We start from the raw sequence: 283046 nt of genomic DNA, 5'->3' as shown, positions 1-283046 counted from the left end.
GTTATAGTAGGGTATGATATTACGCGATAAACGGCTTTCTGTGTCCTTTTTCATGTATTGTTCTATTACATTGGACTTGAAATGTGGAAAATTGAGTTTTTTTTGTTTTTTTTTGTATCCCACGATTTTTCTATGTCCGGTTTACCACAACATTACTCGCAAGCAAAGAAGCTTTAGTACATATAAAACTGAAAATAGAAGATAAATCCCATTGCAAATTATTTCAGTTATAACAAATAGATGTTTCGCATATGTACTGAAACTTTAAGACTGCAATAATATTCACAAACTATGTTCCAATTATGTCTGAAACTTGGCACAAGTATTTGCAGTTTGACGAGCGCTCGAAGTGCACTCACAACTTTGCCAGCTCACGTCTCGAACACTAAAATGCTACATCATACAATATAATTAATCATTCATTTATGGTTTCAAAATGGTACTCTTTTCATCTTAATTTTTAAATAAAAGTGAAGTGGTATTCAGATTTGTATATTTTTGATATATTAATAACTAGTTGTAGCTTGCGACTCCGTCCTCGAGGAATTTAAAAAAAAACTCTTCCAGACTATGTTCTACATGTATGCCAAATTTCAGCGTGATCCATGCAGTCGTTCTGAAGATACTTTCCAACAAACATCCATCTGTCCATCCAAACATTAGCATTTATATGATTTATTGACTATGACAGATAAATTCACATATGGAAATAAGATCACGGTCGATATTAGGTAGATGTCACCAATCTCATTATTTTTATCATCATCATCAGCTCATTATATATCCCCACCGAGGGGCTCGGAGCCTACCCCAAGTTAGGGGTGACTAAGCCATAGTCAACCACGCTGGCCAAGTGCGGGTTGGTTGACTTCACACATATCATTGAATTTCTTCTCAGATATGTGCAGGTTGCATCACGATGTTTTCCTTCACCGTAAGAACGTCGGATAAATGTACATATGTAAATCGAAAATCGAAAAACATATTGGTACATGGCGGGATTCGAACCCACGACCTGCAGATTGCAAGTCTAGTGCTTAACCCCTGAGCCACCGACGCTCTATTATTATTATCACAAGCTTACAAATTCCATTGAATGTAGAAGAGATTTTGATAACATTAATAGAAACAACAATACTCATTTATTTAAAAAATACATTGTAAAATATTAAATAGAGTAGAATTATATTATTTCTTACATTTAATATTATATTTTGAAGTCTTCAATATATTCATTTCGCAGATATGAAATGAAAGCACTCAGTTTTATATTAAGCATTGAATTGTGTTTGGTCGGTTGCCAACGATCGTGAAATCTTAACGGAAACGGCTATGAACCCACCGGGATATTTGAATGCTTTTGGCGGTTCTTACATTATATTGGTAAATATCGGATCGGAATAACCTGAAACATTTATTCGATGGAGTGTGTGCGTTTATTGTAAATTTGTCTAGTGAACTAAACTTAAATATTGTAGAAGCTTGAATAACTTGTCTTATATCGAAATAACAAAATCCCAAGCTTGGCCATAACTTAACATACATAATCCGAGGGGTACGATAGGACCACCATATTCTTTATCAACCAAAATAATAACTTAAATAATGTTTAAATTTTTCAGAATTATTGTACTTTTGCTTTACTTTTTAATTTTGTTGCGATTTTTAATTCGTAGTACAAAAATTGAATCTTTACAATTAGCAGCTGTTTAACGTGCTCGTACAAATTGCCTCTACTAGCGGTCTCTGGTCTGGTACACAAAAACGTTCACAAGTTCCACGAGGCCGGGGTTTGATAGCGATGATACGCGTGATTTATTCCAGCGAATAATTTACAACAATGACTAGGCATATCGTACCCTCAAGCGAGCTTTTTGGATGAAAATTTTATAATCCATATGTATGTTTCGGTTTTTGTTTTCATGCATATTACATAAGAATACGATAGCTTTATCGGTTATTTAAATATTAAACTATTTTTGTTTACTTCTATGGAGCCGAAGGGGTATATGAGAGAGAATAATATAACAGGAAAAGTTTTACGCAAAAGTAAACAATTTAACCGTGATTTTCAAATTTCATGTCACTTGTATACGAACAAAATTTTACTCTTTTTTATGAAAAGAATGACAGGGATGTTTATATTGCCGTATAATGTAACGGACAGTGGAAACTCACCGTAACGATAGTTGTTTGTTTTTTGAATGTATTTTTTTTAGCAAATATTTGTTAAAATCAGAATAAACGCAGGTCACCAGACCAATATTAATCAATAAATTTTACGATGCAGTTTATGTGAGGTCAACTCGGCTGAGGGCAAATGTTGACTTTTTATATCCCACCCTCGACGTAAGCCTACTATTTCTGTAGCAAAAAGTATAATGCTTTGCAGTATTTTTTACATTTCTTAATTTTTAAAACTACTTATAGCAAAGAACTCGATCCCCTTAAAGTAGATAGCAGCTATAATAATTGCCGTAACCTAGTGGAGCAGACAGAGACCACTGACTTCTATTTGGCGCGATGCTGACACATTTTCTATATCTTTCACATTCCTGCTATCTCTACTAGAACTTGTACTAGCTATAATAATTAATAACTATTATCTTAGGTATAGTTTATACTCTATAGTCATCATGTTTGTTTTCATTCATTTGTTTTTGACGATTTTGTTATAAGTCGTATTCTGAAAAGTTTTTGAATACATTGAGGTGAATGTTCGGGCAATGTGAATGGGTCTTTGTTTACCACCTTTGTTTCATGATGGTATAATTATTTCCGGAAATAATAACGAGCCCGTCGTTTGTTCTGACTCTCATTCATTTAAAACCAGGCCCACAGTACAATGCTATTTTGTCTCTATGCAAAGGTTTTTTTTCTTTTGCGAATAATACATAGCACGAATAGTTGTGACAATCATATCGTCAATGTCAATTATGGCAAAATTAGTATGAGATTTTTGGTGTACTTTACGCCCGATAGGGGGCACACACCGCTGCACATTTTATTACAAATTTTGTCGATGACGATACGATGGCGACTGTCATAAATATTCATGCTAGGTCCACTGTATTTTTTCTTCATGTTTCCTCTTTATAATAATAATGATAGTTGCATTAAAGTGCGCATTAACTACTATTATTGCTCAAATATAAATGTACCAACATGTTTAGATAAAATTTATAATTAGCACGGTGACCGCGTATTTTTTAACCTCATTTGAAAGCTTCATTAATAACATAACCCAAAAACTGAGAATTTATTGGCACCATTTTAAAGAGATTGTACTATTTCAACATATTGTACTGTGATAACAAACATGTAAGTTAAGAAAAAATTAAAATTATAAATTTAGCAAAGCCTAAATTACTTTTTTTCCTGGTTAATACTAAAAAAGAGATTATAACTTGTGCTCCAATAAACGTCAACTGCCTACTTTATACACTTAACTCGATGGCGGCTCTGGCTTTCTGACGAGCAGATTTAATACCTATCATGGCTGAATATTTGCATTTTTCACATCAGCAACTTCACTCCCGCACTTTACCACTTTCACGAGCTTATACGGCGTCGGAAATTTAATGTGGTTCCGTATTAGCACATTTTATTGTTGAATCATCATCAGCTTATACCCAACCGAGGGGCTAAGAGCCTACACAAGTTAAAGTGACTAGGCCATAATGAAACAAGTTGGTCCAGTGCGGATTGGTAGACTTCACACATACCCTTTTAATTTCTTCACCGATATGTGCAAATTGCATCACAATGTTTTTCTCCACCATAAGAACGTCGTATAAATGCACGTAATATGAAATTTCCAAATCGAAAAATACATTGGTACATGGCGGGGATTAAACCTGGACGTATAGATTTCGTTTCAATCCAGTGAAGCGCTTAACAACTGCGCCAACGATGCCCACACCGACGCTTATTGTTGAATATGTGTATGATAAAGAGAATTCTAAAATACATTTGTGTTATTTTGTAGTCCTGTCTATGGTATTTATAGCCCTAACTCGTGAGAGAGTATCATTCGAAGCTTAGCGCCATTTATACGATGTATTTACAACTGTTGTCCATAAAACTACTTATGTAGGTTCGTTTAAAAAACTTTTCAATTTGTTAGTATCCTGTATACTATGGGTGAGAACTGACTTATTTATTATTACATTTTATCTTGTTTTCCCTTAAAAAAATTAAGATAAAATGAGAATATCTTACTAATATTATAAATGCGAATGTTTGGATGGATGGATGGATGGATGGATGTTTGTTTGAAGGTATCTCGGGAACGGCTCAACGGATCTTAATGAAATTTTGCACAGATGTAGAAGCCTGGAAGAATACATAGGCTTATTAAGTGTTTTTTTTTAATTCCGCGCTGACGGAGTCGCGGGCGACAGCTACAAGTATTATAATAAAAAATATATTTTTGTGTAGGCATTATGTAAGCTTAGTTTGTAACATTTTATTGGAAACTTTTAGGTATAAAATTTATGTAAACTTATTCATAGTAATTCTACAAAAAATATATAACCGTGAAGTAAAAAAATGTTTAACGTATCGCTATACTGAAGCTTCCCTACTGGGAAATCATGTAGACGCAAGTTGGGTTCGAATTTGTAAGATTAAATATTGAGTGAAATATTTTTTCTTGCCGTTAATTCTTTTTCTTATTTAAGTTAAATATTATGAATAAAGATAAAATACTTAGTGTTTGTTTTTGTATTCATTTTAATAATAAATATCCTTTGTTTTTTTTGCCCTAAAGGTATATGAAGTTAAATGACATAAATCAATCGCAGGATCCAAATTCAAATACAATAGTTAGATAACTGTCAGTAAGCTTGAAAAAATGCAAATGTTTAGCCTTGATACATATAATCATGCCGCTGAAGAGTTGCCATTTACCGAAGTATTAGTGAAGTTGATAATCGACTTTATGCTGATGTTACGGTTTGAAGGTTCATTAATATTCATTAAAGCACTTCGCTCCTCGAGAATTGAACCTACCGTCAACTTAATCTAATAATAACACCTCTTATCTAGAATAGTTTCCAGGATAATTGACCTTTTTGTGCATAATGTGTTCGTATTACTAACAGACTATGTTTCAATGAATATAAATTCCAATATCGAAATTCTAATAATTTTTAATGCTACGCATTAGATGATAGTCCTTCAAGAAGCGAGCGTATCACCATCTCAAAGGCCGACAACGCATTTGCGATTCCTCTGGTATTGCAGATGTCCATGGGCGTCGATGAACACCTTGGTGTTCCCGCTGCTCGTTTGCCCCCTTCTGTTATAAAAAAAATGTTCAATTCTAAAAAATCTGAAAATATACTAATGAAAGTACAAATCAATTGAAAATACCCACAATTAGTATCTTTGCAGTTTATTCAATTCAATAATATGTTAATAGATACGTTGAAAATCCAAGCATTCGATTATCGTCAATAAGATTAACATTTGGTTGAATTGATTCTATTGGTAGCTTGCTCTTTGATAAGTCGATAACAAGCGTATCTGTTCCATTGTTTCAACACATGTCTATTTCCGGACGCCGAACAGAATCAATTTGAAGCTTTCCCTGTGCTCTTCATCTCGAAGAGCTATTAGTGATGTTGTTCGAATTCAGAGCACTACCTATCGAGTAACGTAAATTTTTTTTTGGAAAATTAAACTCCGATAACTTGGGATAATTGTATTTACAAGTGTTTGCCATTATTTTTTGTCATCTTTAAAACTAGAAAAATGATTTTACTTTACAGAAAAAAAAGGTATGCTTTTTAATTTAATTTAAAATGAATGCAATCAACTTGAAGTCATATTTAAATGATTATGATTCTTAGCTTAACTCAACTACTTAAATTGTAAGGAAAATTACCATATCAATTTGTTCATTTACACAAATTACACGTGCAGTTTTGTACTTATGTACTTAAACAAGAAATAACGAAGAAAATATTTTCTTATAAACATAATCTTGCCATCTTGTATTACAGCAATCAGCCTATTCGCTTGAGTCAACAAAATAGCGGACTAATGTCAAAATGATGTCAACTGAACCCAAAATTACTGTTTTCCTGTGGCATGAATCACATAGGGACAGACGTTTCCGGCATTTTGTTCGACTGGGATACAGGGCAGGCACGTATCGTATGTCACTCGTTGTCATAACATAAAAAGACCACCAAGGCCTAACATGATATATACTACAGCGAAAATAGTCTGTAAGTATGAAATGGTAAAAATAATCAGAAGCTTTTTAACCACGACATTTTCAAGCTAAGCTAAGATTTAGCGAGGAGTGGAGTTATCGAAATTCGCCACTTTCATTCGAACTATAGCACAGATAAATAAATCTTATTTTTATAAACACTTTGTAACTATCCTTTTTTAAACTATATGCAAACTCTCAATTTATACAAAGTTTTGCAGTAGACTAAGGACACAAAATTTGTATATCTTTCCAAAGGTTGAGTTTGTTATTTGTGCCAGGGATATTTTATATATGTGATCGTCTAATTTAGGATTTTGTTCTACGTTGTGTTTTTATAGTAACTGATTCTTTTAGGTTATATTTGGAGTAATGACTATTCACTTCCATTCTCGAATCCGAGTTTAGTATCTCTTAATAATTAATTAAAATTAAAGGAAATTAAAAATTATCTTTAATATACTTGTAAAAGGCTTACAAGCTATATTTACAATTCCCATTACAAGTATTAGTCGCTCCCCTCATTTCTTAAAAAAAATGTGGGGAGGCACACAGCTCCAAAAACATCTCCCGCTGTGTGCGGTGAGTGCCGACCCACTATTGCACTCCCCCCGAAGTAGGGACAATAGTTGGCCTTTGGATTCCAAGAAATACTGGCGAACCAGCAAGTGAGTATCAACTCATTGTCAGTGCGTAAGCACAAATTCAATCGATATCGCATATCAATGCGTGTTGTACACCGACAGGTGTAAATAATATAAGGCAAGACTCTCAGGTCATAGTCAGCACAGGTCTCAGCCTGTAGAGCGCATTGTGAGTCTACTGCTCGCCTCAAGGGGTGGGGTCCAACGTTGAGCGAATGCTTTCGCAGCCTTGAGAACTTTGTTCCCTCCAGCTACCACCACGCATGAGACAAATGCATATGCTCCACCAACTATGATCAAGAAAGCTATTTGCCACAATTTCATATTTCAGTATATTCAATTATTCAGTTGGTGAGATTTTGTGTCTTATTGCAAAGCATAGACATCGATCAAATTTGCATCACTCAATGACAACTCGTCATTAAAATTTCAAAATGTGGACAATTTACTGGCCATATTAATTCTGTTAAACATGGGAGGTCAGACAGTCTGCAATCTCGAAGCAAGAGATCCGACTTGGGCAAATCTAATTAAGATAAGCGTCATACTACAATATCAGGCGCTATCACTGAATTTGCACAAGGTCATCATAAGATCTCCAATGTACATCATTCAAGACGCATACCAGATATCGCAGCAAACAACAATATCTTAGCAAATACCTCCATCAACTCAGACCAATATAATGTATTCATACTACTATGAAGTACTCAGTAATCCACTCCATGGAAAATATCAATCCGGTGATAGTCGCATCAGAAATGTACCATCGGTAGACAATAAACAACAAGTTCCGGTTTAGAGTGCTATCACCAACTCATGGAAAACCAATTCCAATATGTAGTAGACAACATCTCTCATAACCTTCACAAGTCGTCATATCGTCTCGCAATAAGCATCAATGTACAGCACTAAAATTGTATACAATCTCAGCACTTATACACAACGCATTACTGCTGCAAGTATGTATTCACATATTTGCTAGATCGATATAATCCACTTCCAGACACCAAGCTTCACAGCCTCTTAGTCCATATATTTAGTCTAAGTCAACTTCGGAAAGTTTTGTAATTCAATGTATCATAGAAGCAAGTCTCTAAGACATTGAATTCCCTTATCTTAAAGCCGTAGCTCTAAGATATGGTTCTGAGTATATTCCAACACCGAAGCGCTAGCACATACTCCTCCCATACTGATATATATAGCGAATGATTAGATCACCACTATATTCAGTTGGTATCAGATATATATATAAATATGAAAAAAAATACGAGACCTTCAACTTATGTGAAATCATTATCATTCATGTAATTATGTATACGTCTCTATCAGAGCACTTTCTTTGAGACCTTTCACTCATATAATTATTTTAATATTGATGCGTCTAGTGTTATAATAATAATAATTTATTATTATTATTATGTAAATATTTCTTTATTAACTCTGTATACCCCCTCTTAAAATATACAAAGTTATATCAATTTATATCTATTATTGATATATTAACATATTTACATTCAATTTTGACCTTTTTGGAATTTCTCATATTTCCACTTTGGTCACACCACACACCCACATGTATAGCTATGCACTCAAAATGTATAACACGAGGCATTTACCCTCTAGGGCATTCATGCATTAAAATCCACTTTTATCCCCTAAATTTTTAATTATTAATTCATATTCCCCTTTCAATTCCAAGTCCAAACATGTACTTTTTATCAATGAAAAAAAAAAAATAAAAGTTCAATACGTGAACACTCAATAGTTTTTCAACTTAGAAAAAATTTTGAAAATTTTCATTACACGAACTCTCCATGGGACTTTAACTCTTTTTTCCAACTTTCATTACATGAACTCCCCATTTTATTTTTATATTTTCTTTTAATATATTTCATCCATTAATTAAGTATCTAAATATTGAATAATTAATATCTTTTATAATATTAATATATTATAAAAGATTTTTAAATCCATTAAAAATTAAACTTTTAATTAAGTACTTTTATTATTAATTAATTCTTTAATTAATTATTAATGTTAGTTACAACTTGTTTGCTGAACAACTAAAATGAGCGCAGTGATGAAAGGTTAAATTTCGGCTACATTTGTGCCCCTGTGTACTTGTGGTAGATAAAAATTGTAGGTTAACGTTCTCGGAATAGTCTTCTAGCCCTCGACAAATTGTCTATATGTTAGTTTATAAAACAATTTTGGTAGGATATAACATGATAATTGAACTAAATGTGCTTGTCATATGTTTTGTAGAATACATAAGGAAATTATATGTGTTTTCGCCCTACATATATTTTTTTGATAGTTTTCAATCTATTAACAATTTTTATCTAAGTAAACCTTGAAGTGCTGTTATTGTTTGTTCATTAAAACAATATAGTTACACAAGTAGAACATCCTTAAATATGCTGGAAAGTAATAGTTTATAGCGCAATTAGACATCTACCATTATTCAAGGAAAAATATGATTATCTGTGTAACGTGACACAATTTCGAATTTCAATTTGCCTGTTTGCTCTACGAATTCATAACTCAACGTCAGCGCCATGACGCGCGGAATTTATTCCCATCACGGACGGAGATTTGCGTTCTCGCGTCAGCAATCCCAAATCTTCACTGATACAGTTTGATATGTAAAATGCATTCAAATACTGCCTCTAAAGCGTTCAGTTTCATTCTTTTTGAAACGTCTATACGGATTTTTGATAAGATAAATCTTTTGACGCAATCTTTTTCAATCGATGCCACGTAGTAAGTACAGTCGACGTTGCTTTCTAATTACATTACATAGTTAACGAAGTCAAACGCCAAGTAAAATCAACATAATTCTTGCATAGTAATAACAACGTACGCTTTGAAGTTTCTTTTGTTCGGGGACAACAAAAGAGAAAATTTCCAAAGTTTAATCCACGGTAGCCAAGAACTTTTAGCCCAGACTGCGTTCATCTCGTCTTTGTTCAACTACAAAACTTTATTGTTTGCATTTTTCGTTTGGATTTTCCTTCACTATGCCTCCGGATTAGAGTACTTTGATTCCTTCTGAAAAATCAGTTGACGGGACTAAAGGATTCGTAGAGATCTCGGATTTATATTTGACTTTTTATATTCGTATTCGACTTTCAAAGTTTTTCCGCTTAGCGTTTCCTTTTCTAGTCGATATTAATTTTTTTCTCCATAGCATCGAAATTGCAATATTCTAACAAAGGATACTGGAGTACCAAAGAAATATGAAGGGAAATTTCCTATTGTAAAGTAGATTTTTTTTCCTAACATAGAGTGTTGAGCGTGTGGACTGTATGTTGGATGAATGAAAGACTGGTTTGATGATGATGACTTGTAATAAGAAAGTTGGTACAAAATATATGTCAAAGATGATAAGTATGTCGACGCGCGGAGTGCTGAAGCGCAACTGAAGGGCACGGTGCGAGGGCGCACGGGGCGGCGGGTGAGGTCTGAAAGGGCCCCCCGCGTGGCTCCTCCGCCGGCGGTGAAGTAGTACGGAACATACTGCCAGGGCCAGGCTGAAGATCTGGATCTGAAGATTATAGATGTTGATGTACGCCCCGCAAAGATTGTCCTTTTGCACCTTGATGTTAGTCATTTGAACGATGTCATCTAGTCATGGGTGCAGACTGGCGGCTGGTTCCACTTGCATATCGTCAGGATCTCAAGAGCGGAGAATAAGAATATTTTGAACATAAATTATGTTTTCACTACTTCGTCGAATAAATGATATTTTATCCTGTATTTACTATTCCGTACAGTTTTGTTTGCGCGTGTATTGTTGTTTTTGTTTTATAAAAGCAAAGGATGAGGAAAAACTGGCGCAATTCGTGCTCTACGTTAAATTTACGATCCTTCACCATCATTACGTGACCTTCCATACACGCGTGCATAAATTCGAAACGCTCACGAAAGTCCCGGCCTCGAATATTCTACATAAATTGTACATTTTACGAGCCTATGCTTGGACGTCGTAGAAGATCTTAGAAGGAAAAAGAATAACTTTTAGCATTTACGAGTGTGTCTTATTTTATTGTTTTCGTACTCTTCTTTTAAATCTTATTTAGAAGGCGTTATCTTGAATTGTAAACGTCAACGGTCGAAGGATTGATTCGCTGCTTTGAAGGTAGGTACTTATGGGTATTATAAATGACTGAACTGATGAATATTCTAACTGTTTAGTTAAATATGTGCGTGTGTAGACAAAATTTTAACTGTCAGTTGAACTGTACAGCCGAACTTAGCTTAGTTCAAATTGTCAAAAAAATACTAGGCATTATAAATGTAACTTCATTTACACCAAATTTTTGTTCCAATATTTATTTCAGAATTATTATTAGAAATAAGTACACGTAAGTGTTAGCTAACAAAAAATCTCGGTATAATAAATTATTGGGGTTCACAAAATTCTATCAAAAATGTAAAATGTATATTGCTAAATGTTTTAACAACATTTCAAACATCTTCTTTGAAATGGACGTGAACAGGAAAGTATTCTCAGCCTTCTTAAGTAAAAGGTAAATTGATACAAGCGACACGACTTCCATTAACCTCCTCATGAAGGCTTTTATTTATCAACATAAAAGTTAAGGGTTCACGTTGAAAGCTTTATTGGCCTTTTTATATACCTACAGATTATCATATTTTGTAACTACTGGTAAACTTTGACTGAAAAACTGAACTGAAAAACGAAAAAGTTTGTCAAACTAATCTTACTAATATTATAAATGAGAATGTTTAGATGGATAGATGGATGGAAGTTTTTTTGAAGGTATCTCCAGAACTGCTAAATGGATCTTGTTAAAATTTGGCATATACACAGAACATAGTTTGAAAGAACATATAGACTACTATTTAAGTTCTTTTTTAAGTTCCACATGAATGGAACACAGCACACATGGACAGCTAGTTAAGATATAAATGAAAAATTTTACTTGCCAAAATTAAGTTAATTAATTAATAAATTTACTATAGTTCCAAAATAGAGGTAATTTCAGTGTACAATTATAAACCGTGATAGTACGAATAACTAACTGTTGGTTTTTGAAACCAAAATCTCTGTATTAAACATATCGTCATCCCTGTCATTATTTTTGACAAAACAGAGATAACAATATGTTTTAAACTGAGATTACGATCTTAGAAACCCACGGTAATTATATTAAAGTTATAGCAAGTCATGGTATGGGATAAATTAACTTTATGATCCTAAGAAAAATTACTAGCTCACAAGGTTAGGTATTAAGCTATTTTGCCTCTAATTAATATAGAAATAAGACAGAAATTACAATGATTGAAAATGGGATCGAGATAGCAATCTCTTTTAGTCCCAAAAGATAGGGAGCGTTTCACTAATGTTGTAGTTGCCAAAGGCGTGGTAGCTTTCCGCTTAATTTATGAAATTAACCCTTAGGGAGAGTCATCACGTAGCCACTTTAATTACCTTGCGAAATACGATGCTATCTTGATGTATATACCTATATATGGTATACATTATTCTTGTTGTTCTAATGTATATAATATCCATAAAAGAATACAAGCGAATAAAGAAATAACATAACAAATAATGACATGAATATTATTTGATGATTGTAAAATCCACTCCAATCCCTTGTAACTAATCTCGTTACTCGTAGCCGTAAGAATGGCTTAATTGGAAGCCGATAAGACCCCACTCGCATCGTAACTTCTATTCAATTGAACGTTGTGAACATAAACAAAACTTTGCTTATCTTTCAACCAACACTGTTGTCTTAACTTTAGATTAAGGGCTTGCGAATTATCTTAGTTTATATTATTATTGTTTTTCAGTTACAATATTTTATACTACTAATGTAGTTATATAAAAAAAAACGAATTAAAGTCGTTTATTGTAGATTTAGTATTAGATAACTACACTAAGTATCTTCCTTAGGGCCCAAAAACAACGATCATAGTGTTTCTATAATTTTTATAATCACAAAATCATCATCTTGACAGAGTTAAATAAAGACCAGTTAGTATCCTAAATTTTGGTCCACTTTCCCTTCACATCTTTTTTCTTCTAAGGAAGCCTTACCTTCTTTAGGGAGGTGTAAGGTGCTTCTTATGCGTACCCTCCTCCATCAAATTCACCTGACCTTGCTTATGTAGGCAACGCATGTGCAAATGCGAATGTCTATGGGCAGCAGTCGTTTCGCTATTTTGGCGAATTTCGGTGACCGCTTGATTGTTTGCCACCCTACACTATGAAAAAATTGTATCTTGTGAAAGTTTGCAGGAATACCTAGACTTCAAAACCTTACCTTTATAGCAGGTAATGTATATACGTTACAGTCTTTTTTAGTACTCCTTTTTACTTATTTATTTGTGTATTTTGTAAATAAAAGATGTACACAAGAGACAGTGAAATAAATACTTAAAAAGAGGCACGGCTTCATAATGTGTACGTAATATGAAATATTATTTGTTTTTGCAAGTTATTGTATCAAAATGTGAACAAAGCCAACATCCGCATCTCGTACATGTCAATTACACATTTCACGATCCCGATACAAGTGAAATGTGTAATTGACGTATGACAAGAAAATACACTCGTGAAAAATAATTACTTCAAAAGTCAATTACACGTAGACATCGAATTTTTCTTAGCCATTACACAAAAATTAAAATACTTTTTTTAATTATCGTTAGAGATTTATTAATTAAGTAAGCTGAAAGATGTGACATTAAAAAGTAGTTTTATTATTTTAAAAGAAAAATTTATTCTGTGCTAGTATATTAGTAATTTCGGTGCAGTATTTCGTAATAAACCAACAATTTTTCATAGGGATCTGTATTTGTTTCTGACATTAAGATTACGTCATGGGATTTTGATATGAATTCTGCAAGCTCATTACGAATACTGCAAATTCATAAGTCAATGTCAAGTTCATGACGCGATAATTTAATGCCTACAACAAGGTTGAGAGTTTGCAATTACACATCAGTAAATCCAGATGTACGGATGAGCTTGTTGGTGTATAGAACGTATACACAATACCACTTATAAATCGTTATAAGAGCACAATTATCAGAGATTATTAGCCTGTACAAATAGCAACGTCGTTCAACTTTTATGGAGTACCATAAAAAGTGACCTTGGACGATTTCCCATAAAAAACGTTTAAGTGAGGACTGTCTTCTGATCTTCAAATGTTTATGTTAGGTTATATGATATTGTGATTAGTTTGATAGGTCTTAAATGTGTGTGGTAGTACCGTTATTTGTTGTGGTGTTAACCATTTGACAAATACTAAAATAACATTAATGTATAGTAGCAATATATCGTTGTTTACAAACGTTTTGAATGATCATAAATAGCGAAGAGACATAATGTAACAGCAAGATTAATATGTGTGCAATTTAACCAACATTTAGTGTTATTCCGCACGTCGGCTTTGATTAATGCCGACGTATAACTGTAATGTTGGACGTCGATGTATCCACTATTGTTCGCTGAATAGATTCATGTGTTAAACCATCACATGAGCTGCATTACGAATAATAGAACGACAGATTTCCAAACTGATCCAGATCCCTTGGGGTCTACACAAGACACTGCTTAGACCAGAGTGTACCCATATCGCGGGAACTAGTTAAAGTTTTACAAACTAAAGGTTAAATGTAATATCAGGGGGTTCCCCGAAAGCACTAAGATCTTGAATAGGGTGTAGTTGTAATAATAATAGTTTGAGAATCGCTGACAGAGTATAAGGCCTTTTGTACACTGCTGCAAATAATATGCAGACTAAAACAGGTACAAGAATATAAAACTACGCAAGTACAAAAGTTTGTTCTTAGCGAATCCCCGCAAATCTCGAGTTTCGTCTTAAGCGTTTGGAACAAAGAGGAAGTTTTTAGACTTTAATTGGAAACGTCAAGAAGTTTAAGATGCTGTGCTGTACACAGATATGCTTTGTTTGCTTTTATTTATATTTATTGTCAGTCGTATAGCACGGCCCATTCACCCACTGACCATGTCTCTTAACCTATATTTAGAAAAAACGGACTCTTCTTCGGAATCTTTCATAGTGTTTTTCCATATTTCACAAAAGTTTAGGGTATAAATTCATAGAAATTTTAATTACACTCTAGATTTAAAATATTTAAAACAAATAAACGAAAAATACACACATTTAGAATTTACATAGACGTAACTAGCGGAAACTTACATACAAAATTACATAATACTGTGATCAAGCAAACTTAAAGGCAGAGTTTATACAACCTCTTGGTAACTGTCGAGTCTTGTAACAATCTATCTAGAATTACAAACCGCATTCTTAGTTTGCCGTAAAAGCGATAAATTTACTGAGATTAAATTTTGTGAACATTCATTATTCTCTACTACCATCTAGGATTTCACAATGTTTCAAACGTATTCTTTTGTTTTATGAACAAGAATACAGCTTTTACACATACCTAGACAAAAGAAGGATCGACTTATTGCTCGTACTCAAGATCTTTAAGTGGCAATTAGTTAAGATTTAGTAGAACAGTTTCACTGCGCTGAATAACATTGTATGTGATTAAATGTGTATTTGTAAAATGTATGACTTTTAGTGATATATATATAAAATGAAAATTTATTATAGTTTTTATTATTTAAACAGGTTATTTTAAACAAATCTTTTATATACTCATAAAATATCATCCCGATAGATATCTGTCGAATTCAATCGAAATAAAAATGCTTTGTCTGAGCAAATGTTCATTCAGATCGCGAACAAACAAAATATCAATATGCAAGTTCTTCAATACGTGAACGCTTACAATCTATATTTTAATAGTAATCACCCATGCGTGGGATAAAGTAGGGATATCAGAAAATGAGTATTTAAACAAAAGCAGCATTGCTTTTTTATTTTGTGCAATACAATGGTTCGATGGCAAATAGAAGTTGTCGTATTGAGTGATATAATTAACCAAATATCGACTAGAGCGATTCGGTTGCAATACGCCGTAGCTTTCGAGTTATCCGTCGAGCTTTAATTGACGTAATTACTGTGGTTTGTTCCCCGTTATTCTGAAAGCATTCATATGTTTATTGGAATTTCATATAAACAGAATACATTTAATAATCTCGGGGGTCGGATTTTTATTTTAAATAAATTACAATTTATCAAGTACATATTATGTTTTAGGTACTGAAATAATTAAAGTTTAATTCACTTCAAGGTGAATTTTATCATAATGTAAATAATCAATTAATTAACATCAAACAATAGATAAATAAATTTTCAACATCTTATTTAAAATCTGCACCATTTATTATAATTCTTGGAAATGAGTAATAACAATTTTTCTGAAGAAATATATCAACAAAAGACTACGACTGAAGTTAATTTAAGGAATAATTGTAACGATTGACTTCGAAATAATTTATATTCCCATAAACTGTTCTGTAGGGAACTTACTACTTTGCTTTAATGCATTTCCGTTCTGTTCTCAAAAGAAAAGATAAACCTTATTGTTCTAGACATTGACAATTTACTCAAAAAACCATTAGGGTACATTTTTTAAGTTGCCATTACTCTTCTGGAGGTCTTATTTCTATTTAACATCTCAAATTAGACTTAAAGTCAATCGTTATTTGGCTATCGTTAGTGTGCAGTTATTTGATTTAGTAACGATATTTTTTTTCATGTCTAAGACAAAATGGAATCTAAGGAATAATAAACGAATTGGTAGAAATTTTCTTCAGACCTTCTTAGAAATTCTACAATATACAAGAATTCTAGAATACTAGAAAAATAAATTTGCTCTAAAGACCTAATTAAAAATAATGTATGCACAGTGCTTGCAATTTGGCACAAAAGTATTTTTCTTATATACTCTTTGAGTTTTTATTATTTCAGTTCTTTGGTGAAACTATTGCAATGAAGTAAAACTATATGTTTGTTTTGTACGAATTACCATTTAAATGAACGATCGAAGTAAATCTTTAAAGTTAACACGTTTATTTAAATTACGAAATTAAAAGATTTCTTATACCATCCTTTACTGCTGCATCCATATTATTCCAGAAACGGAACGTTTGTCTACTCCAAAGTGCGACGCAAACTGAGCACATCGTCATTCCAAAACCAGACAATATTACGTTATGTAGGATTACGTCATGTTTTTGATACTAAATACGTAGTGGAGAACATTTATCATATTATAAAATATTCGTCAGTCCCCGAATAAAACAAGTAGCCAATTTAATGAAGTTAAATTCTGATTCAGTGATGTGATTGAACAGATCCAGCGCGGTCGTGTCAATACGTGATGTTTGCAATTAAATGCGAACTGAATGCGAATTTACGACTGCATCGTTGTATGCCAACTTTATATTTAAATGAATTTGCTTTATATGTGAACGAGCTTTTATACATATGTTACTCTTCATATGGATTGAAAATATTTGTTTTTTTCAAATATAATGTAGGATAATGAAAATTACTTGTTTATTATTTCAATGATTCCACGTAAAAGGAAACTCATTTCAATATTTTGTCTGTTTTATATTTAATATTACAACGGTTATTTCGTTGTAACTTTTAAATAATATTAAAATGTTTACGTTGGTTTTTTCGGAAACTGGTTATCGGGATCAGGCGTATTTTAAAATTAAAGACCTAATATTTTAAAAAGAACTCATCAATATAAAATATAACATGTTCCTGTTTAATGGCACATCTTATTACATTGCAGAATTAGCAATTGTAGATATGTTTTTTTTTTTTATCAAAAGATGGCAAACGAGCAAACGGTCACCTGATTTCGCCGAAATAGCGAGGAGACCGTTGCCCATAGACATCCACAAATACAGATGCGTGGCCTACCCATATTCAACGGAGAAGGAGACGCACAGAAAGAGGATATTTCCCCTTCCCATGCATCCTCTCTTCCGCCAAATCCACTTTCACACACTTTTCGTATTAGGAAAGGATGGGAAGGGAAAGAGTACTAAAATTAGGCCTCTGGCACCACACTCATCAAAAGAAACGCGGAATTGCTTCCACTTCACGCCTGTCTCCTATGTGGCCGTGGTATTTCACTGGTCAATCCGGCACATTCGTGCACCCAACAAATATTTTTGTTGCGTGATCTACCATTTATTAACCGATGATTATTCTTTTCAAAAACCTATTGTTACTAGAATATCGTACCTATTTTTATGTATATTTGAATTAAATCATCATATTTTTGATACAAATAGCAATAAAAAACTTTTAAAAGTGTTTCTTCTTCTTCACAAGTGGATATCCCTATTAAACGGAAACTTTCAATAGAATTATGCATAACTTCTCTTCCATCTAAATGATGAATGGATACTTCAGTTAATAGAATCCAACTTATGAATATATTTTACTTGTAACAAAATAATTTCTTTTTTCATTAATATTTCTGTCTGATAAAAAGATTAGATGAAGTGTTTAAAGAACACAATACTACCTAAATAGCACACCATGCTTTTAAAAATTATTAAAATTTTCTTTCTTCTTTTCACAATTCTGTCTATGTATTGTTAGATATTTGACATGTCTAGTGCTGCGCCGATACACCGGCACAGTGTTGATTTTTATCTCTAACAGTTCGGCCATCCTGCATTTCCTTCGTCCTCGAAGGAGTATTGATCCTTGCTGCATCGTTTTACACGCTGTCCCAAGCGCCATGAAGAGCCAGAACACCTCCAAGAAAAAGGACCTAAAAGCAAATCAGCCCCGTAGGCAGAAAATATAGCCCCGTAGGCAAACATATAGCCCCGTAGGCAAACATACAGCCCCGTAGGCAAAACATATAGCCCGTAGGCAAACATATAGCCCCGTAGGCACAACTTAGCCCCGTAGGCAAAACATATAGCCCCGTAGGCAAAACATATAGCCCCGTAGGCACAACTTAGCCCCGTAGGCAAAACATATAGCCCCGTAGGCAAAACACAGCCCGGAGGCAAACATATAGCCCCGTAGGCAAACATATAGCCCCGTAGGCACAACTTAGCCCCGTAGGCACAACTTAGCCCCGTAGGCACAACTTAGCCCCGTAGGCAAAACATATAGCACATTTTGTATCAACTATGTATCTGAAATAAAACTAATAATAATTGTTATTAAACATACGCCCGGAGGCTAAACATACGCCCCATAGGCAATCTTTGATTTTCTTTTATCAATCATGTGTCTGAAATAAAAGTTTTATTAATCATACGCCCCATAGGCAAAACATACGCCCGGAGGCAACATATACGCCCTGAGGCTAAACATACGCCCCATAGGCAATCTTTGATTTTCTTTTATCAATCATGTGTCTGAAATAAAAGTTTTATTAATCATACGCCCCATAGGCAAAACATACGCCCGGAGGCAACATATACGCCCTGAGGCTAAACATACGCCCCATAGGCAATCTTTGATTTTCTTTTTTTTTTTTTTTTTTTATCGATCATGAGTTGCGACTACAACGATTATCACGGTAACGTTCTGACATTTTTCTCTTAGCCTTTATTTTCACGAAAATACAAACACAACCACAGAGTGAGCAAAGTGGATAGAATCACGCGGATCCTATCCCACTTCTGATGTTAGATATTTGATGCAAAAGTATTTTAAAAGAAATAAACTAACAGCGAAATAGTGAATTTAACTCTACTTCTAAATAATCCTCGCAATAGTATAAATTCAAACCGAACGTAAGTAAACAAAATGTAACAAGAATGTCAGACGTTCCGCAATGACGGATGGAGAGAGACTGCCTCGAGCAGCAGCGCACGCTTCCTTATAAAACCTTTTGTGAGACTACCCTCAACAGTCTGTTAGATATTTGACATGTCTAGTGCTGCGCCGATACACCGGCACAGTGTTGATTTTTGTCTCTAACAGTATTTTACTGTGACTTGTATCACGTGTTAAGTTGTGTTATTTGACTTTGTAATATATATAGGGATGCAGGCTCTCTCTTAATTTATGCAATTGTTCCTTTGTGACACTCGTTACGTACAGATGTTAAGAGACAACATATGGAAGCAATTTTGTACATAAAATTGTAGCTGCCTTTTCCTGGTTACTAAAATATGTACATAATTTTATTTGTTGCATGATTTTGTAGGTTTTTTTTGGTCTTGATATTTTTTTTATCTACGTTTTATAATAATAATTTAGTTTGGCTTATGCCCACCGGGTCATTATAAGGATCACAATAAATATATGTATATATATATTTATAGGTTAAAACAGTATTCTAGTAAATTCTTATTAACATTATTTATTTATTTATTTACTAGTTGTCGCCCGCAAATCCGTCCGCGCGGTATTAAAAAAAACTATTTAATAGTCTATAAGTTCTTTCAGACTATGTTCTACATCTATGCCAAATTTCAGCAAGATCCATGCAGCCGTTCTGGAGTTACCTTTAAACAATCCATCCAAACATTCGCATTTATAATATTAGTAAGATTTATTAATAGTATGTTGTTAGTCTTGGAATAAGAACAAAGTCCCACAAAACTATTTAAAATAATTTGACTGCAGGATAAAACAATAATTTTTAATTTAATAAAGTAAAAGTTAAATTAAATAAAATAAAGTTAAGTTAAATTAAATTTAATGAAAGGAAAATTAAATAAGAATAGAGAATAGAAGTGTTATGGTAAAGAATCTAATAAATAGTTAATATTATCTTCTTTACACCATAATATTAAATTTATTCTTTATTCTCTCCTTGGAATACAATATATAATATTTAGTATGATAATGTGTTTAATTAATATAATTTAGATGTGAGATAATGATCACAAAAGCAACTTGTTTTTATGAGTTCGCTCTACTGCCATTAATAATTTGTAATTATCGTGAGCTTAGCAAATAATAATAATAACTGCGTATGATTAATATTTATGATACATTTATAAATGGATTATTAACAAATAGCTGACATGGAGTTACATGAAATATACCAGGGGTGACCAACTTGAAGAGACCAGAGGTCTACTTTTTACTGACGAAACCTTGTGCGATCTACCAATTACAAACTTCGTAAAATCTTAAATGAATATATAAAATTAATATTATATTAAAAGGGAAACCAAAAAACGGACAATTATTTATATTAGTATGAACGTTACTTCTGAGCATCTTTCGCTACGTCATGTTTTACAACTTAACAACTGGACTAATAATCGCGATCGACTAGTTGGCCACCCCTGAAATATACAAACTAAAGTGAAGTTAATTCGTTTTAACGAGCCATCTTACTGTCGAAAGATTTGTACAAAAACAAGTCGTATTTATCAAAGCAAAATAATACCTACGTAAGACTTTTTCATGTAAACTTTTTATAATTTCTCATAAAAATTATCTCACGAAGGATGAATACGAATGTACGGAATATACGAAATTTTATTGAATTATTCATAACCATATTTACATTTTTGACCGTGAATCTGTTCTAAATTACCAATTTTACTCAGAGTTAGTTGAAAATGTTCACAAAACTCAATTTGTACCTCATTAACAAATTTAAAATTATATAAGAAATGAATAGAATTAAGGTAGAATATAAATGGAGGTAAAATAAATCATTTGTGAATTTAAACTGCCCAATTCTCTTCTTTTCTTTTTCTTCCATCATAATTGATTTCACTTTCCCTTAGTACTAGCAAACGGAAAACGAACATATTTTTGTCAAAACGCGTTTGTCAAATTATTAGATAAAATACTGCTTTGTTTGACCCTTTTTTCATATTTCAAATGTTTCATAAATATCTTGGTTAAACAAATTTAACAAAAAAAAAATAGATGTTATACATATGACCGTATCTAATTTGCAACTTTTTTTTTATTATTAATCTAGTGGTGGTCATGAACAGTTCTTATTTTCATGATATAAATTCAGTAATTTCCAAATGTAACTATTAAATTAAGGCTATAAAATATTCCGAACGAAGTCTTTGACTTCGCATAAATAAATTGAAAATACTGCTCAATGAACCCGTCTCTAGCAAACCTAATAACAAGTCTTGATTAGAGTCGAAAATTCTCGTTTTAAACCATCTTTTGGCATTTTTCCAAACTTGTTTAACGCTATTTAGTCTACTTCAAACAACTCTATCGAATCGCAATAGGAACACTGAAGAACTTTAACAAACTTCTCCTCCAGTTTAAAGCGGCACGTTCAGTTGAAGTTATGTCGAACCAAAATATCAGAAATTCAATGAATACTTTGCAATAAACAACGTTATAACAAGTAGAAACTTTCTGTAATGGTGTTTAGGTTTCCGTATAAACCAGTTTTATGTATCACCGTTCAAATTTTGTAGTTTAATCTGTGCTTTGGGTCGTATTTTTATTCACTGTGCTTAAATTCGTCTAAAGAGCTTTTTAATTTTTATTTAATTAATAGTTAAAACAATTAGTACACAGTAGCCATAACTAACTAATCTTAGAATCTTAAATTCATCTAAGACTTATTTATCTCAGTTCGTTTCTACTAGAAAAAAATAAATGCTTCTTTTAATACGCAAAGTAACCTCTCAGGGATGCTCATTTTGCGATCTGCACTCAAATTACCTAAGCGAAATATTTCTACTCTATAAATATGAGACGCTATGTGTACGTGGGCGGTTAAATAGTGCCTTTGAGACCTTGTTAACTTAATGAAAGTTGAATAGAAAGCAATTAACTCCATATGAAAAATTGATGTTTAAATTAAGTTTTACCGTTCCTAAATGAACAGATTTTGAGATAATCTGGAAATTACATATGTTCTAAGGACCCAAAAGATGGAAAAATAAACCAGGTTCAGCTAGTATTTGTAGTAATTGATTTTTGTACAACGTAATTGCCATTAAGTATGGATTGACTCCATTTAGTTGCAATCAAGCAGACCCTGGTTGTGAACAGAAGTTGTGAAAATCACAAGATGCTAAATTATTTTCATTTTCAGAAACAATTTTCTTCGGCATACTGCACGTAGTTCATTTGGCTCAGTTCCTGTTATAAAATATGACCGAAATTCATTGGTATCAAATGTAAATTTTCTTTGTTTTTATCGAATATGAATTTTGAATACCCTTTTGTATGTTGCGATATCTACTAGCGTTATGAAATGCATTACTTTTTAAAATTATATTTAAGGACAAGAGGCTAGTGGCACATTTCTTTCTCCTTGTTAAAATTTTTAAACATTCGCTATGAATAAAAAATTACTTTTTTATGTTTTTGAATCAAATAAATGTCTCAAATTAAGTTAAAATAAGCTAATCTTAGACACTTATTTTACAGAATCTCATCATTATTCCTTACTTACACTAATTTCTACTTAGGTAAAGTTCGTGGCTTACATATAATGCAATTTAAACGTTTAACAACCAACTAAGTTATGTGACAGCTGGCCGCCAGCCAACTCTGAACTCCTCAGCTGATCTCGCGGGTTACGAACGGAATCACAATTTATAGTCCTAGATTCATGTTAAATGTGTTACGAAGATTAGTTAATTCCGTCTGATAAAATGCAATAGAAAAATAAGAAATTATATTCCAGTGATGCTGTGAAATGTAAAATCTACTTTTGACGATTAATTTTTAACAGATTGCTTGGAGTCTATACAAACTTTTGTATGTATGATTATACTATTGTAACCTGCTGTATCCTAAACGGTGCAACCGACTTTAGTGACCCAACATGATAGGTTTTATTCGATTTCTCACACTGAGCGTCGAAGAATTAAAATTGGGTTTAATATTTTATTATTAGTGTAAGATTTTCTAATTATAGCTATTATATAAACAGAAAGCAATAAAAAAGGGGAAAGAAGATATAGAGAGACCTTTAAAGATATAGAGCATTGGTCCGCAAAAAAAAATAAGTTGATTGATAGAAAAACAAACAAAAATATATTGTAAAGGTATGAAAACAAACAAGCTAAACAAAGATGCCAAAGAAAACTTATTTATGCGCATTTTTTATTCACACCAAAAAACCGGATCGGAAAAACTTCAATTCACAAGAAAGTGTATGATAAAAATAGGTACAGTGGAAAACATAAAAAATTCCATCCCTAGTAACTTTTGATCTCACGTTGAATAATTTTGTTCCTTAAAACCCGCGGGCCTTTGATAAATTAGAACCCTTTTTGTACACTTCGTTGTTTTGGTACGGTCGGTACAAGTATATGCGTATATTAACTTTGATACTCTATACTAAATAATGTTCTCTTAAACAATAATGACCTTGCAACTAATAAACAACAATTAATTAACAAATAAAACTAAAAATAAATAGCTATTTAAGTACCTATTGTTATCTAATCACGAAAACCAATATCTGTTATCCCTTAATTCTATCTACCCTTAATTGTTTGTAAGAGTTTGCAGTATTTAATTTCTGTTTTGAAAATACAGCACGTCTCGTAGCCTCATTTACAGCAATACACGTACAACTTTTTACGACTGCCTTAGAATAAATAAAAACCTAAATAGATGAGTAAGCCAAACCTTGAAAAACATTAACTATGTGACTAAATAAATAACTTTGATGAGAAAATTATCAATTTTATAATTAAAAACATTTTTCGTATTTTTACCGAATTGAATTACACCGTCGGCTTTAACCTTCATAAGAACATAAATATGTTTCTTTTTACGAACCTAAAACATATAAGATTACGAATATATTGACAAAATTATGTATGCAATAACAATGTGGATTGGTATAACTCATGTTTTATAAAACCACAAATCAATAAGAAAGTAAGGGTACGAAAAACATTTTCCATATGGCACCTAATACGTAGTGAACGTGCTCAATAATTGTAAGAGCTTATCTGGCAGTCAGCCAGTTCTGTTTTAGATTCAAATACACTATATTACACTTCTGTGAATTAAGCCTTCCACAGCGTACGGAAATATGTTTTCGTATGTGGTATACGAATTAGTCAACTCTAGCCAAACTAGGATTTGTAATAACAGAAATTACAATTGTAGGATTCTGTAGGACCATAGGGTCCCTAAAGATGATTAAGGACAGACACTGGCTCACCACTACCACACTGGAGCGCAGGCGCACGTCCGCTTCGTACCGCGTTCGTCACTCAACTACCCAGAGACAGCTGTGCCTTCCAGTGTGGTACATGAGACAGTGAATTGTATCTATTCCATAGACACAAACACTACATCCCTTCCTTGTTAACAAGTTTTATTTTATTATTATTTTCAACTCAATCAACATCTTATATATTTTTTACTGTAATTATAAATTAATAATTTCCAACCAGATTGTTTCATTCATTAATGTTTGATGTATCTTCATTTAAATTTCCATTACATTTCCATTCCCCTTCCACTCTTTTAGATGTGTAACGTTCATTCTTAGTATTTGTCCAGTTTCTTCATTCCTTACCGTGACATGTAGTTTTTCCGACTACATGAGGCGTAGAGATAAATGTACTTGCAAGTTTGTTTGTCCTATCTAATTCTTTAACATAAATTTCGAGTCCTCTGGGGCAACCTCAATTCCAATTGAATGGAATTCTCTGTAGTCAGCAATAGAAGTGTTCCAATTTAATGGTAACCGAAGTGTTTCCAATTTAATGGTAACCTAAGTGTTTCCAATTTAATGGTAACCGAAGTGTTTCCAATTTAATGGTAACCGAAGTGTTTCCAATTTAATGGTAACCGAAGTGTTTCCAATTTAATGGTAACCGAAGTGTTTCCAATTTAATGGTAACCTAAGTGTTTCCAATTTAATGGTAACCGAAGTGTTTCCAATTTAATGGTAACCGAAGTGTTTCCAATTTAATGGTAACCGAAGTGTTTCCAATTTAATGGTAACCGAAGTGTTTCCAATTTAATGGTAACCTAAGTGTTTCCAATTTAATGGTAATCTAAGTGTTTCCAATTTAATGGTAACCGAAGTGTTTCCAATTTAATGGTAACCGAAGTGTTTCCAATTTAATGGTAACCTAAGTGTTTCCAATTTAATGGTAACCTAAGTGTTTCCAATTTAATGGTAACCTCAATTCCAATTGAATGGAATTCTCTGTGTTCATTGACACTGTATTAATCCAATTTAATGTATTCACATCTACTGAAAATCATTACCACCAATTTAATTTTTTGATTACCGAACTCCAACTAATGAACTTTATAACAAACAAAATTACTTAATGTCACTCAAATGTTTAAATTTAGGACTTGTACTCTCATAATGAACATAACAAATAAAAACATTAAGTCTAACATTAAACTCGAAAAAAGAGATAACAAACATAACTGACGTAACAAACACAAATTAAATCTATTACTCCGCGAACTATCTATGGAATAAAACTATTTCGTTCGAAGGCCTTCAAATGTTTAACAACTGTCAGACGAGATAAAGAATTGTAACAATATTAATGCTTTCAAAAATAAACTTAAATCATAATCATCGCTGAACTGTAATAATCTCTCAATATTATCTACATATATAACTTTGTCATTTCTGTCAAGTTAGATTCTCTTCTATAGTTGTGTTAAGGTTTATTTTGCTTTATATTCATCCTGTATTCTGTATCTATATTACGTATTAACCCGCAAGCCTGTATGATACACATATTTATTTTTCGGGTATATCAATAATTGTTCAGCATAGTTTAATAACATTTAAAAACTTCACAAAACATTTGTTTATAGCAAACGCTTTAAACTTACACCTTCCTTACAACGCACAGAAAAACTATAACTATTACTTTAAATAAATGCAATTACTCATAACTATTTTTTTAAATAAAATTACGAGCACGGATTTTCAGAAGTTGTTTACGCACGGCGGTACGGTTCCGAACATATCTACTCCTTTTTTTTTTTCATTGTAAGTGAAGCATTGTGTTTTTTTTTTTTTTTTTTGAGAAATAAAGATCTTTAAACCTAAACCTAGTGGTAGTCATAAAAATTAATCTTTTAATTTAAAAGAAATTTACATCATCTGATTAAATGATGTACTCATCGAACAACGCCATCAGAAGTCATGTCGTCATAACAAGAACAATGTTTACATTTCCGTGCATGTGAGTGTACAACCAACTTAATGGATATCTGTAATAATTAACAACTGATATAGGAGAACGGTAGGTCTTGTTGCTAACAAACATTTTACGTATAATTTAGATATATTTTGTAGTACAGAAAATACAAAACAAAACAACAAAAGTGTGAGTCATTGTCACTATCAGTGCTGCAATGAACTCCCCTCGAAGATATACTATGATCGCCATGAATAGTACGAAGAAAAGTATATAGATTAACCTTAAATTAAGTTGAAATCTAAATTTTTCATTATTATGCATAAATTTCATATAAACCAAATGCACACTTAGCTAATCCATTTCCCTTTTTTTTTAATATTTCAGTTGTTGCTTTACTAAGTATCAATGTTATCATAAGTCATAAGATCATTGGTTTATGTATGTATCAATTCACTAATCACTCAGCGTTCCGACCGACGCCATGATGTATTATCAAGCCGGCGTATCAACAACACTCAAGCTTAATGTCAAAATAGAATATTGAATTAAATAATTGAAAAATTTTGTATGTTGAAACTAACCCGAATAATAATAATAAATTAATAATAATATCATGTAGCATCGAATCTTATCCCTAATCTTTCGTTTAAAGAAAAGTTCTGAAGGGGTCTTTCCTGTTACTGAGTGAGGAGTAGAGTTATACATCATAAAATACTAATATAATGTTTCTCTTATATTCGTGTCTCTTTTTTCGCTTGCACTTATTCTAAGGTACTTTAAGATATCCCTATTTTGAAGCTCGACTTTCCTATTCATTTGCGGCCAATATGGAACAGTACTAAAAGTTTAATATTGCAATCTTCACAAAAAGTTTTAAACTCTTCATTTACAAACTGCTGGCTCATTTACAATCTGCAGTGATTGAATGTGGATAACCCAGTCGACTAAAGAGTTCCTTCAGGATGTTAATAATTTGTGAACTTGTTATGGTCCTGGTCACAGGTGGGCACAGTTAAGCAAAAGTTAACTTCGTTAATCGTTAAGTCGTTAAATAAAAATGTAAGTTCGTTAATTGTTAAAGCCTTTAATCGATGAAAATTTAACGCAAGTTAAAGTTGACAGTTAAGTTAATTTTTGTTAATATTATAAGGGACAATAAGGCAAATGGCCATATGAATAATCTCCGAATCGCATGGACCGATTTTGTCGAGACTATCAATAGAACCTAGGCTATATTTTTTCCGCGCTTACGAAATCACGGACGAACGCTAAACCTATCTATAGTTTAGTTATATTTTAAATTCAAATAAAACTTAGACGATTGGGCCGATGTACTACTGCCTGTACAATACACATGACAGCGTGCACTAGTTACACACACTTGTATACTACACTGACAATGATGGACAAATGACCTTTTCAGTCATTTTTTTTATCGACATTCCGACGTCACGGAATTAGAGTTAACTAAATTTAGACAACACAAATTTTCTATTAAACTGTGAGACCTGGTAATATTCAAAAGAAAATAATCAAACTTTTGTGCAGTATTTACATGTATCTGTTACTATTTGCACCCGGATATTCATTTGCTCATGCTCCCACAATTGAACATTTAATTTTACGTATAATTTGGTAATATATATATTTTTTGCTAAGGACCCACGAACAGACTTTAGTATTAACTACTTTTTTATTTATTAACATAGGTTTATCAATAACACTTCTTAACATCAGAGGGAACTTATTGTAACATTGATAAATAAACTATATAACCAATCCAGTGATACATCTCAACGCATCAAACTATACAACTGAGATGCCATCGATAACTTCTAGCATCTAATGATATATCGTCGGATCTAATGTTATATGTTAAATAAAGTTAAATTGCTCTCAGTGTACAGAGTGTACGTCACATGACCACGACATAATGAAAACAACCGATTGCGGGTGATGTCTTCTATCTTTCTTATCACCTATAAAATCATTATAGTCAATTAGTAAGAATATGTTTTGACTTATTTTCAACGACATTCTATTAATTTTAAAACAATCTTTCGATATACGCAAAAATCATAATTACACTAACACAATTATTCTATCTCTTTCTTCATTTTTTCTCGTTTTAGCGTATACTTTTTTTTTGTTGTAAACAAACAAATTATCTTCGCTATTGTAATAATGTACGTCTCTTTTTAGCAGTCGTTGCAATATCAGCTGCTTCCTACTGAAAATGTTCGATTTAAATCTAAAATCTAAAATACCTTCAATTTAATAAAAGTTCTTTTGTTTTTACTAATGCTTCTTATTTAAAAGAAGTCCGAGACACATTAAATTCAATCTAATGAATTTCATTTTGTACAATGTAATAAAATAGTTTAGAATATCTCTAATGTAATAGAAATCCAAATTATAAATGTATACTTTTCAATACTATTTTACCTTACCTTATTAGGTTTACCTATTTACGCATTCATATATCCAATTTAATGGATATCCAAAATAGACGAAGATATATCACCAATTTAATGGAAATCCAGAGCACAACATATCTGTATTATCTATATATATAAAAGAAAGTCGTATTAGTTACACCATTTATAACTCAAGAACGGCTGAATCGATTTTACTGAAAATTGGAGGGCAGGCAGCTCAGAACCAGGAAACGGACATAGTTACCAATTTTCTATTTTGTTGTTTTTTTTTTTCACCTCGTCGCCATTTGTAGGACCATAGGGTCCCTAAAGATGATTAAGGACAGACACTGGCTCACCACTACCACACTGGAGCGCAGGCGCACGTCCGCTTCGTACCGCGTTCGTCACTCAACTACCCAGAGACAGCTGTGCCTTCCAGTGTGGTACATGAGACAGTGAATTGTATCTATTCCATAGACACAAACACTACAGATTCCATTATCGAAATACTTGTATAAAAACAACTTAAATAATAACAAAAATTGTTGTTAATATATAACCTCAACTTAGTAGTAAAATTGCTAGAAGCATTATCAACAGACTTAACTATGTTTAACCAGAGATTCTTCTCACGTTTATTGGGTTTTTCGTAATTGCTTCGAGGTGTAGTTTGTTTTAAATAAAAAATTTCACCTGTAGTTATTAGAGTTACGTCTCCACATAAATTCTTACTTAAATTACAAGTACTTGTGTTCAGGCAAATTAAATAAACATTATGTAACAAGCAGATCCATTAAGGCTGGTTTTACAGTCACGCGTTTCGGCAGCGCCGTCGGAGCGCGCGCGCTCGGATATGTATTGGGGTATTAGTAGCGTTTCAAATTCGCGCGCTTGAGCAGCGCCGTTCGTTGAACGCGTCCTATTCGCGCGGCGCGGTCGAAGCGCGCGCCGCTCGTGCGCTTCTACGGCCATTGTGCGTTTTAGTCTCACGCCGTTGAGACGTGCCGTTAGGTACTGTTGTGTACAAAATGAATCACATCGATACGGGTCGAGTAATTGACGAAGTGCGAATTAGAAGATGTTTATGGGACCCGGCCGATGATTTTTATAAGAATAATTTTATAAGGATAAGAATAAAGATCTTCGTAAAGAAAACTCTAACTTGCACAGTAATTCGTCGAAACTGCTGGTTGATAGGCGAAAATATTTATAAAATTTATAACTATTTTCTCGTAAATCAGAGAAAGATGTTACGTGTTCGCCTCTCAGTAACCTTGTAGCGTTATAAGGATCAACACCTACTGTTCTTCGACGTTTTTGTTGCCTTTTTTTCCATAAAAAGTAAATAGCCAGTACTCTAACCGCATTGCCGTTCATTTTGTATCTGTTTGTACACGACTGTCTCACAGCAGCGAAACGCGCCGTACTAATGTCGTTTTTTGGTGCACCGCTGTTCAAACGCGCGCTGTCCAACAGCGCGCTGTCCAACGGCGCGTCTAGCGGCGTGACTGTAAAACCAGCCTAAATTATGGGTGAGCTTGGAAACCCATATAAATATGTATAGGATTTACATTCGATGTTCACTCTTTATCTTATATGAACATATATAAGAAGAGTTCAGCCCTCTTATTTTGCTATATTTTTATTTTAAAACATTTATAGCTACTGCATATTTTACTGCTTTCGGTACAAACCTTCTCTTAGTTCAGTAAAGTAGCTTGAATTAAAAGCTAAATGATTGGTCTTTATTTGAATGAACATGTGTCCATTCTTTAAAAATGCAATTGTCCGTTCGTGAACAGATTTGAAATGTAAAGGAATGTTGCCTTTTTAAATTTAAATAAAATACAAGTCACTTTATTTCTCTGTAAGTTCAGTGTAACCTTATCGCAAAACAGTGTCAACAAACGAAGTGTGAATTCCGCACGGGTAGCCTGACTGACCCTACGGCGCTCAGTTGATCGATATCTTTTTTCTTTTACAAGTTTCAAACCCGTACTGTATCACTTTTATAACGTAAGCATATAGTGCGATAAATGTTTAAAGCAGAAGCTGAGCTGAAAAATTTAAGTAATCAAATAGCTACTTCGTTGCAGGTTTGTTTGCTACGCAACTCCAAAATTCTTGCAAGAGGGCTAAGTACGGATATTCGTGAAAACGTAACATAACGTCTTCAGCAAAACTTATATTAAAATTTCAGCAGAGCCCTACCGGGCGTAAAATACACTAATAAATCTACTCTAAATTTTGTCGTTGACTACGAAGGCGCGTGTCGCAAATATTCGTACTAGGCCCTCTGGTTTACACAACAGCAAAATTCGAACAAAACCATGTTGTTATCTAAGAGACATCTTGTTCGAATATTTTGGCTGGTAAGGAAGATAACGAAATACCTCACATGTATTTTAGATAGTTATACCTCTACTTTGTGCGGTATTTCTGCACTAAGGTTGTGTCCACACCAGAGGCAATTACATTATCTGCTTCATCTACATAAAATATACACTACGCCTTATTAATCTGCTTAATTTAATATAGGTACAAATTTGTTCGTAATGCATTATTCAATGGTTGAATTATGCATTACGTATATACCTATATGTTGTAGTAAAATGTCTTGATGCTTGCAAAATAAATTTTCTGACACTGAAGAGGCACTAGAAGAAAAAGAATTAGTAAAATGGATTGGTACAATGATTGTTAATTAAATTGATGAATTATTAAAAATACATAACCCCATTATTTTTTATTTTATTTTTTTAAATTATTCAAACAGTTAATAATAAAAAAAAATGGAATCAAAAACTGGTGAATTAAAATCTAGTCAAATAGTTCTTCTAAACTTCTTTTATTTCGTAAAATTTTAACATCACAATTGTGTAGAAGCAATGCCTAGTAGTATGTGAATTTCAATTTCCAATTCGTTCCTACAATAAGTCCTGGGAGTTTTCAGTCAGGAATTGTACAAAAAGGAGAACAAAATGCTACTGTGCTATCGATTCTTTTATCGGCTTTTACTACGTTTAACATAAAAGATTTTGTTGCATTTTCACATTTAATAATAGTATCAAGATGGATTACAATTGAAAATCTTTGTTGTCTTTACTACACTTTATGTAGGAGACTACGTGGCAAAAGAAGTTGGTACTTATGGGAATAAAAACGCGGTAGCGATGTGGTCTACACTCCCTCTCTCATTAGTCATACTACAGAAGTATTAAAATTTTTAATCCATATTTATGTCCTACGAAATCTTGGTACTTTACCAATGCAACAGGTTTATTTATTAAACTGTAACCGATGTACTTCTTTGAAAATTAAAATTGTCTTTTGTATTCATTTCTTAACCTTAAATCAATCTAAAATATTTAATATTAATTTATTACGATACTAGAAAAAGTTAAAATAAATTAAGGTACAAGTTGATACTTTCTACTTTAAGTTAATCAATGTCGATGAGAGTTTCAAGAACTCGACCTCTTGTTGTCTGTCTCCGTCGAGACATTGAACGAAACTTTGCAACTTGTATCTTCGACTTAACTTAATCATGTTTCCCTCAACTTGAACGACATTAAACATCGCTTGTTGATATAAGTTATTTATAAAATTAACTTTTACCTGTGACTTTTTATATTTTAAGCGTTTTTAAGGATCATTTGTGTTTAAGTATCTAGTTAACATTAAATTATTAAAAATATATTTTTCGGATTTTTATTATTTATTATTTTTGAATTATTTCGGATTATTATTGTTGTCACATTAATTAATATAATATAGTAATTAAAATAGTTAAAACATTAAAAGCAATATGTTTAAAAAGATTTATAATCGGAATTTCTTTCTACGTATAACATTTTTTTACTTCAAAAGAAACTTTAAAATCTCTCCAGCCTCTGTCCACACTAAGCCTGGACGCGTTTTCTATTACATTTAAACTCAATATCGTCTGTCTGTTGACGATCAACTCACGGGACCGTGTAACAGCTACTCTCACCGTAAATTTTGCCAGAAATTCACAAAATCCCATTTTAAAATTATCCATAGCTAATGTGTAAAGGTTTTCTATGGGTATTTATGTTTAGTTGATTTATATAAAGTTTAATTAAGCTTACTTCTTTTATTTATTAAATGTATGTATTCACATAAGTAAGAATTAAAAGTAACAACATGCCTAATTGTGGTTTTGCTCTTTACTTAATCCAGAATTGTACTTGTCCTTTACTGACACATCTTGTTTCTAAAGTTCTTATTGGAACTTATCCATTTCTCTATCCTTGATGGAACCTATCCATCAAGGATAGAATTCTAAATTATTGTACTATTTTAGTGTTGTATATCTAATATATAAAATTCTCGTGTCACAGTTTTCGTCACCGTACTCCTCCGAAACGGCTTGACCGATTCTCATGAAATTTTGTGAGCATATTCAGTAGGTCTGAGAATCGGCCAACATCTATTTTTCATTTTTTTTTAAATGCGCGCGGACGGAGTCGCGGGCGACAGCTAGTTGTCTATATTATTTGTGATCTGATTAGTTTTCGTTTCGCATCTACAATGATGCGAAACGAAAACTAATCAAACTTTAAAGTCAGTTCTGTATGATATTGATTGTGACGCTGGCTGATTTAACTGCAAAACAGCTCCCCAGTCGTCGAGTGACGTTGATTGATAAGATGGAATTTCCCTAACCGTTTTATATCGATAACATACGCTGTATTAGACACGATATATTGCTTCCTTTTATTTTACTTACGTCATTGTCAGTCAAAGAGGCAGATAGGTTTTTGAGTGAGTAACATTTATTTATTTTCTTTTCGAAGCTGATTGCAGATTTATTCGCTGAAGTGATATTTCGTGCGTATTTTTTCCACAGAATAAAAGCACCCATATTTACTTATTATTATTAATAAATAATGACAACTTTATTTGATAAAACATTAGCTTATAAGATACGAATTGGCCGAAATCGGAAAATTCAAAAATATAACCAATGATTAAAGTAATATCGAAACTGGTAAAATAGTATAAAACTTTACTTTCATGTTACAAAGAAACAATTTTGCTCTTTATGCATATTGTATTTATGTACTTTGATTCTAAACTGCTTCTTCTTGTATAAACAAAACACAATAAAAAAACTTGTACATGTTTTTAGTTATAAAATTTTATTGACTTGTGTGTGTTGCAATTATTATTATTACCTTACTTAAGCTTTTGACCTTGATAATATTCATGAGACACGTAAGGGTAGTGAGGACAAACGACACAAGGTTCTCGTCTATTGAGTTTATGTCTCGCCCGACCTGACAATATCCCCTTCGCTCGTTACATCAGATTATTAGGTCTTGGAAAGAATTTATGCATTGCAATAATTCTTCTACATTGCTCTTGATTAGAAACCATCTGTAGCTTTAAAATGTTTTAGTAGAAAAAATCTATAGCTACAGAAAAAAGAATATAGGGGTATGAAAAACCGCCAATTAAAAAAAGATAAAAATACTAAAACAAAGGTACACAATAAGTTTAAATCCTCCACGTCTATTTTTTTTATCGAATTTCAGATTCCTCGATATGGATCGATAATATGGAAACGGGCAAGACATGCACCAAAGATATCGTAAAAGGAATACAGTTATAACACTACAAAATTAGACGTATCCTTAATATTAATAAAGAATTTTGTTCGCTGAATCATTCCAAATTAGTTTTCAAACAATATATTTGCCCCTGAAGCCCACTTGTCACAATATTGTGCAGAATAATGGGCAATAAGTCGCTATAATTCTGTCACGTAAAGCGTGATTGGATTCAATACGTACTCGTCAATCTATTCTCATAGGGATTAGTAACTAATACACGAATCGTCTGTAGTCAATGTCAGTTTACTGATCGAATTTTTTTTTGTAATAAAGTTAACAAATGAGATTTTTTTTTACTAAAACATACAACTTTAAACATAACCTAAAAATATGTAAAAAAAAAACTGGCTTGTAGCCAGATAAGCTTTCCAAATTATTGAATATTTTCATTAGCAGAGTTTTCCATATGGCGAGACTGGTTCATATAACCCCAATTACGCTATTAAATTTACGAACTGGAACAAATGAGAGATACAAAGACATAAGTTGAAAAGTTCTTTGATATTATAAAATATCTATTTCATATTTACTTTTAATACGGTCTTTGTTTACTTTGGTAAATTAAAAACCAACATTTTACAAAATTCAAAGATCAACCTTTTTTAAGTTCCGGAGAGCTTAAATCCCACCGGTTTAGAACGGCGGTAAAGCCTTTCTAATGCGAAAACATGTGGGCCCAAGTGTGCATTATAACAGGCTGCTTGGATTAAAAGTAACAAAATTATTCAACAGGAAAGATCGAAGCTTAAACAAAAGTACCCTTTATCGTGTTTGATTGTTTTGGATATACTTTTTTATATCAGGCGACAAAAGCAAGTCCCTGTTAAGCAACCGCTACCGATAGACATTTTCCATTATCATTATGACAATGTTAGAATGATATTGCTTCCAAAAAAAATGTTAACTCTTCCTTGGCCAAGTCAATATTAGGAGAATGGAACGTAAAAGATTTATTACCATACTCGTATTTAACGAAGTTAACTTTTATTCGCAACTTTTTTCTTCCATTTTAAAAAGTTACGTTTATTTTCTTTACTTCCAAATCTTTCAAAAAGACAAATAACTTTATTATTGAGCAAGCATTCCGCCGCCGGTACAATACGTTACTTGTCATTACGTAATCATGACGATACAAAGTCGCGATGTATGAATAAAAGGGTAGCTCATTTTGTCGAAACATGAAACTTACTCTTTCTTTTGTGAATTTTGAAAGAAGTAATCCAAATAATTTTACTTCATTTGTTCATTTGTTCAACATGAAAAGAACATCTAACGTACTTTAATGTACAATATTTTTATAAACTGAATATTTTACGCATTTTCATAGAATATTCATGAACGTTTATTTTTAATTCTCATTTTCGTCTATCTGAATGGCCAGTTCAATCTCTTTGATATTAAACAATCTTAACACCTACCAAAAAGGTTGAATACGTAAACTTTATAAAACAATTAGTATGTGATAAGTACTTAACATTGAGTTGTTTGTTCATTTGTTACTTTATGAAACCTTAAACTGCAAAAGCTATCAATATGTCGTAGGACACTGCGCATTTGGTAGCTGCTAGCTCTCGACAGGAAACTAATAAAGCAACTTGAACGTGACAGCGCTCAAGGTTCGCCTGCGACCGACGTACGAACACAGGCAAACTATTAATTTGGAGCACAAACCTATTATTTCTAAAATTAATTTGTAATATCTGACTCTATAAAAACTATATAGTGTGGGAGTAGACCTTAGTTTGAAAATAAACAGCAATTAGAAGGATTCGATTTTACCTCGGAGGATGATAACAAATAGATTATTTAAATAGAGCCCACGACTTTATCAGCGGAATGTTATTTCAGGTATCAATAGCAAAAACGGTGCTTTTGGAGCGCACCAGAAGTATCTCACGTTAACGTTGTCATCACTTTAAAATAGAATTCCATGATTAAATATGATTTCTGAACAGACTTTAAAAAGATTTAAATAATATTGTTATTGCTAAGTACGCTATTATATTTTATATTCTTTTGAATTATAACTATGTAAATACTAGCTGTCGCCCACGACTCAGTTCGCGCGGAATAAAAAAAAAAGGTAATAACTAGCCTATGTGTTCTTCCAGATTATGATCTACATCTATGCAAAATTTCATCGAGATCTGTTGAGTCGTTCTGGAGACAAACAAACATCCATCCGTCCATCCAAACATTCACATTTATAATATTTGTAAGATAGATATGAATTTCTAATTAATATTGTGTTCGGGTAAAACTACAAATAAGAAATAGAGTAATAAAAAGAAGTTTATTAAACGGATTACAAATAAAACAACAAAAAGTTATCAAACTTGTAATCAAATTACGTTCTATAACTACGGTGGAAATTAGTTTAACCTTGTTACCGTTATGTTAGCTTGTCGGTGATTTCAAATGCAGCCTAACTCAATAATACTGATAATATGTACTACGTGTAACTGCAAATATTACATTCCAGATTATATCACTTTATAGGTTATTTTTTAACTACTTTTAGATTAAACAGAAATAGTCGTTTATAAGACACCTAATATTTTTATAAAACCATAGTCTGATAATTATATTTAATTAATATCCGGAATACATATTAATATTTAGGTATTTATGTCGATTAAATTATGTTTGGAAAATACTTTCATTTAATATTGGTATAATTTTTCGAATAAACACTAAAATTGTACCCTGTTACGTTAAAATAAAAGTTTTAGTTTGAGATCCACATACAGTTTATAAATGTCGTAAATTATTTGTAGTCAAATCCTGAATAAATATTTACTAATAATAATTATTCTTTCAGAGATATTTTTCCGATAATTATAACTAGGATTTTTTAAGGTTATATATCTACAAAGTCCTACTAAATCGGATTAGTCAAAGTTCACGTTATAAATTAATGAAATCTTTAATGCTTGAATAGAATCAGTAGAAAAGTTCGTTGTTAGCTATTTTGCAAATCGAATAAATTAACTTAAGCATCTTAAAAGCAAACCGAAGATAATAAAGTACAATATAATACTTGGAAATAAATTCTAACATACTTTTTTTTGGGAGAAGGAAGTATCAATATATAGATTCACCTTATTTAAGGAACATCCTGTGTGTAAGTAATACTTGATACATATAAATCAGTAGCCATCGTCGATTGCAGAGTATCCCAGAATATTCATAAAAACTCACCAGGGCAATTTACAACTAACACCATGTATGTTCCACTGGATTAGAATTACCTTGATAGAAAATTCTATACACAATGTACTACTACGTTTTCTACCTAAATTACGATGACGATAAAAGCATAAGGGCATTGAGGACGGAACGGCTCACGGCTCGATCCTATATTCATTTTATGTTCCTGCCCGACCCTGTGACATTCCTACCGGTCGTAGTTACAAGCTTCTTAGAAAGGATTCTTACGCTTTATATGTAAACCGCTCACCGACACATTTGGAGCGAAATGTTTTATTAAAGTTCACTACAACTTCAAAGCTTTGTGATTTTCAGGATTACATGTAACTTAAATAAGAGCCTTAAAACTATTTTATTAAAAGTAACATGAATTTTTAATTTTACTACATCTCATTCATTCACTTTCAGTGAATTTCATTGCTTTTTTACTCCAAAAATGTTTTCATATTTCATTAAACCAACAAAAATTCCATTACGAATCACATTTTCACCCTTAAAATGTTTTCGAAAAGGTCGAGTATAAATGGTAATTTTAACTATAACATTTCGTTGGCACTGGAGAAACACTCTTACTTCAAATTTGCACAAATTGAGTTAAACTAAATTGGTCATAGCTTCCACTTAACCTAAGAAAAAATTTTAAAATATGAGCTTTGACATGACATGGAATAAGCGAAATTTCGCAGTTTAACGCGTGCTAGAGTTTTATTTCAACATTTCCTGAACTCTTTTTCTTCCACAAAAAATTGCAAATTGACGTTTGAATTATTCATGAAACAATTTACTTTCTTCATGTTTCTTATAAAAAGTCAGGTGAAATTAACATATTTGTTGCTTCGTTCGGCATAATTAGTATTATCAAAAATTGATGTAGAAAATGAACTTGTTGATTTTTTTACTCAGACTCTAATTAATCATGATATTAAGCGACCATAAAAGTATCATCTAAAAAAACGTTTTAGTTTTAAATCAATATGGTTACACAAAACCGATATCGAAATGCTTTTTCCATTTGTGTAATGTGTTAATACAAATAAATAATAAATAAATATGCATACGTCTACGTCGCCTCTTTTTAATATTTTAAATGTGAAAATGTTGAAGAACGTAATACAAATGTCTGGCAAACTTAATAACTTAAAGTGGTTATTAAGTAACGTGTTGAGTCGCTTTGCATATACAGATTAAAGTGAGCTAAGAGAGCCATATAGTTGGTAATTACTGCGCACTCTGTTAAATTGCTTGCCCCTGCTGACAGCCTCTATATTGTGTACTTGCACCCTTGCTTAAGAAATTTATTTATTCCAAAATTAAAACTTTTCAAGTCGTTTCAAAGCTTTAAAAAATTAGAAACGTAAATGTACACGTACTTACAGTTCATAATAAACATTAAAAAGGGCGATCTCAATTATTATGATGCATTTATTATCAAAAAGAAATGTTTATTAGAATCATGTGTTTTTTTCAGCTTTTGATACTGTAATTAAATTAAGACTTTTAACGGAGAAAGGTACGTATAAAAAAAAGTTAGATCTAAAATTTATGTTAAGGTTAATTATAAAACGCGTTTGTTGCTAAGCTACCAATTTCGTGTTAGCAGATATTGTAGGTTAATAGAAAAATACCTCGGACGGCCGAAAATTCTTAAGTGATTCGCCGACAATGATGAAAATACCGAAGTACAGCAGGTAATGAAATTCAGGCGTGATTCGCAAGCAAATGCTTAACACTCAATGACAAATTTTTCCTTTCATTATTTCGCAAATCATTATCTAAACGAATTAAAGATTATAGACAGCTAAAATAATTTAAGGACTTATTGATTTAATGTACTGCTACGAGTATAAAGTCGTTATATTTTTTTCTATCCTCAATCTGTCTATTGATATGATATTTACATAATGAGATAAGACAAATCATTAATTTATATTCAGTTGTGTCAGACAAAATCCGGATTGAGATGTGTCTCGGCTTTTACCGTTTACAAAGGCCAGATGCGACGAAAGAGCACTTAGGACGTACCAACGGCACATGACTCGATTCTAAATTCAGTTTACGTCACAACTCGCTCTCCAGCGCATGGGGACGCTCGTTACATAGGATTATTCGGATCTTTGGGACTTGTGCGTTTTGTAGAATTTCCCTACACTCAAATAGCGATTCTTTGTTTGTACGCGTCAAGAATTTATTGAGGATTTTATTAGCAACTGAACCGAGACAATTGGTACTCTCTAGGGTTTTTTCTGAGAGTAAAAAGCGAAGTAACCAGTGATTACTCTGAATTGTTCTAAACTTAATATGAAATTGTTAAGGCAGCTCAAATAAAAGTATGAAATTTAGTGGTACTCTCTATTCTTTTTTAAATCAAATCGAACATTTACGTCGTAATTTATTACAAAGAACACACATACGATTTGATTAAATGGCCCACACTAAATTGTGTGGTACTCATATTGTATATGCTACAAGACATAATAGTTTGTTGCTATCACTTTCCTCATATATCATAGTGGTTCCGCAAGCATGGCGCAGGCAGCTACAGCTAATGACCCTCAATTTATAACAGACACGTTGAGTATAGTACGCTATTTTATCAAATGTAGTAAGAGTTTTTATACAGTAGAAGATAAAAGAAATCACAATATACTCGTATCAACTAAAACAAACACCTGTCGCGTTAATTACGTAGTTTCTTTTCACTACATAAAGGTGTTAACTAGTAGGTGATTCAGCCTGAATAAGAACATACAATAATGATTACTTGTTCATACCCATCTCAAACTTACGACAGAGTTGTTTATTTAGATCTGTAACTTTTTAGCCGGCTTGAAACAGAAGGAGGTTCGTTATTTTTTTCTGTGTAACCACATAACTCGGCTCTTAATGCTCTGATTGTAATTCTTTTCCTATTCGAAAGGCAGTGCTTGTTCCTTTCTTCTTCTTACGGTGCCTCTTCATCGTTAAAGGTGGCCAACTTTGTGAAGATCCTTACTAGTTGTTTTAATTGTAAGTAGTTCATTGGACAAGACAATTACATTATAGTTGGCATTCAGGTGTGATAGGAATCTTTGAGTCTGTTTACCGGCCATTTCCTCTCCAATACGACTCCCGGCGCTCGTTAAAACAATTTATTACAACCCAACGGAAAGATTTATTCAACTAATGCCTTTATTTTGGATTACGTCTTTATCGCATTTCTTTATTTAATATTATAAAATTTCCTTAGCATTTCCGCTAGAGAAATTGTAAAAAAACCTAACGCATTGTAAAATCTTACTAATAATATAAATGCTAATGCTAAGATGGACGGATGTTTGTTTCAAGTTATCTGCATAACGACTAAACGAATCTTCATGTAATTTTGCGCAGGTGTACAACATGGCCTGGAAGAACACACTTATCACTTTTTTTTAATTACGCGCGAACGGAGTCGCGGGCGACAGCTAGTATGTCATAAAAATCATAAGGTAAAGTTTTTCTAAGCCTTACTATTTAAACTAAAAATAAACGAAAAATAAAGTCATATGAATTAAGATATCCAGAAATATATTGCTTTCTCTATTTTATTCTAAGGTAAAGATATAGGAGGACCATGTTTAGTATAGATGTTTCGTTATTAGAAACAAACATTAAAATTTAAGTTAAAACGACACAAAAGTGTTGTTTAATTACTTATCTAACTAAAGTCGATGCAGTGCATACTAAATTCAGCATTTAGAAAACAAAATCTTTCACCCAATTAATCGCCTCCTCTCTGACTAATCTCGTGATGCTCGTTAAATACAAGTTTACTTTTATTTGTTAGATACATTTTATAATTGAAAAATGTTGTTACAATTGGAAATGTTAGACAAATATTTAGGAAAACTTTATATAATTTTGCATTGCATTTTAATTGATTTATGTACATAGCTTAAGAACCGAAAGGTGTTGGAGGCTCTTTAATTCCGCACATCATAACCGTTTCTTACTTTCTTGACAGAGTTATTGTTATTCTTAACGTTAAAAAAACAACTAAATAAAAACATATCACAATCATGGCAAAAAAGACTTAAATGTAGGTCTTGAAATAAAAAATAAAAATTCTCTTAAAAACATTAAAAGATATTTTTATATAACATATCACTAACCGTTGGTTTCTGAGACCGAAACTTCTGTATAAAACATATCGTCATCTCATTATCTTTGACAAAACATATATAACAATATATTTTTAGTGGGGATTTTGTTTTGAGAAACCCACGATTAAAGTAATTACTTCAGGACGTAATGTAAAAAATTATTTAACAATATATCTTAAAATATTTAAATTCGAAAGTATGTTATGAATTGTTTGGAAGAAATCTACTTCACAAGCCAACTTGCTGCTGTTAATATTATTTATGTTTAAGAACGATAGCGAACAATTTAGTAATAGCCACATATAATATTAAAGCTCTAAATAACAAAAATCTGATTTATTATCGTTACATTATACGGAGAATTTTTTGTATCTATAAATTACTTCGAAGTATTTACACACATATTATACAATAAGTATATTGTACATAAAATGTACAATACATTTATGTATGTGATATAAAACCATAATTAATACGGTAATACTAATTACTCACCTTTTCAGTCGGCTCCAATAATTTTCAAATCACGTTAAGTCCAATATTTTGATATAAAATGATCACTTAAAAATACTACTAAGTTAATGTAAAATTCACAATGATTTTATTATATAACAATCACTTATATTTAACTCCGTTTAACGTATTTCAAATCGCCGCGGAAACTTACGCCTGAATTTCCTTTACAAATAGTTAAAAGCAACACGTAACTTCCCTTACAGCGACGCTGATGTACTGCTGAATATCGTAGCTCTACGAAACTACGTTCCTCTACAACCTTATTTCTGACAAATAACCAACAAAACACAAATATGTAGCCTCACAAGCGTTATACGTACATTGACGCTTTTTGGTCTAAAATGTTGCAAAGTCAAGAATTAAACTGTCAATGTATAGTGTACAATACAATTTTACGTTGTAACTTAAATATGTGATCTAGAAATATCTACCAGTAAACTCTGTAATCGTGGAAAAGTTTTAAATATCCTCGTGCCATGTATAATGTTTGTTAATTGGTGTTTTTTTATAGGACAGGACGTTTTTTTTTAATTAATTTAATTAATTTATTTATTTATATTAAACAAGGTACAAAATACAGAGTTACAATAAAAGTGTCTATAAACCCATTGTGGGTTTGTCCAGACACTTTGGTACTACGCTATGAAATATAACAAGGTAAGTTTCAATTTTTTTTTAACAGCAACTATGTGAGATCGCTCGTATAGTTTAAGCTATTGTTTATCTTCCCCTTGACCAATAATAAAATTAGACAAATTATATTCCCTTGATTATATAGCTTAAAACATGAATGTTAGAATAAACATAGGATTATAAATTATCCATAAAATAAACCAGGCCGAACCGCTCTTCACCAAAACGCATAATTGAGATAAGAATTGCCATTAGGTTTCATTTTATCAAACGTATTCACGCCGCACACTAACGCTGATTATGCCTTTGAATACCAAATCAGAGTAGAAATCAGAAATGTCGAGGGAAATGAAATTTATCACAGACATACCACGAAGATTATCTCGTTTCCATCTATTCAGAGGATAATGGTAGTCTGAACTAGCAAGCGTTGCTATGTAAGTATGTAACACAAGTTCCAAAAAAGCAAGAAACCATCTATCTTCATCCTATCAAAGTTTCATCACAATCTGTCCAGTGATTTGGACGTGAATCCATGACAAAGAATTAAACCTAGATTTTTATTTATACTTATAGAAAATTCTAGTTTGAATTAAGACAAAAGAAATATTTTCATCATCATCATCATCTCCCTGGCCTTATCCCACTTACGTGGGGTCGGTACACAAGGTTTTATGAACCTTAAAGTTTTGGCTTAAGTTTTTACGGCCTTCCGCCTGCCTGTCGTCAACCCTACTTGGGAGGAAAAATTAAAAAAAAAAGAAATATTTTATTATTATAATTTAGTTGGTATATCAGCCAGCTTAAGTTGTAATATTTGTTGTTAGAATTTGCAGACAAGTAATTTTATTTCATCTCCATAAATAAGACTAAGTGAAGCCATAACGAAGAGAACTACTATTTTGGTGAGCCAAGTATGGCCCAATAAATCGAATAAGTTTCCTACTTATTATAATTTCTTGGAACTTTTTAAGATGGTTTGTTATGATAAATGTTGTTTTTTTTTCTTTTCATTTACTTTAGGCAATGGAATTTATTTCAACAATAATTTATTTATTAATTTAATTTTACTGATTAATTCATATTATAATTAATTTTATTTGGACTGTAATTTTAGTTAGTAATCAGTAGACTGTAATTTTAATTAATAGTCATTATCATCAGCTTTTATCTGTCCACTGGTGGCCATAAGCATACAAATATCTGTGGTCTCACCATGAAGATTAGAAAGCTGAATTATAAATGTATTTCTACAATTGTCTGCTATCCTAGATCACATTGGATTAATACTTGAACTCTCTGTTTTCACTATTTTAAATTTCATCCGGATATGAGCTCTTTACTTGATTTGTTTATTTGATATTATAAACTAACTAGGTACACCAAGGATTAATAACAACGTGAACACAATTAGCACTTGTGTTCTATTCAGAATTAACGCGTCAATAGCCGTTCTCGTATATATCGCGGACAATACCTGCTCAATTGTTATGTTCCTGACAGGCCTAACCCGTAACGGGCATTGTCACCGTAATCCGTTACAACTGGACCCTTGTCATTATTGTTAATTAATTCATATTATTATGTTATTCCTTAAGTATTAAATATATTAACGTATAGTATCTCTCCTTTTTTATGTACTATGCACACATGTCCCTTGGCAAGGCAACACACTATGTACCTTAAAGCATTTTGATTTATTTAAGGTTTTCTAATTCCTTTTTAATATTATTTTCTGCGTGATTTCACTATCACAGTAGAAAAATTATGATCTCTCATTTAGAAGGTGATCGATCGATCGATATATTCGGATTGGTTATTGAATTTGGCTGTAAGAAAACACTTAGATAAGAGAGTTAATTGTAATCTTCAATTAAATTTAAATAATACGATTAAAGTAAACATCGTGATAAACGAGATACAGTCTCGAACGTTGTTAGAATTTAAATGACAGTATTCCCTGAGGGTAAGCTGAAATTTCAGTTATCTCCTTTGAAATGATAAAGGATATGATTTCATTTGATTTAATAGAATATAATGCAAACATACCAATGAAAGTCATTACGCTTAATTAATATTTAAGGAATAAGAAAGTGGCATTTTAGTGTATAGTTGCATAGAATTAAATAAAATACAACATCCCGTAACAACGAGAATTGAGAGAAAGCTGTTGTAAATTTGACTAATAACAAAGATTATAGATTGATATTAGAGATTCAAAAAGTGCAAATTACTACTTCGATAATATAGGAAACTACGACTCATATTTCATTACTAGCGATCGCCCGCGATTTCGTCAGCGCAGAATTAAAGGAACCTATAATATGCCAGCGTGCATCACCTTCCCGTTCAAGTCCCGTAAAAAACGATCCAGATGTTCCGAAAATTACCCGGACAAAGGCGGCCTCGCGGACAGACAGACAGACTAAAAATGTTCAAAATTGGTTTTTCTTTATCACCTACATAAAAACATCATGTGTATGAAATATATTTTTTGTTTTTAGTATTACATACAGACGCTCCGATTTTATTAATATTTGTAGAATATAAATAACAGAGGTTGAAATTGCAAAAGGATCAAGAATTCAATTAATCAAAACAATTTCTCTCCTGCTACTTTCTATTAGTTTCACCAGTTTAATGTAATTAAAAGAACATCCTTTAGTTACGCGCAGTTTGAAATTCCTTGTTCAAGAAATTTCTTTGAACAGAATATTTTGTTAAATAGCTTTTAACGTTGAATCAAGAATGTCGTGTACCTTGGAATCTGAGATTCCTTGTAATTTTGCAATTAAAAAATCTAAGTTCATATATGTACCATATGTGAATATCGCGTGACTCTCGAAAGTAAAAATCTTGCTAGTAAAATCTCTTCCGAGAATGTCTAATTATATTGAGCTTCTTCATTTGTTTTTTTGAGCCAATTCATTATCATAGCAATGTTTTTTTCCGGATATTTGTAGTCCTAGTTCCTAATATCTCTTTTTAAAACAGTTAGTACTTTAACTCACCACTTCTATTGTATTATCTATGCTTTGTAATACATGCCGGAGTATCTGGTGCATATGTGCGATAAGCACAATATTAAACTATAATGCGACAGAATTATGAAGTATCGTAAAACATAGTTTACTCTAGAATATAATATCTGTATAAATACAAATTTTGGTCCAAAATGTGTATTTAACGCTATCGCATAATTGCAATGGACATTAAATTACGGTTCAAGTCGCTATTCTTAAGTATATAACAACATGCTCTTTACCTATTAAAGATAACTTACTGTATGATTTTCCTACTTCATCTAATATATAAAATTCTCGTGTCACAGTTTTCGTTCCCGTACTCCTCCGAAACGGCTTGACCGATTCTCATGAAATTTTGTGAGCATATTCAGTAGGTCTGAGAATCGGCCAACATCTATTTTTCATACCCCTATTAAGTTATTTTTAACTGCGCGCGGACGGAGTCGCGGGCGACAGCTAGTAACATATAAATTACTTATGTAATTTTCATACAATTTATCTCAGTATGTATTAATTAAATTTTCCAGCTTTACTTCTGAACTTGGATCTTGTCCAATCTTGAACATTGAATATGAAAAAAGACGTTTATAAACCAAACTCATACCTTATTTAAAAAATGCTAACCTGCTGTGACTTTTGGATAATGTACATTGATAATGAAAATCAGAATATAGAATAATGATGATAAAATAATTCTATATATTTAGGTACAACTTTAAAATAAATAATTTTTGACTAGTAACACAAACATAAGATAAAAAAATGTAAATAAAAAAATTGAGAAGTGTATAAAAGTTTGTGTAAGTTATAAGTAAAAAATGTTTTCTTTGTCTATGATGTAATTTGTTATAATATTTATGTCATGATCATTGGTTATCTGAATGTTGATAATGTATTAATAAAATTCATTAATAACTATAATGTAAACATCCAACTCAACATCTATATGTTTAAATTATAATTTAAGTTTGTTTTCAAACTATAGATATATCCGTAATTTTTAGTAAAAAAAAAAAAACATTTGTAATAAAAAATCTTTCTAAAAATAACACTTTTCTTTTCCTTTGTCCTTTTTCGTTTCCAGTTTCAAAACATATCTACTATAATGTCTTTTTTTAGAAGAAAGAGTGGGATCTAAATATTTCTGATATTTAGATGTCTTGATTGCAGAAGTCTACGGAATATTTTTCTATTCGTATTCATTGTTTAACAACTTTTTGGTATAATTTTGAAAGACTGTAATATCTGTAACGTAAAACAAACAGACAATTAGATATTTTAGAATATAGAACCATCCATAAGTAGTTTATAGTCCAAGACCTTGAACTACTATGATAGCAATATCGCGAAATGTAAACAAAGTAAATAAATTTACTTTTCTAAATAACAACTATCATTTATTCAGTTGACTGCATCTCATATGTGTGCCAGACTGTTTGATAAAGTGTTACATAACTATTGAATGGTAATTAATATTATTTATTTTATTCCAATGATTTTTCTTTTTTCGGATTATTTTTAAATATCGAAAATTAGCTAAAAATTTATCTGTCTTTAAATTTTACAATTTATTTGTGTTCTCCTTATCCTCTTTCCCTGTTCCTGTTAACCACTCTCTTAGTCGTCTGTAAATTTTTGTCATAATTTGCAGTTTTCACTATTTCTATTTCATTCTTAATGTTTAAAAAACCACACAAATGATAATTTGAAAATTTTTTATAGTTCACAGTAACCTTGTTTCCTTTCAGACAATGAATGGTAAGTTGCAAAATGGATTTGCAATGCATTCGGGTGCTTTTGTACTGGAAACGCACTCCGCATCAGACGTAGCGCACACTCTGATAGACAGCGGCCGTCAAAAAGAACCATTCTACGTGTTCGACATGGACGAAGCACACCGACGTATTCAACATTTCAAATCACAGATGCCGAGAGTCCAAATATTTTACGGTACATAATTGTAACTTTTATAATCTCGGTTTAAATTTGTATTCATTGAAAATATTTAAAAAATGCCGATAATTATAGGACATTAAAATTGGAAGTAAAAAAACAACTTTTACAGTTCAGATTTTTTCCAAGAACCATCTGCTGCGGTCATTTCTCGTTTACGTTCATTTTTGGTTATTCAACTTTAACTTATTTTTTTTTTATCTAGTTGTACTTAAGTTGTGCAATCTTAACATTATTACTACGATATACAGAAATGTCAATATTTACTCATCGTTTCACAACTTCCTTGAAGTTATTTTCTTTATACGTGTAGAATATTTCAGCAATGAAGGCGAATGACTCTGAATACATATTGAAACTAGCTATTACATCTGGACTCGGCTTTGACTGCGCGTCGCCTGGTGAGATTTACAAATTGAGACAGCTTAACGTCAACCCTAAGTATGTTTATATAATTTTATTATACCTATGTATAAATCAAGACCAATTTCTGTACTCACAATCGTTGTATTAATACTTAATCACAGCCTTAGTTATCGATTTTTCGAACTACATCTGCCTTACCGATGATTTCTGAGACCAAAAACTCTTCATAAAACATATTGTCCTCAGTGTCATTATTTTTGACAACACACAGATAACGATATGTTTTAAAGGGAGGTTTTGGTCTCAGAATCCCAAGGTTAGTGACCAACGAACTTAGTGTAGCAGCTAAACACCTTCATTAAAGCTGTAAAGGTCACTTATTTCTATAATACTCGTATATCTATATTTATAAAAGAAAGTCGTGTTAGTTACACTATTTATAACTCAAGAACGGCTGAATCGATTTGACTGAAAATTGGTGGGCAGGTAGCTTAGAACCAGGAAACGGACATAGGATAATTTTTACCCCGTTTTCTATTTTTTATTCCGCGCGGACGGAGTCGCGGGTAAAAGCTAGTTATTAATGTTTTAAGACTTCTGCCACAGACACAAATTAACTTTGTTAAAAATGTATTACATTTGTTACTGACATAACTGTAGTTAGATAACACTTTTAGTACCCACTATATCTTATTCAGGAGCATAATATATGCAATGCCATCAAAAACAGCTGAACAAATGATGTATGCGCGTGACTCTGGGGTACTTCATACTACTTTTGACTCTTCCTATGAACTAAAGAAGATAAAACAATATTGGCCCGATGCCAGGTGAGTTTCATGAACAAGTTACAAGTAAATATTGTTTTTACATTCTGAGCCCCCAAAAACTTTGTTATTTTATAGATTGTTAGTACGAATTCGTGTGGAGGGAAAAAGTGTATACAACTTGGGAGACAAATTCGGTTGCGGTCACGATACTGAAGCTATCAAACTTCTAGACGAAGCGGCTGCTCTTAGTCTCAAGGTATTTAGCAACAAGACAAGACAACATAGTTTTATATAAAAGGTATACGAGTACAAGGTATTGGAGCTCCGGCTATATGTTCCATCTATATTTAATTAACAAGCATTATACATCTGTGCCATCTTGTGTAGTAATTTTAATTTATATTTTTGCTGTCTTGTTTTATAAGGTAGTGGGAGTAGCCTTCCATGTAGGTAGTGGATGTTCATCAATCGACAGCCATGAGAATGGTCTACGCTATGCAAAAGCTTTGTTTGAACATGAAGCGAGAGCGGGCAGGCAGATGAAGATAGTGGATATTGGGGGTGGGTTTCTTAGCGATAGAACTGACAGAATTGACCAGGTGTGTTTATTTAACTATCGTATTATTCACCTTCAATTTCTTGCCATAAAGCGTATTTGTATGATACCATCCATACCATCTGGACGGCTGGCATTCCACAACAGTGCGGTTCTCGCGAAATTTCTTGCCGCGCACGGCCGCGTTGTGGAATGGTCTGTCCTCGCCGGTATTTCCAAACCAGTACGACTTAGGGTCCTTCAAAAAGCGAGCGTATATCTTTCTTAAAGGCCGGCAACGCATCTGCAATTCTCCTAGTGTTGCGGATGTCCATGGGCGTCGATGATCACTTCGGTGTTCGCACCGCTCGTTTGCCCGCTTCTCTTATAAAAAAAATCAAAATATTGTAACGTCATAAAAACTGTAACATGATGCGCAATATTTATTTATCTTGTCTGTAGGTGGCGAATATAATTAATAAAGCACTTGAAGAATATTTTCCTGATAAATCAGTACAAGTGATAGCAGAACCGGGAAGATACATTTGTGATTCTTCGTACAGTCTTTATTGCAGTATTAACAACGTGAGACAGGTATGTAAATATAAATATAGATAGAGTACTTACAATACATCAGTTGCGGTTCTTATTTCGTTTTTCAAAACACATTGTTATCTCTATTTTGTCAAGGATAATGAGAGGGATGACTACATATTTTATACAGGGATTGGTTTTAGAAACTTACGATAAAGTACTAAGATATTTATTATTTTTATCTTCAGGTAATAAAGGATAAAGAGGTTGTGAATATGATTTATCTTAATGACGGACTCTACGGGACGCTGAGGTACAATGAATCATGGCATAAAGTGAAAAGATATCGCGTAAGTTTGATTTATTACATTATACATAAAACAATTTAAATAAAATCCATTTTAAGGCTCCATAAAAGGGTATTTAATTTACAAATATTAAAACCTGTTCAAATGTCTTAGAGCATAGCACTTTTTTCGGTTTACTTACATTGTGTCAAATGACGATGGACCTATCGAATTTCAAGTTTGACATATCTATCCTAAAGGTTCAATTTAAAAAAAAAAACATACACATGAAAACTTTATTTCGAACTGTATAGGTATCTACAGATGAAGAGAGTTTAGAAAAGGCAATTCTCTGGGGGCCGAGTTGTGACTCCACGGATCGCATTATGGAGAACTTCACCATACTTTTACCACAATGTACTCCGAGCGATTGGCTCGTACTACCAATCCAAGGCGCGTATTCATTTGGATTTGCTACTAACTTCTCTTGTTTACCAACACCAAGAACAAGAATTGTAATTAGTACTGAACTTTGGTAAGTTTTTCTTTTTTATTCATTTCTTTTGATGTCTTACATCGGATTTTAATAAATAACAATAAATAAAGTATGAAAATGGTTATTACTACGGACCCATTTATATAAATCTTTAAATAACCAACCATTACCAACAAGATTCCTGTTGAATTTTACTTATTTTGTTTCAGGTACAAACTGAAAGAAAGCAAGGTTTTCAAGGCGTCTGATTTTGTAGTGAACCCAGATATCAACGAGCCACTTCTAACTACAATACCAAAAGTTATTACAGAAAACATTACGACAGATGTTAAGAGTCCGTTTTTATTAGCTTAAATAAAGAACGGCACCATTTAAGTCTTCATTCTAATTATATCATTCTTGAAAACTTTATTTAAAAATTATTTTGAAACAGTTTTTTTCTGTATTTATTAAATGTTTATTTGTGCAGTAAATTACAATATTGTTATATAATTTCAATGTTTAAATAAACAGGTGTGCTTAAAGTATCGAAGCATTATTAACAGCAATGTAGCATGCTATTGTTGCAGCGAGTGACAATCTAGTTAACTGCCTTTTATACCGTCCGTGATGTTAACATTTTAATCGAGCAACATTTCCTCATTAAAATTTAAATTTCCTTTCATTATTACCTTGTAAGGTGTAACAAAAACAACTAGTTTACTTATACGAAGTGTAATAGTATTAAAAATCTTACTAATATTATAAATGTAGATGGATGGATGGAACTGTTCAACGGATCTTAACGGAAAAACACATAGGCTACATATTAAGTTTTTTTTAATGTCGCGCGGACAGAGTCGCGGGCGACACCTAGTAATGGAAACAAAATTAAAACAGTGTTGATTTCTGCTTCTGAATAATTCTTTTTATAATAATGATAGTTTTTTAAATTTGAAATGACTAATTACCGTTCTCATCGTTTTATATAAAGAGCACGTATTATAAGACAGGAGAGATAGTAGTAAATGTATAGAGTTGGGTCAGATTAGTGATGACTACGGTTATTGGGCCGGATCGTGCGGTACATTGAACAAATGAGACTCGAGTAGGCAGAAAATTACCTTTGCCTTCGCACGGCTTTTGCAAACATAGACTGATTTATGTACGTATCAGTACACGTAATTTGTGGTCTAGTTGAACAAAGAATTTTCTTTTTATATCTAGTTTTTTTTTCTTAACTAAGTACCTACTATGAGAGAGTAAAGAATTTGATTAACTTTTCTCCATAACCCACTAACCATAAAAAAGTAATTTTGCTACTGTACATGACAATAATGTATTTTTTATCAGCATGTTTGTTGATTTTACAACTTAGTTCTCAATTTAACATAACATTATAAGAAAACGTCGACTTTAACATAAGTTTTATTCTTGGGATGGATTTATAAAGAAATTCTTTAAACGTTGAAGACAACGATTTGAATATTATTTCCGTCACGCAAACTTTCAAATTTTGTATCGCCGACACGTTCTGGCTGAAGGCGGTTGGAATGGAAAAGTTGTAAGAATGTGTTACGGAAGGTTTAAATAATGTTGAATTTTTACCACTATCTTAGGCTTAAAAAACCTTATAGAGTTTTTTATTCAATGAACCATTTTGTGATATATGTTTTATACAGTATTTTTTCTAAAATTTCACATGTTAATTATTTTGAATGTAGATGGCTATAAAGGTAGAGTAAGACCAAAGAAAGTATGGATGGTTAGTGTAAAAGACGCATATCCTGCGTAAGAAGGGGTTAAATTCAGAAATGACGGCTGATAGAGATGTATGGAGGAGTAGTACATACTGTGCCGACCCTCCATAGGGGTAAGGGCAGGTTGATGAGTTACTTTGAATTGAAAATAATGTTCATGATATATGAAAAATAAAATCGGTACTACGAAGCTAAAGGAATACGAAGATGTTCTAGCATTCAATGGATCTTAAAGTTTGAAGATCTGAAACAGTTTCAGTGTGAAACTTTTACTTGAAACAGCGAGAACGGAATCCTAAAATATATGTGCATTGTATCTATCAATCAATACGTTATTTTATTCAAAAGAAAATGATCTATGAATTAAATTTTCGACAATTTTAACAGAACTAAAAAGACAAGTCTTTTAAGTCGAAAACTAAGACTTATAACTCAAAATTACTAGATGAGTTGAAAAATATTGTTCCTATTCATTTAAACAAATAAATATCGAACAAAGGAGTTATTATTTTCAATGATTCATCTAATATTTTATTGGCTTTTATTACTTTACATCCGCCTCATTTAAATCATTGTGTTCCCTGCAAATAATTCCGGTCACGCGATTTATACCACACAAAATTTTTCTCTTACAATGGATTGTTACATTAATACAATAGCTTTTTCTATGTTCTGATCTTCAACTATGAGTTGTGGGCACAGAGTACTTTGTATATTTTGGTTGTAGTTTCAAAAATCTTACACTCATTAATAGCAAGTCTTTCAAATATATTGTAATTATTTCTTTGTATTAGATATTTTTTTAGAAGCTCGTCGTGCGTTAAAACGATGACGAACACTTTTAGGTTTGTACTCGTAGCCACTCCCTAATTTAGGGATCGCTAATTAATAGCGTTTTTCAATTAACGTTGTGTACATAATGTTTATATCCAAAGCAAGGAAAATAACATTTTATGAACTTAATCGACTGGAAAGGAAATTGATATTATGTAAAAAAGTAATACAAAAATTATTTGTATTTACTCACGTAACAATCAATATTATATATAAATATATATAACTATATGTGTTTTTATGTTGTACTTTTCATTTTTGCTATAACAAAGAGAAAGACTTAAATTGTTCGGATTTGCCCGACGGCCAGTCTCGCTTCACTGGCCGTGGATTTAGCACAGAACTAGGATATTGCTTTTTTGCCACATTCGGAATTGAGCGATACGATATGCGTGAAACAAATCTAACACGTTCCGATTCACTCAAATTCGCTTTCATTTTACTTCATGTTATTCAATCAACTGTTACATTTGTAGAATAATAATAACGTTATTAATTTCCACCTTATTTACATAAAATAATACTCTGTCTATTTTAGTTGTATTTTTAAATACGAACAAGTATTTACTCGTAAACTTTGTTAATATATTAATAATAAAACTTTATTGCAGACACATGATTCATACAAAATCAACTTATAAATTAAATAAAATTACAACATATATTAATAGTAATAATATGTATTAAATAATAAGTTAAGTTAAAATATGTTATATTCAAAACACAATTCTTCAGTTGTCTTCAATATCTAAGTAATATAGAAAATTTATAGCAACCGTAAAAAGTAATAGCGATTTCTATTATCTACTACGGCTAAGGTTTGATAGCTTTTAAGATCGAAGAAGCAACCATAGAGTTCACAAATGTGGAAAATTACATTCTAAGAAAATAGAACGCATAAAGTTTTTATACACACATTACGAGGGGTCGATATAAAACTTTTGGTAGTCGGTTGGTATGGTAATAAAAAGATCATTTTTCATTTATTTTTACAGATAAATTGTTATTACTGCGAACACATGCAAATATCTTATATCATCTTAAAACTCTACATCAATGTCTTTTATGGTTCACAAATAATAAAGAATCTCACTTATGTAGCTTTTGTAAAATTCATCCCTTTTTTAATTTAAACCAACGTTTTTTTCTTTTAAAGGAATAGAATTCTAATGTAAAGCGGGAGTTAAGGTTTACTTAAAATTTCCCGGCTTTTGTTCAAACAACTGCTTTCGAAACATCTGCACTCTCGATAAAGTATACAGTTGTTTTAAGAGCTTTGATAAATCTTCGCGGAATAAAAGTAAAAAGGTTCAGCAGTTTTTAAAATCTTTTTTTTGTATTTCAATAGAACCCAAATCAGGTAATAAATGAGCATTTTACATTACATTGAAAAAAAACTCTTAACAAATTTAAAAAAAAAAACGATATTTTAATAGTGAAAATTACTTGTTAGTTTTAAATGTTAATCAAAATTTTATCACTCAAAAAGTAGCTAAGTTAACTAATTTTCCATAATTACTAATACTAAATTATTCTTTTTTGTTCATAAAAAAGTAACCTCGTAATATTCAACAAAAAATATGATCGTATTTATAGTTAATGTTAATGAAGACGAAATTCAAACAACAAAGCGCTTAGATCTCATCTCTAAAATATATTTACATTCCGTTTTCAAACGTACGCAAAAACAACATTTACTCTGACATTGAAATAACCTTCAACGAACATTTAAATAAACTTTAAGCGGTAAAGGTAAATTTTAAATTTAATTTAGAAACATAATATTACAACTAAATTGTTTATATTTTATTCAATATTACTTTGCCGCTGTATAAAGTGAATAAGTGATTAATTCAAAGTAAAAGTTGTAGTGATGTTATCAAACAGAAAATTTTATCTAATATATAAAATTCTCGTGTCACAGTTTTCGTTCCCGTACTCCTCCGAAACGGCTTGACCGATTCTCATGAAATTTTGTGAGCATATTCAGTAGGTCTGAGAACCGGCCAACATCTATTTTTCATACCCCCCCCCCATTTTTTAACTACGCGCGGACGGAGTCGCGGGCGACAGCTAGTAACTTATAATATGCTTGCAATACACAAGAAACATGAAATCTGTAAGCATTTTTAATTCATTCACACATTATTTGAAGTCTTTCCATGGCTTTAATTCAAATTATAACATTGCTCAATAACTTTTTTATTTGACATTAAGCAGGAAGTAATATATTTAATTAATTAAATTATAAGTCAATTATTTAAAAAAATAATTAATAACAAGTTAATTACTTTTGAGGTTTAAATTAATTATATCCTTTAGGCAGACAAATAACGAAGGTCCAATTTTGATGTTTGATATCAAGTTTAATAAATATAACATGTGTATGTTCATAAGTTCTTCTTTCCAACAATACCTTTAACATTCCTCTAATTATTAATTAGCGGGCTCGTTTCATGCTTGGGTTTTAATTGATGTAATGTGATATTTAATTTAACCTAGTTACTTAATGGATTCTAACACGAGAAATGTAAACATGTCAAGGTTTTACTGAAAACTATATGACAAAGAGTACGATACAATTTTTTATGAAACATACTAGGTAACAGGTGACACTGCGACTTCGTCAGCGCAGACATAAAAAAAAACTGATATACCTTATGCGTTTTTAGGGTATATTCTATATCTAAGTCAAATTTAAGTTGAATCCATGCAGCCGATCTGGGGATACCTTTCAACCATCCAGCCATTCAATCGCATTTATAATATTAGTAAGATTAAATATTAATTTGACATTGTGGCAATTGATAGGGGTAGGCCTACGTTCAGCAGTGGACGAAACCAGGCTGATAATAATGATGATGATAAAATGTTAAGGTTTATTTCCTTTATTAAGATTGCAACCACAAAATCTGCATTTTTTTAAATAAATTGAAAAGATAATAAGACTGATGAGATAAATCACTGTCTAAAGAGGTAATTTCCCGAGTTCCTTTTCACTGATAAATTAAAAAAATTAGAGACAACGAAAAGAGGCTTTGTTTGTAACAATTTCAGAGAATAGCAGAGCTTTAAAACGACTGTGCTGAAATTGAAAAGATTTCGTTCCCGACTAAAATAAATGTCGGATGTACTTTAACACAAATTACTTTTGAATCCGTATATAAATCACTTGTTATTTATCAATAATACATGCTATGGTATAAAATGTCTTTGATCTTTCTGGGTAATGGGTTCAAACGACAATTAAAAATCTATTTATGGCTTCACCGATTTTGACAAAATAAAAATTTTGACATTTTTAACTACAACAATTTCTAGTGATATATCATAATATCAGTTACTTTTTTTAAATATATTCGATTATCCAAAAATAAGTGGGTTTCTGAGACCGAAATCTCTGTATAAAACATATCCCTATCAATATTTTTGACAAAACATATATCACAATATGTTTTAAACAGATATGTTGGCCTAAGAAACCCACGGGAAATCGCCAATGAAATATAGGCCTATGTCTGGTATTAAAACTGAAGTGCTTATTCTATATTGGTCTTCTGTAAAAGTAGAAATATATTTACTTTTTCCTGACAACTTATCTACCATTAAATCCCTCTAGCAAATAGTGTCAGCGTCAACTTTATTGACAACGGTTCCACAAAAAGTACAAATTAATATTTAAGCACTACCACTAATATAATACTTTCATACGGAACTATGAAATTTGTTCGGCATGTAATGTAAAAAAATAATACATATTTACAGCGAACTAAAGTCTTAAACCTTAGAAAAAGACTAAACTATCCAAAGAAAATCTATTCTAAATTAAAATGTAAATTCATTAAGCTAATAATTTAAGCTATTGCAAAAACTTTTACGTATGAGTGGTGATATACATTGAATCTCAAACTTAAAATCTAGTGTAATAACGTAGAAACAACTTTTAAAGTAATAAAACTAACTTGGGCTTGTATTCAAAGGATTTTACGGCGCTGTCGGAAGTAAAATTAGTTAAATGAGAGTGATCCCTTCAGATAAATGACATCTACCTTGAAAATCATAAATTACCTTTATTTTATTACAAAGTTCTACATTTATGTCCGTAAAATTACTGATCATGTTCAATGTATATATATATATATATATATATATATACATTGAACATTAAAGTTAAAATGGGCTTAAATAATTAATGCCACCCTTGACCATGTACCATCCTTTTAAGATTATAAAATGTGCTCGTATATTTAAGATAATAGATATAGGACGTCTAATGGTTTAGGAACGCTTTGGATGTGTGTTACCGTGTGTTCCTACTTCTGAAGCACTTTTAAAAAAACATATTGTCAAGTCTGATTTACTTAACAAAAACAGAAACTTATTATTACAATAAAATATGTACTGTGACTAAATAGTATTGGTATTTTTTGATTGACTATTTTATTGGCATTCTTTAAAGTAATATTATCAAAGAGCTTTTAAAGTGACATCTTTATAGCGCTCTTTGATCTTAGTTATCTACAGTAATCCTATTTCAAATGCCAAGCTCCGCGAGTAAATTGTCAGCTAGAAAGAAAACCAATGTAATTGGATATCCTATCTGTAATGCTTTAAATTACTCAATTTTAAATTTAAAAAAATTGTAATTGTTGTAACTACTTTAGAAAGTGATATCTTTAGATAGATACTATTGCAAGTAAGGGTGGGAAAGAAGCTAATTTGACAGTAATAGATCCCGCAACAATATTTTTTGGTTCCATGAATAGGCCGGCTCGTCCTGTGCAATACCACGACCACACAGAAAATAGACGTGAAGTAGAAGCAATTCCGCGTTTCGTCTGGTGATTGTCCATCTCGGAGGCCTTATTTAAGTCCACAATCCCTTCTTTTTTAGTGACTGAGTAGTGACTGTTTGCCTTGAGGAGGCATTTACAGTTTCACCGGGCTTGAGGTGGCCGGGCGCAGATGGCGCTTAGCCTAAACCTCGTTTAGTGCAATCCCCTCCCTCCCTTTTCTTATAAGGAAATAATGGGAAGTAGATTTGTCGGAGGAGGAGGTGCATAGAAAGGGGCAATATCTTCTTTCTGTGCGTTTTCTCCTCCGATGACTATGAATAGACATCTGCAATATCAGATGTCCATGGGCAACTGTGGATTCGCTATTTCGGCGAAATTCGGTGGCCGCCTACTTGTTTGCCACCTTGTAATATAAAAAACGACTTTGTCCTTGAATTTATCCAGGCCAGAAGTCCTAGATCTTATTAAAAAAGGGTTGCAAAGGAAAATTTAAAAAACTAATTATTACTTTTTTACAAAAATAATATCATAAATTGAATTTATAATAATAATTTAAAATCAATTAAGTAAACGTGAAAGATAAAAGGGTCTACGGCCTTCGCTAAAATTTAATTAACTAGAAAATTGATTATGTTAGCATTTATCCGAATTGAATGTACAGTTGACTTAATTTTAATAATTATGATTTATGAAATGTTTATAAATAAATTAATTATTTTATTAGGCACTCGTGCTGTCAACACTATACTATATTTTTGAAAATACGTATTTTTATTAGGTCCATAATCTTACTAATATTATAAAGGCGAATGTTTGGACGGACAGATGAATGTTTGTTTGAAGATATCTCTAGAACGGCTGCATGAATCTAGCTGAAATTGGCATACATGTAAAACTTAGTCTAGAAGAATATCTAGGCTACTAATTAAGTTTTTTTTTTAATTCCGCGCAGACACAGTCGGGCGACAGCTAGTGATTAATAAATCGTCACTTAATTTGAAATTAGTTACTTTAAACGTTAACTTAAGTTTAACTTAATTTAAGTTTATTAATGTCATGACATACAAAAGATTACTTTTCGTTTCTTACAAATAACGTTTCTTACAAAACTGAAAGTAAAATTAGAGATACTCTCAAGTACATAAGCGATTTACAATTATCTTAAATTTATAATTTAACAATGAAAATAACAGCAGCAACTTTAACTGTACAATCATATGAAGAGGTTTCGGTCATCGTTATTAAAAAAGTTTAGCTCGAGTTGAAGTGAGGTCAGCTAAGTAAAGTTTTTCTACACTTCTCCAACGGGTATTTTTTTAATTTAAAAACGTAACTATTCTGCAATTACATTTTTTATAACCACGCATGCATTGCACTAATTTGGTTTAGGTTTTCAAACATTATCCATTAATATTTTAAAATAGTATTTAGCATTATATAATATTCATATCGAGAGTGCAAATAATTTCATAGCTGTAACTTAATTAAAAATTTTAAGTAAATCTCAGCGCTCTTAAGTAAAGAATCTTGTTGTAATTATGTTTGTTAAACAAACTAATTGTTCATTAAATAATCTTCTTTTATCTAACAAAAGTTACAAGAAAATACTCTTACAAAGAGTACTATGAAAAAGCGCAGAAAGACATATTTTTTAATAAATGACTATGTAGTATTTAAAAAAAATATTTTTTGTATAAAATTATTAAAACTTAGACCAAAATTAAAAAATTAGGCAACGCATAAAAAATTCAATGAACCTACGTAAATTTAAATTAAATTCAGGAACAGTTTGCGTTTAGAGAAAATGACCGTTAACATACAACTCGGACTCATGTACACTAACTTTGTAATTTAACATTCCATAAAATAAGTTACGTATATTATACTCTATGTTCCTAATCATAAAGCACTTTATCCTTTAATGGGTGTATGTGATAAATTTAATTAACAAGAACAACACAATAGTATAATGTAAATATTAAATGTGTTTATTAATTGGATTTAAACAAGTGAAAATTATTTTAACAGGAGTTAAATTTTCAGGTAGAGAGTATGAAATTATTTTACAATACCTACCAATATATTTATGGGCGTTGAATTAATGAAAAGGAAGACTATTGTACACGCAATTTGAATAGCAAAGACAATTAATGTCGTAATTTAATATATTTTGTGAAGTCTGTGATGGGGTAAAATCGTATCGTAATCAGCCGTTAAGCTTCCTTTATCTTACAATATTACTTCACTTTAACTATAAATTTGCAAAAAATAACTAAAAAAGACAAATATGGAAATGGCCTCTTAGTATAGAATTTGTCGTGCCTCTGTTTACTTAAACATTTAATCGAAACAAATGCTGCTAAGTGTATCATTTAAGGACTTAATAAAAGTAAAATTTAATTCACGTTCAACATTTCCTTAATTAACATTTGTCATTAATTACACAAAGTATATTTTAGGGAATATAACGTTAAAATACAGTTAAATTTTCACAAAATAATAGGCGCGGAAGCGATTAATTGAAAATACAGAGAAGTTAAATTCAATTCAGCAGTGATGTAAGAACTAACAGTTTTCAAATTTAAATAACAAGATTAGGTTAACCAGATTAGAATTTACCGTAAATAAATTCATTATCTAAATAACTAGAATAAGTATTAAAATACAAGTTAGTTTTCCTACTATTCCTATACAATATAGCACATGTGAATATACCATTAAAAAAGTTAAAAGTAGTCTATTGAAAAAAAAAATAGTTAGAATATAAATTTAATTAATCTGGCTAACGAGTTTAATGTAACGCTTTATTAGTTCCCACTTCAAAAAATGGAGTTAATAATTCGGATCAGGCTTCAAAATTACGATATTATATTTAAGCTTAGGATAGTAGATATAGAATTATAAATACCATCGCCTTCAATTTTATACAATATACATAATACATACAAAAAAGTTTAAACGTATTTCTTAATAATATCTTCAGTACTTATTGGACCAAAAGCTGATTGAAACTATAAACTACGACTATAATTCTAGCAATTATTATGTAATTATACAAACTTTAAGTTTCTAGCTATCCTATCCCCTGTAGTTCCACGAGAAATTTACATACCCGTCTGTTCGAGGCTCGCTAATTCAAATTACATACGACTTTAATCCCAGGCTTTGTACAAACATTACCGCAGCATTTACTTTGCCCTCAAAGGTAAAGCGCAAATTCTGAATGTCTTCAGAGCAACAATAAATTTATTGTTGCCTGAATAATCCTAGTAAGATAATTTTGCCGCATGATAGTTGTAAATATTACAGAACTAACTTTTACCCGCGACTCCGTCCGCGCGGAATAAAAAAATAGAAAACGGGGTAAAAATTATCCTATGTCCTTTTCCCGGTTCTAAACTACCTGCCCACCAATTTTCAGTCAAATCGATTCAGCCGTTCTTGAGTTATAAATAGTGTAACTAACACGACTTTCTTTTATATATATAGATGTATATTTGATTCCTTAACGAATCTTTATTTGTCTGATGCCTGATTTATATAATGCCAGTACTATACCACTGTAGCGTTCAAAATCAGCTCTGACATACAACTTTTATAATGAAAACACTAATTGCCGCCAGTAACCCTATACAGTCTATACCAAGCCAGCGTCTCTATCCTACTGTACTGGCTTAATGTATAGCAGGCCTGGTTATTTATTGTTGGCCAAATTGTCTTTATTTTATAAAGATTTAAGTTTTTTAAACTGCATCTTACACAAAATGTTTCTTACCATTGTAAGTTCACCAAGAGGTCATTACACGAAATTTTTAGTAATTTAAACAAAGAGTTACCATGCAAAACCAGCTTGGCTAATTAAATGTTTGCTAAATCCATGTGAGAGCGTCGGCAATTTTCTGCCTAGTCGACTCTCATTTGTTTAATCTCGGCATTCGCTCCAAAGGCCAAAGTCATCACTCCAACGTGGCCTTTGTCTACGAGTTCATTCTATTCTCATACGTTAGCACTTACTTTTTCTTCATTTAATGCTTTATTTCTACAATATTTACTTTTTCCTGTACTTATTTAACTTAATGCCTCACTCAGTCTTATTGATCGCTAATGGGACCAGACTTGGTGTTAACTTAGTACGAGAAAAACACTCTAAGAAAATACTTAAGCGACACTTACCATGGGTTTCTGAGTCTAAAATCTCCGTTTAGAACATATTGCTATTTCTGTGTTGTCAAAGATAATGACAGGGATGATGATACGTTTTATACAGATATTTTTTACTTGGAAACCCACGCTTAGATGACTATAAGAAGGGCAGCTAAAAATATACATTTTTTTAGAACTCTGACAGTTATTTTTTTAAATATCCATCGACTATTGTAGTAAAAAGCAACCATTCCTAGCATTTTACAATACATTTTTGTCTTTTTACCTTTGAAATTAAAATTAATAAATGATGTCGCTGAAAAAAAAAAACTTCTGGCGTAGAATGTTTTAGTCCGTAGTCGTATGTTTAAACGAAATGAGCGGTGAATTATTCATGCAATGCAAGCTTTACATGGCAACTGTTTGCCTTCGCAATGCACTGTCCTCGCTAAATCATTTTCAAAAAAAATTACCAAATGAATTATTCAAATATTTCGTAGATTTGAATTATTTTACAGGTTTTACATTTGTTCTTTCTTTTCGTTCATAATCATGACAGAAAAATATTTTTGTTCCAATATGTAAGAGCCGTACACGAACAACTGCCGCTTCGGAGTGCTTGAACCTAACCTAATATAGCGATTATAAGGTATTTTAACTACTGAAACATTTTGAATACAAACTTTTAATATTATTTATCTACATTTTATAAAAGGTACGTAGGTTAGAAGAAAATTTATCGTTTTTGCCTATTAATTTTATGTGTATTTTCATACACTAACTTCGGTACTTAGAATAAATAAAAGATTCTCAAAATCAGGACATCCAATTAATTTGCTATTTATTATTCAGATGAAAAATATCTGAGAGCTCAGTGCTTCAAATAGCATTACATTAAAGATCAAAGACCGCTTTTTTTTTTTTTTTTTTTTTTTTTTGGGCGGCGCTGTGCCGCCCTCTCGTTCCCCTAACATGGTCGAAGTCAGGGACCTGGGGTGCGGGATATTCTTTATTTCTTTATTTATAATTTAAAACCAATTACATAAAACTTAAACTAATATCACATTCGTTTCCTTAATGCTACTTGACTACTGTAAAATTTAAAAAGTTCCAATAATAATGATAATGTCTATTTACATTTTAAAAACTTAAATTACTAATAATATAAAATAAAACCACTAAAATACTACAATTAAGATATCTATATACAATTTAAAAAAAAATTACAATAAAATAATAATACGTTAAAATAGATATCTATTTACACTTTAAAACAATAAAATACTAAGTCTAGAGCAAAAAGGCTATTTAAAACAATAAATACTTACTACTACGAATGTGATAAATATTAAACTACGTCTTATTTCTATTTATAGCTAAGAGGGCCGACGCTTTGCAGTATTCTAAGAATTTTTCTCTTGTTTTCCTATTTTCTACCAATTCTCTTATTGTTTCTAAATTAATTTTACTTTTCATCTCTATTTCAGCGCCGGCTCTCATCGCACCAGATACCGGGCACTCAGTGAGCAGATGCAACACGGACTCCTCCTTACCCGGATCGCAGATGCACGAGGGGCTCTCCTTGCAGCGGAACCTGCACAAGTACGAGGAGAACCCCCCGTGCCCAGTAAAAATCTGCGTAAGTATTTGATCCGGGTCTATTTTTCTTAGCACGGGGAACGCGCGTACGACGTCCGGGAAGAAGACCTTGGTTGTCGAGGCAGTTTCCCCGTCCCTGTAGCGCCCGTTCCATACCTCAAGCGATTCCAAGCGGAGTTGCCGCTTGACGTATGAAACGGGACACTTGTCGTAGTTGGGTTTGGTCTTCATTCCGACCGCAGCTTGCTTTGCAAGTGCATCCGCCCTTTCGTTTCCCTCCACCCCGGCATGCGCTTTCACCCAATACAATCTGACATCCTTCCCTTGCTCTCTGCTCTTTCGTACATTCTCTCTCGCTTTCACTGCAAGGGGATGGAGGGAATCGCCTTTTGCTACTGTTTCGAGGGCGGACCTGGAGTCGGAATGAAGACCAAACGAGCGTCGGTTGCTCTTCACCACGAACAGGGTTGCCTCGTACAGGGCCAACAGTTCCGCTTGGTATACGGTGCAGAAGTTTCCCAGCTTTAATTTCCGGCAAAGAGTCTCCGCGGCGCCATCCCAAATGGATAACGCCGCGCCGACCTTACCTTCAATTTTGCTACCGTCGGTGTAAATATTTACATCGACGGCAGCTCGCTGGGCCACTTCGTCACCGTCCGCCATGCAGTCGAACTGCAGCCCCTCCAGGTGCACCGGTTGCACCCGGTTCAACAACTTCAAGGTCCCCTTCCTTTTCGCCGCTGGTGCCCACGCGCTAGCCGCGTAAAGGATGGTGGGCTCCACTACTGCCACGTATATGGCCCTGATGACCTCTGGGTTCAGCCCCCAGGAAACTCTGGCAGCTCTTGCCAGTTGACGATAGATGCCTTGCGCTTTGATGCAGACATTTGCGACGTGCGTCTTAAAGGTGAGTCTATCATCAACTGTCAAGCCCAGGACTTTGACCTCCTTAACCAGCTCAATGGGCTTTCCGCCCATGTTCAGACGTGGGGAGTCGTATTTGATCCTCCTAGTGAGGACCATTGCCTTGGTCTTAGCAGGCGCGAATTTTAATTTGTTCCTAATTCCCCACTTCTGGACAAGGGCGAGGGCCGCATTGGCACGGGTCTGTATTTCCGAGGAGCTTTCCCCAGAGAACATCAGGACCACATCGTCGGCAAATGCCTGGCAGTGTGTGCCCGCGCTATCTAACTCCACCAGGAGGGGATTCAGCAGCAGGTTCCAAAATGTAGGCCCCCCGATAGAACCCTGCACGCAGCCCTTGGTGGTACATTTCGCGTACTCCGCACCCGCAAATCTGACGCGCACGGATCGGTCGCTAAAATAGCTATCGAACATGCGCCTCAGATTTACGGGGCACCGCGTTTCCGCCAGTCTGCACCGGATTGCGGGCCACCAGGCGTTATCGAAGGCTCCCTCTATGTCTAATGATACCAGCACAACGATCTTCTTCTCCGCCAACTGAGATCTGATGTGCTGGATCATGTCATAAAGGGAGTCTTCGGTAGAGCGCTGCGGCATAAAACCGTATTGGCGCCCGCTTATCGACGGCGCAGTATACCACCGGACACGTCTTACAGCCATTTTTTCGATAATTTTTCCAAATATTGGCAGAAGGCCTATTGGTCTGTAAGATTTCGGCTGCGTGAGGTCGTCCCTACCGGGTTTGGGTAGTGCTACCACTGCTGCCTCTTTCCACCTCCTGGGGAAGAAAGAGAGGCTTAAACACCTATTTACTATCGCCAGGAAGAGGTCCGGATCCAGGGCGATTGCGGCTGAGCAAATGTCAGCCGTGAGTCCATCCGGGCCAGGTGCCTTCTTGGGGTTAAAACTCGACGCGGACCACTCGAGTTCTGCCAGCGTAAATGGTGGGTCGCATGAATTATCATGTGGCCCATCGTTAACTTTTTCGGCCATTTTCCTCGTTGTTTGGTGGTCCGCGTCGTCCCCCTCCGGCGTGTCTTCAGGGAAGAACGTTTCCGCCAGGCACCTGGCCGACTCTGCCCCCTCAAGCACTTTTCCGTCTTTAATGAGGGGGGCTTCGTCCTTCCTCACGGCTGTACGGCGCATCACCCTGTAGATCCCGTCCCACATGGTTTCGCGATCTTGGCGTCCACAGAAGCGCTTCCAACTTTGGGTCTGAGCGTTCTTCACCTCGCGCTTGTAATTTTCCTTGGCGTCGATGTACTGCTGGACGACCCACTCTCTGCGAACTGGCGCGGCGGAGGAGATCCGCCTCTTCTTCCTCAAGACTTCCATCTTGAGTCGAGAGAGCTCTTCGGACCACCAAGGCAATCCTGCTCTCTTCCTACTGCTAACCTTGGGCAGCTCCTTTTCGCACGTCTCCACCACGGAAGCAACATACCTCCCTATCACATCTTCTAATCTTTCAGTCGTCTCTGTCTTTCCAATCTCTTCCACTGTTACTCTTTCATCCTTCCACAACTGGGCGAGTTTCTTACGAAACTCAGCCCAGTTTGCTTTCTTGGTAGTATACTTCCGGGTGGAGGATATAATTCTGGTGCCCTTGGACCTGCCCAAGTTAAGATCGAACAGAATTGCCTTGTGGTCCGAACTGGATACATCCTCCGATAAGCGCCAGCTTTGCAGTCTGCCAAGCAGGTGGGCCGAGCAAGCCGTAACATCGACGCAGCTGGAGAAGCGCACACCTCCTCGGGTGACATCGAATGTCGGCTCAGACCCCTCGTTCACCACATGTAGACCCAGCTGGTCGAGCTTTTCCGCGGCCACAATACCCCGCGTGTTATCCTCGCGGCTGCCCCACCAAGTGTTCCACGCGTTCAGATCACCTCCCACTATCACGCTGGCGGTGTCGAGTCTTTCCACGGCGGTTCCCATTTGGTCCAGGAGCGGTTCGATAGGCTTATCCGGCTCCAGGTAGACGGACACTACCCCGATCTCCCACGCCGCTGTCCTCAACTTGGCAACAGCTATGTTACAAGTTGTGAGGTGCGGACAGTGGGAGACATCTATGGTGTCGTCAAACAGCACAATGGCCGCCTTAATCACGGAGTCGGTGGTTAGGCTCCTGGCACATTGCACTGTTCTTGTCCCTGGATGCTGCCTCATCTCCCCGCGATTGCCTATATATGGCTCCTGGACTAAGGCGAACGCAAACTTGCGTTCGGTCGCCTCTTGGATGAGTTCCGCCGTGGCGATCGCTGACCGCTGCAGGTTAGCCTGCACGACGTGATAGTGGGGCCGCCCGGCGGAAGGATATCTGGGTACGCCTGGGGCCACCTTAGCAGTACGCTATAGATGACCTCACCAGGGAGTCCCATCTCTTACGCACCGGACATTCTTCACTAAACGCGTTATGCTCCCTCCCATCGAATTTCGCATGTGCGCAATTCCGACAGGAGGGCGGTTTACCGGCTTGCCGATCGGTACACGCCGATGCCATGTGCGGGCCACCACAGTGGCTGCAGCAGTCCTCGGACTCCGTGCAGACACGCTTGGTGTGCCCGTACCCTAAGCATCGCGTGCATTGAACAAGGGGGGATTGGTCCAGCACTCGTACACGCTGAAGGTCTACATGTAGTACCCCCGCCTCCGTGAACCGCCTCCAGATCAGAGGTGATACTCTGATCACCACGTGGGACGTATGGACATTCCTGGCCCGCTTCCGGAACCTGACTTCCATTCTTGTCTCTTCCTCTCCAATACCTTTCATCAAATCCTTATTCTGTCCCTTGATTGCCCTGATGATGTCTTCGTCACTGTTAAATGACAACACATCCATCAGGATAATCAAGGGATCCCTCGCTTTCACATCTTCCACTCTCAGGTCTCCGGAAGCCTTTTTTAGCCTCTCCTTTACGCGGCTTAATTCCCCTTCCGTGTTGCACCCTACTATCACTTTTCGATCCCGTATCTTCCTGACTCTGTCTATTCTTATTCCTTCTTCCTTAGCATTAATTACTTTTCTTATTTTTTCTAGAACTTGGTCCCCGGTGTCCGTGTCTACGTTCGAAGAGATCGCCACCGAGTGCGTGGCCCCTACACCCAGGGGCGACCTCTGCGACGACCCCGCCGTCACGCTCGCGTAAGTACCTTGTGACACTTTGTTACCAGCCTGTCTAAGTGCTTCCCTCAGATTTTCTACTTCTTTGCTATTTCTCTCCAATTGTATACTGTGCTCTTCTATTTTTTTTTAATAAATTCCTCCTGCTTTTTAATATAATGTTCTGGAGAGGCAGGGAGGGGCGTTTGCGAAATCGGAGAGCCGAGGCATTCTTTTTCCGCTGAACCCCCACCCTGCGCCTCCCGATCATTATCTTTGCCTTCTTTTAGTTTCTTTATCTCGAGTTCAGCCTCTTTGACAAGCCGGTAAAGGGCGTCGAAGGCATTGTTGGCCCCTACCTTACTTTCTGTTTTCATATTTCTTGCACTGGTCACATGATTTTTCCCCGTGACCATGTGAATCCGCGCTTCTTTGACTCTGTCGGATTTGTTCGGATTTCCCCCACCGGAGGGGCCAACAATTCCTTCCACATCCGTTTTCTTCTGTTCTTCTTGAGAAGGCACTATCCGCTTACGCACGACTCTTACCACTTTTTTGGGGGAGGTTTGGGTAATGGGTTCCACTCCGGACTCCCACTCCCCAACACTCCTCCGGACGCTCTGGACCTGAGCCTCCTGGTCAATATTAGGTGACGATACTCTGTCCACCTGGTCTATCCTATCTACTGGGCTCCGGTCCAAGGCGCCTCTCTTCTTCACCGGGGTCCTAATGGCGATCATGTCGGGGAACGCGTCACAATAATAAAATTTAAATTAAGTTGGTCAAAAGACCCCTAACTAACTTAAATCTAATATTACGGGCAATAGACCCTGTCAATATCAAATAAGACTTACAACTAATATTGCGGGCAATAACCCTAGCAATATGCTTAAAAATAATCTTATGTCTAAATAATACTATGGGCAAAAAGCGCCTGTCAGAAAATAATAATAGTAAAGCTTAAACTAATATTGCGAGCAAAAGACCCAGACAATATGTTAACTTAGGCAATTTTGGACTTGACCTGTTACACTTTACAATATTATAAGTGCAGCTGTTTTTATCACACGTTAAAATGGTTAAAACAATAAGTGAATAAAATAAATTTAAAACGTAATAAAGTTGTAAAATAAGTTAATATAAGTTAAAAACAAATGAAATCTTTCAAATTCTAGTTAAATTTAATAAAATTTTAAAAGTTTATGTAAAGAGTAAATTTCAATTATTATGAGATAAAATAGTATTTAATTTTAAATAAATATAGTTGAATTTTAAATTTTAATAAAGCTAAAATGAACGTAAAACGTATTCAAAGTTAAAAGTTAAAAACACCAAAATACAATTAAAAAATTACAAAATGACTAGTCTGTCAAGTCCTTATCCTAATGTCTAACTTATAATCTAACTACAACACCGCCGCGTCGTTATCCGCACCGCATTTCTTTGTGCCGTTTATGAGTAATGAATAGCGGGCGGAGTTCTCAGAATTACGATGCGGGGTTCTCAAAGTGATAATGATATGTAAACAAACGCAATATTTTTAACTTGTACAAGTAAAATGGAATACAATCTTCTTTTAATATTTTCACTTTTCACTTTTTATGTGCTACTTAGAAACTATTCTTAATGTTCTTATTTTGTTTTATTTCTTCCTTATTCTAGTTTTTTGTTTATCACTTTTTTAATATGCTATTTCTTCATAAATATAAGTCCAAAAATAACAAAAAAGGTGTCAAATTATTCGTCTGCTTCTGCCGGTTGCAACGCAAAAATAAAAAATATGGATTGTCGCTTTAGTTTTGGACTTAGGATTTTTTGAAAATTTTTCTTATTTGTCACTTTTTTCCCGGCTTTTTCAAAATAGTTCCACTTATCCAAAATTAATTTTAAAAACACTGTTTAGTTCGGCACTTTATATATTATCTGACTAGGTTAGTCTCGTCGTTCCAGCACTCCAGGATCCAGGACCTCGCGGCCACGCGGTTTTTGTTTTTGTTAAAAATTTTCGGTTTTTCTTCCCGGAAAAATTCCAAAAACTGGTCGAGGTCCACTGAGAGCTATCCAGGGACACCATAAAAAATATGGGTCGTAGATCTTGTTTCTGCGGCGTAATTTTTTCAAACTTTTAAAAGTTGAAAATTTCTGTCTTTCTGCTCCGAAAACTTTCTCCTTTTCTTTTCCTCTATGAAACTTTTACCGTTTACACAATAAAAATTTTCTGCGTCGTTTGATATGTCACACTTGGTATATTTAAAAACTTTTCCCAACACTTCGATTTTTTGTAACTATTTGACGTACGGAGCAACTTAATTACGTCTCGTCTAACAAGCGATATCGATCTAAACTCCAAAGACCGCTTTAAAGACGTCTCTTTAAAAGAGTCTTCAAAATTCAAAAGAAATAGAGAAGAAGAACCGTATTCAAGCTTTGACTGTAATTCGCAAATAACTTGTTTATAAAAATATCCATAAATTCTTAATTAGTTTTACAGATTTAATTTCTTATTTCTGTGAGTCGTCTTTTATTAAAATAATTCTTGGAAATTAAATAATAAAGTTAAAATGAAATAAAATCATATTAAAACAAATATTATTGAAAGATTTGATTATATGTCTGTTTGTTTTAATAAATAGGCTCTGAAACTACTTAACCGTTTCAAAAAAATCTTTCACCGTTGGGTAGCTACACTATACCTGGGTGACAAATAAGCTACATTTGTTCCTAGATTTTATTCCTCGCGGATGAAGTCGTGGGCAACTAGCTAGTATATAATAAACAAATTGCCACCCTTATTATTCAACATACCGAAAATCGAACCGGATACCGAAACAACAATATGTATACAGGTTTTGGCAATAGAAACTTACGATACAATATACGACTATTTCAACAAGTACACTTTATCATGTCAGAATTAATGTTTCCTATGAGAAGGGTATGAGAAATGATTTTGGCATTTCTTTGCCAAAATTGACGCTGGACCCTCATCGATCCTGCTGACACAGATGATATTCACAATCTACAAACGTGACGCGATTCTCTAAATACATTTTTCTTTTAGCAAATATTCTATACTAGCTGGCGCTCGCGACACCGTCCGCGCGGAAATAAAAAAATATAATAAGTAGCCTATATGTTCTTCCAGACTATGATCTACATCTATGCCAAATTTCATCAAGATCCATTGAACCGAGTAGATAACTTCAAACAAACATTCATCCATCCAATCATTCGCATTTATATTATTAGTAAGATAATATAACCTATATTTGTTTTTACTACAAAGAAGCTACTAATCAAGATCTTGTCCTTCTTTAAGAATCGAATTACACGAAAAAATTGAAAAAAGAAGAAAGGAGGCGAAGAAACTAAAAATCTATTTTTTTATTTTGTTATTTTTATTTACACTCAGGGTTAGTGCTGATATTTGTTTCAGACCTGTCGGCATTCGTTTTTTTATTTTTAATTTTCAATTCTTCAGAGTAGTATAGCAAAACTTAATTTTATTTAAACGTTAGAAACCTGTCTATTATATTTTGATTAGTAAATAATTTACTCAGTTCTTTGTTTCTATTACAGGTGATATTAAAAACATCTTTAAGAACAAGATAAATCACTGCTACAGAGACGTACGCACCGACTGTTGTAAATGAATACGTCTAATGAATATATTCTATTACACTAAAAGGACTGAGGTGTGACAGTTATTAATTATTAACACTAGATAAGTGTACATAAGTGGAAATAAGTGTACATAAGTGTATTATTCAGAAACCCTATACCAATTACTTATCGTATCTTAATTTTTTACCCGACTGACGAGAGAGGGGTTATTCGCGCGTATGTATGTGTACAAACATACGAGTAAGTAAATTTAAGTGTGGGATCTTTGTTTCGTATTCATCACCTGAATGTCATAGGGGTAAAATTAGTCTTTTTTTAAGCAAATATGAGGCTATTATTAACACCTTTAAGCCTATATTTATATCGTAACGTAAATATGCGTACAAATAAAAAATAGGGTAATAAAACTGCTTTAAAACGTAAATAACAAATGAACACATTATGAAGAATGATACATCTTGTTAGATATGTTGCTCTTATTGTGAGCTTGGTACTCGTATTAAAAAATTGCCATCCGTGAAACAAAGTCTTTCTCTCTGGACTTCTATATCTTAAATATAGCCTAAAAATTCAACGATGGTAGAAAGTAAAAAACATTTTGTTTAGTCAATTAGTTTTAGTTTAATTATTAATGTTTCAAGTTATCCTTTAAACAACATGGACGTAATTTTTGCTAGTAAATTTATTTAAAATTAAACACTTAATGTATCTGGTAAAACGTTTTTTTATCTGAAGATAAATTCCACGATGAGGGTTAGTAAAATAATACTGACAGTTTTTTTCAGGTTAAAATTGGCACTGAACCCTCTTCTCTTGATGTGACATTTTTGAAACTAAACATTTAATATAGTATTTCAAAAAGAATTCTAATAACAAATAAAGTAATCATATCTGTGCGTTGGAACTCAAAACATAGAAAAGAAATCTGTTTAAAATTGAAGTTCAACAAAAAAATAATGTAGTCATAGTCAGGATTTCGAAAAAAATTCATTTACTTACTTAATTAAGCCTTTGAGATTCGTATAAATGAAATTCAATTCAAAAAAAGTTTGAAACGTGCATTGGATATCAATTCCTTACTTTGTTATCCCCGATTGGTATGGAAACTGCCGTTACTACACTCTAACTGTGAACCAATTTAAGATATTATTTTACAGAATTTTATTTAATTTTACTACCTACGTCTATTTCATTATGTTGATGCTAATCTAGTAAACTAAAGTGACTCCTAAACTACGTAAAATTTACGATACGTCTTATATTCTACAATAGAAAACTTACCTAGCTATTATAGATATATTACTTGTTTTCTTTTCATGTAACATTTACTTTACGGGCTATTTTTGATTTCGCTTCTTTCGCCTACAATTTTTTGAACAAAATGTTTGTAATTTATACGACGTGGAGGCAAATTTTAGTAACACACGTTACATTTTTTCGATAGAATTCCAATATTGGAAATCGGAATATTCAAAGCAAAAGTAAATGGAATCGAAAATTGTTTGATAAACAAACAAAGCGTTGCTCGTTCACTGAGTGACAGTGACATATCTGGAGAGATTTAACAAGTCTCCTCGTGTAAGCTGCAACACATATAATATGCCTTTGGAGTTAGCAGAATACATCGATGTTATGAACTTCTAAGGTTCACAATCTGTAAGCAATCACTACTCATTTCTCACCGACTATTAGCTCCTATTGATAAGTAGAGTATATGTACATTTATCCGACGTTCTTACGGTGAAGAAAAACATCATAATGCAACTGAACATATGTGTGAAGTCAACCAACCAGCACTGGGCCAACGTGGTTGACTATGGCCTAGTCACCCCTAACTTGGGGTAGGCTCCAAGCCCCTCAGTGGGGATGTATAGTGAGCTGTAATGAGAAGTAGTCGCTATAGCTATGCATTTTTATATATTGATCAGTTTTGAAATCTGAGTTATAAAGTGAAGTGCCTGTAGCTAAATGAGCAAACAATGCCAAGCAGTAAAGCCTATATCTATCCTTACACATCAAAAGATTACGTTACGATTACACATCAAAAATTCTTTATTTGATTATAAATATGTTTATATACTGTATCACAGCATTTTAATTATTGCTTGACCCATGAGAAAACGATGGACTTAGGATCAATGATTCTTTTCCTGCTTTTGTATATGTAAAACAAAGATCTTTGGGAGATGTAATTTATTAGAACAATAGCGAGAGACGCGCGGAGGTAAATTGACTTGTAAATTAATAATGAAAGAATTCCGAAGTACTCGTCGCGTTCTACCTTGAGGGCTATTCATTAAGCTTCCAGAAAAATAGAAAAAGTAATTATTTTGATATAATAATTATTTTTATATTTTGACATATTAGGAATACTAGTGTACCGTATACGGTCCCCCAACACAAGCTCTTAGACTATATTTTGCATAAGACGATATAAATTAATAACACTATTGGTTATTTAAAAAAAAAAAATCCAACTGCCTATACCTTAGACACCTTACAATGGAATTAATTTGAAACATATTTATAATATTACTAATATTATAAATGCGAATGTTTAGATATATGGATGCATGTTTATTTGAAGGTATCCCCGGAACGATCCAACGGATCACTGGCGCAGACGTATATCATAGCCTGGAAGAACGAATAGGCTATTTGTTAAGTTATTTTTTTTAATGCCGCGCGAACAGAGTCGCTGGCGACAGCTAGTCTTACGTATGCACGATAAAAACTACCGATTTTAGAATTATTGAGTCAGTTGGGTAATAAAAAGAAAAAATACTTACCACTTCAATGCCAAATTCAATTGTACAAAATCATTTTTTGTACGAAGATACAATTGTAAATTAAATAACTTTTACTGTTGTTATTACACATGTAATAGACGTGCAGAAAAGTAATGTTGTTACCAACTGATTAGAAGTTTGTGGAACAGCCGTTCAAACTTGAACGTTTTGCCAAACTCGAGCTGCATGTTCTTGTCGAACTTTCCCAACTACAATATTCCTATTCTTGACAAATCGTTTGCTTTATTAAAAAGATTGAGGATTAAAAAAAAGAACCAAATGGGAATATTTTCATTGTCTTGTGTTCCTGAATCGCAGTTGAGACACTTCTTACTAATGTTATAAATGCGAATGTTTAGATGGATGGATGGGTTTATTTGATGGTATCTCCGGATCGGTTCAACGGATCTTGACGAAAAATAGCACAGATGTGAATCATAGTCTGAACGAACGCATAGGCTACTTATGGGTATAGGAGTCGCGGGCGTCAGCTAGTACATACTATATATTTAAAAATCATAACAGGGGTTTTGAATAAAAAGTTTTTAAGATAGGACACGCGTTAAAAGAATTGTAAACTTCATAAAAAGATAATAATGAAACCACAGAATAATAAATACCTGTTGAAATATTTTTTCATGAATGTTAAAAAAGATCGAACATTAATTACACACTTTAAAAACATCATTAAAATTGTTAGATTTTAAGCGGTATATTAAACCCACTAAAATACATTACCGGCGGTCAGCTCGGCTCGATAATTAACGAAGTTAGGACCGCACATCCAGAAAGCTTTTAACGTACTTACAGCGTAATCGGTTGGGTACTATTTTTTAATTAATTTAAAAAGAACGCAAATTTTACATTGGGACAAACAATTATTTAGAGGGAGGCAGAAAAAAGGCAACCTACAAGTGTATTTAGTATTGAGGCTGTAGAAAACCACGATATTCTTTTACTCGATTCTGTTATTTATGTTTACTCGATAAATAAATATTACCCATTTAAAATTTACATACTTATTTTATTATATTTCATTTAAAAAACTACGTATGTCAACCTTAAAAAAAACAAGTAATATTTATATCACAAATAAAGCAAAGCTATGAAAAAGTAAAATAAGTTATGCAATAATATGCTACATTCGTCATTTAAATATGTCCGGATGTGGGATAAGAACATCGCGGTAACGACCACTCCTATATCTTGCTGAACTGATCCCGACAGCGAAGGATAGCTTAGCATTACGTCCAAAATCGAGTCGCTACATACATCTTTTGTACTTATTTTAATAATTTTACAGTTAAAATTTTTATCTGGTAAAATATTTATTCCAAAAAAATAATGTCTTTCGAAGTATTGCGTTCATCAATTCTTCTTTAACTGTTGATACCAAGGCTATATATGATGTTTTTTTATTAATAAACGAATACGGATTTGGTGTTACTTTAATTTGCCTTCAAATTAAAATAAAATTATTGTTAAAGGCAATACCACATTTGACACATTTTTCCTGATCCCACAATGTTTTGTGTATTTATCACTTGCATATTTATAGCAACGATAACGACAGCTCGTTCATTTTAAATTCCTGAATCGGACATTGAATAATGGTTGTACATTACACAAATTCTATTTGGACCGCAAAATTCGCATAAAACGCCCAAAAATTTTATATTTATGATGGATATTAAACAATTTGAAAGTAAAGCATATACAGCAATATTTTATAAATCTATTTTAATGATAGATACTTCTTTTTTTAGATATTTCTTAGTTTATATTACGTAGTTGTTGCTGTTACTTAGATATACGTCTAGATTTTTTAATTGTTACTTTACTTCCCGAGGCATAATTTTAGTCCCCTTTCCCTTTCCATCCTTTTGTTATAAGAAAAGAATAGGAAGGCGAAGTGAATTTGACGAATAGGAAGGGAAAATATTCTGTTTCTATGCGTACCCCTATTCCGTCGATTAAAGATAGGCAACGTTGACCATAGACATCTGCAATTGCGGATGTCTATGGTCAACGGTCGCTCAGTTATTTTGGCGATTTCAGATGGCCGCTCGCTCGTTTGCCATCTTATGATAAAAAATACTTTATATGGGACTATATTTTAACACTAAACAGTGAATAGAATTTAACTAACTTACCACCTAGTATAGAGAAATATATATGTATAATATAATATATTTATTCATAGCACGATCTGACAAAAACTTTGTCAATGTGAACATGTACAAATTTAATTAGCTAACAAAGTCCCGTCCTGTTATCTCTAAAGGTAATTAATATAACGTGTAACGGAAACAAAATGACAGAAAAGATAAAACAAAGGCGCGCTTATGCTCACGAGAGTTTAATTACCAAAGCAGTGAAGATGAAAAATTTACCTTTAATAATACAGTGCTAAGAAATATTACCTATTACGATGTAATATCCTACTTCATTGTAGTTAGTAATAACATCACGTAATATTTATATAGCACTAGCTGTCGACCGCGACACCGTCCGCGCGGAATTAAAAAAAACGTTAAGTAAGCCTATATGTTCTTCCAGACTATGTTCTACATCTGTGCCAAATTTCATCAAGATCCATTGAGCCGTTCCGGAGATACCCTCAAACAAACATCCATCCATCCATCCATCTAAACATTAGCATTTATAATATTAGTAAGATGTAAATATAAAAGCATATAAAAAGCCCTCACTATTTCCTTTACCTTACTGACAAATAGTACAGCAACTAAATTTTTTTATAGTTGTACGTTGAATTAAAAGAGTAAAGATGTATAGATGTAAATAATAAAGATGTAAAGTAGTTATACAGATGTTACAGAAGGTTCTATTTTATACATATTTCAGTTTCAACGGGTGATTTGTCTGATGTGCGGCAATTACTCAACGTCGCGAACAGAAATTTATTAAGACGAAAGATACGTCGTTATCAAGATTTCTTGCAAAAAAATTGTCAACAAATTAATTTAGCGAATTTTTTTTTGATAAGAAAATAACCGTTGATTGAATAAAGTTCCAAGGGATTTTGTAAGTATTTTCTAAATTTGAATTTTGTCTCTACTTAAATATAAACTACTCAGATTTAGTTTCGATAAGTTTTGTAATGTATTTTCTTCTACGAATACAGTTGTATGTCACAACAAAACATGAAAAAAGAGCCTTCTTTTGATTCAATTCTAGTATCCGTTCTTAATATAGCAAACTAACTCTAGCTAAGGAGACTAGTTATTTCATAACGCTATAAAATAAAACGTAGTATGGACATGCGCGGCGTCATGGGAGTGCATACAAAACAGCCGTAGAACAAAGCTTGTTACATGAGTTCAAGGAACTGGAAAATTACGGAAACGAGGAAAAGAGCTCGGTTGCGATTCACTATTCGTCGTGAAACTACTGCACTTCGTTTTCATTTAGCAACTTTGTCTATAGGGGGATATTAAATCGTTCGAGTTTAAGTAATATAAATTGTCTTTATAACGCAGATTAGTCGTGATCGTGATACTAGACAAATTAATACTCAGACTTGTAATCCTTGATTCTTAAATTAAAGACCAGAATATACCTTAAAGAAGATTCCTTAAGAAATCTTGTTGTCTGGGCAATTAAATAGAATGAGGACTTCTCTAAAATGATCTCAAGTAACAGTTTAAATAATTTATAGGAAGAAAATAAAGCGTAATATTTTTCAACGCAAATAATTTGAATCTTAAATGGATAATAAATTTACAAATCCGTATAACGTACATCAACATCAAAATGTTCAAACAACATTTGATTTCACTTACGTGCTACAAAGGTAATTTAATTCAGAGTTAATTTAGTATGAATTGTAAGGAAGTTTAAACACGAGCAAGGGAGCGCCCTTACCAGTGGGTATAGCTTGCGAGAGTGCTTAGAGCGGACAGGAACTAATACTATTATTTAAATTACGCTCTAGCGTTGTTGTACTTCTTTCCGTGGGTTTTCACTCATGATAGATCTGTTTGAAACCAAAGGTCATCTTATTTTCTTTCCTTCCCTTATTTCTAAACTATTTAATCTAATATTTTATGATAAAAATACTTTAGGTGATTACAAAAAAACTTTGGTTAATATTATTGTCACAAAAACATAAAATTTGTTGTCAAATGAGTTCGATTAATTTTATTTTATTAAGATTTAGAGAAATAATAAAAGAATAGTAAAAAGATATTTTATTATTATTTTTAGATAATATAAAATTTACAAAGTAATAAACAATAATTTATTTACTTAAACGGAAATAATTTGAAATTAGAACATAAATAATTTTTTTTATTTTATCGAAGTTGTCATCATTTTATAAAATAAGCTATTCCGTTGTTACGTCATCACGTTGTAGCTGCAAGTTAAGCACAATCTTTGGTATGTTAAGTTCTTCTTCGGTTTGCTTAAGGACTTAATAGCGATCTGTAATAAATAATTTTAACTTCAAATACAAAAATCGTTAAACTTAAGTGGATCTTGCAGTGAATTTCTATATATTAAAACTTATTTTTTTACGCCAAAAAAATATAATTCAATTTACACCTGTGACTAATGTATTAGGTGTGTAATCTGTGTGTAATCTATTAGGTGTATATTACTTTAAAATAGACATTCCTATCCATATCAATAAGATTCAATAAATGGTCTAATAAAAAAAATACTTTCGGTCGGATGAATAGAATCCAGAAACATATGTTGGAATTTATTATTAAAAAAAAAATTGTGTCAGACAGATTTTCTATAGAATTTTAATAAAAGATTACTTTAGAATAATGTAGTACATATACTTGCCTTATGCTTACGAGGCCGCAGGCGCAGGAGTGGCAGGTGTAGATTCCCCCTCCTAATACACAGTAAATATATTATACAAGATACCCAAGGTAGATGATACAGCAGTACAGCGTCTAACTCATCAAACTTTACCCTAACCCCTCCAAGGAAGTATTTTAATAGAATGACATCTCGTATCTCAAAATCAGTCAGACCAATCAAGTACTTTTTTTATTAGCATTTATTGTACTTAATTATCTGGATGTTTTCTCTTCTTCTCTTCTTTTTACATCTTGGTTTGCTCACATAAATAATGCTTTCTGATAATTATATTGTTTAGGAGATTTATAACTATATATAAATTTATAGTTTTTATTTCTGTAATTTTGTTTTCAAGAAACTCAAAATTTATTGATTGTACTTCATATTTTGGAACACCTTTACATTAACTTTATAGTTAAACAAGGATGTCTGGACCAGTAAGAGCGGCGCTGCTATCGCTATTAGTTTTGTCAGAAAATATATAAAACCTACATGGGCATAGAAGAAAACAAGTACTTGACAGCTTCAGTACGAAAATAATCTATGAAACTCTTTTGATGCTGAGGGAGAGCCATAATCAAGAAACTGAACTGAACTCTTTTGATGTTGACAGTAGTAAGCAGTAGTGAGCTATCATATTTTAGTTTAACTTATGGCCACCGTGTCAGATAGCCTTGTCTGTCGATACTCATAGTTAATGATTGAGTGAATCATTAGTGAGATCTTAGAGGAAAGCTTTTCCATCTCGTATATTCTTAAAGACAGTTGTAAAAAAATATTACCAACCTTTCACTGTAGTTTTCCCTCAGTTGTTGGTTTTATTAAAAAATTCAGTTAATTCAGTTGATAACAAATAAATGTAGAATAACTAATCTACCATTATCAGCCCACTTAACGTTCCCACTGAGGAGCTTGGAGTCTACCCTAAGACCCTAGGATCCGTAGAGTTTTCAAGGGCATAGTTATGCACGTAAAAAACGAATTAAAAATACTAACATCTAAATGTAAAAATACATTTAAAATATGATCATGCTTATAAAACACACCGAGGAACGTTTCCACAATAGGACGTAAATGTTTAATATATTTACCTAGTGAAAACTAAGGTTCAATCTAAACTAAGGATATGGGTACCAGGGTAACAAAATGACATCACAACCACATATAAATATATTAAAGAAAATTAATTTTTATTAAACATATTATTAACTTACAAAAATTTATTTAAAATAAATAAATAATCATAAAAATGGTTTAGACATTTACGAAATTGTATTATGGTCAGACGATATACATAGGATAATGGAGGAATTTGCCGTTGGCTGATCGAGGCAATGGATAAAAAAGGTCTGACAAGGCCGTATTTAGGAATAGGTATATCACATTCTAAAACCTACGGCTTGCATGGTCAACTGGTGGTACAATAAGTTCACAATATAGTTTTTTGGTGGTGGGGGTAATAAACACTTCATGCCTCAACCTCTTCTTCTTTTACCTTCTGGTCTCCCGGCTTGCCCTTGGACCAGTCTGGCTTTTTCTGTAGGAAAAGATTAATATTAGTACCAAGCATTACAGTGATCGGTCTTCCATTGGCTAAAAAAGAAACAATTGTATCTCAGTGTTGATAGTACTGCAGATACTGTTTCATAAACTGGAATACATTTTTATAATCGGGAATGTCTTGAATCTTTTTATGCCAATGTTAGATTAACTATCATTTATTGGCATAGTAAAATATCAGTACAATAGCAAATGAAGTAAAAATGTAATTTACCATCACAGCGAAATATATCATCGCAATCAATTTTAATTTTGACAAATTTAACTACTTCATTGTTACTTTATTTGCCACTAAAATATAAATCTAAGAAGAAAAATTACACTTCTGCACGCTATGCTTACTAAACAGTAATTTTTCATGTATTTTCTGAGTAGCATAGTGTACAAATTGTACTGAAATATAAACTCAAATAAAACGTCTATAAGCGGTGCACACACACCTTGAAGCAGTCTTTGTACAAATGTCTAAAACTTTGCAAGAGAAGCGTAGTCTGGTGCTAATCTAAATGCTACTTATCAAAATTAATACTAACATTTTATCCATTTAGTATAAACATTTAAAAACATTAGTTATGACGAAAATTCTTAACATTATATTAAAATTCATGTAGTTGGATAAAATGTTAGAAATATACAAAATATTTACAAAGATGTCAAGATCTTAGCTATCGTTTTCGGAGATGTAACACAAAAGATGGTAAAATTTCAAACAATTATCTACTCTCTGTAGATAAGGACGGAAAATAGATGGTGCTATTGAAAGAAATACACGGTCTCTAAGTATCTATTTTGGTTCTAACCCAGCGCCAATGGTAAACTATGTGAGGAACACCATTCTATGAATGGTTCGATGCCAAACTGTGCTAAAAATAATTTGGATCATGCCAGTACTATTCGAAAACCGTGGCTAGTTTATCTTTCAATGACTCCTATATTTACCTTGCCCGTCCCGGTAGCCTGCGGAATAGCGTATCAAAATAAAATATCTCTAATATGAAACACATAGTAAAATAATTATTTTAAACAAATAAATTTGGAAAATTGAAAAATTCTTAAAAAACGTTTATTCGATGAAAAAAAATCTCTGCAGACGTAAACCTGTTCAATAATTAAATTGGAGAGTTAATTGGGTACGTTGGTTTGTGATCAAAATGGATTACACCATTAATGTTTTGTTAGTCACAATCTGGATTAAATACACCTGTGTAACCTCTCTTAAAGCCCAAATAAACTGGATGTGCGAAGCTGAACGGGAAAATAATTCAAAAATAAAATAAATCCGATCCTCTAAATACCACAAATATATGCCTCAGGATGGGGTAAAATGTTAACATTTAATATTTTCGAATGCAATACACAAATATAACTTAGGTAATCGTAAGCAGCATTCAATTCTTTCAAGAAACTCGTTCTCACCTCGTTTAACTTGTTTGGGTAACTTAGGTAACTATTAAAGAATTAATGAAAATTATAAATAAATTTATTTTATAATGTACGGATAAGTTATAAATAAGACATCACAACATTGAGTGGTGACGAAGGAAACGTTTGTTTAGAATTTGTGATCGGTTACTTCTTGCCGATTGCCCAATCAGCCTTCTCCGCTTTCTTAGCCTGTTGAAATACGAGCAAAGAAGACATGTATCTCTTCGTTTTTATGCGATTAACACAGATTAAAATTATTATATGTTTGTTTTTCTTTTGCTTTACTTTTATTTTATTTCGAAGTACATTGCTTTGAACCAAATTCATCCGAAACATTCTTTAATACCATGATAAATTAAAAAAAATCCATCACGGAAGAAAGTCACGACCAAAAGTATTTAATAAAACTAAAATTTAGAGTAAATCTTTTTAAACCGTGATTAAAATTTTCGTTATAGTTATTAATGTTAAGTAACTGCAAAGCTTACCTCTTTGTCTTCTTCTTCAAGGGTGAATTCCTTCTTTTTGACAACCTTCAGTTGGTTACGGAAGTTGAATTCAGCTGCCTTCTTCTGAAGCTTAGCGAATTTGTTTTCGTATTTGGACACCTTCTTCAGTGTAGGTTTGACGCTACAAGTAACAATTTAAGTCAAAAAACATATTAAAGACTACTTTATCTGACCCGAAAGACAAAATTGGACTTAGGTAAATAACTAATTTTGTCTTGTCGTATGTCACTCAGGTAACTTTGTGGGATTATAAAAATTCTATCTTATATTTATTGTGAGATTATGTAAACTTTAACTTTTAGTAGAAATATTCATTAAAATACTGAAATTATAAAAATAAATACTTACAATTTGCCTCTTAGGTCGTTGACTTGAGAGTTCAGGTCGGCAATCTGGTAATATAAATTACGTTTAATATCATGAATATAATTTTTTTATTTATAATTGTTAAATGAAATATTTAAAAAGGAATATGAGAATACATTAAAAGAAAAGTAATTAATAAGAACAATAAACTAAAGTAAACAATACGTTGAACGAAAGTAATAATTTTAATGTAACTTTGAACAAAATTACACACAAGATATTAACAATTACAATTGAATATAAATGAGAGTGAAAATATTGAAAATAGACAAAAAAAGATATAAAATAGACATAGAAATATAAAAATACAAATTAAAAAAGAACAGTAAAACAGAAAATGGCAATACATGCAATTAATGAAAAATGCCAAAGTTTTATAAAACATTTAAAGCTGCGTCATCATTAAAAGCACATAGAAAAGTACACATACTTAGAATTAAGAGTTAAAATCATCATTAAAATAGTGATTAATTAGAAAAAAGAAAGAAAAGAATAAAAAGGTAAAGAACTGAGAAAAGATTAGGCAGTGTTATTTGCGAGCTGTATAATAGTTGGAAAGATTTGAAGAAATAATATTTGAAGTTTGAAATAGGACAAGTACATACGAGAATAGATCCCACATCCTAGACTATTTGTGACATAGTTTGTGCTCTTTCCCTAATATTTCACATTACTATATATCTAATCACTACTTAAATGATATTGTGTACCACTTATACGTGCAGCTAACTACGCATGTGTCGGTTGCTGGTCGTCTGCAGCACCTGGACATTCGTGAAGTCGGATAACATTGAGTGCATTATAATTTACATGTGCGTTATTAACACTAGCGCCGACAAAATTTTACCTCTTCAGTACTGGAATTTTTACTACATTCACAACATCATAGATTTCTATTGCTAAATTATTATCTGTTACATTTAAATTTTTGTTTACATTATATTAAAAAATTATTGTGTAAAATTTTCCAGCTGTTCAAGGTAATACATTGTGCGCTGAATCGATGTGCGAACTCCCATATGAACGCATCGTTTACGCAAAATTATTCCGCGTACACATGTAATGGACACTGCCAAAAAAGTGTAATAGAGTGACGGTGCAAAATCGATCATAAATTATATTAGAATGTGTTGATTATGTAGTGTTCTGGGTAAATGTGGGTATTCTGTGTTCACACTCCGTCCAAACCAGCGCGACGCACACAAGCGCCAGCACCTGGACGTCAGGGAAAGGATCGGGCAACATCGATCAGAGCATGGCACTTTTTATACACTAATAACACAGGTAGCAAAATTAAAGGGTTTCGGAATATATCTAAAAATCGAATACGCAAACAGACCGCGTGTCAATTAACGGATTATATAAAAAGTATGAGATTTGGAACATGAAGTTTCACGTTTACTGCACTTGCGTGTGCTAATATATAGGAACTGTTTTACCGTTGTAATTGTTCAACGGTACTGCTTATTGTCAACAAAAGAGAAAATTCAGTAAGGCCATAATAAAATCACACACAAAGCGTTACACGTTCAAACGCAGCGAAGGTCGGTTTCCGTATTTCTTTCTTCACACTTGGATATTAAAGTGCCATACTATTTTAAAGGACATTAATGGGATAATTGGAGCTAAGTTTGTTATAAAAATCATGCAACAGTTTTGTTAAAATAAGTTAAGAAATAAGATTATCTGGTCGTAAATATAAAAACAAGCTATCGAATCCTAAGCTAGATACAACAACGATACAAACGACGACGACAGACATAAATGATAGAATGACGGAAAATGTAGATGAGCGAGATGGTTCTCAAGTTACGCGAGCATGCAGCGAGGCCGCGGTACGGTGCCTCGGTAGTGAATGCAGTGTTACTGTTTCCCTCAAGGCAGTTACTTTAGTTAGAGTAAGTTAATCGTGTAAGTTACATGTTGAATGACAAGCGGCCAGCGCCTCTCGGTCGCCGTGGCCGGTCGAGATCGATTTTGCACCGCGTGCCTCACGGCCCGGCCGGCCCGAGACAATCGCAGCCTATGACACGCACACACCTAGTCTACAAGTACAGCCAGTACCACCGGTCCGCGCCTATGCATTATTTACAGGTCAGACAACAACCGGATGCTTGTGAAGCACTATCAATGTAACAACACGGACTGTGACACGCGCACGTTTGTTACGGTATCGATGAGCGTGATATTCACAATGGTTACAAAGTATCGGTCAATACCTCATAATCTCTTTTCCTGACTTCGTGTTCCAAATCCCACTTCTGGCCCTCACACACATACATGCGGTCATAATACTCCTGTATTATATTCTTGAGCATTTCTATAGAAAAAGGAAATACAGATTATTGAGCCGGCAGAATGGTCATGAACATTTGTGTGAGTGTTCTGTCTACGTCAGTCGGCGGAGAGACGTGTGCATGTGTGCGGTGAGCCGAACCACTATCGTAACATCGTAGCAACTAGCTCAGAATAAAAATAATTTCACGTCATATGCATTCCCAATCCTAATATGCTGTTTACCTCCATTTTCTTAATTTCGCTACCTCGTTCTAGTTCATATTTATCTCCCTCAAGCTCGTATATTCTTTGCCAATACATTTGACATATCGTCTGCAGTTCCGCTAAAGAAAAACAATATGAAATTTAGGTAAAGTGGAACATCGATATAATGAATGCCGCCTCAAACATCTGTGGGGGCCACGCCAACACGAACTGGATAACACGACATCGGGTCTGTGGGACACAAGCGGAAGCGAAGCTACATGATGACAACTAGGTGGGACCCATATTATTGAAAACTTCGATGACATTATCTACAAAAAAGTTTCAGCTCCGGTTTTGAAATAAACGGGACGTTGTTATTAATATGATTTGAAAACTAATATTTATTAATTAAATATGTTATCCACATTAGTTAAGGTTTTAAGGTATTTATATTTTAAAGTCCGTAGTGTGAATGAAACTGCTGAGAAAAAAAATCGTGTTCTAGTCACAGAGTCGGCATGAACTACGCAAACGTAGCGTAATATGTGAATTGCTTAGCGCCCAAACCAGGTCAGACCTCGAGCTCTCTGCGCGCCACTTCCAACTCGTGATCGTACTTCTCCTCCTCGAGCTTGGCGATACGTTGATGGTAGCCGGTTATGATGCTCGTGAGAGCGGCTACAACATCAACACACGTTACTCCGGTCCTGCCAGACACCTCTACCTCCCATCTCCCACCAGCTACCTCAATTATAATACCCCATAACGTCTCGGCACGCAAAAGCTTAATATATGTATGTAAATCTCAGGTGGAAATTTATTAAATATATTTAAAGAAGGATATAGGTAAGTATTTGCACGATAGCTTAACGACTTCACATATAGCTTAGAAGAGTGGATAGAATTAGAAGGTATAAAAGACCGCAACTTTTAGGAGATTCCAGCGGCAACACACTTCAGACTGCGTTATCCGTTATTATAGAGACACGATAGAGACAAGACGGCACTTTGGCATCATAGAGTTAAATAGAAAATAAGATTTTGTAAGTTGTGTGAGTTCGTCAAAAGAGAGTGCTTTGGTAGCAGCTCATTTGGCTACCTCCATGTCTTTCCGTTTAACGATGTATTCCAGATCGAACTTTTCATCTTCAAGTTTGCCGATGCGGGTGTGGTATTCTTTGCAAACCCTCGAAATAGCATCTATAATGCGATATACATAAAGGTTAAATAAATCAGAGATGACAATCACAATTTTGCGAATTGCCACCATGTACGATGTAAGTGTACCTTTGGGTTGTCCGAGTATCGCTTAAAATCTAGAAAAATGTAATAATTTAATGTGTAAAAATAAACTAAATAATCGAATAGATGAAAGGGACTAAAGCGTCCTGTATACCTTCGTTTGCGTCGTCGATGTTCTTGGGTCTGCCGCACCTCTCCTCGATGATGCGCCTCCTCTCCGCCGCTTTGCGTTCCTGTTCCTTCTTCAACTCCTCAGCGGCTTTTTTACGCAGCAACAACTGTTAGTACAACAATTATTAATTTAGTGCTAATATTGAAACGTGTATTTACTGCGTAAAAGTTGTATTACTCACCCTAAGCTTCTTCTTCCTCTCAGGTGTCATGAAACCTTTCTTGGCCTTCTTGGCCTTGGAGGCTTCCTCCATGCGCTTGCGCACCTCAGCGCGCTTGCGGTCGATCTCGGCCTGTTTGGCCTTCTTCGCCTGGACATATGCAACTTAGAGCTAATACAAATGGTTCAAAATATTTGGATGTTGGCGTGTGATTCTATATATGTGTTTGCATGGCAATACTCGTATGAATCTTTTGGTAGCGAGTTAATTTAAAAGTATGTATGCAAAAGAAACGCACACAAACAACCACACAAAATTTTAATTAAGCCCTCTACTATAATTACATTTTCTTATGTTAGATGTACTGTTTCTATACTATGGTACAAATGATAAGAATGTATGTAAACATCTTTTTGGCTCTATCTTTAATGTTTTGTTTGGAAGTTATCTAATTAATTAATCAATAATTTCCTCGTTCAATAGCTACTTAAATCAAATTGAATTTCATATAAAATAGTAAAAAAATATGAAGATTCGGTGTACACTTTTATCTCCTTTACCTCCTCGAGACGCTTTTTCTGAAAAAAAAAGAAACAAAAATTAGTTTCGAATAGAAAGTTTTAAATTAAAATATTATTGTTATTTAAATTGTGTAACAAATAGTATTTAAAATAAGTAACAATGTAAAGTGAATAGAACAGATATAAAGAACAAAGTGTAAGAAACAAAATTGTTATGAAAATCTTTATAGACAAAGTCTGTGATTATTCTTTGTGAGTTTTGTGCATATGTGAAATTTTGTGCAGCTGAGATTAGTTAGATTTGCTCGGATAGACACTAAATTATTTGAAACAAAAAAATACTTTGACCCACAACAAAAAGTTCATAGGTCCATAATTATGAGCAAATTTAAGCAATTAATTAACAATTAGTGCTTCTTTTGTGATATTTTTTGTGATTTTATTATTTTCATTATTTATTTGTAATTCTCAAACAAATTATTTGATTAAGCATTGCAATATCGAGCTCAGTGAGAATATAAAGATATTAATCTTTCGTTTCAAAGACGTACATAGATTGTTTACCAATCACTTACAAATTTACAAATGTACTAAAAGTCAGCTGTAACAAAAATTTCATGTAAAATGTATTTTTTTATAATACAACATTTTTTTAAACATATATTAGGTAATTGATAAGGAATGTATTTTTTAAATCAAAAATCGAAAATGCTTTCATTTTTTTTTACATTTTTTATAGATCTATTCGGTACGTACAAGTGTAATATTTTGTTTGTATGGTATATTTTGTAAGTGTTTTAGTATTTGTTAGTTATTTACCTTAGTCTCAAGGAGATATAGTAATCAATACTATTGTATTATTGCAGATACGAAGATTGTTTGCAGAAATGAAGACCGAAGATGTCCATATCGTCGACGATGTGATGCAAGTCCAATGAAACAGAATAATTAAGAAAAAAATTGATTAGGCAAATAAAAAAATGTATCATCCTGTACATGTAGTTCTAATATAATGAAAATGTATATAACAATTGTTTCATCCTGTATATTATAGTTATAATCTAATGAAAATCCAATTTTAAAATATTTGTTGTAACATAAATTTTGAAAAATATTTTCTTGGAATATGTTTTCTTCTGCCTTGTAAAAGTATTAAATTTTATTTATTTTTATAAAACTTAATGCTCATACTTGTACATCGTGGTTTTGCAACTTAAATAAGTTTTCGTTTAAGTTATGTACTTTAAAATTTTTCAATGTTTACTTGTATGGTTGTATGCATATATTATGAATCCAGTATATTATTGCTTGACAATCTTCAGCTAAAAGTCAGTTCATTTAGTGACACCTTACCTTACTTCATCATCCGCCATTTTGTATGTGTTGGTTCAGGAGTCCTGAAACAAGAACAAATTTTATATGTTAACGTTTATAATCGAAATTATTTATTTGATAAGTTTAATCACTGAAACCTATTTTGTTTATACTTTTTGTAAGTTTTTTACATTTTACTAATTTAAAATTACAGACCTACAAAGATAATTGATTAGTTTCATTTCTATATCTTATCATGAATTATTTCAAGGTCAAGTTAAATAAAACAAAACGATACCGTAACATAATCCAAATAGTACAAAAATATGTGTAATTTCGTAAAAATTGTTATAAAGCAAAGCTATTTTAATATAGAATAAAAAAACAAGCTTTTTTTTTTACAAAAATCCGTACTTGGTATATAAAAAGGCAGTTTTATCTGATGAAATAAAATGAAAATGATTGAGGAACACCAATATCACTTCAAGGATACATAAAAGTTACGTATTTGGCGAACATCGGCCAACATGAGTGATACATGAAACGTTTTGGCTTCGCGCCAAGTTGCTATCGCGGTGTGAAATAACCGACATTTGATACCACGAATGTCATATATTATCTCCTCAAATATTTCCTCTGCATGTTTTATTATCCCTTGGGGAGTAACATAAATATTTTATTTAATAGATCAACATCCGTAAAAATATCCTTATAAATATCAAGGAAAAATTGTGTCTGTCTTCATTCACATGTGAATGGTGTGTGGTATTTTATTTTAATAGATTCGAATATTTTTTGTTAAGTTAAAGGTCTGATAAAGAATCACGTTTCATGCATAATTCACGGCTTTGTAAATGCTATTGCCAAGTAAATATCATCAATATGTGCTAATGACCTTGTTAAATAAATAAGTGTATCTATAGCATCCAAAATTTCATTCTGCAATAAGAGTCTGATATGTTCGGGTATGTTCGTAGGCATTCGGGCGCGCGCCTGAAATAGTTCCGATCGGACGGCGAACCTAATTTGGTCGCATGGGCGGCCTGCTTCGGTTACATTGGGTTACATCTTCTTCGGCTATGACGCAAGACGCACGCTTCCATAAAATTTTAAACAAATTATTTTAGTCACTTAAATAAAAAAAACAGGTGTTTTAAACGAGGTTTTGTACATCTGAATAACTAATCAAAATCCAAATATATGATTTCATATGATTTATTGTGATTTGATTTTTTATCATCAGTGGTGCCAGGGTAATTGTAAAACAAGTTAATCCTTAAGTAGCCACACTGATTATAGAATAAAAGGAAAACGGTCTTGATACCCGAAAACTTAAGACCGTGATGCTGTTACACGAAATCGTTAACCGTTTTTCTTTCAATATCACTGCTTTCGACGTAAGTTTAAGTTAGCGAACACGAACCGTCACACACGTGATTAGATCTTCTCGTTCTATTGCACCAAAAACGTGCGTCACTTCACTGAACAATCAATCACTTGGCAGTCTTGATATTATTATTACTTTTTTAGTTAGTAGAAAATATATGTCACCACTCACCTACGGCAAGAAAAAGAGGATGGCCCTACAAGATGGTTCAGCCAACACGAGCCACAGTTGCTGACTGGCGCTGGGCGGGCGGCAAGGCGCGGCGGGAAACGCGTGGGCGCTTCCCCCGCGCGCACCCCGCGTCTACCCCCCGCACGCACGCCCTGCGCCCGCGCACACCCGGCTGCCCCGCATTCACGCAGACATTTTTAGAGCAGTGTCGTTTTGACACCGACACCGAAATAACACAAGATCCAAGCTCCAGTTTTAAGCTCGGCTGTATCGTAAATTTGTAGTTCGCGCCCGCTATGCGCACGCAGCATACGTAATATTATCGCATACCATGCAGTACTTCAACCGATAGCATTTTACAATTGTCCTACGTAATGAAAATCTATGTCACCATGATTTTTAATAAAATATCTTATTTTTATCTTTTGCTGTACGAACGCCTTTCCAATACATCCAAGAATTTGAAATTACGACAAAATCACAAATTTTTCGTACTTTAAATGTTTAAATTTCATATGAGCAATCAGATTATAATAAATTAATTCCCTGTGAAATAAATATCAAGAACAATATTTAAAAGTCTAGGTTAACTTATAACATAAAAAATAACAAACATTATACAGGCCATGGCATCTCCGATCGTCCTAATGCCTCGCTTACGAGAGACTAATAAAGCTATAAATCAATCTGTTTCCAGTGATTTATCGCTTATTATTTACATATATCAGCAAATCTGTGATCAGAATATGTTACATTGTTATAAATCTTATGCAACCTTAACAAAAAACTATTAGTTCTTAGTACATAGTCAAAGAGTTCATTGTAAATACAAAGACTTTCCAATGAATTAAAGTAAACATTTCGTTCTACAAAGGTACACCTAATCTCGTTAGCAAATACTCTACCAAAGCAACAATCGCACTATACCAACACACTTATTCTCATTTTGAAATTTATATGGCTAGTAGTTTGTTAACAAAGGGAATTACAAATAAAAACCTGATTACTTCACCTGAAGGAAATCATCAGCTAATTTCCCAATTATCTATTCAGAGCACGTACAATAGATAACGCTCCATTAAACAGAGAAAATTGCGCAAATCTCATATGCATTTACACATCTGGTATTCGGCTTAAATAAACTTAATTCTATTGCCGGCGGCTATCTACGAACACAGTCTAACCATTCCAAATTAGACAATGTTCGCTACTTATTTGTATAGTTAATTTATACAACTAAGCTTAACTCAAATGAACATTTAATTTAAATGTAAAAGTTGGAAAATATTTATATTAGTTTTCATCTATATATATAAAAGAAAGTCGTGTTAGTTACACTATTTATAACTCAAGAACGGCTGAATCAATTTGACTGAAAATTGTTGGGCAGGTAGCTTAGAACCAGGAAACGGACATAGAATAATTTTAGCCCGTTTTCTATTTATATGTTTTCGCGGAATAAACCGCGCGGACGGAGTCGCGGGTAAAAGCTAGTTTAGAATATCTAAAACCATAGATTAAATGAAAAGACGGTTAATGATACGTTAATAATGGATGTTTAAAATATATTTTTAAATTATTCTTTCCTTAACTTTCAATAGATGAATAAATAAAAGATCTTTCAAAGATAAAACTTACAAAATATTCGCAATCGTCTGTGTGTAGTCTGCGTATGTTAAAAATAAATTTATTTCTATTCAGATGTTTGTAGCTGCCCATTTACAAATACTTTTTTTTTACATTAATGCCACAAAAATGGTAGTGACACTTTTATGTCTGTCATCAGTCAATAAAATATACTCACCATAAAATTGCACTCTCGCATCCTTCTCTTGTATTGTGTACATATTAGCAAAATTTTATTTTGTTTAACAAAACGGAGGGTCTATCACAAATATTTGCGAAATGTGTTTTCGTAACGTCATCGACAAAATATGTCAAAATTTGTAGTTGTGCTTTACCCTCGATACATAGAGCATGTTAAAAATAACGTCGAGTGAAAGAATGATGTGTTTTTTACCGGCTCCGGCTAAATTGGTTATTCTCAGTGATGACCGACTTCCTCTTACCTTAGATATAAAGTTAAATTAATGGCGGGCGGTGGATTTAAAAGCTAAAGAAACAAAAAATCTGATAAATATTTCTATACGTAATATTTTTTTGAACAGAATATTCAATATTTTTACATAATCTAAGTAATCCAGTAAAAGGTCATGTTGTCGTTACAAACGAACCTCTTTGTATAAATATACGTTTTTAATTATAATTTAATATTTTCCAAAAAATCATGAAAAACTATTGTAACAAACAGCTTTGTCGAAAATCTTAATTAATTTATGTTACGTAATAAAGGTTTTCTTAATTAAACAACTAAATAGAGCAAATAAAATAAAAGCATTACCTTTTGTTTGTAATCGCGCGGGGAGAAAATAATCCGCTCGTGTGGGTTGTGTTTACGTAGACAATCTTTTCTACCTAAATAACACGAATATAAACTACAATACAAAGAAATACTGTGCTATGTAAAAAAATTAAAATGTTAAATAAATTAAATCGTTAGTTACCTAATCAAAGACCAAATTCTTAGCAATATAATATAATTTTTAAGAGTAGAATCTAGCTCTACGATCATAATATTAACATTTCCGTTAAATAAGATCAGAGATATTCCATTAAACGTAATTGGATTGTTGATATCATCTAAGCCTCTCGATACAGTAGATTTCCTAAAATAATTACATTACAAAAGATAAGCAAGCGGCTTTATGGTTTTACAGTATACCAACTCTAAATATTACTGTATTCTAGCAATTGAAAAATGAAAATCAGTAAATTTTTTTGAAGGAAAATACATTTTGCGGTTAAATAAGTATGTATGGATTTGTATATATCATTTCAATTATGACATACTTCAGATTGATCTACCGCACATACGCTGCGACTTTAAATTACGTAAAAGATTTTTAATGCATACTTAAATGATTACAGCATCAGTATCGCCTTGGCTCCTTAACTAGGTTCACCTGTATTTAAAGATCCAATGACAACAAATGTAGCAATTAAAGTGGAAATTAAATTAATTACATTACACAAGTTAAAAAAATAAGGAAATATTAAGAAAACTTACGATAAGTTCCGAAAGTTAGAGAAAAAAATAAATAGCAATAATGGAGACAAGATAAGAATAGTTATTTCAGGTCAAATGGTTCCATTAATACTCCCCACGTAATGTTATTTCCTTGCCGGAAAGACGCACAGGGACTATAAAGTGCCTTTCTACTACAAATTTTATTCATTTATATCATTAAAATCGTAAGTCTTTATTTTCAAATTAACTACGTCTCTTTCGATGTCGCACTTTGTACTTGTTTCCTAACTCTCGTAGCATGATGTGAAATCTTGTGTCTTCTTTAATCATTGTTCTTTCAACTACAAAAAGACTTTTTCCGATCCGTTTGGTAATTCTTGAGATTAGCAGGTTCAAACAAGCTCTTCAGTTTTTAGGCAAATTAGTAACGGAAGTTACAAAATTAATAATTATTGTATTTCTACAGCATATTTAAGCTATTATAATAAACTACTAGATTTTTGCTAACGATAAATTTTCGTAATGTATCACAAAAATTTGTTCTTTAAAAATTTTAAAGAAACGATCAAATAACAATTTTATTTTCCGTCTTCAAAGTGAATTCTTTGATCGCGACTGAATGATTCCACTCCTTTACCAAATTACCGATTGACTCTAGTTCTAGATTAGAACACTTAAATAGAATTGAATTTTCTTATGGATGGTAAATAAATTTGGAATAAAAACTTATGAATATCAGGAAAGCGTTGTTCATTACTTTAGAAAATTATCTGTCAATTTCACAAAGTGTTAATTATCAAAGTGTTAATTAAAGATAAGTGTTAATTATCAAATCAGTTAAAAATAATTATTAAATAACAATTATTTTACACATTTTATACACAGGTAAACTTGAAATCTTTTGACTGACTAAAATTTGTTACACCATTGTATGACATATATAAAAATATGTGGGTGTTAATATTTTTATAGACATTTTTTAATATTTAATCTTTGAAACGGAGATATCGGCGGCTTTTTCCAGTCGATAACTCTTACGTCTTCGCTCGATTTAGTCTTATTTCGCTGATAAAACTATATTTTTCACTAGCATAAGTCTTTGGGCGACACTTTTACTGTCTGATTAAATGCCTAGTTGTTACTGTACATAAGCCTATATACCTGGTTGTTATATGACATCTGGATTTATTTACAAAAATGTTTGCAGTTTGCAGATGTTTCTTTGTTAATCTTTACTTGGTTAGCGCGAAGATTTTATACATGTTGACGTAACCGGAAACCCACTAGTTCATAGAAAATATTCATACAAAATCTTGATTTATAAGTTACTTGAAAATATGATCGCTGGAAAAAGGTACTAAGGATATAAAAAAGAAAAACATCTAGAATAATATCTGGACATTGGCCGAAAATAGATATAAAAGTGATCCTCGAAACCCGAAGCGAGCAATAAACCTCGCGAAAATTTGAAGCGTAAATTTCCAAAGGGAATTCGGTTATTAAAGTGATGATTGGGTTTACGACCCCAATTACGTATTGAAATTGTTTTAGCAGGATCATAAATTGATGTAACTATAAAATAAATCGGAAACTTCTAATTAAGGATATTTCCTCTAAGGTTCAAGAGCCGACTTTTTGTTTATATTTTTGTTTATTATATAAATCTTCCTTCGTTTCGTTAACGAATTATTTATTTATTTCCCGAAACTTCGTGGGATCTTCTAAATAATCTATGGAGACTATAATTACTGTAAAAAACAAAGACACCTCCTAGCAACATTACACCTTCCGGCAACCTCGAAAACCCGACACTTTTCGAATAGCTTTTCTTCAGTTTTTATTGTAAATTTCTAGTTCATTTATTTCCTATATTTATCTCTGTATATTCAATTAGGTTTCTTGCTCGTGAGACCTCATTTTCATACACAATAGTCTTTTCATTCAAAATAGTGTTGAGCACAATACAACAGATGTCGCCTGTTGTTGAAATAATACATAATTAAGGCTGCTAATGAGCCGGGCATAGATCACAACAAAAGATAATACCGTTCACAGATTTCCAGCGACCTTCCAATTGTATGCTTTATCTTTTAATTAATCTGGTAATTTGTAGCTGTTAAAATTGTAGAGTCAAAATTACTGATACAAATGTAACATTCATTTGGAATTCAATATGCAATACAGTCAAAATCTGTTATAACGATATCGAAGGGACTACTCATATTGAGTCGTAAAAACCGATAGTTGTAACAACCGGTGACAGGTATTAATAGGAAAGATATGTAATAACATTCAGCCAGGACCTTTGATTTTGGTCAATTTAACCGGTAATTTGTTCTAAACGATGTCGCTATAAACGGTTTTGACTGTATATTTAAAAATAAACGGTATAATGGATAAAACTATAGTCTTTAGTAGATTTATTATACACGCTTACTCTTCGAATCTAAGACACCCTAAAATTTATTACAGTTTTAATTTTGGCATTGAAAAACTTATTTTATTATTCTCGACCAAAATACAAAAACTTGAGAGGTGTCAAGGGACACCCGGATGGAACGAAGTTCCTTTCAATTAATTAGTGAAGGAACCAATGTTTATTCTATGAATAAAAAACTTAAGTCTTCACAAGAAGTACATTTTATTTCTATGAATTTTCGTTATATATTGTCACGTCGTTGCCATGGTGAAGTAGCGCTCATTCGTCTATAGCAAAAAGTGTCGTGACAACTTTTCGTAAGAATTTTTTCCGTCTAGCCCCCTTTCACAACGCGCGATAAGGAACTTCGTTCCCAAAACATAATAAAAATACAAAATTGTATATATTGTCTCAGTGGAAACTGGTAGATGTAATCCGAATTTCTTTTGACGGACAATTGAAGTGTATTTACTTCTATTCACAAACTTCCAGATCTTAAGTCGAGCTTTGATAACAATAAAGATAGTGGCATCTTTTGGGGAAAAACGACATATCTTGTAGTTATTTTTCTTTCGTTCTAATTTTGGGTTACTTCCAAACTTTATTAAAGCTCCATCTACCCACATAAATATAAAACATACTTGTTTGCACTTGTTCTTCGAACTAGCGACATCTATGCCGGGTAGTTTCTTCTCATTTAAATTAGGAAAAAATTTGTATAACTAAAGCATTGTGCAATTTAATGCTCTTCAAATTTCCTAAACATTATATTAAAAAATTCAATAGTTAAACATCGTTAAATTAAATTAACAATTTTAAGTCACCTAAGTGTGAAGATTGAAAGAAAGATGGCGCTATCACCAATCAAAATTTTTCGAAAAAAATACAAATTTAGGCATTAAAGTTTGTATTTTTGCAAACAAATCTTTAGAAAACAGATTAGGCATTTTACTTGATATTTAAATTCATTTTTTCTATTAAAAAATATTTACTAATAATAACATTTATTTGTTTTTTTTAATAAATTATAAAGATTTATTTTATGAAGCATCACATATGAATACTTTAAATATATAAAAAAAACCACACCTATTACAGCTATACATATCTACACATAATATGTACCTCTACTATTTGATGATAAGTGCATCCCGAAATAGGTGACCCGAATAGAGGGAGGCGTTGCTCCGTGCACGCAGCCTAGAGCTGTGACGTCATACACCCCATTCTCACCTAAGCCCTCCCCCTTACCAGCCACCGGTCCATTCTTACTTCATGGTATCAATAATGGCTCTACTTAAATAATCATGATAGGCAGTTGTCTATTATTAAAGTGTCTCGGTCAATTCAATTGTATTTCTTTCTTCAAGAGGACTATTATATAAGGAACATCAAGAATATTGGATAGATGGACTACATCATACCCGCTGATTTGTGAACAAAATTAGGCCACTGTAAACCATTTTTTTAATTGCATGATCTTAAGTACTCGAGGGACACGTAAAAGTGCCTATAAAATTAAAAAAATAACTTTAGTAACCTGAACAAACACCTTTAATAAAGAAAAAAAAACTTTTGTAACGTTACAGCTTGTTATCATTATATAATTTCGGTATTGTTTCATTTTACTTGACTTGACAATGACGTATATATGGCAATGACGTACTGGAATTACTCGAAGAATATACACAATTAACGACCCTCCGTCAAGATCCCTATTCTACATACTGAATTGTAAAAAACTAAAGTGACCGCAAGCTTAAGTTGATGAATCGAGGAATTGTCTTGATACTAAATGCAAAGAAACTCAGTAAGATCACACCCATCTTGTCTCGTGATTATGGTTATACATTTTTTCTTAGAAAAAATTGATCGACACAAGTTTATAATCTATACATAATAATAAAATTGGAATAATTGTATGTAATATGGAAAAAAAAATTCGTTCACGTGATGTATTTGCGTTGGTAATAAAGATTTTTTTTTAATTTTTAACTGTCTGCGCGGCAGTGTTTGTTCCAACCTCGTTGTAATCTCGAGACCGGCTGGGCCTATTTTGATGGGACATTGACGGGAAGGTAGCTGATACACGCGGGCATATTATAGTGTAATAATTGTTCTACGTTGACGAAGTCACGGGCAGCCGCTAGTATATAAAATTATAGTACTCTTAACATAATTTAAATTACAATTTTACCTCATACATGCTGTAACTTACTATAATATTAATACCATTAAGGTCTATCTTTCTACAAGTTACCAGCCTCAAGAAACTAGTAATTAGCGATAACTAAATTCACCATCGACTACACCACTCCCCTCGCCCCTGCGCCCCGCCCGCCCAGAGCTTGTTTCAGAATGAAACTGACCCAATTCCGGGGCTGCAGTCCCCCTCCGAACCAACTGACGTCATAGCTAACCTGTCCAAGAAGACGTACATATCCCAATTTCAACTAACAAGCAATTATAATACAAAAGTTACTACACCGAAGTACCATATTTCGTAATCGTGTGGATGTCGTTTACGTCTTTATGGATCTGTAGATCGAGGGTATAGAGTCAAAAACTGGGTCATCCCGGGTTGCAAGGCTCTATTCATGAATCGAAGCACGAAGAGTGACGCACTCGGTTCATTCTTGCCGATGCTTGTTAATCGAAGCCGCCACCTGCCGCGCCGCACCGCACCGCACCACGCCGCGCCATCTTATATCAATCGAACCATGTTATATTTATAGACGGGAAATAAGAAAATATTAGTTACATTATATACTAGTTAGTTGAATTCTTATGAAATTTTCTGAATACAATAATTATGTTTTATGAATTGACTATCGAACAAAAAAATATTTTATACAATTAGTTATTACTCATGTGATATGTATGCTATGGATTGAACAATTATTTATTAGCATGAGTTTATTTTCGCGTTCTTTTGATAAGAGTGCGTTTTGAACCCCTAATTTTGGTCCTCTCTCTGTTTCTACCCTTTTCTTTTAAGGAAAGGGTGGGAACGGGAAGTTCGAAGAATTTAACTGACGAGGGAACGCTTAGGAAGGGGAGATATTCTCTTCCTGTGCGTCCTTGGTGTACCTTGATCGATTGAAAGTAAACTCATCTGCAATCGCAAATGTCCATTGGCAGCGGTCGCGACATATTAGGCAAAGCACCAGGTACTTACAACATGGTTTCAATGACAACACGGATTTCCAATCCATCGGCCCTACACATCACCACTCAGCTGTAGATAAATGTTAGTTAAGTAATTCTTCAAACGATCTATGTTATTTATGCAACATACAAATAATTCTTTAATACAAAAATACATTGGGATGACCTCATTTATGTGTTTGTTAAACATTACCAACACAGTTACTTTTAACGTAAAACACAGGGTGACCAAATAAAATTTTCGATTGACTATAAAGGTCCCTATACATTCTACCATTTATATATAAATAATATTAATTTAATTATAATAGTAATAAATGTTTAGTGGTATACCGGTTGGAAAATTATGATTATGATCATAATATTGATTAACAATGGTGAAGTTATTTGGCTACGACACATGTAGGTTCTTGATCGTTTGGAGATAAACTTCAACTTTCTGAATACAGAAAAGGTTTTAAAGTTTTTAAAGGTTTTAAGTAAGTACCTTTTCCCGTCCCTTTTTCCTTTACACTACACTTTGATGTCACTTAACACTACGTGAATCAATTGCTAAGTATTAAAATACCTATCTGGATATATTAAATTACTTGACTTTACTTAGTAATTTAATGTAAATGTAAAAGAGTCTTAAGTTGTCGCTAGGTTGCGTCCTTGCGGCGTGACGCAGTCGCCCGCCTTGGACCCGTGAATGGCTCGACACGGAACTGGCCTTGCCTACCAAAGTCTCCCATTCAAACCTTCATATAATGAACAAGGTTCTAACTACATTGCTTTATAAGATTTTTTGTTTTAAAATGTATGTTAGTGCCTTTTTAAATAGCATGATACATTGTTGGTACATGTTGATAAATTTTTCAAACTAGTTTGCACACAAAATCGTTTTAAAAAATTGCGACAATTGCAATTTTTGTAAAATTCTTACATCAAATTCAAAATGCTATGTATTTACTCCTTATGTTATTGAAATATGAAGGATTTTAAAACGTTAAAATACCTACGCCTTTGTTTCTTATAGAAACTTCGGCACCTTTGGCAAATTTAATTAAACATTATCTTCCACTTCTAAGCACATATTAATTATTTCAACAATATAATATAAAATAATTAATTATTAAAACCAAATTCATAGTTATCTTGTGGTGGAAGAGTAGCGAATGCTTTAAATGTCAAACGGGCAACGTCGATACAAGCTCACTTGTTGCACGCTGACCGGGTCACGAGGCACAGGGGGGCGCGCGGGAGGCGCAGGGGGTGTGCGCGTGGGGCACGGGGGGTGCGGATTGCGGGGTCCGCGGGGGGCAGTCAACGACCGGCGCACCCTGTCGCATGCAAGCTATTTTAGGAAGCTACCTGCATTGCTAAAGTTCGAAGGTCAAATTAAGCTCTACATCTATTCTGATATAATTCGATTGATCTAACTTTAACTGCCCGCCCTGAAGGGATGCGAGATTATTATGTTACCGTAGCTATACGAGCAGCTATGTCATATAAGTTAGAGTTTCTTATAAAGTTCTGGCATTACCGAAAATATCCTTTATTTCATTCAAATGTATCAAAAGTTTATGGGATCATTTAAAAAATATAAATTTTCTTAAAAGTACATTTTCAAAAGTACATAGAGCAAAAACCAATTCATAATGCAATCTTGATAGGCAAGCATCTTAGCCCATAGAGTTGTTGAAGTGAATCACGAGCCTGTAGTACAAAACACAATTATGTTTCCGAATATGGTTCACAATTTTTTTTATTTTATTATACTCGAGTTTACTCGGGTATGTTATAAAATAAAAAATATTTTACAGTAATAATAAACAATTTGTTCGAAATTTGCTACAAACATAGAATATTTAATGTGTCGTTTTCTTTTTTTAAATTAACAAAAAATGTTTAAAATTAAACTACCAAAAGTAAAGCTAGTGAAAAAAACGTGGAGTTCTATAAACGGCGCCTCAAAAGTTATTATTTCCTCGAGCTTCTATTTCAGATGTTCACTTGCATAATATGGAGGCTGTTGTGGTGACGTCACCGGAGGCACGGCGCGGGCGCGGCCGGGGCACCCATTCATGGGCCCCGACTCGCACACACCCCCAGGCACACTGCTGAACGCACACCGATGCGCGCCCCTAAGGCCACATGGTTGTGATTTTCGTAATGACGTCACGCGCATCCACCAATCGCAGCGCATATCCATTCAAGCCTCTATTCCTGAAGGAAAATTCATCGGATGTAGGCTTCAGTCGTCCGACGCCCGCCGTGTTGGTGGCATATAGCCTTCCTCGATCGTAGAACTATTAAAAGTTAACTGATAAAAGTTAAGTTAAAGCTTTAGAAGCTAATTTACAAAAAATCGACGTTATTTATGTTGGACGAATCAAGTGGATCGCAATGGGGTAAGTATCATTAATAACTTTAATATTTTTAATTAATAAAAAAATATTTTCTGTGAATTAATATAATCAAAGGGTTCGTAGCACGTGTAGTATCTATTTGCTTATACTACGACGCTACGCTGACGCCTACGCGCTGTCTGGCTCGTAGCTCCGTAGACTCGCCCACGCTTTTTGACTACGAACATCACTTACGTGATCAAAGCACTAAAACTTAAATAAAGTTATGTCCTAAGAGTTCCTCTGTCAATTCCTGATCATGACAATGCATAAAATATTGATCGCTATTGTCTTGCATTATATGATTCACAAAAAAATGACTAGATGAAAAATAATAATTTATTTACGAAAAAGTGCGTAGAGCCGACAATTAATAATTATGTAATAAAATATAACATAAATACAAATATATATTAAAGACTACCCCAATCTTATGACACGCCGGGTTAGAGTACATTTAATGCCACCTCATAATTCACCGTTAGAAGAAATGTTGCGATAACAAAAGGTCAGATAACAACCTGCAAAAAAGATATTTACCTTCTATCAAACGGTAAAGCTTTACAATGTCGTGATTAAATATTTCAAAGCTAAATTAAACGTCGTATTTATTAATTAATACAAAGTATATATACAATAGGATCTAAGTAAAATCTAAGTAGCTAATACACTTGCAACAATCAATAAAAAACCAAACTTACATTCGTTATTGTATTTATATTTAAATTTCTGAAATGTACATTTTAAATTATCAAAAATGTAATATATTAAGAATTTAATATTACACTTATTCATATAAAGGTATTATATGACAAAAGAAAAAAAGTGAACGACTATTCTAAGGTCTTTTTAATCACATTATTTAGCTGACATATTCCAAATCTTTATAAAACTTTAAGTTTCCTTTGTTTCCCTTTAAATATATTAAACAAAGAAAATTTTGTGACCTTCATTGTATCCCTTAGGCTGACCTTTTTAAGTTTATTTTCATAACTACAAATTAACATTTTCATATCGAAATTAAAAATAACTTTTTAAAAGGTCAACATTTATCGATTTGCTTTACCTTTACAATAGAATGTTTTAGACTCTGCTTTACTTTGTCTCTATTTCTTTGTTTTATTCGATACAAAGTAACTGAACCTAATATATTGTAATCCAAATCGAAATAAAGTCAAAAGTATAAATAATAATTAGAATTACGTTATAGTGAAAGCCAAGATTCATTAAAAGGAAAAACATTTTATTTTTTATATTTTTTGGTTTGGTTATTTAAAGTTTCGAAGGATGTTTCCTGTTGGGTCGATCGATTCTATGGATTTGATCTTCCCAACAAGAAAAACCCGTTTTGACGTTATTTTGTTTTAGAAATGAAATACAACAACATGAAATAAATATTTTGTGTATTTTTGTACCCTAGTTTTCCTAAATCAATGGACTGATTATAATGAAATTACGATACCGTCTTCTTAAGCCGCCTGTGAAGATTTATGTAATAAAAAATCTAAAGAATAAGATGAAATCATTCCATTTTTAATAAAAGTATTTGGTATTATTTTATTTTTATTCTGTAGACTTTTGATGTTATTTTGACTTTTGCATCGCAACTATTGATGAGTTCAACTATTTATAATTTGATTATATTTTGGGTATACAGACAACTTTATTAAGTAATCTAACACTCACATGTTTACAAAGCCTTAGCAAAATTGTAATCAAAATGTTGAAAATATGCAGTAATTTCAAAATATCAAGGATTAGTTCACGTGTATATTATTGTTTCATTGTTTTATTACCCAGGATGGTCCGTATAATATCGGACTAGAAAGTTGAAGGAAGACCTCATCTTCTTCACTTTACTTATAATCTATACCAGAAGATACAATATTCATAAAATTGTTAAAGGTATTCGTTTGCGGGGGAGGGGCAAGCGCGGGCGGGGAAGGCGGGCCCCCATTGACGTCAGAGCTTTCCCGTGACGTCATAGTCCTCTGCCACACCCGCGTTTGACGTCATCTCACGTTTTGGTCCCAGAATCCCAAGGAGCAACAGAAAATGTAAAAATTAATTAATTCTACATTTATTATTACGTACATACGTGTTATAAAAACAGGACACAAATAAGATAAATTGACTTTTAATTTATTTTTCTTGATAACACTTTTATGATCTAAAATCTACGATTAACGTAACATTCCTATATTATTCATATATTGTGTTGCTTAATTTATACTACATATATAAATTAATGAAACTAGAAAAATTATTACAAATGAAAATTGAATGCCATAAAAACAGCGAAGCTGAATGTCGTGTAGCAAAGCGTTTCGCTTGTAGCTATAAAATTCAATGAACGAAGGCTGCGACGTCACGGACCCTGCACCGCATCCCGTCTTGTTTCCTCTTCCCTCTTTCGCACCTTGAGAGAGAGGGATGGGCGAGAGGGCCGGAGTCCCGTTGACCCAGTTCCGCGACCTCGCTCGGGAGGGATTGCCGTCTATTTTTAATCTGAAGGTCGATTTATTTATAGAGCTGGAAGCGAGTTCTACCGTTCCGCCATTGTAATTAATGGTGAATTTGCTTAACAATTTTATATTTGCCGTTTTAAATTGTTTATTATTATCATTTTCACTGTCTGATTTCTTTTGATTTATTTAATTTTTTTTAAAATTAAATTATTAGCTTAATGTAATCGCAAATGCCTATGCCCAACAGTAGGCATTACGAGGCTGAAAAGATAGATATAGACGCAAATACTCAAATCAGTTAATTATTAATTGCTGTTACTTTTATTAATATTCATACTGTCTTTGATTTTGTGAACACTAAATATAATTAATTAATCAGTTATTGACAAAACGTAGGCTTATTGAAAAAAGCAAATATGTTTTCACATAAAGGCCTTCCTTCGGAATCCTTCTTTAGGCTGAATGGCAACGGGATATCATACCCTTATAAACGGACTGGTCTTAATACGTCATGTAGCAGCCTAGGGTCGCTAAAGAAGCAAACCAAGCAAATGCGTCGTCATCAGCTCATATACATCCCCAAGGGGTACGGAGCATACCCTTTTATACATGACTACGTCATAGTCAACCACTCTGGTAATGTAGATATGAAAATTGAAAAACACATTGGTGTATAGCGGGGTTCGAACCTGGACGTAAAGATTAAGATCCGGTCCAGATAAACACTTAACAACTGCGCCACCTACAACACACTGTGTATCAATGCGTATGAATGTGGAAGTTAATGACCTCGTGCAATTCTCGATTCTGCTGAAGCAAGTAAATAGAACGTAAAGATGCCGCGAATTAAAATTTCGCCATTTTCAATTTAAATTTTTTTTTTTACATTTAGAAATTGGCTCTTTATTATTCTTTCCAAATATAAAAAATGGAAATGATCTTAATCCCTAAGAGTACTAGTTTCACAGACTGACGATAAAAAATATCCACTTATATATTTTTTTTGCTTTTTGTAAACTTTTGAAAAACCTTTTAAAAATTAAAACATTTGTTTCAATCAACAGCCAGTAGCTTTCAATAAATTTAATATGTGTCTACTAAAATAATCCTTATTTAAAACACGTAATCCGTCTGCACACGTCGCAAGCAAAGGCAACAATGCAATGCGAATGCGTGCGGTGAAGAGAGGTAGCGTTCGGTGGTGCGGGGGAGACGGGTTCGGGGCGAGGGGTGTCACGTGTCCACCGGACATGACTTCCGTGGGGCTTCAGGCTCCGGTGTCTAATCTATGACCGTCGCTATAGCTTTTTTTACAGCGCTTAGCTAAATGCCACAGTCTACGCAGCGCTATCATTTACTACTTTTTTTAAATAAAGCTATAACTGTACTTACCGTTTCGATGCTTTGTAAAAATTTTGCAATACTCCAAAAACTCTCATAGGAAAAAGAAGTTTTGCGTTTGTACTCGATACATTACATGAATAAAGCATATTTACTACTACGACTAAACTAGCTGTCGCCCGCGACTCCATCAGCGCAAAATTAAAAAAAACGAAATTAGTAGCCAGTGTGTTCTTCCAGACTATATTCTACATCTATTGCAAAATTCATCGAGATCCGTTGAGCCGTTCTGGAGATACCTTCAAACAAACATCCATCCATACATCCATCCTTCTAAACATTCGCATTTATAATATTAGTATGATGAATAAATCTACAGGAGAATAAGGACAGAAATAACGATTATTAAAAAAAAATTTTTCTATTCTACTTAAGAATACTATCATATTAAAGGTCTACTTTATTGTAAGGTTTTATAATATATGGTATTTTAATCACAATAATTTTGTTTAAAACTAAAATAAATTATACTAAAATACTTAACAAACGATGAGACATCTGCTGCTGTCTTTATACACTGTGGCACAGCGGATCCAGTAACCTAATAAAGAGGAAATATTTTTTTCAAAGGACCCGTTCATTCACACTTGACGTCACATCTATACCATCTGCCAAAAGACCTGTTCATTTGATCCTTGATATACAAGAATTATATTTTTTATTGATACATTTCCAAATATTTTAATAAGTACTTATATCCATAAGCTTTTATCACTTAATTACTTCAAGTAAATCTCTGTTTATTACATTTTTAGATTATTATTATTCACCTTTTGAAATTATTGCAATAAATCCTCACAGATTAATCTTTCAAAATCTTTTGAACTAAAGATTTTCTTTTAGGTTAGGATTAAAGAATTTATTCTCAAAAAGATAAATAAAAAGACAGTATTCGCTATCTAATCAAATCTAAATATCGTCTAAATAAATATCAAATTTCTATAGACTTATTTCTATTTGCCTTTTTATTCTAAGGTACTACGACGTGATGGTTCAGTAAAATAAAAACTGAAACGTTCATACCTGCAACTTCTGTCAAATTATTATAGGTTTACGAAAGGAAAAATTTAATTTCATCCCTAGAGGTTTCTAAATATCATTTATACACATACTAGCTTTTGCCCGCGACTCCGTCCGCGCGGAATTAAAAAGAACTTAATAAGTAGCCTATGTGTTCTTCAGACTACGTTCTACATCTGTGCAAAATTTCATCGTGATCCGTAGGGCCGTTCCGGAGATACATTCAAACATCCATCCATCCATCTAAACTTTCGTATTTATAATATTAGTAAGAAGTAAGATCAGTAGATTTTGTCAAAATTTTCTAATATCTATTCTCCCTTTATCATCTTGGGAAGAGGGGATGGCTGAAAACCAGCTCGACACTGTATCCTTACCGGTGTTGGCGAAGCTGAGCCACCCCCTTTTGCCATCACTGTATACAATGATTGTGTTTTAAAACTTTATAAAATTCAATGGCAATAAAAGTTATTATTATTATTCCACATATTTATTTCTTGTTTAATTTTATATATTTTTCTTAATAAAATCTTAAACAATATTAAAAAAAATATAAAAAATCTGGATACGTCGGCAGCGGAGCCTTGGGCCCAAGCTACCGGCGGTTAGGCCTCCAGAGACAGAAACCTCCTCACAATGCGTGCCGTGCTCAGGAGTACCGCCTTCTGTGCCTGGCCCTTCACCCACTTACCGAGCGAGAGCCTCTCTAGGTGGTGATCGAGGCTCTTCGCGATTAATCCATTCACGGACAGCACTATCGGTACGATAATTGTTGACTCCATATGCCACATGGCTGTAATCTCGTGCGCGAGATCCAAATATTTTGACATCTTGTCTGTCTCTGCCTTCACGAGATTACAGTCATGGGGAATACTTACGTCAACAATTATCGTACGTCTCGCAGATCGATCTATTATCACGATATCAGGCTTATTGGCTACAATAGTCCTGTCCGTGATAATAGATCGATCCCAGTAGAGCGTGATATGACCATCATCGAGAACTGGCTCCGGTGTGTATTTGTAGTACGGCACCTCCGAAGCGATTAGACCATACTTAAGAGCAAGTTGTTGATGGATTATTCTGGCTTCTAGGTTGTGTCTGTGCAAGTACTCGGAGTTAGCAAGGCGAGAACAACCGGAAGTGACATGTCTGAGGGACTCGCCAGGGCAGTGGCACAAACGACAGACATCTAGCGTGCCGTCCCTCATAATGTACTTCCGGTAGTTGTTCGTCTTGATAACTTCGTCCATAATTGCACAGACAAAGCCCTCGGTCTCCCCAAAGAGGTCACCGAAACGTAGCCAGTTCACAGAGGCAGGCAGGTCTACATCAGGCCCATGCAGAGCCCGATAAAACCTGCCGTGTAACTCCTTTATTATTATTATTATTATTATTAAATTTTCTCCAAACATTATCTGCATACATAGATTATGGTTACAAAAATCATTACGATAAAAATGTTGCAATTTTGAAATATATTATGTACAGGTAAATGAGCTGGTATATAACCAGCGAATCAGTCGTTATGGAAGTTTTACAGCGATCTGTTTCCATTGTAACGATAAATTGGAGTGCAATAAAATTATGTAACTAATTATTTCAAAGTTATCTGGTAACAAAGATCCATCCAAACTTTCGAATTTTTAATAAGTATTGAGTAAAAAATATGTCTCGCCTTTCATTTAGCAGCAAAACAAAATCTTACAAATATTATAAAAAAAGATTTTACACGAGTGATTGGTTACAGCGGATGATCTTCCAAATTACTATATAGCATGAAGTAAATTACACTTTAGTCATCGTTATTTGCCGGGTAATATACCACACACCTCAACCTTTAAACATCTATCCTATCTTTCCTGATCGATCACGTAACGTTAAACTTTACGTAACACCGCAATACAATGGAAACGCGCAATTTAAATCTTTGCAGCGGTTTGTCCATAATCCTGTAATGACGGAGGCGCCGACCTCCTTACTATGGCTTCCATATGTCCTCCCTACATACCATTTCAGCCTATTGGAATAGTTAAATACCTTTATACATCGTTTTAATCTATTCCATATGTCTAAAAAATTATAAAACTTACAGATAGCAAAAGGATAGATAGAAAAGCTAATCAAATGAGGTAGCAAAAGACCTTTTTTTATAAAGAATAAACTAGCGCCAAACAATGATAACACCCGGCGTTAAGTGAAGATGTGGCCTAAAGATGGCTCGCGATAGTTCTCTGAATGCCTAATCACCCCACTCTTGACGGCACCCACGTCATCCTTTACGGGTAAAACTGACGCTTTAAATTGCTAACAGCTCGTTTCAATTCTCTGCAATACGCACAAGGAACGATAATTCAAATCGCTTCGTTAGAATGCCTGGTACATCAACTAAAAAGATTTCCGTCGTATGTGTAAAAGTCCGATGTAGAACGGTAATTGGAAATTATTTCAGTGGATGGAACCGAGGATAATGGACACTCTGATAGAAGGGCGACTATCTAGACGTCACCTTTGTATAAGAAATAATTTTTGCAAAATCATAAGAGTTTTATAATGAATTGTACTAATTTTTAATAATTAATTGTATTTTAATCTTTACAATTTAATTAATTTGCCACTTATGTATTTATTACGTAAGTGAATAAAAAGGTTAAGTAGAAAGAGACAGCATGTCTAGACGGATGTTTTTAACGTGTGGTCCAAACATAATTAGATAATTGAATAAGGTTATAGAAGACTTATGACATAACATCGGAAAACTAAATAATATTACATTTTAATTAATTACATATCTCTTCGTTCAGAATAATCGTTAGTAGTAGATCAAGGCAGTACTACAAATTGGTAAGTAGCAACAATTTCTTTTCTCGTAAAAAACATAAGGTATAAAAATGATCCTATAAAGTAAGGACTTAAATTTTCTTTGTAATATGCATTTGCTAGCCTTTTTATTTCATATTAAATTTCAAAATATTTGGTGTGCCAGTTTAATTGTTTCCATGTTAGTTCGCAAATTTGGTTTTGCTTTTTTCTTGTAATCGGAAAATAATAAAATCGCTCCGGTTGTGACTTACGCCTGGGAAAATAAGTAAGGCTACAGGACATAATCCATCGCTGTAAGTAATATGTTAGACGAGGTGTGTGAACCGCATAGTGGCCATTCGCACCCCAACTCACCCTGTGAGAGCACGTACCGTTCTTTAGTTTTTTTTTATTTTATAGAAAAGCTACAAACAGCTGATCGTGTTGGCATTTGTTAGATTTTCATTTTGCTTTCATTTGTGTTGTTTGAGTTTTTGCAAGTAAGTATTTTTTATTTAAGTACTTTCAATTTATTTTTCAGGTTTATTCAAAATATCTATATTTTAAATTTTGTCAGTCGTTTAATGATTACCGAATCGTTTTACTTTAAATTTGTTTACTTTAACTGATTCTTATATATATTTTTTTTAATTTAAAAAAATAAATTCAAAGTTTTCAAATTATCCGATTCCGATCCGACATTTAAACGTACAAAAGTATACCGTAGAATAAATACAATAAAAAATTTGTACTCTTTTTGAACATTCTAAATAAAAAAATGCCAACCGTTAAATGCTATGCATGGTTTAACTGATGTAGTTTATTTAAGCCTTTAGCCTTTAGTATGGTTTCCAAGTCCGATAGTGTAGGGCTTCCCGCCACGCCATCCGATATGCCAGGCTTTTTATAAGCCCTTCCAACTTACATTTACATCCAGTTAGAACCATGTCTTAGTTTACAACATAATTAAAAATGTTATAATTATTAACACCGTCTTTCACATAGTTTGGGATAAAAAAAACAGGGACATTTTTAATACATAGTGTACAAAAATATATTTTGTATCTAAAAAAATATTCATATATTTTTATTTGTAATGTTTAAATGTAAATAATTAATTTTTTAACAGTTACTTAAGTTTTTCGTAGAACTTCTATTACCGAAGCATTACAAATTTGTAGTAAATATCAAGAATATCATGTTATTAACTCCTGTTAAAACTCAAAGTTGTTCTACGAAAAAAACTTCGATTTATTTATTTCTCCCATGCTACGCTTGGAACTGCCTTTGAATAGAGTTCAACGACGCGGGATTTTTTGCTAAATATGAATAAAATAAATGAAATTCTGGATAAATGAAATGAAAATGGGGATAATTTAAATGAAGCCCAAAGCAGCTGCTGGCCACTGCACAAGATTAGTAATACATATACTCTTGTGCGTGTGACAGCGGCTATTGCGGGATTTTCATTATCTACTTACAGAAGATCATCAAAGAATCTACCAACTACAGTCTACGGAAGAATAATTTTTATATTTTAATTTTTATATACATAGTTTAAGAGTATTTTTAATGTTTTAATTGAACATTTATATAAAGATGTTTTAAGAACAAATGTATATGAATGCGTCCTATGTGTTATATAAATGTAATTTATGTAAAAGACATTTATCATTGCTTGTTATATGTTTTGTAATATAATTATCATTTTAACATATTTTTACTAATGTGTAATAACTTATTTTGAATTAGAAGCTGTCTATATTATATAATTACAAGTTTTAACTCATATCAATAGTTACTTACTTAGTTTTCCTGACATTTGCTTTCTAACCATAGCATAAATTTATTATATGTCATTATTTATAAGGTATCAAAAGAAGGAAATTATGTTTTTTTTATTCTTTATTAACGCTATACCAATGTATTCCTTTACGCTCAAAGACTTGTTTATTTAAAGTTGTATCATAAATTCTCAATTATGTTTAAATGTAACTTACTTATATGTAAGCTTTTGTCAACTCAATAATTGATTGATCACGTAATAGAATTAGGGCTTGATAAGCCCTAATTCTATTACGCATTTTAATAATCAAGATTTTGTTCATACACGTTTGACGTTTAATGTAAATATTGTAATGTAAATCAAAACACTGAGGAAATTTACCACAAAAATGCCTCTGGGTATCTAATGCGTAATCTATGCGTAGCCGTAAGTTTCCTTTAATTTGTCTTTAATATAAAAGCACAAAGAAATTAGATTCGTTATGAGTTATGAGTGTTTCGGCAATGTAAATTCCTTGTAGTACTTAATATAAGTGCATTTAGTATTTTGTTTTATGATAACTTGTTGTCTATTTATCAATATTTCATATTTTTTATCATGAATGGAAACTAATTTTATATTAAATATATTCTAAGAAAATTTTATAAATTCTCGCATCGCATTCAAGAAATTTGCTGCAAGAAAGGCAAAGGATATAAAAAAAAAGATCCATAAAAATATCTATATCATTTTGGGTCAATAAATTATTTATCAAACATTTGAATTAAAAGTATTTTCATATGCAAATAAAAACGTACCTATAATAATTTTTTAGTTTCAATGTCGGCTTTAATATTCCTTACAGATAGGTGTCGAAGAAGTCAACGGGAAAGAAAAGGAAGCCCAAAACAACTATTGGTCACTGCACAGGACTAGTAACCGAAATATACTCTTGTGCGTGTTCCAATAGTTATTGTGGGTGCTTCAATATCGACACGCTGATCAAGACTTGAACTGGCAACACTGAACCCAGCTGTCAATGGATTTTACTTCAAAGATTATGTCAATTGTATTATTAATAATTTTTTATGTATTTATTATGTACTGGAATGATATTCCTGAATATCCTTACCTACCTTGTATGTGTCTTCCTTTTTTTATTTGTAATAAATAAAAAAATATATAAACCTTTGTAGTTTCATTATCACGCCTTGTTTCAGAACTGGATATATTGATGAATAGTAAACGGGCACAATTCTATATTATAAATAAAAAAATATTGGAACGGTAATAAAAGAAACAAAAAGGGTAAAGTAAAACAAAATTTAATAAAAAAAAATTAAATTATATTAAATAACCAAAGTAAAAAAAAGAAACATCAGTCTTAGGCAAGATTCGGCAGCAAAAATAAACATCAACTGGTTCATGAGAATCAGTTTTCATTGCCTAAATACTTATACAAAAAAATATCACCTGAAAAAAAAAAAAGATGACAAGTTTTATACAAGTTATTAGACAACGAAAACAAAAAAATATATACAAAAAAAAAATTTTTGCAAATCCAAAGGCAAGAGGCTTAAATTGAAGTCCTTTAATTTGTCCAATACATAAACATATTATCTTATATGAGATTACATCGTTCAAAAATCAGTTACAATTAGAAAATCACATACTAATTTACTATGACAATTGAGAGGTTCTATATATCTATAGGGTAACATCGATTACTATGTATTATGTGATAAATTGATATAATCTGTGATTACAGTTCAAGCTGAATTGAGTATTATTACTTATATAGTAAAGTATATTTTAGAAAGTGCAGTACAAAAATTGTAAAACATTTCCCTAAGAAGGGTTAATATACAAAGACTGTTTGAAACAGTTAAATGTGACCATTAGTATAGTCCAACTTATAATGAATTCAAACGAAATATAGTCGAACCTGGAAAAACGAGAAACATCTTTAAGCAAGAGTCATTTTCCGATCTTGATAGACATCTATAAGCGAGTAACTCGGGTTAGTGAAAAACCTCTATTATAGAGTCCCTCTATTATAGAGGTTTCTTGGATTCTCGCTTATCCAGGTTCGACTGTACTTATATATTAAAATATATCACAAATATTGAGTCGATAGAAAAGTACCTGAGTACACAAAAATCAAATTTAATTTTACTATAATTATGTTATACTCACCACTGCAAATTGGAAATAAATCTATTTTCTAGATTTTTAGTATTATCAGGTATAATGTATATTTAATATATTAAGAACTATCAGGAAAACATTGTACTTATCTTTCCTTAATCTAAACACAATTGAATGACTATATGTAGAGTTAACCGAAAAGTTCGTGCCAATTTGTAAGCTACATTGCGTAAAAGAAAATATTTCGCCAAGTAAAGTTTTCATTAGAAAAACATTAAAAAAAAAGATAAAGGTTTTTATAAATATACAATACTTAATGGTAGAGCACAAAGATTTTGGAATCCCGTTCCAAAACCTATATATATATAATCGGAATGTCTGTTTATAATATCGAAAAAAATATATATAATTCGTACACATGACGTATTTGTGTAGCCGATAACGAAACCTGGGTTAAAGTTTTTGTGTGTCTGTATATCTCTCTGAAAGGCCGCGTTTATTTCGGGTAATCTCTGGAACGTCTAGACCAATTTGGAAGGGACTTGACAGGAAAGTAGCCGATGCAGGCGGGCATATTACAGGCAAATTTTTTTAATTCTACGCTGACGAAGTCGCGGGGTTCCGACATTAATCATTTAATACGACATCTGTTAAAAACAATATTAATTCGTCCAAAACCGTAGACTGACAACATCGATTAAGCAGACATTCAATTATTACAACTACTTATTACTATATCAGATTTAAATGCAGACAAATATTAAAATATATTTGACTTCGACACGAACTTTTCCGTTGCCTCGACATGTTTTACTCTTTGGTATATGGAAGTTATCCCGCTTGCTCTTTGGCATTGTCGCCAAAGAGCATGAGACAGATGGTGGCGTGCAGACACGCCTTGGCCGGCAGGTATCTCTCGTCGTGTGACAGTGCGTACCGGTACATCCACACGGCCTGCTCGAACTCCGCCTACAAACATACAATTATTAAAAAAAAACAGTTTTTCAACAATGGCAACCCTGAATAAAGAATGTATCCTGTAAAAGTAATTGCGAGTTTTGACTGCAGTGACACTTTTATTGACACATAGTGTTATACCTTACATCATCATCAGCTCACTATACGTCCCCACCGAGGGGCTCGGAGCCTACCCAAAGTTAGGGGTGACTAGGCCATAGTCAACAAAGCTGTTCGACGCTGGCCCAGTGCAGGTTGACTTCACACATATCATTGAATTTCTTCTCAGATATGTGCTGGTTGCATCACGATGTTTTCCTTCACCGTAAGAACGTAGGATAAATGTACATATGTAAATCGAAAATCGAAAAACACATTGGTACATGACGGGATTCGAACCCAGGACCTACAGATTGCAAGTCAAGTGCTTAACCCCTGAGCCACCGACGCTCTTATTATAGTTATACCTTACATACTCTTTGAAAAAAACAGAGACAACACTAGTCAATATTGTCACTCTTCGTATACAAGGCAATGCAAATCTTCGAAAACCGGCGATTTTAGTAGCTGAGAGTTTCACACTCAGCGCGTCGCTGACATTTCTATCAGTCATCGCTAAAGATAGTCACGCAACCTGTTTGTCAAGATCGTAGTGACATAAGTCGACGGAACAAATCTATACAATTGACATGTAGTCATTATGACTGTACTGACTGAATTGAAAACGTCGAAAATTCAACATTGTGTGTACGGACTATGGCCTAGTCACCCCTAAATTGGGGTAGGCTCCGAGCCCCTCGGTGGGGACGTATAGTGAGCTGATGATGATGATGATGATGATGATGTGTACGGATCACGAGTATACTATAGTAATTTCCAAAATTTACATTGCCTTGTGTACAAAGGACCTTATAAAAGAGATTTTAAATTAAAAACAAATGTATTGTTCCAATTTAAATCCTACACTTTGTAAAGATCAACGCTATAACAATAATATAGTTTATTTTTAAATTAATAAAGGTATTCTTACAACGCATGTGTGTGATACAGCCACCAGAAAAGCCTCAACCTTGCTCTTCGGCGAAAGGTAGAATGATAGGTATGCGATGTCCTTAGCATCCCTTTGTTTTGATTGCCTGAAAGGAAAAAGTTTTTTTTTCATAGAAATGGCAGTGAATTGCCGAAGTTTAATAATCAACTGAATAATCTTACTAATATTATAAATGCGAATTTTTGGATGGATGGATGTTTGTTTTAAGTTATCTCCAGATCGGCTCAACGGACCTCAATGAAATTTGGCATATACATCTATGCCAAATTTCATTGAGGTCATATCAGATCATAATCTGGAAGAATACATAGGCTACTTTTTATATTTTTTTATTCCGCGCGGACGGAGTCGCAGGCGCCAGGTAGTACATTAAATAAATTAACTCTCCGATTGAACAAAATGAGTATACTGTCAAAGTTTCGGAGTGGTTCACTAATAAAGTTGATAAATGAGTTTTCAAAAGAAGCATTAACAAAACATATATGTCAACTTTATATTTAACTAGCTTTTACCCGCGACTCCGTCCGCGCGGAATAAAAAATAAAAAACGGGGTAAAAATTATCCTATGTCCGTTTCCTGGTTCTAAGCTACCTGCCCACCAATTTTCAGTCAAATCGATTCAGCCGTTCTTGAGTTATAAATAGTGTAACTAACACGACTTTCTTTTATATATATAGATAGATGAAATTAGTATTTGTATGACGTACGTGTGCAGCAGAGCGACGATGGCGCGCCAGACGTGATGCGCGTGCGCGTGCGGCACGAGCGAGAGCGCCGAGGCCAGACAGCGCACTGCGCACTCGCCGCGTCCGCTCGCGCCGCACCACCACCCCGCCGACAGCGCCCCCGCCCACGACCGCGGCTTCTGCGCACAACACATCGCAAATGTTACATGTCGCTACTATTATCATTATCGTTTAATCATTCGTTTATTTGCCGTCGGATAAAAAAAGATTACGGTCTGAGAAGTTCGTTCGCTTCACTTTTTTAATTATTATATTCCATATAACACTTCTATGTATCACTACGGCCGGCTGTAAAAAATTAAGCGAAAACTTCAAAGTTTATTTTTAACTGAGCGCGAACACTACGTGAGTAGGATACGGGCAGGGCGAAGATGATATAAAATCTAGATCTTTCCATAATTTCACTATAGTATTTCGTTAATCCTTCACATCAAAATACTTTAATAAAAACCAAATTTAAAATTCTATTTGCGCACAAAAATTGCAAAAAGTACGAAATAAAGTACTCACATTCTCTAAATACTTGGCTATCTTGGCTCCTAACGTGACGTAGTCAAAGTAGTTGAAGAGTTCAGCAAACTGATGCATGAGTGTGAGCACAGGCTCCCAGTGCTCGTCGTCCACTCTCATCACTCGCTCCAGAAAGTAATCCCGCGCAGGATCCCCACTTACCCGGCATTCCGGGACCTTCTTGTTAGATGGACTCAGTGATATTATATCCAACAGTCTGAAAGAATAATTATAATTGAAATAATCAACTTTTTTAACATGAATAAATTAACGCTTGACCACAATCCTACCTAATTTTAGTACCTAATTTTCCTAAAGCTAGCGCGTACCATCTTTAGACCTCGTTATCACTTCATCGGGTGGGATCGCGGTCAAACGCTAGCATATTCAATAAAAAAAAAGTGGCAATGTGGTCAAAACACTGATAACTATAAATAAATAGATCATTATTTGGAAAATTATTTTGTTACGTTCTGAAGTAAAGGTAAACGTTGAAGTTCCTGACAGTTCATTCTATCTCTAATATTAGTTCGAATTCTTATCACCGCAACCGTCAGCGCCAAAATGGCGAAAATCAAATATACACAAAATATAACTGTTTATAACCTGTCCATTTATAGATATCAGTGGGTCGAAATATATGCGCTAGTTTAGCAAATGCCTATTCACCTTACTCTTAAAGGTATTTAAAAAAAAAATAGTTCAAATTATACTAAATATGAAATTATATAATTCCATACACAAATTACACAACAATAAAGTTGTTTTTTGTAATATGACAGTTGAAAACAAAGCAAATTAAAACACAATTGCTACATTTATTTATAAAAAAAAACATAAATCCATAATAAGATCTAGAAAACTCTTCGGGTTAAATAAACAATAAAAATAATAAGTTTCACAGATATTACAAAAGCAAAAGTTTGGATGGATGGATGTTTGCACGTTTATCCAAAACGCTTAAACGGATCTGACTGAAAACTTGCAGTCTGGTATATATGGCTTTATTAAGTTTTTTTAATTTTTTGGGAATGAAGTCGCGGCCAAAATCTAGTAATAAAATAAAAGGAAAATTTAATAAACATACATCTTACCGCAAATTAGGATCAGAGAATGGGTGCTTGAAACTAACAACGTGAAGCCAGTAGCCGAGCTGCAAGTGATGGTAAGTACAGTCTTCTTCCCTCAGAGACATTTCTTCTGCTTGCACATCTGGAAAGATGTCTCATAAAATAGCCGTATAAAATAGTCAAAACTTTGAAAACTCACAAATCTTTGAATTAACTATGTACTTTATCCAATTTTCGCGTACCAGAAAAACTACTAATAAAAGTTAGTAACAATTACTTAATAATGGATGGATAAATGTTTGTGAGGTTATAATGGATGCATGGATCTCGCTGAAATTTGGAATAGATGTAGAACATAGTCTGTAAGAACACAAATAGGCTACTAGTTATTTTTTTATTACACGCGGACGAAGTCGCGGGCAAAAGCTAATATAGATATGTCTGATAATTGTATTGGTGTCTTTCAGGTAGACAGCATTTTACACGACAGTAGATGTGCTATGTTGTGATGATGATGATGATCATTACGGTGATGATGATTAAAACTTACTGTGACATCCTTTGGGTCCGCAGTCCTTGAGGGAATTGGATATAGTGATCATCATGGTGTCCAAGTTGAGCTGATGTCCCAGAAAGTCGGCGCGGTCTTTGGGCATGTTCTTTATGAACGGCTCGAACAGATCCTCGTCTACATTATCAACGTGCGCTTGTCTTATACTCTCGTCTTTTAGCTCCAGTAAGCGAACTAATACGCTTTTATCCGCTGTTGAAAAAATTATTTTATCTAAAAAAATATCCATCGCCGCCCACTTTTTCCATACATCGCACTATATACTACACTTCCATACAGTAATTTCTAACTCACTCACACTAATTTTATAAAAAAAGGTAACATGTATTTGTGTTATTGTTTGTAAGAAATAAATTAAAAAAAAAACTACTAGTCCACTTTTAATAATTCTCTGGCCATTAAAAAGGTTAAGGCCATTTTACTAGTCTTACTAACATTATAAATGCAACGGTTAAAATGGATGTATGTTTAGTAGCATTTTACTCCAGAACAGATAAACAGATCCCGTTTAAATTTGCCATAAATGTAGAACATAGTCTGGAAGAACACATAAAGTACTAATTTTCGGACTTGCAGACAAAATTAATACTTAACATTTTTATAAAATATTTAAAAAAAATAATTATCCACTTGTTTTTGCATGAGTAAGGCAATAAGGCAGCCATTATTAAGAAAAAACGTATTAAGATCTACTAATAAAAATGTTGACAATTAACAAGATGTACTTTAAATGATTTTCATAGAATGGAATAGTTTTGATTTTGTTCACATAAAAATAAACTACAATACCTTTCTCCATATGACTGGGACATTTGACATTAGTGACATGACAGTTAGTGCCCTCCTTGTCACACACCATGTTCACACCCGGCTCCAGCTGCGTGCACACGTCGCTTTTACCATAATCTAAAAAAATATATATTACAAAAACATTTTTTATAATACTTGGTGGCAAATGAGCAAGCAGCCATCTGGATTCGCCGAAATAGCGAAGCAGCCTCTGCCCATAGACATCTGCAATTGCAGTTACGATGCCTGTTTTTAACCGACGATGGAGGGGACATATAGAAATATAATATTTCCCCTTACTATGCGTCCCCTCCTCCATCAAATCCTCTTCCTCCGTCAAATTAGTATTCCAATATTCTGATTTGGCATCGATCAGGTAAAAACTGTCTTTTCCCTATTTTTGTTCCTTTAATAAAAAAACATGTGAGCAAGAAATTTGTCAATCTTGAAAATATTTTTATTATTAATCAAAATGTCTTTATTTTTTTATGTAATTTTCTAATATAAATAACTCACCAAAATCAGACAAATCATTGGCCTCTTTCAGCACACAGCCCCAACTATACAATACATATTTAGCAATACCCCCGAGGAACTGTTTGTCAACTCGTACAACTTGTTTCAAATGAAACATGTGAGTATGTCGATGTTTCTTCAACATGTTTAATTCTGCTAAAAGAAAGTTTGTTGCCGGCTGTAATAAACAAACATAATCTTACTAATATTATAAATGGGAATTTTTGGATGTATGGATGGATGGACGTTTGTTACAAGGTATCTCCAATACGGCTGAACGCATCTCGCTAAAATTTGCCACAGATATAGAACATAGCTTCGAAGAACACATAGGCTAATAATTAAGTTATAATTCTATCCAAAGAAATCATATTTCTTACACATGATGTATTTGTGTATATTAAAATACAATATGAAATTAATAAAAAAAGCAGTGAAAATTAAACCACGTTTTATACAAGGAAATATATAAAAAAAGCAACTTACTTCATACAAGCTAAGTCTGAAAGCCTCCTCAGCTGCTGTCAGAGCCTCATCAAAGTATCCCATCTCCAAGCAGACGGAGGCCAAGGAGACCAGCACTATATCCTTGTATCGTACTGGCACACCTTTACTGGCTGTCAGTAGACAATGCAGTGCGTTTACATTGTTATCACGAGCTCGCCAGTACAGTGACGATAACGTGTACAGAATCCATTTTGGTGCCAATCTCTGAAACATTGTAAAAGTCAACATAATTCAATTATTCCATACAACATTCCGTATCACACCATAATACTGTTGTATAAATCCACGATATATTTTTAAATTTGGGTTCGTTTCGTTTTCGCGGAAATGTGCCAAGGGTTTTTATACTTCATAACACATGTCACTAACATGTAACCAAGTATTTCAAATGATTCTTCCAACAAGGTTGAAAAGGATGGACATATTGTTTTAATCATCATCAGCTTACCATATATATATTTTTTTGTATCAAAAGGTGGCAAACGAACAAACAGCTACCTGAATTCGCCGAAAAAGCGTGGCGATCGTTGCCCAAAGACATACGCAAATGCGGATACGTTGCCTACCTTTAATCAACGGAGAAGGGGACGCACGGAAAGAAATTTCCTCATCTTATGCGTCCTCTCCTCTGAAAAATCCAGTGCGCCTTCCAATCCTTTTTTAATAAGAAAAGGGTGGGAAGGGAAAGAGGACTAAAATTAGGCCTCCGGCACCACACTCATTTACGCCTGTCTTCTGTGTGGTCGTGGTATTGCACCGGTCGACCCGACTCATTAAAACAGCCAACAAATATTATTGTTGTGGGATCTACCACTGTCACTATATGTCCCCACTGAGGGGACGAAGCCTACCCTAAGTTAGAGGTGAGTAGACCATAGTCAACTACGCTGGCCAAGTGCGGGTTGACTTCACACATATCTTTGAATTTCTTCTCAGATATATGCAGGTTGCATCACGATGTTTTAAATCTAAATGTACATATACAAATCGAAAATCACATTGATACATGGTGGGATTCGAACTCTTGACCTGGAGATTGCAAGTCAAGTGCTTAACCTCTGAGCCACCTACACTATCAATTAATTTTATTAATAAAAGGATACCTTCTTCATGGCGACGTATATCCTATGGCCTATTTCAGCTTCGTGCATGTGACGTACGAGGTCGCTGTTGCCGTTACCCGCGTATTCCAACAACTTCTGCTTCACATGATCCGTTCTGTTCACTTCACCCACCAACTGACTCCTACAAATATACCATACTAGCTTTTACCCGCGACTCCGTCCGCGCGACATAAAAAAATAGGAAACGGGGTAAAAATTATCCTATGTCCGTTTCCTGGTTCTAAGCTACCTGCCCACCAATTTTCAGTCAAATCGATTCAGCCGTTCTTGAGTTATAAATAGTGTAACTAACACAACTTTCTTTTATATATATAGATTATTATAAAATCATTTTACAAGGTGAAATCTTTGCGATTTATCTTTTATCTTTCATCTTTCTTTCTATCTTTCATAAATGCTATGTTTTTTATTTTAATTCACCCGTACGAAAACTCACGGAGTTTAAGTGTTCCCAAGCTTATACAAAGCGATCATTTAAAAATTCACAATTTACAGACATCCTTTACTCAAATTAATTAATGAAATAATTTTATTAAAAAGGAATAAACTGTTCCATAATATTGCAAATATCATTAGTATTTTAAAAAGATATGTACCAAAATTTCAGTTAGCTTAAAAAATGGAAAGTAGTTCCGTTAATATTACTAATATTATAAATGCGAATGTTTGGATGGATGGATGTTTGAAAATATCTACAGAACAACTCAACGGATCACGATAAGATTTGGCAAAGATGTAGATCATAGTTTTTAAGAACACATAGGCTACTAATTGTTTTTTTTTAATTTCGCGCGGACGGAGTCGCGGGCGACATCTAGTGTAGTAATGTATATTACTCGTTTACAAGCAGCTGTTAGTGAACATTGGACTTACTTTTTCTTCTGTGTGAAGGCTGCGGAGGCTTTGTCATGAGGGCAGGTAGGTGGGTGCCATGGCAGATCATGTTCCTCAGACGCCGGCACTCCCAACTTATCAGTTAGCAATGTACCCAGCCTATAAAAAATTTCAATCTGTATGTGCATAAGGAAAATCAATAATTCAAATAAATTATCAAAACTTCATCTATAGAAATTAATAAAATTGAAATGTCTGTATGTAATATTTGCATCGCTGATACGAAAAATCAATTTTTAAAATGTTTGTCTATCTGTCCTCAAGGCCGCATTTGTTCTGGATAATCTCTAGAACTTCGACGGGAAGGTAGCTGATACAAGTAGGCATATTATAGGTTACTTTTTTTTAATTTTGAGTAAATGAATTCGCGGCCGACCGCTAGTATGCAATACAAACGTGAACAAGTTTCATACTTTTTTGGGAATAACACTGACTTTTAAGAAGAAAAGTCAAAGAAAGGGGGGGAATGTTCGCACTTACATTAAGCCTTTGTTTTCAAACGGCAAAAATACAGGATATATAGCTTCAACATTCTGTGGAAAATTTGGTGCATGTTCTTTACAAAAACTTTTCGATGGCCATTCCGGATCTTTGTCAAAGTCTTCTTCGTTGCGATTTATCTTCATAGTTCGTGGGAACCTGTAAATAATAGAATAAAACAAATTCAACTGAAATTTAAAAAAAAAAGTCACTAACATAATTTAGTTAATTCTAAAACATCTTAGAAAATTTGGGAGGAATCTGGATAAGTAAATTTTCCAGACATTTGTCAGACTTCTTAAAGTAGATTTTAACTGTACCAATACAATGTCGAAATCTAAATTAAGACTCCTCATTTTTTATTTATTAAACTTATATAATTATACTGTAATTTTATTAATTAATTACTTACAAATGCACTCCAACTTCAAATACATTCAACTCCTCTTCAACATTAATAGGTTTTTTATCTACTTTCGTATCTTCTTTTGCATCTACTTTCGAATCTGAATTTACTTTACCTAAATCATAGAAATTACTACAGTTATACTCAAATTACAAAAAAATATCGACATGGGATTTAATAAGCTCAGTTCATTAAATAGAAGATAATTCATATCTATATGTTCAGGTCAATACATATATATGTAAAAGTATATGTTGTTTGGTAAAACACATATAGATGTGATGTTATAACCTATAACATTGATATTATATCGGAAGTAGAACAAGTTATCAAACTCTGACATAACCAACTATATGATTAGAATGAATTTGACCTACTTGTAATTTCTGGTATTGAGGATGGCATCAAATGTTCCTTCAGAGCCCTATGTTCCGCTGACCGTAGTAGATCAGACTGTACCATTAGTTCTGAAGCTATACTCGAATGCTTGTCAATATGTCTGGCCAATCTTTGCAGGCTAAAAGCTACTTCAATCACATGTAAACTGGTTTTATCCGTCCACAGATCATTGTATATTGGTCCATCGAGAAAATACTTGATGAGTGAATTCCTATCACTCCTAACTTTAAGCGTTTTTATATCGAGACCAGTTAACTCTGTCATTTTCTCACAATTTTTCACGACACTCATATAATCTGCAATTTGATAAATTTTATTCAAATTTTTAGACATTAAACACAGAATTTAAAAAAGACGAAAAATCTTCTTACCATGTCCCTCATTTACTTTCATTGACTTTAGTATTGATGTTTGTAATTTGAGCATTTGAACCTCTTTTTGTCTGTAGGTTACAAGCTCGTCACGCAACTGATTTAATGCTCTGTAAAAAAAATGATAATAAAAAAATAATAATTAAGTTAAATTACATAAATACAATTTAAATAAAAAATCTACAATACTAAAAAGTATTATTTGTTTGTTTATTTTACTTCTATCCTTTTAAATTTCAAGGCATTTTATAAATTCGAAATTATTTTGTACCTGTAACTCGGTAAATAATTTCTCATTTAGCCCATTAATATTTATTTACAATACTTAAAATAATAACAAATTTAATTCATAAATAAATCTAATTTTTTAAATTTTACTTACTTTTTTACCACTATCAACCTTTGCCATACATTTCCTAGACAATTTGCACCATGTCTATGTTTAATAGCAATAGCAAAAGTAGGATTTAATTTTAGACAGTCATTCAAATGTCTACTTGTATTATTAAAGTCACAGAGCACCGCATAAGCATTCGCTAAATGAAAGTGATTTAAGTAAGAGTTTGGATTGTGGTCTACTGCCGCATTCAATACAATCACTGCATCTTCAGTCATTTTACTAACATGTAGTATAGTGCCCAATCCTAACAGCGCTAAATCTTTATACTCTCTGAAAATAAATGTTATTAATGACATAACTTAATATTTCAACATAAGCTAAATAAAAAAGTGAATAATCAAAATTAAAAAAAAAGTCTGATTTAAATTCAAGCTTTATTATTTACAAGATGTGATATCTTACTAATATTATAAATGTGAATGTTTAAATGGATGGATGAATGCATCTCCATAACAGCTCAACGGATCTAGATGAAATTTGACAAAGGTGTAGCACAGTATGGAAGAACACATAGTTAAGTTTTTTTTTTAATCTAGCGCGATAGCTAGTGTTATAAAGATAGATATAAAATCTACAAGTAACTGTGTATATTTAAAAACCCTCATTTATAGCTAATGAAAAAAAAAATTATAACACTGTATTTTAACAATTTCTACACTGTGTGAAGTTTTATGCTGTCTGGCTAACTTTCAAAAAGTTTTAATAGTTATGTAAATAAAATAAAAAAAAACATTCTAATACTGATATTTGAGCAAGTTAACCTTGGTGCATAATGTATAGCCCGGCGACTGCACTCAATTGCCTTAGGAGCTTTACCTCTCACTCGCCAATACATAGAAGCCATGTGATAATGCAGCCATGATGTGTTATTCTTCTTAAGAATACGAGCTACCCAGTTACCAAACTGGTCTAGAGTCATTATGGGTGCCACCTTCTCAGGTAAATGCTCTTCTCCCACCATAGTTAAATTATTTCTATGAATCATGCTCTAAAACAATTGGTTATATTCAGAATTTGTAATGGTGATGATTTTAAATTTTTTAAACTTTATAAGACATAATACTCTAATTAACAACTGCTAACACTGGCATATAATTATTGGCATCAACTAATTAGAGTAGACTTGTCAAGGGTCCCAAGGGGTCTGAAACTAGTCAGTGCGCTCACCAGATAATAACATGTGATTGTAAACCATTCATAATAAGTTGAAAATGTTCTATTTGTTTATTTATTAACTCTTATTGCTATTATAAATTATACAGAAAAAATTACTAAAAACTAATTTACATAGCAAAGGTTGCCTTATCAAATAGCAATATTATCCTTATCAATAAGCAATCTCTTCCAGGCAACCCAGTGGGACAGGAGAGACTAACATGAATAGCAGTTTCATTCATTTAAATCATTTAAATTCATCATTTGATTCAGTTAAAAGTACATATTTATGATAACATACATATAATTCCTATTTATTAGTATTTAGTTATATTGTTATTGTTTTTTTTTTATAAAAATGATAAGATTCATGCTTACCTCTAAATGTTCAAATGTAGACATACTAAAAATTAACGATGATATTTTCTTGCAGTCCGGGACGTGTAGATCCAAAGTAAACAGTGGACGTGTAACTTGGTACACATAGTCTGGTATATTCCGAGAACTACCATCATCAGAATACGACACATACCAATCCAACTGTTTGAGCTGCCCTGCTCTCAAACAATTTCTATCAGATAGAACTAGCAAACCAATATCTGTGTTTTTATCCACATCATTCCATAATTTATCAATCAATATTTGTCTTTTCGACAAATCATTATAAATATCAAAGATTTCATTCCAATATGTCTCTTGATCTAAGAAAGCTAACAGATCGTATGGTCGAGCCAATTCAAATGGAGAATCAACCTGCAATTGTTGTAATATTTTAAACACGAACACAATTCTATGCTTCGACATTTTTGGCACAAAATTATGACAGAAAAAAGTAATTGATTAGCATAAAATATATTAAAATAGTTAAAATTATACAAAAATTATATGATATAGTGCCATACCCTTGGCTGAATTAAGCCACTTTCTGTGACCATCCAATGCGTATTTGCTTGTATGCCATCCAGGGGGCATACAATAAAAATCAAAATAAGCATGGTCACTTTCATTTGTTTATCTTAGTTAATGATAATACGGTATACTATCATTCTATTTAATACAGCCGGCTGGTAACATAAAACCTGGCGCTTTTATATCACATTCACAACACGTACGAACAGTTATGGAGCAGTTCCTAAACTGACAAAACAGTAGGGATGGCGATCTCAAATCGATTAATCGAAGAATCGATTTCTCGGACCAAATAAATCGATTTTTTAAATCGATATGTCGTACTGAATCGATTCAGTGAATCGATATTTTACCCTTGAAAATCGACTTTCGATTTTTTCTCTTATGGTAAAAAAATATATATTTAGAATTAGCTGAATGTATTGAATGTGTGTATTGAATGTAATGAATATATGAATGTATTACGGCATTGCCAGTTAAAGGTTTAATTACTTTAAAATTCGCGAGATGGCAGTGTGCTTAGTTTTCGTTGCTTCTCTTTAGTAAAAAAAAAAAAAAGTTACGTTGGTAATCTTTGACTTGGTTGATTATTTATTCATTTGTTTATATATATGCTTTGATTGGTTGATTGTTGTAATATACTGACCATATAATACCAAAATATATTCATTTTTCTGACCATGTAGCCTGTTCTCGAGCAATAAATAGAATAAATACTTCAATTTTAGATATTCAACAACAACAACTTCCACAAAATAATAGTGAAGAATTTGACGTAATAGAAGTGTTCCCTGTGAGCGCCTTTTTTCGATTGCCGGCAATCGCAAGTGATGAGCGGAACCGCTTGGATCCCAGTAGACTTGACAAATTGTTGTTTTTAAAAAGCTTAGATATGAAGCATTGGAAACTATAAGCTATGTTATCTACTCTCTTAAATTTTTAATCTAACCAATGCATTTAGAAAATAAATATCTTCTTTTATATGTGATCTGATATTTTGATATGGTAATAAAAATAATTGTAATTATCGAATTCCCTGAACTAAAAAAATCCTGATTTTACTGATAAGAGATCCCAGAGATTATTTATTATGGTACCATTCTTGTTTTTCATAAAATGGATTTATATTTACATTGTAAATACAAATTTGAAAAAAAATCGATTTTTTAGAAATCGATTTTTTAGACCTCGATTTTTTTATGAATCGATTTATCAGGTTACGATTCGAATCGATTTAAAAATCGATCTTTTTTGGAAAGAATCGCCATCCCTACAAAACAGATCAAAATCAATGACAAATTGTCAAAAATGCACTTTGACACAATTGTCAAAATGCAAAACATCAATAATACCCAAGAACAGATTAAAAAATATCTTGGGTGACTGGCATTTATTTTCCGTAATTTTTATTAAATTACATTTTATGATGCGAACAATTGCCAAAAAATAATAAGATATCCAAACAAAGAGGAATTTAAAATTGGTGTATCTAATTTATCAACTTGCAGCTAAATTTCATATCGCGTCGTCGCAAACTAGATAATTTTAGATATTACACAAGTATTGGGTTTCCTCATATATTTCAGTTAATGATATGGGGTAGGCTGGTAATGTTCCAATGAAAAAATCAATACAATTAATTACCATTTAACATCTTTTAATAGTTAAATATGAGAGCTAAAGAACACATTTATTTAAATAGGAAAGAAAAAACTTGTGCAGTTACAAATATTGCAGCTTTCTGCGGCCTACATGTATGGCTCTAGCCGCGTTAATTTCAGGTCCTCAGTGCGCAGGTGCAAATAACCTCATTCAATCCGCGACATGGGTCATCCATACGATCTTTTCTTCTTTAATTATAATTCCAAGAGTTCGCGTTAAAACACTGTGAAATAATTAGACGTTACATATTTAAGATAAAACTGTTCAAAGTACAATCCTATAAATGATGAAAACGGACTATAGCACCTCAACAAGCCTAAAATGTGTCTAATTATGGTGTTCAACGCTAAAAGAATGAAATAATTATTACTATGTTCACATTATATCACCTAAATTAAAAAAAAAATGGAAAATGACGCACAATCACAGTTGCCACAAAATTCAAATCTTGTTCATTCCAATGAAAAAATAAATGTGAATCGAACTATTAAAATATTGGAATACAAGGTGACAAAACATAATGCAGTGTTTATTACCAGTGATTCATATATCAACTATTAAAGCTTGTTTCTTTTTAGGGATTGCTTTGGACATGTGCTTTGCGGGAAGTATGTCTAATTGCGCTCTGGCTCCCGCTCGGTGCATTAATATTTTGTTACGTGACTGCTTCTATATTTCAATCAGATGATATACACGAAACACACTGTAGAGTAAGTTACTTTATCTATGTTTTATGTTTTTTTAATAACGCATGTTCTATGGTTTTGAATTTTTTAATTTCAGGTTTATAACGTAGTGCCATCGATAAGCGCGATAACTGGTATCAGTCCACAGAGATACGTTTGGAGGATATGTATAGCCTACCATTTAGGACCAAGGCTCTTAATAGGATCTTTGTATTACAACTATCATAAAGAACGCACTTCGCATATCACGGAAGAGAAGGTATGTGTTATTCAAACACTGGTCAGAATAATAACACACAGAGATAAATGTTACGTTTCTCTTAAAGCTTTAATTATATCACAAACTAGCTTTTACCCGCGACTCCGTCCGCGTGGAAAAAAAATAGAAAACGGGATAAAAATTATCCTATGTCCCTTTCCTGGTTCTAAGCTATCTGCCCACCAATTTTCAGTCAAATCGATTCAGCCGTTTTTGAGTTATAAATAGTGTAACTAACACGACTTTCTTTTATATAATACTAGCTTTTACCCGCGACTCCGTCCGCGCGGAATAAAAAAAAGAAAACGGGGTAAAAATTATCCTATGTCCGTTTCCTGGTTCTAAGCTACCTGCCCACCAATTTTCAGTCAAATCGATTCAGCCGTTTTTGTGTTATAAATAGTGTAACTAACACGACTTTCTTTTATATATATAGATAAGTTACTAGAACGCGAGAGATGAGAAAACAGTATAAAAGTGGTATTCAAAAAACTGAAGTAACTCTACACTTGTCTATGAAGCGAATAGGAAAATATTAAATAAACAGTTAATTCGAATTGTTAAAGTGTTAGCAAGCATACACATATAGTAACATAAACTTATATTTTCAGGTCCGAAATCAAGCAACTAAACTAGGCGATGCGTGTTACTGGCTCAATTTATTAGAATTATTCGCACTCACAGGAGTGACGTACGTTTCAAATAGAGAAAATTATTGTAAGTTCACATTAATAAAAAATTGTCTGAAATTACCGCAAATTCGTCGGACTTTATAATGATGTAATCCAAACCCATAGAAAATCGAATCGAATAAGAAAACAATATTTTTAAATTTGGAATTCTTTGTTTTTCAGTTCTTCATGAAAAAATATTTATAGTTTTTATGGTCGCTTCCCTTCTGCACATGCTGTGTCGAGCCAGGGTGGGTAGTATCGGCAGCGAGGCCGTGGAACCCGTCAGGACCAACAAGCTGGTCTGGATACTGTTTTACCTCGCAATTGCAGCTACCATCGGACTTATTATATTCTTTCTGCGCCATCGCTTACTGTGTCGTCCATTGGGTAAGATAAAAAAACAAAACATAATTAGTAATCGCTAATGTGTTCGGTTGTGTTCTGTGTGTGGTTCCGTAATTGTAATCGTTGTAACAGTTTAACTCTCTGAGAGACAATAACCAGTTTTCTATACATTAAGTGGCAGATGAATACTTATCTATATAATAAAGCGTCTTTACTTTCGAGCCCACAGTAAAGAAGAAAGAAGACTAGAAAGTAAAGTCACTTCTTCCAGACTACGTACTACATCTGTACCAAATTTCATCAACCATTCAAACAAACATCCATCCATTTAAACATTCGCAATATTAGTAGGAAGTTCGATTAGAAGGGACTTTTAAGTAAGCTACACAAGTTTACGTCGGAATGTCGATCATACAAAATCATTAGACTTTTGCTTTCACGTATAAAAATCTAAGTGTTGTTGTATAAAAATTAATACGCTTTATTTATTTCAGCGTTCACCTGGTTTTCAATATGCGAATACATATTAGCGACGACAAATATGGCATTCCATGCAATCGTAGTGCGAGATCTGCCGCTACATCAAATACAAGTTGTTTGTCCAGACCGCCAAAAAGTTAACTAAAACTATACACATTGTCTATGCATAGAGTATTGACATACCAGTAAAAAAATTGATGACATTAAAAACGGCGGCAAAGTGGCACGGCACTATTGCTAAACGGTGCTATCTACATCGGTTCTGCCAAATGAAATACTAAAAATTACATCAAACTATCCTATTTAGGGAGTTAATTAAGTATTGTAGATTAATAGAAGTATACATAAATTGTTTATAATATATTCTATTGCAGTTATGTTTGATTTTCATCGCAGCACAAAATTTTTTAGAGCACACAATTGAAAATGGCGCGCAAATACATGTGCTAGTTTTTAATATGGTTAACGATTGATGATTAATAGGAAGAAATAGCTGTTATATTAGTTCGTATTTAATATTTATTTATAATAATTAGATTTGTTTAATACTTTTAGATGATAGTAATTTATAATATTGTTAACAATTAGAAAATTAATTATAATTACATATAGTATTTTAGTTAAGTCAAAGTGTCAATGGATACAGTATTTTAACCTCTATTAATAGTACAATATAAAGTAATACTGCCTTAAATTAAATCGTATGTGAATAATATTGAAAAGAAATACTTAACTTTAAGTATTCGAAAATTACAAATTATTAAAAAAAAATGAAATAGAGAAGTTGGAGAAGGACCAAAATTTTAATGGCATTGTTATTATTAACTTGTAAAATATGGAAACATATCTTTTGAAAATTTTAAAATTAAGACGGATGTTTTTAAATATTCTATTAAAACAATCGAGCGAATGTTTCAAGCCAGCCACTGTTGTAGTATTTCTACTTTTTCTAATATTCCTACAAGTCTTGTACCAACGTACAAAATCAACATAATTGTTTCAAAATTTTTCTAACAACAGCATAAAAATATATTGACGGGGTCACATTTTGAAACAATTGCGATCATAATAAAAATAAATGATAAACAAAAATTAAAACGATAATGTAACGTACATCAGTAGACCCTAAGATTATTTAATATTTCGTAATAAACTGCTAAAAGTTACAAATTTTATCATAACACAATTTCCAGTAAAATACTTATAGTAAAAAACTGTTATTCAACTGCAAGTAACACTTGTATTTTAGGAGCTGAAGAAAAATTTAGATGAAAAACGCCTTCGCACAATTTATAACTTTAACTTATCTAAATAACTTTGGTCAATTTTCTGTAAAGTTATTACGTTTAGAAGAATAGTCCAATGTAGAATTAAGTTTGCGTAATTAAGTAAAATACGAAAGTCATTGGGTTTTGATTAAAAAAGTAATAAAAAAATAGTTACATATTGAAATAATGAAGATGTGATTCTTTAATTTTTATTTAATACAATCGTATTCAATTTCTACAAAATTCATACCTATTGTTTTAATGACTATTTCATCTGTGAAATTAAATTTGGCTCAAAACGAATGTTACCATATACGTACGAAGATAATACGTATTTAAAAAATGTTGCTATCGTAATTTAGGTACCTTATTTATGATCGAACATAATAATTCCTATTATTATTTTCGATGTTTCAAGTCGTATACACCTAAACTTTAGCAATACTTGTATGTGATTTCAGGAAATAAAATTCTGCTTACCTATATTTATTTGTTGAATTTATTTCACCATTAGAAATGTGTTTTCATTACAATGATAAATGCCAGCAACAATAACATCTGTAGCACGAATAGGCCGCCTCGCCCGGCGCAATACCACGACAACGCGTTTCCTTTGATGAGTGTGGTGCCGGAGGCTTAATTTTAATCCTCTATCCCTTCCCACACTTTTCTTATAAAGAAAAGGATGTGAAGGGGAAGTAGACGCATGGGAAGAGGAAATATTATCTTTCTGTGCGTCGCCTTCTCTGCCGCTTGCTTGTTTGCCACCTTATAACTCCATCTATTAGGAATGTTGTTATACGAATATTGATACTTGTTAGTCGCCCAAGATCAAGATGTAGTATTTGGCAAATCAATCTAGTTGTTTTATGTGGTATGGATTATGTACTTTTCAACAATTTTAATAAGACAAACATAATTGCAAAATTATTTTGGTTAAGCAACGCCATCTGTAGAGCATATTAATAAATAACTCGTTATTTTTTTGATAGATGGCGTGAGCGATCTCAACAGTTTGAAATAGAAAAACATTCTATCTCTGTCTCAACAAAGATGGCGGCGATCGGCAGCTACGCAGGTATAATTTATGCATGTGTTGGTGTATACGTGCACAAAATTTCACGTTTGACCACTCTAGCAACGCACACAGGGACAGAAAACCGGGTGCGTGCGGGGCGCGGGGAGGAACGTCCGTGAAGTTGTGTCAGCATATGCGCAAACGAGGTGCGCATTCGTCGCGTGCGTTGTCGGGATTCTTTGTGCCATTCTTCGCATACCAATAAGAGTATATTCTTTATATTTACTCTTAATTTAACAGTTTTTCAAAATTCGGCCCTTCACCACATCTTCAAACTTCGTATTAGGTGAGTAAAAAATAATTTTACAGTGATTTTCATACAGTTAACTCGAGATTTTGGTGATTTTTATTCGGGAATGTCAACAATGCGATCGCAATCCTGCAATATTTTACATAGTTGTCGCGTTTGCTTCGCTTCGACTTCCGGTCGTTCGGGTGTCGGCATTTCGCGATGTAAACATTATCTAGTTTTGGGAGCGGGACATTCGGGAAAGGTGTTAGGGCATGAAGTGTGCTCGAGTGTTTTTGTGTTGTTGAATTCGCTCGAGTGTGCCTACTGAGATGGCGCAATTTTCGAAAGACGCGGTATGGTATGGTTCGCCCGCGTTACACTTCAGTCGCGTTGGTGGCTGTATGCGATTTGACGTATTTCGTGCCGTGCGCGGTGATGACACTTGTCAACTTATTTTATGAAATGTCAAATGTTTTACACGCATTGTGCAAGTGAATAATAAACAAATTGACAGTGAAATTGATTTAAATGCAGTGAATTTCTTATCGGTGACATGGACTGTTATTACTCGAAATATTATCCGAGGCGTGAGTACTTCTTAATTCAAAATAAACAAACAAAATTCCTCAAATAACTAATTGAATTCCAAACATTTTACAAGTTTGGCGCAAGTTTAATTTTTTCAATAAAGTTTGGTTGGAATAACATGGTTTTAGATCATACTATTTTGTTTATCAATTATTAATTATTATTTTTTTTAAATTTGGATTATTTTGTAATTACTTCGTGAACATTTTTAATTTTCTGTTGGTTACCAATAACACAACAGGTTTTTATTTGGCGAGGTATATTTTTTAAAAAAAATTTTCATTTAAAAAATTACAGAGCTTGGTGATATTACAAAATAAGTTTTGCCAATTTGCCAAATTTAAGATTGGGGATTAAATAATATATTATTCTAGTAATTAGTTGTGTGAATTAATTAAAAATATACATCATTATTTAATTAGTTCAAGCGATATTAAATATTCCCAGAACCCTGTAACGTTTCTAAACTATTTAATTCTAAAAGTTTAGTTTTTTTCACAGAAAAATGGTTTCTATGTTGTTGTGAAAATAAATTGATTTTATTAAATAAGTAATAAAAATTCAAAGTGTAAGTTAATTGACTTTTTATCCAATTGAATTTAGAAACGTTTTTGATATGGGATGTTTAGAAGAAGTCGACGGCTTTTACGACAGTAGGGAGAAAAAACGCGATTAAAAAAAACAACACTGAGGAAGATATCTAAATCTGATTTTTATCAGCCCCTGCTTTTAGTGCCTATTTATATCATAAAAAAATCGTTATTCAAAACAATTAAAAGGGATTATGTTAATTACGATTATAGATTACATAATTACAGAAAAACACTTTGCGAGTTTGTGTAATTGTCTTTTTTTCCTGTAAAATCTGCAAAAATTATTTTATTGATCGGCTAAAGTCGTTTGACGCTAAGTTAACGGATAATAATTTCTGTTTCTCAGTTTATCCAAGATGTGATTTGGACTAAATTAATGGAGTTTTATCATCGGAAAAAGTTTAAATTTGTTGTCTCGATAATAAACAATATTTTTTAATTTTGACACTTAACTAGAAACTTTTTACTACAAAATAAATTTAAATTTCCCGCCAAATTGCCCAAAAAAAAACTCTTCTCTTAGACAACATTTTTTCATGGATCTACAGAACTTTTTTAAATAAGATTCCTATTACACTGTAATAATAAAACTCGTCTAGTGTTCAGACATTGCAATAAGCTTTAATTGTTCTGGATTATCTAGAACATTCGACGGTAAAACTGCATAATTATATAGGCAAATTTACATACATTGTGGATCCTAAGATTTTAAATTACATTAAAAATTAAAATAAAAGATTGTATACTATTAATTAATACGTCGGTAATATGTATATAAAAATTATTTTTGTGCTTCATTATATGTAAAAAAATTACCACAACAATTTAAATTACGGCCCATAGATGAAAAATCTTTTCATGTAAAAATAAAAATAGAAATTTTTGATAGAATAATTAAAAGACAATAAGAGACATACTTTTATCACAGCTCTTTCGCTATTACTAATATTTTTCATTAGTCCTTCAACATTATAATGCCTGTTCTGCAAACGTAAAGGAAAACTGTGTACCTACTTATAGTTTCGTTCCTATTGAGTATTACCAGAGAAGCGAGTCACCGATCTCTCGGAAGACGTGTATCAGTAGACTAGCGGCTGCCAAGAGTTATTTTGGTCAATACAAGTTGATGTTTTTATTGCGACTCCACAGCCGCGACAACGAATAAGACATGTTAACTAACACTTTGGCCCTTCTAACTCGTAATTGTAAGGCTAGATTAAAAGATGTGTCGTGAGTTAATTAAACACTTTAATAAAAATATATTCAATTCAGTTAGCTCTTTATTCATCGAAATTCATTTGAAATAGACAATGGGTTATCGCTAATGGATTTAAATACTAATAAATTTATGAGAAATTGTTATTGTACAAGTCTAAAAAGGTCATTACATATGATGTAATGAAAATGTTCATGTGTGATAAAAAAAATTATTATGGCGGTTAAGTTCTACTCTAATTTCATTAATGTATTTTAAAACGAGAAAGATTATTTTGCACACCGTCCCTCTATATTGTTAATGTTTTGGAAAATTAAAAAAAAAGGTAATAAGTAATAAGTATTACATTATACGTATTCCAAACCTGTAGTTCGATTTGCAAACATAATAAATTGGTACAGCCAGTACTTAATTCAGTAAAATGAACAACAATTGTTTGAACACGCACTCTACCATCTTTTACAACACAAACTTTCGTTTGAGATCATGTCTTGTGGCTAAACTGTCGTATAAGGGTCCATTCATATAAACTCTATCAGTGCGACTTTATACGATCGAAACAAAATTTCATTATACTTTTCAAGTATTTTTTTCATTTGCTATTGATAAGAAAAGATGTGCCAAGTAAAATTAATCTTTGTCTCAATCTTACAAACCTCAATTTTAAATTTATTTGCATTAAAAATCTGCTTTGCTCTACGCCCCGGTTTGTCTGAATGGACCATAATTAAACTACAACGTTGTCACTGTAAAAAAAGTGTATTATATTTTGGTTTATAACCGTCTGATGAAAAGTAATAAAAACTCTTGAATTTATTTTTAACTTAATGTTTGAGTAATTATAATTTTTCAATCTAATCTGCATTGTCTTGGTAGAATATTAGTAATTAGTTCCGACAGAAGAAGCCGTAGGAATGTATTAATTATGTTTTAAGTCTTCAGGATTACATTTTAATTATATAACATTATATTTAATGATTATAACATAATATTTTATTTTAATAATAAGTTATAGAAAAATAACAGGAAAAAAACAGCGTTTATAATTTGATTGTTAATAATAAAAATAAAATAATCCAGTGGAATAAATAATTCTTAAATGGAATATTATATGTGAGCATTTATTTCTTGTAATTTGTTTTTAATTAATTGATATCTCATGCAATAATTGTATATTTTTTATTACGGCCTCGAATAGTTGCATTTCCAATCATTTTATTAAAATTTTTGAAGCAGTTACAGCAAAAAAGGAATAATAACGTGACTAATTTAGGATTGTATAACAAACAATTTGAAGTTGTATTAAGTATTACTTAACACGTGTTTTAACTAGTATGTTTTTTACATGTTAAGGTTATACCCGGGCCACCATGGCCGCGGCTACCTGCTCCCAACCTGTGTTCTTTCAATACTATTAATCCCCAAACAAACTCGTTGACCACGAATCAAAACCTCCATCACAATAGACCACGTCTTTCGGTATTTCCTTAGACGATATAATGCTCCCGAGATAAAAGAGATTTTTTTTAAATAATTTAAAGAAATAGGATTCTAGTTAAAATAAAATGTAGTAATTTCAGATGTAAATTTCTGTTTTGATTAGTTCGCAAATGTTACCCATTGGCTTCGTTTGAAAGTTTTATGTAACCTAGTGAAATTTTTATTATGATAGTCTATTATAAGTTAGGCCTTAACTTAGTGCTATTTTTTATTTCTGTAGATAGAAGTGACTACTAAATAATTTAATTCTTTAACAGAATCCAAACCAAAATCAGGATTCCGTCGGCTTTTGTTAAAGTTAAACTTAGAGCATAGATCTTAAGTTGTAAAACTTGAAAGGTTGTGAAAGTAGAAGTGAATGAAAATTAGTGTACTTTGGTATATTACATGTTTTGTCAATCCTTCTATTTTTTCAATGGTCGAGAACATATAAATCTATTCCGTTTCAAATGAAGGCAATTTCAACTACAAGTGTATATATTAAGTAATTTATATTTACACTAGCTGTGCCCGCGACTTCGTCCGCGTGAAATACTGTTTTCGTTAAGCATTTTTTTAAGGATTATTATTTTACTTAACCGACGTGCTATGCGTTGATGTATGGATGTAGACATAGAGATAGGTGTGCCACGACCGCACCAAATGTAGGTGTTTGGTCTCTACCTATCTCTCTGGGTTATGGGCGTGAATTAAGTTGTTGTTGTTGAGGTATTTTATTTAAACTTATAAAAAATTACAACAAAACAAATGGAACTTACAAAATATTCATTTACTCCTATGCAAATTTTCATCCCCTATTCCCTTATTATATTGCAACATTAAGGGGAAAACTTACAAACTTTAAATGACCTATTTATTAATATCAAATTAGCAGCCTAAAAAAAGTTAGAAGTTAGAAGCTTATTCTAACTGTAAAAATGACGATACTTCCATACAAATTACCACCCCTACTTTCAACACCTTACAACCCCCTTTTCGCGTTAAAATGTAGCCTACGTCTTTCCTCAGGCTCTAGACTAAATATTGGCAAGGATAACAGCAAAACATATTAAACAAAACATTCACCAAAACCGAGCATATTGCCAATCAAAATTTCATCCCCTATTGTTATTTAGCGCCCTTGGGCGTAAATTTTTTACAAAAATTTAATTTCATATTTATCTATATAGAAATAGCAACCTCAAAAATAAGTTTCAAGCTTCCAACTGGAAAAATGACGATAATTCCCTACATACTTACATCCCCACGTTCAACCCCTTGCAAACCTTTTTTCGCGTTAAAATGTGACCTATGTCCTTCCTCAGGCTCTAGACTTAATATTGGTAAGGGTTACAGCAAAGCATATTAAACAAAACATTCACCAAAACCGAATATATTGCAAAACAAAATTTCATCCCCTATTGTTATTTAGCACCCTTGGGGGTAAAATTTTTCCAAAAATTTAATTTCATATTTATCTTTATCAAATTAGCCTTGAAAATAAGTTTCAACCTTCTACCTGTAAAAATGACGATAATTCCATACAAACTTTCACCCCCACTTTCAACCCCTTACAACCCCTTTTTCGCGTTAAAATGTAGCCTATGTCCATCCTCAGGCTCTAGACTATCTGTGTACAAAATTTCATTTAAATCGGTTCAGTAGTTTTTGCGTGAAAGCGAGACAGACAGACAGAGTTACTTTCGCATTTATAATATTAGTAAGGATAGTAAGGATTGTTTTTAATGGATTAAATAATTTATGTACAGTTTGTCACGAACAAGGCGAACGTTGAAAAATTTAACCGCGCCGACTGGAGATATCATTGAGACGGCTGTCCAGTAGCCTCGCTCTATTCTCGTACTCCTATTTGTGGATTACTCTCACGGGAAGCCCTCACTATGTATTCACTAAAATGAATCCTAATATTTGAGCTATAAGTGCGAATTTACTTTCTTCACTCTCACCCGTATGACCTTTTACTGCGCGGAGGGGATTTGAGCGAAAGGACCCACTCCTTGCCTCTTATTTATCTTAATTTTGCTCTCCAAAGAAATGACAAATGAGGATTACGGTTGTGCTAAATTGACGCAACTTATGAACGCTACTTATTAAAGCTTATCCGCGTAAACAATGCGTAAAATTATTGTGTTACGTTTTGCGTGGGTTCCATGAAAAGTAAATCGTAAGAAGACATCATCTAAATTTAAACCTTATATATGCTTATTTTATATTTAAATGGATTGTTTATATAATAAACAACGGCACATATATAATTTGTTTAAATATTTAAGGTCATTAACATGATTTAAACGATACTTTATGTCTTGAAATACATAAGCTCTCGAGACAAAAGAACTGTAATAAAACATCCAGAAATAATTTACATTATACCACTAAACGTACAATGTAACATACCAAAATAATGTTGGTGGTCAAAGTTGATAATGTAGTCGTATCTATCGATAACTTATTACCAACACGTTAGCACAACACTAGCGGAGTTGTATCGTTGAGCACATGAGTTTGTCAATAATTCACCCGATTGAGTCGGCTGGTGTACGTACAGGTAGCGCAGTATGGGGCCGCTTTGACTTCACTTGTTAAACTATCGTTATACAATCGGAATTGTTGCCTCCGCTCCGCTCTCCGTCCATTCTTGGCGATTTAATTAAACTTGTTATTTGTACGTTTTATTTCGCAATTGCTACTGTGCACCCGATCGTGCACCACTGCGCCAGACTGCCCTTTGTTCACATGATGCTGTTTCAAGTGTTCGTACAAAGAGTTTTGTTAATTCTCTCAATACGGGTACTCACCTCACTAGGTTTTATTTTTGGCGTAGAAAGGCATTTATTGATAGAGTCAACTATTGAGATCGGACTTACTTAAATGATTTTTTGAGAAAGGCCTTTGTCAGAATGTATATCTATATATCAGAAGGTTAGAAGTTATTATCACAGCACCAACATGTGCCATGCACGGGGACAATAACTAAAGCAGAACGGATTGGGTCGTTTAATTAATTCGATGTTCCGAAATTTCAAAGTTTTGATTGCATCTTCCGTATTGATAGGAATCTTTCGACAAAGAATTACGTTAATTTTGATGCCAATCATGTTTACATAGGAGACAGACAGCTCGCAGACAAAGTCGGTGTATTTGGTTAGTATGTTAGTTATAATTATTAAGAATCTACGAGTGAGCGACGGAGTTTTTCTTTTGTAAGATAAACAAGTCGACGTAGACAGCCATTCACAACTGAGCTCAGTAAACCATTTCCCTTTTCAATGAATCATATTCACAACCGTCCGTTATATTTATAATATAACCTCCGATCAATTATATCTACGGTTGTTTCTTTTCTCACCAATTACATAAACTAAAGATTCGTTCCTTAATATACATGGAATTGAAAGTAATAGGAACAGTAGTTTTCAGATATATTGGCAGCTTATCTTGACTTCGTGCGAATCGCTACGCAGAACACTATTTTATGTGTAAGGCGTATATTCGGGGTGAGGGCTCAGCGCTGATGACCTTGGGCCGTAATTTTTTTTGAAAAGAACCATATCTAATATCTAACCAGTGGAAAATTCTCCTGAGACCTGCGGCCCAACCTTAAGTCTCAATATACCTACACGCACAAATTGTTAATCTAGTCTGTACTATGCCATAGACAAGGAAGAGGTCTTACAAACTGAATCTATTTCGCAAATGCTTTGGCATTTACATCGATTTGACCTTTGTTCAGTACTGCTGCAATACATTAATGATGTACCGATTGTACGGTCTTTAAATATAATAAACATAGGACTAGACAATAGTTAATAAGCCATTTATTTAATGCAACATTCGTGTAGACACCTAGTTCATTATTTACTTTTCTTATACAAGTACCAAGAATCGATTTTAACTAATGGCTACTTAAAAAAATCAATAAGTTCAACTGACAATCTGGGAAGTAATATAAATTAAAACGTCATCATGATGAAACCAAAAATCTATACTTTCTTAGTATCGTAATATTGTCAAACGGGCGAAAATATTGAAACCTGAATATTTTTAAAAGGGTTGTATTTATACGGTTCTATTTACGTAGTTATATTAAAACATCCGCTATTCGCAAACCCTAAAGCCCTTTCCGCTACGTACGGTATCTAGAAACCAGTCCTCAATCGGAAGCAACATATCATGCGCATTACTTGTGTAAACCTTGCTTTATGAAACATTGCGTTTTACAAAACCTCTTTAGTTTTAAACGTGAAATCACGATTATTTCTAAAACGGGTCGTTAATGATGTTGTCTTTTATCAACTTAATGATTTTCTAATTACTTGAAAATTTATTGACTTATGTTAGCTATAAATTTCGCGATTTTATTTATTGACTTAATTGAATTTTGCGTAACATTGTTACTTTTGACCATAAATACGCACACTACGTTACGTTAACCCTGTTACCTATTGATTATTTCTAAAACATTAGGATGTATAATTCATTTCCTTTGCATATGATTTATGCGCAGCGTTGTGGAGTGGTTCAGACGATTGCCGAGACCCAAAGATTGATGTAGCGCCGCTGCCGCCGCCGGTCGCTAGGCGCAGCGGCTGTCGCACCATAAATTAACCGCGATTCATATTAGATGCGGCATATTAAAGCCCAACGCCATCTCTGTTCAATTTCCTTTAAAACATCCTTGGATAGACGGGGACAGAAAATCCAATGGCGTTACCGCAGGACCGCTTTTTTGTTATTCTACGGCGACTAACCGTTAGCAGTAAACTTTGTTACTTTAATGACGTCTTAAGCAAAGATGTTTACACAATAGCTCGGAACTTTCATATGCAATTTGAATTTTTAAACCCGTTGTAGTCTTGTAGTTGAGTGAGCACTTAATCAATGCGTCAAAGACGCGATAGCATATTTATTTTCGTTTAAAAACTCAAGTAGATTTATTAACTCCATGCACTCAAGTAGTCTGTATCTAGTTAATGGTCGTATAAGCCTCGTTAAATCGCCAGCAAAGAAGTATTTCTTACTTATTTAGGTTAAACATAACGTGTATAGTCTGAGGCGATCCGGTGAGATCGCGCGGCCCTGGCGTACCTATCTGCAATCGGTAAATGCTTACTTTAGGTCTCGGCGCGCGCGGCATCCCTCATGGAATGTCACCGCCGTCGTGTGTTCTTATGCGGAGTCGGACTCAATTTTTTCTTATCGCCGATGCATTTTCTGCGAGTTTTCAATGCGCGGTTCGCATCTAGTGTCGTCGTACTGTTTTATTGCCGAGATAATTTAGCTGGCAACTTTTTAACCTCATACCCTACTTGGATCATCTAAAATGAAATTTATTCTGTGTGGTCCAATTTATGCTCTCCTATAATTATCGCCTCTATTATGTCTAGCATTAAGGGACATTGTTTAAAAAGAGAAATAACCTAATTTTGTATTCATTTTTTAGTAACTAAGAAACTTGCGTTTTATATAATGTTTCTTCTAAATTGTAGGTACTTATATTGTGCAAGTGTTTGTCGGCCATAATAACACAAAGACAACACGCATTTTTCCATTACCGTGTAATTCCGCTTGGAGATGTGTACAGTCTCAGACTTAGAGTTAACATGTTGATACATAATGAAATTGTGAACTTTATGCCGTTGTTATAAGATTCACATTAAAAATATCAAGAGCGAGCAGTAATAACACGCTCGCGTCATCCATCACCTCCTCGCAATCGCTCCGCTGTCATGTACTTTCACACGAGGGAAGAATAGTAGACAGTCCAGTATTTTTAATATTTTGATACTACAATTACTATCAAAACAAAAAAGTATGGAAGATGTATCACTTCGTCAGAATGTACCAAAATGTATACTAGGAATAAACTTGTAACAAATCGAAAGTAATTGTCAGTCTATATATTTTTGAGTGATTAGCGAGCGATAGAGATAGAGCGATTTGTCTATGAGCTCTGTTCTGTTTCGGGGTGTGCGTTCAATCAACATCAGTACTGCCCTGTCTTACTGCTCTGTTTCTCTGTGCTGCCCTCGTGTGAATTACCGTCAGTTCTATTCTGGGCCGGTACGTTTTCGCTAATGATTGCCCATCGGCGTGAGATACGCGACATTACACAGCTCGTCTGACATATTTGTATTAAGGTATCAAAGTATACTTTAGCATACAGATCTAAGCTCTTCTGATAACAAAATTGGTAGAATTCAAATAGATACAGATAAATATCAAAACGAAAGGAATTCATAACTGTGCACTAAATAAAAAGTTAAAAGTTAAAACCAACTTGGTCTACCATAAACTTATCATAACAATGTTTTGTGTAACAAAGTTTTTCTGAAACACTTCGGTCGAAAGTAATGGAGCTTGAATTCAGTTTTATCACATTCATCGATTTGAATTCAACAAGGATATAATGACTGCTAACACGAATCGGATAATTTTTGCTTAAGCGTCCCGCAGCCTGCCCGCGCTTTCCATTACAAACACAGGCATGCGCTGCGTTCCACGTGAGAGGGCTTATAATTTATTCGCGTCGCAGTTTTCTGGCGACGATTTTCCCACAGGGGCGGTGTCTCAAACGCGCCGCGCCCGCCCTTTATGTTGGTTTTTTTGTGGCGGCACAAAATACACCCGGGGAAAACATTCAGTGATAACTGGCAACAATCGCCGCCGCCGGATGCTCCCTTCCATTCCTCGCATACCTCTCATCGGACTTCGGTTCGTGCTTTTTCATCTAGTGACGCGTCTGAAGCCTCCAACACTCCTCCCGCTCTCCGCCGCCCGCAGCTCGGCACAACGATCCATTATTCTTATTTAATTGGTGCCGCATTTGAAATCACTTTTGTCGGTTTTTGTATTATCTTAATAAAGAACCATTTCATCGTTAATGAAAATAAATTTGTAAGTTTACTACTAAATACCTAAAATCAACGTTCTGTTTTATTACTGCACATTCATATACGTTGATATACGTATTATACTTGAATTCAGTAAAATAATAGTAATTATTCTGCATTTAAATTAAGAATCAAAAGATAGCAATTTCTAAATTATTAGCTGGTTAAACAATGTGTTAAAAAAATGTTCTCGATTTTCTATACATTCAACATTGTTGAAAGCCTAAAGTTCACGTCTTGCGTAATAAAAAATTGTAGTATTTTTGAAATCTAAGGTAGGCCGATACCAATCTTAATTAGGAAACTATCCTTAGTGATTTATACTACATATTTACTTACTTATAACATTTGACTACGGGAAAAATATTCTTTTTGTTTCTATTTATTTAATTCCTCGCATTAAAACAGGAAACGCATTAATAGGCATTGTGTGTGTCGGAATCTAAACAATAACTATAATAAATGTTGCTACATACCGTTTCATCGATTATGTTTTATTTATTGTTGTAAGAAAAACTAACTTGTCTCGCAGTTTCCATGTAAACTTTATAATGTGTATATAAATTTTTACATAAGGCATGATTTATGGATAAGTTTAGATAATGGTAAAATTTTAAATAGAACTGTTAAGGTACAAAATGAACAGTTCTTTTGTGCGTGTAAGTTCCAGTCGGAGTAACTAAGATTGGTTTCAGGACATCGATATTCTTATGTAAATTTTCTGTAGGTACCTTTTATAAATACGACAAAACAACATTAAAAACCGATTTCAGGTTGTTCTATAAAGGTAAAATATTAATGTCCGTGCAATATGTTATACTGTCTTAGCGAATAAATAATTTTTACCGCCGACAATCGGATTTCTAAATCCATAGAAACGGAACGTGCTACGGCTCGCTCTAGTAAAAATAACGTTTTTATTAATGTCCCATTGTTTCTCGATCGCCGCTCCGGATTGATTCGACGATAAGGCGCCGTTAAAAGCGTACTGTTAAGTAAAGCGGTAAGGTCGCCCAAAGCGACGCTGTCGGATTCGAACCTCAGATGCAAGATATCTCGCTCTCCGATCGCTTTTTGACTGACACCGGTCCCGTGGTCGATGGACGAACGGACCGTTTCGAGTCGTAAACACGATGGCATATAAATATACTAACGGCTGAAACCTTCATTAACATTTCTCGTGAATACCTTTTATAAAAATTACCACATCGGTATGGAATGATCGTAAGCCGAGTTATGTTCGCTTTTTGGTGTTGAATACATACCTGGGCTTTGAGGTGACTTAAGTGAACGCCTAATGCCGCCCTAACAGCCCACCGCATAGGTGAGAAGACGTCTGACCCATAACAAACTATTTAATAATGTATTACGTTAATACTTGTTGTCTTAGACAGTGTTGTGTTTTGTCTAAGACAATGTTCGTAACATGCCTAAAATACTTGGGCACGAATTTACAATATGATTTACGCCCTTTAAGTTATATGTATGTATATAAGACCATCCAATTCATATAGACTCCTAGTTAAAGCATAAAGTTATTATTTGTATTGATAACAAAAGTGTTGAGTTAAATCAATAATTGGTGAATGGTGTCTCTTGAGGGGTAGACAGACGTTATTCTATTTATATCATTTTTACACAATTGAGGTAGAATTTGTCTTTGTTCTTTATTGTACTTTATTACTTTGCTTCTTCAATTGGATAAAGATATGTTGTTGACTTACGGATACATCTTAAAAGAAATAAATAAATTAATAAAATAAACAGAAAATGAATGAATAAATATTTATTGTAAGTTCGATTTTTTATCTATGCTTTGCTAATGGTTTAATGACTAAATTTAAAAAACAAAAAAAAAAACATAAAGAAATGTATAAAATTATAATAAAACGGAAATCGTAATATTTATTCATTGAAGTGCTCTTGTCATCGAAAGTGAAAAAGAACATAAAACTAATTCGTAGATTAGAAAGTTTACTTTTCTAGTAACACACATCTGTCCCCGGATTTCGCGTATTCAATGCACTAAACTTAGACAGTAAATTGTATGTTAAATACACGACGAACATTATGTAGTCAATGTAATCAATGTGTTAAGAGGTTTTCAAATCAACGCAACAGTTGCAACGCATTGTGAAGCTGGTAATCTCCTGTTTATGAGGATTATCTTTCGTTGGTCTGTTTTGTTGAAAGGATTTAGAAATTAGATAATAGTCAGTTTCAAGCAATGCTGTTGAGAATACTCTGTAATGTTTCTTTTTAAATGGTTACCATGTTAACATGTATCGTTCTATTTCGTTCTGCTACTTAAAGTCCTTAGTGTCGTTATAATTGCCTTGTTTAGTTCTTTATACGAAAATCAATAAGTAAATGTCTAACTTTCAAACTACAAGTTATTCTAGTTTTTGTCAGTTTTAATAAATACATATTTATGGTGAAACTACAACAAAATCTAAATATCAAATGTAAATGTATTAACAAGTCAATTTGCGTACAGTTGAAAATACCACGAGCTTATTCTCCGCCGTTGGAATCGTCGCCGCAAGCGGGAGAATCTCATAAATAAGCCATCGCTATTTAGCTAACAATCGGTCCCCGATGGGCATTCGGTCAGATTCCGTGCAGGCTGCCGTGCGAGCCACGTGTGTCCGCATGCCTCAGCCGGGACATGCCTCGCCTCGACTGCCTCGCCTGGTCTGCCTCGCCTCGACTCGCATTCAGCCCCTATGCCGAATATTCCATGCACAATGAACGTATGCAATACCATCCAGCATCCAGTAATGCACTCCGCCCAAATTGAATGTCGCGAATATCCAAATACTTTTCAATCAATTTGATTATGTTTATTGGTATACTATTTTTAATAAAAGTCATTAACCTACTGTGGCTGTTTTTACTATTTGTAAGGGCGATTTTATTTTTATTATCTGCTACTTTACAGCCAATGGCCTCAGTATGGTTTCAATTTTCAGTCGATGGTCTATATATTTAAGCTCTCAAAGACTACAGAATTAAGTGTCATATAGCAATAAAAATAAATTAAATGTAAATTTCGAAAGCTTTAAATATTACGTAAAGTTGTTTTGACATACACCTAAATTAAGTTATAATTAAACTGTATGGAAAATTTTCTGTGAAAGTAATTTAAGGACACTTTAACTGAAAGTGACTGGTTTACTGGTTTTGAATTTGTTGCAATAAGAGCAGAAGGGCATTTAATCTGCCCTGTCTTGGTGAAAGATGGTATTTCGTTTACCTAACTTCTTGACAAAATTGAGGCAGGAAAAATAAACATTTTTAAAACAAATATTTGCAGCTAAACCATAAACTAAATAATCCAAAATAATAGGACTTTATTATACACAGAAAACATTATTCTTTCAGATTTAGTTTCGTTACATTATTTCATTTTAATATTATAGTGAATCATGATTCGTATACAAGATTTTGGAATCAGTAATTGTTGGCAACGCTCTATAGTTACTCATGCGTCAGAAAAAACTTTTTTCTCAAGTTCGACCAAACAGAAAAAAAATTGCAAATACACCGCGAATACGTTTGGGTGCTAATTTCTGATTCGCGTGCGCGTCTCGAAAGATCTTTTAAACGTCTACTTGCATGATATAAAGTCGAGTTACGTTTTATGACTTTATCTTTTATCGGGATCTTTATTAAACAAATACAACTTTGACTTTGAAATTATTTTTATGAAATCTTCGTTTAGATTTTAATATTGGAATGATAGTGCAATATAATTATTATATTACATTATTTCCTGTGCAAAAAAAAAAACATAATAAGTTGGTGTTGAACTAAGCAAAATAGTTGTTATTTAAACTGACGTTTTCTCAACTTTTTTTTAAAAGTAATTTGATTCTATGAACTTCAAACATTGCGCAAAATATTCGCTTCTTAGACTTCTAACATTTATACTTCTATATGCCCACAACAATTTAAACTTTGTGTACAATAATAGAAAGCTCTACCTCCTTATTATAACACGTGTTCTGTTTACATTTTAGGTAAGTGTCAAATGGAAAGTTTCCAGCGGTGATCAGTTCGCACGATGCACCCCGCCGGGTACTACGCTAACATCGGTAAGACAGTTTCTATACAACACGCGACACCCGCTCTCCTTGCTACAAGTACCACCGATCTCTTTAAACACGAATCCTCCTTTAACACGCGCTATTACACATTGCGGTTTATCAACTTTTTTAAGTAATTGTCCTATTAATACTTATTTAAAGATGATTAGAACCGAGAAAAGGTATCAATGAATATGTAAATCGATAATTTAGTCACTGATTTACTACTGTCGTTAGACAACGAAGGCGTGAAAGGAACCTAAAAAAAAATATAAAACTATTTGTCATTCTTATATGCGTACGGTGATGCTAGTTAGAGACAAACATCAGAAGTCTGTAATCAGTATTTTATTATTCAATAACAAGTAATGTGGCCTATGTTTTAACATTTAAAAATTGTTAATACTAGAGCTTTTAAAATATGAACGTGCGTTTTACTAGTTACAAAAGATCTTAAGCGTAACAATAGGTAACATGTTATCTTTCATGTACACGTTATCTGTCTTAATTATTCTTCGTTATCAGCTTATCATTTCTGCGAGGCGCAGGATTATATCATAGTCACATGGTGCCATTCTACGAAGAAAATAGATTAACAAATTCATATGCTTATTATTATTTCTTCCTTATAAATTAACTAACGTTTGCGGCGATTAAAAAAATACTTTATACAATAAACGTAACTAGGATTACTTGAAGTTGTTAAGTTGCTTTAAACGAGCCTGCCTATCAACGATTTATTCATTATTTATCAGTTAATTATTCATACTACGAATGATATGATATTGTATTAAATAATGTAACATTATGACAAAATATGAAAAGATAATCTGATTTAAAGTAAATATGCTCTTATCATCGTATGATGCCAAATGTGTGGTCAGAGGTAAACAAATTAATGACTCATAACCACATGGCTTACACGATCGTTCTAAATGGAAAACGTAAACATTTTACTTGTCACTAAGTTTTGACTATGTGTCAATGTTTCTATGATACTTTGCTAGTTTCATACTAGGGTAGCACAGTAAGGTAGAACAGTAGACAATGCAGGAGTACCTCTTTATTGTTTGAACTCACATTTCACTGTCTCACTACTTAGCATTCGTGTGAAATGCATCGTGTCAAATACACGTGTTGTGTTGGGCTATATTGATGAATGTCGGAAACGTCTTTCTGTTGCAATCGCGATCGCGTGACTTTTGATGTTAAAGTATCGACGCAGATTCCCAGCACAACATACTGTATCATATCGAATTTACATACGAGTGGAACTAATCCTGTTTACACGCAATGCTTGGAAAAACATTTAAAAATATGCGAATAATATTGAAGTGTTTTTAATGATTAAAACAGTTATTGTAAATTGATAGGAAATTATGACATGTAGGGTAAAAGCCGGATAGTTGCCACACTTTTTAAAAAGCTCCTTTAAAAAGTTTGTACCAATACATTTTTTATTCAAAGTGTATTCTCCAACATAGTTCATTAATCTACTAACATACCCTAACTATAAAAAAATTATAAATATTATAAATTTTAAGTAAATCCACTTTAATATGACCTCTAAAAAAGAGGATAGTTGCCAACTATAGCGGATACTAGCCTAACGTTAAAAATGGTTGGGGGGATACTTGCCAAATGTGAGGATAGATGCCCGTCTGTTTTTATTTTCAAATAAAAATGAACTTATGTTAATTTAAATAATCAGTTTTTATTATTAAATACAATCTTTTATTAAGTATTATTTAAAGTTAAATTAAAATTATACAATTATAACAATAATAGACTCCAAAATAGTAAATAAGTGTCCAAAATAAAAATGTAATGTTATTATTTATTTCGGTTCGCAACAACGGTAATTGTTTCTCCTTTTTCACCGGAAGTAAGTGATTTCACTGTTCTAGTACCTTTCTTGGCCAATACCTTGCCCGGATTTTTGTTGAGTTGGACACCGCTTTCATCAATATTAAAAATTCGCTCCGACTTATCTAGCAAATCATTATCAGTTAAGATGGTTATGAGCAGATCAAAAAAATTGGCTAATTCGGCTCTGCTTAGACCCTTCGCTCTTTGAATTGATAAGCCCTCAGCTTGCCTCACAACTATTTCGGGATTTCTTTCAAGGAAGCTTTTCAACCATTGCGGTCCAGTCATTTTCGTTTCATTATTAAAATTGTGCTTCAATCCTAATTTTTCGGCAAACTGATAGGCTAATTGGCGAATTACACTTCTTTTAGGAGGAAATCCTGCGTCTCCGAGCTTCAATATATGGGAAACAAGTCTTTTTTCATTTTCAAAGCCAAGGGCAGGATATTTTCCTAGAAGTGTTAAAATACAATTAGATAAGTAGGCAAATATGTAAATAGATTACTATATTTATAAGCTAAATATACAATTTTAAATCCTTGACATACCTTGGGTTACCAGCAGCTGGTTTTTTATTTAGTTCTTCGAACGCAAGTGTTAGACTATCTTCTGTCCAGATGATGTGGCCCGACACCACGCCTGGCCTTCGTTTATACTTGCGAGGCATTTTGCTGTTGAGTATTTATTTTATTTAAGATAAACTATAGTAAAACCAAATAAAAAATCATCAAGAAAAAACAGTAAAAGCAAATGAAAAAAATAAGTAAGAAAAAAATCTGCTTTTGCTTGTTAACAATGTATAGTTACGGATAGTTGCCGCAGGGCAACAATCCGCAAAAGACAGTAGGGCAACTATCCGATTTTATACGGATACTTGCCTTTTTTATTTACGAAATATATAAAACATATTTAACAATAAAACCTAATAAACAGTGCAATTTAAACTCTAATGAACTCAAAGAAATATATTTTTGACTGAAATCGCAATCAGTTATAAAAATATTTAACAGAGATTACTTACCAATATAATTCTGGCACTCGTCAATGTATCGCCGCGGAAGATGTTATCTCACACAGACAAAACACATACGCCTATTTCAACGGCTTATGCGGCACTAAGGCCTGCGAGGGGGACGCTTTTAATTATGATCAAAAAGAAACACAGTCAATACGTCTAACATAGAGCATTTGAAACTGAGGCATGTATCCGTCCGAGGCAACTATCCGGCTTTTACCCTATGGATAAAATGTATCGAAAATAAAAATTTTGGTTCGAAGTTTACTAGGTAAAAAATTTAATATTATTGTTTAAAATTTTAACCAATTTGTGTCCATCTTTACAAAAGTTTTATTCCTTTTTTATAAAATCATACAATTTTGTATTTTTTAAGTGGCATTATTATGTACGTTTTTCCAATTAAGGTGCTATTTTTCGTTTTCATCCCACGCGCACTAGCTACCTTATTTGGCACCTATTTTCCGACAACATGATTGATTTATTGTGGTCATAAAAATATCTTACACATTTACATAATGCTTTTAGATATATCCATATACGAGTAAAAGTAACAAGTTACAAAAAAATATTTAGACCTTTAAGTTGGACATAACTTTTTTTTAAATATTGCTTGAAATTGCTATAGTAGTAGAATCAGTTATTCGAATAAATATGGAAATGAAATGATCGTTGCTTACAATGAATACGCGTATTATGGAAACAGTCAAAAATAGAATAGTGTATTCAGTGTCAATGTCAAAATGTCTCGCCGAACGCTTGCCGATGCAAGTCGGGAATTGTAAATACATTTCGTCTGCTTGGGATATCTATAGTTATTGTTTTGTAGTTCAACTTGTCTATAACATGGTTCTTGTTTCGTTAATGCATAGTGTTGTTATTGATTATATCTAATGTTTCATTTTTAAATGTTCCTAAACATCTTTTTGTCTGAATTCTATGTAAAAAGTAATTTCTTTTTAAGACATAAACAATGCTTTTTTATGAACAAGTGAGATCATAACTTAACTAAATCTGTTTTCAACATGGTTAAATTATTCACGATAAAATTACCTTAGATAAATTTTATGCAAAAATATAAAACATGTATAAAATGTGAACCAAAAGCTGCGATACAAACAGATGTGTTAGACATTTATTCATATTTAATTGCATTGAATATTCCTTCCCATGAATAAATAACGACACCCTGTAACGGCATAAAGTTTGTTTCACGCTCCATTGGCGGATTTTGATGCTTCCTACTACATTTGCATAATACGTTATTTTTTTAATAATACACGCATCAGCGATTATATTATTGTTATCCAAGTTTTTATTTTATATTTAAATATTAGATATAATCGATTTTAATTAATTTGTATGATTGTAAAAATTTATTTAAAATGTAGGATGAGTGCTTCATTACGTCTTTATTTTATCCATCTTATAAGATGGTAAAGAGCAAGCGGCCACCTGAATTCGCCGAAATAGCGAAGCGACCGCTGCCCATAGACATCTGTAAATGAAGATGCGTTGCCTGCCTTAATTCGACGGAGGAGATGACACACAGAAAGAGGATATTTCCCCATCAAATGTGTGCCCCCCTCCATCCAATCCACCCTCCATTTCTATCCTTTCCTTATAAGACAAGGATAAGAAGGGAAAGAGGACTAAAATTAGGCTTCCGGACTTAATGCAAAATTACTTCCACTTGACGCCTGTCTTTTGTGTGGTCGTGGTTGCACCGGGCGAGCCGACCAATTCGTGCTACAGATGTTTTTGATGGCAGCTATCACTATAAACTCTGTATTGAATAGAAATGGTATTAGAGAGATCTTTGTCTCCTTAAATACAGTTAAGAAGTTATAGTTTGTCCAATAGCTTTTAATTTGTTAAGAAGTCAAGGTAATATTGATTATGTTTGTTTCGTGTGCAATATAGTTTTTATATTTGATCAACACAATAATATCTGATAGTTTCCATCCGCTATCGAAGCGGTAGCCTTCGGATATGGAGAATTCCGCGTAATCATTTGATTACGGTAACTTTTCTAGATTTAAAAGATTAATCAATGTTACGATGTCTTTATCATTTAAAAAGTTAGTCCCAGAAGTAAAAGTAAATATCTTTATCAACGTAATAATTGCCTTATCAGTGACTACTTCACATTTAGCTGTTGTATATGCGAGATATAACAAACGTAAAAATGATTCACCGATAGTTTACTCACGTCACGTTTGTTTTGTTTTTCTTGAGGCCTTTTATTCTTTCTTTACTGGAAACATTTAGCTATATCAAGGATTTACACATTAACTCCGTCGACGTTTTAGATAAATGAATATATTTATATAGTTGAACTATCCTGAATTTTTTAGCCGTGGGTTTACATTATACAAAACCTGTATGAAAACTTATATATTATTTTCAGTGTTTATTTTTAGAGATTTATTATGTTCTTGTACATTTGCTTCGGCAGAATTCACAGTCTTTGATTACAAGTCTAATACTTTTAGTAGATAAGTAAAATTACTTAAGTTTAGGTCAGCTTCGAAATGAAAAATTAGACTGTTCTAGTTACTGACAGTTGGTCTTAATTATTAACCTTTAATCATCAGTTAATTTGAAAATAACGGTAAGAGTAGTAGCAAGAACATGTGCAAAGTAGTAGGTTTATTTGTCATGTTTACTATTTCGACAACTGACAAAGAAGATGTACAATTACTAATTAACAAGGTTTCTTAGCTATTTTCTTTCCATTCGCTTTTAAGCCTTTGCTAATAATAATATTAAGCCAAAATAAATACCTCTTTTTTCAAGAAGCACATTAGAACATCCTATAATGTTTGACCGGAAATATTAACGACGTTGTAAAACCGGATTTTAATATGTTATTAGTGTTTTTTAATAATCTATGTTAGGTGCCATCGGGTTTTGAAATGAGTCATAGTAAATCGATAATGGAAGAATTAGGTTCGGTACTAAAACTTGTTGAACAATTTACGAGAATCGTTTTTTTTATGTTACTTACGTTATGAAGTGTATGTTTTTTTGCGTTTATTGTAACGATCTATCTAATCTTATGCAATGATGTTTAAAGAGGATATTGTTGTTTTATTCAATATTTGAATGTGTACTTGTTTTTTCATCTATGGCCGATAGAAAACTTTAAGAGTTGAAAGAATTTATTTTTTCATGATATATATTTGGGTAATGCTCGTAATGGAGATCATTATTCTGTAAGATGCAATCATTTTTCGTTCTAAAGTATTTAAGGATTACCATAATTTTAACAGTTACTTGGCATAGAATTTTATTGACCAAGTCAAGCATTACTTTATTGTAAACTTTTGCATGAATGTCTTATTTATACGAAAAAATCTTTTACGACTGTATCAACCTAATAACGTTATCTATAGTAATTTGCATTAAACTTAATCGAATGAACCTACTTTGTAAAATCAAAGTGTATTTAGATCGCAGTGACAAATTTGTACTAAGAGAGTTACCGTTGTATAGGGGTCAAGTTGAATTTATTTAAGAAAATACCGGAAAAAAAAATTAGTCGTGGTGCGTGTCTACATCCAGTTCTAGACTAACATAAATTCATTAATTTGTTATCATTTACACAAACAAATGTAATGTATAATAATTAATAAAAAAACATGCGATTAACTAACACAAAGAAACAAGGTAAATAACATCGATAAAAAGTGTTTTATTGGCTTTTCTTGTACTTTATAAAAATATGACATTCCGTAAAAGTATTAACGTTTTTATGTGGGGGCCATAATAAAATATTTGTGGCGGTCTTGCAACGGTTTAACGCAAGCGACCAACAATTCTAATAATTAATGAAGGGACTGTGGGTACGATTATAAAAATAATTGTACTGCAAGAATTTTAATTTTATTTATTCGATATAAATTACCAGTGGTACACGCGTAATGGTAGCAATTAAAAGGGAATATGTAAATTATTTGTCGTATCAAATATTCAGATATTTAAAAAAAAAAACTCACGTTTAACTATAGACGGTCTATTTTAATGTTGTTGGTTTTAGGTACGGATTTTTTATCATGTTTGGTTAATACTAATTCCCTTTTTTTTTTCAAGCTTAGATTTAGTGTCATCCTAAAACTTATTACTTAATTAAAAAACTAGAGAAAGTCTGTTTCGAAGATGCAATAAAATATATTACTAATTTGAAACTCGGTTGCTTTTTCTAGTTTTAATGTCTTTAAGATGAGACAAATTAAGGTAAACTAATATGGAAAGACCACTTTGAAAATAATATCTTTCTCATAAAAGTCAATGTCATCACTTAAGGAAACTTATTTTAAACGACGAATTTACATATTTATAGGCAGATTATTCTAAAAAAAATACAGCAAGCAATTCAATTATTATCATTCTCTTCGTCTATTTTACAAAGCTCAAAAAATTAATAACCTAATTTTACCAGACTGACATGTGGTTAATGTTTTGTTTGTGACGGCGTAGAGCTTAAACGTCTGAACCGATTTTGACGAGTGAGGTGTCACTCGGTTTGTCTCCTTCACCGGAGTGTCATAGGGTATATTAGATCCGCACAAAAACACATATAGTGGACGTAAGAAGTAAAATTCTAACTAATAATAAGAACGAAGTTATTTTTTACAAAGAAAGTTAACTTTTACATTGCTAAATCGATTTTTATTACGGTTTATTTAGTTCAAATTAAAAAAAAACGGATCTTTCCATGAGACTCTAATGGACGGCGCTATGTCATTCATTAGTCCCATTCAGTCGGGTTTTTTTTTAATTAAGGTTAGGTTATTTATTATTCAGGTTCATTCTTCAACAATCCAATAACATTACTTGTCAAGAAACAAATCGTACACGATTCAATACCAATACATTGCAGAATAACCGTTAGTGCTGAACCCGATTGATTAGCCAATTACACTTCGGCGATGCTCTTGGGTGTAGTTCTTACGAGCTTACCCATTCGTCTTGTTGACGCCCAAAGAATTGACTGTGTCTTGTACATTGATAAAGATTTATAGAATTGTACAATTAATAGATAATGAAAGCTATGTGTATTTTCCATTTAGTAACATCACGAAGTGCGTAATTGAGCAAAATATCTTTAAATCAAACTATGATTTAAGTATTTTAAGAAAATTTAACGAATAACAATTTGACAGTTTATCGTCGATATGCATATTTGTCTTTTACATTGAAATTACGCCTTTAGCATTTACCTATATATATGTATTCAGCTAAACAAAACTGTACTATTGTCAACATGATTTGTTGTGTAAGTAAAATTAACATATTCAACGCACTCGCTAGACGTGCGTGCTTTGTTGTCAAGCACGAGGCCTGACCCGAGCGGTGCAATGGAAACACGCACACGTGAACATAGCCACAAGATGCGAGGCTTTACACGCGCTACCAACGTCACTCTTATCGCCAACTGTAAAATATAAATTACGAGCCTCGTCGCGTTTAATGTAGTCGACTGTTTACAATAATTCTCGTAATAATCTATACAGTAATACGCTAATCGCATATTTATGGTTCGATTTCCTAAAACAAGATAACAGGAGTACAAATATATTAATGATCAATATCTGACATTATTATAACTTGTGTTTTTATTTGGCAACTGCGGCGTATTCATTTTTTTTCCCAAATTCAACACGTTTTCCAAAGAAGAGCATGAAACTCGCGTCAAATAAGTCAATTATCGCTTCGCGCGCAATATAGCACAATTAAAGGTTTGCGGTTTTCCTCTCAGAATTGTTGTTCATTTAACGTTGTAGAAGAGTGATGCTACCGAGTTAGCCGCGACCTCCTGTGCCGAACGCCGAGCGGCCGTAATGAAGAGTCGGGAAGTGCGGAGGACGCGACGAGTGCAGCGGGCGACCGACGCGCTTGCCCCGCCCATTCGATCTCACTCACTCTCCCCAGTGTGAGCGAGACGGACGCTCACCCTGCGAAGCCTCCGTGCCGTAGTTTCCGAGAAAAGCCAACTGTTATTATCCGGCGCGGATCTTTCTCGAGGCGGCCGGCTCATGAATGAAACGCATCGGCCGCAGGTGTACAACCTCCGGCGATAAATCTCCAACGGAAATCACCGAATTTGAAGTGGCCACCACGCAAATTTTCAACACGCAATAACTCTCAGTGGCCGGCTAATTTGGGTGCGCAGGAAGTTGCTCCTCGTCGAGCCAAGTTTTAACTTTGACTTGCATGAGACGCGGCTGAATACGTACCACTGTCAATCTCCTCCACTCGTTAGATAATTTGACGTCGATCGCTCTACAGTTGGCACTAAAACTAAATCTAAATCTGACGCGCTTAATAAAAGTAGTCGGTGCCAATACTAGAATAATTATACTCCATTCATTGTTGCCTAAAAATCAATTAAGAATAACTAATTGCTGATGCTACAAGTTACTAATTACTACAAAAGTTTGCGGTAGTCTACGTAGATTATAGTATGGAATGATCTAGGTACCTATCTTCATTTGTCGCTCAGGTTTATGAAAAACTGTGATAACTAACACATTTCTATCTATCACTTTATACCTGTCACTTTTCAATTGGACGTTTCGCCATTCAAAATCGATCATGGCGTGCTGATAATCTATGTATAATATCAACAATTTATTTAAATCCAGAGCATGTAGTTAAGTATCACTTGTGTGAGGGTTAACGTGGACTCAAATTGTTTACTTTGAAAAAAAAATCATGGTGTTATCATTTACACGGATCAGTTAAACACGTATAAGTCATCATTGTTTTGCATTAAGCAAATTCACAATAATAACTAACTCGAGATGCACCATCTATCTTAATAACAGTACAGATAAAAAACGAATCATAAATTGATACACTTGAACGAAATCAAAGTTGGCGCTACACTCTCGAAATACTGTTTCATCTGTAATAAATTGATAGTCACAAAAAAAAGAAATATTCAATTTCATTTTGGACTCGTGACAAGAGCTACATATTGTAAGGAAGTTAGAACTTGGCACGGGCGCGGCGATAAACATGAATTGATTTATGTTGATTCGTCGTCAACTGCGTTTATATCTATAGTGCGTTCCATATCTCATCTACAATCATTTCACACCTTAATGTCACGTAGTAGACAAATTTTTGAAAAAGATAATACCTAAAAGGAGAATAAGTGTTTGACGGGATACCTTTGTAGACATATTGCACCTTATCACATATCAATAAGTACTTAAGCTAACAACAAATACAGATTTTCACTCTCTGTGTGGTAATGTGAACGCCTTCTATGCCGTATTTATTGTTTTTAAGTAATAAAGAGCTTGTTGTGCATGTTCAACAATTTTTGAAGTAATCTTTTGTAATGAAGAAATCTGGTTTCTAGGTTTTTTCGTATTACTTAATGTATGTTAAAAAATATGTACTAAGTATGAACCAGATCTTAGCTGATTAGATCTAAAAAACAAATGTGGACTTCTAATATAGTTGTTCAAAAGTAGCGTTGCTTTAGAATCGAATCCCACACTCGAAACATAGCTCGATATTAACCGCCATATCTATACTAAAAAATAAATATTAATAATGTATTTTATAGTAATTGGAGACATACGATATAAATCAAATCTTATTTGATCTTTTAGTAATTTCTGTAGAACATTTGTAAGTGTAGATCTCCAGTCAGTCCGCATTGACTTACGACCGTTTGCTACGTTTACATCATTCAACGGTCCATAAACACTAAAATATATGCGCAAAGTCAAATTCATTCTGTTTCCGATTAATAGAATAAGATGAATATTAGTTTACAAAATATACATATTACATTTTCAATGTCACGTTATACAACTTTGTTTTTGGTTATCTGTTTTGTTTTTGTAATCAGTACTACCTTAGTTTTTAAGGTGTTTAACTTATAATTAATTATTTAGATTGTATTATCGTTTATTATTTAATAACTATTGAAGGTTTTTTTACACAACAGACCTTCGCCAGTCGAAAGTAACCAGCAATGGTTGACATCAATTAAATATAAATCATCACGTAAATTTTCCTCTCTCCTTGCCCCATTATGTAATAAAGTTTATCGGTGACGTTCGAGCGAGTGAACCGTTCGACGAGTCGCTATCTGATAAGAAATTAAACACAAATTAAGAGGCGATAAGTGGAGAAAGCAATAAGATGTGGCGTTAACGGGCGCCGATAGCTCGGATCGGGATTGGCGCCTTGTCGGTGGGAGGCGGCGGAACCGGTTCCCTCGGCTGTCGCAAGCTCAACACGCAACAGTAGCCTGCTGATACGCCGCGCCAACAAACAACCGTCTCATATCTAGCCTCCAATTTACATCTAGTGCTTATTGATAAAGCCGAACAACTTTAATTATGTGATCTAGAAATTATTCTTAGCTGCAACAATATTATACATGTACTCGGTATCTATTTTATAAATGTACAAGCTCTATGAAAATACAATGAAAAGAAATAAGTTCAAATATGTTAAACTACTTTCATTACTTCGCTAAGAACCACTAATAATAGAATTTAATGAATATTCTATTTCCGTTATTTTGACAATATATTTTACAATATTGAAATCGTTACGAGGCAATAAGCTATCAAAGCTTATCGTATTTCATTTCACGCTCATTATTTTTAAACGAAATTTAGATTGCAACATTGACATAGATATCAATATATAAAGAGGAAATTATTATTAATTTTTGTATAATTTATTTTTTTCTGGGTTAGACTAGGGCACAGTGCAAACTAAGACATTTTGCGATAGTTTTAATTTATCTTATCCATGTAATTCTTCCTATTCTGACCTATAGATGTCACAGATTTCCTTGACCTCATTTATGTCACCACAATTTATCTTTTGTGACTGAACGATACAAAAGACACCAACTTCGTGTCGCTACGGTATCTCAATTTGTCTAGTCAGATTATAAAGAAGAATAAAATCTTACACCCGTACTGTAAACTATGTCTGCTGAAGAACTACATCCGAAAATATTTTAAGTCCCCTAAAGTTTGTAGCCTGTAACATTTTTCAATGAGCTTGAAAGAGATGAAACAACAATTAAACATGGTAGTTAATTAAACCACCATTATATTTGTCGAGAACAATAGGTGTTCCCTGAAATCACCAATCTCTTAGGTAAATAATGGAATATAGGTACTTCAGACCACAGTTTAGCATTTTTGTGCTGCGCTAACCACATTTCCTGTGTTGTATATATGCTGTTTACTAAAATGTCTATTTTTATGGATTCATAATATCCTCGTTTGATCACATTTACGAGTATAACATATCTCCTCAATTAAAATAAAACCTTATAAAATTTGGAAGCCGATTAATGAAAGAAATAAATATAAAACGGTGGGGTATGAAATTAAGAGAGGATCAAGTGCGCGGTGACGCGAGACAAATAATAAATCCATTGAAACGCTTCACTATACAGATTTACATGTTTTTCCTGCTGCGTCGCTTCGTCGTCGTCGATAGAGCGTGACTTTAATTTCTCTATTCATCTGCATTCGGTTATCAATACTCAGTGCTATGAAATGTTAGAAAAAAACTCTTGGCTTTCAATTTTTGTATTTTGCTTTTTGAGATACAGTTTGACAGTGTTTTTTTTTGTTTGATTTTATAATTAGGTTGTATGTGATACACTTAAATTCATGTCAGTTTCAACAACAACGGCGATCGGGTGTTTGACCCCCATTCACATTTTAACCTCTTTAACATTACCCTTACCGTCTTCTTCCATTAGACTCTTGACAGTGGATCTTAAGGGAGACCAGCCTATGATATGTTTTTTGTAATAATGTGCTAGGATCCAAATAGGACTTATTTGTATGTTGAAAAAATAAAACGATTAAAGCAGTCATGATGTTAAGATTAGTTTAACAAACAGATGAACGCGTTTTCACCTCGTACTAGCAGTGGTCGGTTGTAAAAAAATAAAATTTAATGATCGAGCGAGACGCGATCGTTTGCAGCCACTCGGAAAATTCCTGTAATCTGCAGACTTTCTTCAGCAGCTGCGCGGCTCGGTGATCGCGACACGCGAATTTACTGCGCCAATCTTTGCAATGACTTTAATTTTGATCGCTGGTACCAACACTAGTGCGTTACTTTACTTTTACTGGATGACGAATCTCTAAACGCATTATTTCATTTGTTTTTTTGTCGATTTTGTATTTACTTTCGTGAAATAGAAATATGTATGAATGTACATATTTTTAATAAACTTGACGTACTTTGAACCTACTAATTAATCATTTGTACACATCCTTTTTAAACCTTCGTCTACCTCTGTCAGCGGAGAGCACAATATCTGACTGTCTCTGTTTACAAGCGGCAATCGGTTTTTATTAATGCTATAGGTAGTGGGTGGGCCCTATTACCATATATTATTGCTTAATTAATTGTCATGCCGTTTCTTAACAAAAACTATATCATCCTTCGTTTTGACCCTGACATTGGGATTTAGGACTAAGCTTTTAATTTAAGATTTCCAACATTTTACAAATAGGAAGAAATAAAAAGTAGAGTTCGTATTTCTTATTTGTTGCTGTTGATAATTTATTTGTTGATGTTATTATTTAATTGTTAATGTTTGTAATAGTTTTGCAATACTTTGAACCGAGTATGGAAGAAATTGTTTTGTCAGAAATGCCCTTCACTGTTTAGTAACTTGATATGTAAGATATTGTATAGTTCTAACCTAACTACAACATGAAACAAAACCGCGCAATCAAGTTTGGCGAACATTGACCGTTTCTATTGCAACTAACATCGCTACGAGTCAAATATACGTCCTCAAATCTGGCATAGAACATTCCTAACTGGCGTCTTATCAGCCCCGAGATAGTAGAGCTAAAGAAGCGGTGACATCACCTCCACTCAGACTGCCTCAAGATAAAGAATTGTTCAGTAGGTAACCTTTATTACAGACGATAAGATAAAACATTATAATTTAGCTAATTCAAAACAATGCTTTCGACCAAAACAGACGTTACGTATGAGATCCGATAAAAAAAAGTTCGGAGAGAAAACAAAATAAAGTAATGATCTACTTCTCGACTTGAGAGCTACTCGAGCGAAGTTGACTTGCTACAGACAGGAGCATATCGGATTGAAACTCGAAATCTCGAACCGGTTTCTATATCGCCGTCTCTTTCTGGCTCGAGATCGGTCCTATAGGCTGTCACGTCATGAGTCACCAGCAACGTATCGCGGCAAGCGGCCGGCAACTACGCACTTCATGGTCACTCGCGCGAGCGCGGCTGTCACGCTTTGCCTGCAATCATTGCTCTGTGACAATATATTAACGTCCAAATTAATAAGCGAATTACATTAAAATATATGATTACAACATCGGTGAAGGTACTTCGTGTTTACGATGTCTTATAAGGACAGGCATTTACTACAACTAGTCGCTTTGGTAATTTTTGTTTGGTAATTTAATTGACTTATTTGCATTATAATTGTGAAGTTATTACCTCTCACTTTGTATTTTAATCGCTCTATAGTTGCAAAGCACACCAACAACCGAAACAAGATCTGCAAGTAAATAAACAGCAGCAATCAAAACTGCAACTTCCGCGTAAATTTAAGAGCCCGTTTTCATTTGCAGCAAAAAGCGGACTCGTAATTTGCAGGTGAAAGGACATTTTATTTGTCATCGCGTATTTACGGCACTTTAAACGTTTATGTGCCGTTTGGTGTTGTTTTCGTTTCATAAACGGAACATTATTTGCATCCTCCATTCGGCCGGTTATTTAAAAACATTTTTTTATTCAAATTCAAATGATGTAAAATATTTGGAGATATGCATTCATTGTGAATTGTACCTTGATTTGATCTGTATTAGTCTTTATTGTGTGTTTGTTTGAATATGATTGTCATTGTTGTAATGAATGGCCCCGAACGTGCACCTCTGAGTCGAAGGTGTAGAAAGAGAAAGGGAACTTATTCAAAAGTAGGTAATGTTTTTGCCGCGCTCGTGCTGCGCTCGCAACGTTGCGGCAATGGTCGACGCGCTGCGCCGGCGTGATTCACCGCCGCGTGGGTCGGACTTATTGTGCTCTCTGACGCCAACTAGATAACTTTTTCTTTTGCTTTGATCCCTAAACAAGCTTACACATAGTATATTCGTTATTATACATCTACAGTTTTAGTAATAAAGAAACAAAACCGTCATTTAATAACGTTACTTTATTTCTTTTACTAAAGTCAATACTTTGTCAAATTATACAAAAGCGATGTAGACTGTAGAAACCACAGCGACCGTTCGTTAAGGCTTCATTGTTGTGTCGCGGCTTTGTTTATCTTTCTCCGATGAAGACGGTTAACAACGCGTCCTTTATTCTATAACAGACACTCTTCTTATACTTCCACTGTTTACAGGTTACTTCAACTATTTGCTTTATCTATTCTACGAATGTCCTTTATATTATCTACCGTCTTTACCATCGCTTAAGATAAAGTTTACAAGGCTCTCGAGTCGCAAAAATAAAGCGCCGTGTGTGCGTTCGATTGTTTTACAAATATTCAGTTATCATCGTATCTTTACTGTTTATGTTCAAGTATTGAAAACGTACGGTTTTTCTCATTTCTCAATATGGCAGTAATTTTTGTTCTTACATTTTAACTTCTTTCTTAATTTGTTTAATTATTACCTTGGCATTACTTTAAATAATATTGTTGTTATTTATTTAAATTCTGTTTACAAGTAAGAGTCAAAATTTAAGGAACTTTTCAATATTAAATAGTTAGTTAAAATGTTACAAGATGTTATCAATTGTCTTGAGGTGCGTTTTAGACGGTACTGCTAGGTCTGTTTGATATTTAGTTACCCTTTAAAGACCGACATGCAGGGCTGAACGCCTATTGCAATGTCGCAACATATTGTACCTGTCGTAGCTTTCTCATTGCCATCGAACGGATCCCTTCTCTTCTGACGAGACCTTATTTATAACATTTAATTTGTCTCTTAATTTTTTATGTCATTTAATTGGACAAGTTTTTTGGAGGAATGATCTAGAATTATCTTCGAGACGACGAATTGTTGAGCCAACAGTGTGTATCATATTTTTTTACAAGGCTACAGCGATATTATAAAGTTATTAATAGTTAATAAGATCAAAACATTTCTCTGTTAAAGTTTTCAAACATTTTCTAGTGTTTCCAAGTAAATCGAAACACTATGAGCAGGGCATATTTAATAACATTTTAAACATTAAAAGAACATGAAACGTAGTAAAAAATAAAATCAATAATTAGACTGCGTTGGTATTTCAGAAGTAAATTAATTTCTAAGCTCGTAGTGTTTTATTAAATTTGTTTTGCTCCGAGTCTACAAAACAGCAATTTCAATTCGAAGTAACGGTTTGTAACAAATGTTTTATAGATAACACTAAGCTTTATTTACTTAATGTTATTTTTTACATTTCCATACATTGTATTTGTTTCTTCTTTCTAGTATTAAGAAAATAATGTACAGTTATGTCGATCATGCCAACATCATCTAGTCAATGGTAACTAATAGCGTTTGAAATGCACTTACTTTGCATGTATATTTCCGTGTTTCTTCTTGTTTATAAAATTGTAAGCATTGTTGTAAATGTGATGTTTTCTTAAATCGTGTTTATTCTATGTTGTGATAGAACTTCCCTAGGGTAACCATTATTTAGTATTTAACACCCTTTTTCCTTTCTCACTAGTCCCTGAGAACAGGTGAGTAAGGATAAAAAAAGTTTTTCATTACAAATCTCACGTCCCATAGTCTGGAAAATTGACTGGTTGCTGGTTCACTTAATTACTAAGGACGGTATAAAATTATTTTTACTTAATTCGTGAGTAAGTGTTGAAAGGTATTAGATGCGCGCACACCGTCCCTTGTCTGCATCGGGTCACAGTTCCGTTATGTTCATCCCAAGCGCACGATGCGTTTGCTTTCAGTATCCAATGTCTCTTAGTGCAGCCATACACGGACTGCTTTATGCCATATGAACCGGCAGCTTTAAATGGTAGCCCAGGACAGGCTGCATTTTAAAGGCGACCAAAAATTGCGAACTTAAATTTTGTTTGAAAACTACATCATTAATCAGTCAGTTTCGACCGGTTGATCCTGTCGAAGTTGATTGCATACTGCAGATCGTGTATGTCCGATCTTAGCTTCACAGTCGGGGTTCACTGTAATGCATCTATATTGCATAAAACGATCGAAACAATGAGTCATTCACGGGTCTTGTCTAAGTTGAAAATAGAAATATCTTTATTTATAAACGGTATAGTAAATACAAAGATTATATGACATCTTCGTATTGATACTACTTATTTACTTAGATACTTCAATGCGCTTACAACCTTTTGTGTTGTTTAAAATAATATCTAAGCCCTGACAGCTTAAACTGTCTGCCTATCGTAAGCCTAATCGGTAAAGGTTACAGGGTATACCTCCTTTTGCTCCGTTAAGTTTTATTGTATAATTTTAGTGTGTTGATGAAATAACTGTGTTGAATGTAACAACTCAATAGTAACAAACAATACAATCAGGGCACGCTAACAGTGGAATACTAGATTTTTTCCCCGACAACAGGAACTTGTGGCGCGACCTTAATCGTGTACTTGGTAAAGTATTAGCGACTCGTAGGCAAATTAAAATAGAAATTACGAAGCCGCAAACGTATCGCCATACACCCTATTTAATTACCGTCGCTAAATATAAATTATTATATACTTGTTATCGTGGAGATTTTAATGACTTATGACAAGTATATTTCGTTCCAATCCGAACCTACAATGTTTTGACCATAGACATGCTGCACATTTGTCCGATTTGCCGTCTGTTTCTGTGACCAAAAATTCCTATGAAACTTATTGTTTTCTTTATTTTGTCAAAGATAATGACAGAGATGACGATATGTTTAATTCAGAGATTTTGGTCTTAGAAACCAACAGTAAATCCTTTAATGTTACCGGTAAAACACTTTTTCTCACATTAATATTTGGTACTTTATCTACAAGTTTACAATATTGCTTCACGTTGTCACTTTATTTTAAAAAAATACTGAAAAAGTGAAATAACGTGGCCAACATGTATAGAATTTAATGTTCTGTTTTTTACATATTTTCGGTGTACAGCGCCGAAATTATGTAAAATTTTTACTATTTGTTATCATTATTGAAGGAAAAGGACAATTGAATCAAGTTTTGAATAGATAATATATGCAAAATCTTAACTTATAATTGCTATATTTATTTGACAGTAAGTGTATGATACAAAAATTTAACACAAATAATTTTTAACAAAACGACGTTAACGCAAAACAAAATTAATTTCATTTTATGAACCTTGTTATTTACTTGTTATTATTAATAGCTTACCTAAAAAGGATAGTGACAGTTTATTATTTATCAAAATTAAATGTAATATTAATATAGTATCATCTTTTGGTTATTACTCAACTTTCAAAAGCCATTTTAAGAAATTCAAGGAAATGTAAATTAAAGGTTAGTAATATTTAATGGGTAGTTAAAATTTGCTCCGTTTCTTTAATTGGATATGTTATTGAACTTTAATTGGCAGTTTAACCTAATTTTCTTTAAAAGTAGTAAATATTTTTGTTTAACTTTAAGCTAATTTCGAAAGAAATATAATTACATTTTGTAATCCATGTAACCTGTTTGTAACTCGCGTTTAAAACACAAGTCATGTTATGTATAAAGTTATAAGGAAGTAAGGTAATATAGACTTCATTAATCATGAAACGAAAAAGGGTAAATTAATGTCTTGATTTTAAAACTTAAAACTTAAAACTCCCCATTATTTTAATAAGATATTATTAAAAAAAAATAAAGGTGAAAGATGTAGAGCACTTTTAAAGGTAGAAACTTGTTTTCCGACATCGCATCATAATTAATTTAAATCTCTTTAAGCGATCAAAGACACCGATGTTTAACTTTCGGTTGTGATTTAAATTCATCAATTTATTTAACCTAATTCGATAGTAATTACATTAATTATATTTTGCTGGTAATTTGTTACACTAAGTCAAATACATATATTTAGATACTTCAAAAATAAAGTAAGTATTTAGGGTTTTCAATTACATCACACAAATCTTCTGAGGACAGAGCTCTCAAGCATGTACATTTTTAATACAGTTTTACACATAATTTGTACATATTGTTATTATTGTACTTGTATATTAGTATATAATGAAGTTTTAATTAAGCTAAACAGCTGTCGCCCGCGATTCCGTCCGCGCCGAATAAAAAAAACTTTATAAGTAGCCTATGTGTTCTTCTACATCTATGTCAAATTTCATCCAGATCCGTTGAGCCGTTTCGGACATACCTTCAAACAAACATCCATCCATCTATCTAAACTTTCGCACTTATAATATTAGTAAGATTTCCGATGTGCATGTAGCATAAGGACGAGATAAAACGAAAAGCTCTCAATGTATTCGCACCCTTCACCGCTCTCTATATGGTTGCACTGACATAAAAATTCAAACCTTAATTAATAACATTTAAGGAGAACGTTTACCGTTCGATCACACTACTTATTACTTTTAATTGCATCTCTCGTCGCTTCGAATAAACTGATTTTAATAATATTCAGGTCGTTTATATTCGCGATATTTTATATTTAAAACATAAAAATAACGGACTAATTAATGACTTGTTATTTTTGCCGGTTGCCAACTTTTGCACAATAATTTTATTTATATTGGGTAAGAGATTTCGAACGATATTGTGTTATTTGGGAGAAGGACCATACTATGTGATGTGGGATTGCATAAATAAATCCCCCCTGCGGCCACCCTTGAGTACGGTACGAGTATGGCACGCATCGGTGCCCCTCTATAACGAGGCTAAGCACGAAAATGTACCAATAGTTATTTGAATAAAAAATATGTGCTAAGGGTTCTATTACAAGGGTAATCTAATTAGAAGGTAAAATTATGACATGAAAAATATTTAAGTCACCATCATCGATCAAAAAGTCTTGGTTCTTCCCAGGAATCGCTACAAATCTGTGCTAAGTAAAGTTTATACTAGACTTTGTAATACGACGATAACAATGTTATGTCAACTAAAAACTTTTGACATCAATAAAGTTATTCAGTATTTTTATCACTTAAATGCCATTCAGTTCATTGCTTCAACCTGCATTTTGCTTTTTTTGCTTGTAATCGCTTAACAACAACGGTAACGTACGGAACCTGTCGCCATCAGTATTGTACCGACATCGGCGGCAAATCAGTTTCGTTGGAGGTCGGGGGGCCCGCGGCGGGCGTGCGCGGGGCGCGGGAGGCGGGCCTGCACATGCATTATTCAAGGCTCATTTCTATTCAACGCCGACAGCCGCCTGATAAAAACTTCTCGTTTGACAACTCGGACGCCTGCACCCTTTGTACTTACGTCATGTCCCCTATCCTCAACGCATACGCTAAAGTGTTGTCTTAAACGGATTCATTACGACAGTTTTTATTAGCGCCCCGATTCGACGTTTTTATCGACTGAGTGATCTTTTAATTTTTTTGTTTCTCCTACAACTCATAGAACGTAAATGGAACTTGTTTTTTAAAAACTTGTTTGTGTATCGTTTTTAAATGACAAAGACCCGTGCTATGGCTCTTTCGAGTTAACCTGGTAGCGAGTTTGTATTGGATAACAATTTATTGATCTTTGCATCATTTAAACTATTATATTGTAATCAGTCATGATTTAATTATGCACGTGTCAACGGTGTTCTAAGGAACTTGATATTGCAAAATAATATATTAGCGCGTATATCATTCTACGAACAAAGGTAATAAGAGTAGTACAAGATAGGAAGTTCACTTCTAATTATGCTAGCTGTACTTTTAAGAATTGATAAACAATGACCCTAAAAGGAATGATATTGATTGGATTAAATTACATATTGTCGCGTATTACCATTTGTGTAGTTGTGGACAATAACAAGGTTTAATAGGATAATCAAAACGGTGCATAGACTTAAAGTTAATTTAGAGTGGAGTAACTAATTTTATATTACGTTTTTACCATTTTTACTGTAAATCAACAAAAACTGTAAGTAAGATCTTGAAATTCCGACAAAAATATAACACTAGTCTAAGATCCGTCGTGTAGATTCAGATTAAATATATGATTCTAACAATTACTAAGGTCAAGACTCTCATATACTTGGTGTACGCATGATCGATCCGTCCTACTTCCTAGGGCCTACATTTTACAATACTGTTTTAAATGACTTTGACACAATAGTCCGGTGATAGTTACATTAAATTAAGCACGCAATAGTTACATATCCGCTCTTATGTTAATTTTTATTAGATCGACATTTACAGTTAGATATAAGTATTCTTAATATTAATCCTTTACATTTTACTTGTATGTAGTACGTTCCAAATTGCTTTTTGTCATTTCTATTTAATTATGTCTAGTGATATTGAATTGTTTTTTGTCGCTGCAATATTAAAAACTTCCCTCCTTCAAAGTATCCATCGAAGCAAAGGGCATTTTAATGAACAACACATAAATAATTTGTAATGCATTAAATAAATCTTCATCAGTGAACTTACGATTACTCAATAGCCATTTGAGTGGTTTACCACGGTACCGCGATTATTATTAGCGTGGTGGCGAGTGACAGGCGATCGAGATGGCAGCGACGGGGCGCGGAAACACCGGCGGCGCTGGCACACTGCCCGTGACCGAACCCAGCCTTTACAGTTACACTCGAATGAACAACTCGATGACAGATCGATGTCTCTACCAATTACGATAAGCTATTGTTTTCTGACGTACATAAAAAACCGTGAGTTCCCACCGTTAAAAACTTGTATGAAAACATATTATCATCTCTGTTATCTCGAAGAGAGTGAAAGTGAAGGCAATATAATTTTGCAAACATGTTTCAGAAGTTGAAATACACGATAACTTGTGAATGGTATAACACGTCTGTATTATAAATCACTTCTCGCAATTGCTTATTTTGAATTTCAAATACATATTTGTTGTCGAATGTATAACGTTTTATTTATCCTACGTAATTAGATAACACTTCTTCGTGTAATTGGATATAATATCGTTTAAAGTGGATACAATTAGAAAATACTAGCAGATTGCATTGCTTGGCTTCGTTTAATATTGATGTACTCGTAGTATTATACCACATTAGGGATTTGTGGTGACTTGACATGCGCATCTTGAACTTGCGTTCTTAGATTACCAACAATATCTTTGTGTACAGATAATTTACATTTTTTAATGACAAGTGGCAAGTGTTACACTTGTTGATCCTTATTGTTCCAAAACTAAAAATTAATAGAAGCAGTTTCTAATTATTTCATGTATTGATGTATAATTAAATATTTGCAGCCATAAAATTTAAAACGACTATTTCTATCATGATTTTTTTCCAATAAAGTTATGAACCATGTTTTGTGTTTCCTAATTTATTAATTGCAAAGAAGATATAAAATATCACCAATGTTGGCAAATTCTTTGTGACGTGACAGATCCACTAATGATTGAGTTTTAAAAGGCGGCAACGCATCTGAAGTTCGTCTAGTGTAGATGATGTCTATGGGTGTAGATTATCACCTCGGTGTTTCGGTGATGCAAAAACGTTCATCGTACTCTTGTTTGTTCTAACCAAAAAAATGTGCAACGGCATTTTTTACATTTATTCACGTCCATTCAATGAATATACGAAATAAAACCACACAGATTATTGTACCAAGTTTTTAATTGCTTGAAATACTTTATCACGTTGCATTGTACCCTTCATTGAAATAAAAAGTCGAAAACGATGTTTACTTCGTATTATTTCAACCATAGCGGAACAAGCACAAACACACGTTGCGTCGCGGCGCTCGCCGACGATTTGACGTCAACACCGTACGTCAGTTTAACTTGTAACACCTATACACACGTGATATGGAATTTTTTGGTGTTGTTGATGAGAAAAATGTTATGAAATGTAGAGCTCGAAGTGCAAAATTACATGGATCGATTACTTTCTGCACTAAATCACTAACTAACTAACTAACTAGGGTGACGCAGTGACCCAAAGTGGGCCTTGGCCTCCGACAACAAAAGTCTCCACTTTCTCCGATCCCGCGCCGTCCCGACCCAGTCTCGGACCTGTAGGTCCCGAAGATCCCTATCTACCTCATCCATTCAGCGATACCTGGGACGGCCACCTGGACGCCGACCACTCGGTCGTCCCATTTATGCGCGTTTGACACCACGAACATCATCCATTCTTTCTAAGTGGCCGAGCCAGCGGAGTCGTCTAGTGGTTAGGACCCTACGTTGTATGCACTAAATCACTGGATTCCTAAATTTGACAAGACTATAGATGTATTCTAATTGGTCATATCCATATAATAATGTAAATAGCGGATTCCCCATAATCATTGGTAATAATTACCATGATCTAAGCGTACTACGAACAGAATATTTTAGGCAAATCAAATGGAATTCCCATTGTAAATAACAATAACCACAGAGTTTGAATTTTTGGGATTGCTGTCACGTTTGATATAGTTACAAAATAATCGTAGAATTCCACTGCTGTCACACTAGCTCTAATGGATATTTTAATCCCCGTTTTGTGAAAAAGATTATACAGGACGAGAATATGTTGGAATACACGGGTCACGGCAGTGAAATGCTACGGTAAGTAGGTAAATTTTTGTGACGTTTATAAGTCTGTTCATGTGAAGCAATTAAGATCTTTTCATGATACTGTTAAATTCAGAGTCATTTAATGGTCACTGACGGACACACTAAGTATAGATTTAGTGAGAGAAATCGTGTTCAAATTCACTACACGACTTAAGTCTTTTAACGTAGTGTTTATAGCTTTGTCAATTTACACGATTGGTGTATGAAAGTTGTAAGAATAAGTTATTTTTAAGCCGATTACCACAATTAACTTATGGATTAAATGTTTATTGCTTTTCCACTTAAGTACGTTATGACATTACTATATTGCTTTTAACGATTTATGCACACTGAGGAGTCGTGGTAGGTCAGGGGCGGTAAACGTTCACTTTGTATGTACATTCTAGGTTTGTCTCCTAAGTCTTATTATTTTGATGTCTTATATTAAGAATAAACCTTTAATAATAATCCTTTGATATACTGTACTATTCTTTTGAAATATTTTGTCGGCCCAAGGTCAGTCAAATAAAATTGAGTTCTGCGCGAGATTCGCGCGAAGATAACGCCAAAAACATATCTGAAAACTACTGTAGTTTTAACTCTCTTATGAAAAACAAACAATTTTTTCATCTAAAACCTATTACTTTATCTTTTATTTTATTACGTTAATGAAGTCGTAGATCTTGGGTATTGTTGCCGAGGCAAGATCAGACGAAATCTGTAGCGTCAAAAGATGCGATTAATAATTGATTAGCTAAAAATGCATTCAAAGTAAAAGCTTTAATAAGAATCTATATTTGCAACAGAATGCAAATTAGTTATGTAAACGTATTTATAGAGACAACAGTTTATAAACGCAGCTCATTATAACCCGCATTGTTGTAGGCAAATGGAATTACGAGAGATCGTGCCACGGTAGTGGATGGTAGATTTTTTACTAGTACTACCAATATTACCATTGTAGTGAACAGTTTACGGAATCGTTAGTTTTTAACTACCTATTGCGATACACATCAATTTTTTTTTCTGATATCTGCTTTTGTAAAAAACTTCAAATAAAAGCTATTTTAATTCTCAATCTTTTGTGTAATTTTTTTGTATCGAATTAGATTTAGTTTCAAATTGAGTTCAGACATAATTTAGAAATTAGTATTGCCAAACAGATTTAAATCCGCCAATGAATCATTGTCCAATACTTCTCTAAGTTAACTTTGTAGGTCAAAATTTTTATGAAACATTTATACTCATATTATTCATACAAAGTGAAGATATATTTTTAAGGGCTTATTTTACTAATTAATTTTATTTATCAATGTCAAATGTCCACTTAAGCAATTAAATGTTAATACTTATTAAATTAATTGCATAATTTTAGTTTGTTGAATTGACATATCCATAAGATTTTAATTCCCGTGTACAAAAAATACGTCATTGGTATTTTATAATTTGTATATTGTAATTAGTGGAAAATCTATAAAATATACAATTATTTATACACCGAGGCCCAAAATCATAAGCCGCGGAAAGTTACCAGTGGCGTATGTAAATAAAACAAATTTGTAACACGTTTACTACCATTGAGTTTTAGTGACGTTGCATCTACTATCTTTATCGAAATCGAACTCCGATTTTTAGTCTGCAAGTCCGGAGTGAAACAACTGAGTCGTTGTTGAACATTGCAAAAAGTGTGATGATTATCTCTCGAGGGGCGGCTGTTGCATCGAGCGTCGCTCTATATGGTGAAGCGACATGAACGAACGCGGTGGGTATTTGCCGCATACATGCGTCCGTTGCGTACTTTTTTAAGCGTTTATGTTTTATAGCAACGAGCCTGGAATCCTGCTAATCGTCGCAACAGCAACATTTCGCGCGCCGGTAAATGAGTGCAATTTAAACAGAAGCAGGCCCCCTCGGCTTTCATTGTGTAGCCTCGTGAATGGGTCTGTACCTCGACAAAGCTGAGCTCGGGTCGAGGCATTTTAATGTAACCTGCGACGACCTATCTCTGTTGTTTGTTTTGCTAGTCACGTGTACCAAAGCATAAGTAACGTAGAACAGACAAACGAAGAATTTTTCTTTGACGCATGTAAGTATAGTACTTGTGTCGTACAATAATTAAGTAGCATATTCTTAGTCTTAACACCAAAAAAACCTTTTTAAAATCTTACTTTTATTATGATCTTGTAAATAATATAATTAAAAATGTTCAAAACGAACCCTCCTCGATGAGGTTGTGTTGTTTCATTTCGAAGTTCTCATGATCACCTTCCAGCTACATCATCAGATTAGCATCATAATAATGCATTGTTACGTAATTTAAACATGTATACAAAAATTCAGCACAATCGATCCCCGGGAAGTAATTTACAATATTTGATGACAAAAATCGAGACAGGTGACACTAAATAAAAGTTTATAAAAATGAACTATCTGCGGTATGTGTGTATCGCCTTGGCCACTAGTGACATGAGTAAATGGATACAGACGAAATTGTCTCTGACCACACACTTGGCTCGATCGTGACTCTCTTATCCTAGTTATTTGTATTATTAACTTATCCATTTCTCACAACACTGCCATGTTGTTGCATAGTAATAAATGAAAATGAATAACGCACACTTTTATTAAATGATCTGTTTGAATAATAGAAATTGAAATAAAAGCTATTACACAGTTCTAATTCATGTTAATTATTTCAATTAAAAGTTGTAATAACACGTCGCCTTGACACGCGAGAGGGCAGCGTGAAATGTGCGCCTGTAATTATATTTCGATTGAGAACATAATGTAGGAGCTCCAAGGCCCTGCTTGTGTTGAACGGACACTGAATTGTTGTTTTTGTCAGCATCTAATCGACTACTACTTATTATAACACTATTCCATACGCAAGGCAATAGATCGACGTTATTTACGTATACATAAGAGTTATGAAGTAACTGTTAAATTATTATTTTAATAGAATGAATATGATTAAAGAGCGGTTCATTGTTTAGATGAACTATCAGAACCTTTGGCTCTTAATTTGCTTGAAAATAACTTATAATTTTCAATCTTACAGCAACAAGTGATCATTGCCATTAATTGGTACTTTATTCAACTTTTGAGAATCACTGAATGAATTATAGGAATTAGTACTGTCTAATAATCAAAATTGAAAGAAAACATTAGGATTAATAAATGAAAGGGCTTACATAAATTGTATTGCATACATTCATGTTCGACATTTGTGAGTCGCCTAAATAACAGTTGGTTTTACATCTGAAAACTACTTTTAAAGTCTAGTTATTAAATTAATCGCTGTTTTTAGGAGTTTAGTGTATCGTAACCACAGCCGGGTGCTGGCTCAACTAGGTAACGTCGGCAGTAGTCGTATGTAAGACAAGTGGTATCAGCGCTCGCCCACGCGGAGTAAATCACCGAACGTCCGCCAGCGCGGCCGAGCGCCACAATCTATGCAAATCGCCGCCTCAAACTTATTACTCTCGCCTCCGCTCCTTTCCAAATGCATACTAAATAGCGCGCCGACCCAGCCCGCCTTTGTTCCGACTTTTTCACTTAACCTCTCGCGCTCGGTTAATTTCAATGGAAATATTTTGTAACTTTTTTCTTCTCCTTCGAGCGGTTTCCCTCGCTTTGTTATTGTTTAACTCGACCGCGTTAAGACAAATGCTGCTCCTTTGTGTCTTCTGTGTGTTTACTGTACTTAATTATTATTCAACTAAGTTTATTCCTATTTATTTTTTGTTAATAAGTATTTATATGTAACTAGCTTCTACCCGCGACTCCGTCCGCGCGGAATAAAAAAAATGCACACAAGATAAAAAAGTTCCTATGTCCGTTTCCTGGTTCTAAGCTACCTGCACACCAATTTTCAGTCAAATCGATTCAGCCGTTCTTGAGTTATAAATAGTGTAACTAACACAACTTCCTTTAATATATATATATATAGATATTTATTTGACCTGGCTTAACAATGCTTAGACACTCTTAAAGGCGGAGTCAACGCTAAATATCAACCATTTGGAGACGTCATTGTCTCATTATAAACCAACGCATTCGATTCAAGCTCACTAACACTTCGTATTCCCATGACGTTCTCGGAATTAGACACAGAATGTAACGAGAGATGTAGCTACCGTTCTTCCGCATAGAGTCAACTCGCATTGCGATCCAATTATACGTGATACTGACGAGAAATATTATTACACTGATTTATAACCAGATAATTACTGTGAGAATCTTAACAGCTCTCGATGTGTCACCGTGTTGGCAATCCAAATATTAATGTTAATAGGCACCGTTACGACTGCTTTTTTTGTACCCGCTATTAAACGCTGCGTAAACATTATGACAGCACAATAACATAATAAATGTTAGACGGCAACCTTTATAGCATTCATAAGTTGTTTGTATTGCTGAGTGATCCGTTTTGATTAGTAGCTTTATTATATTGTCATACAGAATTAAAATCAATGTCGATAATAGTAAGATACATTTTACCTTACAGAACCATGTTATTGTGAAATCTAGGCGATCAAGTCGGTCGCGATATAAGGCTATGTAAGCTGTGATTTACCCGTATTAGCTGTAGTTAAGTTTTAGTTTACTGCCGCGTATCGTATTCAATCTACAAAAGGAAATAAGCGAATGACGAAGTTATGGCGGAAATATTAAAACAATTATGATATGAGCTTTCTTGATTGTACTAGCGGGTCGTTGAACTGACGCGAATTGTCGGCAATTGAGTGACAACACTGGCGGTGCTAATTGCACCACAACTATCACTCATAAAGATCTTTATGACACGCATCCGCATAATCAATTGCCTGCTCTGACCGATGCTACTATTTATGTCTAAGTTGTGTCTTGGATTAATTTATTTTTCTCTATGTCGTTCTAAAGATATGAACAATAAGATGCATCTTATTTAAAATTATAAAGACTTGTTTATTTAATCTTATAAATAAAACACAGACATGTCTATTTAGAAATAGTTTACTTATTTAACAACATTATGAAATCTATAACTTGTTGTAAACTACAAGAAGTTCTAGTTTAACAATTAAAGCCATCCATTGTTGGAGCCCGAAGGAAACGTTTCAAACTATACAGTGCGGCACTCGAGCGGCTCGATGCGGCTTAACCGATTTCAAAGCACTCAAGACGGTAGGAGCGAACTTGTTGCGCCTAGTGTACCCGGCATACTCATAAACTAAGTTAAACCGTCTGTCGGCAACATCGTCCGCACCGCATAGCAAATTAATTCGATTATCAACGCACCTTGATACAGCCAAAGCACCCGGATTCCCTTCATTACGTGCACTCTGCGCTGTAAAGAAACTACTGCATCATCTATATAACTATACAAATAAACAGAACGTGCTGTTTTTTGCTTTTATGTTTTACGTGCTATGGTATTACATAATTATGACCTTCACTCAGAGAGGCAAAAATCTTGACTTGAATATGACGTGTTTGGGGAATAGGTCTACTCGTACTTTCATTCATCACACTTATATGAATGGTTCTTTGTTTTAATAAAAAAACCCACAAATTTCTTGAGAGCGATATACCAACTATGTAACAAAGCTAACATAAGGTGCGATACAAAAATACCGGCTGTTTCTATGTCGAAAATTAACTTGATTCAAAAATATCCAGTATTGTTTCCTCTTTCGAACAGAACTTTACGTGACGCGATAACAAAGCGTTAAAAAAACCAAACGCCGACAAATTACGAAAGCGATTACCGAGTTACTGAGCGATGTGACGCAGAGATTTACGTTTATTACTATATTGTTAAACTTCAATTAGGTATATTATATTCGTTGTAAGTCTAAGACGACTAACACCGGAGCCTTAAATATATTACTGTTACTCAATATTCCATCGAGCGATGTGGGCTCACGCACAGCGGTCGCGTCGGTCGTGAATTCATTGTTTTTGACGTAGTCGTGTGATATTGTAGCACAATAGGAAAGAGTTCAGGTCACGTATCGAAGTCTGGACGCGACGGGAATATAAACCTCCGAACGTTCAATGGGTCGAGTTTTTAGAATTCCTTCGTACACGTATACAATGAATATTAAATTATAATTCGTTATTAGTTATTGATATGGCTAAAATAGTAACGAGTTGTGACAAATTTTGTCTGTGACAAAGATAGTTGTTAAAGCATTTTCGCGTTTTTTCGGAAGCGCTAGCTCATTTGCGAAAAAACATTGTTTACTTCATTACTAGGGAAATTTAGCAAGGCCAAATAAAAGTTATAAACTGATTGAACACAAAATAAAATTTCAATATTATTTAGGTTTATATTAAACTCTCACTAAGCCTACATATTCTTAACCGTAACTTTAACTTCTTGATTAAGATCAGCAGCAACGCACACAAACACATACATATAAAATCATTATATAGCTATTATATTATATAGTAATCATGAGGTGATCTACATGCTGTTAGGATGCATTGGACCTAAATGTTCAGCGTAGTGTGACAGTTGCGGATGGAATGGATTGCGTCACACCCTTCTGCAATGGAAATACTTCACACCTTTTATTATATACAGGGTAAACAACTAAAATAAGTACCTACTTTCATTTCAAATAGCAAAGAACATTCATGATAATAGGAGTATACAGAAGCTCGGTCTCTGACGTCAAGACAAAATTTTAATAACATGTTTATTTACTGTGTATGGAGAAATAAATAACATCAATTTATTACATTTTTAGCAGAAGTAAGCTACTGTGTTTATAATTTCATTTTAAAAGACGCATATTAGTGCAAATAAAAAATACATACCAAAAAAGAAATTGATGTCAGTTTGTTGAACTCTAAAGTTTATAAGGCTTTTTTTATAACATTATGATTGTGTATTTCGTTTTAGTACAATAATTTAGAAGTAGATAAGTAAATATTTAATCGCATCTATTCTGGAAGACACGAATGTTTTCTATATAAATCAGGCACTTTGTTTTCTGTGAAATTGGTCCAGACGTTTCGGAGATTACCCGGAACAAACGCGGCCTTGCGAACAGACATACATGCAAATAGACAGACGGACAAAAAATTTTATTAATTGTTTTTTCGTTATTTGCAACATAAATCCATCATGTGTAAGAATATAATATTTTTTCGATATTACATACAGACATTCCAATTTTTTTATATGTATAGAACTAATTGAATTTAACTATCTCTTTTCGATCTTTCTTTCTTTCTTCTTTGCAAAACCTAATAAAGAAAAATTACTTGTTCTGGACCAGTGCCGTAATACTGAAATGAAAGCTTCATTAAAATTGGCTAGTTTGGGATAGCAAATAAATAAGATTCAATGTATCTATAAGCTTTAGATCTTTATTGTGAAAATAAGCACTTCTAAATCTTTCTTAGAGCATGATTACAAGTGCTAATTACAGTTTGTATGCTAAATGATCGGTATGATTGTACGGTGCGCACGCCTCTCTTATCTCCGTTTCGCACTGACGCTTGTTTGCGCCACACAGCCTGCCGCTTGGACGTTTCGTAAAACTCAGTCATTTATGTAAGACCATTGTAGAATTAGGCATGGTTTCTATATGGACTTCCTACGTTGTTCTTGATTAAATAAATGAAATCAATGATGTATTTGATAATAAGAAATTTTGAGCAGCTTTAAGCATATCTCGTGGTTATAAGCTTTAAACGTTTTCCGACGTTCTTACGGTGAAGGAAAACATCGTGATACAACCTGCACATATTTGAGAAGAAATTCAAAGATATGAGTGAAGTTAACCAACCCGCACTGGGCCTGCGTAGTTGACTATGGCCTAGTCACCTCTAACTTGGGGCAGACTCCGAGCCCCTCAGTGGAGACGTATAGTGAGCTGATGATGATAAAGATTTAAATATTTAGATAGACTTATAAAAGTGTAACAAAATATTAACAATGAGTCGATTAAATATTAGTGCAAATCTAAGGCTATTTATTGAAATATAAACGAAGAAAGAAGAACTTCGTGTTATAGAGAAATGAAGGAAAAGTAAAACTGGGTTACCATTACAAATCCGCTTCATTTTATATGGTTAAGTGAGTGCGGATCGATTAATAAACGTATTAATAAGCGCAGCATGGAACACCCGACGATTACCAGTAGCCATCATACGCCGTACATTATGTGCTATGAAGTATTACTTTATATTCAGTAGGGTTACACATGATATTTATATACAGAAAGCAACACGGCTCACCCGCTCGTGTTGATTTATTACTTTAATATAATTGAAACACTATCTTAAATTTTTTGTTGTTAGACCCATAACATTTTATGAGATAAAATCAGCTTTTGCTGAATAAAAATACAATAATGGACGACAAAAACTACTTAGTGTAATTATAGCTTTGTTATACTTTATTAGTAAGAATAAAAACTTGCAAATATTCGTTTTGCAGTGTCCATATGTGGCAATGGGCGTTTTGAACAGGTGTTCTCATATGTTTTTTTCTAAAACCTGTTTCAACTTGTGTGTCTAGGTTTTTTGATGTAGGCAATGGTAGATTATGTTTCATTAAATAGTCGTTGACATCTTACCAAAGTCAATAATTTATCGTTTTATTTATTTCAATTCTACGCATTTAATTAGAATTTAAATAAATTAATGCACGTAAATTCAAAGCCTAAACTTTACTATTCGTAATAAACATATCTGATTTATAGATAACTTTCAGCTTAATAATACTGTTTGCCAATATATCGATGTCCAAGTTCTTAGTCCTTTTAGTTTTAGATTCTGGCTATATATTGGCTAATAGTGGTCGTGAAACTAAATTGAAAACAGCAATATTTTGCATTATAAAAGGATTTGAATACATTATACATGCTCTCTATGAATTCAAAGTATCTCGTAAATCAACTTCCCGGTACTTGAAGCCAGTAGTTGAGTTGTTAGTGCCACTTGACATCTGACCCGTGAGATCAACACAACTTTGGGCCATTCAGCGACTACCCGCCGCTCCCCTCTACCACGCAATGGACAGATGAAAGGTATATTGTGTCTATATTGCGTGTTTTGATAGACTGATTTTAGTACGTTTACGATTAAATTTTGTAATGGAATACGAATTTGTTTTTAACCCGTATATTCATTCGCCTTTTCATTTCTTAATGTTTCCTTTCTATTTATTTAAATCTAATTAAAACTAAAAATTCCATTCCCTTTCACTTAAGGTGCCTTAACGTTGCTATTGTCCTCCATTAAGAACATAAATTAATAAATTTTCAAAAATTGCTTGTACAAAAAATCCGATGCCGTTCCTCCCCTATTTAAAGTCTACTCTATTAGTTACAAGTTGTACAGCTGTGTTAATCTGGCGTATTGTTGTACGTCAGCGTTATTATTTGCCTGGTACAAGACGTACGCGTAGATATTTCCATGCATTGTTTACCTCACGCCGGCGGTGGTGGCACCTCGCCACGCGCACGTCACTTCCCGCGACTCCTTTCAATGCTCTGCATCTCAACACAAGTGGGTAAACATTAAAGACAATCTCAAAGTTTACCCTACATCGATACTGAGCGAATTGTTTAGCGCCGATAAACTCCCGCTATACCGCAAACTGTAATACTCTCGAATATTCGCTTGAACGATACCCGACATACATGTTTATTTAAATACGCTTATTAGTGAAAGTATAATCCGATATGAATCTTCAATCGGTGTAGCATAGTAAACAAAAACGAACTCAGTACGTCCGCCACAACGCGTCGTATTATTGTTTTTATTACGTTTCATAATGTAAGAGGAGCTGCGCTATTCGCCGAGAATATTGCAATACGAACCTTAATTCGCAGCTGGCGAACCGGCCGATGATTCATTTGAGTCTATGTTTAGTTGATCGCGTTTCGTTCTCGATCTTATTACATCGCATTACAGTTGTTATTAGCATGACTATGCGAATTGATACAGCTTTATTCTCGTCGTAATGCTTACTTGGCACTAGTGTACGAGTGAGTCAGGGGTGCGCTCCCATGATTATCTTCGTCCATGCGGTCGCTTTGCAGCGCTAAAAAAAATGGCGGCAACAGACAAAAACCAAAACTGATCGAGATCGTGTTTCTCAAATGGCTCATTAGCGTCCCTTACACGTCAAAATCACTAATTAAAGGTTCAAGTTCATCCTCCAATGCATTTAGTGTTGCAATGCCTTTGTTTGTACGACTTCAATTTATAGCCGTTGTTAAAGATCGATTTATCATGTTTCGCGCCAGGAGTCTAATATTATCTGTGGTACACGAGCTCACGTTATGTATGCCTGCATAATGTTATCGCGCTAATATAATGCAAGTATTACTGGTTTGTGCTACTGTAGAGGTTGTGTGGAGGCAGGTTTTGGTAATACAAGCTTTATAAGGATTAAACCTATACTTGATCTATAAATATAGATCAACGATGTCGTGAAAAAAGACGTGCAAGTACAACAAAGGAAAGGTATTGTAGGTTCATGACAGTGATAATTGTGATTTCGTTATTATATGAAGGGGAATAAATAATTTTTTTGTACAAGTATATAATTATCCTCCTTTAGATTTTAGCACAAAAACATGCTAACAACATACTTGAAGAAATTGTAATGTATAATAAGTATGAATAAAATATAACACGTATACAAAAAGTTAGCAATATGTCGTTGGAGTAATTGATGATATCTCGTATGGCAACCCTGTCTCCCCACGTGGCCTGTCTCCGCACGTCGCGGCCAGTTTGTAAACATTCGCGCCGCGTGATAAACATCTTTGTAGCACGCGCATCCGAGCTAACGTCGCGAATCAATCTCCGATGTATCAGGTATACAGGTAGCAGTACCCACGCGCCCCATATCGGACACCGCTTCAATGGCGAGCCCATTTCGATGAATAATTAATCGAGTCCGCCTCTGAAAATCGAGTCACGTTCGAATTTATTTCTTATCGATTTAATATCATATCAATTAGGTCACACGATTGAGTGCTATGGCTTAATACAGGTCGGTAAGTCAAGTCTTAAGTGAGGCAAAGTCTTTACATTAAATGCTACTAACATAAAGATAAATTACTATAATGTTTTATTGTCAAAAATTACAAGTCAAAATAAAAGGACAAGTTGATTTGAAGGAGGAGAGCACGCATAGGAAGAGGATATATCCGTTTTCTGTGCATTTCTTCCTTCGTTAATTAAAGGTAGGCAATGTATTTGTAATTGCGGATATCTATGGGCAGCGGTCGCTTCGCTGTTTCGGCGTATTCAGGAGGCCGCTTACTTGTTTGCTACCTTATGATATAAAAAAGAGATAATAAAAGTAAAAACGTTGTAAAACATGAATCATTTTAGAGTTAGGAATGAAACACAAAAGTTGAAAATAAAAAAGGGAATGAAAATAAAGCACGGTGATATAATTAGAAATGCTAACAGAAAGGTCATACGATATAACAAAATGCCGGGTAACCGCGCGCGAGAGATTCGAGCGTCCGTATAACAGTGGACGGTCAACCGAAAATTAATTAACATACTTTGGCGCCGAACCCTCGTGTTCACAGGTGGCCCGACTCACCCCTACCTCCCCAGCCCGTCGAAACAACCCATACGGAAATCATTTCTCTATTTCCACCCGCTCCTGCACTTTATTTGAATTTTGAACTCGCTACAACGAACTTTCGACAATATGCTAAAGTTTTTTTGGTTCAACGAGCATGATGGATGTTTGGAACAGCGAACGCGAAGTGTAACATGTTACATTGCGTAAAGACTACTATGTTTTAAATGTATTCGGATATAAATAATTGTCAGGGTCATGTGATTTAGCGTTTGCTACAACGCGTTATAAAATTACATTATTAAATTGCCCCAAAACTAAAAATAATAAATATTGTTTTAAAAGCTATTGAAGCAAAAAGTCATTTAAATTATTAATGTTTGTTTACATTATTTGTCGTTCGCTGGTCTTGCTAAATAAATTGCTACAACATTGTTACATCGCTAAATTTCCTACATATTTGACATCAAACATAACACAAGCGACATACATTTCACAGTGGTTCAAACACAGCGGGTAGCGAAAAAACAAAGCCGACAAATTTTATAGGTCCTTAATGACATGCGATAAAGAGAAATAAAGGGGACTATACACATGCTGCTAAATTACCGGCATTATTCCGACGTTGGTATTAAATGCATTCCTGTAACAGGAATCGCGTGCGCGTGTACAAGCCGCTCCAATAGAGGACAAGCGCTCACTTTTTGTCGACGTTTTCGTAGTAAACACTTGCATTAGCACTGCGCTTGCGGCCTGTAGCTACGTGGATAGCGTTAATTATCTTATTTACTAAACGTGTGTAAATTGCTATCGATACAGAGTAAATCATCAATATTTATTTCGGACGTTTAGATGTACAATTGATGCCAAACATATCACTGTTGCTGCTATTTACAAGTGTTTGAAGCTTACCGTAGAGTAAGATGTTATTTTTCCGATCTTACGAATATTATAAATGCGAATGTTTAGATGGATGGATGGATGGATGTTTGTTTGAAGTTATCTCTGGAAAGGCTGAACGGATCTTGATAAAATTTGGCACAGATGTAGAACATAGTCTGGAAGAACACAAAGGCTACTTATTAAGTTGTTTTTTTATTCCGCGCGGACGGAGTCGCGGGCGACAACTAGTTTTATATAAGATTATTTTTGATCTATATTCTGCTTACATTATTAGCTACTTGTTTTAACATATGACTACGCCATTAGAGCTATAATGAGCTCATGCAATCAAATTACAAGTTTATTTTTCTAAGACTTATTTACAAGGACCAGTGAAAACTTCCTGTTCAAAATGTTTTTATATGGTAATAGATAGGTGTACTTAAAAGAAACAATCATACTATTATAAAGGCGAATGTTTAGATGAATGGATGGATGTTTGTTTGAAGGTATCTCTGGAACGGCTGAACGGATTTTGATCTGAATGAAATTAGGCACAGATGTAGAACATATTCTGAAGGAACACATAGGCTACTTATTACGTAAATTTGTCTTTTAATTCAGCGCGGACGGAGTCGCGGGCGACAGCTAGTAAATTAATAAACTTAACTACTCGAGTCCATAATAGCAGTTAGACCGTCAGTTGTGTAACAGCACAGCATTTCCGTTGTATGATCAATACAGGTAACTAACCACTCGAACGTGATATTATGAACTCAAGTAAAGCTCGATTCATACTTCTTAATCCATTATAATGTTTAAGAGTTGAATATAATCACAAATAGTAAATTACTCTTAGCATAATAATTATTATTAATGTCTTAATAATATTTAACGTTTGGAGATTGTTTACTTAATGTGTTAATTGGTTGAATATATAATTAATTTATAGCCTTTAAGTTGCAACTTAAGAGAATAATTAGATTTTAAAAAATGTATTAAAATGCACTGTCTTGAAAATAGCGGAAAAATCATTAATGTTCTATTTCTAGCATGGAGAAGACTTTTTTAATAGAAAGTAGGTCAATCACAAAGACTTCACGTTTCATCTAAGTGCCTATAGCCTATATAAAGTTACAAGTCATCGAAATACTCTACTTTTAAGTGACAAAATTTATATTAAGGGTTGAGTATAAAGTTAATCATGACAATCAGTTTTTCAGGCATTTATAAACAGTGTAATTTTGTTTAGAAACCTTCAACCTGTCCTGATTATTGAACAAGTCTAGTTAACAATAGAACTTTTTTTTATAATCTGTACTGTATATCTGTAATGAGTGGAACAATACTAATACATAGTAATTCCTAGTGACCGTGTTAAACATGGACATAGAATTTCTCAGGCGCCGTATTATTGGATTGAGGAAGGAAAAGTATTATTGGATTAATACTAGTCGCAACTTGTAACCCGCAATCTCTAATCCAAGAGACGATGACAGGACGTCCTTAATAACTGCTGATGTAGGTTCACATGATTGAGATGCGATGTATCAGAGATAGTAAATCAATGACGACTATGTCTACAAATCCCAAATGTATTTATTAATCTGGGTAGTAAATATTTATTTCATAAAGATGGGAACGCCAGTGGTCTTGATAATACTTTATTAATTGTAATTAAATACAAAATCGACTTCTAAATGATGCTTATTTTGTATAATGTAGGTGTTCTGCATAATTTGTTTGTTTTGCCGATGATGTAGAATAAAGGAATGGACGTATGAATATTGATGTTTTTAGTGATTGTCGGCGAAGGTCCATGAATTGAAACATTAAGTCGAGCGTTGCAGCCGTTGCACTCAAAGCCGCTTGGAGCCGCATCTCACTGATCACAGATCTGACAGTGAAAAGATTAACGAGCCTCGTTTACGTTCGTCCGACACAACACATATTATTTATTATGGCCTGGTATAAAAAAAGTTTCTTTTTAGGAAATGTATGGAAAAATTGTATCTTTTTAACTGAGATACAATATAATTTTTACAATACTTGATTGTCAGCGTCGACTACGACAAAGCCTTACATTTGTTTGTCGTCAGTTGACATTGTCGTATATGACATAGTTATGACAAAATTGACATTTATGCAATTTAATGTAACGAGTTAATTTGCTAAATAGAGGAGACAATGAACTGAAAACTAATTGGCAATAAGCGTTGGTTTAATAAATGAACTAGACATCGAAACGGCAATGAGCATTAGCGCTGATTAATAAGTACGGAGTGGAGGGTGTTCAATTACAACAATTCAGCTGCTAATTCGAGGCCGCATCAAAGCGCCGCGCCGGCACGGCACCGCCGCGGTCGCTCACAGAGGGCGCATCGCGACTGCAATAATTAAAATAATAAAGCACCCCTCTCGGCGCTCGCATTGTGTTGATATGACAAGTGTCCGCAATAAGTGGAACCCTCGCTGGGGTCTGCAATGACAAAAGGACCGTGTCTACTGTATGTGAAGATTTTCCTTTATTAATTAATGGTTGTGAGTAAGCTTTTTGTATTAGCAATTACTAGATTTTAGTATTCTTAAATTAAGATATTGTTTAGTAATACGAAATGATTGAATGTTTGTAGCCGATGAAAAGTTTTTCGTATATTCCGATGAATAAACGCTATATCAAAATTACGAGATTCTAATTGAGGGAAGAAGAGAACGGAGAATTTTAACGATATATGGGATGTCTTCCGACTATAAAGTACCTATAAAACTTGGATAATCTCAGATTTGAAAATAAAGCTACTTATCGGCAATTCTAATAGTCATTAATCAATTGCATAGCTGTAGCTGACGTCACAAGAATCCTTTTGGAAAATCCCCATAAATGACGACTAGCTAGAGTTAAAGAAAATCCTATTACGGTTATAATAGGCTAATTGAGGATATGTAGGTTAAAAAAATTCCGCTACTTCCAGCGAATGCTAACCTGTTTCTAGCAACGCAGGGTATGTGCTGGCCGCATGTAACTGTAAAGATGATCTGCATTTCCGTTCCTTATTCAACTACCACATTATAGCTTGAACTTTATACTCGGTTCACTATTCAGGTTCAGGTTTAACAAGAAATAGGATATTGGATAATAGTATAAACCGATCGAATTTGCAATAATAACAGATAATAATTCTCCAACCAAGGTCTTATTCTTATTTCGACTTTGTCGCGTTTATCGATGTTAAAAACAATGATGCAATTTAAACATACAAAAAATAACAGCAGTAAAAAAGATTTAAAACAAACAATATAAAGCTTTACGATTACATAAAACGAGCATGTCTTGTAATTGCATTATGAATGAATGCGATGCGTTTACTGACTTAGCGACTAGGCTCCTCCATTAAAACCTACGGACATCAGTTTTCAAAGCGAGCAATGTTTGTTCAATCATATTTCTTTGTCTCACTCCAACATATTAACTTTTTGCGACTCCGTATGATGAAGATAGTACTATCGTATCTTTCTTTTATATAATTTCACATGTAGGTACTTATGTATACCTATGTACTTATGTATGTCTGTAAATGGTATGTAGGAATCCAGTTATTATTCACGCCACTTGTAAAACGTCCTACAATGTAATGCTAGTAAATAATGGTAGTGCAAATTTGTCGGGTGGATGTAGGGCGACGTTCAGCCGGACTTTCGACACGACACAACACTGCGGGGACACCGCCTCGGTTGTTATAGTTGTTACGTTCACTTTTAACTTTGTTGTCATACACGCTAGACCAGTTAGAAAATCGATGCAACCAATTACCTAGCCTTTTGTTGCGAATTGTTAACTTTATGCTTCATTTTAAAACATTTTCATTTAGACAAATCTAGTAAACAATATTTTAATAATACACTTGTTTTCATTTACTGAAAATGATTGATTACTAAAAGACGGCAATGTGTAAATATAAATGGAAAACCTTTTCCTATCGTAAGAATAAAAAATACTGCAATAAACATGTAACGGGAGAGGGCAAAGTTCTTAAATAATTCCATACCAACAGTAAACAAATCTGTTTCCAAAGACTTACCACAAATTCTTATAAATTGTGTAACTTAATTTCAAACAGTCTTTGTAAACAATAACAACGCTCCCATAAATCTCTTGCTAACACAAAATTCGTTTAAACGATTCCAATTGAAAGTATGAATGTTAAGTGAGTCGTTGTTTAATAACAGATAAAAATAGATGAAATACTTGGGTCGTTTGATAAAAGTTAGTTTGCTCAAGGTGGGCGAAGCGAGGCGAGGCGACGAGGCGACGCAGGATTTATAAAGTGTGGGGGACATCGCTTCGCAAGCGGGCGGCGCATATTTTATCCTCCCGTCTCCCGATCCGATCTTCATAACGAAATTCTCCGTTTTGATATTATATTTATATTGTTAACGTTTCGTACCTGCATATTTCTAACGGTAAATATGAAAATTTCGAGAATACCTACGACCTCCGCTCTCGGATCTTGTGGGAACAAAGATACTCAGTATTAAGAAATTTTAGATCCAACATTCTGAAAGTTTCTGTTGACGGTTTTTTGCGTTTTTGTTTGACTCGTGAATCATTCGGAGTCCAGGTTATTTATAACGGTTCTTTTTTATAATTAAATTTTGTACAATTTATAACTTGATACTTTTTGTTTGAAACCTGTTGCAAACTCTAGTTTTGTAAAAGAATATATTACTCGAGTCTTTTTGGTGCTATATCAAGCTAAACATTTGTAATGTAGGTACTGTAGAGCCAGAGTAGGAATAGTGGGCAGTAGTAAGTTTACACGTAGTGTACGGTTATAAATCTCGTTGTGTTGTAATGTAACGTGCCAATAGCCACAATACGATCACAACGTTTACAACGCAAGCATCCGAACGGATAAGCAAACAACGGATTACGTCACAGATTTACACTCAACAACCATACACACTACCGAAGATGCTTAACGTTGAAATGGACTAACACTATTTGTTAATCTAAAATTACAGACTACCCTTTTGACATTCACATACAAATCAATGTCACCTAACTCGTCAAAATCGGTTCACTCATTTACGCTACAGCTTACAATGGAATTGACATACATAACCACCCACTCACTTATCAATCCTGAGTCAATCGGGTAAAAAACAATGTCATAATTTAATACCTGTGTATACTCTTCTACGAAACTTATATAAATCTAAACGTAAACAATCTCATCATTGGGTTCATAGATAACAGAGTTATAAGATGTCTCTGTTAGTTCGAAGAAACAATAATATAATGTTACCTTTAGTTCTCACATCACAAGGACTAGTTGTTTCGATGATTGTATTTTTTAGCATATAAAAATTCTATAGCTATCTATCCTGATATGTCTTACCTTGGGACAGGTGGTATTATATATAGTGGTCACGTCTACATATGTTGTAATTTTATTTATTCTATTTAATTTCTAAGTTGATTTTGTATGGACCATGTGTCTGCAATAAAGTTTTAGTATTATATATATTTTTATGAAAACTATGAGCATACACTTAATCGAACAATGAATAAACTAAGTCCGTATTGATCTTAGAAATATCATCTCCTGTATTATGAAACATTAACCTTTTCACTTAGTTAAATGTTAGTTGATGCTTTTGATACAAGACATTCTACAAGATGTGATAATATCTACAAATCTGCAATACAACAGCTGACGCTTCAGTCCTATGCGGTTACTTTTACGCAGAGAAGTAGGCCCCATAGCAATGTATGTGTGAAGGAATTGTACAATGGCAATATTATTCGTGGATCGCAAAGAAATATCGCGTCTTAAATGAGGAATGGATGTACAGAGAGTTCTGGGTCAAGATACCAGGGCTTCATAACAATATATGTGAAATGGATTGTAACGTGTGAGACGGAGTATAACGTATTTGTATTGTTTCAGCGAGCGGCGCGCTCGCAGCCGGCACGATTGCGTCCCCGTGGAGCGCGGCGGCCGGCGCGCCCGACACCAACGGCTCGGGCGGCCCGGACGCCAAGCACCTCGACGTCGGCGACGCTAGTGACGATGAAAAGGTAACCAATCATATTTCTTAGTACCTAAGTCTTACCACACCCAGAGCGGTTACTGCGAGAGATCCTTAACGTATGAAATCTACACTAAGCTATTTTTTAAGCAACCCTTAAACTACCCCGAATGCTACAGTTTGTTAACATATTTCCACGCCCTGTCTTTTTTACCCTTCCGTGCACTATTATCCTCACAGTTAGTGATGCAACGGAAGTGTCTTACCGGAACCAGAAACGGAAACAGATGTCAAAAATAAATTTTAGCAGAAACGGAAACGGAAGCGGAAACAGAAGTGTAAATAATAAAAAAAAACATATTTACAAAATTTTTTTTTGGTAAGAACAGTTTGTATTCGTTTTTAATTTATTAAGGCATTGGATATCGGTGTCCTTTAGCCTTCAATATATGTATTTTTACTGTGCTGCAATAAGTTAAAATACGTTTTTTTTTATTTATTTTCAGGAAACAAAATTACACTATTTACAAATTAATGTTCGCCAAACCACTCGTGTTGATAAACGACAAATATATTTCTTTATTAATACATTCACTGCTGACCACTCGGATCCGAGTGGGCAGAGCCAAAGGTGGGCATTAACTCGTTAATCCGTTAATCGTTAATTAACGAAGTTAATATTTTCCTTAACGGATTAACTTTTAAGTTAAATTCAAAAAGTGTTAACGCTCTTGTTAACTTCCGTTAAATTCTACTTCCGTTAATTTAGTCCGTTAATTGTTACAATAGACACTTATTAACATGTTGTCATTTTATTTAAATTATGCAACAGGCTACATTCGTAAGTTCGGCTATGTTCGGCGACCGTCGGCGAGTCGAATGGTGAACGAGAACGAGAGAGAACGAGAACGAGCGAGTGTGATGCATGTTATACAATACACCGAGAGGCCGGGATAGACGTGATCAAAAGAGTACCACAGAATCCTTGTTAGAAAATAGTGACGATTTAAACAAACTTACCTCTATCAAATATTGCGAAGTTTAGGCGCTAGACACCTTCAAAGTTTACTGATTATTTCACATTTACACAAATATCTCGAAAAGTCTTTATTACATTTTATTCACATTAAAACTGGTTTTCATTTATTTAACATCACTTTTTTTAGAACAAGACTTTGTTATAAAATCAACATAAGGTTCGAAAACACTTTACTCTTAATACAATAATTGTTATACGTGAGACGCAAAATCTATTAAAAAAGATAAACTCTGCGTTGAATAGCAATCAAAATAATCGAGTGTGCATTACTCTTCAACGTCGTACCTAAAATACAATTAAACTTTGTTGCAGACAAAAATGTTTATTTTAATGTTGGAGTTTAAAGACAACAAAAAATATAAAAAAAAATAGTTTATGGTTCATTTGAAAAAGCGTACAAATAGGATTTTTTTGTCATTGCGTAGATAAGAAACAAACAATGAAAAATAAATTTAAAAATTCGAAAGACGAAATGTGCACGCAATAAACGTTCCTCAAAAACAAAAGGGATTTAAGTCTTTATTACCGTCGTTTGTTTTTTTGGGGCTTCTTCATAGTCAACGAAAAATAATTTTAACAACAACTAAAATATGAACAAAGGATCAAATGGACAGCCGCACAGAGAATGCGATAACGAACTCGATGGATTTATGGCCCCAACCCTTCTAATGGTCGGGGATGCACGTGCGCTGCGCAAAGACAATAGCGAAGATAATTTGTTTGTTTACAAAAAAAAGTATACGACAAAACGAGAAAGAATGAGGAAAAAGATAAAATAATTATGTTAGTGAAATAATGTTAAACTGTGTTATTCTAAATTTAATATATGAAATGTCGCCACAAGTGACCTTTACAAAAAGACATCGATTTTTTTACGTATATCGAAAGTTTATTTTAAAATTAATGGAATGTCGTTGAAAATAATTCAAAAAATATTCTTACTAATTAACTATAACGATTTTATAGGTGATAAGAAAGAGAGAAGACATCACCCGCGATCGGTTGTTTTCGTTATGTCGTGTAACTTATGCTCTATACACTGAGAGTAATTTAACTTGTTTTAACATATAACAATAGATCGGTCGATAAATCATTAGATGATAGAAGTTATCGAAGGCATCTCAGTTGTATAGTCGATGCGTTGAGATGTATCACTGGACTGGTTATATACAGAGCTGGGCATTAACTCGTTAATCCGTTAATCGTTAATTAACGAAGTTAACATTTTCCTTAACGGATTAACTTTTAAGTTAAATTCAAAAAGTGTTAACGCTCTTGTTAACTTCCGTTAAATTTCACTTCCGTTAATTTAGTCCGTTAATTGTAACAATAGACACTTATTGACGTGTTGTCATTTTATTTAAATTATGCATCAAGCTACATTCGTAAGTTCGGCTATGTTCGGGGACCGTCGGCGAGTCGAATGGTGACCGAGAACGAGAGAGAACGAGAACGAGCGAGTGTGATGCATGTTATACAATACACCAAGCGGCCGGGAAAGACGTGATCAAAAGAGTACCACAGAATCCTTGTTAGAAAATAGTTACGATTTAACCAAACTTACCTCTATCAAATATTGCGAAGTTTAGGCGCTAGACACCTTCAAAGTTTTTTAATTATTTCACATTTACACAAATATCTCGAAAAGTCTATATTACATTTTATTCACATTAAAACTGGTTTTCATTTATTTAACATCACTTTTTTTTAGAACATGATTTTGTTATAAAACCAACATAAGGTACGAAAGTACTTTATTCTAAATACAATAATTGTGCACTTATATATATATAGATAAACACTGCGTTGAATTGCAATCAAAATAATCAAGTGTGCATAACTCTTCAACGTCGTAACTAAATTACAACTAAACTTTGTTGGCGACGAATATGTTTATTTTAATATTGAAGTTTAAAGACAGCAAAAAATATAAAAAAAAAATCGTTTATGGTTCATTTGAAAAAGCGTACAAATAGGATTTTTTTGTCATTGCGTAGATAAGAAACAAACAATGAAAAATAAATTTAAAAACACGAAAGACGAAATGTGCACGCAATAAACATTCCTCAAAAACAAAAGGGATTAAGGTGTTTATTACCGTCGTTTGTTTTTTTTGGGGCTTCTTCATAGTCAACGAAAAATAATTTTGCATTTTAAAAATATGACCAAAGGATTAAGTGGACAGCCCGCACACAGAATGCGATAACGAACTCGATGGATTTATGGCCCCAACCCTTCTAATGGTCGGGGATGCACGTGCGCTGCACAAAGACAATAGCGAAGATAATTTGTTTGTTTACAAAAAAAAAGTATACGATTAAACGAGAAAGAATGAGGAAAAAGATAAAATAATTATGTTAGTGAAATAATGTTAAATTGTGTTATACTAAAATTAATATATGAAATGTCGTCGGCACAAGTGACCTTTACAATAACATAAAAAACAATCTCAAACAAAAAGCACTGAAAAGTAACAAAATAATGTCATGAAAACCCTCTAAACTCTAAAGAAAGTTCTCTTCTTTCTTGTAACATTTATTGTATAATTATTGTTATTTCGCAGTCGGTGTCGGCCGAAGTAAATAGGTGACATTTTATATTTGAGATGTATTAAACATACTTACGTTTATGTCTCTTCTTACTGCATTTTATTTGAGATTGATATTCTTTTGAATATTACCATAATACGAGTATGTCTCACTGTTTAATAGAAAACTTGTGTTGTCTAAATTTAGTTAGTTCTCTAATTCCGTGAAGTTGGATGGTCTATAAAAAAATGACTGAAAAGGTCAAGTGTCCATCATTGTCAGTGAAGTATATAAGTGTGTGTAACTAGTGCATGCTATGTCATTAATATCGTACAGGCAGTAGTACATCACCCCAATCGTCAACATTTTATTTGAGTATATTATATAACTAAACTATAGATAGGATTAGCGCTCGCCCGAGATTTCGTAAGCGCAGTAAAAAAATAGCCTAAGTTCTATAGAAAGTCTTGACAAAATCAGTCCATATGATTCGGAGATTATTCGTATGGCCATTTCCCGCTTGCGCCCTATATTCGTAATATAAACCATAATTAACTTTAACTGTTAACTTTAACTTGCGTTAAATTTTCTTAAATTAAACGCTTTAACGATTAACGAAGTTAAATTTTTATTTAACGAATTAACGATTAACGAAGTTAACTTTTTGATTAACTGTGCCCACCTATGGTTATATAGTTTATTTATCAATGTTATAATAAGTTTCCTCTGATGTTAGAAGTTTTATTAATAAATCTATATTAATAAACAAAAAGTACGTAAAAAATGATGTCTGTTCGTGGGCCCTTAGCTAAAATAAAATAAAAAAATATTACCAAATTATACATAAAATTAAATGTTCAGTTGTTGGAGTATGAGCAAATGAATATCCGGGTGCAAATAGTAACAGATAAATGTAAATACTGCACAAAAGTTTTGATTGTTTTCTTTTGAATATTATAACATGTCTTCTTACTGTTTAATAGAAAATTTATGTTGTCTAAATTTAGTTAGCTCTCTAATTCCGTGACGTCGGATTGTCGATAAAAAAATTGACTGAAAAAGTCAATTGTCCATCATTGTCAGTGTGTATATAAGTGTGTGTAACTAGTGCATGCTATGTCATTATTATGGAACAGGCATTAGTACATCGCTCCTATTGTCTAAATTATATTTTAGTATATTATATAACTAAACTATAGATAGTATTAGCGATCGCCCGAGATTTCGTAAGCGCAGTAAAAAATAGCCTAAGTTCTATTGAAATTCTCGATAAAATCGGTCCATACGATTCGGAGATTATTCGTATGGCCATTTCCCGCTTGCGCCTTATACTCGTAATATAAACAAAAATTAACTTTAACTGTTAACTTTAACTTGCGTTAAATTTTCGTAAATTAAACGCTTTAACGATTAACGAAGTTAAATTTTTATGTAACGAATTAACGATTAACGAAGTTAACTTTTTGATTAACTGTGCCCACCTATGGGCAGAGCTATTAGTAGCGGCGCCTCCCCCTCGGATCCGAGCGAGGGGCCCGTTCACTTTGTAGTAGCCGGTAAGCCACCGGCGTTTGAAGCGAGTCCATGTTGCTTTGTGTGGCCACTCTGGCAATATAGTCAACTAACGAAAAAGAGTATTAGTTTCATTTTTACAGTGTTGTAGTGATTAGTACCACGTTCGTACGGAGGCAAACATACAAATATCTTGTATCACATGAAGCTATGGCTGAACTTTGTTATGTATGCATATTTTTTAAATATATGTATGTCCTGTATGTGTGTATACGTGTGTGTATGTGTAGGTGTGTATGAAATGTTACAAGATCTTGAACCGAGAAGACAAAAGCTGGTTTTGATTAGTATCCTTACATGTTTCAATATTCTGGAATTTGATGAAAAACTTGACTTTGTCAAAATCTTGTACTCGTAACATATTAGTACACAGAAATGCAATCGTGGAACAAATATCTCCATAAACTAAACCATTGCCATCCCTAGCGCTCAAATACAAAAAACATTATTGATATATCTATATGTTCAAACACTCCCAAATATACTAAATAAAAATTCACCATAAAAAAGTTTTGGCTCCCAGCTGTTACCTTTTTTTATTTTGTAAACAGTGAATGTGTTAAGTATCAAAAATACCAAATCTAGATTAGAAAAAGATATAATTATTAGGCACTTGACTTGCAATCTGCAGGGCCTAGGTTCGAATCCCGCTATGTACCAATGTGTTTTTCGATTTAGATATTCACATTTATCCGACATTCCTACGGTGAAGGAAAACATAGTGATGCTGCCTGCACATATCTGAGAAAAAATTTAATGATATGTGTGAAGTCAACCCGCTCTGGGCCAGCGTGGTTGACTATGACCTAGTCACCCCTAATTTGGGGTAGGCTCCGAGCCCCTCAGTGGGGATGTATAGTGACCTGATGATAATAATGATGATGATATATTACATGGTTATCACTTATTCAAAAGTACATTTAATAACTCGTAAGTATGAAATAGTCACATTTTGCCAGTTGTCAAATTTTATATGGACAACAACTAGACAGTTTACTCCAGCAAGAGAAACTGATTGTTTCAAACAGCAGCAGAAAATATTACGCGCTTAAATTCACGAAAAAGTACGTAAACAAACAAATGCAACAAGTGCCGAAAGGCCGCGCACGGACTGCGCGTCTTGCGCCGCGCATTTGGATCTTTCAGCCGTCGTAAAATTCCGTTTTATCTCCGTTATAAAAGTTGCGGAAACAGAAGCAGAAACGGATGTTGAAAAGCACGCGGAACTTCCGCACTTGCGGAAACGGAAACAGACATCCGTTGCATCACTACTCACAGTATAGTCTACAACTGCTTCTATATAAAAGACTGTGATACCTTACCGCGCTTGTGTACTAATTGCTGGTTCTAATCTCGCTGAAATTGCAGACACAAATTTTTCTGCTTTTAGGAATTTTACTTATACAAGAATAACAACTTTTCTCGTCATCTTGGACATATGTAAATGTACAAATTCAAAGTAGTATACTAATATCTTGTTATAAATGCTATAAAATACAAGTATCATTCGATGACTTCAGCTTTCTTTATAGTAGAGTATCTTAATTTTCTCAGCCTCCCCAAATAATGAATCAGCACAAAATGAAACATCTTTAAAGTAGGAAGACAATAATAAACCTTTTTACATAGATAATAAATTAACAGAGCACGTTTACTCCGTAAATGCTAATTTATTTTGACACGAGTACGATACAAGTAACAGGTGTATCGATTATTCGTAATTCGGCGAGATATCGCTCGAGTATTTCGAGTGTTCGCGGAACGGCGAGTGATTCACGATGTTTTCGTACGACGTCCGCGTCGGCACCCAAGTCGAAATCGGTGTGTATTTTTATTTTCCTTTGAGAATAGAATCGAGTCTATTAATTACAATGACGCACTCGGCGCCTTGTGTTTCTGATCCAGGGAAAATCGAGACGTTCCGACTTCGCCGAGCGTCTGTTTTATGTTCCAACTCGATACTTTGACAATACTATCGTTTTCATAAATTATTTTAGTTCTATATATTCTGTATTCATACAAATTGAGAAATATCTCACGTTATCTTACCCATGCATAAATAGAGCCGATATTAATTGCTTTCAATGATAGTTTATTGTCATAAAGTAGGTACAATCCTTTTCAAGGAAGTTTAGAGTTTAGCGTATAAATATGGAAAAAATGGAATAGATTGTGCGTTTCGTTTGAGACGAAGTAGTGCTGAAAGAAGGCTAATCTTACTAATATTATAAATGCGAAAGTTTATATGGATGGATTTTTGTTTGAAGGTATCTCCGGAACGACTCAACGGATCTTGATGAAATTTTGCACAGATGTAGAACATAGTCTGACACATAGCTAGCATCTAGTAAATGGACAGCTAGTCTCCTAGTGAAAAAATTAAACTTTTTTTATTTAACGTTTAATTGAACACGAAAAAAGTTTGCTGTAATTATCTAACTTTTTATCGCAGATATTATTATAAATTATCGAGACATAGTATTATCATAAAAGCCGACATTTGATAACACTGGCCATTATCCATTCAATGCAAAATCATTAATACATAGGCAATGTTTCTACAAACGATAATATGAATGAATCCGTCGCTTCCACCAAGGTCAGTTTACTTACGCGGACGGAGTCACGGGCGCGCATTGGTTCATGTAATAAAATGAGCGAAGTGATACACTAAAGTCTAGTACACACTTCAACAGTTTTTCTTTCTTACTTCCCTATTTTAATGAAAATTAAATCTACACGCTTGGGTAATTCAGGTTTTTTAATGGCTCTATTTGACATCATAGGAAGATGAAATTGAGAAGCCTCTGAAAAAACAATATTAAGTTCTTAAACCTTTTGTGCTTAAGGTATGAACTAATTTTTGATTTGTCAAACAATGTCAAAATACTCAACCATATTTCTATATTGGTTTTAAACAACACTCCAATACTAAAGCCAGACACCTTCAGTTTAAACTGCATGCAGTTAAAACTAAAGGTGTGTAGGCAAAAATCTTGTATTGTAAATATTGTCACAATCATGTTGATCAAATCTATTCTAACTAGAGCTTGTTAAAACTAACACGACAGGTAATAAAACAATTCACTATGTTGTTTCACATATAATGTAACTCTAGTATGTACAAGTCTTTAGTCTCGTCGAGAGATGTCGATTCATGTTCACATTTGAATGCCAATACTATTTTTTCGTAACGCAAATATTTAGAGGAACGAAGGTCAAGGTGAACGATCGCGGCAAATCCCATTCGCTAACTGATAACTTAGGAGCTCTTGTTATATAAACAATTCCTTTAATCGAATGTAATATTGGAGTTGTTGAGTATTGAACTAGTGTTTCGGAGAAATGTTTATACTACGATGGAAAATAGAACTAACGATATTTTTGTAATTTAAGAAATAGAGTTGTTCATTGCATATCCGTTATTTAAAAAAGTAATTTTAATCATCTCAGAAGCAGCAAAATTTGAGAATAACCAAAAAAACAGACAGTACGATGAAGAAAATCGGGACGGTTGAATTCTGTATGTGATTATTTATTGTAAAAATTTAATATATAAGCTATTATACATTTAATCATGAGCAGTAGCAATTATTACTGTAAACGACTTGTCTTAAAAGAGTTATATTTCCAGGACCTGTCAGCTGCAGATGCGGAGGGTGTGTGGAGTCCAGACATCGAGCAGAGCTTTCAGGAGGCGCTGGCTATTTACCCGCCATGCGGTAGACGCAAGATCATCCTCTCCGATGAGGGCAAGATGTACGGTGAGTCCGGACATGCTAGAGTAACTTAAGTGGTTCAAACACGTATTGCCAGAATGTTCCATTCATAGACGTAGTAAAACGACTATGTCTCATTAGAACGTCTAAATATTACGAGAGAACTGTGTTCTGTCGTATTCACTGCGGTTTATTGGCCTAGTCTCTTTGATTGATTGAAGTGCTTTAGAACCCTGTAGATAGTATAATTAAAACTAAAAAATAAATGGGCGCCAAAACTATAATTTGTCAACTAAGGATTTTTATCAGAGAATGCTCAAAGTCCACAGAGTTTGATTATTTAATATTTTAGCTAAGGTTTTGCAGTTTTCGCAATGTAATAGTCACTTAACAGAATAATATTGCTCAGTATTTTAAGAACAAATGTTTTTAAAAATAAATGCACAAGTCAATAAAACGTTAAAAATGCCATTTCGTAGTGACCTCGGAATACCTTCTGTGACTTATTATATAGATTAAAAATAATTGTTAGACATTCTGAAATGTTATATATGTATGTCAAAGGCAATTACTGTATAAAGTATTTCCAACAGTTTTTTTTTTTGTTATTAATTATTGCTACGTGCTAAGAAAATATTTTTTTAGTGCTTGATAAGTGAAACTAGCTTACAGTTAAGTTCCGCGTGATTTTATGTTGGATTGTTAAGTAATTTACTTCATGTAAAAATAAAATTAAAATTCAGTACAAAATGTTAGATATTGTCCTCAAATGGCTATAAAAATCCGTAATAGTCATTCCCCTTCTTGTTATGGATATTATTGTTTTTCTCAATGGACAGAACATGGGACATTATGGAACACGTTCCAAAGGAATTCAGTGGTACAAAGGACCGTAGGGTGTATCACGGAAATGCAATAATGATTACCCTAAAGGATTTAACAGGGGTAAAAAAGATTTTGTTATTATATAATGATATATAAAGCTTAACTTACAATTTAAACTTAAGTGTTCTAATTATACTATTTGAATCATTTTAACTAACAGTAACAAAATAATTTAAAAAAATAAAGGAAACAAACGTAACATGGAACTAATTGAATGAAAATAGTTAAAAGCAATGGAAATGCTCAGAAATTATGCTAATTATTGTTGCTACCTCGATAATATATGACGCAACATAGTTAGCGCTAAACATACAACATAAATACATACATAATATGTTACAATATTCATAACCACAGCGCTGATTTTCAGCTTTAGTAATTTAGACTAGGCTTTTTCGATGCTTTAAAATTATTGATAAGAAGTATTTATTGATAAATCTTTTCAGTTGTTTGCTAATCAGTTGTTATTAATTTAATGTAGTAAAAAATAGATGTGGTAAGTATGATGTTTTTTTTTAGAAATATTGGAGAGTTAAAAGAGTGCTAAAACACTCTTGTCTCTGACTCAATCTATAGCTGTTAAACTCTTTGATAGCATCTCTCTTAATAAACGTATTGCAAGGATATTTATAACGCAACGTGGGCGAAGCCAAATGCAAAACTTAGTAAAATATAAAACTCAACACGTCAACAGATGCTAAATTTGCGTCTGAATCATCTCGAACATTGTTTCATTGGATTTACTAACACAACATAACTTATTTATTTGATATCAAGGTCGGGAAATTAACAATAGCGGATTCACGAGACAAAAGGCGGTAGACGCTGACGGGAGCCGACACCGACAAAGCGGTTTGCAATACAATTCCACGGAAAGACGCACACCAACAATTATTATCTGGCGATCGGTCCGTGTGTCCGATACCGGGAAATGGACACGTATCTTTTCTTTCTAATACTACGTTAGAGAACACGAGAAAATAACTCCCAGGTGGTCGTATACAGGGAGTTATTTATTAGTTTTATTGTGATTACTGGGCAATTCTAAATGAAGTCGAGGACTTTATCTTACAGTGAAATTAACGCGAATTAATTAAACGATGTTGAGAACAATAGCTTAGAAAAGCTTAATTTAGAGTTATGCGTTACCTAATACAACGTAACATAAATAAGGTGTTAGCTGAATGCATATCTTTGTGCTTTTTATTTTTAGTACTGTCCTGACAAATTTATGGTTAGTGGAGTTCCATCAATTAAAAAAAAAAAACTATAAAGATGCCTATGCTAATGCCATACCTAACAGAAATTAATGTTAAAATTAAGTGTCAATTGCTAATAAATCTTTAATTTATTAATCTCTTCACAAGTCTAAAGCTACCTTGTAGTATTATGTCGGATGGAATGGGTTACAGAAAATTGACTCTCGACCCAATTCAAAGTCGAATTCATTAAGTCGCGTCAATTACAAGGAAAGCTCGGCAGTTGATACGGCCGTAAGGCAGACGGCAGACGAACATTTTTTCACGTTGCTCTGTTAACTCAGGAAGCTCGTTAACGCGACGTGACGATTACCACTTAAATGAAACCTTTTCCCTTCAAGAAATCAAACAGAACAGCGCCCGGAAATCTTTTGTACTTCACAAACCCCGAACGATTATTCACACTAGTTTTAATTTTTAATTATATGTTGCAATATCTATGTTTAATTAATGGATTACTAAATGATTTAAAAAGACATATTAATCTACAATCACCTGTTTTGTACTGTAAAAAAATGAGTAGCAAAAAATTGAGCACCTATTCTTGCTAATCTACATAATATAAGGTCATGGTCCTTGCACAGTCCTGTTGTAAAACATGCATCTACTGCAAGTTCTGCTACTGTTTTAAATATGTAGCCTTGTAAAGTGCGAGAAGGCTTTTAATTTTTTTATTGCAAAAACCAAAAATCGATTACTACAAGCCAGTATATTGACTGATCATTTGTCAATGTTTGCGATACTGGCAACTGACGATAATGTGTGAAGTATTGTGAGAGACTTTCAATGGGACATTAGGAGAGCGGCCAACGACAGTGACAGTAACACACTTTTTATGTTGGCAGTTTCGTTTAATGATCAACTACAATAATACGATCATTGATCCAAATCAAACTTAAACAAAAACAAAGCTCACACTTACAAACTACTCTTAAATTAACTGCAACGAATCAAGTTGTTAAATACTTATTAGTGCATTGTTATTGAAAGAGCGTTATAAGTGTCAGTATGAACCCTTACTAAAGATAAATGAAAACACTTTTGTTCTTCGCTTTCTTTTTCTTGAAGAGCCATCTCCTGCCGGAGGTCGGCTATCACATTGGCTATTTGTGATTTCGACGTTACTGCGCGGAATATTGATGATGTATCCAGATTTTACCATGCATTAAGATTTACTAGCCATGAAATTAGCTTTCTTCCTGGGTTTCTTCCTTGTATCTTTACATAATACTCCGGTATTATATGGAGCACTTATCTAACCTTTTCAAACTTCCATTATTCAGACCTTCTAGCAATCTAGACTCTCAGTAGGTACAGTTGTCGGCACACATGGTGATTTTTCAGCGGAGTTTCGTAGATGCGTACGTAAGCCGGCACAATTGACGTGGAACAATTAAAGTCGTCGGGGGCCATTAAGCCTGCGGACTGCCATTAAGCCCGCGTCAGACCAACATTACACGGCCGGGTTTTAATTAAAGGACTGTCCGCTAAGCCCGCGCCGGATGGAATTGCTAAACAAATCTACATCAGACGCCGTGTCCACCTTAAGTGATTTAATGTACGCAAAGAAATGCGACGTTTTAATAACGCCTCGGACAAATTGTTTATTACATTTAAGGTGAATTAGAGATGTTTCTGAGCATTATTTTGTAAATTAAACCATGTTATTATTTTGCCAATGAGTGAAAAATGGGACAAATTATATTTGTCTCTTCATTTTTCATTTATTGTGAATTAAATAGACTGTTCAAAAATAAATCACATAAAATATACAAACATTTATACATCTGGAACACCGCGTTCATTATGTCAAGATACGTTAAAAAGGAACTTGAACTTGCTGTAAATCATGCTGATACTTACGGAATATTTCTTAGGCGAAGCAGTTACCACTGCAGTCCTCTATAAGTCCAATTGACGAAAATGAGAAAGGCCACGTAGAGCCACGGTGTCGGCACTAGTGTCCATATAATTGCGGGCACGCGCCTCGTCCAGACAATATATGAGCACATTACTCGCGGACGTGTCGGCCCGGCCTTAATCTAGCTCAAGTGCGTCACCCTTGTCCGTCCGTCTGTTCCCTCGCCCTCGGCTCGCACTTACCCGTCGCCGTCCCGGATTATCTCCGGGAAATTACAAAACTGTCCTCGCACCTATCGCCTATATTAACCATGACTCGATTATTTGAAATGACAAAATCTATCTACAATTGTCTACATTTATCGTTCTTATTATTTAGTCAGCTCCAACTGTAACTACAGTGTTCCTCTTGTATATACTTACCCTTTAAAAATGCCAGTAATATGTTACTTCAGGAAACCGCTTGCTTGTTTGCCACCTTCTAAAGTATGCCCAATAATGAAATCGTTAGCAACGTCTTCATTAATATTTGCACACGCTAAAATACAATTGGGTCAAGGTCTTAGGAAATGAAATATTCCAATCTTAATTTACGGTTTTCCATCGCTTAGTTCAAATAAGCAATATATATGTTATCGGCGGCAACACAGTGTGCGATAATTTAGCTGAAAAGCCGACCAAGCGGCGTGGTGCGGTGGAAAGCAGTTGGCAACAGTTAGCCTACAGAGCATCGCCGGCGTCGCTGCAGGCGTTCGTGAGTTAAGACATTCAAAACCGCTCAATATCCTGGCAGTATGAAAGTTTCGCCGGAGCTTCACGTGGTCCGGGGGCAGGGAGCGCGGCGGGCGGCGGGCGCGCCGGGAGGGCTAAACTATGCGAAGAATGCGCAATTAGTGAGCGAGCGAGCGTGTAAGGGGCCCGCCACCGAGCGAACGCAGTAAGAAAATATAAAGAAGGGGCGGGTTTCGCTCCCGTTGTTTAGCGCCCCGCCCGCCTTCGGCCATAACTCCCGATTGTCTCCCGCGCGGACCTCCTTACGGCGTCTCGGCTCAACCCTTCTCGAGGCTCCGCTGCATATCTTCTGTTTGGGTCAGCGTGAATTTCTGCCTCGACCTCTCTGAATGTTTCTTTTATTGGAACACGCTATGTCTTTGTACTTTCTTCATTTATAACGTCTTTGAGCGAACACTGATTACTATGTACGTAATTTTATTACATCCAATAGTGCAGAACAATCTATACGTTTGGTATATAAACGTCTTTTTTGTGAAATTCGTCTTGTTTTAGGAATTCACTAATCTGTAACGTTATTGTAATTTGATCACTCGATCATATATTAAGCTTTATTGATTATAATTCCTAAATTGATTGGTCCCTCAGATGTACAACAGACCTCTGCGGATTTGACTAAATCGCCAGTCTATCTTGTCGATAATCTACAATGCGTGGTTCAATTCGTATACCAATACAATTCCCTTAATAATATTTATTAAAATGTTTTATTGAAGGTCTAATAAGAATTTGTCTGTCACAAAAGCTGTAATGGAAAACAATCGCGAGGCCAAGTTGTGGCGGTCGACGGTACGTTAATGTGTTTCTGATGGTTCTTCAATATCACTCCGGTTATCATATAAATTATGTTATAGACGTTTGTAATCATAATGTATTATGTTGAATATTATTACACTAACGTCTTATTATTATCAAGATGTCCTTTAGTTCGATTTCGTTGCCATTAATATTTTATACTATACACAATCACATTTATAAGTTCTTAAATTATAATACCTATACTATCAACTCTGAAAGGATCTGATGTGAAAAGGATTAGTAAAAAAACAATTAAAGAAGCATCACGTCATCTATATTATGAAAATGATTTGTCGTAGAAAACGTTGAATATTCATGTCTCTACACGCACAATTAGATCGGGGCGCTCGAGAGCGTGGCCGTTGCCAACGGACCAAATTAGCCAACTAACCAACTAATAAATAATGATCTCTTGTTTTTCTATTCGGCACGGAATAGAAACGCAGCTCTCATCCTCTGCGTCGACTATTTATATCGGATGCACGCGACGATTCGGGTGAAGGCACTCTACACGTCGATTCTGCGGCGGTCTGTCGCCACACTTTGCTGTTTATAGCACCATCTTATTGTACCTAATTTCGTCCAAAAATTTTACTTCAACCAACTAGTCGATAGGAGGTATGTTCGTGTTACTTTCGTTGAAATAAGACGATATTTAATTACTTTATTAATATGTAAACAAATAACTACATAACATAGTCATCTGAAATATAGGTTTTTACCCTTTAAATGGCAATAGTGATATAAAATAAAAGAAGGCACGCTAAAGTTTGATCACTACATTCATCTGCTAGGAGCTGTGAGCCACAGATACAATTTTGTCTTTAATTTTTTTTATAAGAGAAGGGGGCAAACGAGCAGCGGGAACACCAAGGTGTTCATCGACGCCCATGAACATCTGCAATACCAGAGGAATCGCAGATGCGTTGCCGGCCTTTGAGATGGTGATACGCTCGCTTCTTGAAGGACCCTAAGTCGTAGCGGTTTGGAAATACCGCCGAGGACAGACCATGTTTCAAAATAAATTTTGATCCGTCTATTCACTATTAGTTAAATCCATCGCGTATTAATCTAGTGTTAATTGCGTTTCGGTAGCAGCGATCGCTAATTTTAACCCAACACCCGCCGTGAAAACTTCCCGAAACGGTGCCATAACTCCATAGCGATCCCAAGAATGTCCCGACACAGTCTACAAAACTTTACTTCACGATATTACGACTGGCTTTCACTTTAATCTTACACAATTCTCTATTGAGCCCTAAATTCTTAGCGCCTAATGAAAAACTTTACACTTGCGAATTGACATTTTAAACCACTCATTTTTCTTCCGAAGCAATAATCTATGAAAAGAGACAGTAAGAAATACTTACATTTTAACAAGACACTAGGCTTCATATTAACCATGTGTTACAATCAGAATTGGTCATTATCATTAATTTAAGAGTTATAACCTCTTACATCGCAGTAATAAGCAAAATAAATAATCTATCACCGCTTGGTTTAATGCATCAACTAGCACATAAAAGTGCCAACTTCCCTGAAATATATTCATATTCAGTAGTAAAAGTCCGGTATGATTTATGGGTATGTTATATAAGTTTTCGATGATTTCATTGGGCGGTTCAATTATGAAAATTTATCCGGCGGTCGGCGATCAATCGGTGCCTGCGTACATATGCGTGTGTGTGATGTGTGTTCGCCCCAACGAGCCGGTAAGGGGTTAATTAAATTCACAGCAACCGTCTCTCGTCGCCTCGCATTCCCCGGATTCAATGAGATTTCAATTTACTTTGGTCTAGTCGAGTCTTTCATTGTCCACGAATTAATACACTATCGAGAGAATTGGATCTCGTGGGACTCCATTGTGCTGAATGCTTTTAATACTTTCTACTTATTTTGTTCACTTTGTGAAAAGTAATGAAACAAACCTTTTATTAAAAAAAAAAAACTTTGATATACCTATGAGTATTTACGGAACAAATCGTTTAGTTTTTGATATACTTACCTATGCAATTCTATCCTGGACTCTTAAATAGTACATTTTTTTCTGATTATGATAGTAACATTTTTAATAACTAATAACGAGAGAGCTCAAATTACTTTGAAAGTTTTTTATGATTATTTAAAGTGTGGCAAACTAAAAAAAATGCGAAATAATCGCCAATAGAAAACTACAAGTTAAATTTAATGGACCGAAGAGTAGTACAGAAAATGTTTCGCTAAATATTGTTTCTTAGCATTAAATTCACCTAACAGATTTCTAAACACTAGACATTTCACAAAGATAAAGACCAACGTTACGTCGTAAGTCCGACGTCAAATACCAAAGCTGTATTTCTCAGTAAAGTGAGGTATACATGCTATGTGGTAGCCCAGCTTATAATGGAGATAATTTTGCCGGTGTACACGCTAATATATTATCGAGACGGCATAGCAGGGGAGGGAATGCGTCCATTGTAATATGCGGGATGTAGATTCGATATAATCTATTCGAATTTGCATCATTGATGGGTTGGGTTGACTTTAAATCAAAAAAAAATATTGATCAAAACAGCTGAACTACTACTGTCGGTAACAAGTACCTATAAACGTAAAGTTATTCTAAATTTAAATAAATTAATAGACAATGGTTTTATAACACTTACACAGGAAAAGCAATCGATAATAATAACTCTTTATTACTGGAAACCTAGTTTACATGTAAGTAATTGAATGGGTTTTGGGTATAACACATTTTCAGAATATACAAAAGTGTTTGGATAATTTAATTTCGTAATGTTTATTGATTCGATCGTATGAGAAATATGTTAAACGTTTTATCCAGAAAACCAATAGTTATGTTAAATGATGGATTCATCGGAAGCGATGTACGTTATTCGATGAAACTATTAAAATAAATCGGCGGCTCTCCCGTCGCCTGCTCGCATTCCTGCTCGGCTGTAGTTTCAATAATTGAATAGCTATTCAAAATATTCGGTTGCAGTTTCAATTATTGAAAATAGCTATTCAAAATATTTTCAAAATAGCGGGATTGGGAGCGCAGTCGGCGTGATCCGGGGCCACTGCGAGCCGCTCGCAATGTATCCACAATGCAAACTATCTCGCGGGTTATGTCAATTGACGAGGGCGAGGGTTCCTTTTTTAATATTTCATTCGTTTTTAATCTGTGCCCAAGTTTTTAATGTCCTTAAGAGTACTGCAATGTCCAATATTTTTTTTTACTCCGGCCAGTATGTAAACTGTTGCAGGAATTCAGGGATTTAATTGAAAACTTTTTTGGTACTATTAGAAATGGATATGTTATATCTAGTGTTAAACAAATTATTATTTTTGTTTCTATACAAAATAAATCTTAAACGTTTAATGTCATCGACTCGCGTTGCTTCTATATAATACGGAAAAAGTAAGGAGTAGTTTCTTGTACGCGATGACATGTTTAACTGCAGGTGAGCTGTGCGGTGATTTGGCCACGCCCGGTCAATTTGTTTCTATGATGTCACCGCTCTAAACACACGTCAAACAATTACCTTGCGCGGACGTAATGCCACGCTCTCGCTCGCTACTAAACATTATGACATTGTACACAATACGTGCACTAATTAATTTTGATATACAAAATTTGGATGCATGTAATCTACTATTTTCTATGCGTAAAACCATACTTGTATGAACATGCAGTTTTCATATTTCAAAATGTATCTCCATAAATTGCATATTGAAATGTTTAAATCAAAAACTACATAAACTAGATTGATTCTTTCATTCTTATTTCTTAAAAAATATTGTTCTTTTGTAATGAGTCTCCATTTAATATCAAGTTTATAAACTCGATATTCAATCAAGTAAAAATAAATAGTGAATTAAGTCAAAGTTCATTTCGTTCACAGAGTCGCCTTTTAATTTCTTCGTCACAGCGCCGTAAGCTTTCTCCATTCGTTTTATTATCTAATTAAGTGCAATAAATCGTGTTGCAGGAAGGAACGAACTCATAGCGAGATATATTAAGCTAAGGACAGGAAAAACCCGCACAAGAAAACAGGTCTCGTCACACATACAGGTGCTAGCGAGGCGGAAGCTACGAGAGATACAGGCCAAACTCAAAGTGGTGAGTAAACTCCCTTATGTCTTATACTTCAATTGTCTTATAATCCATTGTTACATTTAATCATGTAAGCAGTATGAATTTAACAATGTAATATGTGTTTCGTATGAAGCAATTCTTATAAAAAGCCTTACCAGCAATTGTAATCATAAGAATATCAATATTACCAAACAAAAGTTCTGAAATTGCGCAAAATCTCTCATGATTGCATATGGTATTCTACATCTCATTTAGTAAAAAGAACGCAATCTTAGAAAAGCGGAGATTTAATAAATAAAACTTGACTTATAATTCCAATTAAATAAATTTAACACACAATTCCGCGATAAACAATAACTGGCTAGTGTTAGTTGCTACACTGTCTGACAATATCCGACTACAGCGTTCAGTATCTCGGCTCTCTCTTAAATAACTTCCGGAGATTGAGAGCAATATAAACAGTTTGCTGGGGTTCTTCGATGATCTGGGTTAGCTCTTCGCAAAGTACGCGCTAGTCTTGAAGTGGCGAAAGTCCCTTCTACTAATACTAACTGGCTAGTATACCCAACATGAGATAACAATGGATGATGGCTATAGGACGGTGGTGTGATGAAGGATAAGGCGATGCAGTCGATGAGTACGCTGTCGAGTGCGCAGATAGTTGCAGGCCTGCCGCATCCGGCGTACCATACGGTGCGAGGCATGCCTTTGTCTTACTTGCCGGTGAACAGAACTAGATTGCCTATACTGTGTTGTTGCTTCGCCGTTGCCCGTTACTCGCCTTTCTACGAACTGATAGCTTCTAGTTAGCCTCAGCACTCACCGGAGATCTGAACTAGTTTTGTTACTAAGAAAAAAACGTATCAATAACATAGACCCTTTTGAACTGTATAACATGATTTTAAAGTAATAACATTAAGTTTATAAAAGAAGTGATCTTAACATTGTTATTTAATGGCGAAAACGTTTCTGCTACTTTATTTTTTACATCTTTTTTCTATTTCCAAAATATCGTTATTTTCTCTAGAAAGAACTCTTAAGGGACATTTAAGAACATTTTCCGTTGGTTTCTGAGTCCAAAATCTTTGTATATAATAAATCGCCATTCCTGTCATTATCTAATACCAAAATAGAGATAACAATATTTTTAAACGGGGATTTTGGTATCAGAAATCCACGATTAATAAAACTTTTCGAGGACGGATTTCGGTGCACGGACTTGTGAAGGCATGTCGCAAAGCACGTACTAGTACTCACAAGAAGTACTCGAAATAACATCACATGCGAATCGCTTTACTTACAAAATAACTCCGTGTTATCAACAAAGTGTGATTTTATAAACTTTAAAACAATTCTTTAACGTTGGTTTTCACTGCCGAATCATCAGTATAAAAATATAGATGTCATCTCTCATATTTGCTCTAGAAAAATCGAGATAACGTTATGTTTTTGTATAATTGTTTTGACAGTGAAATCGTACGTTTACATTGACATTAGTTTCTTCTACAATAAATTCGATATAATATTTATGATTAATTTTTTATCAACTTTAAACTTTAAGATCAATGTACCATAGGTCCAAAACACCTTTTGCTTTCTTTGTATAAATTAAATTAATAAATTTAATTCAAGGCTTAAATTATACTGAAAGCTTGTATTGTTTAAAAGTGTTGAATTATATGCTTCAGTTTCAGTGTGTAGAGAATTTGTTGCTCTTAACAACTTGGGCTAGTTTAATGACTCTAACAAAACTATAACATTATAAAACAATATAATCAATTATTGTTATATTTTGTACCAATGTTGTAACTATTTAAATATTCTCTTTTCAGCAATTTTGGCAACCTGGTCTACAAGCAGGCACTTCGCAAGAGTAAGTTGATAATTTAAATTTTTAATTTAAATGAAAAGACAAAACAAACTATGATTTATATTTAGAACTAAATCGTAACATTAGTTACAATTCGCAATAAGAACGTATATAATTAGATTACATGTCACTCTACCTTTTAGATATCCGTAAGCTAGTCATATAATAAAATCTTGTTTTGTTTATATATTACTAGCTGTCGCCTGCGACTCCGTCCGCGCTGAATAAAAAAAAAACTTAATAAGTAACCTATGTGTTCTTCCAGACTGCATTCTACATTTGTGCCAATTTTCATCAAGATCCGTTGAGCCGTTCCGGAGATACCTTCAAACAAACACCCATCCATCCATCTATACTTTCGCATTTATAAAACGAATTAGTAATATATACATAATACATATGTCGCGCTAACAAATTACTTATTAAATAACTTTTACTAACACATAGTTAGCCTGATGTTATTTTTCTTTTAAAGAATTAATAAAGTCAAATACAGCAAAAAAGATTCGGAATTAAGACTGTAAGCCTAAAATGTTCGATCATTTCGTTTCGATCTAATCTAGCTTAAGATCACTGAAACAGGGTGACATATATAGGTAGTAGTAGTAGTAGCGATTTATAGAATAGGCTTTCAGACTGAGACATCAGAATCAAGCATCTACTTAAAATCTTTAAGTAAGTCAAAAATTTTAGGGTTTCTGCAGAGGATAGCACCACGTCTACTCTTGTTTCCTAGCAGGTTGTAACCTATGAATGGAATATGTTGCAGTGTGAAGCCGTTCCCGGGTGCGGGTTACAAGGGTGTGGGCTTAGGTCCAGGTGTCGGCGTGGGCGTGGGCGGCGCGGCCGACGTGGCGCCGCCGCCGTGGGAGGGCCGCGCCATCGCCACGCACAAGCTCAGACTAGTTGAGTTCTCCGCCTTCGTTGAGCATCCCAGAGATGCGGATACGGTGAGCAAACTTAATACTAGTTCTAAGATTATCTTGATTGATTAATTAGTAGTTGCTAATTATCATCTCCGTGATCACAATTTAGTACATCCACAAAAAGATTCCGATTTGCAAATTCTACTTTAAGGAGAATTAATTTAGATTTGCTATTACTTTTGTATGTTGTTGGGTTGCAAACGAGCAAGCGGTTACCTAAATTCGTCGAAATAGCAAAGCGACCACTGCCCAAAGACGTCCGCAAATACAGATGCGTTGCCTACCTTTAATAGACGTAGGAGGGGACGCACAGAAAGATAATATTTCCCCTCCGTTCACTCCCCCTTCCCATCCATGCCTTATAAGAAAAGGGTGAGAAGAAAATGGGACTTTAATTAGGCCTCTAGCACATACACTCATCAGACGAAAACCAAAATTGATTTCACCTGAAGCCAGTCTTCTGTGTGATCGTGGTATTTCACCGAGCGGTCGACATTCGCACAACTGATGTTGATGTTGGCGTCTAACACTGTTTATCCTTTCATCCATCCATCCATTCAGCCTCGTAACGCCCACTGCTGGGCATAGGCCTCCCCCAAAGATCGCCACGATGATCGTTCCTATGCAACCTGCATCCAGGATACTCCCGCAACCTTGACCAGATCATCGGTCCATCTTGCGGGAGGCCTGCCCACGCTACGTCGACCTGTACGTGGCCGCCATTCCAGTACTTTGCGGCCCCATCGGCCGCAAAGTACGTTATCCTTAAAATAAAAGAATTAGTGGCATACTAATTTGACTTATTTTTGTTATTTGCAGTACCCTCCGAGCACAGCGCCTGCGCAACACCTTTTTGTCCACATAGGTGGCACTGTCACCTACGCGGACCCCTTATTAGAAGTAAGTGTACTAAATATATTTTATTAGGTAACAGAGAAACAAACAAAATATAATGACGCGTTATTAACAAAAAATATAGCATTGCTTTTCTTTATTAAGAAAGTGAAAGGATATTATTAATAGCGAAAGGAAGAAGATGGGATGGGGAGGGAAAACAAAAAAGTATGAAATAATTAACTCTCTGTGCGGAATTAAAAAAAAACTTAATTATTAGGCTATGTATTCTTTCAGACTGTGTTCTACATCCAAGACAAGTTTCATCAAGATCTGTTGAGCCGTTCTGGAAATCAAATATCCATCCATCCATCCATCCCTCCAACTATCCATCTATACTTTTGTATTTATAATATTATAAAGATATCTTCAGCTGACTTGTTTCTTTGGTTGGTTGTGTTTCTTGTGTAAAGTTAAAATGTCGACATGTCAAATTAAGTTCTTTTAAACTAATGATAAGTGTACATTTTTCTTAATCTTTCTAATGCAAATAATTAGAAAGATTTTTTTAACTAGTTTTTTTTTATTTCAGTCAGTAGATGTTCAACAAATAAACGATAAATTCCCTGAGAAGAAAGGTGGCCTAAAAGAGTTGTACGAGAAAGGACCGAGGAATGCGTTCTTCCTTGTCAAGTTCTGGGCTGATCTCAACACGAATAACTTAGATGATCCAGGTGCCTTCTACGGGGTCACTAGTGTGTGAGTATTCTTTTCCTACACATCCCCTCCCCTTCTTATTCTTTCATGATTAGAAAATGGCAGGATTTTTGCACAGATTCCATTCTCATCACACGAATTACTGAATGACTTCCACTTGAAATCTGTCTTCTGTGTGTAATAGATGTTTTTCAGGTTATTTATGAGTGAAAATAAGTAGATTTTGAAAATTTTAAGGAATAAGACCAGGGTGATGATGTGATGATGATGATTGTACCTTCTTAGCAACTTAATTAATAATTTTTCATTTTTATCAAGTTGTATATACTTTGTGTTTAACCGTAAATTTCCATTCCCAAAACATTCTTACCAAAAATATTTATTTTATACAGTTTTATTGAAAATGAGGAAAAAAAGTTCTAAGTAGGCGACACTAGCGCCAAGAGTGGGTGTTTTTTTTCTTATTTTAAATAATTGAATAATTGATGAACTTAAAAATTTTATTTTCTAATTTTTTTGAGTGAAATTTTAAGGAAGTCATTACTAGGACTATAGTCTACGGAGTATTTTTGTATATAAAATAAAGCGTTTTTGTACATCTGTGGTATAGTAATTTCTACTGCCACCCTTGATCATGCTGACAAGTGACCAAAAGGCAATTTTTCTCCGCATTCTTCCTAATTTTAACCCATTTCAAAAAAGAAGTTCTTAATTCTGTATGTTTTTTTTTTTTTTATTTCGTAACTCTGTTCCTGGTTTTCTGATTTTCATATGTTTTTTTTAAACGCAAAGATAGTTTAGAGTATACTGTATTTAGTTTTGACGTGTTGTGTTGTGTATTTGTAGGTACGAAAGCAACGAGAACATGACAATAATGTGCAGCACGAAGGTGTGCTCGTTCGGGAAGCAGGTGGTGGAGAAGGTGGAGACGGAGTACGCGAGGTTCGAGGGCGGGCGCTTCGTGTACCGCATTCAGCGCTCGCCCATGTGCGAGTACATGGTCAACTTCATACACAAGCTCAAACACCTCCCGGAGAAGTACATGATGAACAGTGTGCTGGAGAACTTCACCATACTACAGGTATCATACTCTTCTGATATCTTGGTGCATCATAGGAAGGGAAAATATTCTCTTTCTGTGCATTCCCTTCTCCGTCGATTAGAGGTAGGCAAAGCATCAGCTTCGCTGTTTTGGCGAATTCAAGTCGCTCGCTCGTTTGCCACTTTATCTAATATATAAAATTCTCGTGTCACATTGTTCGTTCCCGTACTCCTCCGAAACGGCTTGACCGATTCTCATGAAATTTTGTGAGCATATTCAGTAGGTCTGAGAATCGGCCAACATCTATTTTTCATAACCCCCCCCCCCCCCCATTTAGTTCTTTTTAACTGCGCACGGACGGAGTCGCGGGCGACAGCTAGTGATATATAAAAAAGTGGTAGATTTCAGCCACATATTTTCTTGTTGGCTCGAGAGCCGTTAACATCGAATTTTAACACGGGGTTAAAAATGCATCCACGAATTATTTCTTAATGTATTATTATTACTATGTAGTTATATTTAATATGTTTTTTTTTTTTTATTTTCAGGTGGTGACGAATAGAGATACTCAAGAGACATTATTGTGTGCAGCGTTTGTGTTTGAAGTGTCGAACAGTGAGCACGGCGCGCAGCATCACATCTACAGGCTCGTTAAAGACTGAACACCATCGCGTCACCACACAACAGCACAACACAACACAACAACACAACTCTGTCATACTAATACTGCACACAAAAAAATACACGATTCTAATTTATTAAAAAAAAATCAAAGCTGGACTCTTTTAATTCTATTGTCTATCACTTTCTATTCTCTTTTTTTCTTTGTCTTGTCTTGGCAATTTAAATTTAGGTTTTTTATTTCAATATTCGGAATGTTTATCAAAATTAGAGTAAAAATTTTTTTTATACTAAGTTATCGTGATACTAATTTTTCTCAGAATCGTGTATGGTCAAAATGGCCAACTATAAATATTTGTGGACTATTCAGTATTTACACTGACACAAACAGACACAGATGTGACAGATTATATTCAAAGTGAGACGAAAACATCGTTGTTATCGACATTTTAGTGATGCAAATTGTAGAGAAAAAAAAATGTGATCTGAAATATTACGCTACAAGTATTTTTGTAAATGGAGATTTATGTATAGCTCAATTTTTAAATATCATGTATCATATAGTGACAATGGACGTTCGGAACGATTTAGTCTATGGTTAATAAAAAAAGAATAATCAAAAAAATTTTAATGGATCACAAAAGAAAAAAAAAACTTTCACAAAATCTAACCTTAAAATTGCGTGTAAATTATCAATATTATGAAATTTATAGATTTCAACACACAGTGCCTCTATAATTATGTTACATTAACATTAATTACTTGAGCCTTTTTAACTTTTCCACTGCGGCTTTCGTGACGATTTGTAAGCCCCAGTGGAAATGTTAAAACTTAGAATACTGCGATTCAATACATAGGTTTATTAAGAATAGATTTATTTAGACGTCTAGAAATCTTACTGATTCTTTTAAGTGCTCTTGGTACAATTTAATATCTTATTTGTTGATCATTATTTTTTAATGATTTCGAAACAACGTTGAATTACGTCATAAAGAGTAATGATTGTATTGTGGCAGCTTTTTTTTTTAATTTTTACTTTTGTATTTTGAATGTTTCTTTATTTATAAGATCGTTTTGTATTTCTGCCACATATGTCTTTGCCACTCGGTTATAATATTGTACATACTACAATTAGCCAATCAAGGTTGTTATTAGGGATGTGAAAGTGTCGATATATCGATATTTATAACGAATAAACTTTGATCATTAAAAATAAAATGCTCCTATTTTTTTTTTGGTCGCGATTCATGTCATGTATCAATTAAATAGAGATTTTTAAATATGATAAATGGTTTTTTTTAATTATATAGCAAAAAACTTTGAATCGATTTTTGTCGATATTAATATCGATATACCTGCTGGTATTATCGATATTTCGATATTACGTCACAGCCCTAGTTGTTATAGATGTATAAAGATGTATTATAAACAAGGTATTCAAATGTGTGTATGAATACGCAATTTAAATACAATTGCGTTGAAATTTATTTGTCAAACTCGTCAAATATAAGGCTCTAAGAATCATGTTTGTTTTTTTTTACATGATTTTTTAAGGTTTATTTGTGTTTGTCATTTCATGCCACTAAACATGATTTCGAGAGCTTCCAACTTTAATTGCAATAAAGTAATTTTTTCATATACATAATTTTCTTAAATATAAAAAATATATTTGTTTTTTTTTCTATATTTGGAAATGATGCTTTGATTTTTTTTTTCTTGGCAGCTTTTCTTAACGCGGCCGTGTAAATAAGATTTTCTATTACTTTACTCATTTTTGACTCATTTTCTAAAATTGCATCATATTTGGAAACGACGATTTGATAAAAAAAAATATTTACAAAACATTGTAATATTAAAAAAACTACAAAACTATTAAATTAAAATGTTTTAAGCGTCTTGAAAAATAATTCGTCTGTGAGTTTTTATTTTATTTTGGAATATTTTTTTTACAGATTTTTTTCCATTGTTAATACAAATTGTCATTTCCATTATGTATGTAGCTTAATATTTTTTCCTTATTTTTTTTCCATCAACGTTATCTCCAACAAACTCTGGGCCGCTTCTGCTTTCTTTAAACTTTCAAAGTACAAAGAGTGCCGGCCTACTGATTATAAATAAGTTTTTTTTTTATAATGTGGCAATGATTTGATCTCTCTTTTAGTCAAATATTTTTAGGGTCCCCCCCTTTTTTAAGTTTACATCGGTAACCTTATGTGCATTAAATAATATAGTTTCAAGACATGCGATAGAAAAATATTATCTTAGATTTGTAAGAGATTTTTTTTTGTATTTATTTAATAGATTTATATTAGGTAAATTGTAAAGTGATTAGTTTTAAGGTTTTATTTTTTAATATGGCAATGGTCGTTCAGCAAAATCGTAGGTAATGTGAAATAATTAGTACTTAAGCGAATGAACTTAATTTTTTGGTGCCGTCATGTTTTCAGCTCTTAAACATTTTCTAAGCTTATTTTGAACGACATTTTGCAAATATGAATGATTAGATGTTGTCAATAATCGACATAATCGACTAATCAAACATCGATACATTCAGAAATATCGATAACAAAATCGATAATTGATGTTTATCGAATTTTAAGTATCGATATTTGCCAACATCGATGTTTATTACAATTATTTGCGTTTGAATCGATTTTATTTAGAAATTGAAAATTAAAAAAAGAAAATATTTAAATATATTTACATCAGTGTTGCAATGTTTTGTGTCTCGAAACATTATTTTGTTAATATAAATATCGATTATTGATCATTATCTTTAATTGTTACATTAATTTGAGAAAATAGCGAAAGAGATCTGCTTCTTATGTGATTTTTTTAACTTTTTTGTAATGTTATTGTACTCAGAGTGAGATTAACGAGTTCGTTCGACTCTTTTGCTAGTTAACAGACGGGAATGGTTTAGTGTATTTTTTTCTAGAATCGTACTTTTAGTGCATTTGTTTCACTTTTAAGTTTCTAAGTGATTTTTTTCTTTTATAAACTTTTTTATGACGAAGAAAAGTCAGGAATTCTAACAAGCTTGTTACCAGGATATAACCCCTATCCTGTGATATAATATTTTTTAACGTAGACAGTTTGACTTTAAAAATGTCAGATAACGTTATCTGATCTGGTGATCATTCAAACTAAATAATGATAGCACACTAGCGCCCTCCTGTCAGTATGAAAAAAGTGTCCCAAGATCCTTTTTATACTGTATCTGTCATGTCATGTTTTTTCTATGTGGCATGTTTTTTTTTCTATGTGGCAACTTTTACATGTTTTGTGACAGAACTAACAACGATAGCAGCGCCTCTCATCGGGTCAGATATCTTTGTTTGACTATGTATTTGCACTATCAAAATACATGTATAAAACATATTGCTATTTCTATCGTTCTGTTTGGAAAATAGAGACAGTGATATTTTTCTATACAAGTATAACAGTAGTGGCAATTTCAGAATAAATATGTCTATCTGTCTATGGAGATGAAGCTTGTTATATATTTTATTTTAAAAAGGATCTTTCATATCGACAATCTGCCATATCAATATGAAAATTAAAAAGAAAGTCGCCGGCCTTGGAGACAGTCATTTGCTTAATTGTTTTTGAGGTTATTTCTCTTTATATCTATATAAGTTTCTCGAACTGAGGGGTTAGGAAATAAATGGCAAATGATTATTTACAAAGCCGGCCGACATATTGTACAGTATTTTAAAGATAATATTACGTTAAAGATTTGTATGAAAATTTAATTATATTGTCTTCATAAATCCAAGTGTATATCATTTTTTACTGAACTCTAAAAAAAACAAATAAAAAAGTTGCCAGATGTTATGTGATCACATTGGCGTGTTATTCATTCAAATAACCGTTAATTTTGATTTAAACCACAACAATTCATTGACATCTAAATATAATTTGACTAGAAATTAATTTTCTTTACTTTGTTAAAAGTACAGTAAGCGTAACTTAACAGGCCAGTACTTAGATTTTAGGTTGTTTTGAAGTCTAAGTATATTTCCTGACAGAACCAACCGCTAAAAAGACTATTTTGACCGGGTCACATAACTTTGCCGAACTATAATGTTAACAAATATGTAGACAACAAGGGCGATATGATAAATGACTTTCCAATTAATTGTTCAATAACTTGACCTGATAACAAATATATAATTACTTCGTAATTAATATTACAATTTATTAATCGTTCAAATAATTAGTTCTACCTAAACAACACAAGTATAATGCAGTTAATTACAATATTTAAATAAAAAAAATCTAGTGATAAAAATAGCCTATGTTACGCAGTGATAGTGTAGCTTCCTAACGGCATAAGAATTTTTGAAATAAATCAAGTAGTTTTTGAGTTTATTCTTTACATACAAAAAGACAATTTTTTTCTCTATGTAATATTAGTGCATTCTAAATATATGAATTGCACGTCTTGACTTGTTAATACAATGTTTTCGTATTAGATCTTGCTTTTGAAAAATTATATACAGTATCAATGAAATTACCAGTACCTTCCTCTCAAAAAATTAGAACATTTGGAAAGAGGACCTTAGGCAGATAGAACGAGGTTTAGGCTAAGCGCCATCTGCGCCCGCCCATCTCAAGCCCGGTGAAACTGTAAATGCCTCCTCAAGGCAAACAGGCAGACACTCAGTCACAAAAAAAAAAATTAGGCAGATATTTGACATGAAATGATTTTTATTTATCGCTACTTTCTAACAAATTGCAGTAGTGTTTCGGGTAAAATTTCTTCAGACAAGAATACAATCCCTTTTGTAAGATCGAAGAAGCGAAACTTGAACTTGAAGAAATATTGTTATCATGATTTCGTCACGACCTCAATAGAAAATCCATGAACGAAGGTCAATGCAATAAACAAATATTAAGATAGTTCGATTAATTCGTAAACAAAACTGGATCAAGATAATGTTAAATTCATATACAGGTTGCTCAAAAATCCTGTTTCTAATATTTCACACACAACAGAAAAGTAATTAAATTTAGTTAAGAAAACTTTTTGGACAAAGACATTTTACTAAAGGAAAAAATAGTCACTTAAAGGTTATGTTAAAGATTAATTTTGTTTAACTTTTAAACTGCATATAGAATTATTTTTAATGTATATTAAAAATAATAATATATTTAATATTTTTGTCATCATGCAAAATTTAAGCAAAACTTCTTACGAAAGTTAAAACAAAAGAATTGCCTAAAGTCAACACGCTTGTTTTTTAAATAACTCTTCGGTGAACTCACTAGTAAAAAAAAGTTATATTTAGCTGATACTTTTACATTTAAATGTCACTGCGTTCAAAATCAATACGACACTATATTGTCTATGTCCTTGAATTTTGTAACAAGTCATCTGATAAAGTACTGTTCCTTCAAAAAATTAAAACAAACAAAATAAATCGCTTCTTAATTTAGATTATCAGTATTGATAGCGTAAATACCATATCAATTATATTCCATCAACTTTTAAACATTTATCACAAACAATAGCATAAGTTAATTTCCACAAGAACTTTATAAATTTATTCAAGAGTGCAATTTGATCGAGGTAACACCTACGATCAATTAACAAAATGAAAATTTTAAAATTACTTATAATAACGTTAACTATACTTATAGGAGTATTCAAACCTGGCGATTGCGGTATGTTATATAATTATTATTATTAGTGTAATGCCTTTTAATTTATGCGAAATGGCCTTTTATGAGAAATATCCGGCGCGTTACCTTGTAATTTTCTGAAGTTATATAAAATACAAAAATTATATGAGATTTACCACCACTAAAGCGTTCCCAGCGTGAAGGATGGTCTAGGTCTAGGGTTTCGGAATCAACAATTATTTCAACAAAATCCTAGCTTAGAACTTTTTCTTCCCCTATAAAAGTGATACGAGTGAGGCGTAAATGTAAAAATAAATAAAAAGGGTATCCTCAACAAAGTTAAGGAATAAAAATAGAAGGTGAAGACGTTTCTTTGTAGGTTTTAAGTGTCTTTATTATCACGATATCTAAAGCTAATTTTTCGTACAGATTTGCCATGCCGAGCGCGCGATGTAGGTATAGAGGGCAGGTCGATAGTGTGCGTTTGCGATGCGAACTACTGTGATACTATTACAAAAGAAACACCAGCAAAAGGAACTTTTGTAGCATACACAAGCAGTAATGTAAGTTGTGCATATTTTAAAGTTAGTTTTATCTCTAACTGAATTTAGCTCATTTTTATTACTATTTGTTTTCAGGATGGAAAAAGATTCGAAAAAAGTTACGGAGTGGTGAATGGTTTAAGCAACGAATCAACGCAAGACGATGATTCTATTGAAAGCAATCGTATGTACAATTTTTTATTTTTACCGAATTTTTACTCTCAATTGTGTAGATTCTCAAACCTAATGCTGTAAACAAAGCCATATTATTTTTATTACATGATGATTACATGATTTGATTTCACTTATAATTTGGGAGAAAAAATAAAATCCTTGTATTTTTTTGTATAACAGTATGTATAAGGAAAAACGTGATACTCCGCGTCATGACGTCATCTAAGAAGCAGACAATCGAGGGTTTCGGAGGCTCTGTGACCGACGCCGCCGGTATCAATTGGCGCAAACTATCTGCTGCGGCGCAAAAGCAACTCATGAAGTTAGTTCCCACTATATTTTTCATACACTTTTTTTTAATAAAACAACATGAATCGTGTTTGTGGTCCAGAATGGTATTTGGTAAGGTCCGGTTATCAACATTATATCTCATATGCATGCTCGAGTGCTGTGAGGTACTCGCTTATAGTACTACTAGCTTTTGCCCACGGCTTCGTCTCCGCGGAATTAAGGGCGAAAAGTATTTCAAATGTTACTTGTTCTTTATCTATGACAAATTTCAATAAGATGTGTTGTAATCCGTTGTGTAGTAATCGAGTGAATATACAAATCAAATATATCCCATGGAAACCGTACACTTTTCAGGGATCGTATGATATTTCCAGACTGTGTTTTACGTCTATGCCAAATTTCATCCAAATCCGTTGATCCTTTTTGGATATATCTTCTAACAAACATCCATCCATCCATCTTAACCAGTGTTTCCTAAAGTGGGCGATAACGCCCCCTTGGGGGCGTTTGAAACCTAGGAGGGGGCGATAATAGGCCTAAAAAATGGGGGGCATTGAAATTAATTAAAGTAATGAAATTGTGGTTTTTAAGTTTTAAGGCTGAATAAAAATTAGGGGGCTCTGAAATATAAATGATTTTCAAAGGTGGCGGTGAAAGAAATAAGTTTGACAATCACTGATCTTAACATTCCCATTTACAATATTTAACGATTGGACAAGCTGATAAAATGACATTAAAAAAGTATTAACATCCAAACAATAGTGATAAATCATTAGGATATATATAATAATGAATTATCAAAAAAGATTATCAGATCATTAAACTGTGATATATGTATATATCATAAACAAGGTCTAATGATAATATATGATGACACTATTAGCTATCTATTAGGTAACTAGCGGCTGCACGCGACTTCGTTAGCGCTTAATAAAAATATATATAAATATAGCCTAACAGCCACCTTCCAGTAAAAGTCCCGTAAAAACCAGACCAACCGTTTACGACATTTTCCGGTACAAACGCGGACTTGTGGACAGACAGACATACTTATAAATATTATATCAATTCATTTTTCGTTAGAAGCAACTTAAATACATCATGTTCATGAAATGTGACGTTTTTCGATATTAAATAAAGGCATCAATTTTTCTAAATGTATAGATAGATTTAGATATTAACTTGTCGTCAAGCGGAGTTTCTTAGGTACTTAGTAAAGAAAAAGAAAAAAATTCAATCCACCCTTACAAATATATTACGCCACTGGTAGAACGCCACTATTTTAGTAATTACATATACATTTTTTACATCTTCCTATATACATAGTTGTGTTCAATTCGCAGTACATACTTCGGACCCGAGGGCTTAGAGTACAATTTGATCCGCGTGCCAATAGCTGGCGCTGACTTCTCTACTCACCCCTACACATACAACGAGCTCCCGTGGAATGACGCCGCTCTAACTAACTACTCCCTCAGCCGAGAGGACTTTGATTATAAGGTGAGAAAGTCGTACAATACACAATACATGGTGCTTTCTCTTTTTTTTACTGAGATTAAAATTAACAGAACAATTTTCTTAAATCCTGGAAGATCAAGTATTTATTGACGAATAAAAATGTGTTTGGAGCGTCGTTGGCTCAGGGGTTAAGCACTTGACTTGCAATCTGCAGTTCCTGGGTTCGGATCCCGCCATGTACCAATGTTTTTTTAGAGTTTCGATTTACATATGTACATTTATCCGACGTTCTTACGGTAAAGGAAAACATCGTGATGCAACCTGCACATATCTGAGAAGAAATTCTATGATATGTGTGAAGTCACCCCTAACTTAGGGTAGGTTCCGAGCCCCTCAGTTGGGACATATAGTAAGCTGCTGATGATGAAAAATGTGTTTAAAAATCAAAATTAAAACATCCATCGATGGATTGTTCTTTATAAATTCCATGTTTAACTTAGGTGGTACTACCTGAATAGTTTACAAGCTACGATTTTATAGCAAAATTTGTCATGACCTTCAGCTTGGAAATAGATTTAAAATAATACTAAAATCATTTTTTTTTTAATATTGCATATATACATTCAGTGCAAGCTGTTATCAGATTGATGAGTGCACATGGACCTGAATCTTTATCATTTAATTCAATTGATTTCAATATTACTTAATTACCCAGATATTTGAATTGATTGAAAGATAATAATTTTTTTTGCTGTATGAATTGAATGCATAATTCGATTGTATATTTTTTTCATATAGTTGAGAATAATTTATTCATTAATATGTTATAGATCCCGATGATAGAGATGGCGAAGGCGATGGCAACTGACGAAGTTAAAATAACGGCGACAGCTTGGTCATCACCTATTTGGATGAAGACCAACGAGGCCATCACCGGTTTCGGACAAATTAAACCAGAATTCTATCAGTCTTATGCCGATTATCATCTGCGGTAAGCAATAGTTTTATAGTACAGCATCAAACCAACTAAGATTTAAACGTAACTTTTCGATATTAAGGAGTAAATTACTCCACTCCACACACTCTCATAATTATTACACTATTATTAATAAAGCTTCAAAATCATTAGGTTTCGTCTTGAGAATGTCATCTGAATTTCAAACTATTAAGACCTTCAAAATATTATATTGTGCATACGTACGTAGCCACCTGGAGTACGCCTCTCAAGTCTGGAACCCTTGCTATCACACCGACAAAAACCGCATAGAAAACGTACAAAGACGGTTTCTTCGGTTCATACAATACCGTGCTGGAACATTTGTTTACAATTATTACTCTCGTTGTAAGAAATTTCATCTGTTACCGCTAGAAGAGAGAAGGCGCGTGGCAGACTTAGCTTTTCTCAGCGGTATTGTAAACGGCGTGGTCGATTGCCCTGATCTCCTCGAAAAAGTAGGCATCATTGTTCCCAAGTGTGGGCTTCGCCTCCGTGAACACAACTTATTATATACACCGCGAGTTAAGAATAGGTATAGGGAGAACAGTTATTTAGTACGAGCGTGCAAATGTTATAATGCAATCTCTGATCATATTGATATATTTAACATGTCAGCATTTAAAATCAAACAATTTTTTAATGACCGTTTCTTCAGTGCATGACTGAGAGTTCAAGGGACTTTATGGATTAGCTTAAAAAAAGACAACAAGAAGTGAATTTCATTACCTGCATTTACACCCATCTGTGACAACTTTTAATTAGCCTTAAGTTTATATTTATATCATAATTAAATTATAAGTTAGCTGTAAGTTGTCCGAATATTAAATAAAATAAAAATAAAAAAATAAATGATGATTAGAGAAAGGGAGAAAGGAAGAGACAGAAGAGAAGGAAAGAGAAGGCTTTTTATCTGTTGTTAACATTAAAAACTATGGATTGATTTCAACAGTGGCACAAGATAATTCTTTGGTAACTAATCAGCATGTTTATATTTCAGTTTCCTCGAAGAGTATGAAAAATTCAACATAAAAATCTGGGCTATCACCACCACCAACGAGCCCATCAATGGCGTCGTACCAACCGTCAAGTTCAATTCTTTGGGCTGGTTCCCAAGACAACTAGTAAGTAATACAATATTACCTACCACAACGGGAAAAACAATCTTACACGTTGTCGGATTCTTCTTAAGCTCTTGCACTCTTAAGCTCTGACATAGAGCAGAGCCGACAAGCTAGCGACAGATTATAGAAGATTGAGGAATGTCGGGTCCAAAAGTCGACAAATGAAAACGGATTCGTACAAATGATATTAAATTTTTGCTTCAACTAGTATACTTATTTTTAAAACAGGTTAAAATAATTTCCAGGGACGATGGGTGGCGAACAATCTGGGACCTACTGTAAGGAACTCTCGCTTTAATGAGACATTAATCTTAGCAGTTGATGACCAGCGATACATTATACCAATATGGCTGAGAGGTGTAAGTACGATAAAAAATGTTAAATAAGAAATTGTTGTGTTTCTTTTGATGCTTATACTTTGAAAGGTTAAATTCATTTTGGTAAAGGTTATAAAGCAGCTAAACCTTCTTTCTAGATGGAGAAAGAAGATCCTAAATCAATCGAGTACATCGACGGTATCGCCATACATTACTACGGTAACTTCATGCCGGCGACCGTTCTCACCAGGATTCAGAAGAAGTACCCCGGCAAGATCCTGCTCTCCACTGAAGCTTGTGAAGGTAGGTTACATTGCATTTACACCACAAAAACAACTTTTTTATCAATTTTAACAGCAAAAACACATCTGTTGTACAGTCAGCTTCATAAATATAGTGGCAGTCAAGATATCCAAATATATAGGAACACCTAAAGTGATCAATTATATAAGTACAACCAAAGTCATCAAATTAATTGAAGCATCCACTCTGCTCAAAAAGATCGAAGCGTTCACATCGTCATATATATGAGTACATTCAAAGTGCCCATAATTATAGTAACAGACAGAGCGTCAATAGTAACGAAGCATCGAAAGTATGCAAAAATATCGTAACATTAGACAAAATTGAACTCTATCTCTATTCACTTAAGATACACTTTGAAATATACTACTTCTGTTAAATTCATTTGACGCTTTGTATCAACATAATAGGTTGTCTAATAAGTTCGTTCCGATTTTTAATAGGTAGCTTAGAATAGACCCGAATATATTAAAATTATTGAAAACATATGACATGTTTAGATAACACATCTACATATATATATATATATATATATATATATATATATATATATATATATATATATAAAAGAAAGTCGTGTTAGTTACACTATTTATAACTCAAGAACGGCTGAATCGATTTGACTGAAAATTGGTGGGCAGGTAGCTTAGAACCAGGAAACGGACATAGGATAATTTTTACCCCGTTTTCTATTTTTTATTCCGCGCGGACGGAGTCGCGAGTAAAAGCTAGTACATACTAAACGAGGATAACTTCAGCCATATTTTGACAAATGGTAGGACACGATTCGTTCTTTTCTATCAGTTTTATAAAAACTGATTCACTTAATTTTTGCCGAAATACATAAGACGTTTTACAATAAAATCGAACAAATATAATTTAAAAGACGTATTCCAAAACTTAAGGGCCTTTAATACTTCCCTTAAAAATGGGCACGAACTTATCGGACAACCCAACATTTTTCTTCTTATTATTATAAAGTTTAAAATTTATAAATTGACGATACATGACAGATACCTAATCTATATATATATAAAAGAAAGTCGTGTTAGTTACACTGTTTATAACTCAAGATCGGTCAAACTGATTTAGCTGAAAATTGATGGGGAGATAGCTTAGAACTAGGAGACGGACATAGGAACTTTTTATATTGTGAGCATTTTTTTTATTCCGCGCGGACGAAGTCGCGGGTAAAAGCTAGTAAGTAATATCAAATTTTACTCTGTCACAATATGTGCTAGTTTCAGTGTTTTACTATTTTCGCCGCAGTACGTAAGTTTAATGGTTCGAATCCCAGGCTTACAAGGTTTTTATTTTTCAATATTATCAATCACATATTATAGAGCTTGTTTTTTTTAATGAAAAGGAAAAATCTGGTAATGTACTTAGAATATGTTTTTTTCTTAACAAAAACAATTTTAAATTTTTATTTTTGGGGTATTAAATATTTATATAAAATTAATAACGATTAGGTTCGGCCATCTCGGAATAAAGCGAGTGGGCGGAGAGTGTTTTCACTTGTCATTGCGGTCATTGAAATTGAATTCTACTCGTATATCCATATCCTTGAAATACACTTTGAAAGTATTCAACTTCTGTTAAATTAATTGACAATTTGTATCAAAATATTTTTCTCTTACTGTTAGGTATCTTCAGTCCGGTTGCAGTAGAATTTTCCAAGCATAGATTTATTACACGTATTCGATGTCGCCAGTGACATAGTCCGCGCGGAATTAAATGACGAAACTTACAATAACAAACTTGAACAATAAAAAAACATGCTAATGACGACTCGGTTAAAAAAAGGGACAAGGAATATTGTGGTTCCTTAATTTTTAAAGTTGTTGCGATAAAGTTCAATTTTATATAACGCTTTGATAATAAAATTAAAAACCTTAAAAAGTGTAAAAAAAAGTTTGGGATTCGAATCGCCAAAACTGCGTATGACAGCGAACAGTTAAGCCGTAAGGCCAAACTGGCATATATGGTGACAAATTAAAATTTGATATTGCTTATCTATCTAGTATCTGTCATGCGGGACGTAAACTTGTAGTAAATAGCAAAAAATGTTTTGATTATAAAATGTCCAATGAATTTAACAGAAGTAGTATATTTCAAAGTGTATCTTAAGTGAATAGAGATAGAGTTCAATTTTGTCTAATGTTACGATATTTTTGCATACTTTCGATGCTTCGTTACTATTGACGCTCTGTCTGTTACTATAATTATGGGCACTTTGAATGTACTCATATATATGACGATGTGAACGCTTCGATCTTTTTGAGCAGAGTGGATGCTTCAATTAATTTGATAACTTTGGTTGTACTTATATAATTGATCACTTTAGGTGTTCCTATATATTTGGATATCTTGACTGCCACTATATTTATGAAGCTGACTGTACAAATGTGCCGGATTGCCTGGTGCAATACCACGACCACATTGAAGACTGTATCAAACGTAAACAATTCCGCGCTTCGTTTGATTCCTAAGCCTAAGTTTGGTTCTTTTCCTTTTTCTACTCTTCTTCTAAGGAATGGATGGGAAGGGGAGGTAGATTCGGCGGTATGGGACGCATAGGAAGGGAATCCCCTCTCTTTTTGTGCGTTCCGTCCTCCATTGATAACAGGTAGGCAACGCATCTGCATATGCGGATGTCTGTCACTTATTTGGGCGAATTTATGTGGCCGCTTGATCGTTCCCTTATATATGAGTATATAAAAAAACGTATCAGATTCAAAGTTTAAAAAAGTATGCATTTCGTAGGTCCTATGCCGTGGGATAAGCACAAGGTGGAGGTCGGATCGTGGGATCGCGCCGCAAAGTACACGCGCAGTATTCTGGAGGTAGGAAGAAGGTTTATTATCTTTACAAGATTCGAATACATTACGATTTATTTCAGTTACTAACAGTAGTTACAGTAGTTATATATAGTTAGTAACAGTAGTTACTAACATTGTGGGTCTATCTTACGAAACTAAAAAAAACTTGTCACCCAGTTTCTCGTCAATCCAAACTTTTGGATTTCATGAAGGTGTCATTTTGCCACTCCTTGGCCATTATTATGACTATTATGTAACATCTATTATATAAAGTGCGTAAATAATATAAAAAACATCTTTATTACTTAAGCACCCATCAAGTTCTATTTCTTTCTCAGGATTTGAATAACTTCGTTGTTGGCTGGATAGATTGGAACTTGTGTTTAGACGAGAACGGCGGTCCGAACTGGGCCCACAACTATGTCGACGCCCCCGTACTTGTTTACGGCGAAAGAGATGAATTTATCAAACAACCTATGTACTACGCATTAGGACACTTCTCTAAGTTCATCCCGAGAGGATCCCAAGTAGTAGAAGTATCACGAATGAGTTCCTCAACAGTACCAAATATCGCTGTTGTCACTCCCGAGGGAAATTTGGTACTTGTGCTGCATAATATGTAAGTCATTTTAATTAAATCTAGGTAACTATAGGTGGCTTTCAGATAGAAAAAGATTACTTTAAAAAAAAGTTTAGAGTATTTTTCAAATATCTTGGCATCGTTGCACATAACTCAATGTTAGAACCTTGAGCCGACAAGAAATTTGAAAAGAATACATCCTGAGAGATGCTACTTCAAGAATAAACACAAATATTCTGCTAAATAAGTTTACTTCCATTCATCAATGATGTTCTTTTTTCAGGAATAAATACGAAACAAATGTACGAATCAGGATAAGTACTCTGAGATACGTTGATATTGTACTTGAACCTGAATCCATTAAGACTGTTGAAATAAATCCCAATAACTAACTTTATATTTTTTTGTCAAAGACTGTATGTACTAAATTTATTTAATAAAAATAAAAAATTATGCCTGCATATTTCTATTTTTTTTCCTATAAAAGATCACATAGACCACATCTATATCTAGAAACAAAATTAACTAGTAGTCTTACTTATTAATAACAACTACGAATACATATAGTTCTGTAGAATTTATATAAATAAAAAAGCTTATGTATCTTAAATACATAATTGTGCTACACTTATTTACAAAACATGTCTCCTCTTATATATTTAAAAATTTAACACACATAAAAGTGTCTTTGAATATTTTAAAGTAATCAATGTTCTTGTAATGAAGTAAACTTGTCTAAAGGCCAAACTCTATATAGAACTCTACTCCTAATTAACCCAAGTGGAACTGGTCCATATATTCTAGAGTCCGATGAATTTCCCGAGTTATCCCCCTCTAACCATACATGACCTCGAGGCACAATATGACTTCTTCTAGGGAAATATCCCTTTACTTTATCACCCGGTAAACCGACAATTCTTTTACATATATTCTGTTTGGGATTTGTTGGGTTCTTTGCTATAACAATGTCTCCACGTTGTAGCCTAAACAAACGAGGTGTTACATGCTCTGTGAGCAATATGTTGTTTGATTCTAAAGTCGGCTCCATAGATGGACCGGAACACTGAAAAAATTAAAATGGATTAAGGCTGTTAAAAATTGTTTGGTTTTTTAGTTACTTACTTAATTATTTAACAACAAAAATTATCTCCATTCAAGTTTATAAAACTTTGTAGTCTCTGAAAGGCTAAGAAGATATCAAAAATAACGAGATGGAATGAAGACACCGCTTTTAAAGAATTGCTATATTTACAATGATCTTTACTATTTAAAGCATGTATTCTCAAAAATTATGTTATAGATTAGGAATAATAGAGTTTATTCTATTTTAACACTACATTTACATACCATAACAAAATCCCCTAAGTATTCAAATGTACAGTGAGTAACACAAGCATATTGTATAACATAACCAATAAAACCACAAGTTTTCCCTAATATTTTCAAAATAGTCATTGCTTTTTATGCCTGCAGAATATTTCGTATCGTTTATCAAATGCGGAAACGACAGTAAATAAAAATTTTAACATTGGGACTTGGATTTTTTTTTAATTCTATTTATATTTTCTTATTTTGTGTTGACTTTGATAGTTGACGTTGACAATTTGACAACGTCAAAAAAAATGTTGCCTAAACTGTATCTGTTACCAACAAAAACCTTGTTGAATTCCTTAAAAGTAAATAATTGCAGTTCTCGGCCAATCGGTTTCTAGATCACACCTTTAAAAGTAAAATGTTGAAACAAATACTGAAAGGTTTCTGGAAATTACCTCGAAGAAATTGTAGGAACCTTACCAAGTGAATAGCAGTTATTTTAGCATAATCTGGTTACATTGATGTTTCATCTTTCAATCATTGTTTGACAGTTGAGTGCAGGTTATAGACGCATTTTACGTCGAAATAAGTTTGATTAAATGGAATTGTATGTAAAATTCATCATCGCTTAAATATTTACCTTGTAAAACATTAAAACTTAATGATCAGTTCGAAGAAGAAAGTATCAGTAGAAAGTATTGTGAAAAAGAAATTCGGAAATTTTTTGTGGATGTCGATAATCTTTACTTTCACGTGAGGTTTTTTATCGCATTGTTTAGTACAGAATTCAGTGAAAAAGAGCACTAAGGATTTGTTTTCAATTTGCATAGCGTTGTTAAATGTTTACGTTGCCACCTATCGCAGGTGTTTTATACTCGTGTCCTGATAAAGTGTTAAATCAATATTGTAATTGGGTATCAATGTGCTACTGTCAAATGAGTGTGCATTTCAAGTGTACATGCTGACCCATGAACTCTTGATGGATATAAATTGCTTTTACAGTGTTTGGAATTATTTTGAAGTTTTATAAAATTCATGTAAGTATATTTATTGCTATAATAAGTAAATACATTCAATGAAATGTAAAATTTAAAATTAAAACCTATTTCTCACGCTCTTTTAACAACAAATTAAAATAACTAGGCTAATGATTTAAATGTAGGCAAATAGCCATATTCATTCATTCTAAATTGGGTAAATACAATAATCATTTTTGCATGATATGTATCCTTAATTTAATATTAATTGATGACATATTCAAACATTTTTACTCTGGATACTGCACATCAAATTAAATTATGAGTTTTGAACTATTGTGTTAAAACTTTTACACTTTACATAGGTTAAAAAAAAGCCATTTAGGACTATAATGTGCCAAATTTTTCATATTCTCAGCATGATATGTAATTAACAAAACCAATTAAAACAACCAGGCAGGTTTCTATGCAATATATATTTCTAGATATTTCATTGATAATTTCTTAAGTATAGACCAAGTAAGAAACAATGAAAAAGAAGAGTTACCTTGAGTTATAGTTTAAATTAAATATATATTTATAACAGTATTATGCTATGTTTGTTTATATTCCTAATCATATGTTTTATTTCAGACACAATGGGTAAGTTTGGCAGCAAGAAATGCCGGTTGCTGTCCATGCTATGGCTGACAGGGACATTCTTCTTTGTGGAGCTGATTGTGGGCTATGTGACCAACTCGATGGCGTTAGTGGCGGACTCTTTTCATATGCTGAGTGATGTTGCCGCACTTGTTATTGCATTCTTGTCTATTAAAGTAAGTATCTTCTATATATAAATCAATGTTTATATGTTTGTCCAGGTTCCTTAAGCAGTGAATACATTGGGTTAATAAAGAACTAAGGTTAAAGTATAAAAATATAAATATGACTGCAAACTTCTTCAGTCATATTTATTTAGGAATTGAAACTTTCTACAGTGCATGTAGAAAAGCAATATTCCAAGGAACTGTAGGTTTCTGGCTTATGAAGGTTATCCATCAGGACTATTCCATTGTACATTCAACACTTATCAAAGTTTAAAAATTACTATAAAATTTTAAGCATAAATCCTTAATACGTCTATAACTGCTAGTTACCAACCAAAACTAATTACTGTATTATTAGATTTATATGTCTTTAATTACTATCTTTGAGAGTTCAACTAATTCAAGCACTAATTGACCCAATTTAAAATCTATTGTTTTGTTCACATAATTCCTACTAAGTGCTTTAAATCCTTTAATAATTGTTAATGAGTAATTTTAAATGTGAGTTTTAACTATTAATGTTGTTTAAAGTAATTTTTGATCTTCGTAATAAATGTTTAGGGAAGAATTTTGTGGATAAAAAGATAGATTGTGAGATTATGAATTATGTAACATCTCTCGCAAGCAATCCTTCTTAAGAATGTGACAACTGAAATGATGACGACCTAAACCACTAACCCCACATAGAGTGGGTTAAAGTCAGGGAGATGATGATGAATTGTTTAGAGAAATAATCTTTGTTTTGCATCTGACATGTGGCAAATTATTGCCAAACTACTGTAACTCGTAGTTACATTGGTAACTCTTCATATACGTAAATAAAAAGTCGTCCTCTGAGGTGACAGTTTTGACCGCCTACATACCTGAACAACGTAATATTGCATGACGTCATGAAATGACTTAAGTATTCTACGAACCGAATACATTATAAAATGTATGAATCATATGAAAACATCCGTTACTTTTATATACATACATTTGACACTGGTATTCCCCCATAACCATATTTCCTATACAACTATTAAAAGATTTTTCCTATGAAGCCAATAATCCATGACATAGTATACAATAAATTTTCTGTTTTATTTCTTTCAATGATACGATAGACAAAAAGTTAATTGCTCATATAAAACGCTGATAGAATGAAATGTATCTTAAATATCGGCCGATATTTTTTTTTTTCACAAAATGAAACTGTCAAAACTTTTACTCACAACAACGTATTGTAATCCCCCCATTCTCATATAAATTAGATATTGCAGTCGAAACTGGATAAGGTAGAGACCAAAGGCGATATTTTTCTCGCTTATAGAGGTTTCTCTGGACAATCACTGGCTTATAAAGGTTTCTCGCTTAACCAGGTTCGACTGTATTATGATTCGGCAGTAGCATAATGCTATGAGTAAACTTCAGTAAGTGTCAAATATATCGACATGCGGATCAAAACGTATAATATCATCCATTAACTTTTCTAAAATTGTTCCTAGATGTCACCAAAGAAATGGTCAAAGAACACATTCGGGTGGGCGCGAGCGGAAGTGTTGGGCGCGTTGGTGAATGCCGTGTTCCTGGTAGCTCTGTGCTTCAGCATCACAGTGGAGGCGATGCAAAGGTTTATCAAGATAGAGATTATACATGACGCAAAGCTACTGGTAGCAGTCGGAGTGTTGGGTTTGATACTCAATATTGTTGGACTCTTCTTATTCCATGGTGAGTGAGACTACGACTTACTCTTACTTACTTACTACTACGACTAGACTACTCTTTATTACGACTACGAGTATTTGCGACTTTAGAAGAGTTCGCATATTTAGTTAAAATATATGAATACAGTCGAACTTGGATGAGCCAGAATCGAAAGGACCGCGATACTTTACAAATTTTCTCTCTAACTCGAGATTCTTGTGGAGGTATTCCGTCGGTACCGGACAATGACTGGCTTTTTCAGTTCTCGCTTGTCTAAATGACTGGACCGATTTTGAAGTCGTGCGTCATAAGTAGTTCGTATTCACATGGAATAAAAATCGAATGATGCTCGATTCAAATTTACATAAAAGTAAAATCAGCCGGCCAACTAGTTTTTTTTCTTTAATTCAGTTGCAATTCCACTTTTTTCAAGAACATTGATGAGTAATGAAATTTATATAAACCATGTCCAAAATATAAAAACAAATATTATTTAATAATAACCAACTTAGAAAGAACCTTTCTTATTTTAAAAATAATGTTTTGATGCAAATGTAATTTTTAATATTAATTCATGGGTTTGGTTCATATCTCTTAATATATCGCATTTGTTAAGGGGTTTTATTCGACCAGGAGAATAAAATTATTAATAATACTTTTTCTGAACTATTTGTACTTAAAAAGTCTTTATTCACTTTTTCACGTATATAAACACATCTTATTGATGGAAGAGTTAAGTTAGAAGCTAATATTTTCTTGTACAATTCATCACGTCTCGTTCTGATGAATGTATCGATTACACACAAAGTGTTTCTGCTCATTGTGCTACAAACAAACAGGCACGTGTACTAACATTGTTTTGAAATACATATCGTTCGTAAGATATTATAGACGATAATGTACCGTGTACCAGATAAAACAACAATATTTATTTATTTGAGCATCATAACATGCAAAGATGCAAATTAAATAATAAAAAGTACAATCAGTCGATTCACAGTTATTTACTATGGGTATCAGTCAAAGTGTTAAATGTTAATTAACCCTTTAGCAACTATTGTTTGTAATGGTGTTAGTTAAATTGTGGCATTTTCATGTGGCTATTAATTTTCATACGTCATATTGGATTCAAACCACGATACCTTAACTTACGAGTCCATTGATCCCGTCTGCAAGGTCGTTGCCGCTCCTTGTACGCTTCGTATAATTAAATAACAATGGACAAGCGAAAAACTTTAACTGTGGGTTTCTAAGACCAAAATCTCTGTTTAAAACATGTCGTCACCCCTGACATTATCTTTTGACTAAATAGAGATAGCAATATGTTTTAAACTGAGATGTTGGTCTCAGAAACCAACTGTTAGTCAAGGTGAATTATTCAGTATTGTTTAAGTTAATTAGTTATGGAAAAAGGTAATAAAAATATACTCATTGGTGTGTGCTGCCGCCAGCGATTTACCGGGAATTGTAGACGGGTTTTTGTAACCGTTTGGGACTTTAGCGAAATTTGATATACGATTAATTAAACATTCTTCACTGCTTGAGCCTTCTGCGTAATAAAAAAAACATTACACGCCTTTAGCCGTCTCGAAGCAGATGTATTCTTTCAGATTTTCATTCACTCAAGTATTTAGAAATGAAAAAATAAATAAAAAAGAATGTTACGAAAGCAACGACAATATTATGGTTGGTTATAGAAAAATAAAATGTAAACAAAGTTAAAATTTCACAAACACCACTCTTTTTCAAACGTATCTTTTGTGGTTAAGTTTGAATGAATTAATCCGAAAACCAAACCCTACGACAGTTGCTATGAGCACTCAAAAGGTCTCTTTTCGAAATGCCACATATCATATTTCCTATTTCTTGGTTATTCGATAGTTCATACTAGGACTATGCAATTCTTTCTTGCAGTCTTTATCACGGTATGAACTATATCTGTTTGTCGCAGAACACGGTAGCAGTCATGGGCACACGCACGGCGGCGTGCCTCCGCCATCCAACGTGCGCCATTTGACGGAGATAGTGAACAGCAATGCGGACATGGCACTGGGGCACACGGCGGCCGGCGCCGGTGCCGAGGAGACGGACGAGATGGTGCCGCCGGGCACCAAGCTGGCCAGCAAGCCCGCCGGCCGCCCCAGCGACCCCGGACATCTCAACATGAAGGGCGTTTTCCTTCATGTACTTTCTGATGCCTTGGGTAAGTGCAGGCCAAATTGCTTTTATGACACATCACTGTATTCTAAGATATGTCAAGCTTTGAACTTGTTTTATCTACGGCACTAAGGGAATGCCTTAGTCTAGATTAAATATGAAAGTTTACTAACTAAGTGGTTGTTTTAGATTAGTTCGACTAATGAAGAACTTAAACCAAAGCTTTGTAATATTACACCATATTTTAAGACTTAACTTTGGTTACATGCACACTCAAAATCACGTGTGGTCGGCACACAAGGTTTTTAAAGTTTTGGCTTAATTTATTACGGCCGGCCGCCTGCCTGTCGTCAAACACACTTACATGCACACTATTTGGAATAATTAAGTTGTTAGACTAGAAATCGTATGAAAACAAATCAAAGTCTTTTCCGTATTTACAATATTTCGGAGGAGTTCAAGTTCGAACCCCGACACGAGAATTTTATACACAAGATTTGACTTTGTCAATAAGCGTGTTATATATTTATTTGCAATAGATTTTCTTATATCAAACCAAATTGTTCAATATACACGTCACATTTTGGCACTGATCTATTAAGTTTTGTGCAAGTGAGAATCGGTGATGACTGCTTATATTTTTGATTGAAAAAGGTGTTAAAGTAAAATTTAAAATACCACTGCAGTGACACATTATATGAATAAGATAGAAGTGTGTCAATGGAAAAACACAGATAGAAAATATCAAATTTAATGAGACAACATCCTTCAAATTGTCAACTCGTTCCGCAAACGTGCTCTACAATTTCCTACTTCCTGCATATAAGATGTATGTTTCCGTTTGCTACGTCAATGTTATATTTTAATTATTGCGACATAGCACATATTTTATCGCGTTAATTAAAATAAATTATAATAGATAACTGAATCATTAGATTCAAAATATACTATTCCTTGCAATCCTATAAAACAGAGATAAATATTGTTTTAATGAAAGTGTTGGCATTTCAATTTACGGTTACTTCAATTTGGTTTTGAAGGTTGGTATTTACTTACACAAAATAACATATCTTTGAGGCTATTTTTAAAGTGTTGTGATACTTTTTTACCGATCACAATAGAAAGTAAATATTCTAACCATTAAAAGTAAACCCCTAAAAAATAATGGTTGGTGTTTGATTCTATAATACAATCAGCATATACAATAATTGACAAGAAAATCTTAAACTCTAAATATTAAGAGGGTTCCACAGCATATTGTTATCTCATTTTAAGTAACAGTACATATGATGTATAATCTAAGTTTATATAAAAACTAGCTGTCGACCGCGACTCCGCGCGCTGTTAAATAAAAAACTTAATAGCGGTATGAAAAATAGATATTACCCGATTCTCAGACCTACTGAATATGAATATAAAATTTCATAACAATCAGTCAGGCCGTTTCGGAGGAGTACGGTAACTAACATTGTGTCATGGAAATGTTATATATAAGATAAAATACTATTTCTTTGCACTGTAAATAAATTGAATTTGTTTATAGTTGAAACAATCGCCATATACGGACAGTATGTAATAAATATTGATATATCGCCAGGGAATATACGATAACAGAATAAAGTTAAATGATCTAAAGACTATTGTAATGATAAAAGCGGAAAATAACACACCGATTCTTGCTATATGTCGCTGCGAAATAATGTTTCTACATCTTGCTATTTATTGCATATTTGACGAAGATGTTATAATTTTCGTCTATATCCTTTTTTTAGCCGACTTCAAAAAGAAGGAGGTTATCAATTCGTCTGTATTTTTTTTTTTTTTTATGTGTGTTACCGCGATACTCCGCCCCTGGTAGTCCGATTTTGATGAAAAATATTTTAATCGAAAGGAAGTGCTTGCAGGTGGGTCCCATTTTTTTGTTTTTTTTTTTAAATAACTAGAAGACTAGTAGATTTTGAATATAGCTTCAAAATTTGTTGCGAAGATTAGGGACATTTTTGCTTTCAGCGCTTACGTAGGCTAAACTATAGGACCTACATAAAAATGAAGTATGGCGAATTGTAGCTCTTTAAATGTGCTAAATAAAAGTCAGCGATAGCATATATCTATCTTTTATAGTTTTCTCACAATAACCATTTTTTTCTTCAGAAACATCAATTAAATTCATGCCCTATTTCCGACGCTATTATTCGAGTTCAGTATTAACCCTTATGTAAATAAACATGTTCATTATCAAGAGAATTTAATGTAGATTATATTTGCAATTGAAACTATATCATTCTGTCTAATAGTTTAGGAGATATCGTAAGAATAAAATTACGCGGAAACGAAAAATGCTACATGAAAAGCACAATTTTGCTTTCTGGACTTACGTAGGTCAAACTATATGACTTACATAAAAATTATGTCTGGAGTAATTATAGATCCTTAAATTTGCTAAATAAAAGTCTTCGGTGGCATATATCTATCATCTATGGATGTCTCACAAAAACCATGTTATTGTGAACAAACTTCGATTAAAATGGACACGAAAAACAGCGCCGTAAGCTTACGGCACTATTATATTATATTCGATATGAATCCTTATCCAAATAAATATGTTTTATGGCAAGAGTATTAAATGCAGATTACATTAGCCTTTAAACTATGTAATTCTGATCAATAGTTTGGGAGATATTAAATAATTAAAAACTACGCGCATTCGAAAAATGCTAGTGCGGCGCGCGGCTGGACCAAATTAAAGGCACGCTACGATGTATTAGTTCGGTAATTTTCAATTTGTATACCGATTTTGATAATTATTTCATTGTTTAAAGGATAAGTGGTTATCTGCTGCATTCTAAATTAGTTTTTGAATTGAAATACACACATATCAAATAGGAAAGTCCTTTTCTTTATTTGTCTTATTTATGTCTTTATACGTATTAACGAAATTTGTAATTGAACTTCAAATTCACTAAAAATTGTGAAATAAAACAAAAATTTTAAGAAAAAAAAATAGCCGACTTCAAAAAAAAACAATCTCAAACAAAATGCACTGAAAAGTAACCTAAAAAAACCAATTTCAAACAAAATACACTCAAAAGTAACATAAAAAAACAATTTCAAACAAAATGCACTCAAAAGTAACCTAAAAAAAACCAATTCAAACAAAATGCATTCAAAAGTAACATAAAAAAACAATTTCAAACAAAATTCACTAAAAAGAAACAAAATAATGTCATGAAAACTCTCTAAACTCTAGTAGTTGCTCTCGTTGCGCTCTCTAATAGTAGGGGCTCAGTTTTCCGCAACTCCACGACAAGCGCGTATTTTGCGTGTCTCTAAACTCTAAAGAAAGTTCTCTTCTTTCTTGTAACATGTCTATATTGTATAATTATTGTTATTTTGGAGTCGGTTTCGGCCTAAGTAGGGACATAAACGTAAGTATGTCTAATACATCTCAAATATAAAATGTCATCTATTTACTTCGGCCGACACCGACTGCGAAATAACAATAATTATACAATATAGACATGTTACAAGAAAGAAGAGAACTTTCTTTAGAGTTTAGAGACACGCAAAATACGCGCTTGTCGTGGAGTTGCGGAAAACTGAGCCCCTACTATTAGAGAGCGCAACGAGAGCAACTACTAGAGTTTAGAGAGTTTTCATGACATTATTTTGTTTCTTTTTAGTGAATTTTGTTTGAAATTGTTTTTTTATGTTACTTTTGAATGCATTTTGTTTGAATTGGTTTTTTTTAGGTTACTTTTGAGTGCATTTTGTTTGAAATTGTTTTTTTATGTTACTTTTGAGTGTATTTTGTTTGAAATTGGTTTTTTTAGGTTACTTTTCAGTGCATTTTGTTTGAGATTGTTTTTTTTTGAAGTCGGCTATTTTTTTTATATCATAAGGTGGCAAACGAGCGAGGGACCACCTGAATTCGACCTATAGACATCCGCAATTTCAGATGCCTTGCCTACCTTTAATCGACATCTATATATATAAAAGAAAGTCGTGTTAGTTACACTATTTATAACTCAAGAACGGCTGAATCGATTTAACTGAAAATTGGTGGTCAGGTAGCTTAGGACCAGGAAACGGACATAGGATAATTTTTACTCCGTTTTCTATTTTTTATTCCACGCGGACGGAGTCGCGGGTAAAAGCTAGTTTCAAATAAGATAGAGCATTTAACTTGAACGATATTATTACGTCAAAATCGAAAATTAAAGGTATTTTTCTATGTGTGATACAAATATATTTTAAATCTCGAAGCGAAAAAATTATTCACGTATATTTTTTGTGAATATCTGTAATTTTTTGACGATTTTTTCCAAATTAATATTCGCACATTATAACTTGAAATGTATAGTATTTTTATTTGTTTTTATAACACACAATAATAGTACTAGGCCGGAAAAATATAATATAGATTCGTGTAGTTTCTATATAGATTCTCTAGTAGGTACCAATTAAGTACTAGATTAGTTTGTATTTTTTTTTCTTTAACAGGTATAACATGGTTCATTCTAGTTTGTGTATTAATTCCTAATATTGTACATAATATTAGTATTCTAATCAGAAATAAAGTTTTGTAACCTAAATATGAGGAAGTAAAGGTGTGTCAGGGTAACTTGGATATTGACACAATTTTGCACAGACTAACCTTTTAACTGGGCCTTGGTGATATTTTTATCAAAACATGACACGGCAAAAAAATTAACCGAGCACTCTGCAATTTAACCAATCTATAAATATTGCAAAATTATTGTGCTGTATACTCGGAAATAAATTTATCGCAATGCTTTGTGATAAAATGTTTTGTGCTAATGAGTTTTCTATTATTTGTTAATAAAGTATGCAACGTGTTGAAAAGAAATAACGTTTCGAATCGTACTGAAAATCTATTTACGTACATTTGTTCGGGTCCTTGGTGGTATTGTAGTGGCGATACTATTTCGGAACAAACAACGTGTACTGCGACTATGAACCTTGTGCCAGTTAGCACGACGAATCTTATCATATCACCTATGTGGTAGTCGCGATGCCAATTTATTGGATTCCGCAACTATTTATAACATAATGTTGATGATGATAGCAATATTTAAAGCACGTCACTATGGTGAAGATACGACTAAGAAGAGGCTAATTCACATTTTTTTATGATTTATTTTAGAAGTAAAACAGCACGAAATGTTGACTGAAATCTAATTTTTACTTTACTAAATTGATCACTTCTTATTTTATTTATTCCATTTTATATAAGTCCCGGCTAATGAACCTCAAGCTTTATTCTTTTTATGTATTCTATTTCAATATCTCTATACTCTCTATACAAAATTATCTGTAGTAATATGAAATAGCAACTAGCTTTCGCCCGCGACTCGAATTTAAAAAAAAAGCCTGTGTTCTTCAAGACTATGTTCTACATCTGTGTCAAATTTCATTAAGATCCGTTGAGCCGTTCCGGAGATGCGTTCAAACAAACATCCATCCATCCATCATATAAACATTTGCATTTATAATATTAGTAAGATTGTATTCTTTACCGATCCCTAAACATTAGCTACACAAATAATTTCGATCAATTTCATAATGAAACCATGACTATTAAAAATAGTAAAGGCATTAGCGAACGAAATCCTTATCGTGGATTAATATCTGTTATGACAGCGTAAAGCAAATATTTTTGTAAGTTATCAATTTCGTCTTGACAAGGGCGCATCGGATTTATTATGGAATTAAACTCGATGTTGCAATTCACAAACTATTGAATTACCATCGAATATAATTTATTGTCGCAATGATGATGTATCCATTGAACGGTTAGTAGTGCAGGGAAAAGTGGAAGGCACCAGGGCACGAGGTAGATCCTCCATAAGGTGGATAGAAAAGCAGTAGTCCGGGAAGAGTGGAAGCGTCTAGTCAAACGGGTCACGGCACTTACTTGATGACCACGATCAGTCTGTAAAGAAAGTTCAAATTCATAGTACAACTTTAATTAGATTATACAAAACAGAATAAATTACACAGAGTAATATTCACATATCTATATATATAAAAGAAAGTCGTGTTAGTTACACTATTTATAACTCAAGAACGGCTGAATCGATTTGACTGAAAATTGGTGGGCAGGTAGCTTAGAACCAGGAAACGGACATAGGATAATTTTTACCCCGTTTTCTATTTTTTATTCCGCGCGGACGGAGTCGCGGGTAAAAGCTAGTTAATAAATAAATGTACATTATTATGTAATAATAAACGTTTGTTTCAAGTCAATACCAACATAACATGATTTGTGTAAAAAAGATATAAATAATAATGCGCCAGAATTTCACGGTGACCCATAAATGTACATAACATATTATGTAGTCTGCGTATTTATAACTTCGACTTGATCGATTTTAAAAATTGCATTATCATTGGATGCGTGTTCTTCCCTGTTATTAGATGATTTTGTCGGGCTATAAAGTTAATATTCCTATGTTCTAGGCTCCATCATTGTGGTGGGCTCTGCGCTAGTCGTGTGGCTGACGGAGTGGCCCTACAAGTACTACATCGACCCCGCGCTCAGTATAGTTCTAGTCATCTTAATCCTCGCCTCCGTGTGGCCGCTTCTCAGGGAATCTGCGCTCATCCTGCTTCAAACTGTACCCACACATATACAGGTGAGTCAGCAAAATAAATAGGAAACAGAATTTTCGTACAAATTAAACCAAAAATCTTAATTATGGACGAGTAAAATATGCTCTTTCTTCATTCTGCTAGTATACTAATATTTGTTAAAATTTGAATGTTTTTATAAAAAAAAAAATTAACAAAAAATCCGGCTCGAAGGATGACATGTTAAATGAAGTTTTTGTTGTTTTTAGATACGATTTATTGTGTCTATTTAAAAAAAATATATATAATACCCTGATATAATAAAAGTGCAAATAAAGGTGACAATGTCAATCTGATTAGATTACAAGTAAACAGAGTTATATTGAGAAATATGCAACTGTTTCGTGTGGTTAGCAATCGGATACTAGGTAACGTGGGTTGCTGGGGTCGAGGGATGCCAAACAAAATGTTTGTGGTAATTACCACATGTATAAATCTAAATAGAGTAAAAAGCTGTATTGTGATTTCTAAAGGTAAACCATAGACTCCACATCCAAGACCTACCGATTTCTGTAAAAAGGTGAAATACTCGTATTATTTGTATCTTTATGGATTAAAAATATGTGTCTTATTGTTTTAACTTCATGATGTCATTCAAATATTGTCTTGAAATGTTAGTTTACTGGTAGGTATGTAATAACAAACAGTAAGTTAGAATGTTTGTCTAGCGATACGCATGTCTGATGAATCGCACGTGTTACACAATGTAGAGAACTGTTCGTCAGTTATCAAATGTTTGCCGCATGTTCGTCAAACGTTTGCGAATGTTTGCGCAGGTGGATGCGATACAGCGGCGTTTGTTGGAGAAAGTGGATGGTGTTTTGGCGGTACACGAGTTCCATGTATGGCAACTAGCTGGAGATAGGATTATTGCCAGTGCTCATATAAGGTATGTTCAATTTTTTTACCATGATGAAAACGAAATTTAACAATTTTTTTGTATAACATCTTTTATTTTACTTTTTTTAAGTTTGTTATTTTTTATTTAGTTATCTTATTTGAATTTTTCAAAGTGACAATCATGACCTCAGATTTAGAAACATGCTAAAAAGGTTACCGAAATTTTTCGCTTGCTATAAAAACGTGAAATATTTACTTGTCAGTTGATTTACATTCGGTAGAACGGATATTGAAATCGCTATATTTGTTGCCATGCAACAATCTTTTACGTTTAAATTTATATTGATATTGTTATCGAAGTTCCTTAGGTTTAGACGTTAGTGTACGTGTCGTAGCACTCATTGGTCCGGAGTTCGAATCAGACATTATTCCGATCGATAGCATAAACGTGCTTTTTGATAATCTATTTTCGAACATTTATAACTAGACTAGATAATAATTGGATTACATCGTTTTTATTCTTCTTGAAATCAAGTTACGATTTTTAAAAATTTTGTGTTGACTTTCGAAAGTACGAAATATTCAAAATACAAAAATCATATAGAATTGTTATTTCGAGAGATATTAGTAGTAATAATTAAACGGCCCTTTTCTTGAGTATTGAGGTTCGACCCGGTAAAAAGAATTGGTAGTACGTTTCGCGGCTGTTTGTACTGCTACGTCACAGGCTCATATCTCCCGGCGTCGTATTGATAACGAAAGCCTTTTAATGTGACCTGATAGCGCATGTTGGTGTGGGAATTAACTTATCTATCGAGAGGCAAGCGAACGACGTTTGATTTCTTTGCTAACTTGATAATTGCACTAAAATATGTATCAGTTTAATATATAATTATGATACCATGCCTGTAACACATCTCTAAATGACTAGTTTTTAAAAACAATTTAGAAAAATGTTTGCAGTGGGTGTAATAATGCCATTTCAATCCTTGAAAATCCATACTTTTATTATGTACATCGTTGCTATTATTATTTATTTTATGCTGAATATGAGTTTTTTTTTTGTTGTAAATATTACGTCACGAATTCCATTAAAAATCTGACGTTTCGATTAACAAAGTATTTATTTTGAAATATCATGCGAGAATTAATTCCTTTGGCAGAATGCCAACGGGGCCTTTGTCCTGGAATCCACGATAGTGTCTGGGATGGCCGCCGCTGCCGCGCTTTTATTTCTTGTTTTAATTTTGAATGAGTGATAAATTGCCGTTTTTGTAACACGATTTTAATTTCGGATGTTGTTAATAAAGTGGGTAAAACTTAAAAACAAAAAAATATAAACAATCATAAACGAATCATGTAGACGCAAAATTACATTTGTTTGCGTTGCAAGCCGATATTTGTAAATTATTAAGAGGTTTTAATTAAAATTGATTAAAATCGGTATGTAACTGAATACGCTTTTAATGGAGATTCTTTGATAGGTGCCACATCAATTGTTATTACTACGTGTAAGTTTGTTCATAGAACTAATATTATCTACATTGCAATTGTTCATAATCTTAGAGTCAATGTCCTGTGCTAGGTATTGAATTAAAAAAAAAAAATAATTTATCTAGCCATAAAACTAACATTTGTAAACCATAAAAGCCGTTTACTGGAGAAAAATAAACATCGCGTACGTATGCTGTTCGCAAATTATTTGCAAATAACACTATCAAACGATGTGTTTGTGCACGCAGCTTCAATATTAACGTGCCGAACTATTTTTACTGTGTCTTTTTTGTTTATTTAGAACACGGGCCAGTCTTAGCCAATTTGCAGTCTTTTTCACGATTCTGTTTCGAAATCCACCAATGATTAATGTAACACGTTCAACGGTACTCCGATTTTTACGTACTAATTTGCAGTCGCTCAAGTCGGTGGCAGTGTACGTGTTAATTTAAGATATAACAATGACTTTTATGCGTATATACTTCAATTATAATTGTTACTATCAACAACCACACAACTAACGTCAGTATCCCAGATGAGAATCCATTTGGTAAAATGTTGGTACACCTTTCCCGCCTCTTCCATATTTATATATCTAATCAGGTGGATTTCGGCTGATTTTAATACCACCATTGTTGAATATTTCACCAAATTTTTCTCATATTTTTGTTTAACAATCTGAGATTAAGATTGACATCTGTTATATATCGTAAAGTTGAGTATGACTATAATATTTTTAAGACGAACGCTTGTATTAGTATATTTATAATTTAGATACAAAAGTCGCTTTCGGCAAACATAACATCGAAAGCGAGACGTGAAGATTGTTAATATTAGGTCCTTACATATGAAATTGGCGTTTTGTATGGGAGGAACAAAAAGTCGAATATTTTTTAATATAATATATTTAATTAATCAAAGTATGAACCATTATTTTCTATGCACTTTTGCCATCTCATAGGTACTTCATTGATCCCTTTACTAAAAAAACCAGTCGGACGGGAATCAATAAAATCTTTGAAGGCGATTTGGACTGCCCCATCGGAGTTGAATTTTTTCCCTTGCAAGAAGTTATCCAAATTTCGAAAAAAATGGTAAACTGTTGGAGCAAGGTCCGGGGAGTACGGAGGATGTCTTAGACTTTCCAATTGAAGCTCTTCTAATTTAGTAGCCGTCTGTTGCGCAGTGTGTGGTCTAGCGTTGTCGTGAAGCAGCAGTGGCGTGGAGCGATTGACCAGCCTAGGTTGTTTAGCCGCTAGCTTTTCCATCATGGTTTGCAATTGCTGACAATAGACATCAGCCGTAATAGTCTGGCCAGATTTGAGGAAACTGTAATGAACAATACCGGCACTAGTCCACCAAACGCTTACAAGTAACTTTTTTGGGGTTAATTTTCGCTTGGGGCAGGATTTGGCTGGCTGGCCAGGATCCAACCATTGCGCTGAGCGCTTTAGATTATCGTAAAGAACCCATTTTTCATCACAGGTAATGATTCGGTTTAAAATACCTTCATTATTGTGCCGGTTTAGTAATGTAACGCAACAGTCGACGCGCGTTTGCCGGTTTGCTTCAGTCAATTCGTGAGGTACCCACCTTTCAAGCTTTTTAATCTTCCCAATTTGCTTCAAGTGAATTAAAACAGTTTTATCACTAACATCGCAGCCTGCAGCTAACTCGGACGTGGTTTGCGATGGATCCGCTTCCACAATAGCCTTCAACTCTTCATTATCAACTTGAGTCTCAGGCCGTCCACGGGGCTTGTTCTGCAGATCGAAATTTCCAGAACGAAAACGTTGGAACCAAAAACGAACTGTGTTTTCTTTTGCAACACGACCGCCATACACATCATTCACCCTTCGAGTCGTTTCCGCAGCACTAGTGCCACGGCGGAACTCGTACTCGTAAATAATGCGATATTTTAAGTTTTCCATTTTGTAAAATGAGTGACGCAAACAGAAAAAACAGAAGAAAAAAAAACAAATGAATGACGGTCATCGAACCACAAATACATGAGTCTATAGCTGTACAAATTTGAATTTGGAATTCCTTACCAAAGAGGAGAAATTCGTGATTAAAGTGGCTAGTACGAAAAACGCCAATTTCATATGTAAGGACCTAATATAAACAGTGAATCACAACGGCCTTTGTTAACTGATATATTTAAGTTCTACCTTCATATACACAAAGGAGCTATTGATCATTTGTTAAACAAAGAATTTCCTTGATTGGTACCGGGATTGTAAGACTTAAAATAAAATTATAAATCAAACCTTATATTATGTAAAATATTCTCGAATTTCAGTAGTAGTAATTTGATTAATAAATTACGTTGTATTAATTTAATATATATATATATATATATCTCTGTTAGTTGTCTGTTTCATTCTCTTTGGAAAAGAACATACAACAATATGTGTTTGTATAATTAATATTTTTATATTAAAAAAAGTATTGTTTTACTTTCCAGATGTAGAAATCTATCGGAGTATATGAAGATTGCTGAGAAGGTGAAGGAGTTCTTCCACAACGAGGGCATTCACTCGACCACCATTCAGCCAGAGTTCATTGAGCTACCGCTGGATGGCACTGAGGTACTTTACTTTAACGATTTTAATGAGTGTTTACGTAATATGTTAATATAAATGTCGAACTCAGAGTTGAAGCTCACTAAGAAATGCCTGAGTGTAAATTTAACTCGGTATTGAAGTGTATGTAAGAAAACTGAGTTCCGATTTCAATTAAATTTAGAAAAAAAACTTCAAAATCGGTTCATAAATTTTCTAGCCTTTTTTGTTGTTTGAAAAAGTTCTTAAGGTCTATAATATGGAATGCTGAATTGTAAACATAAACGTAGCTAATCTTACTATCTTACTTATATTATAAATGCGAATGTTTAGATGGATGAGTGGATGTTTGTTTGAATGTATCTCCGGAACGGTTGACCGGATCATGATGAAATTTATCACAGATGTAGAGCATAATTTGGAAGAATACATAGGTTACTTATTACGTTTTTTTAAAGCCCCGCGGACGGTGTCGCGGGCGATACTTAGTTATATAATAATAAATTCATATTTCACTTAATATTTTCATTTTAGAGTGATAACACAGTATTTATCTTTTTCTTTACGATTGGTTTGTCAGTTAGCATCGTAAAAGTTAACTTTTAATACAGATTTGTACTCAAAGCTTTTGTGCAAAGCGATTTAACAGTCCGTTTACAGTATAGAGGAAGTCCATTCAAATATAATCCGTAGTTTAATTTGAATGCTTTTGATATTATAATGTACTTCTCGATCATCGGACAGAGCCATTGAAATGCGATACATTGATTTGAATGACGAGTACATTAGTTAGATTATATTTGATGCATTTAATTTTTCAATTGGCTTTTAATATGAGAAAAATATGTTACTTATAAACTTTATTCTGCGTTTGTTGGCATTGAAGTTATGCATTTTGTATAGAATATCTTTGTCCGCAATGATTTAACCAATATAAGTGAATCCCAAATAAAATTTCTACTCTATAAATATAAACCTTACTGCTCGTAAGTTTATTTTAATAAAAGTTTTTTTTAGTAAATAACACTTTCACTAACTGACCCGGAGAGTTCATCTTTTTTTTTTTTTAGTGTTTCCCAAAGTGGGCGATAACGCCCCCTCGGAGGCGTTTCAAACCTAGGAGGGGGCGATAAGAGGCCCAAAAAATGGGGGGCATTGAAATTAGTTAAAGTAATGAAATTGTGGTTTTTAAGTTTTAGGGCTGAATAAAAATTAGGGGCGCTCTGAAATGTAATTGATTTTCAAAGGGGGCGAAAGAAATAAGTTTGACAATCACTGGTCTAGACCTATTTTGAAGGGACTTCATATTAAAGGCTACTTTTTAAATTCTGCGCATACGAAGTCGCGGGTGACAGCTAGTTATGAAGTTAATGTTAAGGGTATTAAAGATGTTTGTTATATTTGTACGTCAGATGGTGAGCGGGGTGTCTGCAGATGACCCGTGTGCGTTACACTGTCCCCCCAACGATCTCTGTCACAATGCCACCTGCTGCGGACCAAATCAACAGGTAACATGCAATTTCTATCCCAACATTTCTATCTCGTATACCATAATATCAGATGAATCTTTTACAGCTTTATTCAAGGTGTTTTTATAATCTTTATGGACGCTTAGTGCCAGTTAACTATAAATTAAGTAACCCAGAAGTTTAAAATTGCAGTCAGACTTTGAAAATTATTTGTTTTAACTTGATTATAAGAAGACATGCTTTTATTGTTTAATTTAAAAGAAACTTCAAATAAAACAGTGTCGTGTTTTTTTTTCAATTTGTTTTCTGTTGATTTGAATGCGGCGTAGTCATTTTAATTTTAGTTTGGAAGAAGGAGAGAATAATTTATATTTGATTAGATTCTTAGGAGATGTATTTTTCTATTTGGATTGCAGTTTTTCAGTTTAGAAACGATAACCGTACGGTAATATTTTTCAAGGACGAGAGCGATTAACTTTGACCTGTCGGAGTTCTTCAAGTTCATATCAAGAATGTAGAAAAATCAGTGTTTTATATATGTGTATATTTAATTTGTTTTATTTTTTTAAATAGATTTTATGTTTTATCAGTGCCAAATGTTAGGAATATATGTTTTACATATTTAGATGTTATTTAGATAGGTAATTTTATTTGTTTTGTATTAATGTCCGATCATTATACGTACGCTGTGATATTTTTTTTGGCTTTTTATTTATCATTTTTATACAATGAATATGGCAAGAAAATTTTCCCTTAGTAAAATAAAATACTTTGGAGAAAGCTCATGTTTAATTTATTTTTATTTATCGTTTTTATTGCTTTTAATTTCATTGAACAAAAAAAACTTTTTAACTAGAGTTCTAAAAGATTAGAATTTTACATATCATCTTTGTTTTTATCTTTCACTAAACAGAGATACATTATATATTTTAAAAAGGGATTTCGGTCTCAGAAATCCACGATAAATCAGTTTTTCTCTTGTTAAGTTGCTTATCGTATTTAATAACATACAATAAACAGATATTAAATGATATTTTGACAGACATGAAATATAAAAATGAAACAGAATTTTATGTAAAAAAAACTCCTCAATATTTAATAGTTATTTTTTTAACAAATTGACACTGATTTTTATATCTGAAAACACATATTGAAGAATATTCACTTCGCAATGAGATAAAGGTTACTAAAACTATTCATTTCTCGTATTTAACAGTAATTTTACCTAAACTGTATTGTATTATTCCTTAGTTTTTGTAGTTAAACCTAAAGTAGATAAACTTACACGTTAACTGCATTAGTTATATTTAAAGTTATTTCATTAATTATATCTGTAAAGACGTAAGTAAAAACTTAAAATCCTAGACATAGCATATTTCATATATATGTAAAATAAAAAATACAAATAGTTTACTATGTAATTTGCTAATTTTGAACTAGAAGTAATTAATTCCTATATATGTTAGTTGACAGTATATTGAAAAACTACTAAGTATGTAGTTATTTTTATATACCTAAGGCAGGAATGGTGAACCAATGGCACACAACACAATTTGGGCACAAAACACACGAAAATTTGTGTTAAGTAATTATTATATGAGGAGCAAACGCCGAAGTTCCCAATAATCCCAAAGTCAAAATATTTTAATGGTACGTTTATGGCCGCCATTAAATGTCTCATTAATACATAAAGGTTCGCCATCCCTGATTCAAAGTATCATATATTGAAAGATGTTATAATTCCAGGAGCGCAGCACACCTTCTCCGGCTGTGACACCGTACATGTGTCGTCAGAGGAACATGGGCTCCAGGACGGAGTCTGTCAACTCCAATGTGGGGGGTGGGGTTCAGGTCGCCACCACTGCCACCAATCTGGACGCCCTCGAGTGCGGGTAAGTGCACTTCTATCCGGCTTGAAGGACCAATATGTCAAACATAGTCTATATTTATGAAATTGGAGTGTCTGTATGTAATATTAAAAAAATGTACACTTGATACATTTATGTTGATAACGAAATAGATTTTTTTTGTCTGTGTTTATGTCTATGTTCAGTTATGGACGCCGCTGGCATTTTTAAGGCTACTTTTTTAAATTCTGCGCTGAAGATGTCACACGCGATTGATAGTATTATATAAAGGTCTTGAATTAGATTTTTCTTTAATAGTGGTAAATATACAGGCCTAATTTTAGTCCTCTTTCCCTTCCCACCCCCTTTTCTTATAAGGAAAGGATAGGAAGGGGAGATGAGCAGATGCATAGGAAGGTTAAACATTCTCTTTTTGTGCGTCTCCTCCTTTGTTGATTGAGGGTAGGCAACGCATCTGTAATTGCGAATGTCTATGAGCAGCGGTCGCTTCGCTATTTCGGCGAATACATGTGGCTACTTACTCGTTTGCCACCTTGTCGAACCAGGATAAGCAAGAGTCCGACGGACCGCGATAATTTCTCGCTAATAGAGCTCCTCCATCGGGACCGGGCAAAGACTCTCTTATCCAGGTTCGACTGTATACTAAGATTTATAAAAATTGTTTATTTTAATAATCACCATCTAGAAAATTAATTACATAAAATTGTACAGTAAAAGTTTTTTCATAGTTAAATCACGAATTGATTTATTTTTTAACTTGATGGTTAATTTATAGCTTTTTATTTATATCTTTTTATATGTTTTTTTTTTATTTTACAGGTCTCTATTGCCGACTCCGATGGCGGACGGCAGGTTGTCCGTCTGACATGCGCTTGTGCACATCTCAGTCACAGGATAACTCATCTCACATCGTACATTATCTATCATATAAATAATCAACAATCTTACATATTTTGTATGAAAATATACGCAAAATAATTCAAGTGTGCTAATAAAATGTTGATTAAATTAAAATGTATATCGAAAAATAATTTAGTGATAAGACGCATTTCATTTTGGTATCACTTTTTGACATGAAATACATTTGTTGTGTTGCCGTCCATGTGACTGTTAAATTACACAAATATGATTGACAAATCACTGAAACAAACCTGGATTATATTCTAGATTTTGGGAATTCAAACTATATTAATACCAAATAATTTGAACAATACATGTTTAAAAAAAGTTTGTCTTATCCATTTTGATATTTAGTGTGACTTCTTTTTTTTATTTTAATTTCTCAACATAGGAAATTTTAATCGCTAGCGATAAAACACCTAAAATAATTGCTTACCAAACAATAATCTAAAAAAAAACGTCCAAAGTTTATTATAAAATAAAACTTAAAAGGACTCGATAATAAAACTTTCAAATAAAATATAGGGTAATAAATAATCTGAGAAATGTGTTCGAAAAGTATTATAAAAAATATAAAATAAGTATTAATATTGATTAAAGGACAGAAAAAATAAAAAAAATTGTCATTCAGTTTAGCTTTTGGATATCGCACGAATTATTAAACCTTAATAGAAATAACGGATTTTTTTTTGTCCTAACAAGCAAGTTTTTTTTTTTACATTTAGGTGAAAATAACATAAATACCAAAACATAATTTGTTAACAATTTTATTGTTAGACATATTGTTTAATAGCAAAAATTTTTTTATAACATTGTTACAAACTTTTGAAGGTTTATGAGGCACATAATTAGGATTATATGCAAATAAATTAAATCTTTTTTATTTAAATAAGTCGATTTCCATTTAAAAAATAACCCAATTTTCTTAACTTTATTTTTTCACTATAAAATGTAGATCGGTAGACAGAAAAGTACAATCATTTACTTCTGATGCGTTTTATTCCACACTTTTGTTAAATTAAATCCACACGAATCTTTTTTTATATGAACTTTCGTATCTTTATAATTAATATTAAATATTTTTCGTATTTTCTAAAGCTCAAATTAATGAAACTATAGGTGAAAAAAAAAAATTTTTTTTTGAAAAATTTTTTTTTGTTTCCTTTTGTCAAAAAATCAAAAAACTTTCCGGAGTTAAACAATACAGATTAGAAAATATTAGCATTTGTAGTAGATTTTAGAATTTTATTTTTAAGATTTTGTTCATCGTATGCATAATTAAACCCACCGTGTGGAAATACGAAATGATTGAAAAAAAATTATACAAACATACACACTTCCAATATTTTATATATTTATTTTAGATTTTAAATTCCAGCTGAATGTTTAGTAGAATATTGCTGATGTTTTACAATATACGCTAAATCAATTAAATATTGCAAAAGAAAAAAAAACATATTTATTCTGTCTATTGGAATTTGACTAAAGCTTTATGAAAAATTCGTTTTATAATTAATTTTTTTAACACAATAAAAAATATTACCACTTCAAATAATCAAAGTGTTTGTTATACTTAAAAATGTGATGAAATATAAGTAATAGTTTTAAGTAGATAAAATGCCTGAAAGCGGCTCGCATTTTGTAGCATACGAGGTATAAAAGTTTAGTGACGTGCGTGTGCGGGTTAAGTGTTGCAATCATTTCTAACTTAGTTCAATCACATTTAGCAGAAATGTAGTTGCACTTTATTTTAATATTTTCTAAGTAGTCCGAAAAAAAAACACGTCTCTTTATATTTAATTTGTATTCTTAATCGATTTTATAATGGAGGCTGTAAATCGATTTTTATGATCCGAATAAGTTTATTTTTATCTGTGGCTGATCATGTTATTATGATTTTTAGCAATCACTTTAAAAAAATTATAAATGTATAAATATTCCTCATTAAGGTTATATATACTTAGAGCTTATTTTCTAACGGTATGAATGTAAACAATTATTAACTAAATCTGTGTAAAAAGAGACATTATGGTTTATAAACAGCTGTTTTACGGCTGTTACAGTTTCTATAAAAAAAATATTATTGATACAAGCCGACAGTAAAAAAATTATGTTTTTATTAAAAGCTTAGTAGTCGAGTTTTCGACTGATGCGGCTTTTGGTCTCTGCTCAATTTATAAAAAAATATGTATTGTATTATGACATGTTTTGAAACATTATTTTATTTGTATACAAATGAAAAACAACTATAGTTTTTTTTTAATTTTAATTTTTGATGTCAAACGTCTTGCAATGTAGCCATAATTTATGTATGACTAATCCTGAGTTCCTGTGACCAAAATCCCGTTAAACATGTTATCTCTGTTATGTCAAAGATACTGATAGAGGTAAAGATATATTTTATACAGATTTTGGTCTCAGAAACCAACAGTAAATAAATTATTGATGTTGATCGCAGTTTGAATGTTAGTGCAATTGTCGAAGTGAATTTTCAGTTATTAAAAATGTTAAGAATAAACGAGTCTTTTATTTCTTTGACACATCGCTTTATAAGTTTCAGCAGAAATATTTTTTTCGTCGACTTTTAGGAGGGTTGTGTATATTTGGTCCTGTGACCTTTGTAGCTAAGCTTGAAAGATTTTGAAGTGAGGTATATTTTTCAAATGCGTAAAGGAACAAAGGGAGAAGGTATCGGACCTTTTTGAAAAATAACTATTATTCCATTCGTATTCATAGATGTACAAGTTTGTTGCATTGATAAATTAAAATTAGGGTTGCTTTAATTTACATTGGGGGTGAAATAAAACAATTATTAGTGTAAAAGATTTACTATATTGTTTTGTACAGTCCTCGGATTCAAAACAATATCGGCTCCGATTACACGCACTCCTTAAAAATATTCCTCATTCATTGCCCTCGCCAATATCTATCTTATTTCTTTATATTATTATGGAAATTTCCTGGAATCGTTTTCAGTAAAAAATTATACAAACTTATATTTTCTGTATATTTCTTATATGAATTCATATCAAGCAAAATATACAACTAAGCGTTTCTAGCTTATAAATTGCAATTTAAAGTAATATGATTCGAAAGCATTCCTTTTAACTCAAAATGTAAAAAATGGTGTAACATTTAAAATAATATAAACATGAATTTATTTTATCATAACAAATATTTAAAAACGCCAAAATATTTCAAAAATTTATGATTTTTTGAGTTGCAAAAATTTTTTTTTTACATTTTTAAAACGAATTATCTTGTCATTTCAGATTAAATTTCTCAGGAATGTTCCTTAACAGAGTTTAAAGTAGTGTAGACAAAATACTTAGTGACTTTAAGACTTTAAGTACTATCACGTTTGCAGTCCTTCAGATTTCAGCTTTATTGCGTTATCAGATTTCATAGAACTCGTGCAATTTACACAAAACATGAGTTACAAAAAAATATAATTTAACTAGGTAACTATATACATTTTTTTTGGACACAATATTAAAATATCATTCATACATCGTCTCTCATATATAATTCTAACTTACATATACTTTCCAATGACTTATATTTAACGCTAAAATTTGTTCCTGACTATGTTAAACTTACATATTGCCAAATGATTCTTGAAAAAATAAGGCCACACCTTTCAATTTCGACCTTAAAATAGATAAAAGGAACAAAGATCTTAAATTCGATCGAAAATAATGTAGTCGTCCGCTAAATATTACAACAAAAACAAATTTAAACATAAAAACTACATAGAGCCTAACAACAATTTATATTACACTTGAAATAATTTTATTCAGTTTTTCAAATTAAAAAAAAAAACAACATTCATACTAAATATTTTTTTAAAGAATTTAAATAAGTTCATACAACTTTTACATCGTGAATTTTTGAGACCAAACTCTATTTAAAACTATCTCTGTTTTGTATTGACAATGACAGAGATGAAGATATGTTTTATACAGAGATGGTCTCAGAAACCTACGATTAAAATTTTAATTTATCTACATAAGTAGATGTTTGTTCATACAGATCAGAGCAAATTTATATAGCAAATAAAATTGAGCTTTATAACATTGGAAGAAGGTTTAGATTTGTTTTTCACGTCGTTTTACGTTTGATCTTAATAAAAGACGTGCAAAATAAAATTAATTCTTATTTCAATTGAATAAAGTTCACTTTTGCTTGCTTTGCTACAATATGTACTTCACCCCGGTCTGTGTAAACATTGTCATTGTAAGTACTCACATAAAAAAAAAATTATCGCTGTTTTTCTGTTTCTCTGAAAAAACTGAGATTTCAAAATGTTTTCTGAAAGTATTTAAAAGTTACTTACGGTTCATTTTGTATTAATTGATTCGAGATTCGATAAATTCTAAATGTTACTATAAAAAATAGTTGATGAAATACTGAGTTTAGAGTAAAATTGCATTTAAAAACTAATTAGTACAAAAAAAATATCCAAATACACTTTTCGTTTTTTTTTTAATGTTCTTTCAAATTATATACATTTTGGTTTGATGAATACTTTTTAAAACTTACAACTGGTTTTTTTTGTATCCAATTTCTATGGAAAACAAAAAAATCTAATATGTAAAATAATTTCTTGGATTATTTCATAAAAAAAATCAGAATTAAACCACTATTATGAGTTAATACATACTGTTATAAAAAAACTGTATAGAGCCATACAAGATTCAAATTCTGTAAGTAATTTGTATTGAAAAGATATCCAGTCTTAAAATTTAAGTACTTTTTTAAAATAAATCTTCCTGAAAATGAGGAGTAACTGAAAAAAAAAACTAGTTTTTTTTTAGAAATAGATCAAAGACCTAATGTAATTTAACAACAAATAATGGTAAATTGTCACAACCGTGATAAATATATCTTTAGCTGAGGTAAAGACGACTCAAGTAATTATTACCACTGGAACTTAAAAAAAAAAACTTATAAAATTATCACTGAATATAGGAGATGTGTTTTTATAATTATAAAAATACTCAAATATAGGGTAATGATGCGATCAGCCTGCGTTTTTTCACCGCACGGGAGAAAAAAGTAATTATAATTGCGCACTTTTCAAATATTAACGGCTCAAGGTCATCTTAGCGCTGCGCAGTGCCCCCCCCCCACGTTTACACTAAGCTGCGCCTGAAATTATATTTTGCTCAGCGACTCATGCAATGTTCTGAGCCGCTAAGATATTTGAAAGTGATTTCTTTGTAAAACAATTAACATTTGTACAAGATGTACTATTTTCGTTTTTTTTTAATTTAAATTGTTTTTTTTTTTCGCCGTGCGTTGGAAATCCGCAAGTCCTTGGCCTTATTGTTTACATTTCCTTGCGCTACATTAACACTTGTACTCTTCTTCTGCCTCGTACTCTTCAACTTCTTCGTGTACTTCAGGTTGCGCTTGCGCCTGTTCTAATGTCTTCTTGTAAGCTGTCATCTCCTACAATATGTTATTTTTTTATTATGAGATGAATTAAAAAAAATATAAGAAAGATAAAATGGTTGTCATAAAATCCATTGATAGTCTGATTCATTTACAATGACATGTGAAGGCAATAAGATATTTATTCAAAATTGAATAGAGAAATCAAGTTGAATTTAGCCGAGTGTTGAGAGAAAAAGGTACAATTTTCTGGATAGGTTTATTACAATTTGTCATTTCCATCATGTAACAGATGTCTGATGGTAAGTGGTAAGAAAGGAGGTGAAAGAGGAGAAGAGGAGGTGACTCACCCTGTCGTAGCGAGCCTTGTCCTGTTCGGAGAGGGCGTCGTACTTGCCCTTGGTGTCGGGGTCTGCAGCGGCCCAGCGCCGGCCCAGCTCCTTGGCGATGTCACCCATCGTATAGTCAGGATACTTGGCCTTCACTTTCGACCTCTCCTCGTTACAGAACCAGAAGAACGCAGACCTGACGAGTATTACACAAATTAGGAAAAACTTTATCGATGTCATGCCAAAATCTTATCTCTATCCATACAATACTTTGTATGGATGGAGATACTTAACGTATTACTGTTTTCAAATATCTCTACGGCTGTTAACTTCGCGCGAGTCTGTTCTGCGCAGCAGAAAACATTTTTAAGGACACTGCGCAGCGCTAAGATATTTAAAATGAGTAATAACTAATATAACCTTAACTAGTATTCTTAAAAATGTCTCTTAAGTTATTTATTGGTTGAAATATAAGAAAAGAAATTGGAGGAAAATGACTGGTTTGTTTAAGAAAGGGTTATTACTAGTGTTTTAGTGCAAAAAAGTGACAATGTTGTTAAAATGTGTCGAGACCGTGACTCACAGCGATCGCTTGGGTGCGTTGGGGTCCTTGGGCTGGTGTCGCTTGCGCCCGCGCACCTTCACGTCTTTTGGTGGCACGTAACTCTGCATCTCCAGGTCGTAGCGCTGCTTGTCCTGGTCCGCCATGTCGTGGAACCGCTGCTTCTCTTTCTTCGACATTGTCTGTGGAATCGTACAATTTGTACATAGACAAAGGATCCCTAGTATTCCGTGAATCCCCTGGGATTAGGGGCGTGCGATGGCGAGAAGAAAAATAAAGTTTGGATATTTTTAGTCTAGCATCTGTTGGTGTAATCAAAAGTTGACTAAAAGTAAAAGAGCATAAGACACAATATTTAGTATTCACAGTACTTACATTCCACCTTTCCGCGCACTTCTTGGAGAACGCTGCAAAAATAACGTTCTCATCTGGATGTTTCTTCTTGTGCTCCTCTCTGCAGGTCTGGACGAAGAACGCGTACGCGGTCATTCTGCCGCGAGGCTTGTTGTAGGCGCGAGCGCGCGGCATCCTCGTCTTCGTCTGGCTCAGCACCTGCTGCTGCTGCGCCTGTTGCTGCAACTCCTGCAATAACTCAATCATTAGCTAACGCTCCTTTTTCCTGCTATTTTCTTAAAAACCGAATTAATAAAGTTTTAGATTCAGGCGCAGCCACGAACGAAGTGAGACAAAGGATTCTTACGGCTAAACTAGAGCTTAATTAATTTTAACTTAAAGCTATGTTTAACGTTAGATTTGAATAAAGTTTAAAGATTGAGGAATAAGGAAAATATTTTTATATAAACAAGCGCAAGTAAATCAATTTTTAAAGGTCTAGGAACTTGATTAAATAATATATAGGAATGTGTTTAAACACAAGATTTGAATTAAATTTTGTACAAAAAAAGTAAACACCTGTAATGAGGCAGATTGTCGTTGCAGCGCCGCTTGAATTTGTTGCTGTTGCTGCACTGCCTGTAGGTGATCGTGCAGGTTCTGTTGTTGCTGCTGGAAGGACTGAACGACCTGCTGCTGCAGCGCCGCCTGCGCCTGCGCAAGCGCGGTCACGTGCGCTTGGCTCACGTGCAACTGTTGCAAGCTCTGTTGGACATTTTGCTGGTCCTGCGGGTGGAGGTTTTGATGTTGCTGCTGCTGTTGCTGTTGTTGTTGCTGCTGCTGCTGTTGCTCTTGCAGCATCTGCTGCAGAGTCTGTTGATTTTGCTGCCGCTGTAACGTTTGCTGCAGCGTCTGAGTCTGTTGTTGTAGCGCCTGTTGTAGAGTTTGTTGCTGTTGCTGTAGCTGGTTTTGCTGTTGTTGAATAGCTTGATTTTGTTGCTCCTGCTGCTGCTGTTGTTGTTGTTGCTGCTGCTGCTGTTGTTGTTGCTGATGTTGTTGCTGCTGTTGCAACGCCTGATGGTTTTGTTGTAAGCCGTTAGCTTGTTGATTTCCCTGTTCCGGGTCAGGGCTTGACTGGTTCTGAGGCTGTAATAAATGTAAATTTTAACTTTAAGTAACTATTTTGTATGTCATGACGGTTATTTTGACTGTAGGTCTGTCATAAGTACGAAGCGTATGTAGGAAGAGTGATGTAAGATATCAAATGCAATGGTAAAAATTAATGTATGTAATGTATGCGCCAAATCACAAACATTAAAGAGCGATCGTTTATGTTATGGTGAATTTTTTTAATTATGTCAAGCAAGCAAACTCAAAGTTTGCGTTAAAAATCTCCAAAAGTCCATCCAATGGAATATTGATATTATAATACATTAATATTGTACATGTAATTCATGTACATATTTAAGAAATACTTTGCTGCATATTAAGTTTGGTAAAACACAGTTTAATTATGTAAGATCTCGCAAATGCATTACAACAACCACTCGTACAAGTATGCCATGTGTCCAAAACAAATCTTAGAGTATCGCAATAAATTTGGATAATAACTTTTTAAAGTCAATAATTGACGCATTTAAGTATTTAAATGACAGATAGGGTGGACACCAACGGCACAAAATCTATCCAAACAAAGGGATAGTGCTACTGGCGAAAAGGAAATCTCCTTTTCGAATCTTTTTTTTTTCAAGAACACAATTACAGCTTAGGAACTTGTTTGTGATCTTTAGGTTGTATAATCGAATTCTATTTTGTCCATTTTTCTTGTTTATTGACACTCAGAAACATTGTTTAGTCATTATTTGAATTTATTTAGAGTGTACATTTTATAGCTCAGGAACTAAACATATCATCACATTCGCATTTTGTTTCTCTGTCGTATTATCGAACTATATTTTGATAAGGTCAATTTAGCAAAATCTTTAATAAGTATATATTTAACTAAGTCTTTAACTATGTACGTATCTCAAACATCGCATAGTAAAATCGTTAGTTGTATCGATTTTTGAATTCTTTATACAATTAGTAGCCCGCCTCTATGAATCACCACGACGCGAGTCCAAGGACAGGCACAGAAATAAATATTATGATCGTTAAGTTTCCATCCAAATGACCTTGATTTTTATAATTATAGTAATTAAAACATGTCTTGAGTTTTTTTTTAATATAATGTTGGCGCTACATAAAAAGTAATTTTTTTATCATAAGTAGAATTGTAAGATAATTTATCTTCATATGTGAATAAACATCTCATAGCTCTGGGGTAATTTTCATCATCGCTATCTTCCTCTAAAATGAAATTGAAGTTTTATAACTCGTGTTTCTAACGAAAATGGGCGTATTTTTATAGCACCGACGACTCATCTCCTGTCTCTAATCCAAAAGTTATTTCTTACAAATTAGGTTTTATAATTTTACTTTTTTTACGTGTAATAAAATTATCAACTTTATTTGACAACATAAATAATTTTTTATTTTTTTTCTAGTACAATGTCGTTACTCCTAATGGAAAATGCGCTCAAAAGTAACTTAAAAAAAAAAACAATTTCAAACAAAATGCACTCAAAAGTAACGTAAAAAAACAATTTCAAACAAAATGCACTCAAAAGTAACGTAAAAAAAACAATTTCAAACAAAATTCACTCAAAAGTAACATAAAAAAACAATTTCAAACAAAATGCATTCATAAGTACCATAAAAAACAATCTCAAACAAAATACACTAAAAAGAAACAAAATAATGTCATGAAAACTTCTTTCTTTCTTTCTTCTCTCTTTTAAAAACCCTCTAAACTCTAAAGAAAGTTCTCTTCTTTCTTGTAACATGTCTATATTGTATAATTATTGTTATTTCGCAGTCGGTGTCGGCCGAAGTAAATAGGTGACATTTTATATTTGAGATGTATTAGACATACTTACGTTTATGTCCCTACTTAGGCCGAAACCGACTCCAAAATAACAATAATTATACAATATAGACATGTTACAAGAAAGAAGAGAACTTTCTTTAGAGTTTAGAGGGTTTTTAAAAGAGAGAAGAAAGAAAGAAAGAAGTTTTCATGACATTATTTTGTTTCTTTTTAGTGTATTTTGTTTGAGATTGTTTTTTATGGTACTTATGAATGCATTTTGTTTGAAATTGTTTTTTTATGTTACTTTTGAGTGAATTTTGTTTGAAATTGTTTTTTTTACGTTACTTTTGAGTGCATTTTGTTTGAAATTGTTTTTTTACGTTACTTTTGAGTGCATTTTGTTTGAAATTGTTTTTTTTTTTAAGTTACTTTTGAGCGCATTTTGTTTGAGATAGTTTTTTTTTGTTTTGAAGTCGGCTATTTTTTTTTCTTAAAATGTTTGTTTTATTTCTCAATTTTTAGTGAATTTGAAGTTTAATTACAAATTTCCTTAATACGTATAAGGACATAAATAAGACAAATAAAGAAAAGGACTTTCCTATTTAATATGTGTGTACTTCAATTCAAAAACTAATTTAGAATACACCAGATAACCACTTATCCTTTAAACAATGAAATAATTATCAAAATCGGTATACAAATTGAAAATTAACGAACTAATACATCGTAGCGTGCCTTTAATTTTGTCCAGCCGCGCGCCGCAGTAGCATTTTTCGAATGCGCGTAGTTTTTAATAATTTAATATCTTCCAAACTATTGATCAGAATTACATAGTTTAAAGGCTAATGTAATCTGCATTTAATACTCTAGCCATCAAACATATTTATTTGGATAAGGATTCATATCGAATATAATATAATAGCGCCGTAAGCTTACGACGCTGTTTTTCGTGTGCAATTTAATCGAAGTTTGTTCATAATAACATGGTTTTTGTGAGACATCCATAGATGATAGATATATGCCACCTGAGACTTTTATTTAGCAAATTTAAGGATCTATAATTACTCGATACATAATTTTAATGTAGGTCATATAGTTTGACCTACGTAAGCCCAGAAAGCAAATTTGTGCTATTCATTGTAACGCGATGTAGCATTTTTCGTTCCCGCGTAATTTTATTCTTACGATATCTCCTAAACTTTTAGACAGAATGATATAGTTTCAATTGCAAATATAATCTACATTAAATTCTCTTGATAATGAACATATTTATTTACATGAGGGTTAATACTGAACTTGAATAATAGCGTCGGAAATAGGGCAAGAATTTAATTAATGTTTCGTAAAGAAAAGAATGGTTATTGTGAGAAAACTATAAAAGATAGATATATGCTATCGCGGACTTTTATTTAGCACATTTAAAGAGCTACAATTCGCCATACGTCATTTTGATGTAGGTCTTATAGTTTAGCCTACGTAAGCGCTGAAAGCAAAAATGTCCCTAATTTTCGCAACAAATTTTGAAGCTTATTCAAAATCTACTAGTCTTCTAGTTATTAAAAAAAAAAAACAAAAAAATGGGACCCACCTGCAAGCACTTCCTTTCGATTAAAATAATTTTTATCAAAATCGGACCACCAGGGGCGGAGATTCGCGGTAACACACATAAAAAAAAAAAAAAAAAATTCAGTCGAATTGATAACCTCCTTCTTTTTGAAGTCGGCTAAAAAAGGAAAAGGACATCGTTAGGCGCCTGCATGTAACTATTTACTTGTATTATATGAAAGTCAAACAAAACTTATCAAATCTTTGAGTAAACTTCGTTTATAATACTTTGCAAGTTTTTGATCATACAAATGAAATTTATTTAGGATTTGATTTCACTTTTCTCTTTTTTTACAGATAAATAAATAATCTCATTTTTTTCTTCACGTAAATTGAGGATTATAATCAAATTTTTCTTTAACAAAAGCCAAACCTGTACTTTTTCTTAACTAGGGGTATCGTCCGCCGGCTACGTTGTTTTTTTGTTAGTGTTGTGCCTTAAGTGCATACCGGTTTTACTTTCAATCTGTATATTGTAAGTTATAAATCGGAATTTTTTATGCATTATTTTGAATATACTACTTTTGTAATACTATGTAGGACGGATCTCATATACATTAAAAAAAAATATATGAATTATTTAAATACTTTTAGAAAGTTCTTGTATTGGACTGATTTTGTACATCTTCTTACTTATTAATATTGCTCTCGGATGATAAAAAATTCACCAAGTAATAGGTTAGTTAGATTCATAAAAAGAATCGTTTCTTCTAAAGTTTGATATTCCTGATATATGTAATATGATAGGTTGGTCCCTTTTTACGTACAAATTTATTTGAACGATTCTTTCATTTGAGCTTGAACAAAACGGATTCGTATCAAAAAGCAAATTAATACGCACTTATGTGCTACAACTTTCATTTCTTCTAAGTTTGCCCTAAGTGATGAAAGATATATTACAAATTTTCAGCTCAAGGTTGAATTTATCCAAAATTACTTTAACTCTCTAATAAAATCGTTAATCGGCTTTCCTAATTAGTCGGCAGCTGCTAACAAAATTGTACGTTTCTCTTTGTGTATGAAAGAACTATAACGTGTTAAATAAACTCGGCCACCTGCTTTGTTGAACTTTGGAAAAGTAAGTTCAAACTTTTTTTATTTCATTTATGTTAAGCCGCCAAGGGAATAAATTAAGCCACAGTGTCCCAGGTTAGGGACTCTTTTTACACGTTAGTGTTAGGACGGAGAGTTTCATTGTTGGGGCAATATTCGTCCACTACTGGACAAATGCTCTTTTGATCAGAATGAGACGGTCAGCTTTTGTGAAGTCGATGAGATTGTTGACTTGGTCATAATTAAAACAACCAAGGCCTCGATTAGTTCAAATTCTCACGCTAGTTTAGTTACAATATGGCAATTAATCATTTTGTGAGACTATGGCATGTTGCTTTCTTTTTCGTTTAGTATTGTAAAAAATTAAACTTTTCTAATATACCATATGAAATTGAGAAAAATAATCTATTCTTTTACATACATTAGTAGAATCGTTTTAATTTAGTTTCCATATAGTTTTAAATGCGTTTCGATTAAACGTTCTTATGTTAAATTTTTCTTTCAATGCAGACATGAACAATACTCGATATGAATCATATCCTGGAACGGTGGACTATCTTAACGATTGTATTTGGTTTTGTGCAATTTATTGGAAACTTCTCGGACATTTCTTCGTCTGTCAAAGAATCTACGTCATTCCCGCTAAATAGCTTCTTACAATTTCCACCTTTTATGTTTTACCAAGACGCTAATTACCTCCAATTCAGGTCTCACATAAAGTGATAATTAAGATGGTGTGACTAATATAGTTTCTCAATAACATGAACAGCTTTATATAATACAACGCAATAAAATTTGTACAGTATTTAATACCTATATAAGAAATTCAACAAATTGTGTTTGTAACTATTCAATATTCTAATTGTAGCAACTTAATAATACGTATGAAATATGTTTTTTAGTTTCGTAACTGGTTACCTTTGATTTGTATAGATGATGGTGAAACAAGTACAAAGGTGCAAGGTGCGTAAATAAACCTGGCTACATATTTGATAGTTTGGCGCGCATTAACTTTTGTGGCATAAGGAGATGTGTATTACATATATTTTTAGGATTCATTAATGCTCTAGCCATTCGCTTCAAAGACCTAACTCAATAATTTCATTTTAATTCCCTGGTTACTCTGAAAAGTTTTGTTTTAGATTAAATTTTTATAACTTTCAAAATTCAACAAAAAATATTTAGTGAATATCTACGAAATACCAATTTGTTGAATATTGAACCTTTAATTTAGAGTATCATTCATTATTGTTTTCTTTTTATCATACATAGATAAGCATACCGATGAGGAGGCTTGTTGAGCCTCCACCGAGCCCGAGGCATACCACCAGGGCTGCTGCGGTGACTCCTGCCTCACATTAGAGCCAGTCATGAGGCGGTAGTCAAAGCTCGGCGTCGGGTTGTCCCCGCTGTTGTTGAAGCCGCCGGTCATCTTGTAGGTGTACAGCTGGTGGGTGGCGGCGGCCGTGCTCCGGGCTATCTCCTCGTTTATTTGCTGTTGGTGTTGCAGCTCGCCCGAGCCGCCCGGCCACCACGAGGCATCGTCGCGCGCACCCCAAGCGCCCCCCGTCGCGCCCCGTTCCCCCATATCACGATCGCCGCTTTCGGCTAACCAGTTTTCTTTATGCCGCTTCGACCACTCTATATTTTAGCTCGAGCGACACTCGTTAAATTCATATCCCTTTCTCCTCTACGCAAAATCGATTAACGATACATTAAAAACGGATATGTTTTTACATAAAACACTTGCACTGACGCACAGTCTAGGATCTCATCACAAAGACTCGATATGTCTAAGTTTGCTGTAACATTTTTCACTTGCTGTAAATCGATCGAATACACAAATACACACGGATTTACAATTTGTTTTATGAAAAAGCTGCCGGCTGTAAGTTTAACACCACGCGCGTACGTTTTGTCTTGGTTCGCGCTTAAGTCAATACAGTTGGCAACGCCGCACGCTAGACGCTAAACAAGCGCTCGGTGGCGCCCCCAACGCGCAGCGGACTACGACGGAATGTAGCCGAGTGCCTCCGAGAGTGCACGAACTGGCAACATTCCCGTCCGACGAGCGCATGCCGGCGACCGGTCAATAAGGCGATTAGCGGCGCAGCCACGGCAATCCGAGTTCCTATCCAAATTCTTTTGTTTGTTTCAAGAAAATGAATGTTTCAAATTCAATAAAGTTTTAATTTGAAATAAAACATTTGAAGAGTTTACCAAATAATCCTCATACACTTAAGATACTACAATGTACTTCTAAAGCCGTGTTTTCTGCTTTGTCTCGCTTCTGAGGCGATCAAATTAATGACTAATATGGTTTCAAACAGTTTCAAGGATATCTTTTTTACTTACAATTTCAATAATTAGACATTTATAGCATACAAAATGTTCTTATACTGTTTATTTAATAGACAAACATAAATTTGAACCCTGATAGAGTTTAAATACATGTAACAGATGTAGTTTTTCAATGCAATAACATATGGAGAGATCATTGACTTATGGTGTATTATGGTATTTAAAATGTTTAGGTACTAGAATTAGTATTATTAAAAACGATAAAATTCAAATTATCCTGGAATGAATTGCAAATAACGATTTCAATAGAGTACAACAATGATTTGTTTTTTTCCGATAAAGTGTTACAACTTTGTAGACCTTAGATTGGATATAATTTCTCATGCCAAAAGGATATAGGGACGATTGAGCAATTGGATTCAGTTTTTAGTAAAAGAAATTAACAAACGATCTGAAAAGGTAGTGGCGCCATTAATAGATGTTTCGGATGATTTTTTACCTAACAGATCAAGAAAAAGTGGTAATAAAAATGGTCGTAATCAAATCATGTATGCGCAAACGTTTCAATGCAGACGAAGCCAGGTAGGGTGAGTTGGGATCGTGAAACATAGATCAACATTGTATCTATAGAAGATACAATTTTGATCTATGTTTAACCTGCATGTTAGTAACGCAAAGCGTTAAATCTCAATACACTGAGAGAGACGCCACATAGGTGGCACAGCGGTTATGCGCTATGTTGTCAATTTGGTACCACATAACGAACCATTCATCTATCCCATTAGTATATATAAAAATGAAAACCAGAGGTAACATGTGTTTCGGCAGTTGAAACCCATGGTAACATCTCTTACATTTTTTTATTCTCACCATGGGACAGCCGTTTGAATTTTATGGTAAAACTGGATAGTAGCGCTGCGACACTGATGTGGCATCTCTAAGATGATGTTACATAACCCGTATTAAATTAAAAAATTAACTCACCGAAAACATGATCGAAACACTAAGTCAAAGACGGATGTACTGTTCGGATTGCTGACATCACGAACATAAATTCAAATCTACAACATAAAAATACTTCTATTGAATTCTTATTTTCCATTATTAGAGGATGTTGTTTAAATTATACATTTATATCTATATTTGTACTGTATTTAGAGATCACTGCGTACTTTTAGATATCTACATCAATAAAGCCAAACCTAAAGTAAATGTGTTGGTACTATAAAGGACAGATTCATGCAGTGTAATGTAAAAATAGCACTGTGATGCACACTTTGTCTTATGTCCGTTATTAGACGTAGTATTTAATACCAAACAATTTCTTGTAATACAAATTGTAAAACTTATTTTGCATACGAATATAAAACTAAGTCGATTTTTACACCAATAGAAAGTGTAGATGAAATATATAATTTCCTGTCTAAAAAATTTCAAGTTACGTTGATTGCCAAGAAAAGGATTGTTCAATGCTTTTGGTGTTAAGTCATGTTCAAGTCATGCTTTCGTTTTTTTGTGATTATCGCATAAAATAATAATTCTGTATTCAACCCTGTTCTGCGTTTTACCTATACCTATCGTAATGGAGTACCGTCGATTCGATGTGAAAAATTCAAAGATAACAATAGACTGACTGGTTTAGAATTAGGGGGCAGAAATTTGAAGTTGATATTTTAACATTTCTTGTCTGTTTTGATTCCGTAAATTAAAAAGAAATCGACACGATAACATTTGGTTTGCAAGTACCAAAAGGAGATTGCTTAAGACCCAAAATATTGAAGTAGAAGTTTTAGATTGGTGCTTTTGACGTAATAATAACACTTTTTTAAGGTTCTTAAATTTGGCATGTCTTTCCCAATTAGACGGTTCCTATTAGATTGGTACCTCATCACAGGTAGAGTCTGACTTTTCCTCTTTTGTATTTTGAGCTCTTTAATCCCTTTTGTACCCCCCAAACCTAATCTAAAACCTTACCCGCAATAGCTTCACAAGCAATTAGGTAAGTTGGTACCTATGTCCACTAGTTTATTTGCTCCAATATTAAAGATGTTATTTACTTTCAATGCAAAGGGAAGAAAACCCTAATATTACAATTTTTATAGAGGTGTAAATTAAAAATGTATTAGTGGTACAAAGACCGCAAACAACTACAATTCACGATTAAAAAATTTATTAACACGAATGCATAGATAAACAAATAATTAAGTTCTTTTTACAATTTTGCTAAATATGGTTCCGGTTAAAAATGTTGAATAGCACTCATCACGTAAAATTAACTAAACGAAAAATAATTCATTCTAGTCTATACAACTTCCATATGATTCTACAAACAGATTCGAATTTAGACCGTAAATAATCAATGTAGTTTAACCTCAAACAATAAATTTAACATTATCTTTGTCAATGGGGAATTATTTAGACAAACAATATGCAAACATGCAAAGTAATAAAATTGCATGAGTTATTACAGTAGGGGGAAAATATAGGTACACTTTTTGGCGCGGATGTAGATACCTAATTTTTTTAGGCGAAATAACAAAAAAACACTTTATTATTCACTATCCTTAACATCACCGGTCATTATGGAATAATTTTAGTTGTGTTTAAAAATGTAAATCGAAGGCGACAAAATATAACCACAACATTCGCGATAAAATGTTCTATTATCATGTAATGTCTGTGGTTGTAACACTTATTAGACATTTGTTGACAGCAAGAGAAATAATTGTAATACGACGCACTACAAAATGCAATTTGTATAAAGTCCTATTATAATACATTGCTCTACTTACCTATTAGCGATTTGTATTATTTTATAATGTCACTTAGCTTCAAAACTCGGCAGCCATTTGCTTACAAAATTAGATTGAAAACTATAAATATCGCTTTGAACATAACACTTGTCTCGTTACATCAACCATGTCTGCACTCTTTATTTTAAACAATATACTCTGGATTACAATTATATAGGGGGAAGAATAAAACTCACCGAGTATTATTTATTGCAATCGAGCACACGATTTCAGCGCTTATTACGTAGGGAACTTCGCGTTTGTTCGCCGTAATCGTAATGAATACATGAGCGGACGATGTCAGTGGTAACTTTTTCTGATTGGCTCACGTTGAATATCCCGCCACTGGGCAACCAATCATCGACTTTGAGTTCGCTTTATTTTTTGTTTATACTTAACTATAGCTACGATGTCCTACACATTGCATCTCTGAACACGCACACAATCATTCACAACATGCAGTGTTTTTACGAAAGCGTAGTTGAAAGACTTCACGTTTGTATTGTACACTCGTTTGCAAGTGTGCGCTGTACTACCACAATATCAGCAGTACAGCATTGACGTTGAGTAAGGTGACGGGACGTCTACTCGAATGGCGATCGGTGAAATATAATTGTAATAATATATTGGAAGTATTATAGTTTCCATCGTAGAACCATTTCTATAAGTTATATTTGAAGGCAATCTAAATTTTAAGTGAAAACCTGGAATCGTAAAGCACATACAAAATACTCTCATTAGTAGGCTACTGTGAATACCAATAGACTTTTAATTTGACTAATGTGCAATGATTACATTTTTGAATGTTATTTGATGAATACAGCGTGAAACTTTATTAACCGGACATTGTTAGTGTGTTATTAGTTATTTAGTTTCGTGAAAATGATCAGTGTTATTACGTTCCATAACCTCAATTGTTGCGGGGCTTTGTGAATACGTCGTCTGTTTATCGTCGCCAAGTGCGAGGTCTGCTGAGGAAGTTTAATCTATCTGTTATATATGATTCAACGCGAGTATCAAATGAACAACGGGTTTAGTACAGGAGAAGAAGATTCTAGAGGCAATTCAGATCAAATATGTTGCCTTGTGGATGACGGTGATCGCTGTAGGCGACCTGCTGGCAACGCCTCGTACAGCAAGCGCGTACAAAAGACAGTGGCTCAAAGAAGGCTCAAACTTAACATTGATCATCAAGTTAGTATACATTTAAATATTTGCTAGACATGCCTTAGAACCTAGGTACATATATACAATTATACTAGATTCTATATAGCCTGAAGGAAAAGATAAGCAGATGGTGTAAAATTACAAATATGCAGTCTTTTTCCTCAATCTGATGTGTAGTAGTGATATAGGACAGAGGTATATTAATAAGTGTAGGTATTAATTAGTGATGCAACGGAAGTGTCTTAGCGGAACCAGAAACGGAAACAGATGTCAAAAATAAATTTTAGCAGAAACAGAAACGGAAGCGGATGCGGAAACAGAAGTGTAAATAATATGAAAAAAAAACATATTTACAATTTTTTTGTTTTTGATAAAAACAGTTTGTATTCGTTTTTAATTTATTAAGGCATTGAATATCGGTGTCCTTTAGCCTACAATGTATGTATTTTTACTGTGCTGCAATAAGTTAAAATACGTGTTGACAAACGGAGGCTTTTAAATATTAAAACTTAAAAATAAAAATATTATTAAATAATAAGGCTGGTTTTACAGTCACGCGTTTCGGCAGCGCCGTCGGAGCGCGCGCGCTCGGATATGTATTGGGGTATTAGTAGCGTTTCAAATTCGCGCGCTTGAGCAGCGCCGTTCGTTGAACGCGTCCTATTCGCGCGGCGCGGTCGAAGCGCGCGCCGCTCGTGCGCTTCTACGGCCATTGTGCGTTTTAGTCTCACGCCGTTGAGACGTGCCGTTAGGTACTGTTGTGTACAAAATATTTATAAAATGTATAACTATTTTCTCGTAAATCAGAGAAAGATGTTACGTGTTCGCCTCTCAGTAACCTTGTAGCGTTATAAGGATCAACACCTACTGTTCTTCGACGTTTTTGTTGCCTTTTTTTCCATAAAAAGTAAATAGCCAGTACTCTAACCGCATTGCCGTTCATTTTGTATCTGTTTGTACACGACTGTCTCACAGCAGCGAAACGCGCCGTACTAATGTCGTTTTTGGTGCACCGCTGTTCAAACGCGCGCTGTCCAACAGCGCGCTGTCCAACGGCGCGTCTAGCGGCGTGACTGTAAAACCAGCCTAAAATTAACCGTAAAAAGTTTTGGCTCCCAGCTGTTACCTTTTTTATTTTGTAAACAGTGAATGTGTTAGTATCAAATGCACCAAATCTACATTAGCAAAATATATAATTATTAGGGTGGCTAGTGGCACTTGACTTGCAATCTGCAGGGGCTGGGTTCGTATCCCGCCATGTACCAATGTGTTTTTCGATTTACATATATACATTTATCCGACATTCTTACGGTGAAGGAAACCATAGTGATGCTGCCTGCACATATCTGAGAAAAAATTCAATGATATGTGTGAAGTCAACCCGCTCTGGGCCTGTGTGGTTGACTATGGCCTAGTCACCCCTAATTTGGGGTAGGCTCCGAGCCCCTCAGTGGGAATGTATAGTGAGCTGATGATAATAATGATGATGATATATTACATGGTTATCACTTATTCAAAAGTACATTTAATAACTCGTAATATGAAATAGTCACATTTTGCCAGTTGTCAAATTTTACATGGACAACAACTAGACAGTTAACTCCAGCAAGAGAAACTGATTGTTTCAAACAGCAGCAGAAAATATTACGCGGTTAAATTCACGAAAAAGTACGTAAACAAACAAATGCGACAAGTGCCGAAAGGCCGCACACGGACTGCGCGTCTCGCGCCGCTCATTTGGATCTCTCATCTGTCGTAAAGTTCCGTTTTATCTCCGTTATAAAAGTTGCGGAAACAGAAGCAGAAACGGATGTTGAAAAGCACGCGGAACTTCCGCACTTGCGGAAACGGAAACAGACATCCGTTGCATCACTAGTATTAATTTGTAAGCATATTCAATTCTAAAAAAAACTAAAGCTTCAACACAAAAGGCCCATATTTGTTTACAATTACCATAAATTTTACTTGTAATTTTCAGGCAAGGCATACTTATATTTGCGATTACCACAAAAATATGATACAATGTGCAAGAACAAAACAAAGGAGGCCTAAAGACTCTGAAGATGATAGCAATGAAGCAGACATGGATTGTCCAGAGATTGACTGGTATCAGCTCCAAGTGAATACACTGAGGCGATACAAAAGACATTACAAGGTCCCAACAAGGCCAGGGTTAAATAAAGCTCAATTAGCTGATGTAAGTGTCTACATTTGACAAACAGCTGTTTGCTTGCTGTCACAATCAGCAGTTATTTATAAAGTATTCTTTTTAAAAAATGTAATAAATATTTTTTTTATTATTCCAGGCTATCCAGAAACACTTCAAATCACTCCCCGTAAATGAGAAAGAAATAATGACTTATTTTATTTATATGGTGAAGACAAATGGTAATAAATTGGATCAGAAAAATGGAATCAATTCAGATTCAGTGTAAATATGTGTGAATGAACAATTATATTTTAACTATAGCTGTAGTTTGTTTATCTTCCAGTCATTTCAATCAATATTTTATAATATGTAGTTGAAAATAACTTCCAAATATCATGTACACAAGCTATTGATAATCCTTTTTATATTATAAAATATTCAATGAATTAAAAAACTATGTTTGCCAAAATGTTTTTCGTTGTGAATAAAACCTCAAATGACATTACTATTTGTAAGAAATTCAAATGAAATATTTATGAATGAAATAAAATTGAAATAAAGATGAAAATTACTCATGTAATTTTTTTGCTGCTTTAATTTTTGTAAATATCTTTTACTAATCAATTTTTTGAATGCAAAACAAAACCATTTTTTTTGGTTTATTTACATGAACTTATGTTAAATAGCCCTGTATACATGTTTATTCTATATTGTAAATAAATGAATTTTTTTAAACTTTTGTTTGAACACTAGCACACCCATCTAAAGTAAATAAAATTATTAAGAGATCGAGATGTAACTGTTTTCATTGAATTGGTCAATGTATCTATTAATATTTGGTCTCCATTTAGTTAAATATTGATACTTCAATATTAACAATTAAAATGTTATGATTATAAATTGATGAGGATAATGTTAATATGAAAAAAAATGTATAGTGTTAAGACATTAATTAAACACTAAAATGTAATATTTGTTACATTTTATTTATCAAAACTATGTTGGTTAATCTTCCTCTGAACCTGAAGATATTTCTATCCATGTTGAAGCTCCTTTTTGAACAACAATTTCAGCAGTCTGTGGTAGTGATGGTACTACTGGAAAATAATTTATTATTAGTTTTTTTAATGATAGTTTATTTTAACAAGATCACTTTTTTATATTACAAGGTGGCAAACAAGCAAGCGGCCACATGAAATGGCGAAGCGACCGCTGCCCATACATTCGTAATTGCAGATGCGTTGCCTAACCCCAATCGACGAAGGAGACGCACAAAAAGAGACTAACCTTCCTATGCATCTCGTCCTCCATCAAATCCACCTCCCCTTCCCATCCTTTCCTTATAAGAAAAGGGGTGGGAAGGGAAAGAGGAATTACTTAATTCCACTTCACGTCTATCTTCTATGAGGTCGTGGTATTTCACTAGGCGAGGCCAATTCGTGCAACTGATATTGTTTTTGCTGGTGTCTACCACTGAGAAACTTTCACTTTCTTTTAATTAATTATTTAGATTTTTGTATTGTTATTGAAAATTGTTCTTATCGGCGTATAACATTAGAAATACACTGATGATAACATACCTATACCAAAAATGTAAAAAGAACTATTGTTGTGTAAAGCTTTATTTAAATATCAAACTTACCGTCATATTTGCTTGGTTCCGGTTTCACATCTTCATCCTCCATTTCTTCGTCCTGTGGACTTTTAATGTCTTCAACATGATAGTTTTTAAGACAAATGCTCAAGTCCTTTTTATTCAATGACAGCATATGCTCTGTTGTTATTATATCTGAGAAATTTTTCTTCACTCTCTTTTGTCTGTAATTTGAACAAATTTTTTACATGTACCGACTAAACCAAGCCTACATTACAAAAGTCTAAGTAATTCAAAATAATGTCTTAGTGCAAACAAAAAATTTCACTAAAAATTAATCAAGAAAATGCAGTTTTCAAAATATGCCCTGAAAGTGACTAAACACAATTAATTTTAAAATTATAAAATAATTTCCAATGAAATATTAATGGCTTGTAATATGTCAAAGATTTCATGTATTTATAATCTTTGATTTGGAAAATTGGAAGAAAACATTTATTTTTCACTAGCTTTTACCCGCGACTCCGTCCGCGCGGAATAAAAAATAGAAAATGGGGTAAAAATTATCCTATGTCCGTTTCCTGGTTCTAAGCTACCTGCCCACCAATTTTCAGTCAAATTGATTCAGCCGTTCTTGAGTTATAAATAGTGTAACTAACACCACTTTCTTTTATATATATAGATTACCTGGCAGTATCATCATCGACAATGGTACTTTTCACCAAATCTACAAGTTCCTTACATCTATCTGCCGCAACTAACAAAGCTCTATGCACAATATTAGAATTTTCAATAGCAGCTCCGGTTAGGTCAAGCAAACATAACTCTTTGTACTGGTTCATGCCAACAACAAGGATACCACCTCTGTTACCACCTTCATCCATGTTACTCATACAAACTGACTCCTCAAGGAAATTTGGATCTGATATGAGAAGACTGAAAATAAAATTATGTTTATGAGTCTAATAGAAACAATATCTGCTTCATCGAAATACTATAAAGTTGTTGTATTGTACAGTCGAACCTGGATAAGTGAGAGTCCAACCACTATCTCGCTCCTTAACCAAAGTGTTTTACTTAATATAGGTTGTGAGTCCGTACCGGACTATAGAGGTTTCTTGCTTATCCAGGTTTGACTGTATATTGAAGGGGTTGGAGTACTACAAAATTCTCAGTGACGGCCGCGACTTTGTCCGCACTGAATTAATTAAAAATACTTAATTAATAGCCTATGTGTTCTTTCAGACTAAGTTTTACATCTATTTAAAAATTCATCGAGATCCATTGACCTGTTCTGGAGATACCTTGTATCAAACATCCATCCATACATTCAAGTATTTGCATTAGTAAGATTGGAAATTAATTCTTAAAAATAACATCATTCTTAAAACATAAAGGCTATATACAATACAGTTATTTGGTGACCAACACAAGGGTTGTCTTCTTATACTTGAAAAATATTTTTATATTGAAAAATCTAGCGCTTGGCCACAATCCCACCCGATGAAATGATGATGTGGTCTAAAGAAGGTATGCGCCAGCTTTGTAAATACCTATTCACTACTCTTGAAGGCCCCCACGTCTGTTATTATTGTTTGATATCTAAAACTATTCTTTTAAAAAACATACTCACTCATTAAATATAGCAAATGTCAAACAGACAGGGTAGTGATACAGTACAGTTGGTATAGGATCCTTTTCTGCCAATGTGTGTATGATAACTTTATCACCACTCCGTGTTACATCTGGCCTTTTGAAATGTGCCAATGAAGTCAATGTTGCTATACTTGCACATTCTATTAAGTTGCCTTCATGATTAAGTACTTTTAAATCCACTCTTAGTGACCATACCTGCAGATTATTAAATATTTAAGCATTTTAGTGGTTTCCCAAAAAATTTTTTTTTCGTTTTAAATTAGCTTTATGCACTCTATACATTATCTTTAAGTGTCAAATTCCACATTCATCCATTTGCCCAATTTCCTTGAAATGTTTCAAAGTTTTTCTTCACATATAAATAAAGTTTATTAAAGTAACATTATATACATATTACATCTAATTAATTTAATAACTCCAACTGAACTTCTGTACTTTAGTGGCACCTAAAGAAGTATTGCTAAAAGTGTGTAAAGTTAAATTTCAGTCTAAGTATGCACAGTTTATGCAATATTAGTAATTCAATCATTGTGTTAAAATATTAACACAATGAATATAAAAATAAAATATGTTGGAATTTATGATTGTGTCTCTTTAGCTATTTGAAAGATGATGTACAATGTAGTATGTAAATAATTAGTAATAAACAGAAAGCACCTTTTCTTCAACAACAATACACAAAGACTCGAGATCAATACACTTAGAATCTTTGTAACATTTTTCTAAAAGTCGGTTCAGATACACAGTAAGATCTGTTTGACGATTTGCTTCAAACTGTTGACCCGCAATTGGAGTTATTTCAACATTTATAAACAAAATTCCCTCATTTGGCCTGATTTGTTTTGGCTGCACAACTTCACAAGACACCTGAGACAATACTCTGAAACTTATTATTATTAGTACCCACTTTATGTTTCAATTTTGTTTTTGCTGTTGAATAAAAAACTTACTTTGTTTCTCCCAAAGAAACTATACAACTTCCATACTCAGATCCAAAAGAAATGTTAAGTTTACGACTTTCATTGTAATTTCTGCCATCTAATCGCTGAAACCAGAAGGGGGAAATGCAATAAAAATTATGGAACTCAAAAGAAAAACACTTCGTAATATTACACACTTACACGACCCCCTGTTACAATTTTTTGCAAAAAATCTTTTTCACAGTGCGATATGTATACGTCCCTCATTATTATTTAAAGTAAGTATATTCTTGCAGTTTAAGAAATAGCAAATTCTTTTTTTAAAACCGAGAAATAGGTATAAAGCTTTTTAAATGTTAGGTTAGATGTTTGTTTTGACTTTTTGAATCTTGTCTTGAGTCAGTTCTGAAATATAGAAAAATGTGTCGTTTAGAAACTTTTTCCTTAAATCCACTTTAATCGTGATTTAATTTTTAGATTCAAATTTTGTAATTTAAAAAGCAATTATTACATTAATAAACTTATATGTAACAAATAAATAATATTTATAATGATTTCAAAGACCACTTAGTTTTTATACTTGTGTAAAATTATTGTAGAGGTACCCACTAAAATATGTTGAGAAATATCACAATCATCAAATCGATTTTCGCTAGATCTATCTAGCTCGTAGTTAATTATTGAGATATTTAAGATAAATTGAGAAGGTTGGAAGAGGCAGGAATTTCGACTACAATACAATACAGTAGATTGTGAATGTGGATGTTTTAATATCAGTTTTATTCTTTTTTTAATTTATTCCTATTTTTTTTGTTATAAGGTGGCAAACAAGCTAGCGGACCTGAATACGCAGAAATAACAAAGCGACCGCTGCCTATAGACATATGCAATTGCCTTGCCTGTATTTAATCGACCAAGGCGGGACAGAAAGAGGACATTTTTCCTTTCTATGCTGCTTCTTCCTCAAATCCAATTCGCCTTCCTATCATTCCTGATAAGAAAAGGGTGGGATGGGAACATGGACTAAAATTAGACCTCCGGCAAAATTCCGCTATTTAATTAAAACATCAGCCTCAATCGGTTACAAATCAGTAATGACGATGAAAATTGCTCCATTATACTTAGTATTTTTCCACTAATCTTTCAGTCTCATCAAAAAGGGACACTAATATCCGATATAGTGCATGCAATACTAAAAGTCGTTTAAAGTTTGATGTAAATATACAGAAAACCAATATGTATGATTGCCTCCTATTTGCCACGGTAATGGATGAACAACTTTACATAACCATACCGGCTACTGTTGTTACAACCAATGACAATAATTTACCCAAACTGCCATGCTGTCACCCCAATAAAGAATATTAATGAGAAAAGAAAAATATGGATAAGACTTTCAATTAATTTTAGTAACATTTTGTATGATTTACGTTTTTAGATACTTAAAGGATAGAGGATGGCACAAGAGAAGAAGGACTGAAAATTGCTCCTTCGACAAGGCACCATAGTTCTTAAATTTTAACAAATGATTACAACCTGCGATATTGTTCATATTTGCTTTAAAATTGAGTATAATTTTTAGTTGTGGACATTTGAATTATTCTTTTTTCCCTTTTCAAAAAGCTTATAGCTAGAAAGAGTATCATGTTGAATTACTATGTATTGCCATACTTAGGATTACCACTTTCATATTTTTGAATCTTAGTTTTAAATAAGTGATAAATCTGTTATGTGAATGTCCATACTTTCCAACGTATATTAATCATAACACTATAGGGGCGGTCACGTATGTTGTGTCAAGGCGCATCCTCGCTTTGCTTTCAGTCGATGCTAGGCACGTTGACCATTCACTAGGCCAGTAGCCAAGTTTACATATCACAGATGTTATAATGCCATGGCTTCCGGCATCGATCTTATATTTTCAGCAGTATGCAATGCAAGCTTTTGCGAAAATACATACAACGAACCGCTAACTGGTAGTTTTTTACTAGTTTATTGCGCTTAAATATTACAATTATGGCGGTAATTTTCGAATTATAATGTCAGTCGAAATTCAAATTCATGAATAAATATTTTAACAGGGTCTCGTTCGTCATACAAGCAAAATGAAATGAGTCTGTCCCACGACCTTAACGGAAAATTGTTAAGAATTGGAACTTATGATGTAAGTAACATTATCGTACTTCACACAGCAATTAAATTTATTATTGACTATTTATAAGGTCCATAGGAAAAATTACATTCTTCAAACTTGCATTACCATCTACAACACTTGTTAATGAAAGATTTTTCCTCACTTACTTAACATTTTCAGTTAATTAATAGTTCTTCTAGTTATCTTGTAAGAAATACTTAAGTCGGCTGTGATTCTAGAATTATCCATTAAGCTGGACGAAGAAAGAAAGCAATGGAACGATCACGGGCCATGGAGTCGCGTTCGCTATCGTGGAAATTTTGCGACAAAAGTTTAATTTCACTTTCGAGGTTGTGGTCCCGGAGAACAATTACGAATTCGGCGGCGTCAGGCCAGAAAGTTCTCTGATCAATCTTGTTAATAGTAGTGTAAGAAACTTTAATATTTTATCATTTTTGCGACATAACTGTACTTTGCTTGTTTTACTGCGGCATTTAGATGTATTTATTTGTTACTAAAACAATCGTTTATTGTAGAATTTTTATACTGAACTTATAGTTAGTCTTTATGGGAACTAACATTTTCATATCCTTAAATGTTAGCATTAAATTAGTGACCATTTTCTCTGATCTTAAATTACATTACGAACATGACAAGGGTCTAACTCCTCAACTCAAAGGACTAAAGACGTCCTATCTTTTGATTCTATTCGATATCTTTTGATCTATCTTTTGATTAAGGGAATGACACAAAAAAAAGAAAACTAAAATAGCATTATAGGAAGCAGTAGCTCACAGCAATAAAAACAGTTACAAAGAAAAATAATTTATCCTTATAGTGAACAAATATCAGCTAAATGTTTTTAGCAAAAACTAACCTACAAATGTCCAAAGTACAACGTTAATTGTTTATTAGAAGATAGACATGGCGGCAGCATTTCTTACCCGACTGGTAAAGTTCAATAAAAAGGCTACGTTCTCTAATGATTTGGATGAAGGCGTGTGGATGATGATGCTGAAACGACCCAAGGAATCTGCCGCCGGCTCGGGCTTGCTCGCTCCATTCGAAACATATGTCTGGTAAGTTGAGGGTAAGATTTGCAATGAGGACACGATGCACGAAGAGAGTGTCAGTTGAACAACCGAGGTGATGTTTAATAAGGAATGTGTACAGGAATACCGTGACGTCATAAAATTATATCTTTTATAGATATATTTACCTACATTACGTTAGATTCTAGTGTCGGTAATAGTTTTTTACCAACCACATTTCTTATTTAATAATATTTATTTATCAGGTACCTTATTCTAGTAGCAGTAGTATGCTATGGACCTTGCATAACATTTCTGACACGCATAAGGTCCAAATTAGTTCGAGATAAAGAGCGACCCATAAATCTGTCAGAGAGTGTTTGGTTCGTGTATGGATCCTACATCAAGCAAGGAACTAGTTTGTCACCGGAGGCTAGTAAGTATAACAACGTGTATGTAATTTTAATGTCATCTATTTAAATGGAACTAATGAACAAAGAAAAAAATAGGGCAACATCGAAGAGTCGTTTTTCATGAGAGGAAATTGCGACCTACAAAGCAAATGCAAATGTAGTTCGACTTCTTCTTTTGTTTACGTTTGTTCTTCGTTCATTCTTTTGTTACGTTGTTAAAGTAGCAGAAATAAGAATGGCATTGCTCAACTAGTTGCTTTGTTCAAATGAAAAACCAATATCTATTTTTCCATAATTCTAGTCATTCCGTTTGATATTATCGTATTTGATTGCGGTCGTCGTTAATCACACTCCGGTCACGCCTTACCATTTGTATCTACACCTAACTATTTATTTTTGTTATAACTTGTGTTTAAGCTTACATTTATAATTCCAAAATATATGAGTTGCCGTAATGATCATTTGTGGGCCTTCCCTAGCTGTGACATGTAAACGTACTTACCCAGTTTTCGATGTAAAATTTTTAAACACATTACGCAATATACAAGCTTATTACATGACGCGTACAATGTAGGCTTTGCTAAGTAATACGTAAATACCTTTTCGCCATGATATTTGGCTATTAAAGGTCTGGTGGACTAGTTTTCTTCAATTATAGGTAAGGTAACTTGGTAGACACATTTTCTTATTGCAAATGACTTTAACCTTCAAACCCACGATTTATCTAATTTTCGTTTTTTGTTCGATTATAGATACAACCCGTGTCCTATTTGCAACTTGGTGGATATTCATAATACTGCTGTCTGCGTTCTACACAGCTAATCTGACGGCTTTTCTGACACTTTCCAAGTTCACCTTGGACATTGAAAGTCCTAAGGATCTGTACAAGAAGAGCTATCGATGGATCGCTGCTGAGGGAGGCGCTGTGCAGTATACTATAAAAAACGTATACGATTTTTTTGTATCTAGTTAGATATAACATTTGGAAGTAATTAAGCTTTATAGTAGAAATTTACATGATCTCCAATAGGTTTTAAGAATAAATGGTCAACTTGAAATTACTGCAAGCTTTGTTTTAAAATATCGTCATTGTAGACCACTGAAATGTAAAGTAGGCAGAAATAAATTAACTTGTGTATTTCCACAGCCCGACGAAGAACTATATTATCTAAACAAAATGGTATCGAATGGTCGAGCACAGTTTCGTTCGGTGAGCAAAGACGAAGATTACCTTCCTATCGTGCGCGCTGGAGCAGTTCTGGTGAAGGAGCAGACAGCGATAGACCATTTAATGTACGGAGACTACCTGAAGAAAGCTAGAGAGGGTGTAAATGAAGGCGACAGATGCACCTATGTTGTCGCACCACAGTTCTTCATGAAGAAACAAAGAGCATTCGCTTATCCTAATAATACGACCTTGAAGGTACTCTTCGATACTGTGTAAGTATTTGATGGACTACGTTGATGCCTGGTTTACATTATGCCAGTGTAGTAGGACAGTAGGAGTGGTCTGAAATGGACTGTCTTGAATCACTAGCGCCAGTTATTGCCAGTTGTTTGCCACCGCTGACTTTGAGCGCTACTATCCTAGTGTACTGGCATAGTGCTTACTAGACATTAAGATGATACGCTCAGCAGACCTAATATCGTACTGGTAGATTTTGTAAATTATTTACTACATCTGTCGTTAAAACTACTCTTCTGCGTCCAGACAGTGTGACGGAAGCCTAAAAAATTTTCACGTCCTTTCGTAGGTCCATAAAAAAGGCTTAAATCTATACTGCGTTTTTAATAATTAGCAGGTAGTATATTCAGTTTAAAATAAAGAAAATCTTCAGCATGGTTAGTAAATTTGTTTTTGTTCTAGAATTAGGGATCTATTGAAAGCTGGTATAGTGAACTATCTGCAGCACCGCGACCTGCCGTCAACCAAAATATGTCCCCTTGACTTGCAGTCGAAGGACCGCCAGCTCAGCAACAGCGACCTTATGATGACATATATTATAATGGCGATCGGACTGGCGACCGCGACCGCTGTATTCATAGGAGAGGTGTTGTTTTAAACATTATTTATGGTTTGACAATTGAATTTCGCATTCTAACAGTAAAAACCAGTAGAGACCACGGACCTCGATTTGGCGCGGCTCTGACACACCTTTCTCGCTTCTTCTACATTCATACATCTATGTATAGATGCACGTCGGTTTCGGGTGCTTTAACACCGTCATTCTTGAGCACTTTATCAATCTGAACAATATAAGTCCGTCTGGGACGGCACCGATAGACGTAGTAAAACAGAAAGTTAACCAATGTCAGAGCAAAATGCTTAAGTGTTGCCATGTAATGGCACTTTAGTTACATACACCTATTTAGCTACTTTTAAAAGGGTTTTAATTTTCAGGTATTCATCAAGCGATCGAAATGTATGAATGCAAATAGCAACAAAGACAAGGACAATAAAAGAAAAAGGAAGAAATCCAGAGTAAGGTTTGTTGAACATAGCTACGATGACAGTCGACCGCCTCCTTACGATTCGCTTTTTGGCGGGAAACCTCAATACAAGATAACTGACAGGACGCAAAGGAAAGTAATAAACGGAAGGGAATATTGCGTTTTCGATACTGCTAATGGTGGGACGAGGCTTATACCTGTTCGCACTCCTTCTGCTTTTCTTTATCAGTGAATTGTTAAATATTAAAAATATAGACCATATATCTACATACAAGTTTGTTGCCTATTCGTAAATAGATTCGTCGTAATTTTGTTTTGTAAATGACAACACTGAGGGAATTTCGTCTCACTTTTGTGGTCCAGATTAGGTATCTTGATTAAAAATCTATGATTAAAAGAGTTATAATGTTATTTTATTAACCATTTAGAGTAATTTTTATTAAGATTTAGTAGGTAAATTAGAAAAGTTGCAATATCTATAATTGTTATGAAAAGTTTGAATCAACAAGCCGAGGATTTTGTTA

General features: G+C 33.4%; 13 protein-coding genes and 1 non-coding gene across 33 annotated transcripts; 9 read left to right on the top strand and 5 right to left on the bottom strand.

Annotated features, from left to right (window-relative positions):
* The first annotated feature begins 47884 nt into the window (after positions 1 to 47884).
* On the top strand, positions 47885 to 51752 carry LOC106710606 (ornithine decarboxylase 2-like). Its single transcript, XM_014502699.2, has 10 exons — positions 47885 to 47920; positions 48204 to 48405; positions 48732 to 48849; positions 49473 to 49604; positions 49680 to 49800; positions 49970 to 50143; positions 50542 to 50673; positions 50862 to 50963; positions 51215 to 51435; positions 51606 to 51752. The coding sequence occupies exons 1-10, from the start codon at positions 47918 to 47920 to the stop codon at positions 51748 to 51750; spliced, it is 1350 nt and encodes a 449-aa protein (XP_014358185.2). The 5' UTR covers positions 47885 to 47917; the 3' UTR covers positions 51751 to 51752.
* A 27515-nt stretch (positions 51753 to 79267) lies between these two features.
* On the bottom strand, positions 79268 to 91185 carry LOC106710618 (troponin I). Of its 15 annotated transcripts, none has more exons than XM_045678107.1 (11): positions 91092 to 91185; positions 89578 to 89616; positions 88259 to 88276; positions 87720 to 87848; positions 87521 to 87644; positions 86702 to 86802; positions 83623 to 83666; positions 83254 to 83395; positions 81276 to 81317; positions 79760 to 79811; positions 79268 to 79390 (listed from the first exon to the last, which is right to left on the bottom strand). In XM_045678107.1, the coding sequence occupies exons 2-10, from the start codon at positions 89590 to 89592 to the stop codon at positions 79767 to 79769; spliced, it is 660 nt and encodes a 219-aa protein (XP_045534063.1). In that variant the 5' UTR covers positions 89593 to 89616; positions 91092 to 91185; the 3' UTR covers positions 79268 to 79390; positions 79760 to 79766. The 15 variants fall into 15 exon arrangements, with proteins under 15 accessions (XP_045534063.1, XP_045534064.1, XP_045534067.1 ...); XM_045678108.1 differs by lacking the exon at positions 86702 to 86802 and adding an exon at positions 86161 to 86261; XM_045678106.1 differs by lacking the exon at positions 86702 to 86802 and adding an exon at positions 85860 to 85960 and having other exon boundaries at positions 79269 to 79390.
* Positions 91186 to 114094: 22909 nt separating this feature from the next.
* LOC106710564 (tetratricopeptide repeat protein 17) lies at positions 114095 to 126829 on the bottom strand. The gene is made up of 19 exons (XM_014502647.2): positions 126610 to 126829; positions 126086 to 126460; positions 125314 to 125540; positions 124535 to 124822; positions 124153 to 124262; positions 123760 to 124077; positions 123389 to 123497; positions 122977 to 123135; positions 122476 to 122595; positions 121582 to 121723; positions 120458 to 120682; positions 119972 to 120149; positions 119456 to 119572; positions 118646 to 118858; positions 118120 to 118237; positions 117026 to 117242; positions 116477 to 116634; positions 115748 to 115853; positions 114095 to 114729 (listed from the first exon to the last, which is right to left on the bottom strand). The coding sequence occupies exons 1-19, from the start codon at positions 126712 to 126714 to the stop codon at positions 114592 to 114594; spliced, it is 3423 nt and encodes a 1140-aa protein (XP_014358133.2). The 5' UTR covers positions 126715 to 126829; the 3' UTR covers positions 114095 to 114591.
* A 1549-nt stretch (positions 126830 to 128378) lies between these two features.
* On the top strand, positions 128379 to 131151 carry LOC106710597 (post-GPI attachment to proteins factor 2-like). Its single transcript, XM_014502689.2, has 6 exons — positions 128379 to 128785; positions 128857 to 128988; positions 129062 to 129223; positions 129835 to 129940; positions 130078 to 130284; positions 130737 to 131151. Exons 1-6 carry the CDS (start codon positions 128684 to 128686, stop codon positions 130865 to 130867), a joined length of 840 nt encoding a protein of 279 aa, XP_014358175.2. The 5' UTR covers positions 128379 to 128683; the 3' UTR covers positions 130868 to 131151.
* Positions 131152 to 133576: 2425 nt separating this feature from the next.
* On the top strand, positions 133577 to 214909 carry LOC106710630 (protein scalloped). Of its 3 annotated transcripts, XM_045677912.1 has the most exons (12): positions 133577 to 133887; positions 148113 to 148187; positions 190141 to 190271; positions 198996 to 199125; positions 208649 to 208779; positions 209353 to 209448; positions 210588 to 210628; positions 211395 to 211575; positions 212371 to 212451; positions 212978 to 213144; positions 213949 to 214183; positions 214693 to 214909. In XM_045677912.1, exons 2-12 carry the CDS (start codon positions 148157 to 148159, stop codon positions 214804 to 214806), a joined length of 1338 nt encoding a protein of 445 aa, XP_045533868.1. In that variant the 5' UTR covers positions 133577 to 133887; positions 148113 to 148156; the 3' UTR covers positions 214807 to 214909. The 3 variants fall into 3 exon arrangements, with proteins under 3 accessions (XP_045533868.1, XP_045533867.1, XP_014358234.2); XM_045677911.1 differs by lacking the exon at positions 148113 to 148187; XM_014502748.2 differs by lacking the exons at positions 148113 to 148187; positions 209353 to 209448 and having other exon boundaries at positions 133580 to 133887.
* A 5333-nt stretch (positions 214910 to 220242) lies between these two features.
* On the top strand, positions 220243 to 221075 carry LOC106710545. Its single transcript, XR_006756125.1, has 3 exons — positions 220243 to 220435; positions 220823 to 220956; positions 221032 to 221075. It is a non-coding gene; the product is annotated as an uncharacterized LOC106710545 (transcript).
* On the top strand, positions 221074 to 229451 carry LOC106708148 (lysosomal acid glucosylceramidase-like). Its single transcript, XM_045677982.1, has 10 exons — positions 221074 to 221119; positions 221290 to 221431; positions 222744 to 222900; positions 223689 to 223849; positions 224853 to 224976; positions 225222 to 225335; positions 225452 to 225596; positions 228363 to 228442; positions 228757 to 229037; positions 229282 to 229451. The coding sequence occupies exons 2-10, from the start codon at positions 221322 to 221324 to the stop codon at positions 229388 to 229390; spliced, it is 1281 nt and encodes a 426-aa protein (XP_045533938.1). The 5' UTR covers positions 221074 to 221119; positions 221290 to 221321; the 3' UTR covers positions 229391 to 229451.
* A 199-nt stretch (positions 229452 to 229650) lies between these two features.
* Positions 229651 to 230547, bottom strand: LOC106710598 (mitochondrial inner membrane protease subunit 1). Its single transcript, XM_014502690.2, has 2 exons — positions 230346 to 230547; positions 229651 to 230061 (listed from the first exon to the last, which is right to left on the bottom strand). Exons 1-2 carry the CDS (start codon positions 230451 to 230453, stop codon positions 229705 to 229707), a joined length of 465 nt encoding a protein of 154 aa, XP_014358176.2. The 5' UTR covers positions 230454 to 230547; the 3' UTR covers positions 229651 to 229704.
* Positions 230548 to 230869: 322 nt separating this feature from the next.
* LOC123721028 (zinc/cadmium resistance protein-like) lies at positions 230870 to 237549 on the top strand. Its single transcript, XM_045678049.1, has 5 exons — positions 230870 to 231349; positions 231923 to 232104; positions 233583 to 233805; positions 235733 to 235984; positions 237536 to 237549. The coding sequence occupies exons 2-5, from the start codon at positions 231928 to 231930 to the stop codon at positions 237547 to 237549; spliced, it is 666 nt and encodes a 221-aa protein (XP_045534005.1). The 5' UTR covers positions 230870 to 231349; positions 231923 to 231927.
* A 4180-nt stretch (positions 237550 to 241729) lies between these two features.
* LOC106710544 (zinc transporter 1) lies at positions 241730 to 251978 on the top strand. The gene is made up of 7 exons (XM_045678048.1): positions 241730 to 241751; positions 242419 to 242594; positions 243366 to 243478; positions 247391 to 247514; positions 248900 to 248995; positions 250703 to 250848; positions 251644 to 251978. Exons 1-7 carry the CDS (start codon positions 241730 to 241732, stop codon positions 251687 to 251689), a joined length of 723 nt encoding a protein of 240 aa, XP_045534004.1. The 3' UTR covers positions 251690 to 251978.
* A 5003-nt stretch (positions 251979 to 256981) lies between these two features.
* LOC106710620 (high mobility group protein DSP1) lies at positions 256982 to 269303 on the bottom strand. Of its 3 annotated transcripts, none has more exons than XM_014502734.2 (7): positions 269205 to 269303; positions 267200 to 267276; positions 258925 to 259491; positions 258388 to 258594; positions 258034 to 258194; positions 257472 to 257646; positions 256982 to 257178 (listed from the first exon to the last, which is right to left on the bottom strand). In XM_014502734.2, exons 2-7 carry the CDS (start codon positions 267206 to 267208, stop codon positions 257077 to 257079), a joined length of 1221 nt encoding a protein of 406 aa, XP_014358220.2. In that variant the 5' UTR covers positions 267209 to 267276; positions 269205 to 269303; the 3' UTR covers positions 256982 to 257076. The 3 variants fall into 3 exon arrangements, with proteins under 3 accessions (XP_014358220.2, XP_014358221.2, XP_014358219.2); XM_014502735.2 differs by lacking the exon at positions 269205 to 269303 and adding an exon at positions 269008 to 269165; XM_014502733.2 differs by lacking the exons at positions 267200 to 267276; positions 269205 to 269303 and adding an exon at positions 265197 to 266040.
* Positions 269304 to 269372: 69 nt separating this feature from the next.
* LOC106710621 (histone deacetylase complex subunit SAP30 homolog) lies at positions 269373 to 272724 on the top strand. The gene is made up of 3 exons (XM_014502736.2): positions 269373 to 270201; positions 272153 to 272371; positions 272481 to 272724. The coding sequence occupies exons 1-3, from the start codon at positions 270007 to 270009 to the stop codon at positions 272607 to 272609; spliced, it is 543 nt and encodes a 180-aa protein (XP_014358222.1). The 5' UTR covers positions 269373 to 270006; the 3' UTR covers positions 272610 to 272724.
* Positions 272725 to 273304: 580 nt separating this feature from the next.
* Positions 273305 to 276876, bottom strand: LOC106707370 (exosome complex component RRP45). 2 transcript variants are annotated; one of them, XM_045678163.1, is made up of 7 exons: positions 276695 to 276876; positions 276524 to 276618; positions 276231 to 276453; positions 275551 to 275768; positions 274605 to 274853; positions 273966 to 274141; positions 273305 to 273417 (listed from the first exon to the last, which is right to left on the bottom strand). In XM_045678163.1, exons 1-7 carry the CDS (start codon positions 276758 to 276760, stop codon positions 273329 to 273331), a joined length of 1116 nt encoding a protein of 371 aa, XP_045534119.1. In that variant the 5' UTR covers positions 276761 to 276876; the 3' UTR covers positions 273305 to 273328. The 2 variants fall into 2 exon arrangements, with proteins under 2 accessions (XP_045534119.1, XP_045534118.1); XM_045678162.1 differs by having other exon boundaries at positions 273305 to 273420; positions 276695 to 276875.
* A 1498-nt stretch (positions 276877 to 278374) lies between these two features.
* Positions 278375 to 282754, top strand: LOC106710591 (glutamate receptor ionotropic, delta-1). Its single transcript, XM_014502683.2, has 9 exons — positions 278375 to 278469; positions 278575 to 278657; positions 278867 to 279055; positions 279543 to 279706; positions 279925 to 280094; positions 280824 to 281017; positions 281219 to 281511; positions 281939 to 282122; positions 282473 to 282754. The coding sequence occupies exons 1-9, from the start codon at positions 278388 to 278390 to the stop codon at positions 282752 to 282754; spliced, it is 1641 nt and encodes a 546-aa protein (XP_014358169.2). The 5' UTR covers positions 278375 to 278387.
* The last annotated feature ends 292 nt before the right edge of the window (positions 282755 to 283046 follow it).

Source organism: Papilio machaon, chromosome 5 (assembly GCF_912999745.1).
Source record: "Papilio machaon chromosome 5, ilPapMach1.1, whole genome shotgun sequence".
Classification (NCBI taxonomy): domain Eukaryota; kingdom Metazoa; phylum Arthropoda; class Insecta; order Lepidoptera; family Papilionidae; genus Papilio; species Papilio machaon.
This window is presented reverse-complemented; position numbering and strand designations above follow the sequence as displayed.

What these genes read in the sequence shown, in the direction of transcription:
- LOC106710591 (XM_014502683.2), top strand. Translation starts at nt 278,388, where the DNA reads ATGGCTTCCGGCATCGATCTTATATTTTCAGCAGTATGCAATGCAAGC. An exon ending in TAGTTTGTCACCGGAGGCTA is followed by an intron (nt 280,095 to 280,823) that starts GTAAGTATAACA and finishes GTTCGATTATAG; the next exon opens with ATACAACCCGTGTCCTATTT. An exon ending in TGCAGTATACTATAAAAAAC is followed by an intron (nt 281,018 to 281,218) that starts GTATACGATTTT and finishes GTATTTCCACAG; the next exon opens with CCCGACGAAGAACTATATTA.
- LOC106710544 (XM_045678048.1), top strand. Translation starts at nt 241,730, where the DNA reads ATGATGATGTATCCATTGAACG. An exon ending in GATGATGTATCCATTGAACG is followed by an intron (nt 241,752 to 242,418) that starts GTTAGTAGTGCA and finishes CCTATGTTCTAG; the next exon opens with GCTCCATCATTGTGGTGGGC. An exon ending in ATTGCCAGTGCTCATATAAG is followed by an intron (nt 243,479 to 247,390) that starts GTATGTTCAATT and finishes TTTACTTTCCAG; the next exon opens with ATGTAGAAATCTATCGGAGT.
- LOC106710564 (XM_014502647.2), bottom strand. Translation starts at nt 126,714, where the DNA reads ATGAAAGTGACCATGCTTATTTTGATTTTTATTGTATGCCCCCTGGAT. An exon ending in TATACGTCGCCATGAAGAAG is followed by an intron (nt 120,683 to 121,581) that starts GTATCCTTTTAT and finishes ACAATGTTTCAG; the next exon opens with AGATTGGCACCAAAATGGAT. An exon ending in TAGCCAAGTATTTAGAGAAT is followed by an intron (nt 116,635 to 117,025) that starts GTGAGTACTTTA and finishes TGTTGTGCGCAG; the next exon opens with AAGCCGCGGTCGTGGGCGGG.
- LOC106710597 (XM_014502689.2), top strand. Translation starts at nt 128,684, where the DNA reads ATGGAAAATGACGCACAATCACAGTTGCCACAAAATTCAAATCTTGTT. An exon ending in TACACGAAACACACTGTAGA is followed by an intron (nt 128,989 to 129,061) that starts GTAAGTTACTTT and finishes TTTTAATTTCAG; the next exon opens with GTTTATAACGTAGTGCCATC. An exon ending in TTCAAATAGAGAAAATTATT is followed by an intron (nt 129,941 to 130,077) that starts GTAAGTTCACAT and finishes TTTGTTTTTCAG; the next exon opens with TTCTTCATGAAAAAATATTT.
- LOC106707370 (XM_045678162.1), bottom strand. Translation starts at nt 276,760, where the DNA reads ATGAGGGACGTATACATATCGCACTGTGAAAAAGATTTTTTGCAAAAA. An exon ending in GTATTGTTGTTGAAGAAAAG is followed by an intron (nt 275,769 to 276,230) that starts GTGCTTTCTGTT and finishes AATAATCTGCAG; the next exon opens with GTATGGTCACTAAGAGTGGA. An exon ending in GTCGATGATGATACTGCCAG is followed by an intron (nt 274,142 to 274,604) that starts GTAATCTATATA and finishes TTCAAATTACAG; the next exon opens with ACAAAAGAGAGTGAAGAAAA.
- LOC106710606 (XM_014502699.2), top strand. An exon ending in GAGAGTCCAAATATTTTACG is followed by an intron (nt 48,406 to 48,731) that starts GTACATAATTGT and finishes AGAATATTTCAG; the next exon opens with CAATGAAGGCGAATGACTCT. An exon ending in ATAAAGTGAAAAGATATCGC is followed by an intron (nt 50,964 to 51,214) that starts GTAAGTTTGATT and finishes CGAACTGTATAG; the next exon opens with GTATCTACAGATGAAGAGAG.
- LOC106710620 (XM_014502733.2), bottom strand. Translation starts at nt 265,502, where the DNA reads ATGGGGGAACGGGGCGCGACGGGGGGCGCTTGGGGTGCGCGCGACGAT. An exon ending in CTCAACAAGCCTCCTCATCG is followed by an intron (nt 259,492 to 265,196) that starts GTATGCTTATCT and finishes CATTTATTACAG; the next exon opens with CCTCAGAACCAGTCAAGCCC. An exon ending in AACGCACCCAAGCGATCGCT is followed by an intron (nt 257,647 to 258,033) that starts GTGAGTCACGGT and finishes AATACTCGTCAG; the next exon opens with GTCTGCGTTCTTCTGGTTCT.
- LOC106710598 (XM_014502690.2), bottom strand. Translation starts at nt 230,453, where the DNA reads ATGACTATTTTGAAAATATTAGGGAAAACTTGTGGTTTTATTGGTTAT. An exon ending in ACTTAGGGGATTTTGTTATG is followed by an intron (nt 230,062 to 230,345) that starts GTATGTAAATGT and finishes TAATTTTTTCAG; the next exon opens with TGTTCCGGTCCATCTATGGA.
- LOC123721028 (XM_045678049.1), top strand. Translation starts at nt 231,928, where the DNA reads ATGGGTAAGTTTGGCAGCAAGAAATGCCGGTTGCTGTCCATGCTATGG. An exon ending in TTGCATTCTTGTCTATTAAA is followed by an intron (nt 232,105 to 233,582) that starts GTAAGTATCTTC and finishes AATTGTTCCTAG; the next exon opens with ATGTCACCAAAGAAATGGTC. An exon ending in TGGACTCTTCTTATTCCATG is followed by an intron (nt 233,806 to 235,732) that starts GTGAGTGAGACT and finishes TGTTTGTCGCAG; the next exon opens with AACACGGTAGCAGTCATGGG.
- LOC106710630 (XM_045677911.1), top strand. Translation starts at nt 133,854, where the DNA reads ATGGACTGTTATTACTCGAAATATTATCCGAGGC. An exon ending in TACAGGCCAAACTCAAAGTG is followed by an intron (nt 208,780 to 209,352) that starts GTGAGTAAACTC and finishes TGATGGCTATAG; the next exon opens with GACGGTGGTGTGATGAAGGA. An exon ending in CGCATCCGGCGTACCATACG is followed by an intron (nt 209,449 to 210,587) that starts GTGCGAGGCATG and finishes TTCTCTTTTCAG; the next exon opens with CAATTTTGGCAACCTGGTCT.
- LOC106710621 (XM_014502736.2), top strand. Translation starts at nt 270,007, where the DNA reads ATGATTCAACGCGAGTATCAAATGAACAACGGGTTTAGTACAGGAGAA. An exon ending in AACTTAACATTGATCATCAA is followed by an intron (nt 270,202 to 272,152) that starts GTTAGTATACAT and finishes TGTAATTTTCAG; the next exon opens with GCAAGGCATACTTATATTTG. An exon ending in ATAAAGCTCAATTAGCTGAT is followed by an intron (nt 272,372 to 272,480) that starts GTAAGTGTCTAC and finishes TTATTATTCCAG; the next exon opens with GCTATCCAGAAACACTTCAA.
- LOC106708148 (XM_045677982.1), top strand. Translation starts at nt 221,322, where the DNA reads ATGACGTCATCTAAGAAGCAGACAATCGAGGGTTTCGGAGGCTCTGTG. An exon ending in TATGCCGATTATCATCTGCG is followed by an intron (nt 223,850 to 224,852) that starts GTAAGCAATAGT and finishes TTTATATTTCAG; the next exon opens with TTTCCTCGAAGAGTATGAAA. An exon ending in GCTGGTTCCCAAGACAACTA is followed by an intron (nt 224,977 to 225,221) that starts GTAAGTAATACA and finishes AATAATTTCCAG; the next exon opens with GGACGATGGGTGGCGAACAA.
- LOC106710618 (XM_045678107.1), bottom strand. An exon ending in AACGACCTAAGAGGCAAATT is followed by an intron (nt 83,396 to 83,622) that starts GTAAGTATTTAT and finishes TGTTACTTGTAG; the next exon opens with CGTCAAACCTACACTGAAGA. An exon ending in TTGAAGAAGAAGACAAAGAG is followed by an intron (nt 81,318 to 83,253) that starts GTAAGCTTTGCA and finishes CTTTTCCTACAG; the next exon opens with AAAAAGCCAGACTGGTCCAA.